General features: G+C 35.4%; 10 protein-coding genes across 10 annotated transcripts; 6 read left to right on the top strand and 4 right to left on the bottom strand.

The window, feature by feature from the left end:
- Window positions 1-1,180: 1,180 nt before the first annotated feature.
- On the top strand, window positions 1,181-1,795 carry LOC138307087 (uncharacterized). The gene has a single exon (XM_069247715.1). It carries the CDS (start codon window positions 1,181-1,183, stop codon window positions 1,793-1,795), a length of 615 nt encoding a protein of 204 aa, XP_069103816.1.
- A 22,527-nt stretch (window positions 1,796-24,322) lies between these two features.
- On the top strand, window positions 24,323-32,120 carry LOC138307580 (retinal homeobox protein Rx1-like). The gene is made up of 4 exons (XM_069248381.1): window positions 24,323-24,569; window positions 28,224-28,695; window positions 29,017-29,062; window positions 30,960-32,120. The coding sequence occupies exons 1-4, from the start codon at window positions 24,482-24,484 to the stop codon at window positions 31,470-31,472; spliced, it is 1,119 nt and encodes a 372-aa protein (XP_069104482.1). The 5' UTR covers window positions 24,323-24,481; the 3' UTR covers window positions 31,473-32,120.
- A 12,768-nt stretch (window positions 32,121-44,888) lies between these two features.
- On the bottom strand, window positions 44,889-50,381 carry LOC138307596 (uncharacterized). Its single transcript, XM_069248398.1, is given in 2 exon segments — window positions 44,889-50,306; window positions 50,309-50,381. Coding segments are annotated over 2 exon segments (5,175 nt in total). The 5' UTR covers window positions 50,367-50,381; the 3' UTR covers window positions 44,889-45,189.
- Window positions 50,382-99,103: 48,722 nt separating this feature from the next.
- Window positions 99,104-151,213, top strand: LOC138307727 (tumor necrosis factor ligand superfamily member 10-like). Its single transcript, XM_069248581.1, has 6 exons — window positions 99,104-99,147; window positions 101,603-101,678; window positions 102,773-103,716; window positions 128,702-128,738; window positions 145,635-145,733; window positions 146,144-151,213. The coding sequence occupies exons 3-6, from the start codon at window positions 103,252-103,254 to the stop codon at window positions 146,572-146,574; spliced, it is 1,032 nt and encodes a 343-aa protein (XP_069104682.1). The 5' UTR covers window positions 99,104-99,147; window positions 101,603-101,678; window positions 102,773-103,251; the 3' UTR covers window positions 146,575-151,213.
- A 7,952-nt stretch (window positions 151,214-159,165) lies between these two features.
- Window positions 159,166-160,321, top strand: LOC138307086 (pyrethroid hydrolase Ces2e-like). The gene has a single exon (XM_069247714.1). The coding sequence runs from the start codon at window positions 159,449-159,451 to the stop codon at window positions 160,319-160,321; it is 873 nt and encodes a 290-aa protein (XP_069103815.1). The 5' UTR covers window positions 159,166-159,448.
- A 340-nt stretch (window positions 160,322-160,661) lies between these two features.
- LOC138307953 (uncharacterized) lies at window positions 160,662-187,544 on the top strand. The gene is made up of 6 exons (XM_069248892.1): window positions 160,662-162,443; window positions 174,266-175,879; window positions 177,191-178,795; window positions 179,617-181,227; window positions 183,219-184,835; window positions 184,956-187,544. Exons 1-6 carry the CDS (start codon window positions 160,927-160,929, stop codon window positions 185,269-185,271), a joined length of 8,280 nt encoding a protein of 2,759 aa, XP_069104993.1. The 5' UTR covers window positions 160,662-160,926; the 3' UTR covers window positions 185,272-187,544.
- LOC138308024 (neuroligin-3-like) lies at window positions 167,383-168,932 on the top strand. The gene has a single exon (XM_069248974.1). It carries the CDS (start codon window positions 167,406-167,408, stop codon window positions 168,930-168,932), a length of 1,527 nt encoding a protein of 508 aa, XP_069105075.1. The 5' UTR covers window positions 167,383-167,405.
- A 4,649-nt stretch (window positions 187,545-192,193) lies between the features above and the next one.
- On the bottom strand, window positions 192,194-211,826 carry LOC138307561 (Na(+)/H(+) exchanger beta-like). Its single transcript, XM_069248363.1, has 23 exons — window positions 211,487-211,826; window positions 207,104-207,485; window positions 206,609-206,654; window positions 206,152-206,193; window positions 205,539-205,610; window positions 205,026-205,107; window positions 204,505-204,532; window positions 203,905-204,011; window positions 203,296-203,371; window positions 202,711-202,790; window positions 202,048-202,159; window positions 201,676-201,757; window positions 200,894-200,989; window positions 199,950-200,068; window positions 199,189-199,271; window positions 197,652-197,780; window positions 197,163-197,255; window positions 196,360-196,425; window positions 195,659-195,771; window positions 195,261-195,323; window positions 194,482-194,582; window positions 193,940-194,043; window positions 192,194-193,405 (listed from the first exon to the last, which is right to left on the bottom strand). Exons 2-23 carry the CDS (start codon window positions 207,417-207,419, stop codon window positions 192,773-192,775), a joined length of 2,643 nt encoding a protein of 880 aa, XP_069104464.1. The 5' UTR covers window positions 207,420-207,485; window positions 211,487-211,826; the 3' UTR covers window positions 192,194-192,772.
- A 3,907-nt stretch (window positions 211,827-215,733) lies between these two features.
- On the bottom strand, window positions 215,734-221,221 carry LOC138307633 (cell death-inducing p53-target protein 1 homolog). The gene is made up of 3 exons (XM_069248440.1): window positions 220,883-221,221; window positions 219,750-219,921; window positions 215,734-216,163 (listed from the first exon to the last, which is right to left on the bottom strand). Exons 1-3 carry the CDS (start codon window positions 221,079-221,081, stop codon window positions 216,058-216,060), a joined length of 477 nt encoding a protein of 158 aa, XP_069104541.1. The 5' UTR covers window positions 221,082-221,221; the 3' UTR covers window positions 215,734-216,057.
- Window positions 221,222-227,995: 6,774 nt separating this feature from the next.
- On the bottom strand, window positions 227,996-252,389 carry LOC138307631 (NFX1-type zinc finger-containing protein 1-like). Its single transcript, XM_069248438.1, has 3 exons — window positions 252,234-252,389; window positions 231,862-237,447; window positions 227,996-231,633 (listed from the first exon to the last, which is right to left on the bottom strand). Exons 2-3 carry the CDS (start codon window positions 237,371-237,373, stop codon window positions 231,437-231,439), a joined length of 5,709 nt encoding a protein of 1,902 aa, XP_069104539.1. The 5' UTR covers window positions 237,374-237,447; window positions 252,234-252,389; the 3' UTR covers window positions 227,996-231,436.
- Between the last annotated feature and the right edge of the window lie 6,899 nt (window positions 252,390-259,288).

Here is a 259,288-nt window from a genome sequence, read left to right as displayed (position 1 = left end):
TTGTCGTTCTCCGTTTGGAGCACTGCCGCACGGTCACATTTAGCATTGACGTATTGTCGCTCTTCGCTTAGCGCATTGTCGCACTGTCGCTCTCCCTTGGTCGCACTCTCGCATGACTCAATGTTGCATCGTAGCACTATGGCGGGGTCGCCAATGCGATTGTTCGACATGGCTGAAATAAGCCGCCGTCTTGAATGATAAGCGACATCACTATGTATAAAATGAAGCTCTATTGTCTCTAACCCTCCGTCTTTCATCCTCAATATATTTCAGGGTTTATATTACCCTTGGGATACTACTATGAGATATTCCAAGAGTAGATATAACGGCAGTGATAGTGACTCACAGAATATCGAGGATGTCTACCTCTAAGTCGCATGGTGAATAACGTTGATACTCCAGATGTTTCTTTCACTGTCGTTATATTCACCCTGGATATCTCATACAGACATGTTGTAAAATTGAGGGCAGTTCAGAAAAAAATGACCTATCACACAAACTTCCTTTGAACATTACAGAGAGCGACTCGCTTTAAAGCCATAAAGTCAACCATAACGTGCCGTTAATGGATTCTTTTAATTACAAATATAAACTTTATTTATTTTACATCGATTACGAAACAAGTTATACAACTGATGCAAATCACTCTCGATGGCCCGGTTGTAAGCGCGCGAGGAATCTTACACTGTAGTGTGGGAGGAAACCGGATTGCCAGGGGAAACCCACGTGATCGGAAAGGTGACCCCTAACATTTTCACGTCCTCAACATCATGTTTGTCGCATATGATATGTCCTAGTGTTAGCTAAAGACGAACGTATATTAATACCCCCGCTAAATCTCATTCCATACTAGGACAACCAAATAACATTATTCCTGAAAACAGGATCAGATATCATTTTCGAAGTTTTATTTGGTACCAATGGAAATCAAATGACATATGATGTTTTGTGGTGGAGATGGGAGCCCATGGAGCATGGACGAAGTGGGGAACTACAGACAGAAGACTGTCTTGGTCGGACATCTGGCGCATGGAACCTTGCCGAATCCAGTTTCTGCTGAGGTCAGTTTACGACCTGCTTCCCTCGTCTACTAACCTCCATAGATGGGGCTTGACTGAGACTCCAGACTGTCCATTGTACAACCGACCACGGAACCTTGCGCATGTACTATCAGGATGCAATGTCGCCCTTACGCAAGGACGCTACAGATGACGCCACAACAAGGTGCATGGAACTGGCTGACATCCTGGAGAGGGAGAGGATTAAGAAGCGGAAGCCCGCTAAGGGTTGCACATTCACCAACTTTGTAAGAGGCGGAGAGGGAGGAAACATTTCTTCAACTGTTCACCAGGGGGGTATCCTTGAGGGCGCACTGAACTGGGAGATGAGGGTCGATCTAGACAGGAGACTGGTCTTCCCCGATATCATCCAGATCAATATGCGTCCAGATATCCTCATATGGTCAACACAGGGAAAGAAGATAGTCATGGTGGAATTGACAATTCCATGGGAAGAAAGATGTGAGGAGGCATTCGAGCGAAAGAAGGGGAAGTATGAAGAATTGGCAGGATACATCAGGGCCCTAGGGTGGAGTGTTTGGGTCTTCCCAGTGGAGATCGGATGCAAAGGATTTCCTGCACATTCAACATGCAGAATGTTTGCAGCACTGGGTGTGAAGGGCAGAGACAGAAAAGCAGAAGTGGACCGATTGTCAAGAACAGCAGAGAAGTCGTCCAGCTGGCTGTGGTGGAGACGACAAGACATGAGCTGGAAGCTATCCACAGACGGGCAGTGATTTGGCCAATCACTGTCGACTCTCCATCTTGAGGACGTTCCAGGTTAAGAGTCGAAACGTTCAGGGAGAGGTGGACCTGGCTGATGACGTCTGTGGAGCTGCAATCCAGGGACTGTATTTAGGTAATATTTGAAGACTTCAATGTTCGAACTATTAGACATTCATACCGCTTGACTTAGAACAAAATCAATGTAAACACTGATGTGTCATTTATTATTTTACAAACCCTGTTTAAAATTACATGGTTACCGTTTGGTAACCAAATTGAAATGGCATTTTGTTTACCATCCTTTAAACACATTAAATGTAGCAATTTTAAGCAATCTGACAATGTCTCAAATTTGACAATCGGAAAGCATCCGTTATTCCATGGTAACCGATACCATAACGTGTAACAGAAATATTATACAATTTACATCCTTATGTTACATCACTTGACTAAAGGTTTTAAACGAAATCGACCAAAAAATTATATATGTGAATATGTGAATAATGACCTGGTAACCATGGTAACCAATTTTTATGGTCTCCTACAGTCTATTGCAAATTTAATTGTAATTTTGTACAGTTTAAGTCTGTTTCACGATCTTAGAGCCTGGGCTATCTCATAGTAAAACCGGAGGCAATAGAATACACACGTATTTGATCCTTGATGTGCATTGAAGGAATTGTGATTGGTCAGGTTCTTTTCTCAAGAACCGCTTTCAGTTTTACTATAAGAGAGTCCATGGGTGGATATAACGTTATTGATATTAACCCCTGGAGTATCGATGATGCCAAATTTGTGGCGGTGGTATCTCGATGATAACTGGTACCTGTACTAGCCTTGTGTCTTTGTCGCTTCGGCCGACGTTGTCTGGCATACATTTAATCATATCACTCTACCTAAATGGTCCGGTGAGATAACACTTTAACACACTGTCATTACAAGTCCCTAGCTATTACAAAGATGGCCACACTCCTGATAAAGGTTTAGCTGTAAATGTCTAACTCGAAATGGCTGTTGACAGAACTTCAACAAAATACAAAAAACTTAGCATTAATTATAACAGAAAAGTATCAATATTAGAATACGATATCAATACCAAACCAAACTATTTAAACAATATACGAGTTACAATTATATACGGCTGATACTCATTTACAAAATTGTTTCAAGTATTTACTTTTTTCGTAACGCTGGTGTTCGATATGAAGTGAGTATCGGACGGAGAAGGGCCCTTTAAGAGTCGATAGAAGCGGGTCATGGGGTATGTGAACATAATGGTTATTGTTATACAACATTATCTAGGGTTTACGATCATGAGCTGATTGCAGCAATTATTTTAATCCAATAATGTAAAAAGAATGGAAACAAAACAGAGCTCTTAAATGAGCCGTTGTAATAAAGATAGTGCACCTCATTTGAATCTGGAGTGAATCGGTGCGGCTTCTGTATAAATAGTTAGTCCAAGTATTTCATTGCTAATTTGATAAAATGTGTAAACGTTGTGTAAATAATGAGAAGAATGCCCCGATAACATAATTATGAGTTCTGTCGATACAGATACGGTCATTATTAATGCTTGAAAAGGCTGTCTCTTTATCAAACTAGCAATTCATCTGTTAAACAAGTTCATTGTACTAGGGACATTTCAACGTATGATTTGATCGATATCGAATCTGTGTCTACACCATGGACACATTTAATGCAATTATATACTGGTGTTGATTTCTATGTGTCTAGTTGTGGATTACAAAATGAAAGTGACATCACTATCTAGGACTCCAATGACAGATATTGTACAGTCTGTATCATCCCACACAATATATTATTATCCGACTAAACGATCGCTTGATTTTTGAAATAGTAATTTTGTCACGCACATTGATGGATAGAAAAATGAAATCAATTACCTTGCATAATTTAGTTTCTGCTCTAATACAAATATGTTTATATGAATTATAATTATTGTGACAACATATTTGGCATCTATTTGTTTGCCACCTGGTTCATGTAATTGTTTCATACCGTATGTTGCTATCCTCTCGGGACTTGAAATTTCAGAAATGTGATGACCGCATAGTTTTAATTTGCTTATTTCTATATTTACGAAAATATAAATATTAGAATAATAGATAGCAGCTAATTTAAATATACATGGCATAATTAGATATTTGTTTTGTTTATTATTTTGTCTGATACACAATTACAAAATGCAAACTTCTCTTAATGTAAATTGTACACGTTGGGGAGGCCATAACAGCTTCATATCAACTTATTTCGTTACCATTTCTATACAACATGAATTACAAAATAAGTATCAACAAGAAAGAAATATGATTTAGAAGCCAGTTTCAAACTTGTTATTATCAATATCCTATGAAGAAAATGCATTAATAATTGAGAATTATGAGCTTATATGTACATATAATACATATTGTATATGAAAAACTTTGGTTTATCATCCATGGAGTAGAGAGGTGACGGAACTGACATAGTAAACTTAAAATCCAGGTCCCGGGATCATGAAACAGTCTTAGACTTAAGTTTTTGCTAAGCCAATCAAAAATGACGTAACGTTTTATAACGTCATTTGTGATTGGCTAAGTCTAAACTTAAGACTGTTTAAGCCTTAAGATTGTTTCGTGATCTTGGGGCCAGATCTGTAACGTAACTGTAGACAATATTCCAGATGTACTACATGTAACTCTAACTTGTGAAAAGACACAATGACCAAAATAACAGAGGACGTGGAAGTAAGCTAGTACAAAAAATTAGGAGCAGATTTCGTGACTATTTCTTTTCGAACTGTTTAATTGATAAGGCAAAAAAATAAATAGTATGTCTGTTTAGGGTTACCCGACCGACTGTAATTTTTTACCCCCGGCCCTAATATTTTCCCCACTTTTATACGAAAAATATCAAAAGTCGTGATTTCGATCTCAGACTCCGGTTCCGGCCATTATTTTAGAGTGAAAGACACTAAAAAAATTATCTCGACCTACCGACCCTACTTTTTTTGCCAATGTAACATGATTTTTTGGCATAACACGAACAGTCTACCATCTAGATGTTTAATGACAAACACAAATACTATTAAATCTTTCTAGTTTTGGCTGAACACAGTCTGAAAAAACACCCTTCCGAAGTCCGCACCTCATGCTACACAATTAGGATTTAACAGATTAACAATACCTGTCCAACCAGCTACACAAGACGACGTGTCAATGGTAGTCTCAGAGTAATGGTATAACGTCACAGTCGGTGAGTTGTGTGTGAGTATGAGTTCAACATTGATCTGCATTCTTGGAGGGATTTATGGTCCTATAATTCTACCAGGATTGCAGACCAATTGAATTCTAGTAAATTCCCTTTTTGGTTTGTTTGGTTATATTAGTTGTAATAGGAATGGTATCCATTTGATAGATGGTATTAAAATAATATGAATGTGGACGTCCAGAACAAATGGAAATAATTATGTATTGACGCTAATATGTTTTTTTTACCGAATTAACAACAATATTAAACATTGTGGTATAGACTTACCTATTGCTACTTTATTACATAGGGATTGGATTGCGCTTTTATGTTAACCATGCTTGTATGGAGCAATTCCTCTAAGAATATATTCTATGGGGCGCGTTAGCTCCATACAAGCATGGTTAACATAAAAGCGAAATCCAATCCCTATATTTACACTCAAACGACTTTTTTATTGATATTTTATGCAATAAAATCGTCATTTGAATGTGACGTAATTACTCAATAAAAGTCGGTCAAAAGTGGGAGGAGCTTACTCAATTGAACAGCGAATGATGACTCTTCACGTAAGGTAGAATTATTCATCCGCTACGACAAAAAAGTTCAATATTTTATTGTAAAATAAACATGACAAACAAAGTAAATTTCAGAGATAATTTTATTTAATCAGATCAGAACTTTAAATAGGTATTCAATTTTGCTTAAAGTTAATAGATAGCGTAATAACATAAAGGATGTGTACCTGGCCACATGTGTGAACTCGTTGACCAAAGACAAGATGATATGTTTATAACTGACCTCTGTCAGAGGGTCTCACGCCCGTCCACCTCAAAGACTCGATCGTAGGACGAACACAGACACAGAGGTAATGTTTACATTTGACAGCACTGCACGTCGCCCCGGTCGGGATATTTTCCCGTTTCTTTATAAAATTGTTAATTTAAAAAATGTTGGTATCATATATAAATATAAAACATATATGTATTGTTTACATTTTTCCAAAATTCTGGGAAAAACAACAATATACACGTAATGTTGCGTCAAAATGTAAACAAAGCCATGTGTTTCTTTTTGAAAAAAAGTAGCCCCTTTAAGTTGAATAGAACATGTTCATACGCAAGTTCAAAGTTTAATGTTACCATGCAGTTATGGTAAACAAAATTGGTTAGTAGTTGCGTATTGTTATGAAAGTGCTATAGTTCATTCTTTCGTTCAGAAAACATGTAGTATGAAGTAAAGACCTCAACACAGGAAAACAAGTCTCATCTTCATTCATTCATTCTAAACTACATTGTTTTAATCATCCCAATTAATACCTCTATAATGCCTTCACACTTTCTATGTAGGTAATCGTAATTTAGTAAAAACATTAAATATTATTATTATCTTTATTTTCTCCAATTGTATGAATATTTCATAAACAGAATAAATTTCATAAACAATTAAATCATACCATGCATACAGACATCGTCTAAATTAGTGAATAAAATTTAAATATGTTCCCCAGGATACTACTTAGAATGATGCACAGATAAATCTAGGCAACACAAACCTTTACATTAATGTAACATTATATCATATTAGTCTGATATCAAAATACCCATTCTTGTTCTCACAACGTATCACAAACAGGCCTAATGAGACCGCAGAACCAAAGTTTGCCACTGTCCAGGTTAAATAGAGTATTCAAGACTTGTCACCTTGTCACTCATTTTGAAAAAAGTTATGTCACATACCTGTGACTAAAGAAAACATTAAGATCTACCATCTTGCTAAACTTTTATATTTACACTTGCTAGGCTTGATCACTATACGTAAGTACTAGCCGATTTTGTTTACCATAACTGCATGGTAACATTGAACTTTGAACTTGCGTATGAAAATATTCTATGCAACGTAAAGGGGCTACTTTTTTTTAAAAGAAACACATGGCTTTGTTTACATTTTGACATAACATTACGTGTATATTGCTGTTTTTCATAGAATTTGGGGAAAATGTAAACAATACATATATGTTTTATATTTATATATGATACAAACATTTTTAAAATTAACAATTGTATAAAGAAACGGGAAAAATATCCCGACCGGGGCGACGTGCAGCGCTTTCATTTTTGTTAAAAATGATGGATGTCAAATGTAAACATTACCTCTGTGTCTGTGTCCTACGATCGAGTCTTTTGGGTTGACGGGCGTGAGACCCACTGACAGAGATAGGTCAGTTATAAACATATTCTCTTGTCTTTGTTCTTTGAGAAATTAATCATGTGTATTATAAAACATGCACCGCTTGTAATCCACGTGTTGACAGTCACACGTCACCACAAATACATTGTATCCATCGAACACAAGTGAAGTTGTTTCATCTATAGATGGCGATGGATCTAAGCGTAGATTATATAATCACATGGCTCCGAAGGATGTAATATCTTCAAGTCAGACGACAATCTCAAACAAATTTAGCTACTTGAACATCGGTGTTTTGACAACTTCGGAAAACTCCAGTGTGTAAGCGTGCGTCAGCCTCGCCTCGCTTCACAATAACGGTCACCGAGTTCACACATGTGGCCGAGTACAAATACTTTATGTTATTACGCTATATATTAACTTTTAGCAAAATTGAATACCTATTTAAAGTTCTGATATGATTAAATAAAATTATCACTGAAATTTACTCTGTTTGTCATGTTCATTTTACATTAAAATATTGAACTTTTTTTCGTCGCGGATGAATAATTCTATCCTACGTGAAGAGTCATCATTCGCTGTTCAATTGAGTAAGCTCCTCCCACTTTTGACCGACTTTTATTGAATAATTACGTCACTTTCAAATGACGATTTTATTGCATAAAATATAAAAGAAAAGTCTTGTGAGTGTAAATATAGGGATTGGATTTAGTTTTTATGTTAACCATGCTTGTATGGAGCAATTCCTCTAAGAATATATTCAATATGGGGCGCTAACGCGCCCCATAGAATATATTCTTAGAGGAATTGCTCCGTACAAGCATGGTTAACATAAAAACGAAACCAATCCCTATATGTAAGGGTGCCATCTTATGTTAAAATTCTGCACCAAAAATGACCACAATTTTCATGAAATTCCAATATTGATTACCCCCCCCCCTGTCAGAAACAGACTTGAAAAATCTTTACAAATTTTACATATGTCTTGCCCCAATCTGATTAAAACCAGCTCTTCAATACGCTTACTACACCCCCTCTTCCCCCTCCCTCCTAACCTAAAAAAAAAACAAAAAAAAATCGACTGAGTTCCACTATAAGGTCATACATAAGTCAACGTAAACGTAAACGGAGACGTGATCATTAAAGGTCGTATACTATAGACGTAAACGTTGAAGTAGACGTAGACGTATCTTACGACTGGAACACTGGGTACAGAGATACGACCTTTAGTAAATCTCTGTCCTGTATTTTATTCTGATTGATATTAAATAATTATTTTATCACGCTACCGTCTACATTCGATACTCCTAGGGTTACTTTCACTGTCGTTACATATTCACCCATGAAATATTTAGTAGATTTAAAAAAAAAATCAATAACTACTACTGATCAAAAACTGACTGTATCCATGACTGGCCAAATCAAAATATTCAAATATTCATTGAATGATCCGAAATTTTACCACACGCCCTCCATCTCTAGGTCGAGAGTTTGAATCCCATATGGGGTTCCCAGCTATACTAACCACAAATATTATTAGTACTCCGGCTTTCCTCCTTCAATAAATCTGACCTATATTGACACTGGCTGTTAATAGACGTTAAACTAATAAAAAGAAAATATCATTGGAACTTCATAATTGATCTCGAAGATTACTGACACACCATACCTTATATTGTGTTAAAATGTACCGTAGCTAAATGTTGTCATAATATAATCTAACGCAATATGTGGCATGACGTCTATGTACAAACTACCGCCGATTTATAGCAAATCCTTGGTAAATCTTTTCAATCATACCCAGCTATCGAATTAGATTCTAGTTCTTTGAAGTCATTAACGTGGATTATACTTCATAAGCATTATCGATGTCTTCCTTGCAAAATACACAACCTAATATTAACTTTTTTTTAAATATAAACGATCCCTTATTCTTTTGACTTTTATTCTTTTTGAGTTAAATCCTTTTTAGTTTATTCATGCACATTCATACACTTGTCTTGACCTTGTAACATCGATACTTATGTAAACATATGTTCCGGCGACCGTATCCAATGTAACTAGTATTGATATCGCATGAAAGAGAAAAAGGGAATTATATCCATTGTCTATCTTTTAAGAAGACTGTACTATTAAAACTAGCCTTGGGAAAATTCCACGTTTTTATGTCTTTGAAGAGTGGATGTTTGTTTACATCGACAAATGTTACCTTGCTTTCAGGATTGTGAATTGAATTACAGATTATGGGTCATAGAAACCAAAATGATTATAGTACAAAGGTCTATATAAAGTACGTAACTAGGAAAGAACGCTTATAACAATATACATAAATAATCATTTTACAAAGAAATCAAAGAAATGGTTATTGCACTATGATGTTTAACTACTTTGTATATAACAACGGATACCGACATGATAAAGAAATCAACTGAAAATAAATAAGCGGCGACAAAAAAAAAAAAAAAAAAAGATTTAAACAGAAACTCTTTACAAAACACAGGAAGGGTAGAACGAGGTCGTCCATTATCTAGAATTCTATGCTTCATTGGCGATACAAGGCACACAACAAATCAGTGTCAAAGAAGTAACACGAAAGTACAAAAAAAATGCAGGAAGCATGAAGAGCGAGGTCGTGCATTATCTAGAATTGTATATGCTTCAATGGCAATATAAGTCATGCAAGTCTAGGTCAAGGAAAGTCACGATTTGAAATTAGAATCGGGTGGTACCAACGAAACTATGTATGGATCGCACCTGATTTCACAGCGATCAAAATTAGATGGGTAGTTTTTATTGCCTCATTGACAAAATATATAGTATGAAAAGCCTGTTCTTTTTTCCTGATGATTTTCTCTTTAAAGAAAACCTTATAATCCCAAGTAGAGGTATAGAATGTGCAGGACTCTCGCGATCGGCCAACACTAGAAGGACAACACTTTACAAGAGAACGCACATACAACGTTGAGTAAGAGATTCATACATTTGACAGCTAAAGTAACAGTTTATTCTTCCTTCCTGTCGTACCATTCAGTCATTGACGGGCGATACAATGGCAGTCTTGCAGTCAAATAGTGTCAATAGTGACATTTTAAACATTTCATCATATATTTAATACATTTAAATTCGCTCCGGCTTGTTCAAAACACTATCAATATAGATAAACACACAGCAACCAGCTATTCGTTAGACCAGATGCTTCCCGAATGGTGTTATAAGAAATTCCGAATAACCGGAAATGTGTAATAAATGAACCAATTATCCGTATTAATGAGGTAGAATCTCGATTGTTGACGATGATCGCCTTACAATGTAACACAGGAGTAAACGTTATCGAGCAAATTCCATCAATATTTGATAACATGAAATTAGCCTGTACACGGATTTAGCACTAGCTGCCGAGCCACAAGAATCCTAAGAAGGCTAGATTGATGTTTCCATTAAATGTCCGTTGACAGAACTGTTATCCTAATTACAGAGATCATATAATGTTGTGTATGGTTAGTATACTGTACTATCCGCGATTTTGAAATGTGATACTTTGTAGATTTCATTAACTCAATGTAAAATGTTGGTGATCAAGAGATATTACTACTTTTTGTACATTATTTCTCAGTGCATCTCTTTTGATAACGACATTATACATTATTTCTCAGTGCAGCTCTTTTGATAACGAATTTGAGAGAAAAAGAGAGGCGTGTTTTATGATTTTCTTTTAGTTTTCTTTTATTAAATGTCGGATTTTGATGAGAGCACATCGGCTTTCAAAGTCAATTACATCGATAGACCAAATTATCATCGCGTTTAAAGCTAAAAAAGGCAAGGAACGTCTAATTATTATCAAAATGTGTATGGTAGTATGGTCTAATAATAATGAGCTACCCCATTACTCTGTTACTGACCTGTAGCTATTCATCCCTATACACTTCAAGCCGACTTAAGGTTCAAATTACGAAAATTTTGGCCTGCAATCATATGTACATGTAAGCGACTATAATCAGGAGCAATATCATTTCATTTCGAATATGGTATCTAAGCCGATAAAAAAATCCCAAATTTCCGCTCTACTCAAAAATAAAAAGTAAGATCTGATGCATGTTCAAATAACATGTAATTAAGATTCTCCCATCGGAACAATGCGTGGAAATCAAGGCAATTAAATTCAAGCTAATGTGATGAAAAGGTTAACGACTTTAAGACCACAAACCGTAGCCGAGTCATGACCTGACTTTTCATACCCTTCTGACTTTAAACTATTTTTTCTCGATATTTGTAATTGGCTATCCCACGATGTCATCCCGCTATGTGAGCCATTTCGATACTCTCCCTATTTGTTAAAGCGCGCTAATACCAAGTTTGTACAATTGAATTATATCGATTCGATTAAAACGTTTATTCGTAATGTACTTGGTATCATGGCCATGTTTGCACAGTAACCTCCGTTGTCGGCTGTGTAAACTGAATTTACTTGGTGACATGGCTGTACAAAGGGGGAGGGGTCGTTATTCGTAAATCCTGCAAAAGAAGCTTAACATAGACCCATCGCACGCGCGGACACTCCAAAGCCGCGCGCGACAATCGCGCTCCAGGTGTCCTGCAGAAGAGAGGGAACGTCCAGACTTTTATTTTATATTGATTTTAAGATGTGATAGTTTTGTATCAGACTTGTTAGAAAATTGACCATGGAAAAACGGAAGTTTCTTTGTAAATAATCCCTGTTAAAACGTTTGAAATGAGAAGTACAATTTTCCCAGCAATATCCGGAAGATGAAATCAAACAATTTGTTAGCATTTTGAAAAGCTTTCACCTGATACTAAATCACTCATCGATTGGTTGAACAATGGAACATAGACAATTAGATTAGTACAACTTGTTTTCTGAGATGGAACAAAGGATTTAAAGTACAATTTAACCGATATAGACACAATAAAGAATTAATTTAATACGAAATCAAGGTTCGGCTGTACCAACATAGAACTTTTTTATATCATCACATGAAAAAAAAATCCATATTTACCTTTTTCTTAACTCACCACGATTTAGTGTAATAACCGTTATCATTTGATTGTGTTTTATATGCCATAGAATAGTTATCAATTATTATAAAACAACCTTTGTAGATACTAAAATATATGTGTACTTAAGTAATAATCAAATTTTCATGTTATATATTCTTTGAAAGTAATTGATTTACCTTCTCATATATTTTCTGCTAAAACGAAGAGTTTCTAAACAAGCCGCGATCATATATGTACTACCTGTATTTATGCCATTTAAGTACTATCTCTACGGAATTTTAGTAATTGCATATTGTAAACTACTTAATTTTCGTGTATATGATATTTCACGTCTTCATTATTCTCAAACGAATACAAAAAATTCGCGATCAAGGACTCTAACTGACCTCCATATTCCATTTTTTATATTACAGAGTTATCTCCCTCGCGAGTAGGTATCGATTGTCACGTCATTATTTTGTGAGCCCAGTTCACGTCGTTTTCTCCTAAACGTATGACGTTTCGCTCGCAAACACATGACGTCACAATCAATACATACCCTCAAGGGCAGATTACTCTGTTATATGCAAATACGGAATATGTGTTTGTACAATTTTTCGAAAGTACTAGCGAAAGTACGCTAAAATGTATTACTCGAAAACAAAGTGATTGAAACTAGTATCAATATACATGTGTATAATCTCTACACTTGTATTACCAACCAGAGAAATCGCGGTCAGACATAACCTTAATCACTTGAACATTATTTGACAGAAAATATTAATTTTATGAAATGATTATAACTATGATAATTGTAAGCATATACATCTTAATGGTGTTATTTTCAAATGATTGAATACTTGGAAACTGTCTTTCATACTGCTTGGATGGGTTTTAAAGTGCATAACACACGCCCCTAGAAGGTCTAGATGTCATGTCATCTGAAGTCATGAGTGCAATAATCAAAAGTACACTCGTTTTATGAAATCAAACATTACAGCGATAATTAGCACATTTCAATTTCTAATTAACTAATATTTATCGATTCCTGACAAATTAATTACGGAGATGAATCGTTCATAGTATTTAAAAACATAATTTACATTTGGCTGGGAGATCATTTTGTAATTGTACGAACGTTCAACGATTCCCAAGGTAGACGGAACTTACCTTCAGGAGTTATACATATACAATACAGTTATCACTTTTCTCATTAATAGCATTTTCCCTTTCAACTTACCCGGACGGCCGAATATGATGTTGAGGATATTTAACCTGATGACAAAATCGAGAGCACAAGACATGGATTCTGTTATAATGTCAAGTTAAAGTGTGAGAGAAAAGTTTATTCTTCTTTTTTACGATATCATTACATAAAATATTACGATTCGTGTTCTTAGTACAAGTTTATTTACATATGGCAAAACTCAATGTACGATGAAATGATATGAAAGAGTAACAAGTACGATAATTAAAGCGGATATTTTGATTATTTGGGTTGTGAATTAAAGTTTAACTTTTTAGATAGAGCATGTGCACTATTTCCCGAGCCATGTGCTTTTGCGACTATTTATGTAATCAAATCAAAATTATTTGGTATCATAATATGTAATATACAATGTATAGACTTATTTGTTTGTCTTTTGCATAATTTAAGTAGATTGACGCTTAAGAAACTTCGGCTATAACACGTAGAGTGACGGAATTGCTATTGATATGAAAACGACTCCCTTTGGTAATAACATACTCCAATTTCATTAAGAAACAGGTATGGCCTCAAAGTAATCACGATCAATTTCAAGATACTAATTTATTTCGCTAGCAATTTACGACTCAAAGATCAAAACAATATTTTAAACACACCCAGAACGAGGTCACCGCGGGGCATGATGGGAGTATGCGATTCAAAGTATCATTCAGCGCTATGGGACCTACCCGTCCGTGACGTCACACGCTGTAATGTTGCTGTTTAGGGAAATGACACCCATGGGTATTCAAAGTGTTTGGATTAATTGAATATCATAGAAATTAATTGTGACCCGTTTACTGTTGTACCCGACCAGGCCTCATTACACGTGCTGGGTATACATTAGTACTGATTGCCTCGACCAATATTGAACATCCACGGCTTTGGTGATAATGGAGCTACGTGTTCAGTTTCTCATGATTCAGTATGTACTGCAATGAATTTGGGTCGTAAGGTAAAGCCCACATGCACATGGTCTCTTTGCGTTTTATTTCACCTTACGATGGATTCATTTAAATGTGGTAGGCGTAGCTTATACATGTAATTAATCACAAACGATAATGGTTTGATAAGAACATATTTATCATAGAGATTCAAAATTAACCTGCCCTTAACCTCCCCACCCCAAAAAAAAAAAAAAAAAATTAAAATACGAAAAAAAAAACCAAAAAGCAAACAAATGATAAACCCCAAAAATTAATATAATACTCCTCCAGATAAAAAACCCACTTTCTTTTTTTGGTGTGGCATTATTGTGTTTTGGTCATACGTACTGCTTTCTAAGCCATTTTACACTCTAACCCCCTGTCAAAATACGTTTGGCTTTCTTGAAAAAGTAATCTTTTTTCAACACTATTTTAATTTTCCTCTTTACAGGAGCAATGATGCTGAGGATAGAAGTCATTGTGAAGTATTAATGAAAACAAAACACAGGCAGACAATGATAACAGTAATAATTTTTTTTATAAACATTTAACTGAGAGTAATTCAGCATACCATTGATGTAGACCTTACCAAGATCTACCAAGCAGGATGCTATGAAAACGAACGAGAAGATTTTTCAAATTTGATCGAATTTAGTGAGAAATTTTCATCATACATGACTCGTAAAAGCACGCTTATATTACGTCGTCTTTCAAAGGAAATGTGAACCAATATGTTCTAATACAATGTAATGAATGTTTATATACGTTGCAATGAATTATACTAGATGATAGTCATTGAGGGATACTGACATAGGAAAATCATGTAGGAACACGAAAAAACTTGATGATTTACAAAAAACAAATGATTAAACATTACAGAAAAAACACCTTGTCCGTTTTTTACCCAACCTCGTAATAGTTTTATCAAGTTCAATATTTTGTATTGACATTAGAATTGTTTTGTAAACACACCTAGCTGGATAATCCATTCAGGCACGGATTACATTGTATTATTCAATTAACGTGTTCTGTGATTTTGTTAAATGGAGGAAATTGGTTGGACTTCCGTTTCGTGCTTTGTTAGATGCTAAAAATGTACACGACGGCGTTTTGAGTTACAGGGGCATGTGTACAGTGGCTGTGGTCTATACATGAGTAGGGCAGTAAGTAGAAATCATTATTTATAGGAACATTTATACAAAAGAGAAAGAGTTATTTTTTATTGATTTCAATTTGCTTTAAAATCTAGATTAAATCGTTTTTGTTGAAAGTTAAGTTCTGCAAGAACTATTCTTATAGTAGGTCGACAGGTCAAGTGGAAAAGAAACACATTCATACGGGGGGTTTCGAGATCCTAAAACGACGTGGGTAAAGTACGATTTACAGTCGATTAGTCCCACCTTCCGATGATTATGACGTCGCGAAACTCATGTCAAATGATGAAGTCATAATCACCGGACGGTGGGACTGATCGACGGTAAATTGTACTTTACCAACGTCGTTTCGGGATCTCGAAACCCCCGTATTAATGGGTAGTAAAATTAAATCGACGAATAAATAGACGTTTTCGATAAACATCTTGCTTATAATAATATATGTAGATGTAAATACAATTTTATATGATAGCCGCTTTTATGCATCTAAACAAATTATCAATAACATCTTGAGTTCAGATAGTACCTATTCGACCTAATAAACGCCGCATATTCCTATAATCGCCCATTTACGAGAACACAATTTACTTACTTTGAATTAAATGCAGTCTGTAGGTTGTTTTTTTATTTGATTTTCTTTGCCAATTGATTAATGACCTACCTTGAACAATATTTTGATGAAAGTCTAGTACAAAGGTTCTATTAAACGCGCCTTATTATGTTTCAGTTTTAGGTCGAATACGGTACATGTAAATGTGCAATACTTGTGCGCAGAAAGATCTCCATGAACAGGGAGAAGGTCGGAAACATTTAAATGCACAATCATAATCGAATAAATAGTCTGGGATTTCAAATGTGTCATATATAAAACTTTTAGTACGGAGTGGACCCGAAAACGAACGAGTACAATGAAGCAGTACGATAAATAGCCAATAAAAAATCACTTTGCTCAGAATATTAAGTTTTCAGAACACTAGTTTTTTTGTTCAACTTTACTGTTAATGTCAAGCAATCCAATGACATGAGCCGTTACACGACTTCTAGTGCAAACATCTTAAGGTGATATCAACCTGAACGACATCGGGCATTACACATTGTGATTTATCTCCCCTCGGTAGCTCCGGTTGAAAGTGATATGTAGTTTATTTCGCGAATGTGACGTTGAAGTTCCCCAAATCGCTGACCATACAAGATTACTGGTTGTACGATGGTTTCAATAAGCCCTTAGCTAGAAGGTTCATACCATCACCATGTATTCGGTCCTTTGCGCATCATGTCCTCTCATAATGAAGGATAGAAATAAGAGTGATTACTGTATTGTTTTTTTTTGTGTAATTCAGCTTGATATTAACCTCCAATTTGTAGCAAGAAGGTTTCCCGACGGGTTTAAAAAAGTGATATTTACAGATGAAGTAATATCAAGCAAGCGTCGACTATCCTCCATAGATAACGGCAGTGTGTCGTCAGCTAGAACAACTATTGGTATGTGGATATCGTAAATGTGTAAACCTAGAAATTAGGAATTAAGACAACTTCCTACCTTGACCGACAATTTGCATCACCTGTGAATTTTCTTCTTGTTCACTTAAGCATTGAAAGTCTTTCAGTTGGCATTCATAGCCAATTTGAATGCCAATTGGACAGAGACAAATTCCATGAACCTCGCTAGTGCTTCATGTTGGATTTGCCTCTGTCCAGTTGGTATCCATTTCGGCTATGAATGCCAATTGAAAGACGTTCACAATCACAATGACGTCATAATAAGCGATTGAAGTTCATTGTCTATATGACTGCCGACTGCGCTTGGTAAGGTTACGTAGTGGGACTGCAGTGAAAATGTAAATATATTCATATACATGATGTAGGACAAAGGCTGAAACGGTTCCCCTAGGGCCCGTCCAGTCATGTCATACGGCCATATATAATAAATTTCGTAAGACACACGTGAATTAACACTATTGTGACGTCAGAGGTAATAATGTGACGTTATAATGAAAATATGACTTTAAGCGATTTTCTAGGTGGACTAGAAAGTCAAATTCGAACCCTATTTCGCTACTCTTATATGAAAACGAAATTTTCGTCTACATTTACTAGCTTTGTGATAAATATAATCTTGTGCTCATAGCATATAAAATTATTGAAATCGTTTAATAAATTACATATTACATAGCCACTCAAGTAAGATCCTCTTTATATTGACTGACTATACTGCATGGCATCCTCGACTCTATCCCATTCCTCTTAAAGTTAACTTGTCAATAACTACTTCTCATCCATATTGTCGTCCGTTTTTGTACAAAATCCACAAGTTATTTATGACCTACATGTAGATTTATTTTCAACAGCATTTTCTGTTAATATACAGATCATTGCAATGCATTTGACATGGACCAATTGCAATCACAATATGAAACATCGCATCGGTGTAAATTGTATTTATAGGGAAAAATATTCAGAATATGCGTGTGTCGTAATGACATTTAAAAAGATGACAAGAATAGCAGAAAGGAAGTACAGTCAAACCTGTCTATAAAGAACACTCAATGACCAAAGAAAAAATGGTCTTAATCGACAAGCTGTCTTTAAATACAGTTCAAAATGAGCCATTAATGGTCATTTGGGACCTTAAAGTCGGTCTTATTCTTTTTAGAGATAGTGATTATTGTAAGGTTCACTAAATACTTAAATCCTCTCGCAAGCGTATATTCTCGAACTTGAATAGTCAAATTCTACATTGTTTGTTACCGAATTCACATATAATGTAATATAGAAAGTCATTTTAATTGGTAAATTAAACCTCATTACATTTTTAGTGTTAACTTACAAATTTCAAGTAATTGATATTTCAAAACAATGTCGTGGCAAATTTATCTAGCTATATCAACTGGAGAGAATGTTTCATAAAAAAATGAAGGAAATAAATATGCAATTTTCAGCACTGAAAAGAATATTTAAACAGATGAAACCGTTCGGAAATCTATCAATATATTCAACAATAGTCATCATATTTGTAATACAATTCGTTGGAATTTGGCGATAAATAAATAAACAAATAAAACGTGGCAGCCAATCAGCTTGAAATCTGATTAAATTACCAAAAAAAAGTGTTTGTCACTTCTATGGGTGTAGGAACGGCGTAACATCACTATCGGCCTGATATAATTATTGTCCCTATTGATTTGGAGTCAGTTTAACTATATAATAATTGCATTTCAAAGAAAAGTGTTAACTAATTAATGAGTAATTTTTTTAAATCATAGCTATGTAAAATCATACCTGTTACGCGACTGTTATTTTCAATAATATCCGTGACGCTAAATGATATATCTTTTGTTTCAGTTCCGGGACAATGCAATGAGGCATTAGTGATACAAATATTTAAAGTCACGCATTACGAGTTTGAAATCCTATCTGACATACAATTGTGATAGACATTTTTCATTTGGACATCAGGGAAATGTTTCAATTTAAACCCAATAGAAGATTTTTTTCCAGCGATTATGAGGGCATGAAAGATAGGGTTATTCCAACCGGGAATTGTTCATAGTTATTGACTCCGAGGCTCTGCAAAATATCTTATTCTCATATAATTTCTTATGTGATAACTTATTTAAATACGTAGTACGTTTTTCTACTTGAACTTTTTTAAGGACAACATTTTAATGACGTCATAATGCAAGTAATGTCATAAACCATTGTGACGTCACATTAAAGTTTTCTTACGCAGGTAAGATAATAATCTTTTAATTGAGGTTATAAAACACGAGTGTGATCGATCCGATGTATAACTTTGCCCAGAAGAAAATGATGTATTTTCATCTCATATCACATCATTTAGGAGAACTTAGCTGAAAATAGATCACGTTTTCTACCTTTGACTGCGCCATTTTAACGACTTCATAATGCACGAAGGTGATATAACCATTGTGACGTCACATTAAGGCTTTTCTGTCCAGGTGCTTATTCAATGAACATGTATTTTGTTCATGTGTATTACCTTGGACGCAAGAGAAAGGGAATGACAGACGATTGCATATGTTGTTTTGCCGAACAGAAATATGAGTAAATAATTATTGTTGTGGCTTGAGGGAATTAATACAGTGATACTACGGATCACATGGACAAATTTTAAGGACTTTAATCAAGTTATGTAACAACAGTGTGACAAAATGAAATTTGTTTACAAATATATCTATTGGTAATGTTTTACTTGAGATCTAATTATTGCTAATTGATTTTAAAAAACACAGAAGTCTCCATATCATCATAATATTATGATTATTAAACAATTAAAATATTTTGATACGTTCGAAAGAATAATAGTGCCCTTTTAATATTTGAATTTGAGTATTTTGACAGTAGATTTACAAACTATAGGCTCATTATTGCGATTTTAACGTAAATTTGTTTCTACAGCAAGCAGTATGCATGCCCTGGGTGACTGTGGTATAGTCTGTTGTGTGCTGTATCTGGAACTCTTGCCCTTTTATTTCCCTGGTGCATGCCACCGAAAACACTGAACAGACACACCCTACCCGGTCGCATTATACTGATAATGGGCAAACCAGTCGTTCCACTCCTTTTATACTGAGCGCTAAGCTGGAGTAGGACTAATATCGTTATAGACTATGGTGTCTCGGCCAAATGACCTAAGCACAAGCCTTATAAGAAATTTGATTTAAAAGTGGTTATGTTCGAATGCAACATTAAACAATTTTCAACTTAAACAACATGGATGCAAGTTTTGTACAATCTGTAAAAAGAAATGATAACAAGCGTGGATTAAATTTTAATTGTTGTTACATCTAACCTAAATAACGGGAAACAAATTGAAATATATAAATTCAAACCGTCCTTTTCAAGATAATCTGACAATGGAAGTTATTGATAAAATTAATTAAATCGTTTGGATATGTGTTTTCTTTTTGAATCTGATCACGAATAAGTTTAACTTGTATTGGCAGCATTAATCGAAATTGTTTTGTAAAATGTTAAGTGTTAACACATGTTGAAAATGTTATTGATTAATATATTACACTAATTAGAAAATTCGTTATTACGATATAATTGGTTTTTACAGGAGTATCAAATATTTCATTACGTTTGTTAACATTGTTTGGCATGTGTTTTTTTTTTTTAAAGACAAGTATTGGTTTGTTAAATTTGTGATTTTGTTTAAACAAACCCATATGACACAAGTAGACAAAAGAACAATATCTTCAATATACAATATTGATAAAACAACAAACGTATACCCTACTGAGAAAACACAAAATGGTGTAGTATTTGCATTAAAGTATTTCCCAATAAAATTTCGGGAAAGAAATGAATACAATTATTAATAAGAATTGATTAATCTATTACATAATAACGACCACTATTATATTATTAACCTTATATTTATACAGGCGAATCTAATATGACATATCATAATGCATGTACACGGATATAATTGGATACTTTAATAATAATTCGTCCAAGATAAGCTTAATTACAAAAAAAGTATATGAATATCACATATATCATATATTTATTGAATAGGTTCACTTTTTTATTTGCTATGAAACTAATCGTTAAAAATAAAATCGATTTGGTAATACAATGGACTTTGACATCATCAGTGTTTTAGTGAAGTCTTAAAACGACACAGTTAATCTGATACGGCTTTAAACTTTCAAAATTAAAAATTAAAAACATTCATATTCGTAATTTACAGCGTAAAAATAATTAGTATATTGATAATATTAAAGGTATAATTATAGTTTTTAAGAAATATTGTAATGTTAATCCCTATAGCACGATAATAATGCTCAGTTGAAGTTACACGTATTAGTACCATAGCCTATACAGTACTAATACATGTTAGATATAGAAAGATTACAAAATTACAAGTGTCAATTCAATGAAATAATTTCGTAATTGAAAATTATGTAAGGTATAGCAAAAACAATTCTAGTGGTACATTTTTCATTTTGAATACATAATCTATGAAATTATTATTTTACTGATAACAGAATCGATGTTATTTGTGGGCCCGCGGTGGCAAAATGGTTAAAAAATGTCCTGATGTGTTACCACAAGCCCTCAACCTCTGCAGGTTTGAATTCCATGTGGGAAGCTCGCAGGTACTAAACGATGGTCGGTGGGTTTCCTCATCTAGACCTGGCACGCCCACGTCAATGAAAATGGGTGTTAATATGACGTTAAACTAACTAAACGGTTGTTTCCCCACGTAAGTACTCTCTTTCCTCGCAAATAGAACTGTTCGGATGTAAGTGTAAGTATCAGTAAATAGCAGAACTGTTTTACTTCAAAACTTAATAGCAACTATTGTCTGATTGTATTTTTTAAAATCTATATACATATGTTGCATGCATGTACATGTAATGTACATTAATGTCGGACACACAATCAAAGGAAAGCTCGAGCGTTGTTTAATTATTTATAGGGATATCATCAAGGATTTCCATTTGAATACATGCAGACGGACATTGAATTGCTAGTTTTCTAATCATATAATTAGGAAACTCTGAGGTGAAATAATTCTACAGTTAAAAGGGGAAAACAACAATATACATTTATGTAGAAATGTAAAGAGCACCTTTCACTAGTAACAAAAAAAATAGTTTTAAAAACTTTCGATGTTCCCGCGGATGTTGTGAAACCACAAATCTACCAACAACTGAGCTTGTTTTATACATCATTTGAATAACTTTGTATGTCTACATGCGAAATACGTTTAACCTATTAATCCCTACATTTAAAACTCACGAACCTTTCACGTTATACAGAACTCATGTTCAGATACAGCACTTCCATCATGTTCCCATGACCACACTGATAAGAGGCAGATCCATTTGTCTATTTAGACCTAATTTAATGGTAGACCAGATCTACCATTGCCGCTATTTCATTGAACACGTCTGTCATTTCGTTTATCATATTTGTGTTATCTAGTACATCATTTACGTAACAACTTTAGCAACTCGATCAGAATTCTAAACGATTTATCCGTTAATAAATAGTATATTAAGATCATTTATTAAATATGATTAAACCAATATCATACAAAATACTAATATCAATATCAATATTAGATATGAGAAAATGTAAATTCACAAGCTTTGAACAGGCGAACCGGCTAGCTGTCTGTCACTTGCGTCAATTAAAATAAAGTTCGTTTGTCTTGTCCATGTACGTGCTTTAGACTGACAGGGAACCACACTTTTATTTAGATTTTCCTCCCACCCTTCAGCTTTGCTGTTGTTTTTTTTCTATTTTTTTCTTACTTTTCTTTCTATTTGGCAGGTCTTTACTGCTCCTTCCATTGTCTTGGTTACAATAATGCGATATTGTATAATTATTTTGGTTTCATTCCAAACTACCTTGAATCATTTCCATTTTGGTCGAATTTTTCTATTAGTGACGTGACGTCTAACTTTTTATCTTTCTACATATTTTGTGATATAAACATTTAGGATCTTTAACGAGTGTTTATTTCATATGAGATTTTATGAGACAATTCTTATTATGATACTTTTCATCACATAATCCCATATACCTACATAACAAAGAATTTCACGTCAAAAATTATTCCGAAAATCCAGCAGAAGCCGCCGTTTTGTTCCGCCGTCCTCGTAATCCTGATGTCACGTCATGTTTCCTGATCTATTTTATTGTTTCTGTCTGACGTCACAATGAATTCCCAGCTAATGAAATCGCTCCAGGTTATATTACACTAGTGACATATAAAAATATCACGCGGACGAAATCATTGGATAATAACGCGGATTATGTGATAAATTTCTTTATGTTTTATCGTGTTAACTGGGCCTGTATATTTGGGTCTCACTTGTTCGGTTTTACTTTTCCGCAGTTTTGTCTTTCGATTGTGCGATATATAACTACTTATTTTCAACCCGTGTTATATCCATTCATCATAATTCTTCCTCCAACCACTGTTCATGATAGTTAATAATATATAGCACCCTTCACCTTAAAACATTTGGATTGACAATAGACCTTTGTACACCCCTTAATTTTGTATCATAAATAGATGTCGCACAATTCGCTGACACCAGAGGATAAAAATGGCATTTTTGCGTTGAATTTATGACAAGTGCAACTTACTCCGAGGTGATAAATACCCTATTTGACGTCACTTACATGACAATTCAGCTTACAACTATGACAAGGTTAAAAACCAAATGTATAATGATATACACTTAATGGTTAATCTTGGTCGGATAAAAAATGAAAAAATATATATAAATAGGCAATATTAAGGAAGCAAGACAAATTAATTGCACTGGGTTTTACTCGCACTATCTGTATATTGTTATGTATTCTGTATCAAATTGTTTCAAATAAGAATATTCACTAACGCTTCTTTTAGCTGGTTATGGCACGATTATAGGTCACAATAGCACCCTTACAAATTAACGCCACTAACAACATAGTAAATTTTCTAATGTGTATAGATTAGTAATTCCATTCAATATTTATTAGCTCAGTGAATGGGGCGTGGTTAAGAAGAATGGCACGCGCTAAATGTCGATTTTATTTGCAACACACGATTGATCTTAGACGGCACATGTTCCGGGGTTGGTGGAATCAATCAGGATGGAATTTGATTGGTCCGGAGACGAACCTATGGCCTCGTGCCGTGAAATTGACACATTGTTTTATTTTTCAATGTTTTTATATTTAATTCAATATTAAATGCCACCTGTACCAGGTTCCCTGACATTACAACGGTACCAGCCGGTATATGCACTCGCACAGTACGTTCGCACGTGCTCACGTTCCAATTTTTATGTTCATATTGAAATGGAATAAATTGACTTATATCTGTATTTCATTGAATCGTTGGAACCTACTGCTGCAAAGAAAAGAAAATTCGCATTTTCGAGGAAGATATCTACGTGAAACATGGATCTATGTGTGCGACGCAAATCTTCGTATGATATTGACAGTTTGATTGGAAAGAGTAAGAAAGATAAACCTTCTTCGAAAAGTGGTGAGCATATGCTTATTATTATGAACCTGCTTTTTACGTTTAATAGTTGTTTTCATTTAATTTTGTTTACATTAGTATTATTTTGATTGCTCATTCAGTATATCAAAGCTTTCCGAATTTTCTTTGAGTCTGAAAGGTACAATAACACTACCTTATACGGATGATTATCTAACACCTGTCGCATGTACAATGATAGGAGATGACCCATGAGCCTGGGATAAATCAATCATGTAATCTAAATGAAAAGATAAACAAATAAAACATATCAATCGTGATATGTATCAAGAGAAATCAATGAAAGGAGATAATTTATTAAGCAAAAACTAATTTTATAAATTTAAGACAAGGGTTTCATTAAGGTAGCTATGTATTCTGAGTAGAGTATAATCTTTCATTTCAAAATGTGTTTGACATGTGAACATAAGCACTATTCAATACATTTGAATGCACATAATACGTAGTAGCAAAAAAAAAAAAAAAAAAAAAAAAAAAAAAAACATAAAAGAACGAATAATGAAAACAGGTGTCATTTTCAGGAGATAATTAAGAAAAAAATCCATAGCATCAAGTTAACAGTAGTTGCTTCTGAATACAAATTTGAACAGGGTATTGAAATAGGTTGAATTCCGAAATGCTTACTTTTTATTGATACATATTTCATTGCAGTATTATATAATTAGTGTTAATGACAATCGATATATGAAATGGAAATAAAATATTCAAAATTACATTAGATATTCGTATGGTGTTTATCTCCTTTGCACACCTGGCTTTGCCTTTGAAAAATCCAATAATAATCGTATAATAAAAGTTGTCCAAGCATTTTTCACCTTATCTAACAATTATTTTTAAAACATGAACAATAAACAATTGACATGCTTAGGCTATGATATTAGTAGCATGCCAGGTGTCTGTACACATTAAACCTCTCAGAAATACTTTTATTTGCTCTTTACTTCGGAAATCTACGAATACAGAAGGAAAACAACCTAATTTTAAAAGTAAACACTTAAATACGTGGGAGGGGTTTCTCCATTTTCAAGTTTAAACACTCACCAAGTACTTCGTTTCTACAAGATTTTTGTTTAACTCATAAAGTTCGAAGTGGAACAACGGGGGGAAATGAACCATGTTAAACTGAAATTGAGTTTTACATTATGTTAAACGTAGCATTGTTACACAAGAAATCCATTGTGATACATCTACTTTCTTGATTCTGTATTTGATTCAAGTTTTATCTATTCGTTCAAATCATCTATATTTGAAATTACATATCATAATGAGGTAAAACGGTATAAAGCTAGTATATTGTATATTAATAATCCGAAATATAAGGCCAAAATAAATTGAAAGTAAAATCAAAATCATTTCTATGGAATATATATTCAGCCACTATAGGGCCTTCCTCAGTCCGAAATAACACTAACACAACGTGTTCGTCTACATGTTTTCATTACATATAGATTTTGTATTGTTAACTTAATTTATGTAATGACATAAACATACCATTTTTTTCAAGACGTTTGTATAACTTTTGGTTCTCTCTTTTTCCTAATTATGAACACATTTTAAATTTGTTCTTGATTAGAAAAGGTAAAGTTAACACTAAAATATCATATATTGTTCCTGCAAATTGCATCAGTAACCAATTACATGTAGTTTGTTGTCTGACTGCAATTAACTAATACCGGAAACACACTCGCGTGCGATTTACTCTCGCTTATGTCGCCAAGTAAATTCGCGAAAGTTTATCTGCGCGAATTAATATCTACATCATCAATATTGACAGGAATTAACATTCAATTGTTAAATCCAGGAATAATTATTTTCGTCAGCTTGTTTTGAAATGAAAATCGCGAACTTTAATAGCCGCGAAAGAATATTGGTTTACAGTGTATGTTATTGTACATGTAGTATCATCATGGTTTGCCAATTATTGTGTTTTAACACCTGTAAGATCACTGTCTAATAATATTTCAATTTTTATACATCCTAAGGACATTATTTCTCTCAACATGCAATATAAAAGTTAAGATAACGTGTTGGAAAAGAAAGTGAACATCTATTCTGAAATATCAATGAGCAAAGTATATCAGTAATAGGCGTGAAGGTAAACGGGTTTCAGTTACGCGAATAAATGCTAGAAATATTTACTTGCGAATAACATATTTTATCTATATGTTTATAAAGTTTATTTCATACTAATCTTAACTTGTTTCACGATTTTATTATTTTCTATCTAATACCAATGTATATCGGTATCCTTATATTGTTTCCACTGTACAAACTTCAAAATGAAAAGAACTACCGGTATAAGAATGAAACCACCATGCTATACTCCGAGGACTTACGTACATAGGTAGCTAGTAAAGCCTTTGAATTATTTTTATCGATAGAGAATGTTGACCATTAGTCCAATAATTTGTATCGTATTATCCTTACAATTTGATTTGTATTTGTAATCATAATTTATTTAGCTTATAAAATGAAAGTTGTCAACATTACCATTAATAGGTACAGGCCTTTGATGTTTTGTTGACATTCCCACATAGCGGTGAATTCTAGCCTAACTGTGAATAGTTGATGTATATTGATTACCAGGACTATTATAAAATCTAGATGTTATTATGTAAGGACACCCACGGCTTTGAATAAACATTTTCTTTAATTAGAGTTTATTAACTAAGACTATTGCGGCAAAGAAACGCCAGAAATTCTGTTTATTGATTATTAGAAACGCTTTCCTTAAACGATTTGTTTGTTGTACAATTAGGATTTCGATCTGAATATTTTACGTAAGATTTAAATCGAATATTATTCGATTATTATTTTATTGAAAGGAATTGTATAAATGACCAGATGAAAAGAATGTTATTCCTGTGTCTTAATTATTTGTTTTCGTTTGGTAATTAAAATCTCTATGTTATGATCACAATTCAATTCGTTTGAACGCAGGTCAGAATAGCCACATGTAATAATTTCTATTTTGAAATTTCATAACAGAAATCTAATTTGTCCCTTATCGAAAATATCAAATTTCTTTGAATTTAGGTTCCTTATGTCTGTCTTCATTATAATTTAGACATGGTGACTAATCTTTTTCGCGTGTTTCTTGGAGAAAGTAATGAAATAATTGGTTTTCCTGTGTTTTGGAATAGTCCTATTTAATAAAATAAATTCAGGTATCTTTTCATAGACAAAAATAAATTCTATGGCTTATTAATCAACATTGCGATATCAAATACATTTGTATTTTGTGTTTCATTCATTCACATCTATAATCATTATGACTGCCAGTTGATAACAGTAAACAATAGGGTTTTTTTGGCGTTTTTTTGTATAAGTTTGCTATTAATTAATCATAAAAAAATCTCTGTTAAAGTAGTCCTTCGTGGAAGAATACATAAACAAACAGGATTATATTCAAACAATTTAGTTTATAAATAAGTAATTAGTTTTTGAAATGATTCCTGTACATGTATCCTTATTTTTATAATTATTAATTTAAATTATGCTTTTGAATTGTTTTTTTTTGTCATGGAGTATTTTATTTACAATTAAAATGTAAGGACCAGATTTTATTTTTCTGCTACCAATAATTCAAGTACATACTTGTTGCAAAAAGAATATCCTTGCGATATTTATTAATTACAGATGTTATTTCCGAGACACAAGAATGTAAGTTAACGACCAGCATGACGTCACTAAACTACGAGATGGATACATCACCTGGTGACGAGAAAGGACTTCCCCGAGCTGTGATATCCCCATTAAAGATCCCGTGCCCTCCCTCAGCTAAATGTCTAGTGGATTTTTCTGGGCAGGAGAGGAGTGACTTGAGTCCTGATAATCATGACGCTAAAAGTATGACGTCAGCTTCTGATGACGTCACAAGTGCAGATGGTGGGGATTCGGAACCTTTTCTTCATTCGTACAACATGCTTGGAGAACTCAATACTCGTAATAACTATCATGGTGGTCGTGCTCCTTCCGGTTTAGATGATCGCGAAATGGAGGATTATGGGAAACGGAAGCAGAGAAGGTACAGGACCACATTCACAAGTTTTCAGTTGGAGGAACTCGAAAGAGCTTTTCAGAAAACGCATTATCCGGATGTTTTTATGAGGTAAATATTACGCAAAGGCTGGTTTGCTTATCTTTTTATAGAACATTTTTGCATAATTAAGTGTATGTGTTATCCATTACATGCCATTCTTTTACACCCCCCACGCATTGACGAAATTGAATTTATGGTAAAATACTAAACTTCAACAGAAAGACGAAGAAAAACGCACATGAAGTCATCAGGAACATTTCCTCACCTACATAATTACTTCATCTAGGGTATTGATAGATACGCAACCAAAAACATATCATTTTATTATTCATTAGGGTATATATCTACCTTATCTACCTGGCTATATAGCATTACCTTTGTCTGTTTTAGGGAAGAATTGGCCATGCGGATAGACCTAACCGAAGCCAGAGTACAGGTGAGTGACAGTTGAAGTGAAGCTTACAAAACATTCCCTACTTCAAGCCAATTCACCTACTGTAAAAAGATTATTTTTCGTGTGCTATTAACATTTGAGCATTTCGCATTCTTTGCATATCGAGAACATTAATCGCAGAGAAAATCCATCAAGCAAGTACGGAAATGCGAAATTATTTCTACGCGAACGTCAGTTGGTTTACAAAAATTCTTTAAGGATTACTGACCCCAATATTGAATGAGTATTTTCAAAAATTAAAAAAGTCGTTCCTACACGATTTACTATATAATAAAAAGTCTGTAGCTCTTATATTTTCATAACAATAATTTAAACAGATTTCAGATTTTTAAACATCATCAAAGATCCATTTCAATATATCTGTGGGCTCGTGTATTTGTCTCTCAATCCAGATACGATATTTCGCTCTTTTGCGCTATTCCCATTTAATGTACATGTCAAAAAATAATACATTTACGTAATGCAATTTCAATGCTATGAAATATGACAGAAAAGAACCGTGGATATTCAATTTATGATAGATTATTCCTTATAGTGCTTATGTGACCCACCTGGTCAAATAGATATCTACGTTTATCAAATAATTTAGCCAATATCTTTCTCAAACTATTAAGTTGTCCTAATTTTAAAAGCAATCTGACATCACTCTGATATTCGATAGCGAGCGATGGTCTGGTTTGTTTGAGCGGACATTTCTCAATCTCAAGTGACCCTGATGGAGTCGTGTACACAGGCTGGGTGTGAGATCAGGAATCTATTTAATCAGGCACGCAGGGATCAATAAGGGGATACACAGCTCACCGCCGTGATAGACAGCATCAACACTTGTATTAAATTGCTCACCACTTCAATCTGGTGGAGGAGGCTTGAAAAAATTAGATATTTATCAGTGGTAACTAATTGGGTGTAATTGCGGTATTATCAAATCGGGTCGAGCAAATTGACGAGAAATGGATACGACTGAGCAAACATGTCATATGCCACTTTAAATATGCTAATGTGATATTCAATCCAACCGGCCCTTATATCCTGAAATGACTTGGTGATTCTGTCAAATTCAAACGCAAACATGTAGTTTTTATAAGAATAGATAATATGAATAAAATTTAATATAAGTGTGTGTTGATATATGTTATCCGCGTTAATTGATAGGTAAAACGCACTATAAATAGTTTGGTAGGTGGGTGGCGGTATTCCAAACATAGAAATGAAATTTGAATATTTTTTACTTTCCCTGCAAATACTAGAAAATCATATTAAACACTTCAGTCTAACGGTTAACTTATACTGCAAACATCCGCGGACAGATACCAAAAATATGTTATTTAAAAAATCTTATTTTTGTTGTTCAAATACTTTCTTGCCTCAAGGTTAAGGTATATGAATCAGAATGAAATCGAAAACACGATGATTATTAAAAATAATATAATAAACATCTAAATTATAAATTTTAATATTTTCAATATAGAGTACAGTATACATATAGACAGAAGTTATTAGAATACCATATCATATTAAAAATAACAATTTTATTTAAAGATGGATTCCGGCGTAAAGCAAATATCCTTATTTAGGAAAAATGAAGTAGGTTTGCGAGAATGCAAATGAATGTTAATTGTGTGACAACCAATTTGTAAAATAATCATTTGTTGGTAATGTATTTATAAATCTAGAAATTGTCCCAAACCCTGGTTTTTATATTGAATAACAAAATATCTCAATGGTACGCCTAATAGTTTTTTCTTAAGTGTCTTTTTACTTATCTACTGTAGCATATTTTTATAATATTTCTTCTGCTTTTAGTTTAATTTAGAATTTCTTCTGTATTTTGCATCTTTTCTGTTGTGTTTCATGAAAGTTTATTTTTATATCTTTGCAGGTATGGTTTCAAAACAGACGCGCCAAATGGAGAAAGAAGGAGAAAGTTGGCCCTCAGGGCCATCCGTTCAGTCCTTATGGAGGTTACACCAGTCCCGCCACATTGTCCCCCCGATCTATCGTCTCACCCCAGCAGAGCTACACCGAATTGTTAATGAGGGCGTATGAATCTCAGCTATACCAAAGGAACGACGGTCATTTTGTGTTCCCTACAAGTGCTCGTAACATCTGTGCTGGTCCGACATTGTCACCACCCGGTTTATATAATGTAGCCTTCCGCGGTGTAATGTATCCCAACGCTAAAACTTCTAATATCCCTCCTCCTACGATGTCATTCCAACAGATGTTTGCTCAAATGACGTCACAGAATTCCAAAACACGTGACACAATAACACTTCCGGTTGAACACAGCATAATCGACGGTGACCAGAGAACATCAAGCATCGTGGCATTAAGAAAGAAAGCACGTGAACACGAGGTCAGGATCGGAGTGGAAGGTCAAGGGAGTGCATGATAGAATCAATAGTCTAATTTATATATTTTTATCGTCATGTTTTTACCGAATAGACGTATTTTTACTTCTCAGTGCATATTTATTCCCTAAATGTTGGATTCAGACAAAACATTTGCTGACAACAAAGATAAATTATGGGAGTGCACAGAGTTGAACATTACTGACATATTTTAGCATTTTTATCAAGTGGAACTTGATATTTGAATATATGAATCACTTTATATTTTACATGTCATTATCCATTCAATTTTCATTTTGCTTTAGCCATGAAATGTATTGATTGTTGTGCCATTTTGTAACCTAAGTTACCTTTCAAGCATTGTTATTGACGCACAGTTTATTATGACCAACATGTACGTTTAATTGTAGCCATGTGGCAGGCTGCCGGGTATGTGTTTTCATTCATATTAGACATTGACCTGCCGGTGGCCTTATTCGTGAGTTATACGGATGTCTATGAGGCCATCTAAACGCCGGTGATAATTACGGAAATTGATACCCAAATAGTAATTGCTTTTTTTATACATCATTATCAAAACCGCCGATTTAAGTGCAATAAGTTTATGTGTACATTTTAAATAATTAATGTATTTTTAAGAAAAATTGTTTCGTTATACTGACCTGCTAATTAAACTTTTTAAATCAAAAATGTGGACTCGTTATTTGTCAAAATCTTATCTTATTAGGGTCTTGATATCGTAGGTAATATTATCCGAGGCTTTTCTGAGCCGTATACGAGAGATATACAGCTGATGTTTAACGCTGTTCCTTGTCGACCGACTCGAGATTCTGTTCAGTGTTATTGTAGACATCAGGTAAAACACCACGGTAATCAAGGATTTTTTACGGTCTGCACATAGAATCATCAAATTATGCAAATTCCAGACATTCACTTCAGTTTTGATTTCGATACAACTTTTCATGGATTATGTTTTCTGTTTACATTAAAACTGGCATATATATTGAATTGAATCATACGAAAATAAATATAAAATAATAATTGTCATCTATCGCTGTTTAGCATGATCTTTGTTTTGACGGATTCATTTTTAGTCTCATTGTCATCACAGGCAGTCAGACCAATGATATCTCAAATCGGTTTGCCAAGTGGACAGGGATTTCTCAACTCGAGTTTAATATTTTGGAAAATCTTACACCAGGGTTTAGAAATCCCTGTCCACTTCTCATCCCGATCTCAGATTCTATTGCTTCAATACTTCAGACAGAAAATGGCGGACTTTCAGTTATTGTGGAATATTTACATCGAACCATCACCACGATATCTTCTTTGATTGTGTACCATACAAAAGTGTACCGCGGTACACAAACGAATAAAATATACTTCGTTTGTGTACCATGCAAAAGTGTACCAATGTACACAAACGACTAAAATATCACTCAAATGTGTCCGGCCACTTTCGGCCATCGTAGAGATACAGTACAGAACATTTACCTGATACATTTACTTCCACTCAAACTCACTCACTCGAGTGCAATCTAACAATAAGGCATACTTTTCCTATTCTGATATACACTAGCGTACATTTGTACGTTGTTTTCAACTGTATCACCCTAAAATGATACCACAACGGCAAGTTTAGGACAATTTAATGACATTTTGTCGTCAAATGTATTTAGTATATTATACAACATAGAAATGAGATAAGATGATATTTTATATACACAATCAATAACGTCATTAATGAACTATTTCACCATCTACACCATAATTGGAGATGGTGATTTTTATCTCATTACACCATCATCTAAAGAACACAAAGATATGTGTGTCTGAATAACAATACACTTCATCATACAGCAGGGAAAGTGGCAATGAGGTGTCTCGTTAATTTTGGAACGAAGCTACGGATGAAATAATAATCCTTTTACGCTAACCGATTACAACATATCCGAGTTTTCGTCTGTACAGTACTAACACATCATTCGCTGAATTTACTTACGAATGTTGTATCATCCCACAACGGATTATAATGACGTAATCGTTTGTACCGATACAACGACGTAATGATTTTATAGGGGAAAAAGGCCGTAAATGAATTTAGAAGGTTTTTTTCTAACAAATTGAATTATAAGGATTAATTTGAATATTTTTCATGTTGAATCATTGAAATGTGATACATAAATCTGAGCGTAGATTTCAGCTTCTAACGACAGCATATAATGGCTGGGCCAACTGATGTTCAAGATGTAAGTGTGATATAATCGCCTTGGGTTTCCTGTTCGGATTCTTGACAGGATGCAAAATGCATCGTATACATGGTAGGCCGTTCATTATTAATGTTTTTTTTTATTAGCTGTCGTCTGTGTTAAACAAGTTAAACGAACCTTGGCCATATATTATTTTAAAGTTCATTCTTAATTTATCATCTAAACACATTGCACATATGATATTATGTTTTAAGTAACAAAATGATTGAAATCAATGTAAGTTACAGTAGATGGAATTCGTAATATCACATTATTATAATAGCATTGATGTAATATAATTGAAAAATCGAGATTTACTGAAAAATTTAAAGATCTGAAAATATGTTAAAGTACTAACGTTTGGCACGTGGGCACGCGCTCAATGATTAAATCATTAGGTATTGGTTGTTCGTAGTAATGAGCTAATGATTTAGGCTTCATTTATAATGCATGACCACCCATTCACTCTCTAATTTCCGACGTGTACGTCCACACCTTGTAACACCGGCTGTTCTATTGACCGCCCGCCGGCGATGTCGGTAATTGACTAATATTCGTCTATTGATATGATTAATAAAGATATTTTCCACACAGTCACCTGCCGTACCGTAATTGAGTGGACAGAATTAATGACTTCTCGAAGTATCATTTTTAATTATTCATCTGGAATCACACTGGTCATCAATTTTATTTCGATAACCCTGTTTTAATCTTTGAAATCTGTGGAATTATTCTACTGTGGTTTGTGATCAGTAACTGATAATGCGGCTGGTCCAGAGAATAAATACGAACGACAATTACTGCTAATTTTGAAGTTAGAATTCAATGAATTTTGAATTGGATAATCTAGATTTAATACACCTTCAACCTATAAATCAGGTATGAAACAGTGTCGTTGTTTAAGACATATAAGTTTAGCCAAGGGTACCATTTAACATCTGTCAGTATATACATATACTTTAGTCCTTCAGTGATCGGTCGATGAAACCGACTAGTATGCTGATGATATCTGTTGTAAATTGGTCATATCATATCTCAAAATGGACGAACAAACTCAAAGAATAGATAAAACATCTTACGGTAACCGTCGAAGCCATTCACAGTTTTGTCTCACGTAATAAATTTGTTTCTTAAAAATGCTGCTTATCATCTAGTCACCAAATGGAAATGATGCACGTTTGTTTCGAGTGATTAAGAAAATAGCCCTACCTTTTATCATGTTTGTCTTGTAACTAGCATAGAATGAACATTGCTGAAACAATACATGTCCCCTCCTGTTGATCCCTACAATTTATTACAGTGACCTAAATATAAATTTTAGTAACAGTGGCTATATCATTTGAACCAATTTTCACTATCAAGCTATATTTCTTCATAAGCTAACATTGCATGAATCCATAAATCTTTTCTCAAGTTGTCGTCTGAAAAGCAACATCCGAACAGACGGACAAAGACAAACACTAAAATCCTCTTTGGGAATAATAAGATGACTGGTTCCCATAAGGAATATAGTTGATACAGACCGTTTCATAATTTTTTTCAAGGAGCAAGTAATATCATGCTGTTAATAGAATACCTTTAAAGAAGTATCGGTTTTTCGTACAAACATTTTTCCGAAGTTAATGAAAAGTTTTTACTTTTTACTTCCATTTAAAATATGAAATTAAAAGAATTCCCATGATTCATATGTACGTTTGAAATATTGAAGCAAAAAACGTAATAAAACGTAAACCATATATTTACATAAAATGTTTTAGGATTAAAATTAGCCAAGATATGCATATTTTAAGTTCCCAATATTAAGAACGATCTCTTTTTGGCATGGCAGAAGTTAAGTTATAAAGAGTAACATGCGGAGCTTTTTTAAAACATAACGGATGCCCAGGTTAGGTACAATACTGAAGGTTTAATAGTCCATGAAATAAGCGCTGTATTCATCGGAGATAATACTACAGACGTGGACCTTGTTCCAAACAAAATTTCATAATCGACACTCGTTCTTGCTCCAATTTAGTGATTCATCTTAAACTCTGCATACAGACCAAATCATCTGTCTCTTGAAATGAGGTATGTTTTTTTCTATTTTCTTTTTTATTTATAAATCTGCTGTTTTTAAATCTAAAAAAGATGAAATAAGAAATAAAACGTCGCCCACCTTAAGAGTTAATGATTAGCTATAGCTTTCACGTAAATTGAAATTAATACCTTATGTTTACAAACGCATGATCAATCACAGAAAATAACATATTCTTGTCTCTTTTAAATATTCCTTTGTAGTGACGATAATTAATATTTGTCTGACATATTATTTATTTACTCAATTTTGAATTAAGTGTTTTTGAACAAAAAGTGAGATCTTATCAAACAAAGGAGTGGTTCTGATTTACAACACAAATTAGAAGTTATAAGCATAATACCAAAGAACAGGGCGCAATTCCACCATACCGCAGTCTCCCTAAACATGAACTCGCCGCACGTAACTCATGGTATACTATGGACAGAAGTACACCAATTAACAAACAAAATGCTTTAATTTAAGTTTACCAGGAATGTTAAAACTTAACTTTAATCTGTGCGATTCGCTTACATCAAATATTTAATATTTCCATTTACTTAGCAGAAGGAAACTATCTTGAACATATGTTATAAATTCACTCCATTAATGATCCTATTCGTACAATTTCTAATTCTGAAGGCATTGAAGACAATTTCTAATAAAAAAAATAGATTTAATTGGTATTAAATAATGTAACAAAAATCATATTGAAACAAACAGATTTGTAAGTTACTTCCTAATGGGAAAAAATCGTAATTAATTTTCTTACCGGCGCTATTCGTCTGTCAAGAGGAGTATCGAACTATTCTATGATAAGATTTCCCGCCACTTTGCGATCCAATCCCCGACGGCTATCGGATGCAGCTGCTGCCAGTGAGCAGACAAGACAATACAACCATTACTGCCCATCAAATTCTTATTATGGCATAATTGGCAGCTCAGTTATCCCTTTTGGGTTATGTCGAGAAGAAATTACTTCCGTTCAGTTCAATTTGCTTTTCAATTAGTCAATTTGGAACATCATTTTTATGTTTAATGTAAAATCAAGAGGCCCTTGATACCCAAAGGAAGGGTAGACCGCAACACTCTCATGGTCGATAAGGATACTTCTATCAATCACGGATGTAGATTTCGACCTTTAGAGACAAAGAATGAAAACCACTTATAAAACACATACGTCCTGATCCAACAAAGAGATTCATCATTCAATCGTACTTGTATTCCAATTATTTTAAACCAAATTGTATGACAATTATTTTCCCTTTTTAATATACATGTGTATATTTATAATTATATATGATATCATAAATTATATCATATTATTATTAAAACAAAGAAAATGTTAAATAACAATTTTGATTTTCAAATACTGTACAACATGACATTTTGGTAGGTTCTTTCTTTGGTGGTTAGAACTTTCAAACAATATTGTGGTCGAAAATATTTTTAACAACTATTCTACTACTGCATTGAACACATTGGGACTTTTTTGTATTCGTGATTCCACAGTAACCACGGAAACAGTGACTGTTTCTAGACAATAGAAATGTCATGTTACACAGAAATCCTCTGTAATACAACATTTCCTTATACACTGTATACTGTATCGTGAAGTATTGCCATCTCGCATTATTGTATATGGGTATTGAATACATTATCTAACACAATCGTTTTTTGGATATTTTCCTGTTTGGTGGTACTTTGCTTAGTTGTGTGCAGTTGGTGTCACTGTTTACTATGAAAACAACACTTACAGGCATTGCGGATAATACCACATGTATACTATACACATTTTATTTTTATCGTTGATTTAGAACATTTTTAATGTAGCTACTTATAAAGATATAGAACTATTAATGACTTCATTGTGTTTATTGTGGGTTCCGTAAATATTATTTTAGTAATATACAAACTATGAGTATACAAGTTTATGTTTTAGTGTGATTTAAAAGTTAAAGTCATTCAGTATACTGGAAACCAACTTTCTTTCACATGCTCTTTACTTTCGCTAATTTTGCGATCAGAAAAAAATTCGCGAAAGTTGATCTTCGCGAATAAATACATATACTATATATATTGATATTGAAAGGACTTTCTATCCTATTTCGAAACCGCGAATAATAATCTTCGCGAAATTATTTCGAAATAAATACCGCGGAATTTGGCAGCCGTGATAGAAAGTCGGTTTACAGTTGTCGACCAAGATATTTTCGAGATTTCGCGGGATATTGCTGTGATCGCGAAAATTGAATCCGTGAAATAATGATAAATGGTTGATTGATATAGGTCCTAATTCACAACGAAATTTAAAAATAGCTCGAATTAAATATTTTCTGTAAATGTGAATATCGGGAAAACTTTGACCCACGAAAATAACCGGCTCTAAGTGAAGTAAATGATACTGAGGTATTTGTTAATCCGAGTTAGATCGTATAGCTGATCATCTACAAGCTACCGGAAAGGTCGGGGGAGAAATCTCGGTAAATAATTGATGTTAAATCCAATAATGTTTATATATACCTTATGGCTACCATACACCGCCCTTAATGAGTTGTCTGATTCTATGTCCGGCCATCATACTGACCAACGGACAGCTTCGGCCACTTTACGACACACGATCAATCACTAGCAACACGGAGGCAATTAATGTTATCAATTAACGCACAAATCAAATAATGATTACTCCCTTGCAGACTGCTTCAGCCTGATCGACGGCGGCAATTACATTGATGTAGCCTTAATTAGCTCGAGTAAAAGTCTCATTTAATTTGTAATGAAGGTAATAGAATGATATTGATATATGAATACATTTTATATGTCTCCTTCATGTCTTGTCGATTAAGGTATGTTTATCGTCAAATCGGCCATGTCTGTCAACACAAAGCATGTTAGATTCAAATTCTAAACCGTCTCAAATTCAGGAAAATGCAATAACACAATTTTTTCAATCTTATCTAAATATCGGAAATAAGCTACTCAAATTAACAAATTTTACATTAAAATGTTTGTCTGGTCGTGCCCTTCTTTACATTGCTGCCTGTATTAAATTTGAATTAAGCGTCAGTGTTTTATTGAGTCGTAATCAAAGACACCTGTTGTGGTAGTATCATAGTGTCTACAGTATACGATATATAATATTCAAGATCATAAATGAGTGATGAATTTACTTTTTGTGATCATTTATTTTATGAGTATAAACACGGAACAACCTTTATTGTGGTGTGCAGTATAAAATACCTTAATTGTTTTACCTTAGATACTATCATTCACAAAGCTAGAAGATGAGCGTCTTTGTCTGACGATCGCCAAATTAGTTACGACACAGTAATATTGTATGGTAGAAGTATAAAGATACAAACGAGACAAGATAAATGTAATTTGTGATTATTTCATGAATTTACCCCTCCTATGGTAGTGTAATTTTTGTTAAAATTAAAAATTAAAATCATTATTGTAAACAACCGACTATATTTCAAAACATTAATATTTAAACCCCTTTAATTGATCATCTAGGTATGTTAAGCTATAAAAAGGATTTTCTTGCCCTTTTCATGTAGTGCATAACAAAAAGGAAGACTTCGTATATTCTCCAAGCAAATATTTGTAATGTATTTTCAAGTATTTTTATTTCGTCAAAGCAGATATCTGTGAAATGGACTGTAATACTATTAATTATATTTTTATTTCGTTTGAGAAATAATTCCGTGTTTGTTTTTGCTTTTTAATCTATTTTAAATATACATATTATAACCTGATGACATTTTGGTTCATTTGTAGTTTTCTTGAAACATAAATGTTAGGCATTCCCCCATGCCTGTCATTCTCATATATTTTATCTGGGCCATGACTTTTACCAACCACTCAATTGTTAACACATCAGCAAACGAAGCCAGCATTATCATTTAATTGTCTAATACTTTTTGTTGAGATGTACAGTGTGTTTGAAAACATTTAAATCTCACAAAGTTAAAGTTCAAAATTTGCATTTATTTCTATATTTAGGTGAAAATTAATAAGATTTATAGTAAACTATGGAGTTTAACAGATATTTAAAGGGTGGTTTTGTAGGGGTTTTTCCATTTCATAAATGGCACATATCATATTCCTCTTCTTATTATGCACTACAGGTTTATAATATTTTCAAAATATGAGATTATGATCACCAGATTTATCCTTTATTTCTTGTCTTACTTAACATTTTCCTGTAAAACAAGAATAAAGCAGTGTCCGTTAGTTGTACCAAGATGACTTCACACGGATATGAAACCCATTGTGAACTGTTCCATTGTGGTACGAAACGGCCGTCTCGCTCGACTGCTTTATCAACTTATCACGGCCCTGAAATATTTATACGGTAAGAGGTGCTAAATAATTAGTCTTTTACGAGTCTACCAAGAGTATAGAGACATTATCATACACATCAGTCAATGAATGTTAAATTACCCATTAATGAAGTCTTGTCATCGCCGAATCTAAAACGCGTTAATCTTTAACGATCTCCGAACAAGGTTTGTAGGTAAATTAGCAACCATTTATCTAAACAGAATTATTTACGCTTTACAAATATGATAAAAATGTGTATTTTTGCGTTAAACAGTTTAAAACTTTCTATGATAGCCCCGTGGGAGGGGAAATGACACGGTTTGTGAATTTCATAGGCGCTCAATTATACAGCGTTTAGATCACAATGAAGGTTTGATACGGAAAAAGAGAACAACAATGAATATTAAAGTGGATTTACATCGCGATTTTTCCTGCTAAAATTACTGTAAACAATTTGCGACAGGTTGTAATAAGGCATTTAGTAGAATAGATAATTAAAGACGCCAGAATGACCGAAAAATTGTTTTTTTTTCATTTTATTCATAGACCTTGAGCTAATTATACAGAGACCCCTGTTTATCATGTCTTTGGATAATTCATGTTTTAAACGTTTTAGTTGTAGATACTTAAAAAACATTGTAATATGTCTTTTAAGCGAAGTAATTATTTTCTAATTATTAAAAATGGAAGCTGCATATGTCTCCCCAACAAGTTACAGTGATACGGAAGAATTATGGTTTACTTTTTTTGTATGTTTGTTAATTAATCAATTGTTACATTTTTGATATTCACTAATTTACAAGTAAGCAGTACATCATTACGGTAGTCTATATTTTTATTGATTTCTTTGCTTATTATCATTTGTTTTTTATGTCATAGTATATTGGTAAATCTTGCTTATCATGTTGTGCTACATCAAAGCAAACTTTTTGTTTCTTAATACTAAATCCGACTTTTTTATTGGCCGATTTTTTTTAAATACTCTATGAAGAAAGAAATCGATAATGGCGAGTAAACCCGACGTCATCGTTACGTCACAATAAAGACATCAGCGTTCCGTATTGATATCACACAGTTTGCAAATAAAATTCCTTTCATACCCTTATGAAATTAAGAACGGACATCAATGCTTAAATGAATGGAATCATATGTTTAAACTCTTTAATTTTTCAATAAGTCTCAAAAAATTAATCATAAGCATTGATATCACTATTTTTTAACTTGATCGTGTAGCGGATTATCACAAAAGATTATAAACAAAAATTCTTTCACACCCCAATGAAATTAATAAATAGTGACATCAATGCTAGATTACTTCTTTCATTTTTTTCATCAAAGTTGTGAAAATTAAGGACACCACCTCTGTATAACGGGAACTCTTGCTTAATCCCTGGTTATGCTTTTTCACAACATATTGTTAGTAATAATCCACTTAATACGGCAACATTGTAAAATCTAAATAATAGGCCAAACAACTAGTGCTGTCCCCCAAAACATTGAGAAATGCATGAAATCAAAAATCGTGCGGAAAAGGATGACGCAATCGTACTCTTTTTTAAGATTAGCTCTTTGAGTGCTGTGTTTTTATTACTGATGATTATTGCAAGTGATGTTCAGCACTTAGATATGAGAATCGTTTTATATTTTTGTATATTTTGTTAAATGAGCAATTTTAAATATTAATTTGCATACGTATCATTTGTTACAGTTGCAACGGCAAATGACCGGGAGAAGACACCATTACTAGCTTATTTACTTGCTTTTTGTATATTTTAATGATATAGTACATTAAAGTTATGAATACTTCAGCACAACAAAGACACCGTTTCAAAAAAGTCCCACCCTATTATCAAAATGAAATACTCTGCCACGCTAATGTATGTGACACCTCTGGGTTTCGAATTATAATCCTTCATGGTACTGACCGTAATTAGTAGTCGACTATTTTTCTCGGAGTAGTCTGGCTTTCCCTCCATCTCCTTAACATAGCTTATCCTTAAATGACCCTTGCTATTAATAGCATGTTAAAGCAATCTAACCCAACCAAATAATGGTTGCTGATAGAGCATTGGAAACGAAACCCAAACATATCCGCATGCTTACAGACAGCCACTCCTACATCTATGTTGTGTACAGAGACATACAAACATTGTCTGACCATCAGACAATCCTTCTTCTGTTACCCTAAATTATTCCATATTCACGTTCGAAATAAAAGCTTAACAAACAGTAATACTGTCGTTCCTAATTTGTGTGTAAACATTACAATGAATGTCTAAAATTGTCTAGCCTCTTCCACTATTGATTTCCATTCAGTATTTCCACCTCTATTTCGATTTGGTGTCGCCGCTGTATCCGTAATCTAGTGCGCGTGCGCAGCTCCATTCCAAGTGTCATGATCGCTCATTGTATCAAACTCGTCAGCTAACAATTTAAATGACACAATTGGAAATCATAAAATATTTACAGAATTAAATGTCATATAAACCTGACACTTTAGACCACAAATCAATGAATAATATCGCGTTCATACACTAATTAATACAATTTCCTGTTCCATTTTGCACCCAATATTCACCTGAGGTGAAAGGACGCATTTAAATATTTTATATGAGAATTTTTAAATCGATTCAATTAAATTAGCATTTTGTACCTAACACAGAGACCGGAGAAAGTTGTTATGGAATAGATACAATGTATTATGTGGTTCAATTGTAAATTTTGATGAGTTTGACATTATAAGGTTTTAAGAAAATGACATATAATGGATAATAATATGAAATACTCACGCTCACGATATAGCCGATCACATCTGTCTTATAACACACGTACATACCAGGATTTTGAAGGTCACCTACAGAATCTTGCTTCCAGGTTTGTTTGATTCATATTTCCGAATGTTTCAGGATTAACTTGGAGTACACTTAAGTTTTGTGTTGTTCTCAATAAAATAACAAATATACGTATTCAAGCTTATCCATATTGTCCAATTTATTAGAGGTAATCTATTCAAAATTATAAATCCATTGAGGGACTCTTTTTCTGTGAAATAATTATGTCATTCTATCAGCCAATCGGAAGCGACGTTACAAACGGCTACGTCATCTGTTTCCTTATGTGCTAATTAGCCAAAGCTAGTCACAATCAAGATTAAATTATTTCATACTCTAAGTACTTTATATCTTTTTTTATGTACAACCCTTTATGTATGCCTCATTTTTGTATAATAGTGTTTCATTTTCACCTTGTTATATATGTATAATTTATAAAAAAAAAGTACGTTCTGCTGTTGACAGATGTCTTATTTTCACTTAATAACATCTGTCTAAAGTTTTCATTGACCATTTTGGGACAAACAGAAAGGAATAAAAGAATATCATTATACGTAACGAGTTGTTGTGTGTGTAATTTTCTCTAATTTCTCAAAATTTCTAATCCAAATTTATCGACGTATCCTTATTCACAGATTATATAATTAAAATTGATAAGCGAAAATGTTAATGAAAATGTGGCAAAGGATTTTAATAAAGATCCTATGAGAGGTCCATTAACTCCATCATAGATGCTATCTTAAACATTTTTAATTTCTTTGACTGGGTCTGCTATGATCTGATAAGAGAGTTTATTGGCTGGTGTTGAGCAAAGATTGCATGCATCATCGCTTTTCAATTCGAACACTATAACCCGCATGTTCAGCTTCGTCGGATTTCCCTTATACCTGTTGGCTGTGATATCAGAATACGGGATTAAACAAAGGTTAAAGCAAAATGTTCTTATTGTGTACATTAGTTTACTAGTAATTTACTATTGAATATGACAAATAAACAAAAAAAAAAAAAAAAAAAAAAAAAAAAAAAAAAACGAAACAAAATTCACATGAAAATATAATAGTCTGAAAGGTTGAAGTGTCACTGGTATGATTTTAATATTTAATTATCATTTTCATGTATCTTTACTAAGAGTGAAATAAGAAATCATTAAAATGAAAAAAGAAAAAACCAGAACAGCCCTTTGCTGATGAATGAACTAAAGCTCTTGTTCCGATCCTCGTACACCAGATGAAATTCCGTTTCCAGTACTGAGCGTGAAAAAACGTTATCAGCAGATAAATAGAAATAGAAAATAATAATTGATTAATTGATGCATCTATTTGTCGTCGCGTTAGAAGTCGGCCATTTTATCGTCCCATTACCATCGGGTAATCAGGGTGTAATTGCCCAGGACTGTTGTCAGAAATAAATATTCTTATTAATTCATCTAATATAGTAAATTGAAAGATGAAGTGAGTTCCTGATTGCCCTGCCACACGTCAGGGATTCTCTTAATGGCTGTTTGCTTTAGCAAGGCAATCAACTCTACAGGTATGCACGTTTTCCACAGGTGAGAAGGCTTTGAACTGTACAAATGAACTATTCAGCCAATGAATTTATCTGTAGTAGAAATCAATTCTGACAATACCTAGCTCCTTGGGGAGCTAAGAAAATACCTAAAAATATATCAAACATGTAGACTGTTCACTTCACGAGCAGCCGCCATTTTGATTATACATGCGGCAGTCCTCGCTTGTCATATAACCGGTCCGAGGTCACGCAAAGTCAGGAATTAAATGATCCGTGCCGTCAGTCTAATAGATTATTAAGAAAGTCATTTACACGATTAATATCGTTCACCTGATATAGTAATGTAATTCAAAAGCAATAACATTCCATTGAGGTGTATTAGTTCGGGAGTAATATGAGAGATAAGCATCTTTGAATGCACATGGATAACCACGGTACCTCAGGCGCCTGAATAAGGAGTCGCTAGAGAGAACTAGAAGCGTGTATAGCCGTAGTTTCGTACATTTCTTTAATATGACTTATAGCCTTTGGGTAATTCCCTAGTTTTTTTACAATTACTAAATGAATGAAGTTATCTTTCATAAATGATACATGCGACTTGACACGCCAAAGATCCGTTATGACTTAATAACCACTGCGCTATAGATCATAATGTTTTATAAAGTTGATAGTGCCACTCTAATTAGCATCAGTCCATATTTCTGATATGCAAGTGTAATGCAAAATACTACTTTCCTAAATTTGATTTAAAATAAAAAAATATGGAAATGAATTCTAAATTCAGCATTTATTAAACACCGACATCTTTTCTTGTTTTACAAAGCGCGCATGTCACCTTATGCTTTCGTATACCACATCCGTTTCCTATGACATAATCATGACCGCCGAAACGTTTTACTGTGGCCGAGGAACCTGTGGTCGTTTCACAGCTGTTGGTTTCCTGTATTGTATCTTTAGTCACGGGGATGTTCACTTTGTTCACCTTCTTACGCAATTTACAAATGCTGCATCTTGGCGTTACACGGGGAGATAACTGCCCATCATTTGGTGTTACTTTCTCCGGTTCCATTGTGGTTGCATCAACTCCCAGTCGATTATCTTTTAAATTTCTGTACTCTTCGGAAAGGAATGCTCTTGAGGAATCCACATTTAATGCCTGAGCCGCTATACGTACCAATCTGGCAGTTTGCTCGTAGAGATCCTCTTCTGCTTCCGTTGATTTGCAATATTTCTCATCGGAACTCTGCATTCCTTCTTGGTGTCCTATGTCCCCTAAGTTATTTACGATCGAATGCCCGGTACATGTCGATGACATTGAAAACTTTCTAGGGTCTTGTGCTGACTCATCGTAAACTCTGCGGGATTCATTGATGAATGTATCCATGTCGATATGTTTGGGTTCTTTTTCATTCTGAGAGTCACTTAGAAACGGTTTTATATCCTTGAAGCTTCTCACCTTAATCCGGGATAAAGTCTTTTCAAACTCATGCGGGTACATTTTGTAGTTTCCCATATACAACTGATACCGGTCACATTCTGTTCTCGTTGTATAATCTATCTCCTCCTTCATATCCTTAGAAGTAGGCTTTCCGATCTTTTTGGAGTTGAAAAATAAATTTTTACATGAAATAAGGTTGACCCTCGTATTTTTATGCTCTTCTTCAAATTTTAGCAAATTTGATATTGTTTTCTCTAGATCTTTGCCTCGAAAGATTTCACGTGCTAGCCTGGTAAGCGCTTCAGTCCTTTCTGTACTACAGGTGCAGATACTTGTTATAGGCACACTGTCCTGGGTTGGCGGGGATACCGCATCATCATGTCTAGGGCAGTAAACGTCCGGAAAGAAGGGCTCTGCCTGACGTTTACATCGATCTAAACGTCCAAAATGATATTCCTGTCTCGCTATCAGCACCATTCTCATGGTATCTAACATTTTCGTGATCGCGGTACAAGCAGCCTCGTCCATCTTCTTTCGGAAAGCTATAAAGCATGCTTCCTCGTCATCCTCCATGTCATCATCACTACTGTCGTCTGTTGTTTCATCCGAGGAGGATGTGTCGTTTATAAATCTCGACTTCCTATCCACCGCCGTGCCTGTCTTCTGTTCCGAATTTTTATTCTTTCGTCTGCCACCACGTTGTCGTTTCTTTTTTAGTTCTTTTAATTTAGATTTGTATCGTTTGTAATTGTCAGCCTTTGAAACCGTATCGGTAGTAGAGGTAGATGGTGATGAATCAGATGGCTCCTCGTCGGTGTCCATGCTAGAAGAATGCCATTCTCTACATGCATTCAACCTTAGCTCCTCCATCCCCTGGCGGATAGCAATGCTAGATAGGCCAGCAGCTATCACGGTTCGGCCATATTCAAAAGACCCCAGTACCTGTGCATTATCAGCATTCCTTGTGATATGCACAATTGAGTGTTTATCACCTAGGTTTTCCTGTGAAGACGACGACACCCCAGCAAACGGCCCGCCATCATGTTCTTCCTTTCTGTTCCGTTTGCTCTGTTCATGCTCAGAAGATATTGTTTTTCTGCTGTTTTGTGATGTGTCTGACCCTGACGAACCTTGTTCCAAACAACTCGCGTCATTTTCTAGGCTGGTATTCATACTCCAGACGAATTTCTTGTGTGCAACAGAAAGAACCTTTTTCACAAGCAGACTTGCATATTGTTGCAATGCTTCGTGTTCTATGGCTGCAACAAGGGGACCCTTGGACGAATCTCTATGTTCCGCATCGTATTCATTATTCTCAAAAAATGTCCAAGACTTTGCCGAAAAGAGAAACCTGTCCGAAGGTATCTGTGTTATTAAATTACAACTATCCTGTTGTTTATCCTCGGACTGATTTCCACAAGGACATTCATCGACATCAAGTCGTGAATCAGTATCACTCTCTCTTTTCGTTACAGTGCTTTCAACATCACTTTGTGCAGTCAAATAGTCATTAGGGGTATTTTTCTGCCCTTCACCCAAACTTTGAGAAGTCCCTGTGATGCCTGAAAAGGAATTAGACATCTGCGAAGAGTTTGCATCGGCCTTGCTTTTGGTAATGACTTCATTCCCGTCTTCTATGTAAACATCGAGTGAATATTGTATAAGGTCGACAGTTTTATCTGCGTTTAGCATATCAATAAGCTGTGAGTGTGACCGTGACGCTAAGTCAGACACTGAATAGGTGGTGACTGTGGGGTATTTCATTACCTCCTCGGCGACCGTATTGAACACATCAAGACGACAAATGTCATCAAAGAAGGGACATGAAAACACTGTGCTTGAAGTTGATTCAACATTCCGGTCGGAGTTTTGTGGTAAAAGACGTAAGTCCTTTTCATCGCTTATATCTAAGCTCCCGTTTGAGGTGTGGATATCTAGCAGATCCGAAAAACAAGTACTACGAGACCCTGTACTGGATAGACTTTGTTTCGAGTCCTTTTCATAAAGTGAAATATCACTCATGATGTTTGTTGCCATCTTCCGTGCTATTTTGTCCATCAAATGGCTGGTATCGGTTAATAAAATTGTCTCTGACGTGTCACTATGAGAAGTGGAAGGGCACGGTTGATTCCCGAGATATCTCTTGACGTTGAATTCGTTGGCCATGCTAAAGTAGTTGTCATTATTAACCTCCTGGGAGGTTCGACTGATGCAATCAACAGTACTATCATATAACCCTATATCTAACGTTTCTATGTAATTCTGAAATTTGCTGAGGAAATCTATCTGGTCTTCGTCACTGAAACTAAATAATGAGCTACTTGGAAGCCCTTTCCTCTCCTTATGCTCTAAAAGATTCTGTTGGATTTTCTCCACGGATTCTATCCTCGGAAGGGTCTCCAGAGAAGAAAAGTCAAAGATGTCATATGTAGAACTTGGTTTCGCTGAAACATCTATTTTACTTTGCTGATAAGATGAGCTCGTAGGACTGGTTGTATTTGTAACGCTATCGTGAATTGCCTGTTCTGAAATGGAGGTAGATCTTGTGTCATTTTCAATCGAACTTTGCACTTCGTCTATCGCTCCATCACACGCGCATTTATCAACTCTGTGCGAGTCTTCGGAATCTTCGCTATCGTAGCTTTCGTAACCCATTTCTGCATCGTCTAGCAAACCGTAACTCATAGCTAGGACACGTAATTTCTCCTCGTTACTTTGAATATCACTTTCTGTAGCCGAAGACTGGTCTTTGTTAATGTACTTTGAAGACAGTTCAAATGGTTTTTCTATTCGTGGTTCTGTGTCTAGCATTTGGTCCTTCAGATTGCGCATGCTTGATTTGTCGTCATGACCATCTCCAAGTTCCATTATTTTGTTAGATATCGTCAATGACGTAAAATCGCCATTCAATGAGTTGTCTGAACACTGTTTTATCATGGATGCCTCTTCAGTCATAGAGTTCTGATAGATGTTGTCTTTAGAAACAAAACATTCAGATGATGTCGAAAGTTTTCTCCCCTTCTCCGTTTGTTCAAAATCGTCTGAAGTCGAGCCTTTTGTAGAAATGTTAAAACTAGAGTTCAAATCTAGGTTTTCCTCCGACGACACGTTCAACTCATGCCTAAATTGTAAATGTCCAGCCTCTTTTTGCGATAAATTACTGATATGACCAAGGTCCTCGTCTTCATAACCCGTAAACGTATCCGCAAATCCTCCTCTGTCAGAGGATCGAGACATGCTTGCTTGGGGTTCTGTATCTTCTATTAACTTCTTCAGCATACTTCCGAATGCTGAATCGAATAATTCTGCAGAAGAAATGTTTTCCAACTTATTTGTTTGTGTCTGCTCTAATACATCTTCAGTCTGGAAGGAAGATTTGTTTGCGCTTTCAGCATCGTCAAGTGCACTGTCTTCAACCAATGTTTTGTTCTTTTCTTCTCTGTCAGCCGTTTGTGTGTCAAACTCTAGCTGATTTTGTCTAGTGTGTATAATATCGTTACGTTTTCTTCCGTTTACTTGATCAAACTGCGTGTTTCTTTTATATATTGTAAGCCAAGATGGACGGGCGTCTGTCATCGGAATATATGTGGCCTCGTAATCTGACAAAGAATCACTTGACTCGTCAAGACTGTCACGTGATGGCGGCGGGCTTACCGGAAGTGGCGGTAAAGGTGGCATTTCGAGAAGATCATCGCTGTATACAGCTGAAGAGCTTGATTCTATGCATCTTTCTTCGGAATTATCGTTTACTGAAGTCGCATTTTGTTGAGACGGCACTCCCTGCATTATGACGTTATCGGACTCGTTTACATGGAGCTCGGATAGGCAACCGCTATTATACCAGTCTATGAGCCTATCTAAAGTAGCAGACGATTCGTCTATTTGTTTGTCCAACTTCTTGTTCTCCTCCTCAACTTGGAAGTTGAACAGACGGTAGTTTTTCCGAACGTGGTCAAGACGTGTTTTCAGAGATTCCTCACTGAATCTGTTGCTAGCTTCTGTGGCACTTATATCCAACGATATCTTAGAATCTGAGGAGGATTTTAGATTCTCCGAACTCTGATTCTCAAATTCGGGGAAAAGCGATTCGGGAATCAAATCTATGTCTGAAGATGAACTTCTAGGAGCCTCCTGCTTCTGAAGATATTGTCCGTTTAACCACATTTCACAGTTTGAAATACCATTCTGTCTGGTATATCTAGTACACTTGTCCGAATTTTCTACAGCCGAACATGTCAGTTCCAGTTTTCCTACTGTAGGGTCGGCATCAGTAACAGTGACATCTAAATTCAAAGTCAACGCCATTTTCTGAAAGGTTAACTGAATATGCTGGTTTTCTGAATTTCTCCTTGGACTCAGCTCATCCTCAATACTAAGGTATTCTGTGGACGCAATGGAGTAAAATTCATCCTCGTTTTCATTCGGAAACATACCCACGAACCGGCTGGTTTCCGGTGCGTTCGATAACAGAATATTGTCCGCCGAACTTGCAGGAGTCCACCGAAAGTCGATTGGATCTTGATTGCCATCGTATCCAGCGTCTACAAGTGTATCCCACTCTAGCTGCCGGTGTTGATCCGTCTGTGATCCCTCATCTAAAAAATCCAAGTCCATTAAGTAACAATCGTCTGTGTTTGTACATTTTAGTGTTTAATTGATTAACAAAGCGCATTACGTACCTCTCAATACAATAGTTATAAGTTAGCAGCATTACCGAATATAAAAGTAGATATTCTAAGTCTAAATATACATTGATTCTCCACGGGAAAGCATTACAGAATACACTCAGAGTTTTGTGTTATGTCTCTTCACCAATGGCTTCAAAAACATGAGCAGATCGTATTGACAGCTACACTTTGTATTCCGTATTTGCGTATTAAAAGTTAGCTCCCTTGTTGGTATGTGTCCATTTTGCCGTCATTATTTTATTTCATTATTACATTCTGAGTGTTTCGTCACTATATGAATCAACCAGCTGACGAAAACAAACATTTGCCTATGAAAACACTATGAATACACTTTGAATACAACGATTCTCTTGCATCGATCAGCTGATTTCAAATATTATGCCAGTTTGATATCAATAAAAAAATAGTCACGCACAATATTATAATGTTAAATCGTTAATGTGTTGTTTCCTGATATAGATGTTATTTTAACTATATTTCTTGTTTCAGTTTGTCATTTGCAAACAACAACAAAATAAATTTAAAAGCCGACCGGAAGGCGGAAGCTTGAAAACGTGACGTTGTGGAACGACTTCGTCATCCAGCTGTTCCATTAATCTCGTTTCTCGTCGTATATGGATGTCATAATTTTAAATATAATATTTTATTTTCAAAAATTATTCAAATGTAAATATATGGATTGAATATATTTTTTTTCTAATTTTCATAGCGCCTATAAATAGCAGAAGCTATCTACATATCTTCCGAGGAGTGCTAACATTCAATCCCTATATGAGTGCAATTCACATCGTTTTCTCCGAAAATAATGACGTTACGCTAACAAGCACATGGCGTCACAATCAATACCTTCCCGCAAGTGCAGATAACTCTGTAATATATAAATACGGATAACCACGACAGGACCAGATTAAAATGTTTTCCGAGGTACATATTGAATAAAGATAACACATTATCCCCAGCAACATAACCATCGCAATGAAAATTGTTAAGATCTGACGTGAGTAATGTCTATACAGAACAGTGCTTAAAATTGTCATTTCATGAACAGTTTAGCTAACAAATTCCGCAAGCGAAATCATCCATTATTACAGTATTTGATCAAAGTAGACAACAATCATCCATTATTACAATTTTCTTCATGATAGTCTCCTACTTACTAACTTTTATAAGTTTTGCACATCGCTATGACAATTTTTATATATAGTATATTTGTGTTCTATTCTATGACAAAATCGATTATCTTTATGATTTAGCCGATACAATTATTAATATCAGACCAAAAAAAGATCAAACTGACCGAAACAAATCCCATCCAGGCTTCATGGTTAAGAACACACTCAGATTTTGAGTGATTTTAAAATTATGACACCCATATACGACGATAAACAAGATTAATGGAACAGCTGAATGACAAGTCGTTCCTCAACGTCGCGTTTTCAAGCTGCCGCCTTCCTGTCGACTTGACAAACGATAAACAAGACATAAAGTTAAAATAAGATATGATTGACTTATAACAGTAAACCTTAGTTGATTCTATAATCAAGAAACAACACATTAAATATTATACATAAAATATTGTGGGGGACTATTTTTTTATTGATATGAAACTGGTGCATTGTTTGAAATCAACTGATCGATGCACGAGAATATTTGTATTCTTACTGTGTTTTCATAGGCAAATGTTTGTTTTCGTCAGTTGATTGATTCGTATAGTAACGAAACACTCAGAATGTAAATATATCTCCATTATAAAAAAAGTCATACATCAAATATATGTACAAAAGTCTAATGCATTTCTGTCGTTAAACCGAACTACAAGTAACCGTTAAAGGCCCAATATCCGTATCTTTCTTATTTTTTTCTTGATTTAGAAGAATGTTGAAAAAAAAAATCCTGTTGTAAATCATGCAGAGACAGGACTAAATCGAAGTCAAGATGAGCGATAATGATTCGTAATATTTTTTTAAAAAATCAAATAAATATTAACTATCGCTAGGTGGGTCCCACTTAGTCAAACAAGCCGAAGTTAGCCGACAATGTAACGTCTTTGCCGAGAACGTCATGTGACTACTGTAACTACGTAACGTCTGTCCGAACTCTTCCGAAAACGGGTCATGAACTTTCCGACTTCCGTTCGGCAATACTCGTAACTTCTATGGCGACCAGTTTAAAATGAAGGCATGTTTACATGTATCGACTTTCAACAACTGCTGTACCAAAGTTATCAAAAAAACATTATGAATATTCTTTAATATATCTTAATTTTAACTACATCTACAAATACTAACAATATCGGAGTCGAATTTAACTTGAATTTTTGTTGATAGTTACGTATAGTGTGGCTTTAAGTAAATTATGTCATCCATCACATGCACGTGCTGCTGACGCTGAAGATTTCCGTTTGTGGGATAGTAAGAAGAAAGCTGATAAATTTTATGCGCATATTCAAACGAATAAAAACGGATACTTTCGATTTATAGAAAAGGTCATTAATACAATCATATTTTTGTTATCTAAGCTATATTAGGTCTATAGATTTCTCTCTTGTCAAATAGAGTAAAATGACTGAAAATACACTGTACATGTACCTCAATTACACCTTGCTCTATCTGATAACTGTACATTATAATCCAATAAATTTGCCACGAACATATCAATCCTGTAGTGCTGTACAAATTGATTTTTTTGTTTGTTCACTTGGTTTTTTTTTAACTAACAGCCAGGGTCAACAAAATAATGCGTAGTATGAAGTATTTGATACATTATACGTATACATTTTCCTTACCTCCTCCGCCATCACGACCGGAAACCATTAACCTGACGTCATCCGAGGAACCGGAAACAGAATATTCATCGCCACTTATCATCACTAAGTAGTTTTTTCACTTCCGGTAAAGTCAAAGGGAAATTTCTTTTTATTTCGTTAATTTTCACTCATACGGACGGAGTGAGTGTTTTTTTCCCTGAAAACAAATTCACAAATAAAGCTTTATTATTAAATTTATTCATTTGGCGTCGTGCAAAAACTAAGCAGATCTTTCGTTTTCTGCTTACACAGGCCATAACAGCCATATAAAATATTTATGGATAATCATGCTAAAGTAGCGGCAGAAAACTAGCTTGTGATTTTCCCAAAATTCCTGGTTGTTTTCAATGGAAATACGTGATTTACCTCCACGGTTAAGGGGGGGGGGGGGGGGGGGGGGGGGGGGTGGCTCCTGAAGACCGAACTTCCCTTTGTATTACATATCAAACTTATCAATTTATGTTATGATAAAGCACGTGATTGATCATAATCAACCCAATGTATGATACATGCAATATCATCATAAATGTGTAATCATTATTGTTAAAAAGTAGTCATAACCCAACAAAACCAAATAACGTTATATAAACAAAATCAGACATAATCACGCCCATCATAAGACGCCCTTGTTCTCACAAATAACTGTTTTTGAGGGTTCTTATTCGACAAAAACCGTTTTCACACCTAAAAAGCAAATTAAGATATGTATATTTACCATTTCCATCCCTCCATCCGAGTATTTTCCACAAAACACACGCCTTCCGACCAGCCAAGTCAAAACTCTCTTGTGTCTTTTCATCGTTTCTAACAACAACGGAAACACGTGGTATGCAATTGTGACGTCATCAAACAATGACGTTAGAATAAAGCATCCGCATTCCGTAGTTACCTCCCTTGCATACGTTAACATATCTATTTCTGGCACTGAAAAAAAACTACGGGAAAAGAAAAGCATAATAATAAAAAAAAGGAAAAGAAAAATTATAAAAAAAATCAAGCAAACAAACAATCTATATACTATGTATAGATACAACAAAGTGTAATGTCAATCAGGAATAAGTTTTTTTATGATTTACATTTAATCCTAACTATTGTAATACAATAATACAATTTATCTATTGTATCTGTATATAAATACATTGTTATTGATATTGTAAGCGCCTAGTGATCCCCGCCATCCCCCCGACTCCACATATATATACATGTATGTATAGCATGTATCTCACAATGCTTACTTTTCTTTCTTTTCTTTTCTCTTTCTTTTTTTTGTAAAAAATAAACACTAGAACGGGTAATGGGGTGCATGTTTGAAAGGTCGTTAACGGCGTAAAAGATTGATCTTTAAATTGTCTTCGTATATGGTAGTATAAATGCACTTGGCAACAAACATGTTCTATGGAGCGTGTCAGCACACAATCAGACTTTACAAGGCGAAGAAAACAAAGGTGTAAATATATAGCTATAATATATATTTTTCTTGAAGTTGAAACGTCTTCTTGTTGCCCACAAATACGTTTTAATCGCAAACCAAAGAAACTTGATTTACAACATATATTTGTATTTATTTATCAGTAATAAGATTTAAACCATTTTTTATTCAAATAGTTTTGTTAATGCGTGTGTAGACGACTATCTTTACTGAACGATTGGTGTAAAAATCTCTGTATAAAAAAATACCCTGTATTTGAGTCCCCAATTGACCTGTTCTTATACATTTACCTGTATATAATTGTGTAGACCACTTAGATATAAAGACCATTCTTTCTCTGTTCCTTGATCATGAGTACATGACTTTTATAGACAGGTTTTACTTATAGGCGTTTGGCTTTATAGACATTTTTCTTCACTCTGTAATATGTGTTGACACAGTATTACATACATAGAGAGAAAAATGTCCATAGAGCCAAACGCCTTTGTTTTAGTTTAGCTGATCATTCTCGGCCCCAGGGCACTCTGAGCTTCAGCAGCTACACATTATTCTCGCACCTCGGACAGGGAAATCTCACATGATACCCAGTGCTAGATTTTTCTATCTCGTCCGATCTGTCTGGTACCTTTACACGATTTTTGGCGGAATTTTACACCATTCATGTAACAGTCCGCGCATGTGACGTCATACTCTCGAATCGATGACGTCACACGCTTCAGACAATCAATATTATTAGAAATATGTACATTCAGCATTTACCATGCATTGTTTGGTTGTTGTTTTTTTAATGATTAAAATAGTATGTACCGATTGATCAGTTTTTTTCTTTGATATAACCGAACTATAGTTTTACGCGGAATGACTAAATTCGAAGCGCAGATGAAATGGTCAATCGGCTTTGAACCAGGAGGCCTAAGACGGGATAATTTTACTCTGAATGCGTTTATAGATGGTTTTATTATATCTTAGAGGCGCGAGAAAAAAAATCTATTACCTTTAAGTGATAAAGATCGGGTTATCTCAGTCTCGGGCTAAGATTTTGTAACATCCGAACCTCGGCTAACGCCTCGGTTGGGATTATGTTACAAAATCTTAGCCCTCGACTGAGATAACCCGATCTCGATCACTTACAGGTAACAGATTTTATTAATATTGTGTACGTAGCATCTAATGGGGGAGTGAAACAAAGGGAAGTAACTCTGAGATATCATTTTTCTTTTCATTTCGATTTGATTTTCAACGACGACGATGACGACGTCCGATGATATTTAATACATTTTACTATTCTTAACAAAACATTTATATCCATACCAATAATCGCCAAAATAAATACAACAGATACTCTATACACACTGTGACAGCGGATGGTTATTGTTTATTTTCAACACTAGTTTAAAAAACACAGAAAAACATTAAAACGATTTTTCATAAACGTATTAAGCATAGTAATACATACCTTTTGATAGATTTATGGTTGAATTCGATACAGAAAGCTCAAGGGCCATGGACAACAAAGGTAAACAGAGAGATATTAATATTTAATGTAGACGTTTAAAATGAATTCTTTTGATTGGCTTTAAATGCCATTCCAATGCATTTAAAAACAAGATATTTTTACTGTGGCCTATAGATGGTCCTGAATGGCTATCGGTCAGTGAATCGCGGTGTCGTGAATCTTTTGTATATCTATTGAATACAGGGCAGTAGCAAACAATGTTTAACATGGTGTTCAAACAATGTGTCAAGATCAAGATTTAATCTTCAGTAGAAAACGGTAAGCGAGACAATAAAATATCGACATTTTCAACAATGGGCGCAAAACCGTTTACGATTAAAGGGAAATAACTCGCATAAACAACCAGAAACTTGTCAAAACTTAAACAAGTTGTGTTTTGTATCAATTGTTTTGAACATTTTATTTCGGAAATTTTGAAAAGAATTACTGTACTGAATTCATTAATAATTACAAGGCTTTATCAATTCTTGTTTTTTATCATTCTTTTAATGACAAATATCCTAAATTGATTTTTTTGGTGTTTTTTTTAATCTCTGAAAGAAATGACATATTTGACACTGAGCATTAGGAACTTGATACCCGGTAGATTTCAATTTCTTTTCGTTGCGATCGTAACGAGTCCCATGGGGCATGGATCATTGCCTCTTTATAAGTGATATCGACAATGATTTATGGAGACCAGGAAACGCAATAGAACTGAATGTAATCAAGGATTCAGTCCAAACACTGGAGAACAAATAAAAATGAAGATATTTATATTATAAAATGTATTTCTCCCCCGGGTAACATATTGCAAGCGAAAGTTGTGAACCTCTCTCGTGAAATTTACATGATATTTTTGGTCTTGTATTTCATATTCAAATATCTTCATCCATGAAATCATGAAAGTTTTATTTTAAGTGCTTTTCAAATGGCTTTTCGCTGTCTGTTTTTTTCTGATGTCATTCTCGACGAAAGTGAATTAGACAAAGAACAGTATCAATTTATACAGTTAAACATTTCAAATTGTATAATATATCGCTAAATGAAGACAAATGACAGCAACAAAACATTACGGTCAGGATGACATTATATTCAAAACCGGGCGCCATGCTTTATGCGGCGTCATTTTTAACCTACTTGTAATCAGAAAAAACAAGGAAGAGTGAAAAACAATATTCATTGAAAATATTAATTATGAAATATCTGATATGAGGTCATTCTTTAGACATGTTGGATTATTCATTTTAACTTTTTTTCTTGGGTATACATGGTTTACTGATCATTAGAGCCCAATAGCTACTGAAATAATAAATTTATCCTTAGAGTATCCTGATTGGTTGTCATAGAAGTGACACCAGAGAAATCTAAATGTCACGTTTTCGCAAAATTCTGGGTTCCATCGAGGAATCGTGACATGAATATGATGTTCAATTTGCTTTCCAAGGACACCATACATGTATGAAATATTAAAGATTTACCTGAACATCACGGTTTGCTAATATACTATGCCTCCTCTGACGACTGGCCAAAAGTAAAGGTTTTAAAAGTGATCATAAAGTAATACATTTATGTCTTGCGTTTGCTTGATTAATTATCATATATCTGATCAAAACATTATGTACGAAAGACGACATGACACATTATCTGAATGAATGAAAACATATTTAATTGAGACTAATTAAACTCATTAAATCATCCTTAAGGCATAATAAACCATAACAGACACCTCACAGCAAATAACAGAGTAATTTTTATTACTTGAAAGAAACAGGGAGTGAGAAAGAAAGAAGTTGAGAGAGAAAGAGAGAAAGAGAGAAGTTGGATGAGGGAGAGAGAAAGAGAGAAGTTGGATGGAGGAGAAAGAGAGAAAGAGAGAAGTTGGATGAGGGAGAGAGAAAGAGAGAAGTTGGATGAGGAAGAGAGAAAGAGAGAAGTTGGATGAGTGACAGAGAAAGAGAGAAGTTGGATGAGGAGAGAGAAAGAGAGAAGTTGGATGAGTGAGAGAGAAAGAAAGAAGTTGGATAAGGTAGAGAGGAAGAAAGAAGTTGGATGAGGGAGAGAGAAATTTGATGAGGAAGGTGAGAGAGAGAAGTTAAGAGAGGAAGAGAGAGAGGAATTGGGAGAGGATGAGAGAAGAGAGAAGTACGATGAGAAAGAGAGAAGATGGATGAGGGAGAGAGAAAGATAGAAGTTTGATGACTGAGAGAGAAAGAGAGAAGTTGGATAAGGGAGAGAGAAAGATATAAGTTTGATGATAAGACTTTCTCAGCAGAAATTTCAAAATTCTAGAATCAGATATTTAGTAGAGTCAGAAATAATCAAGCAAAATTGTAATGATTTTTCCCCAGTACTCTAGGTACTATACGTTGTAGAGTCTAATTTACACTAGGTACAAGTATATACTTATAGTAGGAAATCGATACCTGTGGCGTCAGGGTAAGGATAAACTTCGACCTCTTATCATCCTGGGTAGGCTGTTTATTTCTTCATATGTAACATGTTTACCAATATATAAGAGAGAATTAAATTCCCAAGAAAAGGAGACAGATATCACTATTGACAATGCGGTAGATTTAAATCATGCTTTTACTTATGTCAAATCCGAAATTCGCATAAAATACATTTATTTGTAGAATAATGAGAAGAGCATTTTAGAACTCATGAAAAGGGATCGAATATATATATTAGAACTGTCAATAGTACGAAACTGACTCCATAAAAATCGTAATGATTATAAGAGCTAATTAATTAATTGACTACAATGTACATCTTGGGACTTAAATAGGACGATTGTGGTGTACACGGAAGTATGTACTGGTCTACAATGTGATGGTTATGAGACCACGTTCAGTAAATATAAGGAACGACAACTCTGGATAGATATTTTGCTATTGTAAACATGTTTTATGCATTTCAAAAATAGTCTATACTAAAATCATTTCAAAATTAAGGACGAAAAAGATGATCGATGATGTTTTGAATACAGAGACAATAAAGAAAAACAATGAACAAGATAAATTATGAAAAAAAGCGGATTAATTTATGCCAAAAAAGCGGATTATTTTATGCCAAAAAGCGGATTATTCAAATTAAAATCATATGCAAATAAAAATAAGCATTTGTATAAAAGGTGTGATAATAATGGGTATGAAAAAGGCATTAAAAATGTTTATCTATAAATATGTTAATTTTTGTGATATCTTAGAGTCATTGGTCAGTTGAAGTTGCTACATCACTGACGATTGGTATTTTTCTCTATCAAAAATAAATATTTTTCTTCAGCTACAGAAGTTACTTACTTTTACACCATTTGTAAGGTTGTCAGAGTTACCTCCCCTCGTTCAATTTAAATAAGTCGTGTCTGTAATTTTGTAGGAGGAAAAAGGGAGACGACTCCGAAACGAAACAAGAATTATTTGCCACGGTTAAATCATCATCATAATCGGCTAATTATTACATTGCCTCGTTAATATTAATGATAAAACTTAAACACGAATGACACAGTAATGATAAAACTTAAACACGAATGACACAGTTAATTCTAGGCTACAATTTATGTCATGACAGTAATAAGGTAGACTAATGATCATCTTTACAGTAGAAAAATAGCATTGTTGATAGGTTGAAAATCAAACAGTACAGAATAGATTTTCATAATTATTGATATTCTGATTTTCAGTCAACTTGTTGATACCGCACGATACTAAAACAGATATGTGAATATTTTTGTTTGTAAAACTATTACTTTGCTAGTATATAAACTACAAGGATGAATTGTAACTTTGTAAGGACCAGTAACTTTCAGTCATGACCAATAACTTTTAGGGTCAACCGGTCCTTAGGACCAGCTGGAAAAAATCCTTAAGGGGGAACACTGCTGTAGTCAGTGTTCAAACAATGTGGATATAACCCTGCCGAATCCCCTCCAAAGCAACTTGTCCTGAAACAATTCAAAAGATTCAGGAAACCGCGTCAAATTTCTACGACTCAGCTGTTGATATATTTTACTATGGGGTAGTATAAAATCTAAATAAAAACTGAAAATCAGGATTCCTTTTCATGTATTTCTGGACTCTTTTAGTACTGTAAGTGTATTCAGAATATGATTTAATTCGTGCCTTAGCATAACTATTTGTAAAGAAAAAAATGTTCATGACATTTTTCTACTCATTTATCCTCTCTCCCTTTTAACTCTCACCATCAGACAGCCTCTCTCTGGCTCATTCCACGTACCATTACTCCCCTCTCCCCATCATCTATCGTATTTCAAGCTTGGTCATATCACACCAAAAAAAGGGCACCCAACGAAACAATCTTATGAGAAGTCACCAAGCAATACTATATTAGGGACCTCCGTTCCACCCACCAACGGCGGAAACAGACAAACGTACATGTGATAGTGTAGTATTAGTACACTGTAACACTCTACATTTGCATCAGGGTAAATATGCAGGAAGGCCAATCAGGGATTAGGGGAGTTTGATTACACCTTGGTACATTGTGTACCTGTGTTTGACGGAAGATACAAACGTATTACTGGAAATGAACTTCAGTATATATAGCAACTAAAATCGATCTTTCTAAATATCAATATTTTTAATATATATATGTTTGCATCTCTGTCCAAAACTTACGTTTAACTTTTTAGCAGAACAACTTGAAGTAAGTTTAGAACATTCATAAATTAACTTGGATTTAAATCGTCACTTACAAATTAATATATTTTGTTTTATGTTATTTTTCTGTAAAGGCAATTCCGGTAACTCTCATTTCTTTCTATTATACCTGTATACCATTGTGATACTAGTGATTTTACTACAACTCATTTAACTATCGCCACTGGCGAGCCTTACCAAAAAGGGACAAATATGGCAACTTATGAAGCCATCAAGAGCACACGGATCTGAGAATTAGTTACAGTTTATATAATTACGGACCCACCAGAGTGCCCTAAGACCACTTTTAGACGTTTAAGAGGTAGTACTATGTAGAGTATGAATTTTACCTATTTTTGATTTAGACCTCCGAAACGTTTAAAAATGGCCTTAGGGAACTCTGGTGGGTCCATGATTATATAAACTGTAACTAAATCTCAGATCCCTGTGACACAGATGTCTAAATTTAGTGAAATATAAGTTAATGACAGTAAAGATGATAAAACAACTAAATAATAAACCCTAGACACCGATATCCACCAACAACAGGGATGATGAATGTGGTTTGTAATGTCAGGAACAGTTTGCCAGAATCGGTTGTGAAGGCAGAAACCATGAAATATTTCAAGATCAACGGGGAATGATGAATGGAGCAGAAGTGTAATGGGGAGTTGTCTTTCTTAGTACACTAACTACCAATCACATCCGATCTCGACTTTCTGCCAATAAAAATAAAAGGGAGTTAATGCTATTCATCCTATCTACTCGTTGAAGTTTTATATTGATTATGTTCTAATTGTTTTAGGGGTTTTGTGTTTTTATGATTTTCTTATTAGAGCCAAACAACTCTATATTAGTTCGTCAATGACGTCTTACCAATGACAGGTATGACAAATTAAAACCATATGCAATGATAATGTATATCAGTGATAATGTATATCAGTAATTAATTTTATTCCTGAATGAATACTTTGTATCTCTACTATAAACTACTCTGTCTACAATCAAACATAATACATATATGTAATTACAAATGTTGATTTGAGGAAACGAAACCGGCTCTATTTCTAATAAAGCGAACAAAAGACTACTCGGTAAGCCTCCATCGATTTCTTTTTTTCCCATCTCATTAATGGTCGGTGACTTTTATATATTTCAATAAGAGCTTCATCATTTTCTAACAAAGTCTTCCAACACTATCAGAGGAGATAGGTGGGATTGGTGTAATATTCTGGCCATTAAAACAATTAAAGTTAGGTTATACATTAGGAACTATACATCATTCACAAATAGGTTACACTCACAACATCAATTGTTGACATAAACCATATTACAGAGTAATATTTTATATAAAAACGCGATGTGCTGTTTACATAAAGGAAGAATTCCGAGCAGAATAGGGGTGTCCTGTTTCCTACACTCTCTAGTCGGAGAAATCCATTGAATCCGGGAGACATGAGAATTCCATGGAGACATTGTTGTGATAAATTTTGTCCGTGCTGACCATTGACATCGGAACTGAGACTCCAAGTCTGTGGATGGCGCTCCCTTTCTCCAAAGACAGAAACTTTAACCTTTTGTTGTCTCGGTATTGTGATGGATGGACGCCATGTTTAATTCTCCTGACAGTCAGCTGTGGATCATCCGTAATCAGGAGAACCTCGGCCATATTTGATAGATTGGAAATCTTCTGGATGTCCAATCTGTTGAGAGACGAGAGGTACCTGCTTAAATGACCTATTGGCATATAGTACAGTTTTGTAGTTACACATGCGCGCATATGTAATACTCTCCGAAAGAAAAGTGTTAAAACTACTAAAACCTTAGCACGCAATTTGATTAATTCTCCTTCCGCGTGCAAATTAATCCATTTTATGCAGAGACAAGTCTATCAAGAATGGCGAGCCATTTAGAAAGGCCTATTGATTTTATGTCGGGACTCATTCAGAGTTTCCACTTTCTTCCGAGCAGGGCCAGAAATTGGACCAAGGGGAAAAGTTTTCATTTGACACCATTTGGACAGATTCTATACCAGTCAAACATCGTTTTCATTTGGACTGTATAACAGATTATTGTTTGTTGTAAAGAAATATTATAAAGAAATGTTATACAATGGTTTCCACTTCAAACAAAAATATTGTTGTACCAGCAAGACTTGTATCCCCCCTCCAACATCTTTTTGTTCATACTGACGTGATTCAAGAAGAGCTTTTAATAGAATTATCAAATTTATCAGAATTACAATACTTACAGTACATAGGTTTACGAGTACACATTTTTACAGTGTTTTTAGCTCACCTGGCCCGAAGGGCCGGTGAACTAATGTAATGGCGCGGCGTCCGTCGTCCGTCGTCCGTCAACTTCTCACAAATATCCCTACTAGTCTTAAACGGCAGAATGGATATTCACCTAATTTGGTCTGAAACTTCCTTGGGTGAAGGGGAACCAATCTTGTATAAACGGTGACCCTGGCCCCCAGGGGCCTAAGGGGCGGGGCCCTATAGGGGAATATAGCAAATTCTTTAAATCATTCTTTTTTCTGTAGGAATGAAGGGATTTAGTTCTAATTTGGTCTGAAACTTCCTTTGGTGAAGAGAAACCAATCTTGTTTAAATGGTTACCCTGGTATCCCAGGGGCCTGGAGGGGCGGGGCCCAATTGGGGAACTATAGCAAATTCTTTAAAATCCTTCTTCTTCTGTAGGAATGAAGGGATGTAGTTCTAATTTGGTCTAAAGCTTCCTTGAGTGAAGGGTAACCAATCTTGTATAAACGGTGGGTCTGTCCCCCAGAGGCCTGGAGGGCGGGGCCCTATAGGGGAAATATAGCAAATTCCTTTAAATCCTTCTTCTGTATGAATGAAGGGATGTAGTTCTAATTTGGTCTAAAGCTTCCTTGAAATGGGTTCTGTCCCCTGGCCGAGACACACCAAAGTCTGTAAAAGTGGTAGTTTCTGCTCCTGCTTAGCGCTCAGCAAAAAGGGAGTGGGACGACTGGTTCACCCGTTGTCAGTATAATGTGACCGGGTGGGGTGTGTTGCTTGGTGTCTTCAGCGGCATGCTTCAGTGATATAGCACTATAAAAAGGGCAACAGTTCCACTATACAAGAAGACACAACATGAATATACCGCAGTCTCCCGAAACACGCACCTCGCACAACATACACGCAACACACCGCATACATGGGAGGCCGTCCTTACATGACCATAGCTGTTAATAGGACGTTAATTAATCAAACAAACAAACAAAATCTAAAGCTTCCTTGGGTGAAGAGAAACCAATTTTGTATAAAACGGTGGGGCTGTTCCCCCAGGGGCTTGAGGGGTTGGGCCCATTAGGGGAACTATAGCAAATTCTTTAAAATCCTTCTTCTTCTGTATGAATGAAGGGATGTAGTTCTAATTTGGTCTAAAGCTTCCTTGGGTGAAGAGAAACCAATTTTGTATAAACGGTGGGGCTGTTCCCCCAGGGGCTTGAGGGGTTGGGCCCATTAGGGGAAATATAGCAAATTCTTTAAAATCCTTCTTCTTCTGTGGGAATGAAGGGATTTAGTTCTAATTTGGGCTGAACTTTCAATGGATAAAGGGGAACAAATCTTATATAAACGGTAGATCTGGTCCCTCAGGGGTCTGAAGGGTGGGGCCCAATAGGGAAAATAAAGCAAATTCTTTAGTTCTAATTTATTCTGACACTTCCTTGAGTGAAGTGGAACCAATTTTGTATTAACTTTGGGACTGTTCCCCCGCCTTACAGCGGAGATATTGTAATTTTTTTAAAATCCACCTGTAGAAATAAATAGATTAAGTTCAATTCTAAAGCCTTCAAGTTGGTAGCTTTTGTTCTTAGCCTGAAACATATGAGCGATACAGGCCCAATTGGCCTCTTGTTAAGTAATTGTAAAGTGATATTTCCGCAGCTACGTTTTCTTCTAAACCTATAGAAGGCATAAAACAGGACTTATACAGTATATCAGTTATGTGTTGGCACTAAGGTTTATAAGACATCTTGCATGTTTGTCTGTCCATTTGAATTATTTTTAAAATCGAATTCTTCAAACCTGTGATTTTCAAAATATTATCGAGGAACGAACGAATTACATGTCAAAAGTTTCGCCCAGTTATGGCACATATAACTTTAAAGGAGTTTTTTCATTTTTCTAATAATATTTTGGCAGACCCATGTATGACTTGTTATTCTGGTATGTGTGGTTAAGTGTTTGTGGATAATTAGCCTTGTCAATATTTATATTCCTAAACACTAGCTGCATTCTTATTCTGGGTTAAAAAGTCAAGTATCCCATAAGGTATATGTTATAAGGGTTAAAAAGTCAGGTATCGCATCAGTATTGGTCAGTTTCGTCTGACCCACTGTCCGGAGGAAATTTGACAGATGACCGGAGATGACCACTGATCGTCCTGACGCTGACCTTAAAGTCACCCCAGGTGTCTAGTCTAGGAAGCCATAAGGCAGTGGCCGAAATGGCCGGAGACGTCTGGTCAGTACATGTAACTGCATATCAATGTCAAATATGATTCGCTTGACCACAAGATATATCACTGATTGACCACAAATCACACCAGGTGTTGATTTCCGGATATAGCATGTGAGTCCGGAGTCCGGCTGGTCATTTCGTGCAATCTGTTATCATCTGTGTTTCTATCTTTTCGAGACTACTAAAAAGTATTCTGCCATTTTCTTATGTTATAGAGTTGTCTTTTCTTGCGCGTAGGTATCAATTCAAAGAAAACAAGGTATTTTGCCCATACACAGAACAATAACGTAACAATCAAAACCTACTTCATTTGTTAAGATCAAACTATAAGTGAAATCATTTAGGAGTTCAATCGGCTACTATATGTACATATACCTAAAGTAAAACGCTCTTAGACTTTGTCGGTTAGACAAAAATTACCAACTTCGTAAGGTATCAGTCAAATTATTAGCTGATAAACGTGCCGATTGAAACGACGTGCATGAGTTTCATGTTACGTGATATTTTTTGACAAAGAATACAGTTTACGATATAATAACAGTGACAACAATGTCATAAACTTTACGTCAATTATTTCAATGAATCAGAAAAAAGTGTTACATCAATCTATAAGTCAAAAATGACGCATTAATTGACTACGTCCTATTATAGCACAACCGCGTGACATTACAATGACAGCTTGAATATCGGCCATTATCTTGTCATTTGAGTAAATTGAGGCAATATAATACTGAAATTGCATCATAGCATATAATATATATCATCACAGTTCACAGAGACTAGATAAGTATATTACACATTTAGGGACAATTTCGCTAGCCAGATAAATTGAAGTTTACGCACGGCGCCACCTGCTGGATCACCGCAGTTGCGCCCCTTCCATTTAATTACGTAACCAATGAAAAAAGCTCGTATCATTGATCTGTAGTTTGTGAAAACGACCTAGCTGCATCCAAGCAGAATTCATTAGCATCCGGAAACTTCAATTTTGCCGTAAAGGTTTCAAGGAGAGTATAACGTACTGAATAACCTGATAGCGAAGTTGATTTGGGGAGAGGGTGAATCAACCCACAAAAGTTTGTGATAACTTATAAAGCTGTACGAATTGAAATATATGAAATCTTCAACGGAACTTGAATCTTCTCTTAGTTTAACATCCTATTAACTACTGAAGTCAATAAGGACGACCTCCCATGTGTGTAATATGTTGAGGTGTGTGTATTAATGTTTGTGTATTTTTGGAGGCTGCAGTATTACATGAAGGGTGCTGTGTGTTCTTGAAATATTGGAACCCTTACCCTATTTATAGAATTAGTTCTATCTCCCTGAAGCATGACCTTCCTGGTTACAGTATACTGACAAAAGACAAACCAGTCGTTGTCCTTTATCAGCGGGGCTAATTGTTTATGCTGAGCGCTAAGCAGGAGAAATGTATCGGACAGGGGACCTGAGCCTGGTACAATGGACTAGATTATTGGTGTCATCGCATCCCTTGTTTCAATCAGTTTCAGTGGATAAATCAAAAGAAAAAAAATAGAAATTATCCCCATGATTCAAGCCATCTTTCCAAAAACGCTAGGGTTGATATTTTTGTTTTCTTCAAAAGAAAACAAAACTTATCCCGGAAAAAAATGATCAGAAAACTACATATGATATGTAATGATCAGAAATCATCGTTTTAACTCAACTGATTATAAAACATTTTACACCATTATTCATCGGAAAGAGAAGCAAAATAACAATTGCTATCTAGGACACTACCAACTATCGAATTCCCTCAGGCTCAGTGCACTGCGTACGGAAAACATTCAACGAGGGTTTTGCCAATACAATGGACCCTGGAATCGTTAGTGGAGAAATTGAATTGGAAGGCACCAACTCCCATAGGAGCTTTCCCGATGGTTTTGCTGCGCCACAAATCACAACAAACGGACCACATTGGATTATTACACGTAGATATAGATAGGAAAACCCTTTATCTGTGAAAATATTGTTATGGTAAATATCAAATCGTATTTACGGAATGTTGAACACAGAGATATATGCGTAACGGTGTCGTTTCGTATAAACATAAAGATTGTCTTTGCAGATAAAATGAACATACATGTTAAGTCTGTATAGATATAGGCATGAGATATCTATATCGTAAGGCTTTCGTCCTATATTAGTACATTATCTGTTTCCATATGTTTTCCAGGGAAGATTTGAGTCGACGAAAATTAAATGGCTTGCAGATTAAAATCATGAGGCACCGGCATTACATGTAAGAACATTCTATGACTTAAAGATGCTCCACCGCCGACAGAGTATAAATGATATTCTTCATTTGGACAATAATTGGTGTTTAATCGTGTATATATATGCCTAATTAAAACAAAAAATAATATAAAATCATTTATTTCGCCTTTGGTGCATGTGCAATCAGTACTTAATTCCATATAGGATATAGTGCCACGGAATTTTTTCGGGATGCAATTAATTATTTTTCATATTTTTTACTTTAATTAAAATTAGAAGCTCAAACTTTTTAACGGTGGTAATGGTGTTAAGTAACTAACTTTTGTAACTGAAGAAAAATACTAAATCGTCTCCTCCTGTTTTTGATAGTGTCTTCATTACAGTACATCTACCCCCTTTGTAGACCCTCAGTCAGCCTCTTCATTACTGTACATGTACCCCCTCTGTAGACCTCAGTCAGCCTCTTCATTACAGTACATGTACCCCCTATGTAGACCCTCAGTCAGCCTCTTCATTACAGTACATGTACCCCCTATGTAGACCCTCAGTCAGCCTCTTCATTACAGTACATGTACCCCCTCTGTAGACCCTCAGCCAGCCTCTCCATTACTGTACATGTACCCCCTATGTAGACCCTCAGTCAGCCTCTACATTACAGTACTGTACCCCCTATGTAGACCCTCAGTCAGCCTCTTCATTACTGTACATGTACCCCCTATGTAGACCCTCAGTCAGCCTGTTCATTACTGTACATGTACCCCCTATGTAGACCCTCAGTCAGCCTCTACATTACAGTACCTCCCTCACTGTACCCCCTATGTAGACCCTCAGTCAGCCTCTTCATTACAGTACATGTACCCCCTATGTAGACCCTCAGTCAGCCTCTTCATTACTGTACATGTACCCCCTATGTAGACCCTCAGTCAGCCTCTTCATTACTGTACATGTACCCCCTATGTAGACCCTCAGTCAGCCTCTTCATTACAGTACATGTACCCCCTCTGTAGACCCTCAGTCAGCCTCTTCATTACAGTACATGTACCCCCTATGTAGACCCTCAGCCAGCCTCTTCATTACTGTACATGTACCCCTATGTAGACCTCAGTCAGCCTCTTCATTACTGTACATGTACCCCTATGTAGACCTAGCCCTCAGTCAGCCTCTTCATTACTGTACATGTACCCCCTCTGTAGACCCTCAGCCAGCCTCTTCATTACTGTACATGTACCCCTATGTAGACCTCAGTCAGCCTCTTCATTACTGTACATGTACCCCCTATGTAGACCCTCAGTCAGCCTCTTCATTACTGTACATGTACCCCCTCTGTAGACCCTCAGCCAGCCCTCTCATTACTGTACATGTACCACTATGTAGACCTCAGTCAGCCTCTTCATTACTGTACATGTACCCCCTATGTAGACCCTCAGTCAGCCTCTTCATTACTGTACATGGACCCCCTATGTAGACCCTCCGTCAGCTCTTCATCACTGTACATGTACCCCCCGATTTAGACCCTCAGCAGCCTCTACATCACTGTACATGTATCCCCGATGTAGACCCTCAGCCAGCCTCTACATCACTGTACATGTATCCCCGATGTAGACCCTCAGTCCTCATTAGTGTAACATGACTTAAGACAGACTGATGACACGGTACCCGTTTACTTAATCACTACGTTATACGTTTGATCAATAATTAGCCATGAGGATGAAACGCTACGTCTCTCAAATATATCCACGTGAAGCACTGGAATTAATAGTTGAATGTCTGATAGCATCAGTTTACTGTTCTGCTACCTTTTGTCACATCAAACTAGCGACGTGATCTGAAAATGTTGATGATAGGAAGTGAATATGAAATCATCATTATCTATCACGTTCAACAGATGAAAGGTCACGTCATGTCCGCTTTGTGGTCAAAATAAAATTTTATAAAAGTTCATCCATTATGTTCGTGTGTATTGGTTTCGACATTACACTTACATTGACCATATTTTAGCGCAATAGTGTTATTTATTTATTTATCAACGAGTATAATTTGGTTTTAGAATAGAATAAAAAAAACAAATTAACATTTGATAAAACTATCACATGGTATGGCTAGCAGTATAATATAATGGACATTTCATCTCTGACACCCGATCCTGCCACTCCACGATTACCTCCCCTTTCTGGCCGATTCAGCGTAGCGCTACATTTATCTTGATAGCAGGTGCAAATGTTTCCTTCATTAGTTTGGAGAAAACTAGCTTGAAAATTCCTCTCTAACCTCTGGATTTTAAGCTGACGCTTGTGTAAATATATATGTGATATAAATGGGGCAGCACGTTTAGCAGACTGAGATTTTTTGTTTCTAGCGATCGATAGTCAGGTTAATGTTTTCAGCTGTTTAATTTTTTTGGATCATTAATATAGAGAAAAGACTTATATACACTGGTCAGTAAATGGAGGATGCCGACATTTCTCATCCGCTGACCACACGCCGTGTTTCTGTACCTGGTGTAAAAAATGTCTAAGTATGGTATCAGAGTCAGAGGAAATATGGACTAAATCCGTAGGTCGCCTTCCGTTGAGACGTTCGGAAAGTGAAAAATTGAATTGAACAAACACAGACTTTAGAAGTCGTTAAATTTTGTAAATCAACTGTACCTTGAACGGTTTAAAAGAAAGAGGGTCAATAATATCCCCCCCCCCCCCCTGACGTACACCCCGGATAGTTCGAAAAACATATTTTCTGAATTAACGTACCTATTAAAACATAGCTGTGATGTCATCTATTGTTGTAGCTTGAGGTATAGTCGTAGCAAAGTCTACTATTATCATCTACTACTGTTGAATAGTTACCTTTTGCTGTGGAATAGTTTGTGAATTATACTCTGGAAAAGGTAACTATTCCACAGTTGAAGGTAAATGTGGAGACTGGTGAACATAGTTTAGCATGTAGTCAAAAATACTTCCTCATTCATTAAATCCATGGTGAGATGGATTAAACATTAAACATGGTACTTGTCAAAGTTGATGTGATGTATTTGTAAACTTATTTTAGCTCCCTCTAAGGCCTGTGCTGCGTGGGAAAAGATTTTTGTCCAATTCACTTCAAATTTATATCCAAAAATCATCACTACTGTGTTCAAATCTGCAAAATCTGCATACAGAGCTACATATGTATGGTCCTCCATGTTGCACAGTGAAAACTAAACTGAGTAAATGTTTTATTGTGAGTACCATATAGTACCAACGCATGGATCTTTCAGAAAAATCATGCAAATCATGATTCTTGTTCTCGAGTGAAGTAATGAAATGCATCATGAATAGGTCTCAAGGTTTAGATAGATAGTTTTAGGGTTACCTACAGCAGTGGAATAGGTAAACAATACTCAGTGTAATAGTGGAGAGTACCAGTGACATTCAGTGCCATGTTTTAAGTATGAGAAACACCTCAAACTGTGGAATAGTCAAGATAATGAATAGTTCTGGGCCCTTACGGGACTCGAACAATTCATTATCTTGACTATTCCACAGTTTTCGGTGTTTCTCCTATACGTAATATCTTCAACGCATAATTTAGATAGGCTTCATCTTTTTCATATAAGGATTTTTGGATTTTAATCTAAATGTAAGCATGTACATTGCATGATCAGAAGAACATGGGAATCAGTTAATGATTTAATGAAGTTTATGCAGTCACTAACATTATCCGGTAAGAGTTTGGTTAATTCTGTCAGTATCGTTCAGTGGGATGACACTGCAGGTCTATGTCATATCAAATACCACAGTCTCCCAAAATAATCACATTCCTCACAGCACAAAGGGCGTAAACAGGCTAAAAGGGGAAAGTATTCGGGAATAACGTATGCTGTCCATAAGACGTCGTTAATGCTGTTGTTTAGCACGCTATTTCTATAAGATTAATATACTTAGTATAGAGACAATAGGTCTTTGACCTACCAGCGTGGTAAACATCTATGGTTGTTAAGCACTAAAAAATAAATCAAGCTAAAAATGTGTCTGATTCCGCAGTAACCATCTGAATGCGTTTAATGTCGTGTCGGATTAATTTTATTCTCTCCCCTGAGATAACTCCTATAGAAGTTGAATTTAAATCATTGTCAAATTATGTTCTAAAAGGTCAGATTTAGCTATTCTAAACGAACCCCTGATACAGGCATTAGAAATCGATTACCAGCGTTTTCGCTGATGTAATTTTCTAGTAATGTAAAATCGCGATCATAAGTGACGTAACAGCTTTAGGGACTTCAGCGACCGGCATTTTCAGACTAACCCTAATTTAATTTCACGAGATATCTAATTTTCTCAATAACACCGCGGCTTAAAGCATGTATTGGAAGTGATTATATTACAATTGTAATTTTGTTAAAGAGGAAAGCTTCTTTAAAATGGGTTCAACCAATTTGGCCGAATAGGTCACGTGAGAGGGTTCAGGTGCGGAGATATTATAACCAATCGTTTTGTGATATTAGTTTTTTAAATGATTAAATCAATAAATTGAATTTATCAAATAACTATTAATATTTAACATTTAAGATATGATATCAGTATGCCATTACTCTTTGGAAGACTTCGTGTATGGACACAGGGATCTCAATCTAATTAAAATTAGATGTTCTATGTCGTTTCTATACCTTTTTTAAAATGCATCATACATTAATGAAATATATCTTATCTTATCTGATAGCATTTTATCAGGTAAGATAAAGATTATTAACGTGTCCCGCATTTTAAAAACAACTAAATTTCAGAACATATTCATATAACATATTGCATTGTAAAGTGTGAAGTATAAGGCTTCATTATCAAATACAAACTGTATGTAAGTTGCTGTTTTTTTTGTTTTTTTTTATAAATGTCACTCTGACAATTTCCCTTTTTATTGATATTGATGATGTTCCTAATGACACGGTTACATACATGTAAGAGTATAAATTTGGCCACAGTGGCTACATATCCGTGCCAAAGCCGTTGGCAATCCTCACAACACTAGCGCCATCTGTGTGCCAGAAAGCTGTCCTCACCAGGGGGCGTGCAGTTCACAACTTCACTTTTCTTATAAGATAACAGCGAATCAGACAATTAAATCAGAATTAAGTCATTACAAAAACATTTGTAATTACAAAGCATGCCGTACAGACATCGATTATTTCATCAGCGAAAGAAAGAAAGAAAGAAAGAAAGAAAGAAAGAAAGAACGAAAGAAAGAAAGAAAGAAGTAGACGAAGAAAGACGAAGAGATAGAGATAAATAGAAAATACATTCACAGAGAGAGAACACAATGATTCAATTGAAAAAGTTACGATAATACATTGCAGTAATAATTTGTTCAACAGCTGGTTTATTATATCACGCAAATGTGGTTATCAGTTGTAAATCTTACATTTTAATCAGTACAGACGCAAAGGAGAATCTCTGATTGTTCTCTTTTGTCAGCCAAACGCCATTTAAGGTTGGCATCCACGTGTTTTATAGGAGACTATGAGAGATGGCGCCCCAGATCGACATATGTAGACTAGTATCTGATTGTAAAATTCGACCATTGTTAAAAATATTGAATATTTTGTTGTTTTTAATACTAGTTTGTCTTATCAGATGGCTAAGATGGTTATCTTTTTAATTTCAGTCCAAGTTACTCAATGATGAACATTAAATGTTCATGTTGACGCCACAGATCTGACAATATCCCATCAACAGATCTGACAATATCCCATCAACGGTCACAATCTTTACTTTTAATAATTTCAACTGAAAACGGCATTTCGTCCCAGCTCACACTTATATGTACATTACGTTATGTTGCGCTCTTTGGACGAGATGGCTACAGACATGAAAACAAATATGATATTCTCTTGTAAACTATCTCGTTCTCTTAAATTCACATCACTGATTCTGAAAGCAATAGACAATGACCCCGAATGAGATTTTCTCAGATCCTTTGTTAAACTAAGTGATAGTGATATTCGGATATGTATTTTAATCAGTTTGTCACAGATTATACTTTATTTCATACTCCGTTAAAATTTTAAAAAAAAAAGTGTTAAAATGAAAAGCTATAATTTTTATCTTTTACCATACAAAAATGTACCTTCTAAGAACATTATGTACGAGGCCCAATATTACTAAGACACAACACGAACATACTGCAGTCTCCCAACACAAACACGCACTTCATACACACAACACAATACATAGATGGGGACCTTGGCTGTTAGCCTAATCAAATAACCAACCACCAAATACATACAAATATATATGTTTTTACTTCGTATGTCAATGCACAAACATAAATAGTGAGATAAAAGTATACACTTAATTTGTATAATACATTTTTACTAACTCATAATCTTAATCTTTTGACAAAACGGACGTGACTCCAATACAAGGAGATCATATTTGAACTTGTCATATTTTATAGACAATAGACAAATACGGATAAAAAATGGGTTTAATCTCGTTTGGTTTGTTTTGTTAAACGCCCAAATTAACAACCAGGATTATTTAATGAAATGCCAGATTTAGGAATCGAGGAAAGCTGGAGAATGGGAGAAAAAAACCAGTCACCGATCTATAGTAAGCGACTGGTACCAGTCCCACAAGAATAGTGATTTTACTGTTAGTTTAAACATTTTTGTGAATTAAATTTTTTGCGGGTTTTCATATCATTGTATTTGTTACTGAGTACAATGTTTATAATCACAAGTCACAAATATGATGTAATAAGATTACCTCTGAAATTTGATTAAGATAAATCTGTTTTATAGTAATCGATCTCAGGATACGAACATTTTGGGTGTGTATATGCTCTAAATAATAAAAACAATTGTTCTCGCGATTCATGACGTATAATATTGACGAAAACTGTCAATAAATAGATAAACTAACAAATAACGAATAAACAAATGAATGTTTAGCTAAAACAATCAATTAATAAACAAAAGAGAAATTTAAAACTTAAGAGATACAATCTTGACATCTGCCAGATCAGTGTGGTACATAGGGGATGGTATAAAGATAGAGAAACAGCTAACAAATAGCACGCTAATGTATTGGAGGGTTTTCTTCAACATCTGTTCAAATGTCTTTCTCCACCATCTGTAGTTTATCTATTTAAGCATCTAAAATAAAAATCTAGAGATTTGAGGAAAACATCGAACACATAACAGCTAGGTATTTATCAGAGGCTATATTATGTATAAGCCGCATCAGATTCTAGATTATTGATTTTGTTCGGGGAGGGGACTACTGACCTAAACGTCCGTGAAATCCAAAATCACTGATCGGACAACAGATGGCCTGCCTGTATAAGCTTAATGGAGCAGGGAATAGTATTTAGATATTTGTCGGCTAAACGAAAGGGAAGTAGGATTCCAATTACCTCCCTTTAGTATCGTGTTGGCTCTGCCATAAATTGGTCATAAATGCCAATGATTGAGATCGTATATATATAGCAGAGGCATAAAATTGTAGTAAAAATCAAAGCTAATATAATAACATAATTTGATGAGTATAAACTGTTTTATACTTATAAATTTACCATTATACTGTACATTAGAGTGTAAAATTAACTATCTATATAGATAAAATAGAAATTAGGATTTTATACACAATGACTATTACATGATATAGCAGCCATTTTGGTAGTAAAATGTTTAAGTATGTTAAAACTTGTCTGTTGGTGTATGTTCTTAATGTGAAATTTAATCAGATTTTGTTTGTTACATGAACTAATTTTCCACGTTTACGGAATACAGCCGCACTCCTACCATACGGAATACAGGCGCACTCCTACCATACGGAATAAAGGCGCACTCCTACCATACGGAATACAGGCGCACTCCTACCATACGGAATACAGGCGCACTCCTACCATACGGAATACAGGCGCACTCCTACCATACGGAATAAAGGCGCACTCCTAACATACGGAATGCAGGCGCACTCCTACCATACGGAATACAGGCGCACTCCTACCATACGGAATACAGGCGCACTCCTATAGCTACCATACATCTATTCTAATGGCATCACATGGGAATCCGATTCGTATAATCGATGATTGAGCATAACTATGTTTATTACAAGTTTATCGATGATTGGGTATGTTTTTCAATTAAAATCATGTATCGTAATATAAATAATGTAGAGAAGTTTCTGTTTAGACCACAACTCTCCGTCTGTACAACACACCTAAATCCTGATGTAGGGTACATTACCATATGTTTTTGTTTACCTTACCAATGTTTGTTTTTGTCCCGATCAGGCCAGAGAAAACAGAACGGTTCCTGTCAGAACGCTTATAAACGTTAGTTACAGCGCTGCTTATCAGACGAATTAATTGATTGAAAACGCGTTCAGTGTATAAATTCTCCAACTTGTAAAATAAATACACATGTTATGCTGTGGTATTTTTGCCATGTAATTCTAAAAACATAGATTTATGTTGCAAGTCGACGTGAAAGTGATTTTGGTTTCCTTTAAGATAAACATGAAAAATTGAGTTCGGCAATCTTCGGAGGTTTCGGAGACATTTAGTGTTTCCGGGCATATGGTTTCTATCCTTATCTCCGTGTGCCTTGCGCGTGAATGACGTGCGTATTACATAAACATCAATAAATCTGTGAAAATCATTAAAAAGAATTTAAGCTATACAATATAAAGTACACGTCGAGCATATAATCAAGAAGCACATCATTCAGCTTCAATCTTATAATTATAGCCGGCTGATTCAGTCTTTGAAGATTTATGCCACATTAAATATTATTATAAAAGTTAAATGTTTAAAAATAAGTGATAAAACCTTGTCTGTTTACCAGTGATTATTTTAGTTCTCTTCCACCTTGGCAATCGTCCTGCATTATATTATATTTCGGGGTTTGTTCATTTTGCTTAAAACGTATAGTAAAGTATTGTTTTTTTTATAATTTTCTTTTTATTCACGTTTTTCATCGTTTTTTTTACAAATTACCATAACTATCAACTAAAGTATTGTATTATATAATGTACTGCAATAAAGTGATTTGTATTGTATAATGCTATAGTATTATATGACTTTGTATACTTTGTTGCTATGATTTTATTGTATTGCACTTTAATGTATTATATTGCATTGCATTGTACATGTACAGATGTACCCTTTTTGTATTGTATTATATTGTACTGTATTGTGTTGTATTGGAATATATTTATATTCTATTGTATTGTTGTATTGCATTGTATTGTAATGTATTGCAATACATTTATTGTATTCTAATGTATTACAAGATATTCATTGCATAGTTTTGTGAAACTGTACCGGGCAAGTCGTAACAGAATCTGACATAGTGCTGCAACAATATGGTCTGCATTTGTACCACCTATGTTACAACATTAGTCATGATCCGCCTGGTTTCACGACAAACATACATGTATTTAATGTTTGTAGATTATGTCTGTGTTTTTTCCTTTGAAATCTTCATTAACATCTGATGTCCAGGAATGACAATAGATTTTGATATGTTCCCAAAACCTGATTATTGTATTTCATGTGGTATCACTAGAAAATCTGGTATTTCATACGATATGTATAGTGATATCCGATTTTGATACCTCTTATCGTAAACATTTATAAAACATTAGGCAGAATCTCGTGTCTGGATGAGCAGTGCGTGCTGCATGTGTTATCAATTTGTTTACGGATATTAAACTGTTATAAACACATTACAGATTTGATACGCTCTCATCTTCTATAAAGATAACATTTCCCGACAATATACAATTTGTCAGACGGAATAACCGCAGTTTAAACAACTTTCTTCTCGGCAATTAACTGATAAACTTGTAGCCATATTTTAAGAATGAAAGAGGGATAATTTTAGAATTTATCTAAACTCCAGGGAAGGTTCTACGCAAGCATGGCGTAAGAAACTGATCAATGACTTGTACGTTATTACTATTAATGCCTCGTAAGATAAAGGTAAACTACATTATTGTATCACATTCAAGTTACGTATCAAAGTTTCAATTAACTTAACTGTATCGTCGAATTATCGCGAATCTTTTTTGTTTTACATGTATTGTTTAAACTGGAAACTGGTGGATTTATGGTAACGAACGACCATTATCTGTCAATGATGCGTTTTCCCATTTTTTGGGTATGGCCTACTGTCTTAATACACTCTCTACTTGTTTTCTGCAATGCTTTACCTAATCCACTTTCGAAAATCTACACACTTCAATTGTAGAAAAAACTGTCTAAACTAAAATTTTGAAATTTGTTTTATATTGCTTTTCATTCTAAAATAGAGTCACTTTTTATTTTTTTTTTATTTCTGACTTTCGCATCAAGATATGGCGGAAAATTCCCTGAATGGAATACAGTCGACAGGACTGAACGTTTCTGCCTTTCAACTCTTGTTTGATTAGAAAAAAACCAAGAACTATCGTTGAAATCTTATAAAATTATGCCCATTACTTTAGAAGATGAATCAGTTTGATGCACAAAAATTGATAACCATCCTTAAGTGGTACTACACGAACCCCAATGATGAAAAGTTATGTATAGTTCAAGGTTTCTATTTAGTAACACGAGAGGTCAATGACATTTTCATTATAATTTAACTAAGATTTTATCTGATGGTCAATAAATAGCTTCATTTTAATGATACGTAAGAAAGCAGTTTAATGTGCTGCAGTTAAAAGAATATCAATTTCATACTCTTTCTTAGCTCTTGTGTCTTGCTATGAAATAAATGATGATTATAATGTAGTAGGAGGGGATGGTACAGAGAGAGTGGGTTTATATTAGGGCGTTACCAAAGTAATATGCATACTCCTTATAACACATGAGTGCCCTGAGATTGACCATAGGGGCTTACTAATACATGTACAGGTACTTTAAACCGCCTTATTTTCGCGAAACAAAATTTACGCGTAATATCGCGACTTATGAATTTTCCCGCAATATCGCGAAACATAAATTTTCGTGTAATATCTCGAGATATAAATTTTCGTGTAATATCTCGAAATATAAATTTTCGTGTAATATCGCGAGATAACTCGAACGCGAATTCAAATGTTTCGCGATTAATAATAAAATCGTATAGGCCTACCATATGTAAATATAGATATAGGACATAAATATTTGGTTTTATGACTTATGTAAATATACATGTATGGATGTATGAATTATATAAATATACATATATGGATGTATGAATTGTATAAATATACATATATGAATATATGAATTATACAAATATACATATATGGATGTTTGAATTATGTAAATATAGTATATGGACGTATGAATTATATAACTATACATATATGGATGTATGAATTATGTAAATATATTATATGGATGTATGAATTATGTAAATATACATATATGGATGTATGAATGCATGATTGTCAGTTTGAATTCCTGATCGCGAATCTATTTATTTACAGATTATGTTGAAAATAATTAAGATGCCGAGTGCTATAGATAAAGTGGTTTACAGTATTCCGGTCAATATACAGTACAAAAGTATTCGTAATTGTTATTGTTTCCCTATATTTACCATGTATATTTTGTTTCCGTTTTTTTATCTCATCTATTGATGGATTTGGTTGAAATCCATCAATACATCATGATCAGGAAAAAATCAAAGGGAAAAAAATACAAATACATGCATACAATATATTGTTTGTAGCGAAAAAATAACAATTACGAATACTTTTGTCATACGACTTTACTTTTACAATTAAACATCCACCCTAAAATATATTTCTTGAACATACAAATGGTTTAAAAAAGCGTGTAATTTTAGACATATCTTTAGCTTATGTCGTAATTTGTCACCCGTATGATGCCCCGACCAGAAGGAGCCTCCGAATTCGTTTTCGCATGAAAGTGATCCAATTAAATACTCCACAACTTTCGTCTTGCTGTGCTTAAATATTGATATTTTTTACACTTCACGGCATGTGGTGAACACGAACTACCCAGCTTTGGGTAAAATTTGATGGATTAGCAGTGGATTAATGTGTCAGTAATGAGCTCTGCGCAACAGGAAATGGCAGGGAGCCATGCTAAAGGGCGATAACTCTCGTCGAATCCACGACCATATTATGTAATATAATTCATGGGTAATGTACTTTTTATATTAAGTCATAATCTGGATCAGATACAAGGTACTACGTCGTCCGCCATTGTTTGTGGATTAGGAGTCGCCTAATATTGTGTCAGAGCAGTGTAATATTTCTGACTCAGAACAAAGCTTTAAACATTAATAATGACCCCCGCTTTGTTATGACTAAGAAACATAACACACCACTCATATTGTTACAGTCATTCCTTACCTCTGATGTAACGCATATGTATATCAATAGATATGTATAGGTCATTAAAAAATAGGGATACGAAAACAATACTAAGGTTTCTTTTGTTTGCTATCACAATCACAATAGGACTTTCCTCAAAATACAAAACCACTAAGTTCAGACGAATAATAAATACATATTTATATAAATGTTTTTAAAATTTTATTTCCGTTTGGTATAATGTAAACATGGAAATATATCGCCGCAGAAATTACATTTTTGCATTATTTTCACGGGAAAACAAGATGGCGGCCGAGTTTTCTGCCAATGACCTCTTTAATCTTGCGGTAGTGAACGAAGCTACATGTAATGACGTTTATATTAATTATAATATATCTTTTAAATGTTAAATTTATGCATTTTGAAAAAGTCATAGAAAACAATACATGTAATTTGCAAGTTTTTCACAGAGAATATCATTTTTGAAAAAAAAACACACAAAAAACACACACACACACACACACAAAACACACACACACACACACACACACACTAAAACACACACACACACACACTAAAACACGTGTCAATTACACCACATTAGTAGGTGTTGCTGTTAGTCACAATCCGGAAAAAAACATGTGTGGCTAAAGTAAGCTTCTACGTGATGAAGTGATGTATAATCAAGCCTCCAGATGAAACCGATTAGTGCAGAAGAAGTACGCGTTGTCCATGTCGAGAACATTTCTCAGTCTTTTGTACGGATTCCTGGGCAGTAATGATGATTGATAAAGCCATTTTATCTAACCTCCCAAAAAGTACAACTGTACGATACAGTTACCCTATTAGTTACGGAAAAGATCCCTTTTACAAGTACAAACTATTTAAAAGCTAATTCTAATACGGAAATCCGGATAGCGTCCCGACAAAAACAACAGGGGTATTCAACAGAAAGACGTCTCGGTTACATTCTATAGACTTTCTATATACATACATGTGCATGTAGTCGATTTTACGAATATGCTTATAAACATATATTTTCCTCTTCCTCTATCTTGATACGTAGAGCAGATACAACATCAAGTTGGGTAAGTAGAATTGATAGGAATTGATAATGATAAAAGAAGAATAAAATTAAAGGAAATTATACTAAATGAGGAGGTAGCAAAAGTAACGTATTTTCTTAAACTACGTTAAGGATGTACACCTCTGAGAAGTCAAATTTTCTCGATTAAACTTTTTTCTCATATAGATTTTGGGGGATATGAGTTCATATCATAAAACAAAATGTAAGAAAAAACATATACATGTGTATCAGTGTGCTTGTTTTTGAGCCATTGCTACTCAAAAATACCTAATTGACAAAACACAGAATTTTATAGGAATTTTGCCGTTTTGACCATATACACAAAAGATTAAAGCCACAATTTCCGAATGTTTGATATGCATGGATGTTTGCAGAATTTATTTTCCAGTTGTCTTCCTTAACAATATATCAATTATAATTAATAAGACTCCTATTTTGTCTCAGATGAACGACATATGCTATCTCTACCCCATCATTTTGCGCTATAACATGTACCATTTTCAGCCATTTTTGCCATATTTAACCATATTAGAAAATAATGATTGTTAATATAAACATAATAGGAAAAAAATATTGTTTTTTTTATGTAGCAAAATATGCACAGGTGATTTTGATTTGTCAATACCCAATCAAGATTATTTTGATATTACCTAGTCTTTGTGATGCAGGGTACTGTTGCATAGTTTCAAACAAGTGTAGGATTTCAACAATTTTACTAGATTTCGTTTAACCAACAACAAAAATTACAGGACTGGTTCCATTCAACCAATCATAACGAAATGTATGTAGGTCAAAGATCATCGAATTTGTTGTCTAATATGGGGAGTACTCGCCCTAATGCCTTAGGTACATATATACTAAAGGTCCCTCTTGACTAACACTGTTTATCTTTTGTCCAGGAGAGAAAACACTCATTGACCACTGACGTGGACACAATATTGTCCTTAACCCGTCCTTCTCTGTTGACCGTTCGGATAAGCGCGTGATGTAAGGGGAATTGAATAACTTAAGCCATTTTCCAAACGCTCAATCGTAATCTCGATGACCTGCGCCCAAACAAAAACTGAGTAAATATCGTTGAACTGCTCGGGTCGACCTTCTCAGGGTCCTATCAGGAAGGAATTCCGCTCCGCATTGAAACTTTGACGTCTGTAGATAAAGTTTTATTTATTTCATTTCGTCTATTCAATTTGTTTATTTCGTTAATGTACCGGATTTGGTGATTCGAAATGGTTGTAAATCTTTCGCATTTGATATTTGAATTGTTGTAATTGTCTGACGATGGTCCCGTTTGAGTCATGCTAAAGATCTAGGTATCCTAGGTGTGGTTTTAATGCTTCACAGGCAAAAATTGAATGAAGGGGGATTCGAGGACTTTGTGTCAAACTTATCAAAACCAATTCCGTTCGATATGTGTAGCAATACCATCGGTTGTAAATCAGCAGAAATGCAGGTGCTCTGTCAGTTTGTTGTCAATCCATTGACATACAATTGCCCATATCCTCTTCCTACACTTGAAATTCATTGTAGCCCTACCCACTTAAATAAGTTGATTTTTGTTAAAACCCTTATTCAGAATTTTGGCATTTCACCTTTTTATATAATAATCTTTTCAAAAATTTAAACTCTTTATATAGCATTCAAAGCTTGTATAATATTCGAAATCGTGTTCTCGCAAAGTCACAAAACCCTTCACATGGAGTAGATATATGTTTGCATTCATCTTCAATTCCTCAAAGACCTCGTAAGCAGCTTAGGGCGAATAGAGATGATACTTCCGTCCCAGTGCCCCATCGCTTTATTGTAAGACCTTCCTTTCATTATGAGTTAATGTCAATGTTGATTTTATCCAGATATTATCCCGGTTTCATCCCAGTTTGATTTTGAGGATTTCATATTGTTTATCAAGAAAAGTGAAATCTGTGTGGTTTTTGTATTGGTAGTGAAGCTCTCTTCAGAACATTAGAAAAATGTAATATTTCTAATTTACTCGCTCTCCTGATAGCTCTGACGAAAGCGAACGTGATTCCAATGTTATAAATCAGATATAAAATTGCATGAAATTTCGTATTTACAAATACGTCTTTTTGATGAATGGTACCGAGCAAAACTAATTAACATTCAAATGAAAACAAAATACAAATTATTTCGATCTGTTAAATTCCATCAGTAATTTCAATAAATACAAGGGTTGTTCATAAGCTCCGTGCTTGACAAATACGAATAGTAATGTCAATCACACAGGATGACACAGTAACAATCGAGTGCATTTTCAGTAAAATATTTTTACGAGAATAGAAGTTTTGAATTTTTTCCTTCAGTCTAATAAAAGATATACAATACATGCTATTCTTCTTTACCCCTTTTCTCTAATGTAGTCGGCACGCAATATCACAAGTAATGATATATGATTTGAATCTTCATTGGTATGTTTCAGAATAGTAACACTGTAATATAAAATATCCAATATTCCCATGCTAACAGAAGTAGATATAACAAACACGATGCACGGTCTGCACATACAGAGAAGTAGTGAGATAGTGACCTTAATGACCTACTATAAGTTGTCGAGCTTACCAAACCAAATATTCAGTAATCTCTCTGATAAATCCCATTATTTCAACGACCGTTAGGATAATATTATCAACTATTGCTGCAAGGGTCTTGTGACAAAAAGTGTCTTATCCTCTTGCACATTGTTTCTGGAAATATATATGTTTGAACCAATGCTAGGGGACAACCCCTCGGTGCTATTTTCCCTTCATTCAATTGCATTCTCCAGAACACCAGAATTTCACTTATCTGCTTGAAATCCAAATCAGTCCTATGCGTAGAGCAGATGATGAAAGATACTGCAAACAACAAAGTAAATGTGTATATGTATTGTTTATTTAATCCCCCGACAGTCACGATAGGAATATCAGTACATGCGGGTCTTTGTGCCGCGGACGAGTTTGGTAATATTTTGGAATCATTGACGATCGACAGATCCATTAACGCATAAACAACAACCGCCGGGACCGAACACAGAATATAGAGATAACGTTAAATATTCATCATACCAGTCGATCTAATCCCAGCCTCTACATAATACGTATTATACATATCTTTTTGATTTTTTTTATCTGAATACAAGAATTATTTTACTGATGTATAAGCGTGAGAGTCACGTATAAATGGAAGTTCAAATGCCGTTTATCTTCAACAAGTTTGAATTTTATGTTAGAGATAGGCACAAGAGATTTGTTCGAAACTGCGGCTTACAATTATTTGTCGTTTATAGATATCCGGGTTTCGTGAAATCACCATGGTAATGTGTTCGTTGCTGTGCAGGCTTAGACAATAGGACATTAGGTTTGAATTAATGGACAAATATGCGGTGTTAAGTGGAATGGGGATCGGATCTATCCATATGTATATGTCTCCTCCCTTGATAGCCAGCTGCTAAACTATTTACCAATCTTAATTCGAAATCACGTGCATTTATAAATAAATCAGTAGTTATTCACTATTTAGATGTAGAACGTTAAAGCAGAATTTAAATAATTTCTTCATCCTCATTCCTATGTACATGTAGCAACTTACCCCTATCAACACGGTTGGAAACTTAACACACAACTAGAGAATTGGCTTACGTAACCACGATACATGGGAAGCAGATAGAGTCTTCTATCGAAGTGGTCCAGAAAAGTGAGAATCTGTCTGGGGATCTCCGTCTGGCTTGATGTCAGTTGATAGGCACAGACGATAGTTCAATGCTTTGTTTCTAATTAAAATCTTCTATACTTTAGAAAATCAATTTGAATTAATACTTGATTTATTTGTTGACGGGTTGTTTGTTGTATTTTGCACCAAACGTACGATGTAGTGCTATTTGAGCCTTTGAGCAGGGTTGAAGTGATACGCCATTTATTTGTGTGTGTTGTGTCCTTTTTTTGAAACATTGCTACAATAGTAAAAATAAATACTTAATGTCGTTATTATGGAGATATATTTATATATCTCCGCATTTGGTGAGATGAGAGACGATGATTTATTTTATGAGTTACTCCCCATTTGCCCTTTTAGGAGTGCTGATATATCTTATTGGGTTGTGCGGTATGTCATTGTAACCTACTGAAGAGTTGGAACATTACGCACTCCCTGGTCTCCTCTAACTGCCAATGGGTAAAATGTGGATAGTTGGACGAGGTGTTGTGACGTTTTATTTGTACTAGCTTACATTCTTTGAATTATATACAAATATCGACTGGAAGAGACCAATCTTGTTGAAGAAAAATGATTTCCCGATAGTAAAGTACCATACTGTAAATCATTTCTTAGTGTAATGAGCTTCCATAATGTACTTTTGTCATCATTCGAAATTTTGTATGAGTCTTTTATATTTATGTATTGATAATTTTGTATTTCGAAACAAAAAGTGTTCACGTATTATGATTAAAAAGCCAAGAACTCATTTTGTTTATGTGTTGGTCCGATTTTCTGTATTTACGAGTAGGAACAACCTTATAATGAAATCCCAAGGTTAACTAAAATCGGTTAAGACATTAAAAACACTTGTTGGTATAGTACAAGGCAATGTCATAACACTAAGCCTTTTCGGGGCCATGACATGGCAGTCATACATAAGGCACTTGTACGTGACGTAACACACATCAAATGAGTGCGTCATTACATTTGGCTTGTTGACTTCAATGTTTACATTTCGCCATGACAGTATAAATACTTTATTGGTGTATTTGATCTATTGTGTCATAGAGAAAATGACTTGTTTTCGACGGACAAAGTACAGCGATGTGTATTGGAAACGTGTTTACAGTTTAGATACAATTCATATGTAACTGAATTTCTGCATGAGAAAATAACTGTAATCACTTTTCTGATCTCGATAGGATTAGTAAACCTCGGTATCGTCTAATGGTATTGAAAACCCCCCAGAACTTTCCATAAATAAAAATATTTAACACAGACTAGATTTTTCTTAAAAAAACCCAGGTTTAAGGATATACTAGTAATTTGAATATTCTCTACACGATATGTCCATATATCGAGTTCTGTTGGTGTGCATACCGATCTACCTTTATTACAATGTTTTTTTGTTACGTCATTGTTTAAATGTAGTGTATTAAAGTTTGCTAAAAAAAAAACTAATGGCCTTACTCTAAATGTTAAAGGATATTGCAATCGTATTCATTATTTTAATCTGTTGATCAAAATTTAATGCAGCTATGCTTTTCTTTGTACAACAGTTTGTCCTTTGCTACTTGGGGTAAAATTCTGAAAATATCGAAGTATTACAATACAGAATATGACTAAAGAAAGCTATACTTAATCTGTGTTTTCTTAAAATAAATCCATTCTTACTCAAAAGTCAAAATTTAAAGCAAAGATAATTGCCTTTTTAGTTACAATTGTATTCGGAGTTGAAACACTATCTTGCTATCCTTTTTTGCGTTTAAATGGATGTTTATTCAAATTGTTCAAATCTCTTAATAACCAGTAAATTGCTCGTCTAAGTCAGTTCGTCAGAAATTTAAAATATTTAAAGACAAAGATCTTCTGTTCTATGATTTTCTCATACAGATTTGACGGAGACAAAGAGAAAAAATCTGCAGCGAAAGTCAAAGAAGCACATGTTTTTACGTCAGTAAAAATGGGGTCGGTCGCCTGCAATGTACTTGTTTCTTCAGTGTCTAATCTTCCTGTCTGTTCCAACCATCCTATCTCTCCCTGCATTATATTTTGGATGTCTTCTCTCGGCGAAATACGGCGCCAGCAGCACGAGACGTTAGGATCAGGTCATAACGCTAGATTTAGCTTCTCCTAGATAATGGCGGTATTTGTTCTGAGCTGAGATTTTTGAGCAGACGACAATGCGAATTATGTAACATTGGAAAAATGATCTCGGAATAAAATTGCATTTTATCATGGACGAAATGATAGAAAAAATGATTGTGAAGAACTATGGGCATTCATCATTAAGTAAATGCATTTAACGCTCAATTGACTCAAAATAATGCAAAAACTTATCAAGCAGTGCCTCGTTTTGTACTATAATACAGGTAAACACTTAACATGTGACATAAAAAATCAGGAATTGTCTGCCATGACACAACTATAAAGGTTAAGAAATTTATTATAAGGAGTGACTGTTGTTCAACTTGTTTGATTTCTTCTTGTGGGTCAGGGAGTGGCGTTTCATGGGGGACCTCTTTCTTTAGATCATAACGGACCTTTAGGATTTTTGACGTATTTTATAGTTAATAACAAACTTTAAACAACAGTAAAATGTGCTTAGTATAAGGAGGAATTGAAGACATTGTCTTTTGTTTTTATCTGTTCATATCAATATCAAAGTGAATTGCATGCAATTTTAAATCGATTTACAAACATATTTATTCAGATTTTAGAGATTCTGGAGATTAACGATTAAGATGAAAGCCACAGGGGATTAAATGTAATAACTTCATCTATTACGCGATGTTTGGTTGTCAGAAAATTACTTAACGTGAGGAGATCGTTCATCATATTGCTTATTTTAATTTCGTAGCCAGCAAATTTCCACCCTGATTGGTGCGTCTACCCCCTTTCAACCTGAAAACCAAGTGATCATAATAGATTGTTTCTCAGCATGCGAGATTTATATATATAAACTAAAAACATTGATATGCGTTCCTCTTCCAATTACATGCTGATAAATGACAAAGACATCAAATAAATACTGGTAACTGAAAATAGTTCAATGCTTACATTATCCTCAGTACTCAAGTATACCGAATCAATATTAATTATACATTATATATTTAATAAATTAGGGTGGTCAATTTCACAATAAAACATAAGAAACAAAATTAACGATGAAACAAATAATTTTATAGAATAAAATATTTACAAATGTCACAATCATTACTTCGTCAATAGTTTATCTTCAAAATAGTGTTTGTTCATGGACATTTTACGTGGGTAGGATTTACCATATTCATACGCAACAGGAATATTTCCAAGGAAGTTCAATCATTACCTAATCCCCTGACACATGGAAACAAAGAGTTAATATGTTCCTGTGTTCCTCATGAATATTCATGCTACCTCCGAGGTGTTGACAGGCTACGTTTGACAAGGAACAAGGAGATCTGCTCAAAATAAAGCTCGACTCGCGAATTTTTATTTTGACACGTTACCGAATTTGGCAGAAAGCCTCCGGTGATAAATCGGGGTCCAGACTAGGTAGTGGCTAAGGAATACATATGGTGTATGTACTGTGTTGTGTTGGTGTCAATGAGTTGTCAGGTTTTCCTTACATTTATCAAGTGAGAAAAACAATTCTACGGCAGTACATACATCATCCCAAACATGTAGGAGAAGGATTTACATAATAACTTAAGCGCGCTTTTCTTAGATATAATAAGATTGGTTTCAAGAAATAGAATACAAACCCAGAACAATAATTGGGCTCTAAACTAAACTACAAATTAATTTTGTAAGCGAGAGCGAAACAAGAATCATCTTATAAATTTACGGAAATTATCCTTAACAATAAATATCATAAACAGTGATGTCACTTTTATTTGATCAGATTAGATCGACCAAGACCGATATAGGTTAGGGTAGTTATTTTTTTCTGTTGGCACTGTATATACTTGCATCACTGATGAACTATATGGTTCAAGGAAATAAAGAACTGGATTCAACCTTTTACATTTCAATTGGCGACAAAATGCAGAATATGTTATTAGTTAATTTATTTCACTGGGACATAAACGGTCTCCTTCGCCCTTGTTTAACTGTGATAAAATGATAAAGTTCAAAGTTTATCGCTAATGGGTCAAATGACTAAATAGAGTGACATTTTGTTTTGGGGATTCGCAGAATGATTCCCGACCTAATTGTGCGATCGGCCTACGATTAAAATGGTTTTACCGCGCCAAATTAAAAAAAAATAGAAATATGCATTTTCAGGACGGTGAAAGATATAATATTTGCATAATTGGTACATTCAGGATAACCGACCGTTCCTGAAGTCTTTCTAAATTCATGACTTCTACCGAAAACATCTCCTTATAATGAATGAATAGATAAATAATTAAATCAAAAACAAATAAAATACGACAACCGATTATATTTGGTTATTCAGTCCCTTTTTGGTGATGAATATATAACTAACAGGTATGCAATTGTAAAACACGTGTAATCGAATTTTTAGAGCAATTATTTTTTCAACGCATTCAAAATGTTCTAACGAAGGAATGCCCACTTGAAGGACATACTTGTATTCTTATAATTCAACATACTTTTGTTAATCTTTCAAAATTCTAAATTAATCGAAGGATTCTTTTTCTGTGCAGTCATTACGACGTTTATCAGCCAATGAGAAGCAGCGTTACAAACAGTTCCAGCTTTCTGTGCTGATTAAGTAAATTTTAAGCCAATGAAAATACTCGTTACTAGCAAAATTGAATAAAGCAACTCTTGACCAGTATAGAGTAAGGTACAGAATGGTACTAAAAATTTTAGAACTATGTTCAATATATTTGTCTACTTTGGTCCTTGCTTTGATAACATATGGCTGTCTAAAAGCAAGGAGTTTTATAAAGACAATTGTATTCATATATACTTCTTGTTGTTTTTACATTTTAATCTGTTGATGGCAGGATCATGAAATCGATGACAGGTTATATATTAGCTTTGGACATTGATATTTTTTAAAACTATTATCCAGTCTGTCTTTTGAATGATTAACATACGGTTTGATCTTTCCAAGTTCCGATTTTAATGGTTTGTGCTTAACCCATAATTTCAATGACGACTCCTAAAATACAAAGAGAAATAAAACCTGAACAATGCAGTTTTATTCAACTTTGCATTACGTGATATCATACTTGAGCGTCAACTAATTACAATTAATTAGGAATTATTTTACCGGACTCGGAAAACAATTAATTACAATATATTTCATTACACTTTGATTATAAATAATTACAATTACATTAACCATATGCAATTGATTGCATCCTTGTACGAGTCATTAACCAAAGAAAGAAGAAAAATGGATCGATATTTCCATATTTCCGCCTTTGTATCCGAGATATTGATTAAAATGTTCGTATCTCTTTGTCATTCTTGCGGATCTCTGACGGAACACGGGAGTCCATTAGCAGAACAGATTATTCCAACTTGTTGGTTCGCCAGAGCGTTTTTCCCGGAACTTTGATAAACGGCGACTGTCATGGCGAATTCTGTGTTCCCCCTGATCGATGTGACAGACGTTATAAAAGCAAAACACACACCATTCATCACAAACACATTCGGCGTCATATCGAAGCAGCTTGGAGCCAACAATCCAGTTAAATAAATGTGTTAAATCAAAGATTTCGCAGCAGCATGTGAGATGTATGGAAAAAGGACAGCAAAAGACGACATGACCCAGTCTTTGTGATGTCGGATTTAAATGATTGAATGCGCATGTCCGATCATATGATTTTCAAATATCTTCCATTGTGGTTTCATAATGAAAAAAAAAATGGTATTGAATTCTTTTGCAATATTTTTTTCAGAATTGGTTACCATAAGGCCATAAATACTGTAAATATGTTAAACGATAAACGGACTTTTGTTGAATATAATTAAAATAATTCAACCTTGGTTGAGTATATATAATGACATCAAATTAAGTAACTACATTGTACATGTATCATCTCATGTGATCGACTGAAGTTTTAATTTAATCACGTGGGCAATCAGTATCAAATGATTTAATATGAAAAAGGTATATAATTTTCTGATGTGGTTGAGATCATGTATTTTTTTTTTTTTTTTTTTTTTTTGCTATTTTTTCCATTAGTTTGGCAGTAAGCGAAGTGGTATTCCAGAAAGGTTTTATTAATAAAGTAATTTCAACATAATATGAAAAAATAGGTTACATGTATCAGTGATACACAGGTATGATACAATGGCTGTAAGACAATAACGACGAGCCCGTTGTCTAAGTCACACAGACTACTTGACAAAGGATTGAGAATATGGTTGAGTCCCCCACAACCCCTATCCCCTCGTCACGTTAACCTACGTTTATTATCTCCGTTACTAGTGATGGATACGGGCCGATATCTGTGACCAACACATTCTTTAACAATTAATAAACCTGTGATGTTTCTATGGCAGCTATCTCAGCCTACAGTTTATGGCAATTTCACGGTTCTTTGTCAGAGGTGTTACGAGCGCTTATCAAGCCTGTGTACAACACAGAGTTTTTCCGAACGACTGAACACGTCAGATCGAAAGCTATTTATGGCGTTCTGGTCATAAAATGAAAACAAAGAAAATGAGAAAATAAAAAGTCAATAGATAATAAAGCGTGTTGGTAATGGGTCGTGACTTTCTTTTTTTCTTATCGTCGCTCTGCCATAGATTATTTGTGTTCATCGCCTCATGTGCCCGGATGTAGAATATACAGTCAACCTATCAATAAAGACCACCCAATAGACAATTAAAGATGCTCCACCGCCGACATAGCATAAATGGTATTCATTATTTGAACAATAATTGGTGTATTATCGTGTACATATATGTCTAATTAACACAAAAAATAATATAAGATCATTTATTTTGCCTTTGGTGCATGCGCAATCAGTACTTCATTCCATATAGGATATAGTGCCACGGAATTTTTTCGGGATGCAATTAATTATTTTTCATATTTTTAACTTGAAGTAAAATTAGAAGCTCATACTTTTCAATGTTGGTAATGGTGTAAAGTAAGTAACTTTTGTAACTGAAGAAAAATACTAAATCGTCTTCTCCAGTTTTTGATAGTGAAAAAATACCATTTGTCGGCGGTGGAGCATCTTTAAGGAAAAAGTGGCTTTTGTCGCAATTAGACAAAATTGTATTGTAAATGAACATTTGGGACCATGAAAAGAGGTCTTATTATGCAGGTGGTCTTTATACAGAGTGGTCGCCACGGCAGGTTTCACTGTTCATACAATGATGACTAACAAAACTAAATAAGTCATTCGTTAATGGCTTATTGCGTTTTAATTTAATAAAGATGCTAGTAAAAAATTTCGCCAAAATATGGGATTCATTTGATTTCAGTGGTTTTAATCATAAATCCATTTCGTAACATAAATGCAGTAATATCAACTTCGTGAAATTACTGACTATACACTATTAATTACCACGTGTTCAGATTCATGTCTGATGTGACTTGATATATTGGTTGATTATGAAGGTATGTACAGTGATTCTGAATAGATACATAACTACCATTGCGTAGGTTTTAAGTACTGAAGAAAGAGACGTGCACTATCTCAAAATAGATATGTCAATATATTTATTTGATATGTTTTAGATGATCTCAATATTTTGCTATTAAAAAACCATTACAAGTAAGTCTAGCCTGATATGACATCGCACCAAAACCATGATAAAATGATTTTTATCTATTGGTACAGAAAGATGGGCAAGTAAAACATTTCGTGTGCACAGTGTTTCCATTGTCAAATGACACAACAAACATTAAATGTAACGTCATATATAAACATGTACTGTCCGATTCAACCATTAGGAAATATCATCTGCATTCTTATCGTTCTTAAATGAGGTCTAAAAGCATTTGCGAACACTTAGCTTTTATCGTCTGATCGTAAATAAAGTACATTTAAGATGGTATTTCAATTTTCTGCAAATCATGAATTTTCTAGCTTTGTAATGGTTTCATTTCTGACCAAATCCTAGTACTAATCACTTTACAACTTGAGAAGATAGTCCATTGCCTTTAATGTTGTTCCGATTCTTAAATTGAAATCACGTAAAATGTTTTAACCTTCAACGAATTCTGCGATTCTTTTTTATCAAATGTTTATTTTTTATGGCCTTTTGATCACCATGAAGTGAGTGATATATTGTTCATGTGTGCGTGTATTTGAAAGAATTGTTGTGCGTATTTGCATATACTCAATAGTATTACTTCATTACATATTTCAGGGATAGGGTTGGTTGTATATGCTTTAACTACATCACATCTGTGAACATTTGGGATTTTATTTTAAAGCTTACAATGAAAGTTTTAAAAGCAATTGAGATTCAAACAAACATCTAATGCTGTAACATGGTTCACAAATAATTCCCCTGGTTACAATTTGTATATCAGAGCTGTATACAAATGACTGCCTTCGACAAGGGAACGATTATAAACGATTATGGAAATAGATTAAAATTGCTGTTGTAGAATTCATTGAAAATACTTTTAAATATAAACTTTTGTCCAATATTTCGTTTGATTATTTTTGCATTTATGTTTTTTCTTGCCTTGTATAACTAACACTTACATTATCATGATTTTTTACAATTCACCTTACATTAGCAATTGTATGATAGATAAATACGTGTAAGATTTATAACTACATAGACTGAACTAAAACATGTCTATGCATTTATGTATGATATATTGAGTTTACAAAGTGAACAAACCGCCGAGAGATATTAAAACTATATTTTTTAAATCTGAGTCATACTTAACGTATTTCCCCTGAAACAATGACTTATATCGGTAAATAAAAGGAAATTTGCATAAAATTATGTCCCAGGCTATTGGGGTGATTTTGTGATACGCATAATGTATTAATGATGGTATCATGAAGGTACGTAAACAATCCTAGGTAGGAGTAGCCAGCATAGTACATAAGGTCAAATGAGGTTATGAACTTAGACTGAAGAGTTCGTTTTGTTGTTTTTATCATCCATATTGATGTAACGTTCAATCATCAACCTTACCTATGTAAGGATTTTGAATACGATATGTTTATATGTGTGGATTGAGTGTGTGATAGGTTAATTATTGTTTTTTTATTGATTAATGAGGCCAGCCTCCCCTGTGCTGTGGAGTGTGGCTGTCTATGTTTGTTGGAGGTTGTCGTGTTGTGTTCCCGTGGAATCGCGGACTTCTTACTCTTCTTATAGTGCTATCTCATTGCACAGGCCACCGAATACATCAGACAAACACACCCCACCAGGTCAGGTTATATTTACAACGGGCGAACTAGTCGACCCACTCCCTTAATCTACCCATTTTATAGACTGTGGTGTGTCTCGGGCAGAGGACAGAAAAAAGAACCCTCCTCTCAGGGACGAGCGCTCAACGGAAGGCGTAAAAGGCGACTAAATTTGGAATATTATCTTTCTATTCTTCCTAACTGTCAACCGACTGTCTTTTTCCTAACATTTTCCTTTGACATCCTCTCACGTTTGGTCAAATCCATGGTAGCTTTTATCAGAAAAAAAAAATTAAATTTTGATATCAATCGCATGGTGAAAATGGACGATTCTAAAAGGGAACAGTAGGTACAGATTATCACAGCCTTTCACCAACCTGCATTACTAAAATGTGAAATGTTAATCTCCACGGCCAACCGTTTATATATCTATTACATGAGATGTAAATATCGACCATGTTATCAAGTTAAGTCTATGTCGTATGTGCGACATGCAGGAATGTTACTACCCAGAAATTGACAATCAAACATTGATAAATCAAACTTCAACTTAATGGTACTACATGTATTTTTTCCACGTTCGCGTTTACGACAAACCTTTATTTAGTATCTGCACTGTTTAGCATTCATGTTAATTCGTTTAAAATCGTTTATCCTTCATCAGGACGATTCTGTCGCGTTTCGTCGTATTTTGTTTTGCCATTTCTGTTACTCACCGTCAAATCCTCGCCGCCATTATCACCCATTTCTAATTCCTAATTACCATCTAGCCGACATCTTCACGCCAAAAGATGTGTTTTAACGATGGCTCTATCTTCCGGTGCGACCCGCTATCACTTGGTAGGCGTTAACGACTCTAGGCAATACCGTGATCAACCGGAATTTTCTGTCAGGAGTGCAAAGGAATTACAAAATGGACCCCAAGTCGGTACAAGGATTAAGCTGGGGCCATTGCTAACGTGACTAAGACTGAATATTCACAACTATTTCGTCCATTTGCCGTCGATTCATTTCTAGATATGTGTTGGCAGTCTACTGTTGGTTACTGTATTATGTAACTACTTGGCATTTATGTTGTATGTTTGTTTGTTTGTTTGATTCGACTAACGCCCTATTAAAATCCAAAGGTCACACGTAAGGACGGTCTCAACTGTATGCTGTGTGCTGCTTTTTGAAGTGCATGCGTGTTTTGGGAGATTGTGGTACAGGTATATTCGTGCTGAGGCTCTGTAATAACCAGGCGTGTTTTGGGAGACTGCGGTATGTTAATACTAAGGCTTTGTAATAACCGGGCGTGTTTTCGGAGACTGCTGTATGTTAGTAGCTATGCTAAGGCGTGTGTAATAACCGGGCGTGTTTTGGGAGACTGCCGTATGTTAGTACTAAGGCTCTATGATAACCGGACGTGTGTTGGGAGACTGCGGTAAGCTAGTACTGAGGCTCTGTGATAACCGGACGTCTTTTGGGAGACTGCGGTATGTTAGTACTGAGGCTCTGTGATAACCGGGCATGTTTTTGGAGACTGCCGTATGTTAGTACTAAGGCTCTATAATAACCGGGCGTGTGTTGGGAGACTGCGGTATGTTAGTACTAAGGCTCTATGATAACCGGACGTGTGTTGGAAGACTGTGGTATGTTAGTACTGAGGCTCTGTGATAACCGGACGTGTTTTGGGAGACTGCGGTATGTTAGTACTAAGGCTCTGTGATAACCGGACGTGTTTTGGGAGACTGCGGTATGTTAGTACTAAGGCTCTATGATAACCGGACGTGTTTTGGGAGACTGCGGTATGTTAGTACTGAGGCTCTGTGATAACCGGGCGTGTTTTGGGAGACTGTGTTATGTTAGTACTAAGGCTCTTTAATATCTGGGCGTGTTTTGGGAGACTGCGGTATGTTAGTACTGAGGCTCTGTGATAACCGGACGTGTTTATGGAGACTATGGTATGTTAGTACTAAGGCTCTGTAATAACCGGGCGTGTTTTGGGTGACTGTGGTATGTAAGTACTGAGGCTCTGTGATAACCGGACGTGTGTTGGGAGACTCTGGTATGTTAGTACTAAGGCTCTGTAATATCTGGGCGTGTTTTGGGAGACTGCGGTATGTTATTACTGAGGCTCTGTAATAACCGGGCGTATTTTTGGAGACTGCGATATGTTGGTACTGAGGCTCTGTGATAACCGGACGTGTTTTGGGAGACTGCGGTATGTTAGTACTGAGGCTCTGTAATAACCGGGCGTGTTTTGGGAGACTGCGGTATGTTAGTACTGAGGCTCTGTGATAACAGGGCTTGTTTTTGGAGACTGTGGTATGTTAGTACTGAGGCTCTGTAATAACCGGTCGTATTTTGGGAGACTGCGGTATGTTAGTACTGAGGCTCTGTGATAACCGGACGTGTTTTGGGAGACTGCGGTATGTTAGTTCTCTGTAATATCTGGACAGTTGTTGAACCTCCTGATTATGACATTGAGTCCATAGTAACAAACACACATTGTCTCACCCACCTGTTATAGGTAGTACGTGATACTGTTTACGAAGTTAATGAGTAGTGTTATCCAGGTCAAAGACCTTTGGTTGCCAAGAATGCAATTCCAGCTGAAATTAACTAGGGGACATAAAGTTAGGCTAAATATTATCATAAAATTGAATAACAGAAAGTGATACAATTGGTTACCATCTAGACAGGTGTCCAGTACCTACATTTAAGTTGTAGATAAGACTTTCTTAACAGAGTTCTATACTAGATTATCTCCCCCTAGTTTGAATAAGACATTTAGTACAAAGCAGATAAAAAATCAAGCCAACATTTAGTGATGATTTCAATACACTGGAGACTGCTTCTATGCTATTTAGTAATCAAATGGTTTGGTATTCTTACAAGAATTGTCTTCGTATTCTAATATTCAATTCGGGAATTCCTTGTATTTCCCATACCTTTAATCTGTAGAGTGGACATTTTCTATTATACAAAAATGTTATAATGTTATAATACGCCTACTGATATGGGCTAGGTACACATGCGATGAGGGATTTGGTTTTTACACGTAACAGAGTAGAGGAAGTGAAAGCCATTAAAATGATACCCAAATGTCATGTGACATTCAGCACTACCGATGGCACGTCAGGGAAGACTAATGTGATAACAGACCAGAAAATCTATTTTATTGGATCTTCGATAGGATAATTCTGGGAATTCCTAGAACAAAAATGTTCAAATTGGCCTTGATATTTTTGTAGATCGCAAAGTTTCAAATTGTTAAAACATATTGAACTTCTGGTTATGAGCGATGTATTTCCCCAGCTTTATTTTCATTATTCGTTTCGTTTTGAAGCTCAATGGGTTATTGCTATTCTGACTGATTAAGAAAAAGGGAACAATAAATAACGAAGATAACCAACTGCAAACGAATGAAAGAAAGGACAGGAAAATGAATAAATGAAATACAATAAAAGAAATATGATGCAATGTTAACGAAATACATATTGTATATGTTGCTGATTTACTTTGTTTTAATCCTCTAAATGCAACAAATCAGCAATATGTTGATCATATGGTACTTTGTGGTTTTATTTGGTTTGTAATATTGATATAAAGTAATTATTATTGACAGGTGCTTGTATTTTTATAGCCTAACTTTCACATTGTCCTGACGGATACACTTATGAAGCTCATCGTTTGACACAAACATACATATATGTATAACGATGCTGACATTTATTGAAAAGTCAGACACACCATAAGACAATACGTATATTTGTAGTACAATCTGATTGATATTGAATGTGAAACGGACTTTTTCATTTTACAATACGTCATGTGCTTTCGAAAACAAAACGTATAGACAACGAATTGTTTTCACTGTTTCACTCGGGTCCAGTTTACTTTTTTAGTCTAAATTTAGATTTTATAAATGAATTCTGATTTATAGATGGATATCGTTTAATCAGTCAACAATTTGAAATAACCAATCTTGTTTGCACCTCAAAATGTACTTCCGGTGAATCGAACTACGTTTCCTGTTCTACGAACATTGCGGAGTGATACAACATCGTGTGATACACGAAAGCCTTAGCTCGTGATCAAATAAACACAAAAGAGTTCCACTCTGATTTAAAAGGGTTTTCTGTGTCGTATTGACTTCTCGTGCCTATTTGCTTAAACAAACTAACGGAAATCGATACGTCGCGAAAACCCACTTCCGTTTTCTTTTAGAACTACTTCCGCTGAAGGGATTATTACGCCTTTCGTCGACAGTTGCCATGCGTGATCTGAAGACTGATTCCCTGTTTACAGCCAAAGTGAGCCTCGATGTGGACACATTACGAGCGTGTAAATCAAGGAACCGCTTCCAAGCTCTCAGACTACCGGAAGTGGAACCAGCGTACATTTTAAGATCACTATAAACCGCGCCGTCAGGTTGTCATGCCGACTTGGGGGAATGGATTTTACAGGCAATTAGTAGATTGTATAAAATGTTCGCGCTGGCAGTGTTAATTACACTGAACATTCAGAGTATCGGCTCTTACATATGTATCGATCATGTTTGTGAATGTCTTCATCAGTCACGATATTAACGCAATTTGCTGACTACCTGTTGTGCATGTTAAATATATATATATAATTCGCTCCATGCTTTATGGTAGAAAAATAACAGCGATGAAATCGGTTGGTAGATTGAAGGCTTTGAATCAATCTTCCACGATTTCTATATTTTCGATTAGTAACATTTCTCGTTTAATAATACATGCCGGTTAAATTCACTATTCATTAACTATATTTTTTTTTAAATAAAGCAATAGTTATTACTACATCTATATACGTTGACAACCTATTCATGTTCAAAGTTACTGTAGTTTATCGGTCGATGTCATATCACTAACGATGATGTAATGACAAATATATTTCACTTCCGTCTTCATTTGCACAGATAATTCGCTAGATGACGTTCGTACATTATAATGTCGAAATTTCAAATTTCAAATGCACCTTACTATGATAAAATCGATAATTTTACCAGTGGGATTATTTACACATCATATCGATAAAACGTTATTCTCTTAAGTAGCGTCTTTATGTCGTGTTATGTGCAGACATGCACATCACCAGAGACGCTTTGGGCTGATTGGTGTACAAGGTAAATAACATTTGCGTCATTCTCCCCATTATCCGGCACATGTAAACAATGTATTTCCATAATGTTGTCATAATTATTACATGTAGATGCGCATTGTTAATTGCTGAATTTCTCACGTAACTCTATCAGGTAAAATACAGTAAAAGACGGTTGTAAACTCTGATACCCAATCCACATTTCGCGATATCTTCTTCAAAATAACTAATAAACTGTATTTGGACAGTAACTTAAGATTTAAGTGATATGATATTAAGCGGAACATATAGCAAATGTATGATAATGAATAAAATGATCTATAAACTATTTCAAAAAAAGATGATAGGCAAGAGTATATCATATATATAATTAGTCTGAAATGAATATGATATTAAAAGCATAATATTATTTAAAACGTTTTACAAATTTACAAATCATGATAGTAAGCAGTCTTACGATAAAGGAATCAGTTCTATATCGATTTATATTAGGAAGGAGTATGATAATATCAAGTTCATTTATTTTTGGCAACAAAATTGAGTTGCCTAAAAATGTGGCATAAGGTAATTGTAGAGGAGTCAATCATTACAATGTGATATTAAGCGGAGTGAATTATGTGATAATAACCAATCATATGCAAAGTAAGTAAGACAATACTAAACAGTGTACTACATACATAAATGAAAGATTATGTCTAATATGTAATAAGATGTTTTGAATATGGTATCGGTATCCATGATATATATAATATCATTTCACGGAATACTGAATAGCCTATGTATTATTTAAATGTCACTGTGTTTGATCAAGCAGTAACTCTCTGGTTATAAACTTCCAAGTATCTTATATGCATTTGTCTACATACACTGGCATTTTCCTATGGCAATCGCAAAAAAAAAAAAGCATATATATTAAGACATATATTATTGTAAAAAAGGATTGATCAGGTTGCATTTTAAGTTACGGCATTTTGAAAACTATATATCATCCTTACCAACATCAGTTTAGATTTTTATACCGATGAAGCATTTTTCTCCATTGATCCTAACAGTTAATGTTTGTGACATCAAAGAAAAATTGAAGTAAGAATTGAGAGGAGGGGTGAGAATAGTTGCGAGACAGGGGATCTTTGTCCTTTTTACGATATAAATGTTCTCTTTCGTGAACTTGACTTTTGATATTTAAAATAGAACAAATATTGTTTTTTAAGATATGACACTAAAAGTGTCACGTTTTTAAAGACAATTTGCGTTTTATTTTATGCAAAGTACTAATACTAAAAGATAACTTATAAATTTCCGTATTCTGTCACACGGACGAGAGACTGTATTTACATGTATATAGATACATTGTATACAGGTACATCCGTATAATATGTGTAAAATATACATGTACATGTATATACCTGACACATACTTTTCTCCAGGTAACGCACCGCTCCGCTATCAAACGGGGTTTGAATCAATATCTATTGTTATATTTCTGTACTTTAACCTACTACGTGTTATAAATCTTGTATGTCGTTTGAGGGGGAGGAGGATGGGGGGGATACAAAGAGGTGATTTCTGTACAGAGGAAAGACGAAGAAGATAAAAAGACCATATAACAGAATCAGAATCAATATGTAGTATGTATAGGAACGGTAGGAGGAAAACATTTCACAAAAAGATCCGAGGATGTGGCGAGGACAAAATAACGTTAAAGTGAGAGTGTGTATGTATATGTTTCGGTTGGGAGGTGGGGGGGGGAGTGTACGATTAACAGGCCAGGGAAAGACAGAAAAAAGGAGAATGGCGGGGAGGGAGCAGGATGGTCAGGCCAGAGAAAGAGAAAAAAATTGAAGGAATTATTATTTGTTTGGGGTTAACACATAGGATAGGATAGACCCAAGTATATGTGTAGAGATACATGCATAATCAGGCCAAGACAATCTGGAAAGTTTCTGTTCTTGGTATCAATAGGTTGTAAATGTCTTCCCCGCAGGGTACTAATAACTAGCATTGTTTCAAAATCAAACGTTCGTTCTCCGACGATAAACATACGTTAGTAGATAGACACCGCCAAATATAGGTATTATAATTGACACCTCGAGGCTGGGAGTATTCGGTACATGTAAATACATATAGTATAAATATAAAAACATATTCTGAGGCCAGAAAAAATCGTTTATTTACACTATAATTTAACGTTTATCCACTTTCGTGATGTAGACATCTTACGACTAACTATTGATAGTATTATGTTTATATGATATTTACATTATAATAAATTAGTTTAGTTCCCGGTACTACATGTATAAAGTATATTAAATATAATACAGTTCAACTGAACAAAGTCTAACAAGTTTTTGGGGAAGACTCGGCAGGGGATCGATCTAACCCCGCTCACTCTTAAATCTCTGAAATACAGTTACGTGGTCTTATTCAGTATCACATTTATTTAACTGTTCTTTCTTTGTAATCGAACTATCTCCCTATAGCAACCATTCAACTGTGATAAATCGCCGCCCGGCGAGAGGAGGGGGCTCTCTTTCTTCCTTTCTCAGGAAGACTAACGTAAGTCGCATTTAATATATATCTATATGTTATGTATGTGTTTTGATTTCTGCTATAATAATCCGAAATGTGATTTGTCATCTTACATCAATAATATCTAAAATGTAAACGAAAAGGCATAACCTAGAAATAAAGGTTTTAAATTGTATCTAGTGCGGAAAAGACGTTATGATATTAAAATTCATTCAAGTTTTCTGAATTACAGAGTAGTAGAATAAAGCTGAATTATTAAGAAACATTTATGCTTTGTTAAAGAAAGCTGACAAAGTCGGACACAAACAATACTGGATAATATATAGGCAGTACTATAGCGGACTTTTAAATCTTACTACAATCGTACATACTCTATAATATATCTACCTGACGCTTTACCTGTATATCACCGGCACAGAATGTGTATCGAGATTTCGATAGTTTGTTTTGAAAAGCATGGTTAACTTCTATTTTTAACTTCCATTTTTACCCTTTACATATTCATCGCAGCTCAACATTAAAATACATCAACACATGTTATATAAATATGATTTAGGCTCATACAGCCCTCATGAAAACAAATATCATACATTTTAAATTATGAAACCATACCTTTAAACACTACCTTATCGAAATAGATATGGTAATTTTTAGTTAAGCTAACAATATGAAATTTTACACCAGCGTCAATGACAAGCCTTCTCGTTAGTAGGAAATTAACAAAAGAACTGTTTTTAAATTTAAAGTTCCTTTGAAAATTTAACACAAAAAAAATTTAATAGTAGTAGGGTTTCGACTTTTTACATGTCTGAACAAATACCCGTGATTAAAAATAAATTAGAAATGTTTTCCAGAAGGCATAGTTACAGTCATAACATTTATTTCAAGTCAATTAAATCAAGAAAAAATAAAGATGTATCTAAAATTAAAAAATTGAATTTTAGATTTTTAAAAGCGCACATTTTTATCTTTAAAAATCTGTCTGTATCTTTTATCTTCAAGACGTCTAGATCAGCGATGATTTAAACTACACATTAAATACTGTACCTGCTATTTATACATTAAGATTTCGTCTTTGATCACTAAAACAACTAATCAAACATGTTATATCATATTGACAGCAGCTGATGAAGATCACAGCGGTGTCAAAGGCATGTGTAACCGGCGCGCTGATTGGATAACGGTAAAACCCACATGACGCTGCATGTTCGATATAGCACAAACATTCGAATACACACACACACGCTACAAACCAAAGCCAGTGGAGGTGTACGGCACATAATGCTCCGTAAATAGCTACCGTTAACAGGAATGTAAATCATATTACATGTTAATCTTCAACTTAGACGGAGAGGCAGTTGGAAATGCGTTTATAGGATTATTAATTTCTTATTTAGGTGAGGTGTATACATATAGTTTCCAAACTGGCATAGCGCGTAGAGAGAGCGGAGTACATGTTACCAATCCAACACACATGTTGTAGAGAGGGTCGCGTTTTACTCACATCATCAGCTCAGCGATCGTACGGACGTGTGTGATTTCACGGATATTGTTGATTTCATTGTGAAACAAACATCAGTGCTCAGCTTCTTCCGTCTTCATGCACGACAACGAGACAATGTCAGACAGCGATCGCGACTTGGAATCAAATGAAAATCTCTTGAATGGGAAAAAGCCAAATAATCTAAACATGGCCCGGTCTTCTGGGGAAAAGTGTTATTCGGACATAAGAATGATCCAGGATGAATGTGCTCGTCTCAAGAAATACCTTTACGGATTATTCGTGGTGGTAGCAGCTGGGATTCTAATTTTGATTGTAATCATGGCGGTGCTATTTGTCAAGCTTAGCCACGATGTGGCACACCACACACATCAACCCAAAGTTGGGGAGACTGTTTCAAAGATTCTGGAGCGGGAAGAGTTGTGTATTCCGTGTGATAATGTCCGGCTCGGCCCCTCCGTGGAGGAGGATCGGATGTTAAACGAATTCACAAGGAAACATGAACCGGAGGGGGAACAATGTTGTGTTGAAACTCCCAAAGAATTACTCGCCATGCTGGAACTGGTAAGTCTTTTAAAATATCTAAAACAAGTTTTAAATTGTAAGTCTGAATTCCCAAAACTCAAAACCCACAATCCCATTTCAAATATTTTCACATTTTGACGGACATTCTTATTTATTGTTTTAATGCATTCTGGTTTTTCTACCAAGAAAAAAGGTAAAATTTACAACACGGTATAATATATAGACTATGGACCTGTAAAAATCTACACTTGGTATCTTTTATCACTTAAGTGAAACATTCTGTTTTTAATTACCAATCCTTGTAAATGAAACACATTCAGGTATTGAATTACACAAGTCAATGCCAAGTTCCTGTACTTCAGTCAACACCGAGAACATTAAATCGCTTTGTGTATTGCCACAGTCTCACACGGACCGTCCCTCCCTCATAAACCATGCCCCAGGTTGGAACTATGTATAAAGGTTTTACCCTGTCTAGGGTCCAGCCCCTCCGATTATTCATCCTTGGAGGGGCTCTTTGACTGTTGGCATTGCCCCCTCCCCCACATTTTCAAAAAATATATAATTCAGGAAGTTTCTTTCATATTTTTTTGTTACTGACCGCTTACAATTGTGGAATACTAAATTTTCAGTCAAAATTATCGCTGTCCGTGTAATTTATTTCAAATCTATGAAAAACTGTGGATTCTTTTTGTCAATCTGTATTAATAAAAGTTGATGTCAATGTAGATTGCATGGTGTTAGAACTCGAGTAACCAACCGTTCGTCATTGAACGACTCTCCCCTTTCCCCTCAATCCCCGCCCCCTCTGAAACTCACGACGAAAATAAAAACGTTATGACATTGCGTAAAAGTACAATAACAGAGTTTTATTTGAAGTGAATTGTATTGAATTTTAAATCCCTCATCCTCTCGCATCTCTGTTGTTATAGCCGAATCCCTGATGTATCAGATCACCAATAATAGATGTACTAAAAAGCAAAAAAAAATAAAGTATACTAAGATGTTTTCGTATGCACTCAAACACATCTAAAAGAAACTTCTAACCAATGTCCATCATCTTCAACCAAGCGAATACTTTTTGTCTATGGGATATAATATTGTCATTATAAAGGAATGTTCTACATTGTACATGTAGAAGTTGTACATGTCAATAAGAATACAATAAGTCATTTTTCCTTTGTTACTGGTGCTTTTGTTGTGATTACCGTAAAATGCGTATATCGTTTATTGATGAACACATTGCACATGAGTAATATATATATACTATAGGTGGGGACATCGTATGTAGTCCATATAACGACATTTAAATATCTATCTGATATCAATTTCTGTGTCAAATTGTGTATCTCATCTTCAAAGACTTGCCGCTGAACAAAACGACTTTCTAACGACCGTTGAGACATAATACAAGTAGTTTGAAGCATGAATATTGAATTCATAGTGTAAATAAGAATGGAACAGATTGGAAAATCTTTGATTTCTGTGTATATGAATAACGCTATTGATCAGCCTAGTATAGCATTCATACCGTCCATTGAATTGTAACAGAAATAGAATTCCTTTCTGCTGTCGATAAATACCTAGGCTAGACCATGATATTGACGTCGTACATCAATAGTACTGATTTCAGAACGTGCAATGGTACATGCATGTATATTTCAGTTTGTGTGATCGACTAATCGACACAATTTGTCATAGAAAATCAATTTCCATACTTTGAAATGATATTTGCAGTTATAGTTCTGTTTCTGAAGATCTTAGTCGTAATATTCCATCGTGGAAAATCAATTTAAAAGCCTTAAAACGATTCATGCTGTTATATTTCAGTTTGTGCAGTCGTCATATTTCACCGGGGAAAATCAATTTTAGAATTCCTACGAAGTAAATATATACTTAAATCTCGTACCGAATCGTACGTTTAAAGAAATTAATTAAATGTCAATACTAAACATGTGTATTGAATTCCGTAGAATTTGTTTACATTTTGCCTATATCGTATAATGTACACACTACCGCACACGATTTAGTGTAAACTTCAGAATGTATAATATGTAATTCAATTCGTGGTCTCTCGGGACCGGGAGTCAATTTTTAATGGTTATTGCACCAAGAACTAATTTAACTATCGTTACCACATTTTAATTAAAGAGAAATAGACTTTTGAAAATTGGATGTCAAATTGAAGGTTACGTTTATTACGTCGTTTTGTAAAACATCCTATGAAATCTCGATCTTTTAAATTAAAGGTGAATCCAATTCCGCCTTTACATTATCCTTGCTTGACAGATAACCAAGATGATCTCATAAAAATGCAAAATCACTCTTTGCTGTGAAGCTAGTGACAGGTCAAAGGTCAAAACTTACATAAAGTAGATTATTGTATTTAAAAGTCCAGGGGAAGTTTGAATAAAAAAGTTAGCCGACGTTCTTTAGCCCTGCAGCAAAGTAACTATTGACGATGTAAGAAGTAAGCAGATTTTGATATATAGGCGAAAAATTTTATTCCGTTTTTTACGGACTTCATTCCATTGTTCTGGCCCGTGGCGAATTCACCAGTGCATGTACGTGTACCGTACTTAGATTTTATCTACTATACATTGTATCTAACACACATATATACGTGTTGCGTGCTCGTGAATCTGCCCAAGTACTCGAGTTCGGCGGAGTACAGTACTACAACAAGAACTGGCATAGACAAGTACCTTACAGGAGAGAACTGTAAATAATATCATATTGTACAGTCGGACGCGTGCACGCACGCACACACGTTCATGCATACCTATACACGCACATCTGCATTAGCGTATACATATCTCATATTATGATGTATCATGTATATGAAATTATCTGACCTCACCTAACCCCCATGCAAATATAGATACACATCCTAATTCCCCACATATTTATATCATACATATATACACATGTATATATTCCGCCCCCGTTTTCCTTGTGCACCGACTATTGATTCACAATAATAAAAAAATCTTCACAAAGCGAAACAAATAATAGAGAAAAACAGTAATTGTATTAGGTGTAAGACACTGGTAATGAGACATCCGGGATGTCTTCCTCCACAGCTCGTTAGAATCCTCGAATCCTCACATACACTCTCTCAGAACCGTTAATATTCAGTACAATTCTTGTGTGTATTGGTAAAGAGAGCTCGGGGTGTGAGGAGCGAAGACAAAAGATGAATATAAATGCTTGTAATTGATTCTTCTCCGAGAACCAACAATTATCAGGGGATACATGTTGTGTGTGTTTGTCTTTTCATCAGCAACTGATAAAAATCCTATGTTATCTCAAATGATGTATAAATATGTCCCTCGAGGTTTCCTGCTTAGCAAAAGCGGTTTCATTATATCTGGCGAGTGTTTTAGTCCCTGTAGCTGGGTTAACCGGCGTACGGACCCAGAAGCACAGAGAACTTTTAAGATAAACTTTATCCCGAAGTTCAACAAAGTCTATCGTTTTAAAATGCGTCGAAGATGTGGTTATGAGTACACATAATTTTAAGATGTTCCACCGCTGTCAGAAGATAAATGATATTCATCATTTGAATAATAATTGGTGTTTAATCGTGCATATATATGCCTAATTAACAACAAAAAAAAATAACATGAAATAGTTTATTTCGCCTTTGGTGCATGCGCAATCATTAATTCATTCCATATAGGATATAGTGCAACGGAATTTTTTCGGGATGCAATTAATTATTTTTCATATTTTTAACTCGAAGTAAAATTAGAAGCTCAAACTTTTCAATGGTGGTAATGGAGTAAAGTAAATAACTTTTGTAACTGAAGAAAAATACTCAATCGTCCGCTCCTATTTTTGATGGTGAAAAAATACCATTTGTCAGCGGTGGAGCATCTTTAAGGTATAGCAGACTACTGCTATGATATGGGATATAAATCTGATTGATGTCCGATATGTTATGTGTATATTTTATTCTCGCTAATATATTATTAGATTATATCGCCATGTAAACAGGTGTTAAAAGATAAGCAAAACAAACAAAATACTTCCAAAACGCGTTAATACATTTTCCAGTGTTCTGTGAGAATTCAGTTATCCAAAAGAATAAGCATAACAAAATGCTTTTAGATTCTTTGAGATTCTGTTAACAAAAATAGCAAACATGTTTACTTAGTTCCAGCCAGGAGAGAAATCCTTGAATGGCAATTAAACGGATCTCATCTCATTTCGCACGGATGCGTACACGTATCAAGCTTGATGATACGTTTATATCTCAAAATCATCGCCGTTGTCTATCATCAGATCAGATGATTGCATCGCTGTTATCGTCTCTGGAACGATTACTAAATCTTCATCCCGATGATCCGCCATGTGTAATGAAATATTATCAGTTTTGCCTATCAACACATATACTCCATTTCTTACCCTGATCTCAATTAGCGTTGTGTGTTTCCACCTCTTTCCGCAGAAATTGATTTCTCCCAATCTAAGAAACCCATGTCGGTTTCGTGGCCCCCTGTGCTATCTAATTCGCTTTATATCTGAATAACCTCGACAGAAAATGTAATCGAATAGAGTTTCGTAAAATCTTGTAAGTGAAATTAATCGCGTTTTCAGCTCCGGTTCTCGTCTCAACGTTTCTAAATGTTCCTTTTGGGAGTTGGTGCGTAATGACAATTTCAAAATCTAATTATTTAAAATTATCCACGAGGATGAAATATTTGATTTCGACAAATTAAAAACAAGAAGCCAGAGGCCACATTGAATGTGTCTATTTGAATTTCATCGTTGACAATTATCAATGTAAATTGAATATATTTTTTGTCTAATATGTGACTCGAGATCAATTTTGTAATACTTGTTTTTTGTAATGTTACTGCCGATGAAATGAGAATTCGTTCACACGTGGCATACAGGAACATGTACATCGACCGGAGTGTGTGTCGATGATAGGGTTCATATCTAACCAAATGCCCAGGGGAGGAAGATATATGTCTGATTTATAGCCCGTAGGTAATACAATATACACACGTGGATGTTCCGCGTGAATGTAAACACCTGCTTAAATCGTAATCATAAATATGCGGAAATATAAAGCTTCGATAACTCGTATTCACATAAAAGCAGGACCTATTCTCTAGATTCAAAATCATACAGTCTGTGGCGCTAATTTTGTTCGCTGCTATAGTCATTTAGACTAGTAAACCCCAATATTTTACTAATCCGACTATTTTATCACTATTCCATATTAAGTATACAGCTGTTTTAATTTGCTTCAGCACAGTACTTAAAGTTCAGTCATGATCAGTTTAAAATTTTTACCCAAAATGCATTTTGGATGCTTTCGTGAACACAAATTCTCACAAAATGATGCATCCGAACTGAAATAATCGCATAAAGAATGCCCTCAAAATGTGCTGAAAAATGCAACACACTTGTAAATGTAGCATTGGAATGAGGGAGCCACTAGTCCAATCGGACTAGTTCATTACAATTGGCACTAGTCCGGCTGTACATTTACTAGTCATGGACACTGGCCTAGTGCTTAAAGTCGCAGACTGAAATTTATTCATAAATAGCGAAACTGGGGTCTAATATCCATTCTTTATTGAAGGAAATGATTTGCATTTTGTCGTGCTTAATCACTTTATATAAATAATTGAGAAACTTAGACATCATAAGGGATAATGACAATTTTCAAATTTTCAAATGGGAATGGGGCCCTATTATCCATAATATCGGTCCCAAAATGCTCTGTAAAATAGGCCCTTATTTATATCGCTTTCATTTCCGGATTAATAATAAGGTTTTTTCCATCTTTAATTCTATATACCAAATTATCAATTTGAATGTCGATTATTACATTATATTTGTATTTCCATTATTTGCCTCGAGTTTCATCTGGTCATATTGGTGATTTGTTAGTTGTTCTGAAGTTCAGACTTCTGTAAGAAAAATTGGGCTATAGTACACTGTATAAGAACTTATTTTGAACGAACCGGAATAACACAGTGCTTTCAATATGTCGCTCTCATGAATGTACGTGAATCATACCCAATTATAGACTTTTCACCCCCTACATTGGCTCGTTTCCAACGTCGGAACCCAAACCGGAAGTACACATACTACAAAGTAAAAAAAACTCATGATGTCATGTGATCAATTTTAAATCATAGGGATATATTATCTTTCATTGTTATTTTCTATCGAATGAATGCTCACCGATACCCCTTTTACTTCGTTCATAAGGCCATGAACTTTCAAGATTCTACTTAATTTAAACAAGTCGTAAATCAACCACTTGACGCTCTCCTAACGCTCGTGAAACATCGCAGTTTCGTAGTTTTCAAGTACCAGAGAGTTCCCCAAACATTGTTTGATAATTTGTGTGTGGTATAAAGAATGTTGAAACGCGTTCTAGATCTTTAAAGGCACACATTAAACTGATGGTCCGTTAAATGTGCTGTATTCTTTAGTAAAGTCCATAGATAAGTATAAAGCGATTGCATTGTCTGTTTTAAATGTATCAATTCGACAGGCGATACAGTGGGGTCAGTAGACCGATATGACTGCATGACCTGATACGGTCAACGGGCTTAATGGACTTTTTATACAATATTTACATGTTTGAAATGTTTACAATTTTTATATGTTTACATGATTGTTTGCAATGCTAAAAACACTCCGTCGCCACAAAAGCAACAAAACAAACAGCAACATTTTGTAGCAGCAAATCGTCAACATGACGACCTTCATCAACAACAACAAAAAGACAACGTCGACGATGACAACAACAATATACTTAGAGACATCGATGAACAAAATAGACCAATGCTTTCCTTAAATTAGAATTAAACAATACAAATATGTAAAATACAGGTTCAAATAGCGTGATCCGACAGGTTTATATCATTCGTAATTTTGGGACATTTTTGTACATATGAATGTATAAAAAGACAATAAAACAACAGCAAAAACGACGACGTCCACGATGGCGACAACAATTCTCGATGCAAATTATAGACTTATGTTTTAATCAGATTAAAATTGAACAAAAAGTTACTTTTTAGTATTTAAAGTTCAGGTTCAAACGACATGAACCGACAGGTATATATAATACGTAATTTTGGTAAAGAGTGCATATTTTTCGTATGCTAAAGTGTATACATTCACACAATTAAAACCTTATTCGAGTGTGGAAAACAAAAGAGTTGATAAAACCGATTTTGTATTTTTAGGTAAAGTATAGATGAAGTAAAAGTACCATTGATATCAAACACAGCTGTAGGTATCAGACAAAACAGAATGATGTCTTAATATCAGATCTATGTGGTTTTTGTTGGTATATGATAATTCAATACCTGAAAAGACCACGTCATCAACATTAAGATATAGACAAAATACAGCTCTATATTGTTTATGATCATAACGGTTTCATTGTTGAAACACGCACCCTTTCCAATTTAAAATTCTTTGACTTCGCCACAATGGAATCATTGAGTGTGTTTTGTCAGGCGGAATCGGTAGATCGTCTGGTTAACAGAAAGTATGACTTGTATATGTAATTCTAAATATAAATATTGTTTGCTTAAATTTCAAACAGAAACAAGCAAATACCCACACATATACACGTATATATACAGGTATTCATTCGTGTTAATACACAATATACCTCCTATGTATTCGTAAATTAAAATAAGTTTCCTCAAAGTGAAACATGTATAAGCATATTCAGATCAGGTTGTAACTTTATGACTCAATATAAACATCATTTATTTACACCCTCTATTCAATTGAGTTGGTGAAGTTTTTGTCTAAGTTTACCTATTTCTTTTCACACATTTAAAATTCGTCAAGTTTAAATGTATTTATCTGGCATTTCGTATTGACTCTGTTCAATGTTCGATGTTTTAGAGGTAAATATTAAGTTCCCTAGTCTTGTGAAATATTATGTATTCATCATGGTTAAGAATTAGAAATCATGAATTATTTTATAGGGGCCCTTTAGCCATTGGTCCCAAAACTTTTTCTTATGTTTCAGGATTTCTTAAGATTTCTTTGTTAATGGCCCCATTAGAATTTCAAAATCTTGAAAATGACTCACACGTTTTTTCATCAAAAATTATCCATGAGAAAGTATCAAATGTTTACTGCTTATGACAGCAAAATTCTATCATAATTTTAACAAATAAAATGTACTTTTCTCTTCGTTTGTAAATACCGTTCTAGTCGGGTATATTTTGTTTTTAATTTCAAAATATTTCATTGTCAATTATGCAAACGCTTCGATGTACATAAGTCATACACACATATGTTAACCGATGTTGGATTAAAAGTAATCACAATTGCTGACCTTTTGGAACGTTAGTGCTTGTTAATCTCATTACAATTAAATGTCTATTATTAACATTAAGATTTTTCGGTACAATAACGGCATTGGAATGCCGGACCCGCCTCGTATTGCCAGTCAAAGGTTTTCCGTATGTGGGTGTTTTGTGACGGCCATTATTCACTGTTGATATGGTGCCGATTTGATGACGACATCCGATACAATGGCACCACGTCACCAAATCCGAGATAAAGTCACAGATATAGGTATAGTGTATATATGTATACACATACTGTTTTGTCAGATCGGTTCATTGATAAGTGCTGTTGGTAGTTATTGAAAAAAATATCACTTACCCAGTTAACATTTTTCACGAATAAAAGCCCAATACAAATGTAACTCGAAATTCGTATGTTTTAACTTTAACATGGATGTCTTTATTCATCTCAACTTCAAATTATAAACTTTTACACTAATGAGGATAATAAAATACACTTGAAGACTTAACTTGTACGTACTGTTTTAGTACTTGTACACAGCTCACCAGATGTTAAACAATATAGTTCAATATCAAACACAAGATATCATGTAGGTCCTACTGTATAATCATCTTGTCTTAATTTGTTGGAATTGATTAAAAATAACTCATTATTTGTGAGGTTACCACACAAAATGTTTTGATTGTACGGTTAATACAACAAATCTGATTCGCCGTTATCGGAAAAGTAATTCTATGTCGGAGACTGGTAGCAACGCTTTTGCTATCGATCTTGACGGACAATGGCGGGAATAATGAATGGATATGGTGTGTTTATTTGTGACTCTATCTCTCGACGTATTGTGTGAATCGGCCAGAATCACGGCCTAAACTGGACAAAGCAATAAGCTGACCATTGACAGTCGCTAATAGATTTATATTTAAGGGACTTAAGGCAGACCATTAAGGTGAATGCTGACCACACAAAGCCATACAAAGGGTGGCGATGATTAATTATGTTTTGGGGACCAGCAGCCATTTACAGAAGATTTGTACGACTATCGATTATGACATTAAACTAAAATACTTAGATTACCAAAGAAAATAATTTGCCTTAAAATACAAAGCTGTCGATGATCAGTTTATCAGTCAAATTGTCAAATATGTCTGTCAATTTGCAAGGATTTTGGGATTGCCTTCAATTTTTAATAAATGCGATACGCGAGGAGTAATTTTATAGCCATACGGTTCAAATCTTTTGGAAAAATAGTATGTTTACTGGATAAAATAAAAACTTTTATTACGTTTTGTATGTTTTATCCCTTATTCTTGAAATACCATGACGTAGATTTTTTGTGCCATTGATCCATAATGGTCAATGAAATCGTCTGAAAGAATACAAAAACCGCTAATAGGTTTGCTCTGTAATGATACATGCATAATTATATCTAGATGTCAATTAACATCTTACTGGCCTTTGATCAGTAAGCAATGAGATAATTCCTTTGATCTCCGTAAAAGCTTTAAAACTTTGGAAAAATCATTTTTTCAATTACGATAAAAATAGACTTTGTATAGGTAAAATCTGTCAGAAATTACGTGGTTTTACAACTGGTTTGTTTCTCTCTTACCGAGCAACGAATAAAAATTATCGATTTTATCGTCGCCATAAAAATGCACATGTACTTAAACTGTCTTAAAATGTACTAAGGACATCATTTCATGTAAAACAACCCACTTCATGACCATGTAGATATCAACTTTAGTTACCATAGTAACTACAATGGCTACAGTATTCCTAATAATGGCGACATTTCTAACGCTTCATCAAAGCATACAGTACTTAAGAGGGATATATCTGCACAGAGGGCAGCAATATTGAAATAAGGTTAGCTATAAATTAACACAATAAAATGGCTAGGGTTGAAAGTAGAAGATGCACACGAAAGGAAGATACATTACAGTGTAAAATACCACAAAATAACAAGGAATATTGTGTATTTTTAGCCCACCATCAATAGATGGTGGGCTATTCAAATCGCTTTTTGTCCGTGGTCCGTCGTCCGTCCTTCCGTCCGTTAACAATTCTTGTTACCGCTATTTTTCAGAAAGTACTGAAGGGATGTTTCTCAAATTTCATATGTAGGTTCCCCTAGGGCCCTAGTTGTGCATAATGTATTTTGGGACCAATCGGTCAACAAAATGGCCGCCAGGCAGCCATCTTGGATTTTGATAGTTAAAGTATGTTACCGCTATTTCTCAGAATGTACTAAAGGGATCTTTCTCAAATTTCACATGTAAGTTCCCCTAGGGGCCTAGTTGTGCATATTGCATTTTGGGACCAATCGGTTAACAAGATGGCCGACAGACAGCCATCTTGGATTTTGACAATTAAGTTTGTTACCGCTATTTCTCAGAAAGTACTGAAGGGATCTGTCTCAAATTGCATGTGCAGGTTCCCCTAGGGGCCTAGTTGTGCATATTGCATTTTGGGACCGATCGATGAACAAGATGGCCGACAGGTCGCCATCTTGGATTTTGACAATTGAACTTTGTTACAGCTATTTCTCAGAAAGTACTGAAGCGATCTGTCTCAAATTGCATGTGCAGATTCCCCTAGGGGTCCGATTTTGCATATTGCATTTTCAGACCCATCGGTGAACAAGATGGCCGACAGGACGCCATCTTGGAGTTTGATAATTGAAGCTTGTTACCACTATTTCTTAGAAAGTACTGAAGGGATATGTCTCAAATTTCATGTGCAGGTTCCCCTAGGTCCCTGATTATGCATATTGCATTTTGGTACCGATCAGTGAACAAGATGGCCGACAGAACGCCATCTTGGATTTTGACAATTGAAGTTTTTTTCCGCTATGTCTAAGAATGTACTGAAGGGATCTGTCTCAAATTGTATGTGGAAGTTCTTCTAGGGGTCTAGTTGTGCATATTGCATTTTGGGACCGATCGGTGAACAAGATGGCCGACAGGTAGCCATCAAGGATTTTGATAATTGAAGTTTGTTACCGTTATATATCTCAGAAAGCAGTCAAAGGATCTTTCTGAAATTTCATGTGTAGTTATATGTAGTAAAAGCTTGAAAAGCAGAGAAAAGATCCCTCTTTCCTTTGTCAGACAAAGATCGTTCTTAGGTGGGCGCCAAGATCCCTCTGGGATCTCTTGTACAAGATTGACTTAATAACCAGATTGACTTTGTTATCATATATGACCTTGACCCATTTGAAAGAAAGGGATACTTCAGTCTCAAGAATGGAATTCTTGAATATCAGTCTGCGGAAACAAAAAAGTCACGATGTTTAGGGAACGTTGTCATTCATGATTGATTACGGTAAACATATTTTGTTTCATTTCTTGTTATAATACTTAAGCATGCTGAAGTCCTAAATAAGAAAATCGTTACAATTATCAGCAATTGACCAATCGAGCTGACGATGTTTTCTTTTCAATACGAAAGATACAGGTCCAACATGCCTTTCCGTTAGAACGGTACACTGCACCAGTAGACCCTTCTATCATGCACATACCTTGCAGCTGGCTGTAAGAACTGTTTCTTTTCTCCCGTGTCCGATCTGTGCCATCTGTTGGACTTTCGGCACCTAACGCTGCACTTTGGCAGCGCATGTCTTAAATGAGCCATTAGAAAAAAAATCATATTTAGCGAAACACACTGTAAGTACATTATCTTTTAATTTGGGTTGAATACCTCGGGGTACTAAAATAAATATAAATGGAAATCACACTTAAACCATTAACACAGTGTGCAAATCACAGTTATACCAAAACAGTGTGCAAGCAAATCACAGTTATACCAAAACAGTGTGCAAGCAAATCACAGTTATACCAAAACAGTGTGCAAGCAAATCACAGTTATACCAAAACAGTGTGCAAGCAAATCACAGTTATACCAAAACAGTGTGCAAGCAAATCACAGTTATACCAAAGCAGTGTGCAAGCAAATCACAGTTATACCAAAACAGTGTGCAAGCAAATCACAGTTATACCAAAGCAGTGTGCAAGCAAATCACAGTTATACCAAAGCAGTGTGCAAGCAAATCACAGTTATATCAAAGCAGTGTCACACACCACTACATACCACATACACTTTGTATGCAAAACCTAGTTTCATCAATATTCCTAACTTCACTGTTACAAAGAAATACAACACGAACATACCACAGTCTCCAAAATACTTAACAAATAGATGCAGAACAAACATGCCTCAGTCTCCAAAATACTTAACAAATAGATACAGAACAAACATGCCTCAGTCTCGCAAATACTTCACAAATAGATACAGAACAAACATGCCTCAATCTCGCAAATACTTCACAAATAGATACAGCACGAACATACCACAGTCTCCCAAATACTTCACACTCGAACTTACTATAGTCTCCCAAATACTTCACAAACGAAAATACCACAGTCTCCCAAATACATCACACTCGAAAATACCACAGTCTCCCAAATACTTCACACACGCAACACGTCGTATAAAGAAGAGGCCACCCATAAAGCTATCCAACCAAACTTGGAAAACTGAAAATTATTCGTAGGGATAAGCCACTGACATTTTTCGGAACAATAATGAATGCATATTACCTTAAATGATGGCATGCTTTCATATGGCGAACTGTATGTGAAGGCATTGTTTTATCTTTAGGAACTAGGATGAGACATGCAATTATTATGACTTGAACGCGAAACAAAAATAAAACCATACTGAATATGTCCATACAGCTTGTCGTGGTATATCCTGCACTTGTCTATTCAGTGCTTGTTGACCTTATCGGGTCTACAAATAAATCGCATTGGTCAGTGGCCGGATTGTGTGTCCTTTGTTGACCAAATGACCAGCATTGTGTGTATATCTACAGCTTGTCAACAGTGTGTAATTATTTGACAAATACCGGTGTTAGTCTTATAACTTTATAATGACAGAAAGACTCGGACAATTCCTCTCCATTTGAATTCCGGAAGCCAGCACTTTAACCCTCTCATTTACATTTAAATATAGTAAGAGCACATACGGTTAAAGTACGTAGGCCGTATCGCATTTCAAGCTCAGACGAAATAAAACGATAGTCACCAATGGCGAGTCAACGGGATACCGTGAACATTGTTGACACTATCCATACATAACACATGTACAATTTTGTATATATCCAAACAAGAATTGAGGTGAAAAAACCCGTATATACACAATGCATTTTTTTTCATTTGTACTGAGAATTATTTGCTTAAAAATGAAGTGAATCCATTGGAGTGACGGCTCTGCAATGGACCCTGGAAGAGGTTGATGTCGACCAAGTAACGACGGATTCAACCGAGTAATTGCGAAAAGTTACGAAGTATAATAGTAAGGTCAAAACGTCATTCGAGTGTCAGATACATTTATTACTAACGCTTATAGGCAGTTCTAATAACGCCGAATTCAAACGAATATGGCGGAACAAGTGACTGGCAATTACGGATCTATTCACAAAGTACGCACACAATGTCAACAGCGTGACATTGAAGGAAGATTCAGTCGTAACACGAAAATACCAGCTGACAGCTGGGAAAATCCACCGAGAACATACCTGCCTACTTGAACTGTAAATATCAAACCGAAAGTGATCTTTAAGCCTCAGAAAACCTACAGTGGGTACAATCAGTAGCCACTGCCATGGCAATCGATGCGGCGGCGTTACGTCATGATGGAGTGTGGTCCGCGCTCTGTAGGCCAGGCTTAGGTGGGATTTTATTTTCTTGTATAGAAATTCCCTTTACTGACTGTATAATCCAGTAAGGAGAGGTTATTTATAGGCTAAGGAGAAAATGTCTTGATGTGGTACTCGAAACATCAACCTCGTATCGATCCGTTCCCTTTGATGTGTAAATGGGGATGTCAGATAGTATATCGGCTCTTTGATACCACTGCAACCTTGAAAAAGATGTTTTCTCTCGGGATGTTTGATTTCTGATAGGAATGGACTTCCTCTGATCGAACGATGAAGGTTATTTCAGTGCTTGAAGTTCTTGGTAGTATGTTTCGTTATGATGTCACTATAATGTTATCAAGGAGACATTACGGATGACAACCTTCAACTCACTCTCACTACTGACACACATATTGTATATTGCAGAATTAACTCCCTTGCGGGAAGGTATTTATTGTGATGTTAATGTTTTGTGAGCGAAACTCTTTGAACTCTTTGAAAAGTACATGTATGGCGTTACGGTCACAAACACATGACGTCATGATCAATACCTACCCGCAAAGAAAGATAAATTCCTTTATATGCACATACAGAATACGCAAGCTGTCCCTAATATTGAAAATCACGTAGGTACACAATTGAAATATAACAATATATATATATTTATATAACACAATCTTACTGTTTGATTCTACTCATAAAGGTTACTTTATTTCCGACATACATTTGCACGATTCAAACTGTAGGTTCAAGGCCAAATGTCAAGAGAGCATATGTTGTAAGTGTTTGGTTGGTCTTCCTGTCTTACTTTCTCTAAAAAGTCCAACACATCATGAACGTCAGTAGAACATCAGGTGAAAATTATCACAAACAATTTATACTTATCTGTACATATATAAGACAAGCGAAACAACCACTAAAGTCGGGATAAAATTTGATACGCTATGTTACATCAGGGAGTTTTTCCTCAATTAGCCGGTGTCTCGACAGGTGGAACTAGTATAAATCAACGCTTTAAGCAAACTGTCAGACGCTCGTGCGCAGCCACCAATATACTGCAGATGTAAGATGTGTTTTTAGGATCGGTTAAATTTGCGGAACGAATATCTGACCCGTGAATGACTTGAACTCGAGTTCGTCTTCGATTCGTTAAATGAAATGAACGGGTAAAATGTTAACTTTGATTATATTTAGTCTGCACAGTTGTTTAATATCAAAATGCAAGCGAAGGTTGATGGAAAACGACTATTCTATAATTCAATCATTTTGCGGAGTCTTTAGATGTCCGTTTGAAGAAATAGATTTCGTAACTGGTAGTCAGGGCATGCGCAAAAGTTCTTACTTTTACCTAATGAGTGATTTTTAAATGCGGATAAGTTAAGTTTGAACGAAAATGATAATTTCGTAATTATATAATGTTCGTGTATAAATGCATAACTTAAACAGACAAAGCAAAACAAAACTGAAACATAACGATAAAATCTCGTCACAGTTAGATAATTTTACATCGTCAAAATGTTATTTAATTCTTCATAAAAATAAGGCGTTGTATGAAACGTCCGTTTACCACCTCTCTTACACAATGTGTGGCGCAATTTGATATATCACGTGATATTTGTTTACCGGAATGTGCATCAACACGCACTAACCAAGCATTCCCTTCAGATCACCGGGACGGGAATTTGTCCTAATGAGTGGGACGGGAATTTGTCCTAATGAGTGGCTTTGAATACCATAATTGCGCATGCCTCAGTGACGAAACGGCTGACATTTATCAACGACCCCTCATTTGTGGAAAATTAGCCCCTTGTCTGACAAATCAGATGTAATTATCTTCGATTCGGGAGTTTCGGCGACAGTCCAACTGTGTGAATGCAGAACAAAGTTTCTAGGCTAACGAGCAATGTTAAAACAGTCGTGAGGGAATAGGGGATAAAACGAATCACAACATCTAATGACATTCATGTTAATTAGTTTATTTGCATTTACTAATTATATCATTTGCATTTATACAGAATATCACTGACACAAGTTCATCACAAAATGGCCCCAGTTTACTTTTCCGACCCAGCGGTTGTTCGAAATTACGCACATTTAAACAGATTTGGGGAGTTTGTGGGGAAACCCTGAAATCAGTCAATTATTTTGACAATTTTTTCGTTTCTCATACATGTGCCATTGTCGTATTAACAACATATTAAAATTGTTGTTGATTTCTTAAATTTTCAATTATTTAAGATTTCTTGATGTTTCGAATGTTTTCTCAAACACTTAGCTTCATAGATGTGTTCTTTAAAAGCACTTCAGAAATAGTACACAGAGTTGCCGTTAACCAAACAGAATAAACTGTTGAGAGTAATGAATTTTGATCTGAACTCAATGCTACATGTTCCTTGGCAACTAATCCTCGATTCTGTGTTGATAACTTGATTCTCTAAGATATATTCTGTTTTTGCTGCGATACGTGATCCCAGGGATCCCCTAAGACGTGTTCCGTTTCTTTACAGCAATGTTTTGTTGCATTAGGATCTACTTTACGAGTTTTAATTAATTTTAACGCCTTCATCTCGCGCAAAGATTAAAATAAAATGTTTCATCATACGGAACCCCTCGGGATTTACATAACCAATTATGTACCAGATACACCCGCGTCCACATATAAATTCATTCGGATGTCCGCTTTCTGATGCAGCCAGCCTCAAGTCACGGTAAATACCAAATTATTTTTTAACGGCTCAAGCCACCAAGGACTCCTTGGGCACGTCACGCGAAAACGATTATATTTTCTTCTATGCACCGATCACGAATCGTGTTCTGGAGTCTGTAACACAGCAAGCAAAGACAAGAACGTTTTGTGTATGGGCCTGACAGCATGATATTACACTGTCCCTTATGATCCATTAGCTATAAAATCTAAAAATTACACCGATATCTTATGTTCATATTTGCCTGCCGACTGCGGCGCCTTCAGACAAGCAAAATTACTTCTTTGACGCAAAATTCAATATTGAATGATATTTCACATTTTCCTCTCGGCCCATGCTAAACGTTCTTTCCGGGAAGGCTTGGAATTCCCGCAGCGAGAACCATATCTCTGGGTTATAAACAAAACACAGAAAACGCCATTCGGAGTTTCCATCATCCATAGGAACGTTCACCAATAACTATTCGCGTGTTCCTAAAGCCTAGACTAACCTATATGGCACGCATGTAATTACACCAGAGGCTGAAGTATGGCTGATGGTTTGAGGGTCATATTTAAACACATTCTTTTATTGCCCTGTTAAGTGAATTGTAAAGATCCGCTGCAGAATGGGTTTTCTTTATGACCTTTAGGAGTATCCAAAAGATTTACAGGAGATTCACTGTTTTGTATGTTATGGAAGCATAGTTTCAGAATATGTTAGATTGTGACGAAGTCTGTATGCTATGGAAGCATAGTTTCAGAATATGTTAGATTGTGACGAAGTCTGTATGTTATGGAAGCATAGTTTCAGAATATGTTAGATTGTGACGAAGTCTGTATGTTATGGAAGCATAGTTTCAGAATATGTTAGATTGTGACGAAGTCTGTATGTTATGGAAGCATAGTTTCAGAATATGTTAGATTGTGACGAAGTCTGTATGTTATGGAAGCATAGTTTCAGAATATGTTAGATTGTGACGAAGTCTGTATGTTATGGAAGCATAGTTTCAGAATATGTTAGATTGTGACGAAGTCTGTATGTTATGGAAGCATAGTTTCAGAATATGTTAGATTGTGACGAAGTCTGTATGTTATGGAAGCATAGTTTCAGAATATGTTAGATTGTGACGAAGTCTGTATGTTATGGAAGCATAGTTTCAGAATATGTTAGATTGTGACGAAGTCTGTATGTTATGGAAGCATAGTTTCAGAATATGTTAGATTGTGACGAAGTCTGTATGTTATGGAAGCATAGTTTCAGAATATGTTAGATTGTGACGAAGTCTGTATGTTATGGAAGCATAGTTTCAGAATATGTTAGATTGTGACGAAGTCTGTATGTTATGGAAGCATAGTTTCAGAATATGTTAGATTGTGACGAAGTCTGTATGTTATGGAAGCATAGTTTCAGAATATGTTAGATTGTGACGAAGTCTGTATGTTATGGAAGCATAGTTTCAGAATATGTTAGATTGTGACGAAGTCTGTATGTTATGGAAGCATAGTTTCAGAATATGTTAGATTGTGACGAAGTCTGTATGTGCTGGAAGCGTATAGGTTTATAATATTTGCAATTGGGTCGAAAAGGGGAATATTTCGGAGAGGTTTGATAAATCATTTTACATATGTATGAGAAAGGTTGTAGTCGGTTTAGAAATGTGAATACGAATTTGTGGGAGAGGTCGATCTTAAAACAAGATTTTAAGAGAATTTAAAGACAGAAAGCGTAATAAATAACGCGTTATAATTGAGAGATACCTTTGAAGGGTATTGCTCTTTAACATAACTGTCTATGATAAAATATGAAAATAAGTTTTCGCGATGGTAACATTGGCGTACAAGTCAAAGGTAATAGAATGATTGTACTATTGGTTCTATGTTTCCCTTGCACTGCAGGTACCATACACTGCACCTACGAAATAAGTTTGTGATTGAGAAAACGTCTATTTTTATCACTGCATCATCATCAGCCGTCCTTTTCACAATTACCCACAGTTCTGAGCATTCCGTGTTTATGATTGCAAGGAGCACAAGAACACATTCCAACTGGTGTTTCACAAAAGTACGATTGTAGTCCAGAGTCTGTGCTAAGCTGGCTCCAGTTGATTACTACTTCCGTAAAGCCGGTAATTTGATTTACACATGAATTTACACGGGGAAGACAGATAGTATTTAAAACTAATCTGTATTATCCATTGACTGTCTTCTGTACTCTACTTTAAGCACAAAAATACGGTTAAATTTGAAAAAAAGAAGATTACAATGGCTGAATTGAATGACTTAAATAAGCTTTGCTTCAGACATGTCACGGGACCATTGTTCTATTCATTGAATGAATTCATTATCCATACTCATCTAGACGATTTTATTCTGAGTGTCAATTTATGGAAAACACGTCAGTACAAAACCGGTGACGTCACGTTGCATGCGACGTAGAGCATATAGCAATGAGAGGGATATCTCGCAAAAAATGTAAACGCCCACAACAACGCAAACCTGTTATCTTATTTGTCTTAATGAGAACACCTCGATTGGTAGCTCATGGGTGTCGGACCTCGCTAGACATTATGTTGGCAGCTATTTCAATTCACTTGGCCGCGCTATCATGGTCTTTTTCTGTAACAGAATACGACATATACCTGACTCTGCGATCCTCAGAATGTTAACCATGTATTATGAAAGAAGACAGTAGAAATCCGTTATAATCAAACTGGACCATATTGATACAGTTGTTTGGAGACTTGTGTCAACACGGGGAATTACCCAAGTTAAATATTGACATACCCTAATAGTTTGTCAACAGTACCATACCCGCTACAATTTGTCCGTTCTTAAATCGATAGTGTATTAAAAGACAATGCATTCTGCAACATAATTCGGTCCATTGTTCTGCTGAAAGTAATTACATGTAATGTGTATGAAACACGTGCTATTATCAATAGTACGCCGGTTAGGTAGGATGCACTACGTCAACATATTTCTGAAACCGATTTCATTAAAATCGATATCATCGACTGGAATGATACCGACAATATGAAACTGATAGTGTCCGCGTCACTGTATATATTGTACTAACAATATGAAATTGATATCGTTAGTGTCATAGTAGATGTTATTCGCTGACTGAAATGATTCTTACAATATGAAAATTGATATTATCCGCATCAGAGTAGATATTATTCGCGGACTTAGATCTTCCGCGTCATATATTCCGAATATAAATTTATTTCATGAACATAAAACACTGCTGATTAGAATACGTGTAATATTAATGGGGTGCAATAAATATTGTCAGCGCCATGACATATTTTATTCTCAATATATGAGTTTGGATTTCATAGATACAATATATTTCTCACTGAGAGATGCTACTTAATGTATATTTGATATCTGTCACATGTGGTATGTAAAATTTTAACATTCGATATATGTGTTTTGATTCAGGCTGAAGTTAAAAACAAGTTGATATGGTAAAAGATAAAGGTACATTATCTTGGTGATACAGAAGGCTAAAATGTTTTCATGGGAATGCCATTGGTTAGACGAAGTGGCGTGAATTATTTTGTGTAAATCTGTGATGATTGGATTAGAAAACGCAGACTAATTGCCTTTTGTCAGTGCAATTTGACCGTGTGGGGTGTTTCTAAACTGTTTTGCGATGTCTTACAGTGAGGTAGCACTTGAAAAGAGTCCCATTTTTACAAGGAAACACGAATATATCGCAGCCTCCCAAAATTAACATACATTGTGAATGTATTTATGCAGCACACTTTATCCATGGGACGCTGTCCTAAACGATCCTGGTTGTTCACAGGACGTTAACATTGTAAATCATACTAAGTATCGATAGATGTAAATTAGTCTGGAAAACAATCGGTGATTATCCAGTGTATTTGGGCATTGAATTAAATCAATATACCACAATGGAATCTTCATTTGAAACAGCATCAGTTATTGACACTACCAACATGTACAAAGGAATCAAACGAACTCTCTGATACATTTTTTATGATATTTGTCTTCATTATTCTATATACAATCCTCAAGGTACTGTTGATTTAGACAAAAATATGCTTTGGTTATCGAATTTGTTTTAATTCTTCGTTAAATTTAAGGTTCTGATAATCAAACTTTTACAACCGAAATCCTATGATACATCGCTGATGTTTCAGCTTCATTGAGAGAAGTTACTTCGACATCAAATGATTCCTATTGACCTTTGATATAATCTGTCGAAGAATGTCGGTTTGGAAATATTTCGCGATAATCATCTGTTTACATGAAAATAGCTGTCGTCCTAGTTAAGGATCTATTGTTATGAAGCTCATCTTTGTTGAGTTTCGGGAGATCAGTCATATGCCCCAGAGCAAGTCGGGAAGAAGAATCTCCCTTGTTGGAATACAATGATAATTGTTGGTCCTATTTGTTCCTATTCTAATGTTCGTTGACATCATTATATCTCTAACGATCGCCTCGATACAACATGTGTAAAATTTCACCTGTTCAAGTCCAATTAGCGCACCTGTAGAATCGGGGGTCAGAAGTTCAGAAAATACCACAGACGATTTGACTGTAGTCTCGCGTGGCTATAATCAGACACATGTCATTGTGTTAATGAATTCCTTGTATCTTCTTTATTGTCTGTTTTGTGTCAGCTGGCAATGATTGACATATTGGAAATCCCGAAGGTCAGCTAATTACTTTTATTATGGGCGCTCGGAAATTCCGGCCAGACAAGACCAAAGTCATCTCTGTTCACAGTCATAATTGTGTTAAAATTGTGGAACAGTTTAAACCGTTATCAATTATAATGCCCGTTATCATTCTTAAATATCGTCATTATTTTATCAGGATATATATTCCCATTTATCTAATGCAGTACAATGCACACTCAGTCAGTTAGCTCGACATGAATTTTGAGAGAGAAAGTCTTGAGAAAATTTGTTTCGTAATATATCTCGCATTTCGTGGTTATAAAGTAATTTAACTTCAAAAAACCTCAATGTTATCAAAATGTTCTTATATTAGCTCCTGTATAATTTCGTTTCGGAATACCATAAAACATTTAATGTAGACTTGAATATATCTGTGTTTCTCACTTTCCATGGAATTTTTTTTTTCTTTTTTTTTCTCTTCTGGAATGATGTATCAACAATTACGACACAAACTTGTACCAAATACAAATTTACTATTACCGAACTTGTCCCTTACGCGATCAACAAAAGACCAGATTCCATGATTTTATAGCGATATGATTGCTTTACAAGGGAACCTCCTGGATATTCTGGTCTGGTGAATATGTCCATAACTTGCTCATAAGGCGTAGACTGGCAGATTTAATATACCCATCAGGGGTTTCCGCCATGTGGTTTTCGTCAAAACTTCCCCACTTTAATATTTCCGCGGTTTTTTCATATATTATGTCCTTTTGACGTCTCCGATCGATATTGAATTGAAGTTTTGACTTGAAATTGATTTCGTAGATACAATCATCTCAAGCCTCAAAGCAGTTTTGATACAGTGTATACTGTAAAATTGATATTTCTTGTTAATAAGATGTTGAAATAAATTAAATGATTCAGCATTATTGAACTTGGTTTGTTTTGCTGTATCCAGGTTTATCAGACATAAAAAACCGGATTACTAATATTTTTTTACTCTCTAATGATTAGCTCGCTGTATACAATATATATCAAATCTTTTATTTTATTAGGGAATGACGTCAACGGAAAGGTCACAGCAGTGATTGAATACATTCTGGAATACCCCTGTTTTTCATGGTGATATGGAACTTAAAAGACATGTTCTTTGTGTTGACTAGACCTTTCGGAAAATAGGATTTTTTATTTTAAAATTTGATACGAAAATGATCAAGACATTGCGATGTAATACAATACTTAAATGTAGTAATCCCGGTAAAAATACGAAGGCAATAAGATGTCTTGCAAGTAATCTTTTCTGAAAAAGTATAGTGGCGACATCTCAACCAAATTCAATTAGTTCATGTTGCATAAAAACAGAATGTCGTATCATTTCTTTAGCGGATTTTATACGTTTTATTTTGTTCTAATTTGTCTGAACACGGGCAGGGGGAGGGTTCAGACCATTTTCTGTAGGCATGTTGAAATAATCATCTTGACGTTATACAAATATCACGCATTAAAGAACGAAGCTATATATATATATATAGATAAACACATCAGGTTCAGTGTCTTTCACTTATGTTACAATGAGATAAAGACCACACCATTATAAATAATTTTTGCACACCACCATAGAAGCCATATATCTTGTTGTTTGCTGCAATAGAGATAGAATATGAAATGATTGTTCATTAAATTTAAGATGAAATGAAACTATTTTTGTTTTATTCTGTGAGTCTTGGCAATGAACACTTCATTACTAGTGTCATAAAGTCTCATAAAATGAACACGGATTGAAGATACTTTTGATCATATAAATGGCTCAACATGAACAACTTACATTTCGACGAACCTTAACAATTAATGAAAATCGCTCAAAATAGTGACACATACAAAACAACTATTACACGGGTGAAGTCACTAGATATCAGGCGGGTTATGGGATTCCATATAAAGTGGATTTCAATATGAGTCGACTTCCTTGCTTAGACGTTTTAAAGAGGTCTTTGACGGAGTTCGATGTTTTGCTTTGTCTGTATGGTAGTAACAAACTGGTAGTTTGACTGGAGTGGGTAGGCTTCTGTTTTGTATGAGGCCATGTCTGACGGATAAATAGACGTAAATATCTACTAGAATTGGCTGGAGCAGAAGTGTGGTTGACGGTCGGCATGTCGGCCTGGTATATTGGTTTAAACACTGTTTTGATTTTGTCGTTTTAAATCCAAATTGGCTGCATGTACAAAGTGAATACCCAGAGAGACTATTGCGTCGCTGACAGTATCACCACGTCACATATATAAGTGGCCCATCCTACCGAACAAAAAAACACATTCTAAACATAATTTGTGATAATTCGCCTATAAAGACACCTAAATTGTTACTTTTTATCACCGAGGTGTATTCTTAGGATAAAGACTACCAGGCTATGGTCAAGACAGCACGCGAGCACGTGTAATGAATGACCGAGGCGTTGTTTGAGACAGAGTATATTACGGCCAACTGTCAACCATTTAGCTTGAAATAAGGACGCTGAGATTTCCTCGGAAGCCGTATTGATTTTATTGATGTGACTCTAACAGACTCTTTCTGTATGAAAGCTTAATGTAAAGACCAGGCATCGATTCTAGGATCTGGCGAAACGTTCACAGACGAGCTCTAACTAGCCCTAATGAATCGAGACCAAGATCGAACAATTAGCTTAGCTCAGTCATGTATATAAAGCGCCCTCTTCGGCATTAGGAGGTGCTTAAGAGGGCTATTTAGGATTCATTGAAGGGCTTATATTGGCCTTTAAAGAACACATAAATCAGAAGAGCAAATGCATAAAGCAAATATTGGAACCGTTACAGTGGTAGTGCCTTAGATTGTTTTTGTATATGGTGTAGTTGAAAGGACTCTTAAGGGTTTCTTGTATAACGAAAATCTAGAATTAAAATAGCTGTAAGCTTAGATGTTGACGTGACTTAATTACATTTCGCTGTTTGTTGACTTTTTATTTTCCTCGATGTTTCGAGTTGACATTGAGGCTGTGGCCCTGTGACCCAATTGCAATGGCGTTTACAGCGTAATAACCACCCATTGTGAATTTAATTGAATTAGGTAGCGTTGCTCAACCCACGATATGAACCTAAGACCTTAAACACGGTACTAACATGAGGATTAGGAGAGGGGGAGGGGAGGAAAGGGGATGAGGGGATAGAGAGGGGATTCCAAAACACATTCTGACATCCCTCCTGTTGATTTAAAAAGTATACGCCTACTGATTAGAATGAAAAGTATTTTTTTCTACTTTTAAAGTACTAAAAGCTGAATATGGCGCACTTGAGGATAAGGTCACTTCTCTCTGTGTTACTTAACCTCTGATTATCATGTTACTCTTAACTCATCCCCTACCAACCCCCTCCCCCAATCCGGGGCATTCCCTAGCACCAATACAACCAATGTTCGCTTTCCATTACCCTCAGTGGATACATGTTTCACTGAAATCTCAAAAATAATCAAATACCCGCTGTAAATGTTACATAACTCGAAAAGACAATTGTACTGACAATAAAAAAATTATTTTCAATGTTCCCTTCATATTTAACAGAAAAGACAAAAACAATGCAATACTTGTTACATATCTTGAATAGAAAATTTTACTGACATTACAAAAAATGTAATTTATCTTTTGGTGTTTTTCAGTTCGTGGAAAAAAGGATACGAGAAGAAGTAGCCAGAGGTGAGTGCCGTTCATTTATCGACGTTGATAACAAATCATTGTTCCACAGGTACCATGTCCAGGTGGATATTAGGGAACTCTCAAAATCCAGATCAGTTTGACATCTTCTGGGCAATTATAAATAAAAGTATACTAGTTGTGATTCAACTTTGAGAAAAATCGCAACAACAAAGACCCGTTTACTAGGTCTATAGAATATGTGCATGATGTACTCGGGTAAATGGAAATACGGTAGCATTTAACAATGCTGAATGAAAAGATGAATGTCATTTGTATCTTAAAGTGAGAATTTGACTAAACGAAATATTACGAACAGATATCAGAAATCGTGAACGAAAGCCGAAGTTTTAGATTGGCAAATGTGCTCTTTAGTGGAAGCACCGACACAAAACGAGATAGGGAAAGAACTATGACTTGTAGGTTAACTATGGCATGGCTACACCAATCCTTAACACAGATAGTTCGGCAATATACCCCTATATCATTGCCTGAACATCACGGTACATAAATAAGCCAGAATTTGTCTTAATCTGACAAAAACCTGTCTGAGCATAACCAGAGAACGGGCGTTCTGGCATTGGCGCGTGCATTGTTAAGCGTCATCTTGAGAATCAGATAAAACATTGTCAGGACCCAGATGATTGCACAATGGGGCCTCGTCTTCGCGTGCAGTTTTCTGGCTGTAAAATGCTATCCATGGCTGATTTGTCAGGATCGTAGTGTGTAGCAATATTACCGGAGATAAATAGAGATATATACCGGGAGCCCGATTCGCCTGGCGAGAGATAATCCCGGAGGTTTTGTTTGAAGGGCAGAAATACTCTATCGTTGAGATAAATAGCATTGCTCCTGCTGATTCAGATATACATGTGTTGGGTTTCGGATTTTTTTATATTTCCGTTTTCTTTATACGAATATTACATAACTTACAGCATTACATCCATGTTTTACACCTCCCCGCGGACTGTTATGTGTCATTATGACGCTATTTTTGAGTTTTGGGTATGTAATGTTGTAATAGCTGTTCCGATTAAGTTGTAAGATTTAGAGAAGGGAATTAGTTGTAACAAAACTGTCTGTCGCTCAAAAGACTATCAAATCAGTATGAGTTAAAATCTTATCAAATAATGAATAATAAATGTCGGATGGACGTCTAAATGAAAAACAAATGCTGCTATTATTTTATAATGCATGGACATTATCGGTATTTCTATGTGAAATAAAGTAAATTAAGGCTATAAATGGACTAAAAAGGCCCGATGAAATCCATCTACATTTTGGTTCGCAGAACTACATGCATTACCTCGTATAAAAACTTCCGGAAAACAATAACCACTGAAGTCTATGATCGAATGCAGATATCTGAATATTCGCTAAAAGATATTAAACTGTCTTGGATAATGTCGATTACTCGGGAAACTTTTTTTGTAATTTTATATTATTTTGCATACAGTTGGGAGTGCAAGCTGAAATTAATGGCGTTCTTGGCATGCTGCCAAAAGGGACAAAGCGGATATTGACTTGTATTTATACATTCCGATCTAGACAGAATTCTTATACCGCAGGATTCTGGCAGTTTAAGCTTCACTTTGTAATTTTAACCCAAGTTTGACAGAATGCTGTAGAGCAGCGATTATTTGTGTGGTTGTTCTCACCGTTAATTTCCATTTAGTAACGTGTCACGGTATTTCTTTCTGGAAACCCAATATCTAACTGTCAAGACATTAGTTTAGAATTTTCATTTAAAATTTTCTAATTACACTACAACGTTATGTGTTCGTGTTAATACATGTTCGTGATATGGTAATTGCATGGATTATTTACTATGCAGGCAGACTAGCACTTAACTGTATATCAAATATCAAAGTAATATAACAAAAAGGCATTAGGTAATCTTGTCATGAAAAAGACATCCATTTGTTGGAAATTAGGGTTTATGTTAAAGAAAAAAGTTCCTAGGATTTCAAATAAGTAGTACAAGGTGACGCAAAGGAAATGACAGAACCGCAATAAAATGACAAAATCGATTTAATCACCTGCAAAATATCAAAATATATGTGTATATTTTTAAAAAGATCCAAGAGTTTTCACAATCATGGATGTAACCATGGGATCAGGAGGAGCTGGCGTCCTTCGATACAATGTACATTCAGAACGCCTTTCATAGTTCTGGTAAAATACCTTTCCAAGTAAAGATGAAATTCCGTATTTGCATAACAGAGTTATCTGCCCTTGTGGGCGGTATTGGTTGCGATGTCATGTGTTTTAGGGGGTACCTTCATATTATTCAGAGAAAACGACATCAGTTGTGCTCACAAAATAATGACGACACAATGGATACATACCCGAAAGGGAGGTAACTCTGCAATAGGCCAAGACGGAATAAGTAAAACATCGGTAGAAGTTGGTTAATTTGCCAAGTTACAATACTGCTCCTGATTAGTTGTTAGTTTTCATCACAAACATCCTGCAGTTGCTGTGGGGATGCTGTGCGCTGGTTAGTATGACGGCGTCCCCTCGCCTCCTTAATGTGTACGGCCGTGCACGGTTATTGCTGTGGGGATGCTGTGCGGTGGTTCGTATGACGGCGTCCCCTCGCCTCCTTAATGAGTACAGCCGTGCATGGTTATTGCTGTGGGGATGCTGTGCGGTGTTTATTATGACGGCGTCCCCTCGCCTCCTTATTGAGTACGGCCGTGCACGGCCACAGCAACAACCATGCACGGCCGTACTCATTAAGGAGGCGAGGGGACGCCGTCATACTAAACACCGCACAGCTTCCCCACAGCAATACTGCTTCTGATTAGTTGTTAGTTTTCACCACAAACATCCTGCAGTCGCTGTGGGGATGCTGTGCGGTGGTTAGTATGACGGCGTCCCCTCGCCTCCTTAATGAGTACGGCCGTGCATGGTTATTGCTGTGGGGATGCTGTTCAGTGTTTAGTATGACGGCGTCCCCTCACCTTCTTAATGAGTACGGCCGTGCATGGTTATTGTTGTGGGGATGCTGTCCGGTGGTTAGTATGACGGTGTCCCCTCGCCTCCTTAATGAGTACGGCCGTGCATGGTTATTGCTGTGGGGATGCTGTTCGGTGTTTAGTATGACAGCGTCCCCTCGCCTCCTTAATGAGTACGGCCGTGCATGGTTGTTGCTGTGGGGATGCTGTGCGGTGTTTAGTATGACGGCGTCCCCTCGCCTTCTTAATGAGTACGGCCGTGCATGGTTGTTGCTGTGGGGATGATGTTCGGTGGTTAGTATGGCGGCGTCCCCTCGCCTCCTTAATGAGTACGGCCGTGCATGGTTGTTGCTGTGGGGATGCTGTTCGGCGTTTAGAATGACGGCGTCCCCTCGCCTCCTTAATGAGTACGGCCGTGCATGGTTGATGCTGTGGGGATGCTGTGCGGTGGTTAGTATGACGGTGTCCCCTCGCCTCCTTAATGAGTACGGCCGTGCATGGTTGTTGCTGTGGGGATGCTGTTCAGTGTTTAGTATGACGGCGTCCCCTCACCTTCTTAATGAGTACTGCCGTGCATGGTTGTTGCTGTGGGGATGCTGTTCGGTGTTTAGTATGAGTACCGCCGTGCATGGTTGTTGCTGTGGGGATGCTGTTCAGTGTTTAGTATGACGGCGTCCCCTCGCCTCCTTAATGAGCACGGTCGTGCATGGTTATTGTTGTGGGGATGCTGTGCGGTGGTTAGTATGACGGCGTCCCCTCGCCTCCTTAATGAGTTCGGCCGTGCATGGTTGTTTACACAACCGTCATGTTTTACTGATCATCACAGAAAGTCTGACGATTCTCTCCGGGGAACAAAAACAAACAAAATGTAGCATAGGAAGTAAACATACGGCGTCCTTGTAGTACAAGTAAATGGAAAATATTTACACGTAGGCTCAACAAATAAATACATATAAATAAATTTTATCTGTCTGTCGTATTTCCCATCAAGCTGTCTATTTCTATTCTTTTACACTCTAGCATTTCTTTATCGGATCTTCATTTCGATATCGCTCTAGATACAGTGTAAATCGGTAATGTTTCGTTCGTTCTTTCATTGGTAACTTTCGTTGTTTTTTCTTTTGTTGTTGTTTCATTGTATTAAATCTTTTTTTAATCTGTTTTATTTTCATTGTTCACGATTCATGTCTTTTTCTTGGTGCTTTGAGAAGTTAAAAATTCCATTCTAAAATGACTATCAACTAAACTTTTTTCAACGTTGAAACAACATATCGACTTTTATATTATCTCGAAATCGATGTTTGACGGGGAGTAAAAAACATCTTCTAAACAAAATGTAGATCAATTTATTTCAACTACATACAACTAAGTTATTTGCCATGCGCGACCTTAACTCTCCACAGCAAATGCAATTTCAGATGTCCTTTTCTTAAACTCGCTTACGATCAGGCTGTCTAAATGTAGCGTTTTGTTGACATAAGAACAGACGGACTGGAATGAATATTGCATTAGGAGCCGGTTTCATCATCTGGATTTTATGAGGCTGTTTCAAGACTGGACGACTTTCTTCAAATAACGGCATGTCGTAAAGTAGTCGCTGGTAACAGAGTAGAGGACATTGGCCATGAGCCTCTAATATTATCGTCCACAAACGTAGACATCGAAAATTGGATTCACTTTTCCTTAAGTTAATATAATCCAGGTTTTATATTCTTAATTCCCTAAACATAATAAAATGGCAAATAGATGGTAATGTGATAAAGATGGGACACAGAATATTACCAGAAAGAATTATATTAGAGAAGGATTCACCTTACCTCCGATTGCCGGAAAAAATTATTTGATCATTTATTGAAAGTTTTTTGTAATATAAGTAGGATGTTACTATTTTAAGAAATGGCATTTTTGATGACGTCATTTCGTTGTTTATTGACATTTTCTTCTTTACTCTTTGATTTTGGTCTGAGCGCTGGTTTGCCATAAACATAACTTGTATTTCAAAAAATGTATAAAATCAACACTTCTTATTAAAGGTCTCTTTTCGGTTAGTATTTGGTTTTGTCAATCCAGCAAATGTATCGATGTTTTGGATTGATGATTTTTTATACGAAATTTTGATACATGTAAACAGATCTGCTTGTAATATCGTTGAAGATTCAACCGAGTCAGGCCAATATATATATACAAGTCTTACTGAAATGTCATATTACACAAAGTCAACTTAATGCATATATCCAAGCAGTTAACATGTACTTAAAGAATACCTGAACGATGAGTGTAATGTTCGTGTACAGTGTCCAGCGGACACCACCCTTGGAGTAAAACAAAGACAAAAATACTTCATTTGTTAATACTAAAGGTAAATATGATATGAGTAACAGTATTAAAAAACATCTTATCTGATAAAGCACCACTTAATATTCATATATTTGAAGTACAACACAAACCATTCCTTACAAACTGTCCTAATAAAACCAACATGTTGAACACGTTTAGTAGTGTAAGCCACCGGTGTTTAAACAAACCCTTGGCAGATCGATAAACAGGACTTAAAGATGCCGAGGGAACTGTCTCACAACGTTCGATGCTTGTAATGAGATTCTTTGTTGGTTTTTTTCGGGAGGGGGAGGAAGCTATTGTTCCAGACTCTGCCTTGGGGATGGTCCATTTCAGACGAGACAGATACCTACTTCACATTCCAATTAACGAGGAAATTCCCTCTTAACGTTGTGTAAACTGCTTATCAAGTAGAGGAGCAGATTTGGTTTTTGTCTACATGGTTGAGATGTCGTAGGACGGTGCTATGACATTATTGTCACATTTTCTTTTTCATGTTAGCTGGACAATCTATCTGTACCAGTCTTCATAAGAAGGAAAAAAACTTTCACTGATATTCTATCGATCCGATTTAATAGTTCCTACAGCTTTTCGAGATAAAACGTCAAAATCTTGAGGCAGATTTTCGTGTTAAGATGCACCACGTGCCTGCTATCAATTTGTTTACGGATATTAAACATTTTATATACACGCTGCAGATAAGATATGAGCTCTCATTTTCTGGGGTGATAAATTTCTCCACAATATGCAATTTGTCAAACTCTATAAACGCAGGTTTAACAACTTTTTCTTCTCGACTGGTAACTGATAAACCATATTTCTGAGATGAAAAACGAGTATTCTCAGAATGTAGCTGAAAATTACTAAAATACTTCGTTCGCCTAGTCATCAAATATAATATGAACATTGAGCGCAATGTTTACTTCACAAAATATTAGATATTTTAAACTCTGGAATGTACACATACATGTATAGTATTAATGGGGCAGTTCAATGAATTTATTTTATACTAACCATGTGTAAACAGTGAAAAACAAAATTATGACATTACATCGAAAAAACCCAACATAAAATGAAATAAACACACACTAAAATAATAATAAACCATGATATTGCATTTCTTGTGTAATCAAAGCACCAAAACTGACTTTTATTGACGTTGATTTGAAAGAAATTGTATAATCACTTGGTTTTAAACGTGTAAATATGTAAACACTACTTTGCTAGTAATGCACTTAACATTAACATATCTTCATTAGAAATGGTGTATTATAATAAACAGGATTTCCTCACACAAGAACTATCCTAACAAGTGTGTATTTGTGGTAAAGTTTTCGCAATCAACCTGATTGGTCATTACACTGTATGACAAAGGCACAAATATCTGAACTAACAAGGCGTTGATTTCGAAAACAAAAACATCATATATCGATGTAATTTCAGTTCTATGAAAATCAATCCTGTATCCTACGAGACGTCAGAGAAGACATCTGACATTACTGAGCGCTAGAGATACTCGTTAATTATTCATAAACATATCTTTTTCAATATTGATTTTTAGACGGTATGTAATATATCTGCAGTTTATAGCTTTGCGTTTTTTTAATCGATGCCTTCAACATAATGTATGAGCTAAATGTGGACCTGTGAACTAATTATTGTATACCTGTATCATGGTAGGTGTCAGTCTTTATCATACATATGACAGGGGTGGGCGATATAAGGTGGGGGCGAGGGTGTGGGGGTATCCGGTATACCGAATTCTCCGTCATTTCATATAGGGTTAATTATAGCCATGATATTTATATATGAATTGTTGTAAATCATGCGAAACGCGGAGGGTGTAATGTTTGTAAATATTTAAAGATGTATATTGTATATCATATGCTTTTTCGGTGTCGCTTAGTTCAGATGGGTAATTTTAGGGTATATGTTGCTTATTTAAACAAACCATTAGCGTCTACTTTCGTTAATTATTCACCACAATTAAATCTGGATCGTTGGGCACGGAACCCTGGGTAATTTTATATGCATGGTTACTCCTTAATGTGTTAAAACATATACCGATATAGATCTATACCTGATATAACGTGCAATTTACGATTTTTTGTGCATTTATAACTAATAGTGTACAGTTATGTATAAAATATCCTCGCTTCCACGGGACCTAACGGGACACGACGGGCGGGAATGGGAAAATATTATACCCCACCCCAACCATCTTATGACAGTTGCATCAAAATAACTCGATTTGAGCCTTCAATTTGTATTGTGAGATAACCACCTCGTGATTACTTAACTAATACATAACAAAAATGAAGCATTGATGATTTATTTTATCTAATGTCTGCGAGTTAAACAATGCATAAACCATTCTATAATCTAAAATGTAAATCATTAGGTCCTAGGATTTATTATGTCTTTGCATAGAATCTCCTTATGTAATTTATATGAAAATTTATGACTTGAGTCAGTTTTTGACTTAAGTTTGTTTCGAGAATTCGGGGCATGGCGCGTTAAAAACTAACCTAAGTCAAAATTTGGAACATACTATTGAATCATAGTTATAGAAATAACTCGACAAGTTCTTACTGAAGTCGTCGCTATTGTTGTTACAAACGTCATTGACGTTCAGTTGTAAACGAAAATGACGTTTTCGCGCAAAATATGACATTAAGCACATACACTGGACTACGCAATTAATAGCTAAATAACTATAGCCGCAAAATCAGTCAGTACAATGGTGTAACATTAGTTTTTGGCAGATAATACAAAGTAAAGCTTATTCAACAATGGCTATTGTTATTTTTATGTCTACAGGTAAACTGAACGTGTCCACTTACTCATAAATATATACGAGACTTGCTGTGATGAAAGAATGCCCTTTAATACCCCTTTCAGTGATTTGACATAGTTGTTTTGATTTACCGCGCACAGTGTTGACCCAGATGTCGAAGTGATTTGTTAACGAAATTAAAAATCTGACATTTTATTGTAAAAATGTTTTTATAAGACGTAAAATTACTTGAGATCTGAATGTCAGTCCTCCATCACCCTCTCAGTAGGGTTCTGTCTTATACTTTAAATGTGACGTCACCTATCACCCACCCTGTTTGGGGTTCCACGTCAATTTTTAATCCAGACAATTAAAAGGAAGGATATGAGACACCTAGGTCAAGCTGTTGATTTCGATTTTAAAAGAAAGAAAGTAACACCGTTTTTTATCTTTGATATCAGTTACAGTTTTCGTTTAACATAAATTATGCTGTCATTTCTAACACTTAATCATTATCTCACATTCGTTTTAAATTCTTAGTCTGGTAAACGCAGTAAATCGTATTTAAGAGAACAATTCTTTTCACCTTTATAAATTCATCATTCAAAAGTACATGTTCATATTGAAGTATGGTTCTCTACTAATGCGTAATGTTTAGCCCTGAGTGAAATGATATTTCGAAGTGAAAACGCTATAAAAATGGTCATGGTATGAACTCACATCATTGATATTAAAAGATCGTGATAATTTCAGCAAAAAAAAACCCCCAACTTATATTAACTTTATATTCTTGGTAACATGTAACTATATAAAATTTTCTTCACAGTGTAACGCCACATTCTTGTCTTATTAAATTCCCGTTCCTTCGTTTTTAGTTTCTGAGTCATTGGGTATCGCTGAAGAATAAGGGATGCAGAAAATCAAATGAAATCGAATTATATACATATATGGACCTTACAGGACCGGGTCTGCCCTAGCGTGTGGTTGGACAATTTATATATCAAACCAGACTTACACGAGTGGAACTACAAGTTTTCCGTGTACCGTGGGGAGAGTCTACACACGCAAACACAATACACTGAATGGTTCGTTCGATTCGGGTCACTTACCATTGTTTTATAATATCCAAACTTAATATATAACATGTTTACACGCAAAAAGCATAGAAACCAATGTACTGAACATAGCTTTGAATTTTTATTTTCTATTTCATTTTTAAATCTAAATATATTCTAATCAGTTTAGGGTATATTTACCTGTTCCCTGACGCCATTTGTTTATAGATAATCTCAATTTAATGAGGTATGTAGACGACATCTTTAAAATGCATTGAAATATAAAAAGCTTCTCCAACAAACCCATTTTATTTTTTCTGATATCAATGAAGCTGGAAGTCATCGACGTAATTATAAATAATGTACTTGCGACAAAACAGTCTCTCTATAACACATTATTAACTTCAAACTGTGGGGTTTTTAGTACAGTAGAGTATGCTTCATTAAAAAAGTGTGTCAATTTCTTGGATAAAATGCCAGTCCCTTAACTTCAAAACTTAATCGACAATCTACCTACCTTTTTTTTAATTTTATAAACATATTATTACTAGATTTTGATATGGTTGTATGATAGCAATGTGACCACAAAGCTCCAGCCATTATAGATTTCCTTTAAACCAAGAGAATAGATAAGTTTTGAAGATAATTTAAGAGAATGATTTTGAGAATGATTCTATAACATCGCCTGCAATGTTGTGAACGCGGATGACCTCGCACATCACACGGAACATCTCTGTTGTTTACATAATACCAATGTAAAGTGCACGTAATTAAATAACAGTCCATCGCGTTGTCTGATTCCAATAAACATCATCAAATATCAGTCTGTCATTCAACCAAGTTCCACATAAAATGTTAGACATCGACCCGAATTGTCTGAGTGGATGCTCTCTCGACAATTACTGTAATTAGCTGAAGTTTAGTTAACCCGCCATCTGCTGTGGATAGTTTACACAAAATCATAATCACTGTTACGCTTGTCAGAATTGATTTACGACTCTTCAACAGAAATGTTGACTTTAATTTTCTGCTGCTGTTTTTCCTCATAATGGATGTTATTCCAGTCTCCACGTTTGTCGTGATCAAGAATATCTCCTGTTTTCCGATAGAGCCGGATTTTAAATTTAGACAATGCTTTCTCTTCTCTTATTAGTTGGCTGTAGAACTGTTGTTTTGACGGTGTTAAAATGTTCACGTGTTTACATGTATGTACAATGTACTTCTGGTGGTTTAACAATGCAGGTCCTGGCGAAGTACATGTATATATAGAAAATCTGACAAATATTTATTTCAAAGCTTTACACAAATGTATTTAGTGTGCGGGTCAGCAAACGTGGTGTAGACCGAAGTGCAAAGGCCAAGGAAGTTTGTGACCGGAAAGGTCAAATCAGGCATTTGTGGTCAATGGCGTGGTAGGAAATAGTCAGCTCCAGACGGTAATTTGGCTGTGAGCTATAAAGTCCACTGGTAATGATACTAAACTAGTACGAGCACACGAAGATCTAGAACAGTCTAGTTCAAAATGATAACTATACCTTTGAATTCATCGATAGCAAACCAAAACAATAGCACACTGTACATGTATGTCTAGTCTTATACTTTTACAGCAAACAATGCAATATTACGATATAAATATGTTGTCTTTTACTTTTACTTTTTGGAGCATGTTTGTTTTGTTGCTGGTAATCTCGACTTGTGATGTCGCTGTTCGGGTTAAAAGTATGATTTATAAGTAATAACCATAGCCATAGCTGGACATTCTAATACTGGTCCACAACTGTCTAAGGTCTACATCCCTAATGATGGTCCACAACCGTCATATAATGAAGTACTTTTTCTCGAATCAATTAATAGTTCCTAAATCAGAAAATCTTTTTGGCGTCCTAGTTGAAAGGTTAAAAAACGCTGTGCGCCCTGTGCCCTTGTCTATGCTTCAAAAGCGAGGAAATACATTAGCTCGTCGCCATGTCGACTACGCCAGCTTCAAGAACGTCCGCCATTTTTACATCGGTAATTGAGTGATGGTCCCCAGCGCCATCTGCTGGTGGCTAGGTGTTCCAATCCCGAAATCCTTTTCGCTATAAATGATGATTAATATCAGGTGCCATTTGGAAACGGTAAAAATCTTCCATTTGATAAAATGGGGGCTTGTTACCGGAACGTAAGCGGGCGGAGAGATCTAAATTGTAGACAGGCATCTTCAATCTTTTCTCGGAAAACACACAAATGTCTTTTATTCACATCCGCTCATTCCCCAGCATGTCGTCTGTTCCAGACGATTCCATTTATCGACAATATTAAATCATCTCCAGAGAGTAATTCCGGTTGGTCCACGCTTGACCGCCATATTTTATGGTCTATATTAGTTTGTAGCATGATATTTTATATTCCCTTTCTGCGTATCTACAATAAATACGCTTTGATATCTATACTCTTAAACGTTATTACCGGTCGTGCAACGAACATGTATTCTAGCTTTTACTATATTTATTCTTGTATATGCATTTTGTTTTTCTCAAAGAAGAACAAAGCAACTTTTGAAGCGACTCTTTGGCTCTTAATCCTATTGGCTGATTTTACCAAGCTTGTAATTAGCTATGGATATATACGTATGTTGTATTAAATCATTTTTTTTATTATTAAGTCTCTCAAATATCCAAAGAATGGAACATAGTACTGATGTGTGTCCATTTACCACATGTCCTTCAACTCTTGCTGCGGGATGAGACTCTCTTCCACTATAACGCCCGGTCCTGTACTAATGAATTGCAGATTCAACGACAAGCGTTCCGTCACTGTGCCGTCAGTGTCCCCGCTTAATGCGCTCGGCATATAAATGAAGTGGGACGACTGGTTTGCTTTTTGTTAGTATATTGTGACCGGGTGGAGATTACTTGTTCTGTCTTGCGTCATGCTTTAGTGACATAACACTACAAAAAGAACAAAGGTTTCCACTCTTAAACACTGTCACGACACGGAGATACTGCGGACTCCCAAAAACACGCACGTATTTCGCACACTTCACACACACCACATGAATGGCCTTATATGTTAATAGGACGTTTATCTAACCAAACATCCATGCAACCAAGAACCTTCAGTTCGAGGCCTTGTTTCTTGGTTCTTGCTGAGGACCGATGGGGTGACTTTATAATCATGTCCTTTGGAGCTGACCACAGCTATAAATAGACCCTAAAACACACAGATATTCGATCAATTGTTTGAAAAGTCCCGTGAAGTTGCCTGGTTGTTACATTGATCTACTACCTAGCTGGACCGTATTGTCTATCCGCCTATTTAACGTTCCAAGGTTCCCGGTCGAAGTTGCACCCATACAACCTATTCCCCCTTGCAGCAACTAATGAATTAATCATCCGCCAGATCTCGTGCACGTTTCTTAAAACTTAATTAATTCTTTTCGACTTAACTGCATTTTGTCGTCACGTGGGGATCTTCAATCGAGAATAATTCAGAAGTAAAGTTATACTGGATAGATTTCTAACCTATACAATCTTCAGTTCCGACCCTAATGGACGCCGTTTAAAGAACTTTTCACTTCTATGTTTTCATACATCATTTTTAAACACCACTTACAATACACTGATAGATTATGCAAAATATTCAGATTTACTAATTGGGTTTGATTTATTTGAATATATAATAAAGTTTTTCAAGTTCAACTCTCTTTGTTATATTTATTTGTGTATTGGATGCGTTTGGTAACACATGTTGTATCATACTACAAAGTACAATTAACAGGACAGTTCTATCATAGACTGCAGCGCAACTACGGAACCAGTCTCCAAGATACATTGTAAACCAGAAATACATCTGAAGGAAGCATTTTGAATTCCGTGCACATAAACCAATATCCTGGCAAAAAAAGGATCTTTCGAACGCAAGAAGATGTCAAATTGTCCAATCCATTAATTGTTTCATGTGTGTCGTAATAGCTATATACGATGATGAACTTGCATTGCAGTTACTGATCACAAACCATTTGTGATATCATATAATTACATTATTTTCTGCGGTATCTCGTCTCGTGCGGTGCCAGGCTACCCATTAAGAATTAATTTCTTTCCCATAATGCACCGTCCATACCTTCATTCCTCCGAACTCTGTGATGTGTCTTGTCAAACTTAATTGCGTGGGTTTCCGCAAGGAAATGCTGATAATTACTTTTTACTAAACACGCTACATTATGTTATGTTTATATTCCAAAAGTCTAATAATGTTTATACTTACTGAAATAAAGGTAAACGGTGCAGCATAAAAGATATACATACATGTGTGTTACATTGGTCTGCATAACATTCTAGATATTATATAAATATAAACGTTAACTTCCGTTGAGAAATAGCCCAAGCATACAGTATTTGATAATGGTCGTTTTTGTGGATGACACCTATCATATGTGTTTCTAAAATCAAAATATACTTATAATTGCATGATATGATAATGTTCTTTGTTATTAAACCTTTTAACTTTTGAAGATATATAGGTATAAATAATCCTTTCAGATTTATTAGTCTGGTGGCTTATGTAGGGTTTTTGGGGGCTTCGATATTTTTACTTGACATCATATGATACAATATTTATAAAGTCATCCTCTTTCGAAAAAAATAATTTAAAAAAGTTATTGTTTTATTTTGTGGATATGAAGACACTGGTGGAACGTTAATGGTTCGTTAAAGCATCCCCGTTTATGACTCCTCCTGGATGTCAGGGGTGCCATCATATTGTTGATTTAGTGTTCCGCTCCTTAGTTATCTAATGATAGTTTTAAGTTAATTGCTAAAATCGATTTGGAATCCTTTACGACATCGGAACGACTCTTTAATCGATTCCTTCACCTGTAAAATTGCATGACACGCAACCTTTCTAAATGTCTGATATCAAAGAGGACTTTCCCTTTGATCTCGCCGCGCGAAGACGGAATATGGGTAATTATGCACATGCGCGATGGTAACCACTTTAAACGATGTGTTTCCGATTAATACCGAATGTTTGATGGTTTTGGAGATACATATTAAAACGTTTCGTGCATAGTTTGGATAAAATCGATGGATAGCTAGGAATGAAAGCCACACATAGTCCTGGGTATAGATTTTTTAACGAGACTTTGACTAGCACTCTGGCTATCGTGCAGTGCCGTACGAATTGTTGATTCGGCTATTAGACTTGTTTGGTAATCTCCAAATCTCGATATATGTAAAGGGTATGTCTGACTGGCATGTCCAAGCTCCAGGCACGCGATTGTAGATGGGAGAACATCCCACTTAATTTACATTTGTTACCAAACTTTGATATATTTTGGTGTAGGTATTTTGGTCCTAAAAGATGTTACATATTGATGGAACCTTAAACAAATACAAACAAACACATTGGTGTATCGCCCTTCCTACAAATACAAACAAGTACTGAGTGGCATTGTGCAATTGTGCATTTATTTTAACAACATGAACATTTCAATAAATATAAATTGCAATCAGCGCAATTTACATTTGAAGGTATAATTATTATACCATGTAAAACCCTATAATATGATAACTGCCAAAAGTAGATACGATACTATAAATACAACTAGTTATCACTGCAATAATGAAACTGTGATTCTAAATACTCGTGGCCAATGGCATTTCCACAGTAGGCGGTCTGCTTCGTTAGTGTTCCATCACCGTCTGTGATCAGGAACCCTTCATACAAGAGGCCAAAACCTACGACAGTAATGAAATACTTCCATCACTGATTAAATAAAAGAAGAGGAAATTTGGTTTACTCCGTCAAATACCATGGTAATTAGTATGTTTTGTACACAGAATCATGTCGGGTTGTTGTTTGAGACTCTTTGTAATAGAATCAGTATTTAATGACAACGGTCACGACGCATGCGTCATGTGCATTACTCTCTGGCTTCATCAAAAAGAATCTTGTAAATGCGTTGCATTTTTCTTGTTGATAATGAAGCTCTTCTTTTTATCAAATTAACGATGTGTACATGGCTGGAGAAGTGTTCGGTTTTATCTACGACAAGACGACTATTATTTATTAGATAGTTTGCCAACAAGCAATTAAACGAAGGCAAAAGTAACCGATAACGTTGGTTTCATAGCGCACGTGTTTTTGTTAGTGTTCGCATATGCCCACTACACGATGTTTAAAGATACGAAAGTATACATTGCACGTGAACCACACTGTTGGAAACGAATAATGTTACGTGACGCCTCGCGCACGCGTAGACGATATTCTGGGATCGTCTCTGGACGGATTAGATAAGAAATCATCCATTATTTCTAGTCTTTCTTGTTGGTTTTATCGTCTTTCTTGCACATTGATGTCGACTCCGCGGTAATTGTCTGGTCCTACAAGGCAGGACTGCGTGTTCTGATAAGATGATACCATGGAGATATATACGGTATGGCAGTTTATGGCAATTTGATGTCGGGATTTTATTGAATTTTGAACCGCCTCATTGAATTTTACGCAAAAATAAATGAAGAATCTTCAGATATTTTGTAGGTACAGCTAAACTTCTTCTGTCCTACAGCATAGACTGATCTGTTGGTCAGTGGAAAATGGAGAACATTGAAATAAAATGTTCATTTACAACAACATGTCGTCTGGATCTGTCTGTCAACAGATCAGAAAAAACTAGTAGACTGTAAAAACTGCTAACATAGTATATAGGAATATCATAGGGGCAATGTTCTAATAGAGGGTATAACGGTCTTTCTCCCATAAAGATGATTGGTTTGGAGTTCTACTCTGTTGGCTGGATTGTTTTGAAGTTCTCTGTCGGCTAATCTTTTACTGCGTTTCACGTCTTTATTGAATGTAGGTTTTTTGTCAATTTGAAGACTTCCCTGCTTTGCTGTAGCTGATTCTTATTTAGCATTGATACAAGCGCGCAGGTGAAAATTATAAGCATATGTTGCAAAGGATTTTCAGATGAAGCAGACTTTCATTTTTACAGTGTACGTGTACAATTTTTAATTGGCTTCTCAAGGTTTTCATGACCATAAAAAACTGGAGATTACATTTGTACTATTGATTTTAGATTCTTTACTTATAACCACCGCCAGAGAATCTAGTTTCTAAATGTCAACTATTTTATGCGCATGTGTGACACTGCTGTCGTAAGATCACTTGTCTGTCATATTTCACAAATCTCTTTGCGACTATTTGGGACAATATCACAGATTTCCAGCTAGAAATGAGATTAAGGGGATAGTAACCATTTATTATGTGGCGTACAAAATGTCAGGACAAATTCGATATACAATGTACTTACATCGTACATTGTTAGATAGTCATATAATTTTCATAGAAACACATATCGGCGTTGTCGTCAACGTCTATCCAGGCTTCGAATAACGTTCACGTAATAATTTGTGATAGAAAAATAATTTCACATTGGAACACAAAATGTCAAATCAGTCACTAGATATGAAACCAAAATTATACTTTACTAACATAAATTGATGATTTTTATGTCACCAATTAATGCGATCTGTGTATTTTGTGAATATATTTCTAGTGTGTTTTTTATTTAAAAAAAAACCTGTGAAAATAACATTTTTTCTTCAGGAAGCGATATGTTCATTTTGATGTTGTTCTTATTTTAATATGAATGCGAGAAATTAACATTTAACCTTCATAAGGATTTGTACATAAAACACTGGAATATCGTGTTTTGTCTGTTTGTGTGTGTAGTTGATCTCAACATCTCACCTTAATGTTTCTCACCTGTCTAAATTTGTCATTACAGGTAACATAAACCTGCCGAGAACAGAAGGACAGAGTGATATGGAGCAGACACCAGCGGCCCACCTAATGGGATCAGTCAACCGCCTCGACAAATCCATCAGTAAGTTCATTGTCCACCATTGCCAACTTTTTCTATTATAATATTACTTTATATCAAATTTTATCTAATGTAAGGGAAGCAACTCTAGTATATGGTTAGCTTAAATAGAATAAAATCGCTAAACGTCAGCTATTTAAAATATTTGATCCGATGATTTACCTGCTTGTATATATATATACAAATGTAGCAGCGATATGTTCATTTATCACTGTCAGGAAGCTAACGGTTTGTCTCAGTGAAGGTTTTTTGTTAGGACACTTTGAAATGATTCATATCCTATAATTTAACTGGAAACAGAATTTCATTCTTTTTTACCATGTTGAATAAAAACTTAAGATAATGGAGCAATTTCCAATTTAATTTCATTAAAAACTTATCAGCATACAATCTGCTTCAATTTTTATTTTCAGTACCAGCAACCCAGTTTCAAATTGAATCTTGGATTCACGACGCCGACCTCGCTTTCACCACAAACAACGTTCAGTACCGCAGTGGGCGACTTGTGGTGCCATCTACTGGTCTGTATTATGTATACAGTCAAGTCTCGTTTCTGGAACTCTTCGATGACGGGAGTTCGCGAGATCAAGGATCGCCAAATAGTCTGTCTCATTACATTTATCGGTACAACATCATTTACCCCCACGGAGGGGAGGAGAAGTTGATTCAGAACTCGATCACTAAATGCATCGGCCAGAACAAACAATTTGGAGAGTACACCAGCTATCTAGGGGCGCTGTTCCATTTAAGAACAAAAGATGAAATCTACGTGAAGGTCTCTAACTTAACCCTTATAGTGCGTGAGCCGAAATTAAATTATTTTGGTGTTTTCAAAGTGTCCTGATTAGCTTGCATTGCATTTATGCTGTGTTCTTCATCTTGGGTATTTAAGAGTGGAAAGAAACATTCTTCAAATCAAGGCTACTGATCTTTGGTTCTAAATCTATTAGATACACTATACCATAAATTGTATAGTGTAATTTTCATACTTTCGGAAACACGGAACTTAAAACTTATTAAAAATTCCCCAATTGTGAGTAAGTGTGCACAGAACTTTGGATTATACTTCTAATACAAACTGAGAAAACTGTGGCCACCGTTTTCGGATCATCAACTTTAACCAGCCAAAACTTCTATAAGCTTCATATTTATTTACCAAATTCCATTAACATATTTTGTGAGAGATGAAAGAGAGTAGGGAGTAGTCGAAAATGAAAGAAACTGGTCATGAATGCCAGAATGTTTTTTTTAATATTGAATTTACCATGCCAAATTCACCTATCCCATTTGAAATCCCATCTGATATCTATTTACTGTACATAGATTTAGGATACTGACGTCATGATTCCGTGTGTACGTCACATATTTTGTTGTGATGATGTGGATATAATGACGTTAGAGTCAATGTCACCTCGGAAAAAATATTGACTTTGATCCTTAGCTGTTTTTTCTGCTTTTATCCAATTTATTCGTTTGTTTCATCTGATGGCATTGTCATGAAGCTCCTATTTTCTAACAAAGACTAATCGTTTTCCATTATAGATTAAATTAATGTTAGATCACTTTTTCATAAAGAATTTCATTTAAAAAAGTCTAATATGTAAATTCTAAACACATATATATTATTCTTTCACACATGGATTCTAGCGTCTACCGAATTAAAATTCTCAGCCGAAGAAAAAATCTGTTGGCTCATTTGGCTATATACTTCATTGACAACCTCATTAGCTCCTGAGTACATACCAGTTCGTTTATACACTGAAATACAGTTAGATATTTCAGAGATAAAAAAACAATCACAAAAAAGGTTTTGTTTAATACAAAATATATTTAAATATTTGAATCATTTTGGATTTGGATAGGCTGTCAGATGATCGGTTGTTGTTTCAACTTAAACTATACACATGTACACATTGACATAAAACATCTATCATTTTTACATAAAAAAATAATGCTTTCCATTCTTACATTTCTTATTCGATTTTATAAAATATTAACCCTTAGTAATGCAACATTGATTTGTATAGTATTTCCTTTTTCAAATAACACCAGGCGTCACTTGTACTGCTTTGCCTTTTGAGTATTTATTCACCTTAAAATTGCATTGTTTAACTACATCATGTGTCATGTCATCTGGCTACGCCATTTTAATTACATTTATTGATCTTCCATGAGTTAACTTATCATAAGTTTATTTGTTTATTTTTGGTGTCACATGACCAGAGCTTTTTTTAAAATTAAGATGTGTTCTATAGAAAACTATAAAAAAAAAAAACACCTAAATTTTATGCTGATAAAAATGAATGAGATGTTTATTGTATGATTATTTGATTTTCTCATACATTTGTCGTTTTAAAACTTATTTTATATTATTCTGTTTAATGATATGTTTTCTTCTGTTTTGAAAGTGATATCCTTATCCTTTTAAATCAGATTGGTATGGTATTGGACAACAAAGAGAAAAATAACTCTTTGTACTGTTTGATTTGTTTATTTCGTTTTTTTTTTTTTTCGTGAGAGTAATTTATCATAATGGAGAGTTTATTGATACAATGTATCACATTAGTATGCTACTTCAAACTTTTATCCATCAGTAGAATAGTTCAAGTTAATAATCATTTTATCTCTGACTATTGATAACTTTTGTTTGTGTAATCACCCGTAGCAGTCCTCCAGAACAGACACATTCCATTTCATGCTTGGTGTCGCATGTAATCGTAATATATCGGGTATATGCGTAAAAGTTCGGCTTCCTGTAATCGAAATATATCGGGTTTCTCCGTAAAAGCTCGGCTTTCTGGACGGATTTATTAAACTTACATTGTGTGTGTGGGTGATGATTGAAAGCCATTTCACAATGTTTGAATCATGATAATTATCTTTGAATGTTTTGGATGAGTGAATTGCCAGTTGTATAAATTAAAATATTGTGCGATTTGATTTTGTGTTACATGTAAGAAATCCATTTATGAAGGTACAAAATCCAAATAGTCTCAATTTTGTCTTAATGGGGTAATATGTTTTTTTATAAATATTTTGAAAATGTATTGTTCTTTTGTTGGTTTAGTTTATATTCAGAAATCAAAAATTGAAAATTGCGTAAAATTCAAATAGTCCATAAGTTTACTCTTCTGATTTATGAGTTATCCCACTTTTGTTTTTCCCTAAATCTTAATAGCCCCTAATGGCGCGAGTGTCATATCTTTCTACCAATTTGAAACTTTTTGAAATACAACCCTGCAAGAAAAGGCGTATTTTGTCGATTAACAACCAGTGGAAAAAATTAAACAATTGTAAATATAATGAACATTACTTGTTACAATAGCCTGGAAAGGATTTAACACATACTTTAGGAGAGTTTTTTTTGTTTACTTTAATCTATTGAATTTCTAATTAAGGAAAATATGTTTGTGAGTTGTTTTTTATCAATTAAGATTTGTTCATTTTCTTTTGAAATAATTGTTTTCTATCTGTGAATTACATTTACCATTTTTGTCTTTGTTTCATATTTACTTGAGATTTCTTTGTTCCTGGCACCAACCTTTGGCTTTCCGCATGAAAATGATGATGACCGAGTGTACATTTATCAGTAAGAATGCTCGATGTTGGTGCCGGAAACAGTGGAGACTCGGGCGAAAACCACCCACAGTTCACAAGATGTGTTCATATTTTGGTGTAAAAGAATGCTTGTTTTCCTACTAATCATACCATAACGTTTACCATATATATTACCATATAGGCTTGAACCTGGCATATAACATAACGAGTAAAGATACATAGAGTATACATCTGTCATTTTACTGATTATCTGAATGTCACAAAAGACAAGGGAGGTAAATCAAACTTATCCTTTGTAAAGAAATGTGTTTTCATATGCGCCAGACCATACCATAAACAATTTTATGCAGATGTCGTTATGCACGTATGAAATTATTCAAATATATAAAGTATATAGAGCGGTTATGTCATAAATGGATATTTAATCCGAATCAAACAGGGTCCTATATACACAGGTGAAATTATATATCATATAAATTCTGATACACAGATTAAGTTACACAGGGTTTCATTCATTAATATGAAAGTGTTTGTTAGTTTTCGAATTTTAACATTGTTATGATAGCTATTAAATCATAGATATCTTATTTACACAAACACGAAATAACAAAAATCAGAATTTATTTTCATTATTTTATTCCATATACCGTAATTTTAGTGAATAGCTCGTAACAAATTACTCAATAATCACCCTCTTTCTCTTGGCTGTAAAAGTTGTTTGCTGTCCATTCAGTTCAAGATGTTCTCCTTTTGACATGAAAACATCAGCCGAGGTGATTTAGTAGAAATTTCGGAATAGCTCGAGTTGGCCGTGATGGTATTTAGTTACACCTAAGACGTAACACTATAATTAGCGGGAACACAACTGTCTTACTCCATCCATCATCTACCGCTAATGAAAACTTTGGTTTACGGCAAAATCCTCAAACAAAAACTTTACAACAAAAACAATTTCATTATAAATATCTAATGAAAGCTGATAACACATATGTTCTTACGGATTTGATATTTCACTATTGATATGTTTGATTTCGTTTTTACTGTGTTGATTTAAATAATATAGTTTAAGTACTAGATCTGTACTTTAGACAGACATGGTGTCAGAAACTTGTGTGTATATAATCTGTTTCGGCTGCTGACATATCGTAGAATCTATTTCGCACGCGCAATGACGTGCTAACGAATATAACAAGACAGAGTCTGACAGTGAAGTACACGTACACCAGTGGACCTCGTTTTCTAGGAGGTTAAACAAATAAGGACAAATCTCTCCATATAGCCAATGATTACAATAACATCTAAATTATGCGATGTAATTCCAATGATACGAGTAGGTAGAACTTATCGAAAAGGTATCACGTTTCGATTTTTTAGAATAAATTTAGAATCGCGCACTAAAATACCATGTTATATCTAATTGTATTCAAAATAATCCGAAATATTCATTACTTGCCTAAAGCATTATTGCAACATAAGGTAATGTCATTTTTCAATATCAACATGTTTTTGTTTGATTTTATGATCTGATCAAGTTTAGTATACCTGTTAGTTTTTATCAAATTTCATTTTTATTTGCGTCTAGGCGACCGACTACAATACTAGTGTCATTGTAGAAAAAGTGTTTGTTTATCATAAATGATTGTGTTCGTTGGGGATTTTAATCACTTGCTAAATATTTTAGCCATTAATTGATAAAGTCATTTGTGATTGTTTTGATATAGAGGATTTGCATTATTACACACACCATGAATATTCATTCAGAGACATCGATATGAATGAAACCGATATGCTATACTCTGATTACGCCAATCATCTGTTTGACTTTCAAAGTCGCCATCATTTATCTATAAATCCCCGTTTTGAAAATATGTGATATTTTTGTAATAAAAATTGTGATATTTTAAAAAATAAAACAATTGATTTTACGTCTTTTTTTCTGTTTACTTCAACAAAGCCTCACATTGTACCAGGGCGATTTGCTTCGTAGATAAGATTTACAGTCATAGTCATTTAAAGACACCTATCCGTTATGGAGGAGATTAAAGTATGTTCGCGTTGTGTCTCCTTGTGATAGTGGAAATCCTGTCCTTTTAGTGCACTTAAGTATACACCAAACCAACACAACCCAACCGGTCATATTATACTGACAACAAAAAACCAGTCGTTCCACTCCATTTACGCTGAACGCAAAGCAGGACCAGAAACTACATGTACAACTTCTGGAGACCTGTTTGTATTGGCCAAGGGACAGAACCCAATAAATCTTACAGGGACGAGCGCTTAACTCACGGACAACAAATGTGAAGGTATCGAGGGAGAGGAAAGTTTTTAAAGAATCGAAAAGATAATATCCCAATTTTAGTCGCCTTTTACAATCGTACCAAAGAGAAGACATATTACTCTCATAAAATGCTATAATACCATCCGTCGGGATTTTTTTTATATTTGTTGTTTACAAACGCTTTGTGTTACCCATACATGATGCACGTTTTGTTGAAGTTGTTTGTCATTAAAGTTTCGCTTATAATGTGGCTCGGAACATTTGTTTGTGTAACTTCCTTGAAAAAACCCACTGCAAACAATACACTCGACGTCGTCAGATTTCAAAAGAAACTGACAAATGTGTCGATTTGTTACTGGATTCAAATCCTGGAACTCGTTCACATTCACTTAAAGAGAAATATCCCGTCATATACACACGTATCTGCATAGTGTAAGAATGGTTATTATCGACATGGAATAGATCATGACACAATTGAGCTACGGGCAACCTCTGCTGGAAATCAAAACTCTATCAATACAAGTCAAAGGCACCAACAACAGGAGATTGTACCATACACACCGGACAGATAACTGCTACATTTCTTTTGCCGATGTTAAAAAGGTGCATACTGCTGACGACATCGAAAAAAGATACTCGGTATTCCGGTATTGCAGAGGTACTTTCCTTCACATTGTCAGTGACGGAGAGAAGCAAAGGGAAGTAACTCTGATGTATCAAAGTGTCGACTCGGATATACATATACTTAAAAATCATGAACTGTTCAACGGAATAGATTCTTCCTGAAAACAACAAATTATGCATTGATCAGTCGAAATGGCTAAATTTTCATGATAATGGCACAAGGCATTGCGAAAGTGTGCACCTGTCGCTTATTGAAGCTTATTTGGGGAAAAAGTTAAATAATTCGTTCTGTTGAATATTTTATTACAATGATTGGTTATATAAAACGACAGGAAAACGTGGGGAATACTTCAAAAATGAAAAAAATAGACCGTCATATTCTATTTTTGGAACACAAAACGAAAGCTAGACGAAAGCGAGGTTATAATGAACAACAAACTTGCTGACATGACAAGGAATATTAGTTTTCCATATTTTAGGATTATTTTCTAATTTACGATGGTTGACGTAAATGAAGTTTAAGCCATATTTGTTATAAAACAATTTGTATTTAGTAAGAATTATAAGTCAAACGAGACTTTTCATTCGACAGGGCACCGCAAAGGGAGGTTCCTGATTTATTGCACATATGAACATCACGCAAGTATAAAGTGGGGAGTTGCTCACGTTACTGACTCTTGACGTACACTGTTTTCTATCGGAATTAGTTTGTGTTTGCTTCACCCACGTTTTTGACCCATCATTTTGTTTACATATGCAGTGCATTGTGGGAGGTCACTAAAGTTCAACACTACTATACTATCATTACAAAATTCGACCGGGCCGGTTCAAAATACAGAAAGATGGAATTTTACATTATAATTATTTTATTATTTAGTAAGGTATCTGACACGTCTTAAATATGTATTTTACTCAAATTTACATGGTTTATTTAGGTTCATGTCCCTTTAAAGAATTCCTTAACTTAAAATTCTCCAGAGAAAAGCATTACAGAATTTAAAGAATGTTCCTTGATATTCCCTGACTAATACTTTTCTTTACTAACATCAGAGTTAGGAAAGGAGAAGGTACGTTAAGACTCGAATATGGCCTCAAAATTCATTCTCCAGTAAAGAACAACATATTTTGCCATATAACAGCTGAATACATTTGCTAACACATTAATCTCGTAAATATCCCGCATGTGCCAATTATGTTCATTATCACGTCATCAACATGCAGTTTCCCGCCATTTTTCACAAAAATCCTTGAAAAATCATACTTTTTGAGTGGTTTTCTCTACAAATGAATGTGGCCGCCTTCGTGGAGCAGAAAGAGATTTTCACACGTTGTGTATCGTGTATTTACGCATATCCATGCAAAATGTAAAGTTGCTCCAAGGTGGCGGCCCAAATCCATTTCAAGCCTTTTCTAACCTAAAGATGATGAATTTCTAGCAAAATTTGGCGAGAAGAGGAAAATCATCAATTTGATGACGTCATAGGTGGGACACATCGTGTACATGGTTATAAAAAATTATGTTTTGATGAATGGCAAGTATGAGAGTATTTATTGATATGAAATTGATGGGGATCAGAGTTAATTAAGTGTTAATTTTTTTCGGTATGAAAAATTAAGGCCAAATACTGGTCCTATCATATCTACTACTTTCTTGATCAATGGAATGTTCGTGAAACTAGTTACATAAATTGCCTTATTGCTTAATTATGTAGCGTACCAGATTCCTCATAGTCATACCTTACTCGTAGTACTGTCAAGTGTTTGGTGTAAATCTGCTCTCAGGTCAATTCTTATTGAGCCTGTACAGGAACCCGTCGTCACGGTACGTTAAACAATGTAAACAAATGTGTCTTACACAACCATTGTAACTACACAGGGGACATTCTATAACACTTTATATTTGGCAATACATTTACCCTGCCATGAACTATCCCCACTGAGTAACTATTATTGCCATACCAGTGAGAAAATATCACAGAAGAGATCTTGAAACTCTAGCAAAATGTAGGTAATTGTAGAGATCTATCCATGAATAGATTGTAAGGATGGAAATCTACAACCTTGTTACATTATACACATATAGGCTCTCAACTGTGATACGGAGAGAAAGATATTTGTTTTTCGGGTTTATAACCCCATGAATACGAAGGTAAGGTTGCGTTGCTGGTCCTTTATGTCGTGTCATCTTCATACCTCAATAACACTTAAATCAGTCAATATACGCCGAAGCAAGTTATGTGGATGCATGTGTCATCATCAATCACAAAAAGATAGCACGAACTCATCCTGACATCTGGGTAACTCAATACAGTGAGAAACATCTTCGTGTGTCTAGGAAAGACAATGAGAAGTGTTATAAGATAATGTTAGGCACAATGTTAGTAATTACAACAACATCTAAATGTTAGTCCTGTTCTTACAACAAATATTGCAGAAGAGCTTTTCATTAGGTACAAGATATTCAGTACAATTTGCAGCAAGAATAGGACCGAATGCGGATCGTAAATTTACTCAGCAATTTCGATTTGACAGGATAATTTACTTTGAAAAAAATCATATGTTTAATGTATATAGTTATGAAGATGTTCTGCTTGCGAAAATTTATTTACCTATGATGGTGCAGTAGTTTAAAAAACAAGGAGTTTAGGCACCCAGTTGCAATATCCTCACCAAAAACAAAACAAATGATGTATTGTAAACAACATTATACAGTTGTTGACTGGGTGTGAGGGCAACCGATGATTTGTTGGACCCGAAGACAAATTGTTACCTATGCCGAAGGCCTCAAGCAACAGTTTGTTTGAAGGTCCAACAAATCGTGACATGTTGTCCGAAAACCCAGTCGATAACTGTTTTGTTATCCTCCATTGTGACGTCACTCCGGTCCAATAGCACATTTTAACAGTTGATTTTAACAGGTCTTTGGACCGCACGACGGAGCAGTTGATTAATTATCATCTTTGATAGAGTTTATATAGAAACTTTTTCATAGGGGTATAACAATGCTATCATAACGCACGATAATTATAAATAGAATATATAAGTTAAATGTATATATTAAACATATTTCCATAAAATCAATTACATTATCCAGTTTACTGATGGCGTTTAATCATAATGTTTTTTGACTTTACATTAGAAAATAATTTCTTCATTGATATCATTCTCTATGTTACAGATTAAATATCAGGGATTAATTTTTTATCAACATTCATCAATTTGCTGTCATACATCTGTATGGATATTGTATGTTCTATTATTATTGATAGGAACAGGGCTCGGCACCATAAAACTATTCTCAGACAGATGCTTTACTTAAGTATATGATTTTACATAGACTTGAGTAAAAAATCTGAGAAAGTTTTGGCCCAGTTTTCATTTGTGTCTAGTACCTTGATGGCGAAGGAAATGTGGTTAAATGGAGTGGAATAGGTAAGGACTCATTGTTCAGTGTTCAGTGAACCGTAAATGCGGCTGCTTATCTATGTCATTCTACCCAATATTTCATATGTCATTATCTGTTTTAAACCAAGCGTTTAACCCATCTGAAGTTGTCATCGACCTAAATAGGCGTGTACTCTTGATAATGGACATCTTTTTAAATGTCAACTCTATTACAATATTTTCCCATATCATTTTTGTCATGGGGAATGTAAAGATTATTTTCTGATTTTTTCATGGTTGTTATAATTTCGATAATATTGTAATGCTAGTTAATACCCAGTTATGTTGGTTATAGTAATAAAAGTAAATATGTCGTTTTATATATAAAAGGTCTTTCCTACGCAACGAACTTAATTTATATTCGAACTAGAATACGACCAGAAAATGCACATTTGTGGTTAAACAAGCATCTAAAAACTAAAACTCCTCTAGTTAGTTCGATAAATCGTTGTAGAAAAAAAAACCCATTTTGAAGTAAAAGTAAGGGACTGAAAGGTCACCCATCCAGTTGAAATAAACCTTGGGAACCATCAGCAATGACTAAATATCCATCCAGCCGATTGCTATTAACCTTATATCAGGGAGTTAAAAACCGTCAGCTTAGGGACCATAAAACCCAATAAGGTATTGGAAAATTACCAACAGTTTGTAATAAATAATAGAAAACCACAAGCAGCGTCTTACCACGTGCAGTCTCAGTAGATTGTGAAATAGACTGCACCTGTGTGCTTTCTTAAATGCATTAATCATAATTTAGACGTTCCCAATATGTCACTACATCATGACATTATTTAAAAATAGATATGAACTAATCACCAATGTAGGCACTAAGACACGCTCAATGACACATCCGAGGTAGCAAGTTCAAACAAAACCAGTCTATAGTCACGTTAAAGGCTCACTACCTTTCTGAAACGACTTTCACTTTTTAAAGTTGGAATGTAAACTGAGTCTAATAACTTTGTATTGTCTCAAAAAGTTATTAGTTTATCATAAATACTGCATCTGTCATCACTTTCTGAACAATTTGATTAACATAAATCAAATGTGAATTTTCATAACGCGGGTCGTATTATGTTTCCCGCTGTCGTCCCAATTTCTGCGCGTTAGATAACTATCACTGCGCCAGACGGCAAAACAGCGAAATGAATCTTCAGTGTTAACATTGATTACGCAGGGAAACTTACATTTGTTTGGTGTTACAACTTCATCTAAGGTCATCGATATACATCTTCTTATATTAATATTATTTTAAGAGACTTTTTACTTTTGTTTCGGAAAGGTAGTGGGCGGAAAGTGACTGGGGAAAACCGCCAAACACAAAATTAAATGGCCTTCATAGATTGCGTGCAAATTGCAAATTAGTTATTGACAAAGCAGTATACATTGAGATTAAATTCTGGAAAGCATTATTAAAACATTTGTAATGGTTCTATGCTTATGACATTATCAGTGTTCATAAAACTACCAGTTGTCGCAGAGTGACATATCAAACAAAAGAAGCAATGAGACTTGTGAAATAATTTTACTACGTTTGTTAAATAATCTGTTCATAAATATTTATCAATACACTCATTCGCCGTGGTGTGATTTACACTTGGGCATGTGGTGATCTCAAGTTCTACCTCATTGTATACAAAGTACAAACCTGTTTTTCAATGTATAAACCTGGAAACCAATAGGATTGTGGGATACATAGCTTTCTCATATCATAAACTTTCGAATCGCAGTCATCGTCCGTAATTTGCACAGAGATGAACGGCTTGTTTATTTATCGAGTTTATAAACCAATGAATACCAAGGGTCAAACAATCTTGTGGGTCGTGTCTAGGTCTCTGAACCGTAACATCTGTAGACCTTTTGAACGTCATTTAGGTCAGTTAGGGTTATATATCACTGTTAACAAACGGCCATCCGGGGTCATTTTGTAATGATACTTTATGAACTTAGTCCGGCGAGATTTGGTTTTGCGAGCCTTAGTGTCCAGTTTCATAAAGTCTCGTATGATGTGTATATCTACAGCACACTGCATTTCGATATGTGTGAAGACCAGGCCTCTAATCTGATTCCAGTTGACGACAATTTTTGGTTTTGTGAAATGCATACTAGTGGCAACATGTATATATTTTCGACCCATCCTACATGAAATAGCGAAGCTACGGTAAAAAACAAAGTTGATAGAAAGAGGAGAGAGAGAGAGAGAGAGAGAGAGAGGAAGAGAGAGAGAAGAGAGAGAGAGAGAGAGAGAGAGAGAGAGAGAGAGAGAGAGAGAGAGAGAGAGAGAGAAGAAGAGAGAGAGGCTCGAAGGAAAAGTACAGACAGCAGTCAGCTAGAATCCAAAATGATTAAATCAGTTATGACATAACACTCCATCACCATACACCTGTGAACATACGCTACTCCGTATACAACATACCACAGTCTCCAAAATCACGCAGGCACTTCACAGACTCGTCACATCTTATATACATGTGAACATATCTACTCCGTATACAACATACCGCAGTCTCCCAAAACACACAGGCACTTCACAGACTCATCACATCTTTATACACCTGTGGACATATCTACTCCGTATACAACATACCGCAGTCTCCCAAAACACGCACGCACTCTATCACCAGACACCTGTGAACATACTCTACTCCGTATACAACATACCGCAGTCTCCCAAAACACGCAGGCACTTCACAGACTCATCACATTTTATACACGTGTGGTGAACACATTCTCCAAAAGCACGCACTTAATGACATTGGTTACAACATGCAGTCTCCAAAACACGAGGACTACGACTCATCATAAATGTGAATCAAAAGTTATTACAAACCGTATACTAAATATAATGCTTGTGGCATTCATGATTAGCTATCGAAACATCAATAGTCAGATGATTTGTCTGTTCACTTTCTGTTGAGCACGTGTATGCACTAGACCGTGACAATATGTGAATTAATAACCAATCAAGTGTATCAGATCAATAAAACCACATTATTTTGGAAAAATGAGTAATTCATTCCAGACCGAAACATTGCAGAAGATGGAAAACTGGAATTTTAAAGTAACCGTTTGATATCAATTTGAAAAAAAAAAAAATCTGATTTTATTTTTCAATTTTGATTTAAGTTTGCCTTGCCATTTTTCTTTTTGTAAATACTTAAAAAACTTAGATATCATCAACGGTGAGATATTTTTGCTTAAAGGTATGCTACTACTCAAAAATTATTCTGTCGTTCTGTCTTCAGCAGGGTATACATTGTAAGGTGTAACAACATGCACATACATGTACTCATAAGTATCATTAAAATAAAAAGACACATGTGAAGTAAATGTGCATCTGCACATGTTCAACTATGTTCAAACAAAACTCCTAAATACCTCTTTGACCTCGGTCAAACGAAAGAAAATGCCCAAAGACAGATAATAGAATCAGTGTACCATGAAAAATATGCCCAAACTAGTAGTATGTATTGTGTACACAGGGTGTCGGGCCACTGGGATAAATCTATTTTTACACCAAGACTAAAACTGACGTGTGTTAATGTGTATTACCTGTTTTAGGTACCTTGCTATGGGTAAACGTTGTATGTGTGCAAGTATTTCAACATTTCGTTAAAGTAAACTTTCCATAATAACTTTGGTAAACTCAGAGTGAAGTGTGTTATGTATATGAACATCGACACATATAGAAGAGAAATACGTTGTTCTCACATTCGTACACGCATACCCGCCTATATCTTCAACCCGGCAAGTAAGTTATGAAAATCCGTGTAGTTTAAAAGGACTGCGAAACCCGGTTCATTTAATCAATATGGCGACTATTTATATGCGAAAGTGTGTCGTCTTGATGCTTTTCTGTCTGCTTTTCGTTTTTCACATCGAACATGCATTTGGAAGTATTGTTTCATCAGAAGCTGGTTCCATAGAAGGCGTACTTGTTCCGTTTCCAAATGGAAACGTATATCAATTCAAAGGGATTCCTTACGCTAAGCCACCGGTCGGACCACTTCGCTTCAGTAAACCTGTGAAACAACCTCCATGGAGTGACACACTGAACGCTACAGAATACAAGCCGGGCTGTATTCAGTCGGACCCTGGTAACCTTCCTACATCTGAAGATTGTCTTTTTCTAAATGTGTATGTTCCAAGTGAGGTATCGGCGATAGCTAATAAAACGGTGATGGTTTGGATTCATGGCGGAGGTTACACATCTGGGGCAGGCTCTTTGTACGACGGATCATTTTTGGCCCTTCACGGTGACGTCATAGTGGTGACGTTGAACTACCGGTTAGGAGTGCTGGGTTTTTTCAGTACAGGCGACGCGAATGCCAGAGGCAACTACGGATTGTGGGATCAAATTGAAGCTCTTAAATGGGTTAAATCTAATATAAGAAACTTTGGTGGAAATCCGGATTCCGTAACGCTGTTTGGTGAATCTGCAGGTGCTTTCAGCGTTTCCCATCTCGCCATTATGCCGTCAAACAAAGGACTTTTCCATCGCGTCATTATGCAAAGTGGTTCACTTGGTTCCTTTGGATCAGTGATAAGATACCCTGCGGATGCAGCAAGTAATTTTGGGAGTTTTTTACAATGCAGTGGATCAGACAACTCAGAATTACTTCTCACCTGCCTACGTGGGATATCAACGGTGAGATATTTTTGCTTAAAGGTATACTACTACTAGACGTCGAAAGGATTATTCTGTCGTTCTGTCTGGAATCAGCAGGGTATACATTGTAATGTGTAACAACATGCACATACATGTACTCATAAGTATCATTAAAATAAAAAGACACATATGAAGTAAATGTGCATCTGCACATGTTCAACTATGTTCAAACAAAACTCCTAAATACCTCTTTGACCTCGGTCAAACGAAAGAAAATGCCCAAAGACAGATAATAGAATCAGTGTACCATGAAAAATATGCCCAAACTAGTAGTATGTATTGTGTACACAGGGTGTCGGGCCACTGGGATAAATCTATTTTTACACCAAGACTAAAACTGACGTGTGTTAATGTGTATTACTTGTTTTAGGTACCTTGCTATGGGTAAACGTTGTATGTGTGCAAGTATTTCAACATTTCGTTAAAGTAAACTTTCCATAATAACTTTGGTAAACTCAGAGTGAAGTGGTGTTATGTATATAATCATAGACACATATAGAAGAGAAATACGTTGTTCTCACATTCGTACACGCATACCCGCCTATATCTTCAACCCGGCAAGTAAGTTATGAAATCCGTGTAGTTTAAAAGGACTGCGAAACCCGGTTCATTTAATCAATATGGCGACTATTTATATGCGAAAGTGTGTCGTCTTGATGCTTTTCTGTCTGCTTTTCGTTTTTCACATCGAACATGCATTTGGAAGTATTGTTTCATCAGAAGCTGGTTCCATAGAAGGCATACTTGTTCCGTTTCCAAATGGAAACGTATATCAATTCAAAGGGATTCCTTACGCTAAGCCACCGGTCGGACCACTTCGCTTCAGTAAACCTGCGAAACAACCTCCATGGAGTAACACACTGAACGCTACAGAATACAAGCCGGGCTGTATTCAGTCGGACCCTGGTAACCTTCCTACATCTGAAGATTGTCTTTTTCTAAATGTGTATGTTCCAAGTGAGGTATCGGCGATAGCTAATAAAACGGTGATGGTTTGGATTCATGGCGGAGGTTACACATCTGGGGCAGGCTCTTTGTACGACGGATCATTTTTGGCCCTTCACGGTGACGTCATAGTGGTGACGTTGAACTACCGGTTAGGAGTGCTGGGTTTTTTCAGTACAGGCGACGCGAATGCCAGAGGCAACTACGGATTGTGGGATCAAATTGAAGCTCTTAAATGGGTTAAATCTAATATAAGAAACTTTGGTGGAAATCCGGATTCCGTAACGCTGTTTGGTGAATCTGCAGGTGCTTTCAGCGTTTCCCATCTCGCCATTATGCCGTCAAACAAAGGACTTTTCCATCGCGTCATTATGCAAAGTGGTTCACTTGGTTCCTTTGGATCAGTGATAAGATACCCTGTGGATGCAGCAAGTAATTTTGGGAGTTTTTTACAATGCAGTGGATCAGACAACTCAGAATTACTTCTCACCTGCCTACGTGGGATAGACGTAGATACTCTGCATCAAACGTCGGAAGCGGCTTACTCATATCCCTCCATAGAGAAATATCGAGGGCTTGAGCTGCCTTTTGCACCTGTTATTGACGGAGAACTGATACCAAGTCACCCATTATCCCTGGTGCAAAATCGTTCTTCTGAACAATTCAAATTTTATCAGTCGCTAGACGTCATTTCCGGTTGTACCTCTGCCGAAGGATCATTATTATTGGCGTTTATGTACTATTTCCCGTTGATTTCGTTACCAGCAGTTGATACAACTGATGGAATTCCTTCCTGGGTCCCTAAATTGTTTATTGAATCGCTGGTTGATTTGTTCTACAACAACGACAATAGAGTTTCACAAAATGTGAACAATAGGTACACGTCGTCGAATGAGGCCGAGCAAGGGCGCCTACTAATTAATCTGATGGGGGATACTCACTTCTATACTCCCATGTTGGAAAGTTTACTAACTCACGACAGATATGTCAATTCAAACGGAAGGACATATCAATATTATTTCTCAAAGCCGTCTGTTGTGGACACTTTAGTTGGTGCACTGCCGACGTGGTTTGAAGGTGCGGGACATGCCGGAGAATTAGCATACGTATTCTACGGAAACCAGCTACAACCGTCTGACGCAGATCTCGGCACGAAGATGATGTCTTATTGGATAAATTTCGCAAAATACGGGTAAGTTATTCAAGATATCATTAAATAGCTTATTTTTATGTAGTTCACTTATTCATTATAAATAAGAAGGTTTTAATGAGATAAATGCTTATCTACGAATAAGCTTTCAATAAACATTGATATTACATCATCAGTATCCACAAATATATCTTGATATTTCTATTTACTCCTATAGACCACCTTAAAAGTTATAATATACAACCAAGGCAAAAGTCTATTATAAAACAATCTTTCGATATTTGAAAAATATTATAATGCGCTTATCTTAACAACATGGATTTTCTTACAATAACTATATATAGAGGATATTGAATAAACTTTTGAAACATAAAATAATACACCCTAAAGCAGGTAGATATATTATTTATCTCAAATCCTTCCTACAACTAACACAGCCATTAAAAACTCGCGGACTTTTAAACAACCTTATCAGAATATCATTTCACTATCCTTTGTGTTTTTGATCATGGTTTGCGAATTACCTAATAGGGTACACATTTGTTAGACTTCCTATCCTTAAAATTGCATTGCACTGCCTATGTTATATGAGGTAACTCCGCTAAATGGTACTGTATAGTTGTGAAATATCGAGGATTTAAAATCTCGCGATTTATTGCTTTGAAATTATTCGCGAGGGCTTATTTTCGCAAATTATCTTTGTCGTCTTTGAAATGGAAGCGTCATTAGGATACATATTTGTTAAACTTTCTATCCGTAAAAATACATGACACTCCGCCTAATGGTACTGTATAGTTGTTGAATGTCGCGGATGTAAAATTACGCGATTTGATGTTTTTAACTTATTCGCGGGGATTGATTTTCGCAATTTATCTTTCTAGCCTTTTCAAGTCCCCATTCTTATGACATGCTGTAATTCGTGAAACCAGGATTTTGAAAAAAATTCGCGGGGTATTAAATTTCGCGATTTTGAATGAATCCGCGAATTTATCGAAATTCTCTTCTCCCCACCGCGAATATCAGCAAACCTAATAGAAACTTCTTGAAATGTTGTAACCGTATTCACTAATGTTCTTAGAGCTAAAATTAATGTCACAAATCACAAACCGTCATAGAATTGCGAACATGTATGCTTAAGATGTCCTTAAGCCAAAATATATTTCACGATGATATCGCAAGAATGATCATATGTACATGTATAATAATCTATTTTAGCAAGAATATGGCAATGCATTAACAATTGCTTCAATTCTAGGTTTGTTTTAAAGAACCACAAACAAAATAATGCTAACTACGCTTGACATGATCTGTAGGGGGGGGGGGGCAAAGGTCCTGATTAGGCAAAGGTCCTCAATATTTTGTAACCCCACCTCGTCCGGCACTCATAGGAGGAGATTAATTCTTTAATTCAACGCAAACCATATATACTTTGTATACTGTTTTCATATATCATTAAATATAATCCTTGTTCACATATATAGGCAAAAAAAAGGAAATTAAGGATTTGGTGTTTTAGTGGGCCGGGGGTCTCCTCGGGAAAAAATATGACATTTTAAATTGGCTGAGATGAGTTTTACGAATATTTTTATAATTTTTCGAGCGCAGAAGGCACGAGAATTTTGGTGTTTGAGGGGTCCGGGGGTCCATCCCAAGAAGAAATATTACGATTTAGAATGGCTGAGATGAGTTTTACTATGTATTTTAAGGATTTTAAAGCGTTCTTAACATGAATTTTTTTATGTTACATGTAAAGTTACCTGAAGATCTGAACATATCGGGTTCACACCATCGACACATTGTTGTGTAAATCAAAATAATAATGAATAATTGTGTTGCTAAGACATATGAACACATTAATTTAGATTTAGAATGGCTGAGATGAGTTTTACTATGTATTTTAAGGATTTTAAAGCGTTCTTAACATGAATTTTTTTTATGTTACATGTAAAGTTACCTGAATATCTGAACATATCGGGTTCACACCTGAAGATCTGAACATATCGGGTTCACACCATCGACACATTGTTGTGTAAATCAAAATAATAATGAATTAATTGTGTTGCTAACACATATGAACACATAAATCTTTTAAGACATATTTTTTAATAGTACGTATAATCACTTGATGACATTTCTAGTCTAGTTCATGTGTATCTAGGAAATGCGCCGCGCAGCGGAAAATTTTCTGAAATGAAGTACGAAAAATGTGCTGGAGGATACTTTTTTCTTTCAAATGTGCATTTTTAGAACATTTCAGCCGGCGAAAATGGGGGTGGGGGGCAAAAAGACATGTTTGCGCCCCCCCCCGTCCTGAGGATGGGGGGAGGCAATTGCCCCCCCCTTCCCCCACTGCTCACCCCCCTGCCCCACTGCTCACCCCCCTGCCCCACTGCCCCCCCCCCCCCCGCTTCCCCTGTTGATTTATAGCGTAACTTTTAAATATTTCTTCGACCTTGACCTGGAGTTTTCTTCGTGTGAATTTGAACTCAATTGAAATACTGACTTTACACGAGGAACAGTAATCGTGTCTGCTGTTTAATGAACAAAGATACAAGGTAACTTTGTAGAATGTAGGCGTTGGTTATTCATTTGTCTCTTGATGTGACCCATGAACATGTATGACCCCTTTTTGAATATACATGCATTTTATCTTGAATTTTGGACAAAAATACTTATATGGTATTGTTATCCGGCTCTTTTTAAGGTAAGCTTGCAATTACCGATTTCAAGTCACGGACACAATGTTATATTTGCATATTGTAGAGTTATCTGCCCTTACGAGTAATTGTTAATTGTGTCTGCAAGGTAACGTCAGAAATTTCAGAAAAAAACCCGAATTGAGTTCGCTCACAAAGTAATGACGTCAGAATATACACATTGTACCTACCCGCAAGGGAAGTAACTTTCTAATTTACAAAGACGGATTAGGTTGTAAGTGGTACTGAAGCATTGTCTTCTTACTTTCAACTGTAATTCGGAACCATCAATGTGGTAATAAATTGAGATACATCATATTATGTATTCAAACATTTCATTGATTAAAAGGCGCACTACCTTTCCGAAACGGATTTTAATATTAAAATGGGAATGTAAAACAAGATCGATAATTTTGTAGAGTCACAAAAGTTATTAACTTACCGTTAATACTACATTTAACATTATCTTCGGAACAATTTAATTAAAATAAATAAAATGTTTATTTTCATTACGCTATTCGTCTTGTTTTCCCGCCGTCGTCCCAAATACCGCGCGGTAGTTGACTAGATCACTGTGCCAGACGGCAAAACAGCGAATTGACTCTCAACTGCTTCCATATATTACGCAGGAAATCTTACACAGGTTTGATGTTGTAGCCTCATCTTAATCAATCGCTATTTATTTTCTGGTGTTATTGTTGGTTTTTTTTTAAAAGAAACTTTTATGTTTTGCTCCGGAAAGTTAGTGGGCCTTTAACACCCGTTTTGATGGAGGACGACATTGGCACTGCAGACGAAATGCCAAAGTGGAACCTGTCAGCAGTCCTCTAGCAGTCTAAATTCTGACCTATTTCGCGATCATTTGAGAGATTCTCCAATTTGTTCTTGTGGCCTTGTTGATGAAACAGCAGAACACTATCTTTTTATACGTCCATTATTTAATGAACCAAGATCATCACTCAGAACCAGAGTACATTACCCTAATATTCCCCACCAGCATTTTAACACAAAAGATCTACTATATGGCTGTGACCATTGTGATGTAGAAAAAAATACATATTTATTGCAATGTATATCAGAATATATATCCGAAAGTACTATACCGGATTTGTTTGGAGTTGGCTAATATAGGCTTTGCTTGATGCCAAATCCATTTTCATCTTATTTGCGATAAAATGTGTTGAAATGAATGCCAATGTGTAGAGAGAAGACATGTAAAGGCAATGCCTGCTGTCAAACCCCTTTGACATTTGCCAATAGAACTGTTTGAAACTGAAAATTGAAAGACTTGAAGACACTGCTTGAACACTTAAACTAGAGCCAAGATAGATTGTCAACAGATTACTGTCTACTATTTCCTAATTTTACGGTCATCGGAACGTGAAATGTATATGAACCATATCAATGCTTTGTAGCGGACCTTACTATACAAGTATATAAGGGGTGAAGCCATATCAATACCTTACAAGATAAAGTTACCTTAGATGTTGTATTTTATCTGAACGGTTTTAATATGACTACGATTGAACAGTGCGTGCCTGTTTATCATTCCTGACTTCCGGCGCTATTATTTAAAACTATCCTATCAGTACTTGATGTTAATATCACATTCATGACTGCACAGCGCAACAACCACACCATATATTAAAAAAATCAAGAGAATTGAAATATCATAATAGATCAACATACAATACTTGTAAACATTGGAAACGAAATTATCATATATCTGATGATGGTAATAACTGAGCATGTGAAATCTGAAATCAATACAAAAACATCAATGTGATAAATTTATGATATTGCATTTGGTTTTGTTAGTTTAACGTCCTATTAACGGCCAGGGTCACTTAAGGGCTTGTCAGATTTGTTGTTAGAGGAAAGCCCGAGTAAAATAAAATGATCTAATCGGGACATTCCATTTTTTTGGTCCCCCTCCCCCCGAAATAAAATTATTTTAAAGGGTACCTTATGGATTTTAGACGCCGTGAAAGTGCATAACAATAAACTTTATAACGTTGTATACAATCTGTAATTGAGATCTGTATTTACACGGAGACTGCGTACCTTCAAATAACACTATCTTCACTATATGAAGGCTCTTATCAATTTTGAAGTCATATATTAAGTAAATTAAAAGAAACAAATTCACGCTATGATTACGAATGATTTATGAGCACTTAAGAAACCAGTCGCACTTAGATACAAGTAATGTACCCGTAATAAATTTTGACTTGTTTGGCAAGGTTTATCGGGACATGCGCATAAAAACACCCTATCCGCAAGGGTTCTCAGGGACTCAGCCACTAACATGGACGACTCACATGTAAGAAGATGTCCCTGTCTGAAAGTTGGGTTTATGTTCATAGCATTGACTATAAACAATGCAGTTTCCACTATTGTTTCATCACAAAGTGGTGATATTGAAGGGATAGCTGTTACATTAAGAAACGGAATTGTACATCAGTTCAAAGGGATTCCTTACGCCAAGCCGCCGGTCGGACCGCTTCGCTTCAAGAAACCTGTCCAACATCCTCCATGGAATAACATACTGAACGCTACAGAGTACGGTCCAAGCTGTGTTCAGGCGAGTCATGGTGAGCACATGTATCCTATATCCGAAGATTGTCTTTTTCTAAATGTTTATGTTCCAACTGAGGTATCGGCGAAAGCTAATAAGTCTGTCATGGTCTGGATTTATGGCGGTGCATTTATATCTGGAACAGCTTCCAATTATGACGGATCATTGTTGGCACTTCACGGTGACGTCATTGTTGTGACGTTCAACTATCGACTTGGAGTACTGGGGTTTTTCAGTACAGGAGACTCAAATGCAAAAGGCAACTACGGGCTGTGGGATCAAATTGAAGCTCTTAAATGGGTTAAATCCAATATAGAACATTTTGGTGGAAACCCGGAGTCTATAACATTATTCGGAGAATCTGCTGGTGCTTTTTGTGTTTCGCATCATGCTATCAATCCGGCAAACAAAGGACTTTTCCATCGCGTTATCATGCAAAGTGGATCTGTTCATACAGTTGCAGCGGTGACGAGTTACCCTGCAGACGCAGCCAGCACTTTAGGGGAATATCTTAATTGCAGTGACGCAGATAATTCGGAGTCACTTGTCGCTTGCCTGCGTGAGAAAGACGTATCTACCCTCCATCAGATATCAGAACTGGTTTATGCATTACCTGCCTTAAGGAAATATCTTGGCCTTTTCTTGCCATTCGGACCAGTAATTGATGGGGAATTGATACCTGATCAACCTTCGACTTTAATGCAAAATCGTTCGTCAGAGCAATTTCGATTTTATCAGTCACTTGACGTCATATCCGGTTGCACTTCCGCTGAAGGATCTATATTGGTCATGAATATTTACCTTTTTCCTGTGGTTTCGTTACCAGAAGCTAACATATCCGACGGAATACCATCCTGGATTCCTAGATTGTTCATTGAACCACTGGTCGAAACGTTTTACAATAACGACAGTAGCGTGTTACAGCATGTTTATGACCGTTATACGTCACCGGATTCAGCAGAACAAGGGCGATTACTCGTCAATCTCATGGGGGATACTCACTTTTATACTCCCATGCTAAAATCGCTTCTAGACCATGACAATAATGAAAACATTAACTCAACAACTTACCAATTTTACTTCACGAGACCATCCAAAATGGATGCCTTAATTGGTGTTCCGCCTGAGTGGTTTGAGGGGGCGACCCACACGGCTGACCTGGCATACTTATTTCATAGCGATTCCTTAAGTAATGACGACGCAGTGCTCTCAGCGACTATGATGTCGTATTGGGTAAATTTTGCTAAGTATGGGTGAGTAACCCTAGTTTCGTTTCTAATGTCTAATTACAGACTTATTATATGTAGTATTGCTTAATGGCATGGAAACTCACCGACACCAATGCAATGTTAATATACGTTTCGATGTGCATAATTGTACATGTATATTCATCATCAAACCAAATAATGGTCGCTTACTTAAACAAGAAATATCGTATCTATGGTTCCAAATACAGTTGACTCTTTTCCGCGATATCCGTTTTAAAATTACTATTTAAAGAATGAGTGGTGGATCAAAAAAAATGAAATTCGTTAGGATTGGGATAAAATACAAAATCACAAATATTGCGAATGTAGTCCGCGAAACATAACGTTGGTATACTGTATCATCAACGGAGTTATAATTAAGATAAATATATTGAACATGTGTTCTATATTTCACATTCTCGTATGATCTTGTATTACCTTCTGTATTTCATACAATATCGAGAGGGTTATAAAAGTGCTTTATATTTCACATCCTCGTAGGACCTTGCATTCCTTACTCTATTTCATACAGTATTGAATATCTACCTATTATAAATCATTTAAAGCAATAAATATCTTCTGAGACGTAACTTTTATAAAACTGAATATTTTATCATATTCCTGTACCGCGTTTTGATATAAATATTGATATGATATGCTGTATAATGGCCGTAAATCATCAAACCTTGCACTAACATATATGCATTATAGTTTACGTAACTGCACTACCTCCCGTGCTACCACCCCTTCATAATGTCTCAGTGTTGGTAATGACACTTGCAAACATATAAGATGTTAATCGGTGAGTGATCGATTGAACAAAAAGATCAACATAATTTGTATACTATGACGTCAATTAAATATTAAATGACATAGTAATAATGATCTACAATCATCGTTATTTGTTTGCTAACGGCAATTATTGTCATACAACTACCTGTTTCTATTCTGATTACGGTATACCTTCAATAGTTTATGTCATACAGCTACCTGTTTCTATTCTGATTACGGTATACCTTCAATAGTTTATGTCATACAGCTACCTGTTTCTATTCTGATTACGGTATACCTTCAATAGTTTATGTCATACAGCTACCTGTTCCTATTCTGATCACGGTATACCTTCAATAGTTTATGTTAGTGAATCATCAATTACCTAAAGAAAGCGTGTAGCGTTTAAGTTTTTTGTAGGCTTTTACTCTTGTAGACGAAATAATCTCTATTAACAATATATCGTTATGTTCATACCAAAACAAGTAAACCGTAATTCTATTCAGGGTGATATATCACTGAAAGGGTAAATGAAAACCTATTACTCAAATAACAACGGCAATACCCATTTAAAGAATTTCTTAACAATACATACCTTTGTCATGAGCCAAACCTAAAAAAGACAATTGACACCGCTACTGTTTCATACGAGATTTTCGATTGTTATCGTAAACTAGCTGACCTGTCATTTCGATGAATGTGACGTCACGTTTTATTGCTATTACGGTATACCTTCGGGGACTGAATGCTACGTTTCATTCACCGGAAGGGTCAAGTTCTGGGTCAAGTTAGAAAAAGTTCCGTCAGATATGGAACAAATTCACGTGATCGTATTGACGGATAAAGCATATCGTATCGACGGATAAAGCACAATAGTTTATCCGGCAGTAGTTATCGGTCAGTATGTGGGACAGTTGCAGGATACAGCTAAGATGTAATCGGTGAGTGATTGATTGAACAAAAAGATAAACATAATTTGTATACTATGACGTCAATTAAATACGGTATAATGAATAGTAATTAATGATCTACAATCATACCTGTTTTGTTTGTTAACGGCAACCTTATTTTATGTCATACAGCTACCTGTTTCTATTCTGATTACGGTATACCTTCGATAGTTTATGTCATACAGCTACCTGTTTCTATTCTGATTACGGTATACCTTCGATAGTTTATGTCATCAGCTACTGTACTGTTTCTATTCTGATTACGGTATACCTTCGATAGTTTATGTCATACAGCTACCTGTTTCTATTCTGATTACGGTATACCTTCGATAGTTTATGTCATACAGCTACCTGTTTCTATTCTGATTACGGTTACCTTCGATAGTTTATACAGCTACTTTCTATTTGATTACGGTATACCTTCGCATACAGCTACCTGTTTCTATTCTGATTACGGTATACCTTCGATAGTTTATGTCATACAGCTACCTGTTTCTATTCTGATTACGGTATACCTTCGAATTTATGTCATACAGCTACCTGTTTCTATTCTGATTACGGTATACCTTCGATAGTTTATGTCATACAGCTACCTGTTTCTATTCTGATTACGGTATACCTTCGATAGTTTATGTCATACAGCTACCTGTTTCTATTCTGATTACGGTATACCTTCAATAGTTTATGTCATACAGCTACCTGTTTCTATTCTGATTACGGTATACCTTCAATAGTTTATGTCATACAGTTAGTTAATCATCAATTACCTAAAGAAAGCGTGTAGCGTTTAGCTTTAAGTCTTTTGTAGGCTTTTACTCTTGTAGACGAAATAATTTCTATTAACAATATATCGTTATGTTCAGCTACGACCGTCTTCAACGAACACAAAACACATGGAACAAAGTCCCAATAATATGTTTTGACAACATTTGTAGTAAAGTGCTTCAACGAAATGGACAATATCTTTCCGATATAACTATGTATAGTAGTTTTGTATACCATGGGCACATCCTTTTAGAATGCATAATAATGCCGTTCCATCGTGTACTACTATGCACAGGTTGCTTGACTACGTCCCATCTAAATAAAGGACAATGTCATGTAGCTTGACGACGTCCCACCTAAATAAAGGACAATGTCATGTAGCTTGACTACGTCCCACCTAAATAAAGGACAATGTCATGTAGCTTGACTACGTCCCACCTAAATAAAGGACAATGTCATGTAGCTTGACTACGTCTTACCTAAATAAAGGACAATGTCATGTAGTTTGACTACGTCCCACCTAAATAAAGGACAGTGTCATGTAGCTTGACTACGTCCAATATAAATGAAGGACAATATCATGTAGGTTTGGTACGTCCAACACAAAGAAAGGATAATGTCATGTAGCTTGCGTAAGCCCCACACAAATGAAGGACAATTTCATTAAGGTTGGGTACGTCCGATTCAAATGGAAGATAATGCCATGTAGCTAGGGTACCTCCCACAACAATGAAAGATAATGTCATGTAGCTTGGATGCAACCCACACAAATGAAGGATAAAGTCATATAGGTTGGGTACGTCCAACACAAAGGAAGGATAATGTAAAGTAGCTTGCATAAGTCTCACACAAATGAAGGACAATGTCATGTAGGTTGGGTACGTCCCATTAAATGAAGGCAAGTCATTTAGGTTTGGTACGTCCCACACAAAGAAAGGATAATGTCATGTAGCTTGGTAAGCCCCACACAAATGAAGGACAATTTCATGTACGGTTGGTACGTCCCATCTAAATAAAGGACAATGTCATGTAGCTTGACTACGTCGATATAAATGAAGGACAATGTCACAAGTATGTCGGGTACGTACGATTCAAATGAGATACAAAGTCATGTATTGGGTACATCCCATATTAAACGGACAAAGTCATGTAGCTTGGGTATAACCTACACAAATGACGGACAAAGTCATGTAGCTTGGGTATAACCTACACAAATGAGGGACAAAGTCATGTAGCTTGGGTATAACCTACACAAATGAGGTACAAAGTCATGTAGCTTGGGTATAACCTACACAAATGAGGTACAAAGTCATGTAGCTTGGGTATAACCTACACAAATGACGGACAAAGTCATGTAGCTTGGGTATAACCTACACAAATGACGGACAAAGTCATGTAGCTTGGGTATAACCTACACAAATGACGGACAAAGTCATGTAGCTTGGGATACCCCACATAAATGAAGGACACATTATCATACTGGAGCAATTCGGCGAATCACGGAGGGAGTGGAGGAGAGTGTCACATGGCTGACTTGGCATCCCTGCATGTACCTTTCTGATAACTGATCTCTGTAATAATGCCGTCATAATTCCCTTGGATATGATGCCTGATTGGATAAAATTTGCCAAGGTCGGGAAGTTACTTACTGTGATTTTGTACGCTTCTTTAATTGAGACAAATTTCACCATATACGTTCACAATGCATCATATATCGACCAATGACAAGGTCAACATCAGGCTCTAATATAGTTTCAACTTCAGTATAACGCTAGCAATAGGTCATATAACTGTGTGTTCGCTCCAAGGTTTCATTGTTGAGTATTTTAAATCATTCAAATCAATAAATATCGTCTAAGAGCTTGAACAGTGACAACACTACGTTTACCGATAGCTCTTTTGTATATACATAAACATTTTAAGCCCATTAAAAACCTTTACCACTTGAAATCCTCCAGCATTGTCGTCAATATTGCCGGGCTTGTAATAAGTTAAACACATACTAACGTGGATGATATAAATAGAAATATTTAAATACAATAATGTCAGTATCATAGGAAGAAGCCTGGTAAAACATAGTTCATTATCTCAATTTATCTCTATCGTTAATCATGACAATCAATAAACGTTAATATCAGCTCGAGTGACATTCTGTATTTAGTTTTGTTATCAATTAAAATTTAAAACAAGTATTGCGCGTGTTTGTTTTCTACCTCAACTCATTGGTTGCTAAGTTGATTTCTTTTCAGCTGAATTTACCGATATTTTCATTTCTAAAGCAACAACACTCTGGTAAAAAGGATATACACATATTTTTATAAAAAAAAACTTTATACATGTAATGACATCATACATTCAATCATTACACTTCAACCCTAATTAGTATTGCTGATATCGCAGACGCAACTCTCACACATACACGCAACACACGACATACATGGGAGGCCGTCCATACATGACCCTGGCTGTTAATAGGATGTTAATTAATTAACAAACAATGTTTCGAGAAATCTGGACCTGATTATTGTTGCAAAGAATTAACGCCATAATACAGCGTGATTCAGTTGTATTTTCTTCATAGAGTTAGAAAGCTTGTGTTTAAAACATGTAACAAAAATATGGAGAGTCACCATATGGGTTATGTGCCATTTATACTGTTGTAATATGGTATATATAATAGTGCTTGGTTTTACTTAAAAGTATGACTTTGTTTCTCAGCAATGTTGAAATCTGCTTTGTCTTTAGTTTTATAACGAATATACGAATATGAGGAGTTGAATTTGAGACAATTGTGTTTTTTTGAAAATAAATATGATTTAGAATTGTACTAACAATTCAAATAATTATGTTGTTTCAGAAACCCCAATATTGGACTCCCAGTCCCCTACTGGCCAGAATTTGACGAGGTTAATAGAGAGTATATCAACCTAGACACGAACATCACGACCGGATCGGAGTTATTGTTAGAACGGACGCACTTCTGGACAGACGAGGTACCACGTATTCTGTCGGAAAAGGAGATAACGATCAACACGGCTATGGGGTCAATAAAAGGAATACAACAAATGGTCAATGGCAAGGCCATTCATCAGTTCCGAAACATTCCATACGCAAAACCTCCAGTAGGCCTACTGAGGTTTAAAAAGCCAGTGCCTGCCTCAAAGTGGACCGGTACGCTGGATGCTACAAAGTTTGGACCTTCCTGTATTGAAACAAGATACGCTGGTTCGGACAGCAATTATCCAAACAAAAACATGTCTGAAGATTGCCTTCTTTTAAACATTTATGTTCCAAATGAAGTGGAAATGAAGGCAAACAAATCAGTGATGGTTTGGATTCATGGTGGCGGATTCCAGGAAGGAGCCGGTATGACATATGATGCTACACCTTTAGCGCTTCATGGTGACGTCATCGTTGTGACAGTGAACTACCGACTCGGTTTGTTTGGGTTCTTTAGTACTGGAGACTCAAGTGCCAAGGGCAACTTTGGATTGTGGGATCAAATCGAAGCAATTAAATGGGTTAAATCTAATATCGGATCCTTCGGTGGAAATCCGGATTCTATAACAATTTTTGGCGAATCAGCCGGTGGTTTTAGTATTTCACTTCTCTCCACCATTCCGCAAAACAGAGGTCTTTTTCGTCGAGCGATCTCTCAGAGTGGGCCGTTAAGTGGAATTGAAACAGTTGGAAATGTTAAACTTGTGAGAGCACACGCTTTAGGTACCTATTTGAATTGTACCGACACTCAAACAACATCATCTCTTGTGTCTTGTCTACGTGGGATAGACGCTGTAACATTACAGATGGCATCTGGTATGATATATACTCCGTCCTCACCAGATACTTTACTTGAATATACTTTATTTCCGCTAGTTGACGGTGACCTTTTCAATACTGATCCACTAAAGGCGTTGAGAAATCAGTCTTCGGAACAATTTTCATTTTATCAATCACTCGACATTATTCATGGCTGCACTTCCGCGGAAGGATCTGTGTTTTTACCGATGACTATGCTATTTCCATATATAGGTCTACCAGCTGTAGATATGAACGCGGGACTTCGAACCTGGGTAATGGAGATCTTCGCGAAAGAGGTGACGGAGTTTTACTATAGCAATGATACGAAGGTTTTACAAGCTATAGTGGACAAACATTCATCAGCAGACATCGGTAAACAGAGCCAAATGATCGTTAATTTATTGGGAGATGCATTTTATTATGTGCCCATGTTGGAAAACCTTCAACTTCACGTCAAAGGAGGAAATACAGCAACAAATTCATTTCAATACTTCTTTACCAACCCGCCTGAAATTGATCCAGTCATAGGTCCTCCGCCATCTTGGTTCGAGGGTGCCGGACATTTCACCGAAGTTCAGTTCCTGTTTGATAACTGGGGACTTCTCAAAGGGAAAGATCGACTCCTTTCAGCAAACATGTTGTCATACTGGTGCAATTTTGCGAATCATGGGTAAGTTACAGTTTAAACAGTATTATAATTTAAAACTGCTTGTAACAATAATTTCCATTTGCTGAAACTATTATGTTAAGTAACACATAACGTCACATTTTAAAACGTCATTTTTGATTGGTTGCAATATCAGCGTTATGATTTCAATAAACAAAATCATTTAGAAAGTTTTAAGAAATGCAAATCGAGTTCAATTTAACTGTTTTTATAGAATATATATCGCAACTTTAATCTTGCTTTGAACCTATATGTCAATATGTATGTGAATTAAAATGTGCATCTGTCAAAGCTTTCAAATGAATACAAAATAAGGGGTACCGGGTTTAGTAATCCTATAGAGTATACGAAAACGATATCTCAACAATATTTAATGTCTAAGATTAAAGCTGACAATGCAAGTTAAAAACATGCATTTGAAATTAAAAAAAAAATATATTAACGAAATATTTTTCCAAAAATTGTTTCTGAGACATCCCCTAGTTATGACAGTGTGGTATCTAAGGAAGTGGCAGCCATTTTTCTTTTGCTCTGCTTAGTAACCTTCACTGGCCAACCCCCTATATAAAGCACGGGACACTTGACACACGTGTGGCATTCTAAACATGTCTTGTCTCAGATACACATGCCTCGATATTGCAAATAACAATGTCAAATTGAAAATAAACACTGCACTCACCTGGCAATATTTCATTGAAATAATAGATGAATGTGTTGTCAGCTATATCCCAACATATGTCCAATACGAACTAATAAAACACTTCAATATACACCAAGTTTTAAACGTACATGTACATCGACACGTGTGTGTCCTTGATAGTTGTCGCTCGTTCGGGTCAGGTACGTAGTCACGTGTACATGGTCAGTTGAGTGCATCGAGTACGATGATATACGTGGAGATATGTGGACGGATTATTGTTTGGATTTCTATTCACTTGCGTTTACTTTTAAATGACAACTTAGAGGAGTTGACATGTTTCCTTGCTAAAAAAAATCCCATATAGTTTTACAGGTGAGGGTTTTGTTTACCTATTTGTAGGTGATATATACTGTGGACTGCTAGGTGTATGAGTACATGAATGAGCGCACGTGTGTCGATTCACGCGCTTTATATAGGGGTCGGTGAGTCGTCGGAATGTAAAACAAAAATGGCTGTTCTCAACCGGGGAATGTCTCATAAACGATTCTTGAACAACGAGTATACTTATTTAAAAAAAAATCATTTTAATCAGTTTAACTTGCATTGTCAGCTTTAAAAACTAACAACTTATAAATAAATGCCATCTTAAAAATTCATATATATTAATTTTGCAGGGACCCGAATATAGGACTCTCAGTTCCTAACTGGCCGAAATTTGATGATACCACGAGGCAATATATCGACCTTGACACAAATATTACTCCAAAGTCATATTTACTGGACGATCGTATTCGTTTTTGGACCAATCAAATACCGCGAATCATGTCACGACAGTCTACAACTATCACCACAGGGCTAGGACAGATGAAAGGAATTGAAGAAACTGTTCAAAACACTAAAATCACAAAGTTCCTTAGGATTCCCTTCGCCCAGCCCCCTGTAGGACCCCTTAGGTTTAAAAAGCCTGTCCCAGTCTCGCAATGGAATGGTGTACTAGACGCCACACAATTTGGACCATCCTGTGTTCAAACTATGTATCCAGAAATGGACATTTTCCTCCCCAACAACAACGTATCGGAGGACTGCCTCTTCCTGAATGTTTACGTTCCTCGTGAAGTGAGAACTGGAGCAAACAAGACAGTGATGGTTTGGATTCACGGCGGAGGTTACACATCTGGGGTTGGAATGATGTATGATGGGACGCCATTAGCTATTCACGGTGACGTCATAGTTGTAACAATCAACTACCGACTGGGTTTTCTCGGATATATGAGCACGGAGGACGCGAGTGCCAAAGGAAATTATGGATTATGGGATCAAATTGAAGCTCTGAAATGGATTAAATCTAACATAGCATATTTCGGTGGGATTCCAAATTCTATAACGGTCTTCGGGGAATCGGCTGGTGCTTTCAGTATTTCACATCTTGCAACAATCCCATCAAACCAGGGACTTTTCAATCGAGTTATTATGCAAAGTGGTTCGCTTGGTTCGGTAGGGGCCATTTCCAAACACCCTCTTACTTACGTCCAGGCTCTAGGAGGCCAACTACAATGTAGTGATATCAACAACACGACTTTGTTAGTTTCTTGCTTGCGTGCAATCGATTACAACACGTTACAAAGTACTGCAGAAATGATCTATTTTGCTCCATTAGCATTTGAATTTGCACTTGCGCCTGTTATTGATGGAGAACTTATTCCAAGTGATCCCCTTTCTTTAATTCAAAATGAGTCGTCGGATCAGTTGAAATTTTTCCGATCCCTTGATGTCATTTCCGGCTGCAATTCAGCGGAAGGAACTATCATATTACCAATAATTCCATACTTTCCAGATCTATCCCTACCAGCTGTGAATTTAACCGAAGGAATTCCCAGCTGGCTCCTGGAGATGATTGCTAAAACTATCACTAATATTAAATTCAACAACGACACCAGAATATTGCAGCCTATATATGATAAGTATATGTCAATAGACACTGCCGAACAAGGGCGACAACTCATTAACTTTGTCGGTGATCATGAGTTTTACGTTCCGATGTTAGAGTCTCTTTTAGTTCATACAAGGGGAGGGAATACAGAAGCAAATACATTTCAGTATCTCTTTTCCAAGGTACCAAGAGTTGATATTGCTAATGGTGAAATGCCGAAATGGTTTAAAGGAGTTGGTCATGGAGCGGAAGCTATTTTCTTATTCGATGGTGATGACTTCTTGAAGGGAGATGACCGGGCTGTTTCACAACAAATGCTGTCCTACTGGTCCAACTTTGCCAAGCACGGGTAAGAGGAAGATTTATTGCTTTTAATATATGCAAAGTGGTTCGCTTGGTTCGCAAAAAAATTGAAATTAACGATGACGTAAAATACTGTATTCCGTCTTTGCATATTACAGAGTTACCTCCCTTGGAGGTAGGTATCGATTGTTACGTAATTATTTTGTGAGCGCAATTCACGTCGTTTTCTCCGAAACGTATGACGTTACGCTCCCAGACACATGACGTCACAATCAATACCTACCCGCAAGTGCAGATAACTCTGTAATATGCAAATTAGGAATACGCGAAAATAAAGGGGTTAATATTAGTGGATGGCGCAGTAATATATAAGTTTATTTGAAAGCGTTTACGTTCACTTCAATGGAAATATGCGGATACAATCTCAGAACTGCTATCCAAATAGGAATTAAAAAGTAAAATCTTACAAAAGATTGGTTTATACCATGATTATTATTAAAAACGAATTATAAATAATTATTATGAGGTAATGTACCTAGGAGAAGCTGCTCTCAAAGCCATGCATTTCCGCCGTCAAATGAGTTGTAAGACATTCTGAATGACATTTTTGGGTGGTTTGTGTGAATATGTGTTGATGATTATTATATTCACTTTATTGATAAAAGCTTTAACACATGCTTATTTTGCTAGAATAAAAGAAATAAGGATATCAATATTTACTCCTTCTTTTAATTATGATTTGTTGATTTTCGCTTGGGATTTCGCTAAATAAATAAATACTTATGCCATGCATGTATGAAAGATGACTAAAATGAAAGAGTGAAACTCTTGTGATGTATAATATATTGCAATGAATTCCCTTTACAGGAATCCAAACACAGGACACTCAGTTCCTCACTGGCCGGAATTCAACGTAAATACAAGACAATACATCGACCTCGACACAAAAATCACTAACGGATCGTATCTATTGGAGGACCGTATGCGGTTCTGGACTGAAAAAATTCCACGCATTAGGTCCCGACAGCAGGTAACTATCTCCACAGGTCTAGGACAGATGACAGGAATTGAAGAAACTGTTCAAAACACTAAACTCACAAAGTTCCTTAGGATTCCTTTCGCCCAGCCCCCTGTTGGAGCCCTAAGGTTTAAAAAGCCTGTCCCAGTTTCGCAATGGAGTGGAGTACTAGACGCCACACAATTTGGACCATCCTGTGTTCAAGCTAGGTATCCTGGAACGGAGAACATTTTCCTCCCCAACAACGATGTGTCTGAGGACTGCCTCTTCCTGAATGTTTACGTTCCTCGTGAAGTGAGAATTGGAGCGAACAAGGCAGTGATGGTTTGGATTCACGGCGGAGGTTTCACATCTGGGGCTGGGATGATGTATGATGGGACACAATTAGCTATCCATGGTGACGTCATAGTTGTAACGATTAATTATCGACTAGGTGTACTGGGATACTTAAGTACCGAGGACGCAAGTGCGAAAGGAAACTATGGATTATGGGATCAAATTGAAGCTCTGAAATGGATTAAATCTAACATTTTATTTTTTGGCGGGAATCAAAATTCAATAACGGTCTTTGGTGGATCGGCCGGTGCCGTAAGTGTTTCACTTCTTGCAATGATCCCATCAAACCAAGGACTTTTCAATCGAGTTATTATGCAAAGTGGTTCAATTAGTTCGCCAGCGGCCAATTCAAGACACCCTCTTACTTATGCACAGGCTCTAGGAGGTCAACTACAGTGTAGTGATATCAACAACACGACGGCGTTAGTTTCTTGCTTGCGTGCAATCGACTACAACACTTTACTAAGGGCAGCAGCAATGATCAATTTTGCTTCATCATCATCCGGACTTGCACTTTCGCCTATCATTGATGGAGAACTTATTCCAAGCGATCCACTTTCTTTAATTAAAAATGAATCGTCAGATCAGTTTAAATTTTTCCGATCCCTTGATGTCATCTCTGGTTGCAATTCAGCGGAAGGAAATCTCTTATTACGAATACTTCAATTCAATCCAGCTTTTTCCCCACCAGCTGTGAATTTAACTGAAGGAATTCCTAGCTGGCTCCTGGAAATGTTTATTAAAACAACCATAGAAGATAAATTCAACAACGACACCAGAATATTACAGCCTATATATGATAAATATATGTCGACAGATGCTGCCGAACTTGGGCGACAACTCGTTAACTTTCAAGGTGATCATGACTTTTACATACCAATGCTGGAATCACTTCTACTTCATACAAGGGGAGGAAATACAGAGGCAAATACATTTCAGTATCTCATTGACAAGTTACCATCAATTGACATTATTAATACTGGCGAAATGCCGAAATGGTTTGAAGGGGTTGGTCATGGAGCGGAAACTATTTTCTTATTCGATGGTGAAGACTTCTTGAAAGGAGATGACCGGGCTGTTTCACTGCAGATGATGTCCTACTGGTCCAACTTTGCTAAACACGGGTAAGAGGGAGACTTATATAACTTTTTATGTGATAATTTTGAGCTGTTTGCTAATGCTTTACAGAATGTTTCGTTAGATAATGCATAAGGCATATTTAGAGATTATTATATGACAATTTGGATATCGTACCCTTTATCGGCCCCAGACCGCAATATCAGCCCAAGGGCCGCAGGCCCGAGGGCTAATATCAGGTCAAGGCTGATAAGAGTGCGATATCCAAATTGTCATATAATCACCTCTGTGTTTTATCACACATTTTGAAAAAAAAAATTATAATTTTTTACAAATTAAAAATTTATTATAACGTTTTGAGCAGTATCTACTTCAATGAAATAAATAATGCATAAGGTATTCTATGCCAATTTCATTTTGAAATAGTTGGAAGCGTTTCATCCTTATATATGCTTTACAAATATATAATCACTGGCTAAATGAACGAGTTTGAATATGAATTTTAAGCAAATGAAATATGAATGGCGAGGTTCGTTTTCGGCAATGAGGATATAACTCGTTTCGACCTGATCCTACTTAAGACAAAAATTCCCGTCAAATCGTCATGAAACAAACTATGTTTGTGTCGCCTGCAACGCAAGGGCGACTGCAACGCAAGGGCGACACTTAGGTATCACTGTGTCGGCCTCGGTGTCGGCGTCAGTGTCTGCGTATGCAGTGCCGGCGTCGGCGTCCGGGAAATTGTTTCCGTGCGATAACTTAATTATTTACTGTCCGATTTCAACCAAATTTGGTATACTGCTTTATATCAATAAGATCTCGGATGAGTTCGATAATGGTCAAAATCCGTCAATATTTCCAAGAGTTATGGGACTTTAAATTCGTCAAAACAGATAAATCCATGGTTTCCGTTCGATCACTTAAATATTTATTGTCCAAATTCAACAAAATTTCAGGTATTGCTTTATATCAATGAGATCTCGGATGAGTTCAATAATGGTCGAAATCCGTCAATATTCGCTTGAGTTACGGGACTTTAAAATCGTCAAAACAGATAAATCCATGGTTTCCGCTCAATAACTTTAGTATTTATTATTTGATTTCAACCATATTTGGTGTATTGCTTTATATCAATGATCTTAGATGGGTTCGATACTGGTCAAAATACGTCAATATTTGCAAGAGTTATGGGACTTTAAAATCGTAAAAACATGGTTTCCGCTATATAACTTCAGTATTTGTTGTCTGATTTCAACCAAATTTGGTGTATTCTTTATATCAATGAGATCTAAGATGGGTTTAATACTGGTTAAAATCCTTCAATATTTGCAAGAGTAACAGGAATTGATATCTTCATCTAATTATTAACAATATTTTCAACTCTAAATAACTATTTTTTGTGATGTTGTGCAGGCGACACATCTACTTCCGTGGAATTCTTGTTTAATTTCTGATAACTTTCTTAACATGTTTATCCGAGCTATTTTGAAATTGAAAAAAAATCATCCGGCGTCCAACTTATCTTCCGCACCGGAAACCGAATTGAAGCGCAAACGCTAAGGTCCGGATGGAAAAAATAGGATGGCATGATATCAGCCCGGGCTTGTATCACGTTATGACCTCATAATTTGATATCAGCCAGGGATGATATGAAATGTTGACGTCATAAGGCCCAGGTGCTGATATGACGGCGACTACAGCAGAATTATCACATGGGCAAAACGTTCATTATCAAAGACAAAAGTTTGATAAATCAGCATATCAAATTCATTTATAAGTATATCACATTCATATATCAGTAAATCACATTCATATATCAGTAAATCACATTCAGATATCAGTATATCACATTCATGTATCAGTAAATCACATTTATATAACAGTATATCACATTCCTATACCAGTATATCACATTCCTATATCACAACAATCAGAATGACTACCTTTTACGGGGGATATACCACGGCCAATCTGTTGTCTAATTTCTCAATAAAATGATGACTATATTTACTTTGATTAATTATTCATACCTTTTCAGGAACCCAAACACAGGTTATCTAGTTCCTCAGTGGCCGGAATTCGACGAGACAAGAAGAAAATACTTGGATTTGGATACGACAATAACTGCCCAATCTGAATTACTCGGAGATAGGATGCAATTCTGGACTGAAGAGATACCACGTGTATTGTCCGAAGAAGTGATCAATATTGTCACACAGATGGGACCAGTAAAGGGAATTCGACAAACCGTGAAAGGTACAAGCATCAGTCAATTTAGAGGGATTCCATTCGCCCAGCCTCCGATTGGACCGTTGAGGTTCGAAAAACCTGTACCCATTTCGAGTTGGACTGGATCGCTGGACGCCACACGTTTCGGACCATCGTGTATCCAGGCTACATTTCCTGGATGGAACAAAGGTTTTCCTAACAAAACTCTTTCCGAAGATTGTCTATTTTTGAATATCTATGTTCCAAATGAGGTCAAAGCAACAGCGAACAAGTCAGTGATGGTTTGGATTCATGGTGGAGGGTACGAATTGGGTACAGGTATGGCGTACGACGGGACATCTTTAGTACATCAAGGTGACGTCATTGTTGTGACTATAAACTATCGACTAGGAGTATTTGGATACCTCAGTACAGGTGATTCGAGCGCGAGAGGAAATTATGGATTATGGGATCAAATCACAGCTCTAAAATGGATTAAATCGAATATCAAATATTTCGGTGGGAATCCAGATTCAATTACGCTCTTTGGTGAATCGGCCGGCGCTTTCAGCATTTCACATCTTGCCGTCATTTCAGAAAATAGAGGTCTTTTTCATCGCGTCATCATGCAAAGTGGATCTTTGAGTTCCTTGGGATCTATTAATAAAGATCCTCTGATGCACTCAATTGCGTTAGGAAGTTACTTACAGTGTAATGACGTCACCACTACGACGTCACTGGTATCCTGCCTACGAGGGTTCGAGTCCTCTGTACTTCAGAATGCTGTTGCTTTCGTGGATCAGAGATCAGCATCCTTAGCCTCCAACTTTGAATTACCTTTTTCCCCGGTCATTGATGGAGAACTTATAGTAAGTGACCCAGTGTCTTTACTTCAAAATCAGTCATCTGAACAGTTCAAGTTCTATCAGTCATTGGATGTGATCTCCGGATGCAATTCTGCAGAAGGCTCTCTATTTGTTATATTGGTTTGGTACTTTCCTTACTATTCCTTACCAGCAATTGATTTATCTGAAGGAGTTCCGACTTGGGCTCTGAAGCTGTTTGCTGAAGATGTAGTCAACATGTATTACAACAACGACACTAGGATTTTACAGCCAATATATGACAAATACACGTCAACGAACATTGAGGAACAAGCGCGACTTCTTGTAGATCTTATGGGTGATATCATGTTTACCGTCCCCATGTTAGAGTCGCTACTAACACATAAGAAAGGTGGAAATGTAGACAAGAAAACATTCCAGTATTTCTTCACCAACCAACCTGATTTTGATACGATTCTTGAAGTTCCCCCGAAATGGTTCAAAGGCGCTGGCCACTTTGCTGAGATCAACTTTCTCTTCAATAACTTTGGTTATCTAAACTTCGAGGACAGACACCAGTCTCAACAAATGATATCATACTGGACTAATTTTGCGAAATATGGGTAAGTTTGCATTTATTTTGTTTGTATCAGATTAAACGATCGATTAGTTTTATTGGCTGACTACGCTGACATAAGAGTAATCTTATTGGTTAATGTGTCTATGTTCTATATTTAAAACAGGGATCCTAACGCAGGGGTGTCGTTGCCTTATTGGCCAGAGTTTAACGCTGTAACGAGACAGTACCTTGAGCTGGACACCACAATCTCTGCACGATCGCAGTTATTGGGAGACCGGATGCGGTTTTGGACAGAGGAGGTACCACGCATAATCACAGGGACCACAACCGAACGAACCACAACCGCTGAAACAACTGCTCGGATCACAACTCCTCAAGTAGGAAACGATGGAAACGACATATCGACTGCACCTGAACGCTGTGCAAGTTTAACATTGATATGTGCAAGCATTATACTTTCGATATTAGGAATTTTCTAAACAAATAATTTTCTCAGTTGAAATTTATAGGAATGGACTCGGAATAAGTGGAGTGTGTGGTGGTAGGTTGGATATAGAGATATCTTATATGGTAGTCAGAGCAGATTAGTGTTACATGAATTGATATCATTCAATGGGTGAAAGCATAAAAAGTTAGCTTAGAATATTATTCTGTTTGTAGTGAGATGTCTTCAGGGAATGTTTTGTATGAATGGAATGATAGAATCATTCACCCCCATTGGGACGAGACAGAGGAATCTAAGGCCGAGGAATCGATTATTATATGTAAGTTGTTTAAAGGATAATGTTATGCATGTATGATGTGTGGATGGAAAATGTTGTCTTTGGGTTTCACTACAATGCGGATTTTTGTAAAGTACTATTCTTGATATGTCATTGACGCACGTGTTTCGCCAGCGTCCATTTCCTCGTATCCTTATTTTTGTTCAAAGTTTAATATTTTATCTCAATAAGAATGTTTTAAGTTGCATTGTCAGCTTATAAAGCGGTATGATTTTAGAACCGTTAGGATGCCCCATATACACATTTGGTCTTTCAGACGGAAGAAGTTAGGTTGTTTTCAGTTTTAATTAGTGTTTTAAAAGTAGTTACAGATTACACAGCTATTTGCTTATTAAATATATATCTTTTCTATAATGTATATTTGTATAATAATTGAGTTGTAATAGTTATTATTAACAAAAACACAGAGTGCTTGAAATTTTATGTGATAAAGATTGGACTTCATGCATTGAAACTTTATTCTACTTGACGTTATATGAGTGAAAATAATTTAGTTTGAAATTAAATCAATTTCTCTCAGGGTATGTATATAATAATTATGTTACTTACATTACTAAACGGAAGCATTATACCATTGGTAGACAATATTATTGTATTTCGTAGAAGAAAATATGCAATCATTTAGATAGCAAAGTGTATCAACTTTGTATATTACATTGTGTAACGGAGTGCAGAAAATTGCATTGACATAATCACAGACTCCGCTAGTGATAGAACTCAGGGGCCGTTGGCTTACTAGTCTCACTGTCAACCGATCGAGACGTTTTCTCTAGCCGAGAGGTACATTGTATATTGCGGCTAGTATCCACAAAGGTAAGGTATTAGAAACCAAAACAGCAATGAACCGAACAGGGTATTTAATGCCATAGTGTTTATTACAATGTTGCAATTACTCTGTAAAATGACGGTGGAAAAGTTCTAACTGTTTTTTTTCATTTTGTCAAAATTCTTGTTATCTCGTTATCTACCATCTTGATGACTTCATAACCGGAAGTGCATCCCAGTTTATGCAAAGTTACCTGTTGATTTCGTAATCAGTCGATGATAAGGATTCAGAGAAATCATTGGTTCGTTAAGATATGGATGATGCAAGTAGAACATATCTAACTCCCGGACTATAGTTGCTTTAGTTTTCGTAGATACGTAAACGTTGCCTTAATCTCAAATTTTGAAAAAAAAATCTGTTTTCATAACATGAATCGCGACGACACGGTAGTTAACAAAAGCATAGGAACATAAATAAGAAATATTTTGACAGCATTTTCATAATTGTTCGGATAGGGGATTTCTATAAGCTTGAAAGCTCCCTATTTCGACAAAATTTATTTCTTTTTTTATAACAGTTATGTAAGAATAATCATTTTGAATAATCTTTTACTTAGTTTTATTAACACGTAATTATTCTTTTTTCAATTTACAGCGCACCTCCCTCTTTTATTATTACATGTGGAAAGCGTGTTCTTACGTCAAGTTATGATTATCTATCCGGATTCATTATTCATAGATTCCGTTTTTATAAAAGGTGAATAAATATAAATAAAAAATTGAATAACGCGTCATAAATAACATTTGTTAATACTTACTTTTGTTCACGAGTAAGGCCTTTGATTGTTACATTTCGAATATTGTGGAGGATACGTGGAATTCAGTATACCAGTCCGAGATGGGTGAATACGTATCAGCTCCCCGCGGTGATTGTGATGTTATATTTTGACATGAATATTGTTGTCTTTGCAACATTTGTTTCTGTCAATGAAAAATATCAACAATTGAGGGTTTTGGAGTTTAATGTAATGAATCATCTATAACTGTGTTTCATTTATAGGGACAATGACACTTTTATTCTATTATGTATACAGAGGCATGTGAATTTGTAACGTTTTTGCTCAGATATAACTTCTATATATCGTTATACTAACATAACCATTAAGTTTTTTATCACTGGGAGAATAAAGGATGTTTAAAGGATATTTATGAATTTTGTGTTATTCAATATGCTTTTGTATGAAACAAAATACGAAATACAAAATGATCTTTCAAACACCTACTTACAGAAATAAACAGTGCTGTATAATTATCGGATTTTGCTAACCTGCGGAAATACTTTAAAATAATTTTAATTTAGTACACATTGATAAACTATGAGAGCAATAGCGATAGTTATTGTCTGGATGATTCCATCGGTCAGTCGCTATAATTAGTTGCAATCATCAAAGGCTTATATCGTTTACCTAATGAAAGACAAATCAAACTGGAATATATACAGGTTAGGTATAGAATGCAATATCTGTATATCACATTAGTACGAAACTACGTTTATAACCGTCCGCTACAGTATATACAAAGTGGTTTAACATATTGTCATCATCACGTGTGTTTGTTTAATCATGCAATCGACATCTTCCTATATAGTCTCATTTATACAACACATTTTTATATTATCGACAGTTATTATGTTAGATAAAACTATAATAGATGAAACTTAGACCTAGTCCCTCACGAAACTAACTTAGTCACGGATAGCTTTCAGCACCACCCGATTACCTTCTAGTCTTGAACTACAGCCTGATTATGATATGCAGTAGGATTCAAATGGAGAAACAATGGTTTGGCGCGTTCATATACATCAAATTTTTGGCGTAGTTTTGACTGTTTTTACGTCTTATTAACAGCTAGGGTCATTTAGTCAAGGTGTCAGATTTGTGTTGTGGAGGAGAGTCCATGGGGAGTATCCGGAAAAATGTGAACGGCTTAGGGTCAGTGTCTGGCAACTACCCCACATGGAGGTTGTATGGCCTTATGGAAGTTAAGGAAATCACCTTAAGTAAAAGAGCCTTCCTTAACTTCCGTAATGTTTTCCTAATGAGAATTTTAAATTAAGGAATCCCTAAAAGTTAAGGAATGTTCATGAATCCTTGCCCAGAGGCCTTGTGATAAGATGTGTCACACAAACCCTCCACATCTGTACGTAAAGGCCATTTTGATGTAAATATTACCTATAAAGGTTAACATCATTCTCTTGCAATCTCCTGTGACGCAAACAGACTGTCAAAAAGCTGTGTGTTCGTATACGATTCAGCAAGTTTGTTTTGGAGCAAATATAGAACCGCAAACAAAATGAACTATACTCTTGTCACGACGCCGTCCAAGAATACTACATTGTATAATTTACTTTCATCAATTTGCATACATCATATTCAAACTGTCTGGGAAGCAAACATTATTCTAATCAAGCCTAACTCAATCACTCGCGAACAATTTGTTTCCACGAAATGCTTCTTGTGGAAAATTTGTTAGAATAAGTATTTGGGGTCGCCTGTATAATGAACGATGTTTGTAAAAGCTTGGTTAGTTTCGTAAGGTAAGCCTCGTATTTTAATTAATGGTAGGAATTTAAATTAAAACGGTATAAGGCACTAACATTTTTTAAATATAAATCAAAAGTCTTCGCTAGTCTTAGAATTAATATTCACAATAATATCTAGATATTTCAAATCCATATCGTAGCAAAGGATGGTTCCGTTTCATGCTAGCAATACATATTGTGGCCTGAAACTATCGCCTGTAAAACGTGGCGGCGTGATTTCATTAGTGGCTACTGCCAGGGCTCCAATTCATTATAGCTAGTTCTAGTCCAGCGTTTTACAAAGCCATATGTTATTAAATTAATCTTGCATCAGGAATCAGCTCACTGGAAGAAAGCTTTATGACAAGTGATTTCATTAAGTAAATGTAGCGTTCTTGTTAGTAGTTTTCGCCGTTTCTTTTTATCGAATAGGGAGTTCTATCTATCAAAAGGCGGGGGAAATATTCGTTAAGGAACCAAGCCAAGAGGAGACGTCGACTATTCTAGAAAACATGGACATAATGTTCGGTCGAGGAGATACAGAAATATTATCAAGAAAAATCCACTATGTATTTGGATTAGTGTACATCACATTCCCCATTGTATTTGGATTAGTGTACATCACTTTCCCCATTGTATTTTTCCTTCCCTTCAACAACCTTTCACCGTCTTCTTGTATGCGTGTTGCAACATTGCATATGGAGAGGGCTTCAACAACCTTTCACCGTCTTCTTGTCATTTCCACTGTATATATAAGATAGAATGAAATATGTAAAAAGTAAACGGACATACAACAAATAAATATATTAGTCCTTTCATCAGCTATTGGAATAAAATATTGTGGATATTCAATATTTATTTTGAAGTTAAATCTTGCAATAATGTGTAAAATGCTTACATTATGTGACTGAATATAATCTGGAACATTTAATGCCTCCTGCTATTTCGTAATTTAAGACCTGTGCCTTAAATAATGTATTTATTTCCTTCAAAACGGAAAACAAAAGCAAAAGATTGAATTCAAATTGAAATTAAAATTGTAAATTCAGATATTTATTTATTTAACAGCTTATTTACCTTATGTGTCCCAGTTTACTACTTACATGAATTTGAAGTGGTATATAAATACTAGAAACAGTCCCGCATATTTTGCTTTAAAGAGACATGCTGGCAACAGCAATGTTTCACAGATATGTCCTAAAATCAATTAGAATTTTCACATCTAAACAGAGACATTGTGTTGTCAATCACGTTAATTATGATAAATTACTACTGTGTGGAGTTACCCTCTTCTCTCATCAGCTTGAGTAGCATTAGAGTATCAGAGGTCGCGCGAAAGACGGGTATAATCAATTAAAGTGTGATATCGCACACTGTTCCCATTTGCCAGAGTAACAGATGAGGTTGCTGTTCGGATGATTTATATTTTTACTTTGTGTACATGTATCCTGGTGTGCATGTGTATCATCGTCACCGTCGGATACATATGACGGAAAGTCGGCACTAAACTAAAATGTCATGCATAGATAATACAGACAAATGATGTGTATCAAAACAAATGTAATATTTCTCATCACATATATATATTTCGGACTTATTTCTTGTACGGTCGTATTATTCTTATGGGGGTGAAATGTTTCTATATACAGTAACATTCTCTATCATAAAGTCATGATGATAAATATTCTTCTGTACAAACTGTCCGAATAATTGAATCATCGTATCCTGTTATATACCATACATGACTTTAATGTCGTAATAGTGGATCTTAAAATACAATAATTCAATGTTGCTTGTTACGAGCATTTGCATTGGCTTAAAAATTTACTTTATCAGCCCATAAAGGAAAAAATGGCGTCGCCGTTTGTAACGTCGCTTCTGATTGGCTGAGATGACGGCGTAATAATTTCATAGACAAAAGAGTCCCAAAATGAATTTTAAATGTTGAAGAGAATATCTTGAATTATAAGGATTAATTTGAATAGATTTTTTATGTATGGAGATATAATACAAAAATCTGAGTGTACTCTCATCATAAACCGCTTCGCGGTTTATTTAGAGTACACTCAGATTTTTGTGTTATATCTCCATAACATAAAAAATCTATTCAAGTTAATCCTTAAATAATTATAATTTTATTTCAAATATCCTGATGATGTAATCAGGATAACGTATTAAAACACGGTCTTAATAGATCTGATACACATTGTATTTATCATTGCATTTTACTCAGATCTGTTTTCCCAAAGTTTTCAAGGAAATTGAATTTAGCGGATGAACATTATATACCACCAAATAAAATGAACTGACGTGTATACTGGATATTAAGTATGGGTACATGTTGCTTTCCGTACACTGATCAACGTAAATCCTTTGGACGGTACAGTCCTGAAAATCAATTCGAGTCTACAAGTTGTACAAATGTACAAAACACAAATCTTGTATACCTTCGCCATTTACGTTATGTAATTCAAGGAAAACACATACTCAGCTTAATATTCCTTAGATTTATGATCGCACCAAAAATGCGAAATTTACGAAAATATATCAATTTGATATTGGTTAATAATTATTAGTAAGGAAATTTGGGATGTTTGCAAATGCAATGTCTTGTGTATATGTTTATCATCATATCTTTGACTCTAAAATTCACAATAAGTAGCAACAATTAGCAAGAGGGACATTTCAATAATAATAATTAAGAGTCGAACTAGGGTCGAAGGTGTAAACAAGCAACATCAAGTATAGCATCTTGTTAACTTGTATTTGTTTTAAATTCCCATTGATATCACTGTACATTGACAGTGAACTGATTCAGTGTAGGTGACTCAGACCTGATCATGACATCTGACGTCTGCTATAGTAATTCTAAAATTAGTTTAGTCTAATTGACACGGCGTATTAGACTTCTGATTACAAAATGCATTACATGGATTTTTTTTGCAATGGTATCTCTATTTTGAAGAATTGTTTTATATACGTGCGTTTCATTGCAAACAACTATAATGTAGATTTACAGTTACATTTCAATGTGGCCATCTAAGAACGATAAAAATGTAAGTGAAGAAGCAAGGTTATTTAAAACGTGCCTTTTCATTCAATGGTAAAACATACAAATAAGACAAAGTTAATTAATTATTCTTATGACTTTTCCAACTCATGATTTGCACAACATTTCAATTTTATCAGAAGCAGAAACACAGGAGAAGAGGTCATCGACCATAACTTAAAATTTAAAAAATAACGTCATAGAAGACAATAATCACCTGTCATAATGTCGCATAATTATATAATCATCAACGAAGTAAGATGTCAACAGGAAATTCAAATTAAACCTTAGGATCAACAAAGACATATCAATGAAATCCTTTGTTAAATTGTGTTTCTTTGACGTCACATAATTGTTAACACTATGCATATAAAACAGTTTTTGAAAATTTCTTGATAATGATAATAAAAAATGTGATATCTACAAAGTACATAAACGCTGTCCAGCAGCAGTTTAATATATTTAATATATATGAATTAGAGACGAAATTTATAACAATCAAATGATCACAGTCGTATCGAAATGACACATACAATGAAATTTAACATCTTCTTAGCATACATATATACTAGTACGTTGTTACATCCGTTCATGGTTTCGATATTTCAATTTATTTCTAAATTGAAGCATTCGTAGTTCGCATTTGAAAAAATAGAAACAATATTGAAAAAAAAAGTTTGTATTTATACATTTTTGTTTTTACAGGATAAAATTAAGCCATGAAAGTTTCTACACAGTGAGCATTTATTCCAAAGCAAAATAATCTTAAAAATTCCTGAAGTTGAATTCAAATAATGAAAATATCAATGTCTTGTTTCATCTTCGAGATAACTAGTTTCATTCGGATGATTTTCCCCAAGAACGTCATTTTGCCGTTGCAGAAGAGAATCATATGAACTTGATTTACTCCCATTTACTTCATCTTTCTCTTCGTCGCTATTCACATAGCGCAGTCTTCCATTACATTCTCTTTCTTCGCCAATATTGCGTGCAATATGATTAAGTTCGTTTTCCACTGACAAGTTGTCAAAACTCTCCTTTACTCTTTCAGCCAATAACAGGGGGTCTACTTCCGACATTGTATCTGTTTCCAAGGCAACATGCTCATCCACTGACTCCATGATTGGTTTATTTCTCAGTTCAACCAATTGCGGTCGACTATTCCTGGTGGAGGTTGGGTCAACTGTCATTGCGCGCCTGCGTTGTTCCGGTACGATCTCACTACTTCCTCTCTGTAGCGCGATCACAGCATCCTCCTCTGACCATGATTTTGGACGTTGCCATTTATTCCTCATGAAAGTCGTACTTTGTAGCCTCAAGTTTGTCTGTCTCTTGTTTGCCCACTGTTGTTCGAGTAAAGTGATACTCGGCCGCCTCATTTTACGCCTGTCCTCCACTTTTAAACCAGATGTCTTACTAAATCCGAAAATGTTTTGCTGTAATGAACAAAACAATTTCACTTTATAGATTTGCATTTGCTAGTATATAAAATGTATGTAACAAAGATTTATAATTCAAACAAATTAGTCTATCAAGTGATATTGAAACGAATTTCGAGTCCTGGCTTTTGCCAGGTCATATATTTCCCAATACTGGACTAGACTTTCATAATCGACCGACCTACGTTATCACTGAAACAATCGGTGTTTTATTATATTTATCTATTTTTTGTTGTTGTTGTTGGGGTTTGTTTTTGGTTTTTGTTTGTTATTTTTTTATGTGAACGTTTTGTTTGCCCATCCAGGGCTTGTATTTTTTGTGTCTTGGATATAGGACAACCCGCCACGAAAATTAGACACATTTTTTTAACTTTACTGTACGAATTACTTGCTTAAATTCCGTACTTAAAGGGCCACATAGAAATGGTAATCACATTGGGGTTAATATCACTAAGATATCGTCATTCATTATAGGTACAACTTTCATCCAAGGTGTTACTATATCATTTGAATATATCGTAAAGTACGCACTGTTAAGCTTGGTCTTCTCCCTTGGGCATTTTTATCCAGGAATTTCCTTAACTCCATCGGTGACGACGGGGCGGGATCCAGCGTAAATTTTACGCTAGAGTTATCTGAAAAATAGTATGATGACTTTTCAAATCATTCTTTGATCTTCAACAAATGAAATTATGAAATTGTGATATTTGCCTGAATCTAAAAACGTTCATAAATTGATGTAGAATAATATCATTAATTTTTAAATAGATTTTATTTTCACGATTTCGTTGGATATTGCTGTGGACATGAAAATTGAACCCGTACGAAGTCAGATGGACATGAAAATTGAACCCGTACGAAGTCAGATATTCGTTAACATTAAGTTAGGAAACTCAAATAGACCTCCTATGAGTGACTGCATGTTGCACATTGTAAACACTCACATCCATCTAACTTGCCGGATAATAAAATAAATTTGAAACCTAAAAGAAAACATGTATATCCCGTTTTAATTCAAAATCGCGTTTGTTTATTTTTTTTTCATCAGGTACTATCTTAAAATACTATTTTACCTGATTCTGTCTCGTCCTCCTCTTCTTCGTGTAACGTGTCCACAGGTAGGATACTGTTCCTTCTGATCTGTCTGATGATGGCCGAACTGTCTACATTCCTCCTGGAAGTCATGAGTAGTAGTGAAGTCACAACAGTATTTGGGAGTAACCTCCCTTTTTACAGTTTTAAAAAGCCTACTTGTAAGATCTTTTGGAAGATGGCTTAATATAAGTTGTGAATATTGTGTCAAATTTCCCATGTAGACAAAGAAATATTATAAAATATATCTCATTAAAATCAAGATTGTTTGACAAATACTTTAAAATACTGTGGATCAATTTTCGAATTTCGAGATCACGGTCGATTTGTGAATTGGCAAATGCCTTAATTATGATGAAAAATAAATTTATCCACGAAATTTAATCCACGTAACTTTAATTTGAAGTGTTAATCGAGCATTTAAGTAGTCACGACAACTACTTGTTTACAGTAGATTTTTGTTGAAAGAACACCATACGTCATGTACAATTATGGATTATTGGAATTAGAAATTGTGTATAGATATTTATGGACCATAAACAAATACTGGAATTATTGCTAATTAATTGGATACAATGTTTTCAAAATTCTATTGCTTTTATTTTTGTTCTTCAATGTACAGGTATTGACTCTGTTTTCACGAACAAGTACAATAATCATTCCTCTAGAGAACATTTGGTATCATTCTACATATCAATACAATTTAAGTGGGCTGAATTAATGTGAAGCACATCATTATGTACTAGAAAGTGATACGTACAGTGTGTCAGCATCTTTGGGAAGATTCTTGGCGCCACTCATGTGTAAATTTTTGTAATGTTCCCTGAAATTAAGTAAAAGAACCTTTCAGCCTTAATCCTTAAGTGATTTTTTTTCTAAAACAAATTCGACGATTAAATTATATTCAAAATACTTCATTAAAGATATCGGCATAGGTATAAACTATCAAAAACAAAAACCCAGACAACAGCATCAGGTAATAAATAAAAACCTGTCTATAAAGACCATTATAGAAACAGAGAAAAAATGTCGTTATAACTAGGTGGCCTTAATGCAGAGGTTAAATAGTGTTGAAATTGGCCATTTAAAATGCAATGAACAGCTGGTCTTTATACAGAGGTGGACGAAAATACAGTTTTAGTGTGTACAAATGCTTACTTCATTACGAGTTTTTCGTAACACTGGAGAATCTCGTACTGGACCTCGTTCAGGTCATGATCCCGTAGAAGGATAGAACGGACATACTTCTCATCCCAGTGATAAAACCACTCCTGTTGATTTCACATATATATATATTAATATATATTAAAGTGTTTTAGTAAAGACTTCTGCATTTGTATTTTACAAAGACAGTTGTCCTTTTTGTCGGTAGATCTTGCTTATTAGGTCAAAACAAGGCATTCAAAAAATGCAATCAAGAAACTCTGAAATATACAGCAGGATTGCTAGGGCTCAAAGTGTAATATAGAAAATATCTACAATCATTTTGTCTTCATATACATTATTATTGTATTACAAACAACAATATAACAATTAATAAAGAAAAATAATTTTCCAAATAATTTTAAACCAGGCCAATATAAATGGAGTAAGCTGCCTCAAACAATTGCTTTTTGAGTTTTTAACGTAAGGAGATGGTTAAAATAGCTTGTGAACAAAAATACGAAAATAATAGAATCTTAATAAAACCCCTAATACTTAATTATCATTTATTCCATTCAAAAACCTTTCATGCGTTGCAATTATAAACTTAGGCGCCAAAACAACAATAAAAAACAAAACAAAACAAAAATATACGATATATCAGATTCTATACTCATTGTAATATATTGTTATTATATAATAGAAATCCTACTAACCCTCATAGAGTTTCTGCCTTCGTTTCCAATTATTTCCTCTATGCCTGCCATCACATGATCGTTTACCTATAGTAAAGTGTTTCAAAATCAAGAAGTATATTTAGCCATGACGATTTCCACAAAAGAAAAATACGCTTAGTCAAGGATTTATAAGTGAGAAGGATTCGTGACCGTCTCTTTACATTACTAAACACCACGCGAGACGCCTATGAACCGGGAATAAAAACCGTTTTTCTCAACAAATACTTGTCTTATCGAGTAAAACGAAACACCAATGTAAAGTTTATTAAATTTCACAACGTTTATAACTTGTTTTAAGGAAGGAATAATTAGAGGATATGTATTGAATTTTCGTTAAAAAATACGACAGCTCATGAAATGACGGCCCGCTTCAGAAAGTAAGACGATAACCCTCGCACCCGCAAGCTACATCAAAAGCTGCGCCGGCGGATATCAAAGGAAAATCAGTCGTCGCTCAACGTCACAGTCAGTGCACAAACACATAAGCTCCTGCCTTGTACTCCCCCAAAACCCAGTGTGACTTATCCTTCTCATATAAGTCCTTGGTTTAGTAGATAATGGGTATATACAAATGTTCAGTAATTAGTCTAGGGAGAAATGAATTTCAAAAAGTGATTATTTCTATTTGTCAACCTTTATGTTCTATTCGCGGGTCCGTGGAAATTGATCGCAAATATAGCGAAATTTGAATTCCCATGAAAAAATAGTAAGTGTACATTAGTCATCATAAACAAGGATTTATAAGCGAGATCTACGTCCTTGTCATAAATAATGATACTTACATGACTCATCAATTCCTCTACAAGTGAAGTCTTTTCAGATTTTGAAGCTAGCTTTACTCTAAGCAATGTAACAAATGGTCTGATAGTCGCTCCCTAGTACAAAATACATACACTAATTCAGTAGATATATTAACATTTGGGATAAAGATACAAATATGGAGAAGATAGAACAACAACGTGGGTTTCTCCCTGCGGGAGATAACACAATTATACTGGTATAACTAAATAATATATGTTCTAACTGAAATAATCTTGATTTTAACGCAGTTAGATATTTCTTATATGCACATGTGTGTATGTGTAAATACATACCATTTCTTCACAAAAGATGATCGCACCAAGATAAAATAAAATCGGTATTTGTATAAAGATCTTGATCCTGATTAGATGACTTGTTAAGTTTGTAAAATTAAATTGACGTTTAATTGTTTTATAAATCGATTAGGTGTAGATGTGAAAATGCGAGGACATTAAAGTGTGTATACAAACCTGAATAAAGACGGTGAAGAAAATAACAAAGAGGGTGGATGTGACAAACATATCCTTCATAGGGAAGGCTTTCTCATCTAGTAGGGCCACTAACGAGAAACATACAGCTCCACGTATACCGCCATAGCTCTATAAATAGGACAAAAATGAGAAGGCATTCATAGGTACGTATACCGCCATAGCTCTATAGATAGGACAAAAATGAGAAGACATTCATAGGTACGTATACCGCCATAGCCCTATAGATAGAACAAAAATGAGATGGCATTCATAGCTACGTATACCGCCATCGCTCTATAGATAGGACAAAAATGAGAAGGCATTCATAGGTATAGCTCTATAAATAGGACAAAAATGAGAAGGCATTCATAGGTAGTATACCGCCATAGCTCTATAAATAGGACAAAAATGAGAAGGCATTCATAGCCCGCCATAGCTCTATAAAAAAAATAGAAGGCATTCATAGGTACGTATACCGCCATCGATATAGATAGGACATTCATAGGTAAGTATCCGCCATACTCTATAATAGCCAGAAGGCATCATAGCTATACCGCCATAGCTCTATAAATAGGACAAAAATGAGAAGGCATGAAGGCCATAGCTCTATAAATAGGACAAAAATGAGAAGGCATTCATAGGTACGTATACCGCCATAGCTCTATAGATAGGACAAAAATGAGAAGGCATACAGCTCCACGTATACCGCCATAGCTCTATAAATAGGACAAAAATGAGAAGGCATTCATAGGTACGTATACCGCCATAGCTCTATAGATAGGACAAAAATGAGAAGGCATTCATAGGTACGTATACCGCCATAGCTCAATTGATAGGACAAAAGACATTCATAAAACGGATACCAATATAGCCCTAGAGATTAGACAAAAAAGAAGACATTCATCCACGTATATGTCCATAGCTCTACAGATATGACAGAAATAAGAAGATATCCATACAAATACAGCTCCATGTATACCACTTTAGATCTTTAGATTAGACAAGACATTCACACATTAAATTAAATACAGAAGGTTTATCTGGTTGACGTTAAAGTCGGACCTTTTAGTCATACTTGTTTGGAATTTGTGATGTTTATGTATTCATTTCGGAAGAAACGGCTGAACCTGAATATACAAACGAAAAACTTGATTTCCGAGTTGACCATTACAATGTATACTGTAAATGATTTGTGTAAATTGCAATATCAGCATTTTGAAATGAAACATGAATGTAAAATCAAAAACATGATATCCATGATTAACATTGAAATGAACACTCAAAATGTTGAATAATTTGGATTAATTGAAACTTATTTTAAATTGAATATAAAAATTTACAACATCCGCGATGAATGCTAAAATGTCATATTAATGATTTGTAAAATAACAATTTCAGTAGCTACAGCCACCATGTATAACATTTCGCACTGATAATGATGACGAATTACTTAACTCTTTACACGAGAAATCCCTGAACAATGGCTGTTACCATAAATGAAAAGACTGCTTTGTAAGTGACTGTGTAAGTTACTTACCATGATAAACATTTCATCATATCTTATCTTCCTGACGCTGTATCTGTCAAACCGATTGATGAGGGATGAAAAAAGGAACACAACTGCAAAAAAGGTTCCATCTGAACAATACTTGTACAATACTTGTATATTATAAGAGTTAATCGACACATTGTGTTTAAAAGAAAAGTTAGACAAATATTCAGATATAAATCTTAAAAGTCGTGAGATAACACTTCCGTTTTTTCTTATATCACAAATATCATAAATTGGCATTACCTGAAACTGTCTGAAAATCTGTCACATCGCTCAGTTATCATTACAGTATACATGAATTGTGCACCACAAATATATACATCATTGTACATTAAGTTTTGTTACCATATTTCACACAAAATTTAATTTATTGACACAAAAATGCAGGCCATTTGCAGTATGTGCATCCTTGATAGCCCAGGGGATACTATCACTGCCGTCATATCCGACCCTTGAATATCTCAGAGTAAAGCTGAAGGTTCTGTTATGCGACAGCAACCGAGTAAGGTAGTTGAGCGTTTTAATGTATGTCATAAGAATCGAATAACGATACCATGTAATGAAATCGATGGCTTTAAAGTCGAACGTTTATCTCTACATTATCTTCATTAGAAGATCAGTTATTTTCTCCTGAAAGCCTTCAGTTTCGCTATGGCATATTAGAGGGAAGATATATCGAAAGTGATAGTAATGCATGGAATATCGATGAGATGAAATGTACTGTTTGAATGAAGATAACGTGTTACCGAGGAATCTGTAGGCGGTGATCAGCAGAACTGTCCACAGTGTTAATGCTGTACTCCAACTCACAGGCCGGACAACCAGTAAACCAAGGAATAGAAAGATAATGATCTCACTCGTGGTGCTGCAGGGAAATATGAACATGGAGAATATCATACAGAAAGTATCCCAACTCACTGGCCGGACAACCAGTAATCCAAGGAATAGAAAGATTATAATCTCACTCGTGGTGCTGCAGGTAAAATATAAACATGGAGAATACCATACAAAAAGTATCACAACTCACTGGCCGGACAACCAGTAAACCAAGGAATAGAAAGAAAATAATCTCACTCGTGGTGCTTCAGGTAAAATATAAACATGGAGAATACCATACAAAAAGTATCCCAGCTCACTGGCCGGACAACCTGTAAACCAAGGAATAAAAAGAAAATAATCTCACTCGTGGTGCTTCAGGGAAATATAAACATGGAGAATACCATACAAAAAGTATCACAACTCACAGGCCGGACAACCAGTAAACCAAGGAATAGAAAGATAATAATCTCACTCGTGGTGCTGTATGGAAATATAAACATGGAAAATATCATACAGAAAGTATCCCAACTCACAGGCCGGACAACCAGTAAACCAAGGAATAGGAAGATTATAATCTCACTCGTGGTGCTGCAGGTAAAATATAAACATGGAGAATATCATACAAAAATATTACAAATCACAGGCCGGACAAACAATTAACCAAGGAATAGAAAGAAAATAATTTCACTCGTGGAGCTGCAGGGAAATATTAACATGGAAAGTAAAGGTGTCACAAAAAGCAAGCTTAATTATATATTTTATCGTATCATTTCCATCTCATGGGAAATTAGATATTATTACATTCCGTTATATTCAACAGTTACTTGAATAAGATAAACAGATTATCGTTTTATATAAAACTAAATCTTACCTTAGGACACGAGAAAAGAATTTGACGGTGATTTGAGATTTACTGGTGAGGTTAGGGAGAGAATATGCCATCTGTACTAGTCCACATCCAATTAAACTGTAACATGCAACAGGTTTAAAGGTAAATAAACTGATAAATTACTCAAATAAGTTATTTACTAGCTATAAAATAGTATCTTTTATTACATAAGTGAATGATATTTAAGTATAATTAAATCAGAGGTAGTTTATAAACATGAACTTGAATTACTAAATAACATTTTAATGAATTCTGCATTCTATATAGATTTCAGAGCTTTGTCTAATGCTTGTATTTTCACTTTTTGCTCGCTTTAAGGGTCTTTACTTTACAGTTGTTTGAGATAGACAAAGAAAACCGTTTATCAACAACGTTATTCCACAAGATGGAACAGCCATTATGACGATCATTGGTTGCCGTTATGCATTAGTGACGTCACATTGTTTTTTTTTTTTTTTTTTTTTTTTTTTTTTTTTTTGAACTTTGCTAGTTTATGTACTAAACAAGTGAAAGTTAATATACCAAATTACCTTCTGGAATTTCAAAAAAAAATAATAAGACGCTTCAATTGCAGATAATCGTCATCTTGATTGATGCCAATGACGTCCTAACATTAAGGTTAGTTTTAATCTCAAATATGCCCAACGGTAATACTGTATAGGTTTGTATATATATTCATTCAATCAATTATTTTTCTAATCTTGTTTGTATAATAAGGAAAATATAGAATGAGATGATAATTTCAATGTTCAGGTATAACTTACCTGATTATTCCAGAAAAATGAAACATCTCAGCCACTAAGAAGGCGGTGTAAGCCATTCCGAAGATGACAACAGGTTCTATCACTATATTGAGATAAATAAATGTTTTTTTTAATTCGATCAAAAAGAATCAAATAACAAATGTGTTAGTCCTTGTTATCCCTTAGATTAATGTCAATAAAATAATTGTTTCATTCAGGCTAAAAGGCTCATTAAACATATAAAGTATAAACGGGTTTTTTTTTTGTTTGCTGACACGGTAACGCAATCTAAATGCAGCTTTCCACTAAGCAGCTAATAAAACAATCTTATAATGAGGTATTATTCCCATGTGTGTTTTAAGGGGTATATCATTTTTCATGATAAATAATTACCTTTAGTTGTGTTTGTATATTTTGTTAGAAGGGAACACAGTACTCCGACGATCAATCCTACAGCTAGACCCCCAAAACACACAACGAAGAATTTCACAATCCCAAGAATAATCTGGAAAAGAGGTAGGTGAATCTCATACATTAATGTCTTTTTGACATGTTTTATCTTAAAATATTTTACTGAAGGTAAATTCACATATATTTTAATGAGATATATAACACAAGCACAAAAGTGTGCCCTCCAAATAAAACAGTATAATTCAATCTGATCTCGTGAAAATCTAAATTTCATGAAGAACACTTTTTTTCTATGAAATCATTACGCCGGTGTATCACCCAGTCAGAGGCGAGATACTACAGTGGCGTGGCGGAGCGTTTTGTTATATGATGTTTAGTATAAAAAACATTAAAAAATATGCAAATATTCAAAAGATATTTTATATCTTTCGTTTCATCTCATGAATGATAGGCCAAAGAAAGACATAGCATGAACTCTAATTTGTAAAAAAAGGCTTCATCGGCGATATGATATGCTTATATACAAGTTGGCTTCTTTTATCTAGTTTTGAGATGTAAATTGTCTCTTGTCTCAGTGGCTTTAAATTCAAAATAGAAAACAGAAAGAATGTAATACCCCCTTAGCATATAAAATATTTAACTTACGTCTTCTAGAGTTATCACCCTTTCCTTTAGAATCAAGTTATAAGCTTGTAGGACATTATACAGGACGACTGTTACTCCATCTGGTGGAGAAAAAGAGAAACTTTACTCGACAAAAATAAAGGTCAAGTTTTATTACAAGTATACGTTTACTCAAATTAAATTATAAAAACTGAATCCAATAACAATCCAACTGAACCGTGACATTTATAGATATACAGTATATACATGTAAAAGGGCATGCAAGATATTACAAGTACGGCGCTGTGGTCAATATCGTTCAAGACAGCTTAACGCAATGTCAGAAGTTTACGGTGAACGTGTGAATGAAATTTCTGGAAGCGTTTGGTAATCAAACCAACAGTCAATATTACGTCGTTTCTATATTCACAAAGAAAACAGAAACAGCAGAAAATGATGACGTCATGGGTTTGATGACAAGTGCTAAAAAGGACAACTCAAAAGGAACCCACAAACGAAAATAGCAGTAAACTATGATACCTGTATTCAGTTTGATATTCATCTTTGCTAAGTAGGTGATGATTAACTCCATTTCAATAATTGCCTACGAAACGGGAATCAACTCACCGTTAAGAAGTGATTCTCCAAAGACAAGAAAATATAACACCCTGTTGACTCCTACTTCGTTGAACACAGCAAGAACCTGAAACAAACACACAACATTGTTATATTTTACTTCATATATTACTAGGTACATTCTACAAGGTAAATCAGTAGTAACGTTTTATCATAAAAATAGTAAAAAAAATCCAATCTTAAATCTGGCAATATACACATTGCAAAGCAGTTATAACATAGGGTTAAAAGGTGTACATGTATGTGGCATCATGTACATTGTTGACAGTCGCTGCCAATCAGGAAACGACTGTCACTTTTATTAGAAGACTCGATAATATGCCGTTTCGATCCATTTACTTGCGTAACTTTTTTCATAAAATGTTCTACTTCATCTTATAACACATCTGAAGATATTTTAACGCCTTAATTCCTAATATGGTATTACATGAAAAGCTCGTTGATTTAGTGATTATTATTGAAGCACTAACATAGATATCAACGAATTTGGTTAAAACATCACATAAGTCGCTGTACTAATAAAAGCTTGTAATGAATAGTTCTACCCATAGTACGAAATTAAGTACCCACAAACATATCACTTTATACAGTACAACTTACAGCTACGGGATCCACAGCCACAATCAGGGCACTGAATACTAATAACTGGACCGGGGCTGCTACGTATTCCATCGCGTTACAGTACTGTAGACCGATCAGTGATAGGCCTGTAAATACATTTTGTGACCAATGACATATACTCACTGGGTGTGGTTAAGTTGGATTCTTAGATTTTTAGTTAGTTTGTTAACAGCCGAAGTTTACTGCCTATCCTTGTTGATGTATCTACATTGCATAAATGCTCATAAAATGATTCACATGAACAGATTTTGTCACGTGGAACTACGTCACGTTTATAAGCAATAGAAATTCATCAGGATTGGTTTGGTATGAATGTCTGTATTATTGGGAGTCTGCGGTAAGTCGGTTTTATGTCTCATGGTAATAGTTGTTCTTTTTAGTTATTTAACTGAAGTACTTTAGAATCACATGATGTTATCCTGACAAATAGCTTCAAAGTATTTAGTAATAATATCAATATATCAGTTGAATTTATGTTTGTCTCGGCATTATTTGGGGGCATAGTTTGTTAACAATCTAATGTCGAGAATGAGCCAAAGCTACCATTAATTGGTATTATTTTTATATATTTTTACTTACCAACAAGCCCGCACGATGCTATAGTACCCTGGAGCAGAATAAAATTGGTTCAATTAATTAATTTCAGGCAATGAAATTGTATTTTCTAAATTAGTAATATTATAAAATACAATGATGCATGATGTTTTCAGGGAAATCTTTTTTATTATTATTATGATTCAAAATTTCATTTATGCATCATGTAAAGAAAGATCAATAGTATAAAGGATATTTTGCTTTCATTACAATCACATGGTCATAATAAAGACTCAAGACCTATTGTGACATTTTTGTATGTAATTTTAAATTATTGATGGAAAGTTTCAGTCAATCATGAAATATATCGATGTCCAATCCTCACTCTACGGCTAAAATTTCGTTCAAAGTTTCTTTTTTAAGCAAACGTAAAGAAAAAAAATTGGTAAGTTCACTTAATCTGCGTTAAGTGGAAATAAAAATACTGTAATTTGAATACCATATTTTTTTTATTTTGAGAGAACATGGAAGCTTTATAATATTCGAAAAAAATGACAATCACTTACAAAAACTGCAAATATGAGAATAGTTCCAATGTTTTCGGTGAATGCCCTGTCGTACAAACAAAACGCTGATTCAAGGATGATTCTGAAATCAAGGTAATAATTATGTTATATTTGTTTTTTCTATACATTCCACTACTAACCATTATTTGGGTGTAGCACCATCTTTCACTCTGTGTAATTCTATGTAACTGATAGTTAATGCATAAAATCACATTTTTCTAAGCGTATGCTTATTGTATGTTCTATATACAACGAAGAACATAAAACATCAAACGATAATTATATAAACATTAAAATAATATGAAATGTGAAATTGTTTTTTGCAAACATATTTTCACATCCTCAACCAAACTGTCTTGAGATTCACAGATAGTCACTGATGTAAGGCACATAATTGTAAGGGCGGTAATATTTTCATTGCATTAAGACTGTTATGTAATTATGTATCTATTTTTACTTATGTTCCTACCGTTAAGATAATTACGCCCAGTGGAGATAACAGTTTGTACTTACGGCGGTAACAAGTAATTGAAGAAAGTGTCTGGAGTAAAGAAAGCTCTCAGATCACCGCCAGATCCTGTAAAACTACGGAAGAAAATAATAAAGTTTATTTCAGGAATTTTCGACATGATATATTATGGTGTAGGAAATACATTGTATGTTCATTTTACTCCAAATGAATTCTTGACTATACCATGATGACTGGTTTACCTATCACCTCAGTATACAGTGTCCTGGAACTAGAACAATGACGTAAAACCCCATCAATCAATCAATCAGTCAATCAATCAATCAATCAATCAATCAATCAATCAATCAATCAATCAATCGATCGATCGATCGATCGATCGATCAATCAATCAATCAATCAATCAATCAATCAATCAGTCAATCGATCAACCTCTGTATACAGACCACCTGCGTAATCAGACCACTTTCGTACGGTGCTAAATGATTATTTCCAACACATTTTGACCTGCTTATGGCGACCACTTGCCCATAACGACCAATTTCCTATGTCCATTGAGTGATATTATTTATATACATATTTATTATTCAATCAAAAACAGGTAGCACAAGCTGATAGTTTGAACCTGAAATGGATAGTTTTTGTTTGTATACTTACTATATGACTGCTCCAAATACAGTTCCGACAATACATAGAAGGCTGGAAATATGTAAGGTAACAGAGATAAAGCATAGCAAGAAAAGTTAACGAAATACTCCTACCGCTATAGAATAAAACTGTTTCTTCTATTATTCATATTAAATATTCCAACTAAATATATTACGAAGGCATCAAATACAAACGTTTCTTAATTCGTAAAAGACCAGATTTAGCAATTTAGCTATCTTTTATTGATGCTAATATTCACGTAATTTCACAACCATGAATTCAAACGTTTCGTGAATAATTGAATAAAACGTCTTTATATAACAGATGTTCTAAAATTGCAGACGCTATTGATGTATAAATACTTATGGTAACATTTCAAAACCTCTTTTACTATTAGGCAAACTCCGCCCCCGGTACACGTTTTACGACACTAAAGACAACGTACAAAACGTAGGAGTGTACTAACCATGATTCAGGGACGATTGTGGACAGTTTATTTGCGTAATGAAAACCTACAATAGAAACCATTAGAAATGTTAGTCTTATACTTCATAACAAATTACTAAACGTCAAGTATTGTTGGTTCTCAGAAGTGATTATCTTTAACATTCTTATACATAACATTTAAATAATAATTATATATGTTAGGAAGAATACCCTAAAGCCGTTTCACTCCCCAGCCGAATGATCATGATAATCATGATACAATCTTAAAATTAGCAAATCGAAATGATATACCTATTTGTAACGCCATACTGACAAATTATGCTATGTATGTAATTTTCTGGGGGAGGGGTTTGTTTGTTTGTTTGTTTGATTATTTTAACGTCCTATTAACATCCAGGGTCATGTAAGGACGGCATCCCATGTATGCAGTGTGTAGCGTGTGTGAAGTGCGAGGTGCGTGTTCTGGGGGAGGGGTGTGTGTGAATAATTCCCAAACCAGTATGTGAGCACTCACCTATTTTACTTATAGCAGCTACCAAAACAACCAAAGTAAAAAGAAAAGGTTCTCTAATGTGGTGATAACGAATTTCGAAAACTTCTACGTGATAATGTGTTTCTGTATGGTTGACATCTTCGTGAGATTCCGTAGAATGATCTTCTGTGTCATTGCTGTACTCGTGTAATTCCGTGAAATTCTCAGAAGTTTGATTGGTTAGCACTGTCGCGTGATCTAAATGAGGTTGCGTTGTAGATGATGAAAATGCCGATGATATTGCAGCTACGAACACAAGAAGACAACATATTGGAATTTCTAAAGCTGTATTCGCCATTTCCTTCAAGAGTAGGCTTAATGCTAGGAAGGATAGTCCACAAACAGTTCAGTGGGCATTTTCATTCTGAAATGTAAAATGACGTCATCACTGTCAAAACTATATACAGCATAATTTGAGAGTTCATCTTCAACAAAGTAAACAAAAATACAGATAAGCCATTATCTTTTCGATACACATTTAACGTACACTATGAATATTGATTATCAAAATGTTACCGTTGTCACAGCAAACTATAAATTAACTACTGAAACAACTAATAAGCTTAGATTTGTATGGGACGAGTTCACTCGCTGATCAGTCATCATATTTTATTCTTATTTCACATTGTACATACTATGAATATTGATAGTCTAAATGGTACCGTTATCATAACAAATTATATATTGACGTCTGAAACTTATATAATTAGCTTAGCTTTGTATGGAAAGAATTCGCTCGCTGATCAGTCATGGCTTATTATTGTTATTTTACATTTTACTTGTACAGTGGGATCCTTTTATTTTCAGAAAGGTTGTATTTAAATACTGCTTAATGTGAAATGAAATATAATCCCTGTTCACACTTATCCATTGACTTTCTTCTTGGTTATATTGAAATCGGGATAAGAGATTTTCAATTACCCGAAGAATTTAATATAATTGGGTTATATTGTACTACATGTATGAATGTTGATAGTCGAAATGGTTCTGTTATCGCTACGAATCTGACATTAACGACTGAACCTTATGTAATTAGTTTGCTCTTAATGAGGTAATGGGCTGGTCTTACTGTACAATCTCCATATGTCTTCGTTCGTTTCAAAGTTGATGCTTCCGCGTTGCGTTCATTAAATGAATTATGAAATTGTTTCATAGTTAAATAATAAGGAATACTTGTACCATGTTGAAGATTGGACATTTAATTACATTATAAACACGTTAAGAACCATAACCAATAGATCGTCTGGGTAACAGTTGTTGCGAAATGCTAACAGACATGCAATTGGATTAAACTACAGGCGGCTTATAATTAAGTGTAGCAGGTTTTAGATATAAATACTGTTGTGGTGGATTTCCCTTCATCTCCATCGGTAGAGCGGTAAACCAAAAGTCGTGGTAATGGGTTCGATTACATATGGTTGCCAACTTCTCTGGACCTGTTACATTAACAAATAAGACTAAGATCTGTATCACGACTGGTGCACTGTTAAAGGTTTGTTTTGGGTACAAAAGGGAAATTAATGGTTCTTATGATTTCAAAGCATTTTTTAGCTGAGCATTTTATGAATAGTTATTGTTTTTATACTACATTAATCCTTAATGGTTATGATATATTGCCACGACACACTAGCTTCATATGGCTACTTAACCCAATGTATGATAATTTCCCTATTTACATCGAGGGTTTGGCTCTGACGTAGTAATATCTTCATCAGAGTCACGGAAAGATTGAGCTGACCAGGTGTGTTTCAATATGAATTCATATTTGATTGTTTTACATTTGTTTTTTATAATAAGTTTTTATTTTCGTGTTTGTAAGGTTTCTTACATTGTTAACTATGCAAAAAAAATTATATTTCCAATATACATATGTAGTTTTGTTTAGAAATAAAAGATTATAATAAACAGAATAGCCGTTGTAAACCCTCATGCCCTCGTCAGTATCTACGTCATATGTCACGGGTACATGTACCAATATACCGGTAGTCCATGGCCAGTCCCCTTCATATAGAGTGCATTTACTAGTGTACCAGCAACGACAAGGTGTGTTACTTAAACTCCAAATAAGTCTGACTTCATTATCTACATAATGTTAACACAATACACAGGCAATATTTCTTCATGTGAATTTCACGTTTAAATTCCATGTAAATTTCACATGAACGTGAATTTCATATGAAATTCACGTGAAGGCCCTTTCACGTGAAATTCACGTGAAATTTTTTCCATGTGAATTTCACGTGATATTTTTCATGTGTAATTCACGTGAATTTCACGTGAAGATTTTCACGTGAAATTCACTTTTTTGCCCCGGTTCACGTGAAATTCACGTGAAGAAATATTGCCTGTGTATTATGGACAAGAAATTATGTATATTGTCAGAAGAGTTAGTAGTTATTCAATCTAATTACAATTAGACTTGTAATTATGCTTCACTACATTGCATTACGTTACGCTCCAATTCAAATATTACGAGTAATTATTATTGTTACAAACTGCATAGATTATTGATAATGAAGTTGGCGTTGGCGTCATTTTAGAATAAAAATTAAATATTTTTTGTAATGCATTTATTAACTTGATAACAAATGCAGACTGAAATGACTTTGGGATTATATGAATTAGAAGATCGGGAGATTTGATAAATACTATTGTTAATTTACGCTTCGGGTATCATTTTGTGTTATGTGTATGTGTTTGTACTCCAGATACAGGACATGGCTTATATATACCTAAACATACACCAGTTAAATAATGCATTTCAAAACAACAATGGAAATCTTAACATCGAGATTTTCAAATTAATAGGTGTTCATAAGTTTAAGGTACGTACCTTAACCGCAAAATGTAAAAGGAAAAGTAACTGTAGAAACGTCAAAAGTAACTGTTAAAATTAACTGTAGAAATGTAAAAAGTAACGTTAAAATGTAATAAGTAACTTAACTTAACCGCAAAATGTAAAAGGAAAAGTAACTGTAGAAATGTAAAAAAAGTAACTGTAAAATGTAAGCATTAACTGTAGGAATGTAAAAATTAACTGTAAAATGTAAAAATTAACTGTGTAAAATACGAATAAAATGTAAAAATTAAGTGTAGAAATGTAAAAAGTAACTGTTAAAATGTAAAAAATAACTGTAGAAATGTAAAAAGTAACTGTTAAAATGTAATAAGTAACTTTAAAAAATGTAAAAACTAACTGTAAAATGTAAAAAATAACTGTAGAAATGTAAAAGTAACTGTAGAAAAAAGTAACTGTAAAAATGTAAAAAGTAACTGTTAAAATGTAATAAGTAACTACAGAAATGTAAAAAATAACTGTAAAACGAGTTTTTGTAGAGTCCCAAAAATATTAGTTTAAAGATTCCTTTATAATCCAAGCCATCTTTATAGTTTTGACTATGAGAAGTAGATATCTGGTTATTTTCAAATTTGTATCAATATAATATCCGTCAGTTTTAATTAAACATGCATGTTTTATCCAGAAATTTGTAGGTTTTAATGACATCAGCTGCTCATGTGATCTTATAAAATCACTTATAGACGGGGTTTTAAAGTTCAGTATGTAGTGACTAGAATCCCAATGAAACACGATTTACAATAACAAAGACAATGGGTAGATCGAGCACCGCTTCGATGAGTAACAATCATGGCATTGTACCCTGGCTAACCAGAGATTATTACAGCCTGTCATGATATATAGCGATACTTTAATTAACGCTATACATATCTTAATAAAATGATATAAAAATTTGATTGGTAAAAATGGCGGAGACTACTGATATTTCTCTACATGTGCTTTGAAACGATGAACCTTCATGAAATCTAAATATATATTTTTATACAACATATATGCATTACCAAGGCTTATGTTATCGACAGGAATGAACTGTTTCATAACAGATATAATTATCATTGAAATTAGCTTTTAAATTTATTTCCTATGAACATATAAAAAGAACATTAATAGTATTCATCTGGCCACGCCTAAAATCAAAGGACAAATGAATCGGATGACCTCGAAAAACAATAAAAAAAAACCAAAAAAACCCAACAACAACAAAAAAAAAAAACAAAAAAAAACAAAAAAAAAACGATTGTGCATCGTCGTTTGTTGAGTAACGTCTGAAGTAGAGCCTTACTACTCCACTATAAATCTGTTTAAATGATAATTTAAAAAAATAAAACATACATTATGAATAGGCTTGTAACCGAAAACGTTTTCATTACAGTAGCATTGCAGACACATTTTTGAAATCAAATATGACAACTTGATAGTATAATTTAGAACAAACCGTCGATATAGAAAATGGTAAAGGAAAATAAAACCACCAATTAAACTTAAGATTATTTTAACGTTTTACATACCTTCCGTTCCGCAGTATTAAACCATGTTGTTTCCAAAGCTCACCATAATTTCTCACGTACATGTACATAGCTCATGCTTATTCTTGGTGGTGTGTGCGCACACCAGGAACGGTGCCATATTGGTAACTATCCCGCAGTGACGAAAATGTTCATCTTTCTATCCCTGATTGGTGAATATTGTATTATAATTAAATTCAAAACAAGCAGATCGAAAATAGAGTGCGTGTTATCAGATTAATGCACAGTAATCCCCTTTGGGCAATTAAAGTTTTGTAGTTGTTGTTTGTGTTGAGTGGTCTTTACCGAACATACTTGCGAGAATTAAATGTAAATATTTTTTGGAATACTGCCAGAGTCCAATGAGTTGGTGTGTATTAGTAAAGGCACACATGTACAGTATTGATTGTAAGTATACTACCATTCACTTCAGGGTCATCCTCGATACTCGACGATCAATATTACTGGTGTAATATCCCCCACTGGAATATGTCGTAGTGAAACCGAAGGCTGTATGTGTGACAACGCTAGAGCAGGTACTTTGGTCCTTTGATGTACAATTTAATATCGAAAACTCTACACTGTATGGCTTTGAAGTTGAGCTCTCTTTAAATTTTTCGAAGAAAGTCTCTGCAGGCATGTTATTGGTTATTGTTATCTTCTGATTTGTCTTCAGTTGCAATATTACATTGCCCAAGGGTGGATATAACGTCAGTGATAGTTACCCTTGGTGTGTCGAGGATGTTTAGGAATGCGTTATAAAAAACGTTGCTTATAAAATTATGATATAAAATTCTATGCATCATAAATATATTTTATTTACTTACACAATCGATATGGCCCTAGTCATACGAGTGATTGAAGATCTGATACAATAGTGTAATGTTTCCAATATCATAATAATGTTAATAAATGTTAGTAATGTACATTATATGTAGTTCCATACATTTGAGAACAGTTCTAATAGGATTTCAAATATGTAAAAAAATGGGGTTCTCGAATTACTTTTTGAAATATTTGAGGCTAAGATATACCATCTGTGTAAATTTGAAACCGAAAATACAAAAAATGATAAAATATTTCTTTTTACATTAATCAGATGCATAATGTGTATAGTTTGTCTTTTTTTATCCAACTTAGAATTAATTTTAGTCTTTTTCTAATTCATGTATTTGGTATATCTAAAATTGTATCTGTAATAGATATTAAATTATTTTAAGAACCCCTTTTTATTTTACATCGATTGCCCGAATGTCTTTACATGCAATATCAATTTCCATCATGTACTGCCTGTTCCAAGACTTTTCCTATTACTGGACCATAGACCTGACTTCTTCTAGTACACCTGTGCCTACGAGTTGACCGATCGCCAACTAGAATGTGTTTCTAGGCATGTCTCGTGGTCAAAAATGCATGTGTACCTGTCCAATTTTATAAGACTCTTGCATACGTTGATATAAAAGATTGGGGTATTCTACCCGAGTCTCACAAAATGTTGCAAAACCTGAGGCTTGCCCAGGGTTTTATAACATTTTGTGATCATGAGGGTAGAAAAGTGTATTTTCCCCCCATACATCGACGTTTTATTGCAATTTTAATACTATAATTTTCCGCCATTTTGAAATAAATTTATAAAAACCGCGACTGCAAGTAAATTCTCCTTGCATAAAAATATGTGTGATATTTCCAACGCAAATTCCGTTATTTTTTATCTTTTAAAGTAAATCCAGCCTACTTTCTGAAAATAATTGTTAAAATTGCACCGAGAAAATAGTAATTTTGTTGACGCTATGACGTCACGAGGCTTTATTGCATGGGTAGCCATGCAAAACAGCTTCAGGACTCAGGAGACATGAGTGTATTGCCCTTGATCAGCCAGTATTACACGTGTAGGTATGAGAGAAAATACAATACAATACAAAATGCAAAGTTACGGGTGATTTGATTGACAACTGGTTTGTTAGTTATTTGTAAGAGTAAATCTGAGGTGCAACAAATGAACCCATGGACATGTCCAAATCATTTGATGTCTACTGCTGGGTTTGTTGGTCAGCTGCGTCGGATCATGTGACTGTATTCCCCATACGGAAGGAGGTAGAGGTAGTGTCATTACCAGATCAAATTATTTACTTCATGTTATGACAAAAGAAAAGCTGTTTAGCCTTTGTGAGTTGGGAAGTGTAACTTTTTCCCGGTCTGGTTGCGTATTTCAGCAATCGCCAAGTAAAAGTAATATATAAGGGACTCGGTTCCAGCATAGCACTACTCCATAAAATAACAAAGTTAGGAGTAAAAATCAACTTCTGATCTATTATAATCACAAATTATTAAGTGCCAGTACTGGATACACTGAGATTTACAAAGGTTACACAAATCGTTCTACGCTAAATAATTATCTATATCCTTGAATACATTATTGGAATACTGAACATTTCAATAGACGGAGGTGCTTCCGTCTATACTGGTAAAATGCTCCGAATATGGATAAATAAATACCTACTAAAAAACTATTACAATAAACATTAATCATTAGCTTAAGAATATGTAATGAGTCTAAAGATGGAGGTGATTTTGGCTACGTGATTTGGCTAAAATACGACGATTTATGACATATCAATCTCGCAGCATGGTTCAGGTGACTTCCATGAACATAACAGAACATATTTATACATGTTTCTTGATAAAAATATATGTACTTTGTGTCATTTTCGTTATCTGTCGAATCTCAATAAACGCCGTAGATTCAAATAGTCAGTTAGTTCGACAGTTACTCATCACGTAAGTAATTATAGTAATATAATACACATTCTATTAATCATATCAATATCAGTCATGAATATAATTACGATTCTCTGTCTTTTAATCACATATATCACATTGACTGTAGCTGAGATTACAGCCATTCTCAGATCGGGGCTAGGCCTCCATTGTTCTGATAGGAAATATGACGATGTCATGAATTTACATTCCTGTGAATAATATTCGCCGTTACGGATCGTAACAGAAGACAGACTGAACTGTTTGAAGATTAGAACTAAATGATTTAATTAACATTTGTTTATATTGAAATAACATTAAACAAAAGTTATTATGAGTATGTTCTGTTTTCAAGTCGCATTTACTGTATATTATAAGTATCATATCAAGTATCCAATCTGTATTTGCATTTTACAGAGTTATCTGCCCTTGCGGGTAGATATTGATTGTGACCTCATATACATGCGAGCGTAACGGTATATATTTTTTTTTGAGAAAACTAAGTGAACTGTACTAACAAATGAATGACGTTACAATCGATACGTACCCGCAAGGGAGCTAACCCTATGCATGCAAAGACGGAATAGTGGTTTTTGTTTTCGGAATCATACTTAATATTTCTTTTACTGAAATATGGTATTTGCTAATAAAACCTTAGACTAATGGTGTGAACGTATCTATCAGTTTCTTATTTCGAGATCATCAAAGTAATCAAATAAACACACAAAATGGAAATTGAAGACAGAATATTAGCATACATTTTCGAATATTAGCATGCATTTTCGTGTATAATACAAAGTGATGCAAACAGTTTTAGATTAATATGACGTCACTTGTGTCTGTTTGACTATATGTAGCTCTTAATTTCTAAATCGAAGTGGAAACTCAGCTATCTACACCAAGACTGGTATCAAATGCAGCAAGTTCGCCTCTTAAGTGTTAAACATACCTTGGGGATTAACAAACAGTGGTAACAAAGTAGTTTTAATTTTAATGGTTCTCGGGTATTTCAGTGGGGCGCGTGCACGAGATCACCTTTGTGACGTCACGTTCATTCGGCTGGAAGAGAAAAAAAGAAGAAAAAAAAACAAAAGATAAGCAGAAAATACTATTGGATGAAGGAAGCTGTCACCCGTCTGTAATCATTTTCATGGTTAATAAAACGATCTAGTTTTGTTAATTGAATGCTCCATAAACAACTTAGATGTTTGCAGAATAAAGACTAGAACGAATATATGTACCCGGCCAACTACATTGTATACCTATCGATCAACACCATTTTCTGTTTAAAAAGTCTTTTAAGCTACAATATTGCAGCTAAAGACGAGTATGTGTGGTTAACATATACACCAAGAGCATACTGTTGTATTTATAGTGCTATACTGATATATGAAGATTATTACAATTCTTCACTTCACCAATATAAAGTATATGTTTTGCGAATCATAAACATGTTTTCTGCTCTTAAAAAGATTAAAATATAAAAAAAAACATTGATTTTATTTCATTTTATTTTGAAATGGTATAAAAATTATAAGTAATTACTTTAACAATGCAAGTAATAAACACAATGCGTATAGTCATAAGGATTTGGTCATAAACAAAAGCAATATACATGTATATAGTTACGTGTGAAATTGTCTTTTTATCTTGGAAAACTATCAATGAGGGCCAATGTTTCTCGGCAAATATTATGACAAATTCCCTGTCAGCTATTGCCATTCATAGAGTTAAAATTTTGTATATTTCAACGTTGGCTCTAATTATTATATTCTCGGTTTTCACTCTCAATTTCTAGACTTCTGACTTCCGGTTCGTCACATCCGGTTATAACGGCCCACTACACCTCCACAGTTTGGACAATTGTGGACGACATCCTTACAGCCATCCAAACAGAAAGGAATGAAACAGCAAAGCCAGAAACTGGAAAACAGATATATATATTCAACTTATATCAATAATGAATCAAGTTAGGATTATTTTAAATAGGTAACTTAAAAAAACAATACTTAACACAAAATCATCCATACAAATGATAAAGTCAAACGGCTGAGTTGGTTGAGTGGGTGAACTGTAGATTGAGTGTGTTGAGGGGACGGATGGGATAGTGAGTATTTAAGTGAGTGAATATTTGAGTGAGGAGAATTTGGGTGAGTGAATGTTTTAGTGCATGAGTGTTTTGGTGTATGAATGTTTGGGTGAGTTAGAGTTTGTACAAGTGAATGTTTTGGTGAGTGAATATTTTAGTGAGTAAATGCTTGAGTGAGTGAGTGTTTGGATGAGTGATTGTTTGGATGAGTAAATGTTTGGATGAGTAAGTGTTTTGGTGAGTGAATGTTTGTGTAAGTGGATGTTAGGGTGTATGGGTGTCTGGGTGTATTAGTGTTTGGGTGACTTAGTGTTTGTATAAATGAATGTTTGGTTGAGTGAATGTTTGGTTGAGTGAATGTTTGAGTGAGTAAATGCTTTGGTGGGTGAGTGTTTGGATGAGTGAGTGTTTGTGTGAGTGCATGTTTGGGTGTGTCAATGTTTGTGTGAATGAGTGTTTGGGTGAGTGATTGTTTGGGTGGATGAAGGTTTTGGTGAGTGAGAGTTGGGTGACTGATTGTTTGGGTGGATAAAAGTGTGGGTGAGTGAGTGTTTGGGTGAGTGAGTTTTTGAGTGAGTAAGTGTTTGTGTAAGTGAAAGTTTGTTTGGGTGAGTGAGTTTTTGAGTGAGTAAGTGTTTGTGTAAGTGAAAGTTTGGGTGAGTGAATGTTTGAGTATATGAGTGTTTTGGTGTATGAGTGTTTGGGTGAGTTAGAGTTTGTACAAGTGAATGTTTTGGTGAGTGAATATTTTAGTGAGTAAATGCTTGAGTGAATGAGTGTTTGGATGAGTGATTGTTTGGGTGAGTGAATGTTTGGATGAGTAAATGTTTGAATGAGTAAGTGTTTGGGTAAGTGAATCTTTGTGTAAGTGGATGTTAGGGTGTATGGATGTCTGGGTGTATTAGTGTTTGGGTGACTTAGTGTTTGTAAAAATGAATGTTTGCTTGAGTGAATGTTTGACTGAGTAAATGCTTTGGTGAGTGAGTGTTTGAATAAGTGAGTGTTTGGGTGAGTGATTGTTTGGGTGGATAAAGGTTTGGGTGAATGATGAGTGTTTGGGTGAGTGAGTGTTTGGGTGGATAAAATTTTGGGTGAGTGAGTGTTTGGTGAGTGAGTGTTTGGGTGAGTGTGTTTGGTGAGTGAGTGTTTGGGTGAGTGATGTTTGTGAGTGAGTGTTTGGGTGAGTGAGTGTTTGGTGAGTGAATGTTTGGGTGAGTTTGGGTGAGTGAGTGTTTGGGTGAGTGAGTGTTTGGGTGAGTGAGTGTTTGGGTGAGTGAGTGTTTGGGTGAGTGAGTGTTTGGGTGAGTGAAGTGTTTGGGTGAGTGAATGTTTGGGTGAGTGAGTGTTTGGTTTGAGTGTTTGGATGAAAAGGTTTGGTGAGTGAGTGTTTGGATGAGTGATTGTTTGGGTGAGTGATTGTTTGGGTGGATAAAGGTTTGGGTGAATGAGTGTTTGGGTGAGTGATGTTTGGGTGAGTGATGTTTGGGTGAGTGAGTGTTTGGGTGGTGAAGTGTTTGGGTGAGTGGTGTTTGAGAGTGAGTGTTTGGGTGGTGAGTTTGGGTGGATGTTTGGTGATGAGTGTTTGGGTGAGTGAATGTTTGGGTGAGTGAGTTTGGGTTGTGGTGGATGAGGTTTGGGTGAGTGAGTGTTTGGGTGAGTGATGTTTGGTGAGTGAGTGTTTGTGAGTGATGTTTGGGTGAGTGATGTTTGGGTGGAGTTTGGGTGAATGAGTGTTTGGGTGAGTGATGTTTGGGTGAGTGAGTGTTTGGGTGAGTGAGTGTTTGGGTGAGTGAGTGTTTGGGAGTGATGTTTGGGTGAGTGAAGTTTGGGTGAGTGAGTGTTTGGTGAGTGATTGTTTGGGTGAGTGATTTTGGGTGAGTGAAGTTTGGGTGAGTGATGTGTTTGGTGAGTGATGAATGTTTGGGTGAGTGAGTGTTTGGTGAGTGAATGTTTGGGTGAGTGAGTGTTTGGGTGAGTGATGTTTTGGGTGAGTGTTTGGGTGAGTGAGTGTTTGGTGAGTTGTGTGGTTTGGGTGAGTGAGTTTTGGGTGAGTGAGTGTTTTGGGTGAGTGAGTGTTTGGGTGAGTGAGTGTTTGGGTGAGTGAGTGTTTGGGTGAGTGAGTGTTTGGGTGAGTGAGTGTTTGGGTGAGTGAAAGTTTGGGTGAGTGAGTGTTTGGGTGAGTGAATGTTTGGGTGAGTGAGTGTTTGGTGTTGAGTGTTTGGTGATAAGTGTTTGGTGAGTGAGTGTTTGATGTGAGTGAATGTTTGGTGAGTGAGTGTGGATGAGTGACTTTTGGTGAGTGAATGTTGGGTGATGAATGTTTTGGTGATGAGTGAGTGTTTGGGGTGAGTGAGTGAGTGTTTTGGGTGAGTGAGTGTTTGGGTGATGATGAGTGTTTGGGTGAGTGAGTGTTGGGTTGAGTGAGTGTATGTGTTGTTGGGTGAGTGTGTTTTGGTGAGTGAGTGTTTGGGTGAGTGTTTGGTGAATGTGTTTGGTGAGTGAGTGTTTGGTGATGAGTGTGTTTGGTGAGTGAGTGTTTGGGTGAGTGAATGTTTGGGTGAGTGAGTGTTTGGGTGAGTGAATGTTTGGGTGAGTGATGTTTGGGTGATAGTGAGTGTTTGGGTGAGTGAGTGTTTGGATGAGTGAGTGTTTGGTGAATGAGTGTTTGGGTGAGTGAGTGTTTGGGTGAGTGATTGTTTGGTGGATGAAGGTTTTGGTGAGTGAGTGTTTGGGTGAGTGATTGTTTGGGTGGATAAAGGGTTGGGTGAGTTAGTGTTTGGGTGAGTATGATTGTTTGGGTGGATAAAAGTTTGGGTGAGTGAGTGAGTGTTTGAGTGAGTGAGGTGAGTGTGAGTGTGTGAGTGTTTGTGTTTGGGTGAGTGAGTGTTTGGGTGAGTGAGTGTTTGGATGAGTGAGTGTTTGGGTGAGTGAGTGTTTGGGTGAGTGAGTGTTTGGATGAGTGATTGTTTGGTGGATGAAGGTTTTGAGTGGTGAGTGAGTGTTTAGGTGAGTGATTGTTTGGGTGAGTGATTGTTTGTGTGGATAAAGGTTTTGGTGAGTGAGTGTTTTGGTGAGTGATTGTTTGGGTGGATAAACGTTTGGGTGAATGAGTGTTTGAGTGAGTGAGTGAGTGTTTGGGTGAGTGAGTGTTTGGGTGAGTGAGTGTTTAGGTGAGTGAGTGTTTGGGTGAGTGTTTGTTTGGGTGGATAAAAGTTTGGGTGAGTGAGTGTTTGTGTGAGTGAATGTTTTGGTGAGTGAGTGTTTGGGTGAGTGTGTGTTTAGGTGAGTGAGTGTTTGGGTGAGTGAGTATTTTGTTGAATCAATTAGTAGCTGGTTGGGTATGGGGGTGAGTGAGTAGAACATATGAATGAAATAATATCAATGATTAGGTGATTAAATAATCAAAAGTCAAATAATTACCCAAAAATGAACATGAAGATGAATGCCAGCCACGCCAAGTTACCAGTAGTGTACGTTGTTGATGTCATAATATCAGCTCGACAATGTGGACAGATACATCTTACCGAAGCTTCTCTGAGGCTAGGGGCACCAAACACTGTCTGTGGACTATTGACCACCACTGTCGTAGAACCTTATCAACAGGTGATATATAAAGTATATCAGTATATATGGCTTACTCAATGTCATCGAGTTTATCATCCATGAAGGAAATTATTATTGTCACTCTGCAATTCAGCTTATCGGAAACCTATATGAGATAAAAACTTAACGAGGATAAGTGCGCAACCGGAATGTGTTCATCTAAGTTACTGAACTGAATTTTAATGTCTTTACACAAGAAGCTTTAACTGACTTTTTCGACGATTCATCACCATTAATTGATTGACTAGACGGCAAATGTAACATATACTACAGGAACGAATCAAACATGATGTTGCGAGGCACATGATCTTGCGCACGCATAATTTCTCCTAATTTCAATAAAGTAACAAACTTATACATAAATAAAAAGTAGAGAATGGCAATGTAAATTCCAATACAATCTTAGTTTTTAGTCTAAGATGCAGACGAACTGTATTACCATAGGACCATAGTGGAAGAATGGTGGAAGTGTCCCCTGATTTAAACAGTCATCAAATTGGTTTTGACCTTTGTGAAAATTGCAACCTAATTTATAATTCAATTATTTTGGTTTTTATATTGAAATGTAAATGTTCAGTTAAATAAATAAACTTAAAATGGATTAATTAGTGTACTGGGCAAGATCATGTGCCAAGTTCACTTTCAGCTCCAACATGATGAGGTAGATGTTTTTCGTTTATATTCAGAAAATTGAAAAAAATATCATTTATTTTTGGAAGTTACTGAAAAACAAATGTTTGGTCCTTCTTGCTGTAATCATGATAATTGAATAAATATCTAATAAATTATCTATCGGCTATGAAATTCTTAGGTGTGCAAAGTCATGTGCGGCATTGTATATCTACGAACTCACGTTCATACAGTTTCATGTATCACAATATCCTATAGAAGATACATTTTAGACGACAACAACTGTTACCATGTATGATATGAGAAATGTTTGTACATACCACTGTTCTGTTGTTGGGCTGGCTGGTTGTAGGGAGGTGGTGCCCCCTGTTGTGGATAACCCTGTTGTTGAGGATGTGGATAACCCTGTTGTTGAGGAGGCTGCGGATAACCCTGTTGTTGAGGAGGCTGCGGATAACCCTGAGATACTGGTGCTTGGTAGCCCTGCTGGGGCGCGGGGTAAGGCGGTGTCTTTTCCATTCTCAAAGTAGTCACAAATCAAATGCCTTACTACTTCCTGTGTGATATTGTCGGGGGTTGTGTCTACATCAGGAAAATGTTTTATCAATGTAAACAAAGTGACTATCCCAGATAGCGCACATGACGTGAACTATTTATAAGTGTGTCGGACGGAGAGCTTGCATTTTCAAGGACTGACATTATTACTAGAAAAATATAAAACAAGTGTTCATATAATGACCAATTTACGATATTCATTTTGTGACATCACAGTTAGATAATATGGATATTAAGCAATAGAGGTAGGTATGAAATTTCTATTGAGTCTTTATTTTGTCTATTTTAACCAAGCCGATAAAATTACGACTTGTTGAACATCATAGCTAAATGAAGGAAAGCGGCTAGAGGTCAGAGCTGATAACAGGGTACACATGGTATAAGATCTACGGGAGAGCGTTACCGCTATCAATTATACAGTTATATGTGATTCTTGAAAACTACAATTATGATCTCTGTTTTCGAATAAATATGAACAAATTATCATTGGATAAATAAGTGTATTTATGCACTCATAAGAACATTAACTATAGATTCTGTTTCGGTACTTCTAGCATATATCTAATATATATGTGTATTTGTATATAAATACACTTATTTATTCGATGATATTTGTTTATATTCGAATCTGATATCGTAACTGCAGTTTTTCATATATAAGTGTAATTGATGGCGGTAATGTTCTTTCGTAAAAATTGTATCTTACCTATAACTAGCGATTATTATACGTGTTTATTTTTAGTATCGTGACTAGACTATTTACCAAAATTAACATCTTAACCACTCTTAGTGTATCTTTTTTATCAGTGTTGAAAACATTTTATTCGTTCTTTTTCATATCTTACATATTCATTATCACATTATAACCGCATGTTTTAATTTGTGACGAACTAAATGAATTGATAACTCGAAATAAATAAATAAATAATATTAAAAACACGTGGAGATGAAATTCAAAGTGTAGATGTCTTTCATGACTACTTGAATTGTTTTTGAAAATACATCAACTTGTTTTCTATAAATAAATTGTATCAAATACGATTTTATTTATTTTATATACATCATATTGATCGGACGTCAGGTTACGCCAATTTAAGTCATTTCCGTTATTTTCAATTAAACGTTAAAGTTATATGTGCTTATTTTTCATACTCACGAATTTAGATAAGCTTTTCATATGTTATTTACAACAAGAGTTACCACCATTTTGAGAATTACGGTACTTTCAATGCATTGTTTTTAATTTTACTATTACAAATAAGAGCTGAAAATGATTTTAGCAGTACTGCCAAAAACCATTATATTAACATATGAAGTGAAGTGAAATAAGTGCATACCATCAGATCATGAATCCAAATTATGGTGTACAATTTTATTTCACATTTTTTCAGTTTTATTAGTAATTGTAAAGTGATTTCTATCGGATCGTTTCCGTCTAAATACACACTAGTCATAAAAAATAATTTTACATTACATAATTTCTGTGTTATAACTAACGTTTATAAGTCATCTGCAGCCATTTCAATGATTTTCACGGCTTTATTCATTACACTTGATAGTTTTCATTAGATCAATTAAGAAAAACGAAAATTTTCGCCCAGTTACGGTACATAAAGATGTATAAATGATGAGTCAGGTTGTCTTATGACTTCCTATATCAATGTGTTCCTGTTACGAAGGGATACATAAGCTAAGCTAAGTGATAATATGATATCATTTTGTTTTCTCGTTTAGTGTATGATATAGTCATATTGCTATCATCTGACCTAGTCTATCAATATAGCATACTACAGAAGCCTTTAGTGCCGTGTAGTATTGGTTTCTTTTCTTTCTCGTTATAACAAGATAACTTATCTCGTTGTAAAAGAAGGTTGTTGTCTCGTTATAACAAGTTATTTCCATCGTTAAAACAAGATAACTATTTCGTTATAACAAGATAACTACATATGTTCCTCGTTATAAAAAAGATAACTACCTCGTTATAACAAGATAACTATCTCGTTATAACAAAATAACTACCTCGTTATAACAAGATAAATATCTCGTTAAAACAAAATACATACCTCGTTATAACGAGATAGAGAAATACTACACGCTTGCGTCTATGCTTCTTATACCTAAAAGGAGTTTAATTATTTTACAAATTTTCATCAAGACTCACGTACTACGCAGAGCAGTGCAGAGCATTACCGCCATTAATTATACAACAATTTCTTGATATTTAAGATAAGATATAGTCTGTTAGATATATGTGAGAAGTACAGACACAGTATCTATAGTTGATGTACTTATAAGTGGATAAATACACTTATTTATCTATATGTATTCAAAAAGAGATATCATAACTGTATACATAAATGTATAATTGATGGCGGTAGTGCTGTTCTGTACACATGCGGTGATCGAACCAGGCTGATATTTAGAGCAACTATTGAGGTAATTAATGACAAACAAATGCTAGGTAGGTGGTTAGTGTGACCTACTTGCGACTTATGACTTGGTTTTTGAACTGAAATTCACAAATAAATGTGTGCTTCTCAGCCAGAAACTGCGATAAATATAAATTTAATCTCAGGCTGTAAAGGCTAACATAAACGGTGACTTTTGATGCGCTGATAATATCGGCGATCCAAGTTTACTTTATAATAATTACATTACCACTAATTTTAGAACGACAGATCCATCGCCATTTAACAAACAAAAATATACCGAGGGATACTAATTCACAAAATGGTAAGAGAGACAACTCGATTGTTTGATTTAATCTTCTCTTTCCTAGCTATGATACCGAATGACGCTATTCAAGAAATCGACGGTTACATAATACCTTCATTATAATTGCTGTCAATTCATTAAATATTTGTTTCCAAACCCCATAACTTTTGCTGATGTGTATTATTTTCTTCCAATTTGATATTTGTTTTGCCTTTTCGTCAAACACATTTTATCAGCAAAAAATGAAAGGGTGTGACATAAGTTTAAAAGATTTCGTTCGTATGAAATTTGCAGATGTGAAACAAAAGAACAACCACAATATTTTCCATATCTATCTTTTGTTTTAATTTTCAAATTTTTAGTGGCTCCACCTATTAATATTCTGTTAAATTATGTAGTCCTTTCTTCAAAACATACATTTTTTTTTAAATATACCAAGCTATAAAAGTTCGAAAAAATGATGAAATGATTCTTTTTTAACACAAAAATCGATTATTCCTAAGCGGTTAATTTTGTTGTCTAATTACGGTCATATACAAACTATTGATTTATTCCAACCTCAGGGTTAGATTGCATTTATTACATTATCTAATTCTGCTCCAAATACGTGCAGTTCAGAAAACATATCCCGACTTAAGTATTATAACACGTATATCACGGAAAATAATAATTTTGTGGGGAAAAATACCACAAATTATTAGAATATGTTCCTATGTAACTAGGATTGTTGCATCATCGATACTCCATACCTATTGCTATAACCACACCTGGTCATAGAGAATATGAATATTGTGTGTGCGACAACAGATGAAAAGATAGTTTGGTCCTTTCATAAGAATCGAAGGAATCGTATAACGGTATATTGTGGTTGACTCTATCGTTTTGAAGTTGGGCATTGCTCTCTACATGATCTTAGTAGGTTTGTGGATGTAAAGTATGGGATATTACAAGGATGGATATTGTGGCAGTGATAGTTATCTCTGGATTATCAAGGAAGGGATTATTGATGTTACTAATGTAACGTCACAGAGACGTGCATCATAAATAACAAACATATCAATAAAACTATGACAGAGATGGATTTTCTGTAGGTTGTTGAATCAAAATGTCTAAAAACCTTTAATAAAAGATGTTTTCAATCATTATTAGAGTTAGATTATTTTCACCGACAGTATAAGGATATATTGTAATACGATGAACATAATCTCCGAACTATTGCTTGAAAGACATTTGTTATGTTTTACGGATTGATCTTCATTTTGACTGCGAATACGGTAGTATGAACGCAGTTGTTAACGAACATATAATTACACTTGCTGGGCTTGTTCTCTATACGCAAATTCTAGCCGATTTTGTTTACCATAACTGCATGGTAACATTTAACTTGCGTATGAAAATGTTCTATGCAACATAAAGGGGCTATTTTTTCTAATTTTTAAAAAGAAACATATGGCTTTGTTTACATTTTGACGCAACATTAGGTGTATATTGATGTTTTTCATAGAATTTTGGAAAAATGTAAATAATACATATATGTTTTATATTTATATATGATATATACATTTTTAAATTAACAATTGTATAAAGAAACGTGAAAAATATCCCGACCGGGGCGATCAGTGCTTTCATTTTTGTTTAAAATAATGGATGTCAAATGTAAACATTACCTCTGTGTCTGTGTTCGTCCTACGATCGAGTCTTTGGGTTGGACGGGCGTGAGACCTTCTGACAGAAGTCAGTTATAAACATGTCCTCATGTCTTTGTTCTATGAGAATTTAATTGTGTGTATTATAAAACATGTACCGCTAGTAATCCACGTGGGGACAGTTACGCGTCACCACAAATACATTGTATCCATCGAACACAAGTGAATTTGTTTCATCTATCGATGGCGATATGGATCTAAGCGTAGATTAAATAATCACGTGGCTCCCTAGGATGTAATATCGCCAAGTCAGACGACAATCTCAAACACATTGAGCTACTTGAACACCGGTATTGTGACAACTTTTTTTGCAAACTCCAGTGTGTAAGCTTGCGTCAGTTTCGGCACGCTGCACAATAACGGTCACCGAGTTCACACATGTGGCCGAGTACAAACACTTTATGTTATTACGCTATATATTAACTTTCAGCAAAATTGAATATATAAACTGATCTGCTTAAATAAAATTATCTCTGAAATTTACTAATTGTTTGTCATGTTTATTTTACACTAAAATATTGAACTTTTTTGTCGTCGCGGATGAATAATTCTACCAAACGTGAAGAGTCATCATTCGCAGTTCAATGGGTAGGCTCCTCCCACTTTTGAACGATTTTTATTAAATAATTACGTCACTTTCAAATGACGATTTTATTGCATAAATATAAATAAAAAGTCGTGTGAGTGTAAATAAAATGATTGGATTTTGCTTTTTTGTTAACCATGCTTGTATGGAGCAATTCCTCTAAGAATTTATTCAATATGGGGTTCTAACGCGCCCCATTGAATATATTCTCAGAGGAATTGCTCCATACAAGCATGATTAACATAAAAGCGAAATCCCATCCCTAGTGGAGTGCGCTAACATAAATATCCGTTTCCAACTGAGTTGATATTACCATATACGCATATTCATGATATATACTATTTTTAAAATGCGGGTCAATCATTATATAACTTTCACTCAAATGCGAAAATTGAATTTGATTATCTTACTTTACGAGTATACTTACATAGTATACTAAATAGATCAAATATTCTCTATCAATGTCATATTCATCGTCGTATATCAAGGGTGTTTCAACACTATGTCGAACGTAAAACTTGTAATATTCATCAACTAAAGACTGTGACTCCAGTAGATGTCATCATTAAACGAGGAAATTCAGCTCATCTCATGAAAACTGGGATTTTAAACATTGATAAAAGAGTTGTAATAAGTTGCGTCACTTTGATAGAAGTTTAGATAATCTGTAAGTTTTAAGAGTTGTATTAGGATGTGTCGCTTTGATAATCTAAGTTTTCTAAGTTACCAGGGGAGAAACAGGTTTGGTTTAAATCGGTCTAGGTATATAAAGAGTTCCGCTTGTATAAATCACAAACAAGAGGCCTTGACGGTCAACTGAGTGCTGCTACAGAAAGAGCATTGCAAAGTTGGTTCAAATCTGTAAAAAAGTATTTATGAATCAGAATAATCTTTAAAGTTGAACCTTCGTATTGGAATTTTAATTTTTGGTTTCCATTTTGATAGTTAGTGTATTGTTACCAAACCTTATGCTTAAATTTCCAATTTGCTTTGCCAACGTTAAACAACAAAACTAAACTAGAAGTCAGTCAGTGTCAGTGATTTTATAAATTTCACTTTTTAATCTATGAAGAGTATTTGGTCCCGCCCCTCTGGTCCCTGGGGGTCAGCCAGGACCAATATGGATATGGTGTTAAAATGCTATTTCAGGCTAATAATTCTAACCCAGTTGGAGTCATTTCCTATTAAAACTAAGGAAATAATGTTCATAAATGTATTTTTGTCTATATAAACTATAGTACATTTTGCCCCCTCCTCAGGGAAAAGTCTGAGGTAGGTCCCAGGGCCATGGAATTCACAATTTTTGTAAAGGGCCTTATGACCTCCCAATCTATGAAGAATATCTGGTTCCATCAACTCTTTGAATTCAGAAGAAGATTTTTGAAGTTTTAGACTAATTGAATCCCTTTTGGCCCCGCCCTAAGGCCCTGGGGGTCGGCCTGGACCGATATGAATATGACGATAAAATTCTGTCTCGGGCTAAACATTCTAACCCAGTTTGACTAATTTCCTATGAAAAATAAGTAAATAAAATTCATAAATGTGTTTTTCCTATATAAACTATAGTAAACTTGACCCCCTCCACAGGGGAAAACCCGAGACCTCAGGGTCATATAATTCACAATTTTTGTAAAGGGGGGTGGGGGCTGGGACCATATAATTCACAATTTTGATTGACCTTTGGATATGGAAGGTTTCTGCAAAATTTGGTTAAACAAATTTGGTTAAGTAGTTTTGGAGAAGAAGTCGTAAAAGTAAAATGTTTATCGCCATACGACAGACGACGGGCAAAAGGCGACTAGAATAGGTCATTTGAGACTTCGTCTCAGGTGACCTAAAAACACCAACCATGCATGACAGATAAACACATATTCATGAAAACAGTTTATTAATAATGAAATATGACATTACCATCATGCATTTATTACAATAATTTAAAGTAATTGGCATTATATTTTCTCAGTTGCTGAAACAATAATAACTGTATAGTTGCTAAATTTTACGGAAGCCAGTTTTTGGGAATTACTGTCCGGGAACTTTTATTTGTGGGGCTTATTTAGTGATCATCTTTGTAGCCTTTGAAAGCATCATACATGTTACAGGATATAAAAGCAGATTTTTTAAAAATTGCGAGGTATTATGTTTCACGAATTTGGATGAATTAAGCCCACACGAAAATTGCCATCTATACAGTAATTAGTTTCGTTTGAAACCATTATCATCAAATAGCCCATGTAATGCATCCAAACATATATCTACAATGGAAATCCATTGTAAAATAGTTCAATATCTACATGTTAGTAAACGCACGTCATTAGCTCAATCTTATAAATGAACTATGAATGCTATAATGTTATACAGTATATAAAATATGAAGAACTTATTGCATAGGATGTCTACACCGATATTTTACATTAAAAAATCATACTTTGACGTCATATTATTTATTGTTAGTCTGCATGGCATCATGAGTCGGTTAACATTGGAAAAAGGAACGTCCGGATGAAATAACTGACATACTGTAAAAGCCTTAAGGTTTCAGACTATTTCGTGATATATGAGTCAGGCTTTTTATGAAGACAAACTATGCAATGTGGGGCTTATTTACATTTGTTTTCCGTTGACAACAAATTGTCTGTAGTTGAATAATTTAAGTAATTAACGGATTTTCTAGAGATAATAGTAAGAACCCCATTTTATGTAAAGACCACACTTAAAAAGATATTGAACGTACAGGATACAAAGTAATTCTGTATGCAACAAATTCTTGAAATGAAAGATTTAAAAGTACTTTTAAAGCATTAAAGTCCAGTCCTTCGTAACCATGTACTGTTAACAGACCTTACATTGATTGTAATGGGATTTAAAAAAATAATTTGGACCATATATAAAATACTATTTTAGTAATAATATTTAATTGCTTTGAACGAATGGATTGAAAATAACTTTCCCCTATAAACTAGGTAGTATGAATAATGCAATATTGTTAATGGGAACTTTTTCGCGAGCGGAGTTTTACGCTCAGTTATAAAATTATTCGAGTTATGCAAATTTTCGCGCTGTAAATATACAATGTATAATGCCATTATTATCGTATAGATATTGAACTTGTTAGTTCATTTATATTCACGCAAGAATATTATAAGGGGAGATTTAAAGAAAGCGAGATAAGCCATGATTTCAAAGCCGCGAATAAATCCATCCCTAGAGTACACAAAAATAGCAGCAAAGTATCAACTTTATAAAACTTTATAAATAATACTTAATAAAAATAACATAAAACAACGCAAAGTAACAGTTTAAACTAAGGTATTCAAAGTGGTGATGAATGACAATAGCCCAGTCTAGTCTGATTTTGAAAAGCTGAACATTCTTTATAATTTATTTAGGTGGATGGAATCGCATGCACTAGTACAAAAATGTGGTCAAATATTTAAAAGCAAATTAAGAAAAATATTGATTGACAAATATATACACTGGGATTCGTGTTAAGTATGGCTCATAATCAACAAGAGACTCGCAGACTCCAAGAGTAGCCTCCCTTTAACTGGCACAAATGTATGTATTAATAATATTACAAATAATACAATTTCAGACGATAAAACATGAAATGAAAATTTGAATATGTATTATGAAGATAAATACCAGAGGAGTTATCTAGGAGAGTAAGCTAAAAATATTGCAAAACTGCAAGTCAAGAAAGAAATCAGTATAAAAGTACTACATTAAGGCGTATTATCGCCTTGTGCCCTAAGTAATGACCAGATTTTAATTGTATATTCATTTTACATCGATTGCGAAACATGTAATATAACTTTCACAATCGATGAGCTGGATGAAAGCGCGAGGGGTCTCATCTTCAACACTGCGTGGATTCCGATCACATATGATTTCTACAATCAACACCCCTAGACTATCTCATAGTAAAACTGAAGGAAGCTCAGAGAAAAAAATCAACCACAGGGTACCGCTATACGGCTCATTTGATATGCATTAAAGGACTAAATTACCTGTTTTATTGCCTCCAGTTTTACTTTGATAGTCTAGGGGTGTAGAGATCGTAAGCGGTCGGAACCCCTTGAGTATCGAGGATGGAGGGGTATTAGTAATGACCTAAGTGCATTTTGTAGGCGGTATCTATTCAGCCAGTAAGTTCATTTCAAATAAAAAAGGAAATGAAGATATAATTTTAACTTTAGGTTATAATAATTAATTTTTATTTGTTTTCATACTAAATCCAACTCTCTGATTTGCAGATTCTTTTTCTTCATACACTATGCGAAAACCCGACGTAATCATGACGTCACAATAGAGAGGTCGACGTTGCGCACTGATTTAGAAAAAAGAATTCGTTGGAAATCAATAGAATCGTACGTTGAACCGTATATTATGTTATCAAGTAGTCTGAAAAATTAATAATAAGCATTGATGTAGCAATTTTTTTTATTTTCATATGGTTATGAATTAAATTTTGTTCAAAACTTTTGTGTACGCGGATTCATACATTTTGCAAACATAATTTCTTTCATACCTTTATGAATTTAAAAAATAATAACATTAATGCTTAACTTAAACATTTAAAAACCGCTAAGAAATGACTATAAACCCCTTTATTGTCGCGTATACAAGACTTCGTCATTTTCAATGTACTAAAGTATTCTTGAATCCATAGCCACAATCAGGGACTTCAAATGACAACCGTGCCTTCGTATAACAATACGTATACACAATTATTCGCAAAACACAATTATTAACATTCGATTCGCTTGAGAAATTACACAAACAAAATTGTATCTCTCGACAATCGTGGTTTGCAGTTATATTATATATATTGCTTCAAATTAATTCACAAATACTATTTCACAAATACAGTATACGATACTATATTATTCTAACATGTGTAATAATAAACATGTAAAGAAATTCAGCTATGAACATAGTAATTTATAAACAATAAATTTAGAATCATTTCGCGATTTTAAACAACAAACAATAATTGATCAGAGAAAAGAAACAAAGGAATCCTAATTACAGAACAACCAAAATATGGTGTTATTCGAAACACGTTCTCATATTTGTTATGATGTTCCGGTCAGGTCCTTTAATGTTGCTATCAGATTCATTACAACGTGGTGTATGCTAATGTGATTGACACCATTTGGAAAGGCGAGCATAACGTTTATGTCTGCAAATGTACAGAGTTTCCTGAACTTCAGCCACAATAAGGAATACTACGTCACTATCAGAAATATTACGTTTCACTAGGAATATTCCGTCACAATAATGAATATTAATTCACCTGGATACATACGTCACTGATCAATATGGAAGTTCTCTATGTTGTGAACCAAGGCGGTCGGCCATGCTGGTTCTGCGGCGCCATCCATTTCTGGTGCAAGTGCGTTATCTGACCGCAATCTGTGTGAACCACCTCCTATTGTAGCTCTACATTCCGGACAACGCCCTTCCACTGTAGCGCCCCCACAATCTCCAATGGCATAGACATGTCCTGAAATAAAATTAAATGCTTCAAAAATCCACTTCAAACATTTAAACATGTATTTGCGTATAATCAACAAAAGCCATAATATAATGTATATAGACCTAACGCTGATTTGCGATTGGTGTAATTACGGATAGAAGAAATTTACGGAGTAACTTTCTTAAGGGAAAATTTATACTTTGGCTTACTTTAAAAGGTCATCTATATTAAAGAAATAACAATTAATATATTCACCATTTGGGCATTTAAACCAGTGTCCTTTCCCCATCCCCATTGCCTGAGTGATTTGAATTCGCTCCTCATCTGTGATACCCAGTCCATTTTTCGGAACAGCTTCCTTCAGCATGTCCAAAGTGCGCTTGACTTTCTTCTGTCTTGCTTCTGTAAACTTTTTCCCATCTGTGAGCATCCTATCCGCAACAACGATCCTTCTTTTCCAATCTTCATCCAAGTCCATTTTCCTGTTTCTAATTAGATTCTTGTACAGAAGGAAATTTGTGAGATATTTAAGCCTACATAATTCATCTACTATATCAGCAGATTCTTGCTTGGTGAAGTATTTTCTTTCTTCCAGTAACAACATCCGAATCTGTTCAAGTTGGTCTTTTGCCTGTTCAAATACGGCATTTAAATCCTCAGAGAGTTCAATGCCCCTGTTTTGTGTTTTCATATCATGGACTCTTTTGAGGAACGCTGTCCTATTCTCGAAAGTGACTAGAGTTTCCTCACAGAATTTACCGATCAGATGACGTTTAATTCGGTTTGGACTAGCAATATCCTTTTCCTCTAGAATTTCTTTGAACTGCTTCATCAGTAATGTACTGTCTTCTCTTGCTGCTATCCGCTCGATTTTGTCTGGCATATCATATAACAGTTCCTTGATTCTTTGCTCGTCTCCAAGAAGTTTCCGCTTGACTTGTTCAATATTTCGCAAGGTTTGCTTGATGGCATTTCCGTACCGAAGATTTTTACGTATGGGAGTTTTACATCTTGGACAACCCTTCAACAGAATTTCATTCCCCTCTTCTATGGCATCCATGTACGTGTCCATGGCATTGACTTCGATCACATGTCTACAGTCCTCTAATTGTATGAACCTGGCATCTGGTTCATCTTCGTCACCGAAGAATATTTCAGTCACTACATCCCTGTCACAAACTCTGCAAAATGATGGACATTTCTCCCCACACATGCCAATGCATTTATGTTTACATTTCAGTTTTTTCTCGCATGGTTTGTTACAACGAGGACGATCGCAAGGTTCGCAGCACAGCTTTTCGCATTTGTGGTGAATACAGCTCCATTCACATTCCTCATTACAGGGCACACACGGCTCTCCACATCGGTTCTGGCATTTACTATGCATGCAGCGGTTTTGACAAACCTTATTGCATGGTGGACATCTTGAACACTGATCCATACACTGATGACCACAAATCAATGTCCGACCACATCTGGCAGTGCAGGCTCTGTGTATCCTTCCCATTTTGCAAGATCCGCAACTTCCAGAACAAAGATGTTCACACTCCAGTAACTCCCTGCACTCTATGGCACATTCCTTTTTGCCCTTCTGGTAGCATCTCACTTGCGCTGTATGTTTACAGCCTGGCCAGTAATCGTCGACTATTTCCAGACATTTTTTCGTATGTTCATCACCACACGCTTCCTGACACTGATGGCCACAGGATAACATTTCTGAACATTTCTCTTGGCAAAGGAAGTAGTATGGATCCATGTGACAGGGAACGTTTTGTGTGTGGCCGCATTGTGGTATCTTCTTCTTAACTAACCGCTGACAGTCGCCACATTTTTGATAGCATAGTTTGTGGCATCTATGTCCGTTGTCACAGATCAACCGCTCACAGCGTTTTCGGCATTGGAATTTTTCATGTTTCTGGTCTAAAACATGACAAACCATACTGCAGGTATGACCACACTCCAATCGGAACTGACAAGGCTTCATACACCCTCCCTCGGGGGCCTTACGGTAGTCCTCGGGTAGCCTAGCAACAGTACCGTTGTCTTCTGGATGATTTTGGCAAACAAGCCTAAGGCCTTCTCCAATTCTCTTCTCCTTCTGCGCATGTGCGTTGATGTTTTTCCAAAGTTTGCTTCCTTGTGCCATCATATCCATGTTACCTATAACATACATGCCCTTCTTTGCCCTAGACAACGCTACACATACTCGGTTGTCGATTTTTAAGAACCCTATTTTCCCTTCACTGTTGCTTCTGACAAGCGAAAGTAGAACAATGTCATTCTCTTCACCCTGAAAGTTGTCAACCACAGTGATGCGAACACCACCGAATATTTGCTTTGGCATTTCCCTTCTTATTGTGAAGAGCTGTCCAGAATAAAGTGTCAGAATTGTTATCTGCTGTGGCTCATACCCTTGAAGCAGGAAGTACTTACAGAGCGCTGCAATGTACTTCGCTTCATGAATGTTGGAGTGACTCTTTAGATCTAGATCGTCTTGTTCGGGGAAACTGTGGTTGATGAAGAACGCATTTGTTGCAACTCCACGAATATTGTCATACGCTTCGACAATGCTGTGATCTTTCAGTTCCGGGTAGATCAGGTGCATGATCTTTGATATTTCTGGACGCATCCTATGTTGTAATTCGAGACAATCCAGATCAATGTCATTTGTAATCATTCGTTCAAATAAAGACAAATCCAAGTTGTAGTCTTTCGCTAATTTGTAGACCGTGGGATTTGGCCTGAGTTGCTTATGGTCTCCTATGAGAATAAGGTGTTGACAGTCCCTACTCAGAGTCGTAATTACATGAGCCTCCAGCACTTCCGCTGCTTCCTCCACAACTATCACCCTTGGTCCGATTTCTTGCAACACCGCCTGGTATCTTGCAGCCCCCGTGGTGGTCATACCTACCACGTTTGCTCGTCTGATAATGACTTTGTCTTCTTGCATCAAGACTTCTCGGTACTGGTCACAGGAGGCTTGATATTCCTGAACTTTTTCTTTGATCTTATCTCGCATCATTTCAGAGAATTTGTTCACCCAATATCTATACAATCTCCATCTATCATTCGGACTCAAATCCCATACGTCGTTAATCGAATCGACTTCCTCTTCATCCATTCTGTCTGGAGATCCTAGTTCTTTCCGAAGACGCTTTTTAAGACTTTTTTTCTGCTTCCCTGTCATTTGCCATCCATCGTTCTTGTTGGTTTCCTTTTCATCCAGATTTGTCACATTTAGTGCAACGGAGTTTTTATTTAGTTGCATCTGAAGCATAACGAGCTCTGCCTTTTCCATCTCAATTTCATAACCTTCATCGAAATCCATGCCAAGCTCTCTTTGTGCCATCATAGCATCCACTTCATCGAGAACATCAACCAACTCGTCTTCCTCTTCATTATTGTCATCTTGATTTTCCTGCACATCAGCGGCGTGTGCTTGATTCTGAGCCTGATCATTAACTCTTTCCATATTTCCATCGATATCATTACCATCTCTTCTCCAATCTCCATTCTCTTCCTCATCGCCAAAGACCAGTGCATCAATACTGAGCCAATCCAGTATAACAGCGTGCTTCTTTCGCTTTGGTGTTTGAAAGCCATCGGCAAAATAGTTGACCATATATCTGGAGTTCACAATATCACTGTGAAGTCTACCCATAAAAGGTTCCAAAACGTCAGCGTTCAACACTTCTCTACTGGCGATTTCTAACGAACCTGATATGCGGTTGATATCATCTTGGATAGATTTCATGCGGTTCCTCGCGTCCATTCTTCCACGAAATATTGCTTCTGGTACGTCCCTCAATTCACGCATTCTAGACCGCATACTGCTTATGTTGAACTGTTTCATGACTTCGCTAGAACTTCTTCCACCAACTCTAAGAATCGACCCTTTAAAAAACGCGGCAATGCCTTCGATAAACTGATCAAGGGCGTGATTGGTATAACAGACTATAAGCATAGGTCTGTGGTCCGGTTCGTGTGTATCGGGGTTCGTATTCCAGAGAGCATGATTGTGAAGAAGAGCCTTGACTATTTTCAGACCGATGTATGTTTTGCCAGTTCCGGGAGGCCCTTGTGTGAGTACAAATTCACTGGTCAGAGCGCGCTTTACCGCTTTAAACTGAGACTGATCCAGATGCAACAACTCTGCGCTTGGCCACATGCCTTTAATTTCTACCGACTTCGCCACTGCCGATTTGGCGCTGAACTCTTTGTTGAACTGTTGTAGATCTTGTCTAACACCTCTAATGATGAACGATTCATCCACAAGTGGTCGCAAGTCTAATTTTGCAGTTTCATCTTGCCTCAGGTAGAGCGGAATCTGCATTTTCGTGTTGCATCTGATGATGTATTTTTCAAATGGAAGATCACCTTCTTGGATATTTTGGAGCCCTTTCAGTATGTGGCGATATGCTTCGAAATACGCCACTGTTTCTGCCATGACGTATTTCTGATTGAAGTCCAAACTAAAACTCCTTTTGCTGATACCTTCAAATTTCACGTCCAACACTCCCTCTTTGAGTTTTTTCGCGTCGCGTTCGGCAACAGTTGCAAACATTAAAGTCTTAAAATTATCACTTGAGATACACACCAGAGAGCCAAAAATCAGACGCTTGCTTGATTCCCAATTAACTCGCTGCATCTTACTGACGTCGAAAGAAATTCTGTGACAAAGTCCATTGTTAGATGCGATTGGGCATAATACCTGGACATCATAATAAACACGCATTTCCTGCGATCGTTTTGATTTCCCGAGCTGCACAGCTGTTATATAGCCATTGATGCCATCTCTGAGGGGTCCGACAAAGTCTTCTCGAAGGAGTCTAAACTGGACGTCGAGATAGTGGTCAAGATTACGGTAACCACCTTCTTTGATATTTCTCCGCAAAAATGGACCTTCTTCCATTTGAATATCAGACTTTTGTGGGAACACTGATATCTCGCGGAAGTCGTCCGTCGGTTCTTCGGTGTCGTGTCGTGAATAAACAATCTCTTTTTTCCTTGATCGGTTCTGCACCTCTGCTAGCATATTGTCTTTAAGAGTACAGCATTCCTCGAACTCCTGCCACAAGTCATCATCTATCAAATCGGTTGTCGCCCGAAGAGTATTTAAAACAGATTCCATTATCCCTATTACACCAAATACCGATGTTATTGAGTTTGGGCTTCGACGAGCGATTTCCGAAATGATACAGATAGTATCAGAGAGAGGGACTCTAAATGCACGTTGTTTTGCTCTAGATTGTTGTACACATTGTTGCATGAGGTGGGCAGGCAGGGTAGAGTTGATGAAAGTGGAGTTGTGGATCATGGTAAGCAACTGTATGATCTTTGCGGGAGAAGACTGACACTGGCATGATTTTGCGATGCATCTAAGGAAGAGACAAGTAAAATCCCAACTAAGCGTTACATCATTTAAACCCTCCTGCAGTCCGCTGTCAAAATGAGCTATAGCCATCAAAATATGTGATGGCTCTTTGTCTTGCAACTCTGTCAGCTTCTTGAAGCCAAGTCGAATTTTCCAAGGACGAGGAGCCGTTTCATCGCGACCATGGCGATCCCGTCCTCTTCCTCCTTCTCTTCCTCCTCTACCTCTTCCTCCTCCTCTACCTCCTCCTCTCCCTCCTCGTCCTCCTTCTCTTTGTATTCCTTCATTTTCATCTCTTTCCTGTCGTCCTCCAAAATCCCTTCGACCTCCTCTCCTTGCGCCTCTTTCTCTATCAGCCCTATCTCTTGGCCTTGCTCCTCTGTCTTCATCCATCCTTCTATTGGAACTACAGCTTCTATCATTCAAACTCTTTATCACTGTTTCTTAATTGCATCTTGCTGGATTATCTAAAAGTAAATTAAAAGTGTATTATTACCAATTGTTTATCATTAAATAGACAGGTTTGACTGTACCTACAGTTGCGTTTCAAATAACGTATTTCAAGCTAAAACACCGACATCATTCCAATTATATTTTTAAATACACTATATCCCTCATACATTTACACCATACACCACATACAACCACATACATATACACCATACCCCCACATACATATACACCATACCCCAAATACATATACACCATACCCCACATACAGATACACCATACCCCACATACATATACACCATACCCCACATATATATACACATACATATACACCATACCCCACATACATATACATCATACCCCACATACATATACACATACCCCAAATACATATACACCATACCCCACATACAGATACACCATACCCCACATACATATACACCATACCCACATACATATACACCATACCCCATATACATATACACCATACCCACATACATATACATCATACCCCCACATACATATACACCATACCCCATTATACATATACACCCACCCACATACATATACACCATACCCAACATACATAAACACCATACCCCACATACATATACACCATACCCCACATACATATACACCATACCCCATATACATATACACCATACCCCATCACATATACAACATACCCCACATACATATACACCATACCCCACATACATATACACCATACCCCACATACATATACACCATACCCCCACATACATACATATACACCATAACATACCCACATACATATACACCATAACCCACCATATACATATACAATATACCCCTCATACATATACACCATACCCCACATACATATACACCATACCCCACATACATATACAACTATACCCACATACATATACACTATACCCCACATTACATAATACACCATACCCAACAATACATATACACCATACCCCACATAACATATACACCATACCCCACATACATAATACACCATACCCCATATACACCATACCCCACATACATATACACCATACCCCACATACATATACACCATACCCCACATACATATACACCATACCCCACATACATATATACACCATACCCCACATACAATATACACCATACCCCACATACATATACACCATACCCCACATACATATACACCATACCCCACATACATATACACCATACCCCACATACATATACACCATACCCCATACATACATATACACCATACCCAACATACATATACACCATACCCCATACATATACACCATACCCCACATACATATACACCATACCCAATACACATACCCCACATACATAAACCATACCCCACATACACTATACACCATACCCCACATACATATACACCATACCCCACATACATATACACCATACCCCACATACATATACACCATACCCCACATACATATACACCATACAACATACATATACCACCCCATACATATACACCATACCCCACATACATATACACCATATACCCCACATACATATACACCATACCCAAACATACATAATACACCATACCCCACATACATATACACCATACCCCACATACATATACACCATACCCCACATACATATACACCATACCCCACATACATATACACATACCCCATACATACCAACCATACCCCACATACATATACACCATACCCCACATACATATACACCATACCCCACATACATATACACCATACCCCACATACATATACACCCATACCCCACATACATATACACCATACCCCACATACATATACACCATACCCCACATAACATATACACCCATACCCCACATACATATACATACCCCACATACATATACACCATACCCCACATACATATAACACCATACCCCACATACATATACACCATACCCCACATACATATACACCATACCCCACATACATATACACCATACCCCACATACATATACACCATACCCACATACATACATATACACCATACCCCACATACATATACACCATACCCCACATACATATACAACCATACCCCCACATACATATACACCATACCCCCACATACATATACACATATACCCCACATACATATACACCATACCCCACATACATATACACCATACCCCATATACATATAAACCATACCCCACATACATATACACCATACCCCACATACATATACACCATACCCCACATACATATACACCATACCACATATACATATACACCATACCCCACATACATATACACCATACCCCACATACATATACACCATACCCCACATACATATACACCATACCCCACATACATATACACCATACCCCACATACATATACACCATACCCCACATACATATACATATACACACATACATATACACCATACCCACATACACACCATACCCCACATACATATACACCATACCCCACATACATATACACCATACCCCACATACATATATACACCATACCCCAACACATACATATACACCATACCCCTCATACATATACACCATACCCCACATACATATACACCATACCCACATACACATATACACCCGAAATACCCCCATAACTATACACCATACCCCACATACAAATACACATACCCCACATACATATACACCATACCCACATACATATACACTATACCCCACATACATATCACACCATACCCCACAATACATATACACCATACCCCACATACATATACACTCACTACCCCACATACATACACCATACCCCACATACATATACACCATACCCCTCATACATATACACCATACCCCACATACATATACACCATACCCCACATACATATACACCATACCCACATACATATACACCATATCCCACATACATATACACCCATACCCACATACATATACACCCCATATACCCCACATACATAATACACACATACCCCACATACATATACACAATACCCCAACATACATATAACACCATACCCCACATACATATACACCATACCCACATACATATACACCATACCCCACATACATATACACCATACCCCACATACATATACACCATACCCCACATACATATACACTATACCCCACATACATATACAATATACATACATATACATATACATGACAACCCCACATACATAAACACCATACCCACATACATATACACCACTATACCCCACATACATAATACACCATACCCCACATACTATACACCATACCCCACATACATATACACCATACCCACATACATATACAAACTGATACTGCCACATACATATACACCATACCCCACATACATATACACCATATCCCAAATACATATACACCATACCCCACATACATATACACCACCCCACATACATATACACCCATACCCAACATACATATACACCATACCCCACATACATATACACCCTATACCATATCATACATAACACCATACCCCACATACATATACACCATACCCATACCATACATATACACTATACACCACACATACATTATACACCATACCCCACATACATATACACCATACCCCCACATATACAACACATACACCATATACCCCACATACATCATACACCAAGCCCCACACACATACATATACAACATACTCCACATACATATACACTAATACATACCCACATACATAACAACATATACACATATCTCTCTCTCAAACAACATACACATACATATACACCCATACCCCAACACATACATATACATCCATACCCCTCATTACATATACACCATACCCCACATACATATACACCATACCCCACATACATATACACCATACCCCACATACATATACACACATACCCCACATACATATACACTATACCCCATCATATACATAACACCATACCCCACATACATATACACCATACCCCTCATTACTATACACCATACCGCCACATACATATACAACCATACAAATTACACCATACATATACATACACATACTCCACATAAGCATATACACCATACCCCTCATACACTATACACCATACCCCACATACATATACACCATACACCACATACATATACACCATACCCCACATACATATACACCATACCCCACATACATATACACCATACCCCACATACATATACAACAGTACCCCACATAAATATACCACCATACCCATACATACATATACACCATACCCAACATACATATACACCATATCACACACATACATATACACCATACCATACACATATATACACATAAAAACATACCCACACATACATATACATAACATACATACCCCACAAACATATACACCATAATCCCACCATATACATATACACCATAACCCCACATACATATACACCAACATAGCTCCACATATATATACACCATAGCCCATACACATACATAAACACCATACCCCATAACATACATATAACACCATACCCCATACACATACATAATACACCCATACCCCACATACATATATCCACACCATATACACCATACACATACATATACACATATACCCATAACAACTCCATACTTTACATAATACCCACATACATATACAGCCATAACATACACATACACACATATACACCATACATACATAATTAGCACCATACACATACATACACATACCCCATTCTAACAAACATATACACCATACATACCATACACATACATATACACAAATACCACAAACTCATAACATATACACCATACACATCATACACATACAAATCACCCACATACATATACATAGCAACCCATATACACACACACACATACCATAACATAACATAACATACCATACCATAACACAAACAACCATACACATAACATACATATACCACTATACATATACCCATAACCCACATACATATACACCATACCATACACACACAATACATACTATACATATATACACATCCCACATACATAAATGACATACCATACCACATACATATACACCATACACATACAAACACATACATAACTTACTAAACATACACATACACCATACATAACATACAAATACACCATACCCCACATACATATACATACATATAAACCATACATACATACATACATATATCAAACATACATATACACCATAACATACATACACATAACATCAACAAACCAACATAGATAAACACCTATAAACATACACCACATACATAACAAACATATATATACACCATACACATACCTACACATAGCAATATACAACACCCCATATACACCATACATACATACCCCATATACATATACAAACATATCCATAGCACCATACACATACATACACATATAATACACACATAACAAACCATTCATACATACACCCACATACATATAACAAACATACATACACCATAACATACAACCATAACATAACAACACCATATCACACCATAACATATATAACACATATATCACATACATTTACACATGCACCATAACATACATACACACAATACATATACATAAACATACATACCATACCACACACATACACATATATACCATACACCCCTAGATACATATACACAACATACATACACATAACCATAACATAGACAATAATATAACACCATATCACACATACACATAACATACAAACATATATAGCATACATATACATACATACACATAACATAACAAATACATACATAACACCATAACATACATACACATAGCATACACCATATACATATACATAAATACCCCACCATAACATACATACACATAACATAACAAACATATATACACATATACATATCACATACATATACACATAACATACATACATATACACCATACCCCACATACATATATACAACATACCCCACATAGATACACCATAACCCCACATACATATACACCATATACATAACATAGCCATACCATACCAAACATACATATACACCATACACCCACATACATATAAATACACCATACCCAAACATAACATATACACCATACAACACACATACATATACACCATACCCCCACATACATATACACCATATCCAAACATACATACAAACATACACCATAACAAACCTCATACATATACCACCATACCCCACATACAGATACACCATACCACATATACATATACACCATACCCCTGCATGCATAACAAACCATAGCCCACTTACATATATAGCACCATACCCCATACATACACAATATACACCATACACCACACATATACACAACTTACCCCTCATACATTTTTTTAGTTACATTTTTTATTTTTACACCATACCCCACAGGCACATATACCCATACTCCACATACATAAACACAACCCCACATAAATATATCACCATACCCCACATACATACATCACCATACACCAACATACATATCAACATCCATACCCCACATACATATACAGACATACCCCATATACATATACACCATACCCGACATACATATACACCATACCATACACAGAACATACGTAACATATACACCCATACCACCACATAACATATACACACATACCCGGTACCATACATATAACATATAACTAACCCATAACATAACATACATACACATGCGATACCCCAACATTACATATACACCAATCACCCCAACAGACACATAAACACCATACCCCTCATACATACATATACACACCATACCCCCACATACATATACATCATACATAACCCATATACATATACACCATACCCAACATACATATACATACATAACACCACATACCACATACATCTACCATACCATAAAACCCCTACACCTAGCATATACATACATACCCCACATACACTATACTACTATACACATCCACACATACATATAACATACTCGATACCCCACATACATATACACACCATACCCCACAAACATAAAATACCATAACCATACTAACATACCACATACATATACATACATACCACACATACACTATACACCATACCCACAAAATACCATACCACAATATCCCCACATACATATACACCATACCAACATACATAAACACCAAACCCCACATACATACATACACCTATACCCCACATACATATAACACCATACCCCACATACATATACCACCATACCCCACATAACATACATATGAAACCATACACCACATACATATACACCATACCTCCACATACATATACACCCATACCCCACATACATAATACCACACTCCACATACATAACACCATATACATATACACAACCCCACACACATATACCATACCCCCTCATACATATCCACCAAAACCCATACATACATATACATACATACCCCACATACATAACACAATACCCCATACAAACTTATACACCATACCCCACATACATATACACCATAACTCCACACATACATATACACCATACCAAACATACATATACATAACCATACCCCACATACATATCCACAAACCCATATATTACACCACATACATATACACGATACCCCACATAGCATATACACATAACCACACATACACTATACAGCCATACCCACACATACATATACACATACATACCCCTCATACATATACACCATACCCCACATACATATACACCATACCCCACATACATATACACCATACCCCATACATACATATACATTATATCCATACATACATATACACCACACATAATATAACACTATACCACCACATACATATACCACCAAACCCTCACATAACACATATACAACACATACCCCCATACATATATACATACATACATACCCACCATACATATACACCATATACATACCACATACATATACATACACCATACCCACACACATACATATAACACATACCCCAGCCATACATATACACCATACCCCACATACATATACTACCAATGACCTCACATACATATACACCATACCCCACATACATATACACCATACCCATCATACATTATAGAACACCATACCCCACATACACTCATACACTATACCCCACATACATATACACCATACCCATACATACATATACACCGTACACCTCACATACATATACACAACATACCCCACATACATAATACACCATACCCCACATACATATAACACTATACACCATATACATATACACCATACCCATCACGTATAACATAAAACAACATACCCATAACATACATATAACATACATACCATACTAAAAACATACATAAACCATAACAACATACACATACAAATACACCATACATACACATACACCATACAAAACATTACACCAAACATACACATACACATATACACCCACAATATATATAAACATACACACATAAATATAACCATACATAACATACACATAACATACATACACACAGCATACACCATAACATACACCACATACATATAACACACCCTCATACACATATATACATACACACCACATACATACACACACATACATATACCACAATATACATCATAACACATATATACATATACACAAACCCACACATACATAAACACCATACACATACATACACATATACAACCATACACCATGACACATACATAACACCATACCCACACATACATATACACATACATACACCAACATACATATACACATATACCCCACATAATAAACACCATACACCCATTACATATAACATACATACCCCACATTCACATACATACCCCATATACATAATACCATACATACATACCATACATATACACACATTACACATACACATAAACATATATACCATATCACCCACACAACATACCACCCAGTATCCCATACATATATACAAATAACATACCATACCCACATATACAACATATGGCACCATAACCCCAACATATATATACAACAAACCCCTAACATACATATATCAACCATACATACCACACAGTACATAAAATACACCATACCCCACATACAAATACACCATAGACCCACACATACATATACACTCATACCCCACATACATATACCAATCCAAACACCAATATACAGATTACACCATACCCCACACATACATAAATACATATACATCATACCCACTCATACATATACACCATACCATACCACACACACATATACACACATACATACCCCATAATACATATACACCATACACCCACATCATACATATCACCATACCCCTCATACTATACATCATACCTCCACATACACATACAAACATACTCCACATACATATACATACACCATACCCCACATACCATATATACAACCATACCCACATACCATATAACATACCATAATATTCACCACATACATATACACCATACCCCCTACATACATATACATACCTCCTATATACACCATACATATACATATACACCATACCCCACATACATATCCACCATACACCACCTACATTCATACACCTCAATATACATACCATACCGCCACATACAATATACACCATACCCCACATACATATACACTCCATACACCACATACATATACACCATACCCCCACATACATATACATAACCATACCCCACATAACTATACACACATAACTCACATACAACATACACATACCCCACATACATAAACACTATACATTCCACATACATATACACATACCCCCATACATATACACTATACCACATACATATACACCATACCCCACATACATATACACCATACCCCACATACATATACACCATACCCCTCACATACATATACACCATACCCCAATACATACATACACACATACCCACATATACATATACACTATACCCCTACAATAACATAACACACATACCCCACATACATATACACCATACCCCACATACATATACACCATACCCACATACATACACACCATACCCCACATACATATACACGCATACCCCTCATACATATACACCATACCACATACCACATACATATACACTATACCCCACACTACATATACCCCATACCCACATACATATACACCATACCCAGATACATATACATACCCCACATACATATACACATACCCCACATACATCACTATACACCATACCCCACATAACATATTACACAAACCATACACCCTCCCATAACATAGCATATACAACCATAACCCCCACATACATATACACCATACCTCCACATACATTACATATAACAAACATACATAGCACCACATATCATACATAACATATACACAAATAACAAAACATAACATACACCAACATACACATACATACACAAACATATACATACACATACCACACCACCACACATATACACTATACATACAACACACATATACACATACACATAACATACATAACATATACACACATACATAATATCACATAACATATACAAAAATACCCATAATCACATACATAACATACACACACACATACCCACATCACAACATACACCATAACCCACCATACACATACACAACATATCACATACATATACATACACATACACACATATACCCACATACAACAACATATACCATAACACCATAACATACATACATATACACATAACATACAAACATATACCAACATACCCCACATACACATACACAATAACACCCCACATACATATAACCAAACACCACCACAACATATACACCAACATATACATACATACACCTCACATATACACCATACCCACATACATATACACATACATACCCCACATACATATACACCAAACCCCACATACATATACACCATACCCACATACATATATAACACCATACACCCTATACATATACACCATACCCCACATACACTATAACACCATACCCCACAATACACCATAACCACACACATATACATACATTACCATACCCCACATACATATACACCATACCCACCATCATACATATAATACACCATACCATACATATATATACACCATACCCCACATACATATACAACATACACCATACCACACATCCCTACATACACACCATACCCCACAACATATAGACACCATACCCCACATACATTATACACCATAACCCCACATACATATACACCATACACATATATATATACACATACCATACATACACATACCCTATACATATACACCATACCACCTACATACATATACACCATACCCACATACACTATACACCATACCACAAACCTATACCCCATACATATACATACCCCATCATACACATACCCCACATACATACACCATACCCACATACATATACACCATACCTACACATACATATACACCCCTCCTCATACATATACACCATACCCCACATACATATACACCATACCCCACATACATATACACCATACCCCACATACATATACACCATACCCCACATACATATACACCATACCCACATACATATACACCATACCCCACATACATATACACCATACCCCTACATACATATACACCATACCCCACATACTATACACCATACCCCTCATACATATACACACCATACCCCACATACATATACACCATACCCACATACATATACACCATACCCCACATACATATACACCATACCCACATACATATACCACATATACCCCACATACATATACACCATACCCCACATACATATACACCATACCCACATACATATACACTATACACATACATATCACCCACACACATATACACACATACCCCACATACATATACACCATACCCCACATACATATACACACCATACCCCACATACATATACACCATACCCCACATACATATACACCATACACCCACATACATATACACCATACCCACATATACATATACCCCACATACATATACACCATACCCCACATACATATACACCATACCCCACATACATATACACCATACCCACAAACATACATATACACCATACCCCACATACATATACACCATACCCCTCACATACATATACACCATACCCCACATACATATACACCATACCCCACCATATACACATATACACCATACCACCTCATACATATACACCATACCCCCCCACATATATACACCATACCCCTCATACACCATACCCATAATACACCATACCCCACATACATATACACCATACACTAACCATACATATACATCATACATATACACCATACACCATCTACCCACATACATATACACCATACCCCACATACATATACACCATACCCCACATACATATACACCATACCCCACACATATACACCATACCCCACATACATATACACCATACCCCACATACATATACACCATACCCACATACATATACACCATACCCACCACATACATATACACCATACCCCACATACATACACCATACCCCACATACATATACACCATACCCCACATACATATACACCATACCCCACATACATATACACCATACACACATATATACACCATACCCCACATACATATACACCATACCCCACATACATATACACCATACCCCACATACATATACACCCATACCCCACATACATATACACCATACCCCACATACATATACACCATACCCACCATATACATACCCCACATACATATACACCATATCCCATATACATATACACCATACCCCACATACATATACACCATACCCCACATACATATACACCATACCCCACATACATATACACCATACCCCACATACATATACACCATACCCCACATACATATACACCATATCCCACATACATATACACCATACCCCATATACATATTACACCATATCCCATATACATATACACATCATACCCCATATACATATACACCATACCCCATATACATATACACCATATCCCATATACATATACACCATACCCCAATACATACCATACTACATACACCATATCCCATATACATATACACCATACCCCACATACATATACCCATACCCACATACATATACATCATACCCCATATACATATACACCATACCCATACATATACACATACCCCATATACATATACACCATACCCCACATACATATACACCATACCCCACATACATATACACCATACCCCACATACATATACACCATACCCCACATACATATACACCATACCCCACATACATATACACCATACCCCTCATACATATACACCATACCCCACATACATATACACCATACCCCACATACATATACACCATACCCCACATACATATACACCATACCCCACATACATATACACCATACCCCACATACATATACAACCTACCATATCCCACATACATATACACCATACCCCACATACATATACACCATACCCCACATACATATACACCATACCCCACATACATATACACCATACCCCACATACATATACACCATACCCCACATACATATACACCATACCCCACATACATATACACCATATACCCCACATACATATACACCATACCCCACATACATATACACCATACCCCACATACATATACACCATACCCCACATACATATACACCATACCCCACATACATATACTTACACATACCCCATATACCCCCCACATACATATACACCATACCCCACATACATATACACCATACCCACATACATATACCCCATATACATATACACCATACCCCACATACATATACACCATACCCCACATACATATACACCATACCCCACATACATATACACCATACCCCACATACATATACACCATACCCCACATACATATACACCATACCCCACATACATATACACCATACCCCACATACATATACACCATACCCCACATACATATACACCATACCCCACATACATATACACCATACCCCACATACATATACACCATACCCCACATACATATACACCATACCCCACATACATATACACCATACCCCACATACATATACACCATACCCCACATACATATACACCATACCCCACATACATATACACCATACCCCACATACATATACACCATACCCCACATACATATACACCATACCCCACATACATATACACCATACCCCACATACATATACACCATACCCCACATACATATACACCATACCCCACATACATATACACCATACCCCACATACATATACACCATACCCACATACATATACACCATACCCCACATACATATACACCATTCCCAACATACAAATGTGCATATACGCTCTACCTTCATCAGACACCTTTAGATGCACACTTCACAGTCACAAGTACGTATACTATCGATTTCCATATTTTTTGGTCTGCGGCCAAATTTGATAACATTCATGGAGTTTATCTATAGGTTATACATATCACAAGAGTTGACAATGTGCTCTAGAAACTATAGCAGCTAGAATATTTTATTGTTATTTGTTTTCTCTAAAAATAAAAAAACGAAAGTGTACATGAGAACAGTTTACAGGAATAGTCTCACATTACTCATGAAATATTGTTGCATAATTTATATAATGAATTTGCTTTAAGTAAACACAATCCTGTTTACTCATGAAATATATAGCGATATATAATGGCAAGGACTAGATGCTAATAAGCTGTTAAGTGCACACAAGAAACATATTTTCGAAACAAGCTATAGTGGATCCCTGTTACAACGTAACACTGCGTTACCACGATTTTGAAACAGAATATAGATGTATTACAAGGCTAAGTATATTTATCATATGTATCTATTCACTAGATTGATTTGTGGTGTATATAAGGTCCCATTATACTTGTATTTAACCACTGCACGTAATAGCGTGTTACAGTTTATATTGCGAGTATATATGCATACACAAACTAGATACGCGAGTCTTCATATGGCAAGTTATAAAAGCTTACCGAGTAACTAAAATAGTGACAAAGTAAAAGAAAATAGCGAGGATTTAAGGATACATACCTGAATTAATCCACCTGATATCTCTTGTTGAAATTGTTGTCGGTCAACAGAGACATAGTTACTACTGCATACAGTACGAGCTGTCTAACTTCAGGGTTTTCCATGGTCGTCAAGTTTCGGACGTGACGTAGATTACCGGGAAATCTTTACTTTCACTTTCGACACTTTTTTTTTTATCAAGTCTAGTCTTCACGAAACATTGACCCACGTAATTGTTTGAGGCATTTGATTTAATCATTAAACTTAATCCATATCAATACCTATATTCATAGGACGACTTTGATTAAAATGTGTTAGGCCTACATTAGGACTATATTCTACTTGTCTACTTTCACTTTCGATATTAAGGTTTTCTGAAAGGAAAGGAAATTTCCAATTTCATCATAGGACATCGATAGACACGTCACCACTGAGTACATGTTTGTGTTGTATGCCTTTTTTGTTATCAGTTTTCTTAATTCTTTATAAATATAGTGATTACATAACAAGCAGCATTTCTTGACAACTGGATTGTTTTTATAAGAGCCAAATTCATATATATATATATATATATATATATATATAATATATATAACATGCAATATGGAATAGAACTCTACGACCACTAAGAAAACTTCAATTTAAAGGATTTTAAAGATCGACCTGTATATACAGAGGTTTGTCATATTTACGGAAAATCTGTACAAAGTATGGAATTTGAATTCGGTAGATTTTACGTTGTATGGCTCTTTAAAAGTTACATTAGTAGTATAGTGCATGTATCAGCGGTTGTGAGCACAAAATTGTAAGAGCAATATGTTGTCAAGCCACTTAGGTAAATACAGCTCTAACATCCTCGATACTCCAGGAGCTACTATCACTGGCGTTACATCCACCCGTGGACTATCTCATAGTAAAACTGGATGCAACAGAACAGGTAATTTAGTCCTTTGATGTACACAAAAAAAAACCGTATAACAGTACAGTGTGGTTTTCTGTGTGGCTTTGAAGTTGGGCGTTGCTCTCTCTCTCTCTGTAGTCTTCAAAGGAAGTTTTTACAAGCTTGTCATTGGTAAGATTTTTTTCCTGAGCTAACTTCAGTTTAACAATGAGATAGAATAGGGATGGATATAATGTCAGTTATAGTAACCCCTGGACTATCGAGGATGAGTTAAAAATTGATAGGACTTATGGAACTGCTATGTCTCTTCTCATGAAAACTTGTGCTACCTTCTTTGATGCCGATTAATAACAGTTGCTTCCCTTTATACGAATGATAGCGTCACTTACCTTACACTGATATCGGGAGTATAGTTACAATTTACAATGTACTGTAAGTTGAACATGTTATACACCAAGCACAGTGTCTATACATTTTAAATACAGTATCTAGACCCCGAAGTATTCCGAATAACAGAGAACTCTCTAACTTCACCTTGCTACGGACACTCTGGTAGGTCCAAACATTTCATAGCAAAACTGTAGATAGTTTAGGAGAAAAAAACTGACCAATAACAGTCATGCAGAGTTTCCTTTGAAAATTACAGAGAGGTTGACGCCCAACTTTAAAAATCGATAAATATCATACTCTACACTGTACAATGTACTCGTATATAGTACCATGTAAGAGTATGATTTTTATCGTTTTTTTTTAATCTAGACCTCTAAAACGTCTAAAAATGGTCTTAGGGCACTCTGGTGGGTCATTGATTATATAATCTGTAACTAATTCTCCGATCCCTGTGATATATACCACATCATCCTCGGTGCTACAAGGGTTACTATCACTGACGCAATATCTACCCCTGGACTGTTTCATAGTATAAACGGAGGCAGTTCAGTAGAAAATCTGATCAATCACAGGTACGCCGAGAATGATCAAATTACCTTTTTCGACTTTTCGATGCCTCTAGTTATACTATGATATCGTCCAGGGGTTTAAATAACGTAAGTGATAGTAACCCCTGGAGTATTGAGGATGATACCACATAAGCATCACCATCTTAATTTCGCTATTTCATCTCTGTACATGTGTAGTTGTAAAACACCACCGACCTGTCAAATGTTGAAATATATAACACGGCCAGATAGGTAATGGTGATTGATGTATGGTGTGATGAATGGGCGCTCGTGCATGACAGTTGCTGGGGATGTCATGCATGAAATCTCTCCATATATATAGCACAGATGCTTTGTCCCATCAGAATATATGATAGCGCCTTTATTGTCTATGTGAAATGTATAAAAATATACATAATAACTAGAATATCACGCATTAAAATGAGACAAAGTAAAGACCAAACATGTAATATCATTATACGTCTGCATAATGTAAAGTGAAAAAAAAATGAAGAGTGAAGAGTGTTCTCCCTTAAACTGGTCCTAAATACCGGCTGACCCTAAATATTACTGGTCATGACTGAATGTTACTGGTCCTAGACTCCATACAAAGAGACAATTCATCCTTGTAGTTTATAGCAAAGTAATATTTACTAACAAAAATACCCCTATATCTGTTTTAGTATCGTGCGCTCTCAAAAAAGTTGGCTAAAAACCAGAAGATTACGAGAATTTGTTTTGTACAGTTTGATCTTCAACTTTTCTACGATTCTACAGGCATTTTGGATTTATATAACCTCTTATATAATCTCTAAAGTTGCCGGTCACGGGTAGACGGACAATCGTTAATTTCGAGCACTGGGACACAATCCATATTATGTAGCTTTTGTAGATATTACGCTTGATGGAGTGATGTTAGCCTGAAAGACTTTATTGTGAACTTTTAAGTGTTGCTCACGTTTACACTATACCGATCTCGAATACCCAGACCGAGACTAATATATTTCACTTTTACAGTTTACCAAGGTCAAATGTCATATTTTAACGAGACAGGGGCTAAGATATTTCACTTTCACATTACACCAAGATCAAATGTCATATTTTAACCAGACCGAGGCTAAGATATTTTACGTTTACACTTTACAGATCCTCGATATTCCAGGGGTTACTGTCACTGACGTTATATCCACACCTGGATTTTCTCATTGTAAAACTAAAGACACTGGAGGACAGATAATTTGATTCTTTGTTGTACATCAAAGGAATGGTTAAGCGGTACACTGTGGCTGACTGTGTTGCTTTTGGTTAAAAGAAAGTATCTGCAGACATGTGATTGGTCAGGGTTTTTCACATGAACTGCCTCTACTTTTACCATAAGATAGTCTAGGAGTCCATTGATGAATATTACGTCAGTGATAGTAACCCCTAGAATATCGAAGATGTACTATACCAAGGTCACCTATGATATTTACACTACGAGGAAGTTGACAGAGAAAGAAGTAATCAGCGATTTGCTGAATCATCTCCACTTAAGTGGGGGAGGCCAGAATGTGACATCAAAGTCAAGAATCAGTTAAACTGTTTCATTACAGTCATAATATCATAATAACTGCTTGTTAAACTCTCCATTAATGTCGGGATTGACAAGGAGAAGTCAATGTACAATGTGTTGTATTGTTGGTAGACTTACAAACCTTAAGATTCCCGAGTATTGTGGTGAGAGAAGTTACACAAACAGATCCTATAGAAATGTCTATGTTTGTGATGGCTATCACTATATTTTGGATGTCATCGGAGTGATTGAACTGCATTTAATAGACGAATTCAACCGAAAAAATATTCACCAAATTACCTCAAATATTCCTGGAATTTTACATAGATATACATTTCTGTTAATTTCAAGTCGAATTCGGATCAATTTCATGTCAAAATTCACACAACTCTCGTTACATTAATATTTTTCTTTATCATTTCAATCCCTCGTAGTTTGATTAAACACAACAACTATAGCAACTTAACTTTCATTGAACACAACAACTATAGCAACTTAACTTTCATTGAACACAAAAACTATAACAACTTAACTTTGATTGACTACAACAACTATAACAACTTAACTTTGATTGAACACAACAACTATAACAACTTAACTTTGATTGAACACAACAACTATAGCAACTTAACTTTCATTGAACACAACTATAGCAACTTAACTTTGATTGAACACAACAACTATAGCAACTTAACTTTGATTGAACACAACAACTATAGCAACTTAACTTTGATTGAACACAACAACTATAGCAACTTAACTTGATTGAACACAAAAACTATAGCAACTTAACTTTCATTGACTACAACAACTATAGCAACTTAACTTTGATTGAACACAAAAACTATAGCAACTTAACTTTGATTGAACACAACAACTATAGCAACTTACTTTGATTGAACACAACAACTATAGCAACTTATTTTTGATTGAACACAAAAACTATAGCAACTTAACTTTGATTGAACACAACAACTATAGCAACTTAACTTTGATTGAACACAACTATAGCAACTTAACTTTGATTGACTACAACAACTTTAGCAACTTAACTTTGATTGAACACAACAACTTTAGCAACTTAACTTTGATTGAACACAACAACTATAGCAACTTAACTTTGATTGAACACAACAACTATAGCAACTTAACGTTAATTAAACACAACAACTTACAACTTAACTTTGATTGAACACAATAACTGTAGCAACTCAACTTTGATTGAGCACATTAACTATAGCAACTTAACTTTGATTAAACACAAAAACTATAGCAACTTAACTTTGATTGAACACAACAACTATAGCAACTTAACTTTGATTGAACACAACAACTGTAGCAACTCAACTTTGATTGAACACATTAACTATAGCAACTTAACTTTGATTGAACACAACAACTATAGCAACTTAACTTTGATTGAACACAACAACTATAGCAACTCAACGTTGATTTAAAGATGGGGGTTTTTCCCACGATATTATTAAAGATGCTTCAACGCCTGGACGAATGGTATTTTTTTTTATCTTTTAAAAACAGGTTAATCAGAATTTGTCTACAGTAGCTAAAGATACTTACTTTACACTATTACCATCATTGAAAGCTTCTTATTTTGCTTCAATATTTTGCATACCGAAAAGAAATCTATGGCACTATGCCTTAAATGGAATGAGTAACTGATTGCGCAGACAACAAAGGCAAAACAAATTAAAAGTATCGTTTATGCTCTGTCAGCGATGGAGCATCTTTAAGAAATACATATATTTGTAATTTTGGTCCGCTGATGACTGTAAACCAACTACTTTTGCGTTCATCTAGAAATGGCGAAAATGAATCGACAGAATAAAATGGTTTATAAATACAAAGGAACGCGAAAATAAGATGGTTTATAAATTCAAAGGAACGCGAAAAAAGACGGTTTATAAATACAAAGGAACGCGAAAACAAGACGATTTATATATACAAAGGAAAGCGAAAATAAGATAGTTTATAAATGCAAAGCAACGCGGAAATAAGACGGTTTATAAATACAAAGGAAACGCGAAAATAAGATGGTTTATAACAACAAAGAAACGCGGAAATAAGACGGTTTATAAATACAAAGGAAACGCGAAAATAAGATGGTTTATAACAACAAAGAAAACGCGAAAATAAGATGGTTTATAAATACAAATGAACGCGAAAATAAATTGGTTTATAAATACAAAGGAATGCGAAAATAAGATGATTTGTAAATACAAAGGAACGCGAAAATCAGATGGTTTATAAATACGAAGGAACGCGAAAATAAGATGGTTTTTAAATACAATGGACAAGACTCATTACAACGAAAATCAGAATATTTTAATTGAAAAATATTGACACCATAGACAAAATCGTAACGCAAGGTTGAATTCGATGAAACTGATATTATATACAAAATATGCTAATATGTGTTTACGCAGCCTCTTTGCACTTCAGTAGCACTTCAACTGATTGGTAACATGTATCAGATGCTAATCATCTATATAACTACGATGTAAGTGTAAAATGTCCATAACATAAAATATATTTCAAGTTAATCCTTACAGATGCTAGACTGTTGACAAATAGTATTTTGTTTTTATCAAAAACAAGAACAGACGAATTAGGATTTTTCATCAGTTACAAAAGTTACCTATTTTACATTATCACCACACTTGAAAAAAAATCAGTTTCTTATTTTACTTCAAGATAAAAAATATTTAAAAATAATTAATTGCATCCCGGAAAAAACTTCCATGGCACTATGCCCTACATGAAATTTAGTACTGATTGTACATGCACAAAAAGATAAATATAAAAAAAATATTAAAATAATAATTAGTTAACTAGACACATATATACACGATTAAACATCAGTTATTGTTCAAATGATGAATATCGTTTATGCTTTGACGGCGGTGGAGCATTCTTAAATATCGTAATGGAAACAGTGGCATCTAAGTTGGTCACTATATGTCTGACGTGAGATTATTCCATGGACTTGATAAATCTGCACCTTCCAGCCCTCCAGCCCTGGCGATCTATCTGTAAAAAGTTGACATTGGTCAAGGAACCTGCACAGGTATTTATATGACTTAAATATCAACGCTGATTTGGGAAGCAAAGATATAACGAACAAAAACATCACAGTTTACAATGAAAGCATCAGATTGACGCCAATTAATCGGAATGTTGGCTCGAAATTTAATAATCTTCAAAATCTGCATTAACCTATATTTGTGACAATAACGTATACTAATTTCTGGTTTATATTAACCGCATTTCAAAGTTTATTTGTGTGAAGTATTGACATTTTTCTTTCTTTTTTTTTACATTTTTTATCAAATCACATGAAACTAACACCCATTTAACCACAATTATGTATTTAATTGATAACACACCATATATTACTAAATACACAAAACAAAACCAGACCTATATAGCCAATGCTTACTGTCATTGGTAACAACATAACTCAATCAATTAAATCAGACAAGTGTGAAGGCTTAACAAACCTTAATCACTCAAGTGTGATGTAATTGAAGAAATAAAACAACAACAACAAAGCTCCTCTTAACGTTGTCATGACAGATAATTATGCAAATTAATTAATTCCACGACAGTTATTATCTTATAAGGAGTATAAGAAACAAATGATTTGTTGTATGATCACACGATAATC

This window comes from Argopecten irradians, chromosome 14 (assembly GCF_041381155.1).
Source record: "Argopecten irradians isolate NY chromosome 14, Ai_NY, whole genome shotgun sequence".
Lineage (NCBI taxonomy): Eukaryota > Metazoa > Mollusca > Bivalvia > Pectinida > Pectinidae > Argopecten > Argopecten irradians.
This window is presented reverse-complemented; position numbering and strand designations above follow the sequence as displayed.

What these genes read in the sequence shown, in the direction of transcription:
- LOC138307633 (XM_069248440.1), bottom strand. Translation starts at nt 221,081, where the DNA reads ATGGAAAAGACACCGCCTTACCCCGCGCCCCAGCAGGGCTACCAAGCA. An exon ending in AGCCCAACAACAGAACAGTG is followed by an intron (nt 219,922 to 220,882) that starts GTATGTACAAAC and finishes CCTGTTGATAAG; the next exon opens with GTTCTACGACAGTGGTGGTC. An exon ending in ATCTTCATGTTCATTTTTGG is followed by an intron (nt 216,164 to 219,749) that starts GTAATTATTTGA and finishes TCTGTTTTCCAG; the next exon opens with TTTCTGGCTTTGCTGTTTCA.
- LOC138307727 (XM_069248581.1), top strand. Translation starts at nt 103,252, where the DNA reads ATGCACGACAACGAGACAATGTCAGACAGCGATCGCGACTTGGAATCA. An exon ending in TACTCGCCATGCTGGAACTG is followed by an intron (nt 103,717 to 128,701) that starts GTAAGTCTTTTA and finishes GGTGTTTTTCAG; the next exon opens with TTCGTGGAAAAAAGGATACG. An exon ending in ACGAGAAGAAGTAGCCAGAG is followed by an intron (nt 128,739 to 145,634) that starts GTGAGTGCCGTT and finishes TTGTCATTACAG; the next exon opens with GTAACATAAACCTGCCGAGA.
- LOC138307086 (XM_069247714.1), top strand. Translation starts at nt 159,449, where the DNA reads ATGGCGACTATTTATATGCGAAAGTGTGTCGTCTTGATGCTTTTCTGT.
- LOC138307953 (XM_069248892.1), top strand. Translation starts at nt 160,927, where the DNA reads ATGGCGACTATTTATATGCGAAAGTGTGTCGTCTTGATGCTTTTCTGT. An exon ending in ATAAATTTCGCAAAATACGG is followed by an intron (nt 162,444 to 174,265) that starts GTAAGTTATTCA and finishes ATGTTGTTTCAG; the next exon opens with AAACCCCAATATTGGACTCC. An exon ending in TCCAACTTTGCCAAGCACGG is followed by an intron (nt 178,796 to 179,616) that starts GTAAGAGGAAGA and finishes TTCCCTTTACAG; the next exon opens with GAATCCAAACACAGGACACT.
- LOC138307087 (XM_069247715.1), top strand. Translation starts at nt 1,181, where the DNA reads ATGTCGCCCTTACGCAAGGACGCTACAGATGACGCCACAACAAGGTGC.
- LOC138307631 (XM_069248438.1), bottom strand. Translation starts at nt 237,373, where the DNA reads ATGGATGAAGACAGAGGAGCAAGGCCAAGAGATAGGGCTGATAGAGAA. An exon ending in CTGGTTTAAATGCCCAAATG is followed by an intron (nt 231,634 to 231,861) that starts GTGAATATATTA and finishes ATTTTATTTCAG; the next exon opens with GACATGTCTATGCCATTGGA.
- LOC138307580 (XM_069248381.1), top strand. Translation starts at nt 24,482, where the DNA reads ATGGATCTATGTGTGCGACGCAAATCTTCGTATGATATTGACAGTTTG. An exon ending in TAAACCTTCTTCGAAAAGTG is followed by an intron (nt 24,570 to 28,223) that starts GTGAGCATATGC and finishes TATTAATTACAG; the next exon opens with ATGTTATTTCCGAGACACAA. An exon ending in TAACCGAAGCCAGAGTACAG is followed by an intron (nt 29,063 to 30,959) that starts GTGAGTGACAGT and finishes ATATCTTTGCAG; the next exon opens with GTATGGTTTCAAAACAGACG.
- LOC138307561 (XM_069248363.1), bottom strand. Translation starts at nt 207,419, where the DNA reads ATGGCGAATACAGCTTTAGAAATTCCAATATGTTGTCTTCTTGTGTTC. An exon ending in ATGATGAAATGTTTATCATG is followed by an intron (nt 197,781 to 199,188) that starts GTAAGTAACTTA and finishes TCCTATTTATAG; the next exon opens with AGCTATGGCGGTATACGTGG. An exon ending in CCCAAAGATGCTGACACACT is followed by an intron (nt 194,583 to 195,260) that starts GTACGTATCACT and finishes CATGACTTCCAG; the next exon opens with GAGGAATGTAGACAGTTCGG.
- LOC138308024 (XM_069248974.1), top strand. Translation starts at nt 167,406, where the DNA reads ATGGACGACTCACATGTAAGAAGATGTCCCTGTCTGAAAGTTGGGTTT.